Genomic DNA, 258465 nt, shown 5'->3' with positions numbered 1-258465 from the left:
ATTTAAACGACTTAGTTTTATCTAAAAGACATCATACAAAACTGTAAATGAGCAGTACTATTTCTACCACCATTTAATATATATTTAACATGCGATTTTAGTATCAGCAACATAAGGTTAATCTTGGCTGCAAAGCCCGTTTAAAATTCATTTAACACTTAAAGTGTCTCGTCTTAATATATATTCAGTATGGGCAACTATTGATTAATATTTTTGTCTCGTCTCACTATGACTGGTGGTTGGTGCAGCTTCGTCTTACTATAAGACGCAATTGTAAACTAAAATCCACGATACAAATACAATCAGGGGATTGATTAAATGAAAATTATTGTCCCCACATATCAATAGCATAAGCGACGCGGGGTGACCAGGGGCATGATAAGAGGTATGGGTATCTACTGAAATTGTGTAAAGTAAATAACACTGCTCACTTTTTTGTCACTTCCCTAGACACCTACCCTTTGATATCAGTTACAAAGGGATAATCATAGGTCTGTTCTTTGTTCCTTTTGTATTTCAACCAAAGATGAAGAACTGGATCTTCCATCACTGTATTGGATACCTAAACTACATAAGTGTCCTTACAAACAACGGTATATTGCTGGGTCTTCCAAGTGCTCCACGAAACCCCTTTCTAAATTATAAACATCCATTTTATCAGCAATCAAAGACGGGCTTCAAAGTTATTGTGAAACTGCCTATTCTAGAGGTTGCGTGAATCAGATGTGGATACTTAAAAATTCCAAAGATCTTTTAGAGTTCATACAATCTAAATCTCTTTCATCTTGTAACAGTATTAAATCATTTGACTTTTCTACTCTTTACACAAGTATTCCACATTCCAAACTAAAAGACAAATTAAAAGAGTTGGTATTACTTTGCTTCATAAAAAAGAATGGCCAACGTAGATACAAGTATCTTGTCTTAGGGAGGGATAAATCCTACTTTGTAAAGAATCATTCTGATTCAAATAAAAAGTTCTCTGAAACCGATATTATCAAGATGCTTGATTTCTTGATTGACAACATATTTGTTACGTTCGAAGGACGTGTTTTTTAACAGACTGTCGGCATCCCAATGGGAACAAACTGTGCCCCTCTACTTGCTGACTTGTTTCTTTATTATTATGAGGCTGACTTCATGCAGGAACTTCTTAGGAAGAAAGATAAGAAGTTAGCAATATCCTTTAACTCTACTTTCCGCTATATAGATGACGTTCTTTCACTAAACAATTCAAAATTTGGTGACTATGTGGAACGCATCTATCCCATCGAATTGGAGATAAAGGATACTACAGATACAGTTAAGTCGGCTTCATATCTTGACTTACATCTAGAAATTGACAATGAGGGTCGGTTGAAGACAAAACTTTACGACAAAAGAGATGATTTCAGCTTTACAATTGTGAACTTTCCATTTCTAAGTAGCGGGGTATATATCTCCCAATTGATACGATGTTCCCGTGCTTGCATTTCCTATCATGATTATCTGATAGAGGGTTACTGCTCACAAGGAAGCTATTAAACCAAGAGTTCCAAATGGTGAAGTTGAAATCATCCCTTCGTAAATTTTACGGACGCCATCACGAGTTGGTTGACCGTTATGGAATTACCGTTTCACAAATGATATCGGATATGTTCCTTACGTCGTAACTACAATCCCCTTCCCTTTCATGAATTTGACCTACCGAATTAGACTTTTTACCGGATTTGTAATCACATAAACAACACGACGGGTGCCGCATGTGGAGCAGGATCTGCTTACCCTTCCGGAGCACCTGAGATCACCCCTAGTTTTTGGTGCGGTTCGTGTTGTTTATTCTTTAGTTTTCTATGTTGTGTCATGTGTACTATTGTTTTTCTGTTTGTCTTTTTCATTTTTAGCCATGGCGTTGTCAGTTTGTTTTAGATTTACGAGTTTGACTGTCCCTTTGGTATCTTTGGTCCCTATTTTACATTGCCGGTTTCAAACGTTTAAAGATATGTGCTAAGTGAAATCACCACCTCAGTGGTCATATTATAATCCTTCTTGCATTGAGTATGGTAGATTGAATTCAATCACAATTTTTAATAAGCAAAGGGTTTAAGGTTCATGTGGACCCTTTGGCTAAAATGGCCGTATTTTTACCTCAAAATTTAGACTGAGTACAGACAAACATGCGCATCTGTAAAATAAATCAGGCATAGCATGCCCTAGATAAATGAATTTTAAGTATGTTTTATGTTTTAGAAAAATAAAAACTTACAAGGATTTTGACGTGCACTTTTTTTCATTCCTCCAGAAGGTGCCAAAATAAACTAAGTTGGGAAACAGGTTTGAGAACTTCCCCACAGGTAAAAATTGAAGTGAGCATTTTCAATAGACATGGACATTAGATGGACAATAGATACCTGAAAATAATTGGTTATTTAAACTGTGTACCTGAGTGGACCATATCAAGGTAAACTCAACTGTTTGTTAATTTTATCATCTTCTGCAGAAACGAAAAAAAGTGTACGGTAAAATCCAGTTAAGTTGTTAATTTTCTAAATCATACAATGCATTTGAATTCTATTTATCTAGGGCATGCTATGCCTTAAAACTTTTTGATGCACAGGTTTGCCTGTACTCAGTGAAATTTTTGAGGTGAAAATACGGCCATTTTAGCCATAGGGTCCACATGAACCTTAAAACGTATAGTTTCTACATTTACAATAAGCGAGTAGCTCGGGTAGCAGTAAGAACTAGAAGGGGGAAAACAAATAGCCTTGCATCTGTTTGTGTTTTTTTAAATGCTTCCCGGACACTTTAAGTATAAAATGTGCAGATAGAGTGATATGTGTTCCTGCGAACTATTTATAATTTCATTGGAAGCAGGTAAATAATTGGGTTTTGCTTGTCGGTTAAGCACAAGCTAGACACGACTCAAATATCATATTACATCCCATGTGTATATTGCTAAAGACACAAAGAAATCATGGAAAAAGTAAAAACACGAAAATACAGAACTCCGATGAAAATTCAAAACGAAAAGTTCCTGATCAAATTGCATAATCAAAAACAGTTCAAACGAATGGACAACTGTTGTTGGAACTTATTGCTAAATAAACGTAAATTAACAAAACCAGAAAATCCACCATTGAAAATGTACTCAATGCATAAACAACCAGATGCTCCGCAGGGCGTAGCTTTATACGACCGCAGAGGTTGAACCCTGAACGGTTGGGGCAAGTATGGACACAACATTCAAGCTGGATTCAGCTCTAAATTTGGATTGTGATTAAATAGTTGACACAGCATATGTTTCTGAGACAGAATGAATGTGTTCTAATGAACTTAATTTTTTTCTTTTCTCTTAAAGCCATTCACTATGCTGTTGAATATTATTCCTCTCAAAAAAATGTTTGAAGAAATTTTCTTTTTATTCAAATGAGAAAAATTTAACCCAATTTTTTTAATCACATCCCCCTTTCCCTTATTCAAAAACTAATCTCAGTTGGTAGTAAAAAGTGAACATACATTGTATATTGAATATAACAAAGGTTTAAGTTGATTCTGGACAAAGAAAGATAACTCCAATTAAAAAAAAATCTTGCTATTGCACAATATTTTGCAATTAGATATTTCGTGCTTACTATTCTGGACAAAGAAAGATAACTCTAATTAAAAAAAAAATTGCTATTTCACAATATTGTGCAATTAGATATTTCTTGCCATTGTGCAATACTTTTCAATTGAAAAGACTTGCTATTGCACAATACTTAATATAATAATTTTAGATCCTGATTTGGACCAACTTGAAAACTGGGCCCATAATCAAAAATCTAAGTACATGTTTGGATTCAGCATATCAAAGAACCCCACGATTTCAATTTTTGTTAAAATCAAACTAAGTTTAATTTTGGACCCTTTGGACTTTAATGTAGACCAATTTGAAAACAGGACCAAAAATGAAGAATCTACATACACAGTTAGATTTGGCATATCAAAGAACCCCATTTATTCAATTTTTGATGAAATCAAACAAAGTTTAATTTTGGACCCCGATTTGGACCAACTTGAAAACTGGGCCAATAATCAAGAATCAAAGTACATTTTTAAATTCAGCATATCAAAGAACCCAACCAATTCATTTTTTGTCAAAATCAAACTAAGTTTAATTTTGGACCCTTTGGACCTTAATGTAGACCAATAAGAAAACGGGACCAAAAGTTAAGAATCTACATACACAGTTAGATTCGGCATAACAAAGAACTCCGATTATTCAATTTTGATGAAATCAAACAAAGTTTAATTTTGGACCCTTTGGGCCCCTTATTCCTAAACTGTTGGGACCAAAACTCCCAAAATCAATACCAACCTTCCTTTTATGGTCATAAACCTTGTGTTTAAATTTCATAGATTTCTATTTACTTATACTACCGTTATGGTGCGAAAACCAAGAAAAATGCTTATTTGGGTCCCTTTTTTGGCCCCTAATTCCTAAACTGTTGGGACCTAAACTCCCAAAATCAATATCAACCTTCCTTTTGTGGTCATAAACATTGTGTTTAAATTTCATTGATTTCTATTTACTTAAACTAAAGTTATTGAACGAAAACCGAGAATAATGCTTATTTGGGCCCTTTTTTGGCCCCTAATTCCTAAACTGTTGAAACCAAAACTCCCAAAATCAATCCCAACCTTTCTTTTGTGGTCATAAACCTTGTGTCAAAATTTCATAGATTTCTATTAACAGAAACTAAAGTTATAGTGCGAAAACCAAGAAAATGCTTATTTGGGCCCTTTTTGGCCCCTAATTCCTAAAATGTTGGGACCAAAACTCCCAAAATCAATACCAACCTTCCTTTTGTGGTCATAAACCTTGTGTTAAAATTTCATAGATTTCTATTCACTTTTACTAAAGTTAGAGTGCGAAAACTAAAAGTATTCGGACGACGACGACGCAGACGACAACGCCAACGTGATAGCAATATACGACGAAAATTTTTTCAAATTTTGCGGTCGTATAATAAAAAATAAAATAAATATGATACATCATTTTTAATTATTAATTTATTTTTAGCTTTACTTTTAATCATTAAGTTTTGTTTTTGATGTTCTCACGACTGCATATTGCCGACCACATTATAGCTATTTCAAGTTTTAAGCAATTTTAGGAATTTAAATTAGGATTAAGAAATTCATATATCCCAACTCATATAAGAAGGCAAATCAAGATAACAAACAGAAACTCAGGGGTATCTAATGAACTCTTTAAAGAAACCAGATCAGGTGCGACGACAGGACAGTAGTCAACTACTATATCTGCATCGCCTGCTATTTGAACCCACACTGTAAATCAAGAATAGAATAGAACCTATTATTTACAAATTAAACTATTTTTGTAAATAAAGATCTAAAACGGCCATTGTCTTATGAGCTATATCGTATTTGTTAAAAAAAATAGTTTAGGTAGTATCCTTAATCTCATGTTCACGGGGATATGAAATGCAAGCACTCACTTTTATACGGATTACTTTGTGACACTTTATCAATACAACTTGGAAGTCAAATAATTTAATACCAAACTCCAAGACAAACTATAAACGGAAAATATAAATTAATGGCAAAATCAGTGGTAGACTTGGAAGGGGAATCAAAGAAATTTTCAAGTTGTTTTTCTTTTGGCCATCATATGACTGTTTAAACTGGTCTTTCAGGAGGGGTGCACAACTAGCACTTAATGGAATATTTTTGAAATCCCAATCCACTAAATTCAATTAATATAACCAACAAGAAAAATTATGATAAGAATTCAAGGAAGAAATATAGCAACAGAGAAGTTGCCGTATGGGTGTTGTAATTAGGCAGACAGGACACTAGGATATTGAACACTTTTTTAAAATAAATGAATAAGCTACTGCCAAGTGCCAACAGTTTTATAAATGTATTATCAGGAATGGTATCCTTGTTAATTTTCATGATGTATGATACATTTTGTATTGAAAAATGATGATCAAGCTGTTTATCGATGTTAGTTCGTTTCCTCGGTTTTGATTTGTAACCTGGATTTTTTTTTTCTCAATCCATTTATGACTTTTGAACAACGGTATATCACTGATGCCTTGATTAAGAGGCATGTGAAATAGAAGATGTTAAACCTTAAACTGCACAAATTTTCGAAATTTTCGGTTTTAAATCATGATCAAATACGAGTTGGTCTACCAAATGTTTTGCTTCGAGCACCACTGATGAATCTTGTGTAGAAACGTGTCTGACATACCAAAATATGTCAATGGTTTCTTAAGTTAGGATTTTTTTTTAACCCATCTCATTCAACATCTGATACAAGCGTTGGTAGAAAAAACTGATCACTGTCAGTTACCAGTCATTTTGCACCTTATTTAAAACTAGAGGCTCTAAAGAGCCTGTGTCGCTCACCTTGGTATATGTGAATTAAACAAAGGGAGCAGACAGTTCATGACAAAATTGTGTTTAGGTGATTGTGATGTGTTTGCGCATCTTACTTTACTGAACATTCTTGCTGCTTACAATTATCTCTATCTATAATGAACTTGTCCGTGTAGTTTCAGTGGAAAATGTTAGTAAAAATTTACAAATTTTATGAAAATTGTTAAAAATTGATTATAAAGGACAATAACTTCTTAGGGGGTTAATTGACCATTTTGGTCATTTTGACTTATTTTTTAGTCTTAAATTGCTGTACATTATTGCTGTTTACAGTTTATCTCTATCTATAATAATATTCAAGATATTAACCCAAAACAGCAAAATGTCCTTAGAATTGCCAATTTAGGGGCAGCAATCTAACAACAAGTTGTCCGATTCATCTAAAACTTTCAGGGCAGATAGATCTCGACCAGATAAACAATTATACCCCTTTGTCAGATTTGCTCTAAATGCTTTGGTTTTTGAGTTATAAACCAAAAACTGCATTTTACCCCTATGTTCTATTTTTAGCCGTAGTGGCCATCTTGGTTGGTTTGCCCGGACACAAAACACAATTTTTAAACTAGATAGCCTAATAATGATTCTGGTTATGTTTGGTAAAATTTGGCCCAGTAGTTTCAGAGGAGAAGATTTTTGTAAAAGTTAACTAAGATTTACAAAAAATGGTTAAAATTGACTATAAAGGGCAATAACTCCTAAAGGGGTCAACTGACCATTTTGGTCCTGTTGACTTATTTGTAAATCTTACTTTGCTGAACATTTTTGCTGTTTACAGTTTATCTCTATCCATAATAATATTCAAGATAATATCCAAAAACAGCAAAATTTCCTTAAAATTATCAATACAGGGGCAGCAACCCAACAACGGGTTGTCCCATTCATCTTAAAATTACAGGGCAGATAGATCTTGACCAGATAAACAATTTTACCCATTGTCAGATTTGCTCTAAATGCCTTTTAGGCCAGGTGAGCTAAAAAATGGAATGAAGGCAGTCGGAAATCGTCAAACTAGTTAAACTCGTGTGCTTAGGAATAAAAAGAACATATCGAATACATACTAAAATTACGTATGAATTTTTTTTTACTTTACTCCATATACTCTCTTATTAATTCCATTCTAGATGTCAAGGATGCAACAATTTCAAGAGAAAAACCTTTCAGCAGCAAAGTGTGTTCTCATGTTGTCCTTTTATACCACTGTCCCAGTAAATATTTAAAGGCATCTCAAAGCTATTTAGGGGTCAATCTAGAAATTTCATTGATATATAATGTGATCAGATGTTATTATGAAAGGCCGCACTGTAACTTTAACAATGTTTAATATGAAAAACAGTAATACAGACTGCTTTGCTTTGATTAACTAAAAAAACAACTAATTCATATATTTTCTAAATTTCAAGAGGTGAAAACTTGTACATTATATCACATTCTCACTCATTAAGATTTGAACAAAACTCTAAAAAAAATTCATAAGAACACTTTATAGCCTACATAAGTATTGTTTAGAAAAGGTCAATCAAACTTTGCTAAAATTATTGAGTTGAGACATGAAAATTCACTAAATGTATTGATGTCAAGAATTTAAATTTACATGCAGTTCTGTACATTTTTAAGTAAATGTCTCGTGGCTGATATTAGAGTAACTACAGAGGCAATACTCTTCCTTATTATCAGAAAGAAACAAGAATATGTCCATTGTACACAGATCTCCAACTCGCACTAACATTTCCAAGCGACAGTGAAAGTGGGATCTAAACCCTAATTTGGCACTAAAATTACAAAAAAAAACATAGCATAGGGAACATGTGTACTAAATTTCAAGTTGATTGGACTTCAAACTCATCAAAAACAACCTTTACCAAAAACCTGAAGCGGGACAGACGGATGGACAGACAGACAATGAAAGTGTCATCTATTCTGTAAAATAGTGAAGCCAAAAACTGTCTAAACTCATAAACATTTTCTTCAGATAAAATTTATTTTGCTTAGACAATAAATTTTCAGATTCACTTTTCAGTGGACATACCTGGAAAAAACTTGAAATAAATGCTAAATTTATTCCATTAGAAATTAGTTTAATACATTTACTGATCTACAAAAGATGACAGTGTATGTTTAAGATAGTCCATTTCTGTTACTTTCTGGCAGCTTAACTGGATGAAAGGTAAACATCTTGTCTTTATGGTAGCAATTCCTGTATCTATTGTCTTCTCTGTGAAATCTGCAAAATTGTTCAAATATTATTTACAAATATAAATAAGATTAAATTAAAAAAAAAATCAGTAATATCCAGCTATACTCAAATTTCAGGAAGTTTTCCTGTTGTTTTTTTTTAATTTATAATATATTAAAATGTTTTCAAAACATTTCAAGTTACACATTGTTCTGTGGCATTTGAAAGGATGATTAAGATAAGGAAAATTTACATTTGAAATGACATAGCCAGCCAAGTTGAACATTTAAATTTTGTTATGTAATCTTTCAAATATAACCATTCAGATATATATATATATATACCTCGTGCATATTTAAATATCAAATATTGCTTTTGTTAAGATGACAATGATGTATTTATATATGTGTAAATAAATATATAGCTGTGCTGTGCTGTGATGATCTAAGTTTACAACGTAGACAAATCTTTTAAATGGATTTCTGAATTCACCTGCCATCTCCAAATTAAATTAGCAGAAATGACAAGACTTATGTTTTAAAAGTGGAAACAGCAAGTCACGTAAAAATCAGATTTTTAGATGCAAAACTTTGCTCTCTATAGCAAAACCTATGCAAGTAAGGTAAGATCCTGTCAAGCTGTTTCTAAGACCTTGCTGATTAAAAAATTGAAATGAGAATGACAAGACAAGGCCACAGAAGTGCTTGGTAAATGTAACAACATCATAATAAATAGAAAAACACTGCTGAAGGTCACCAATGGGTCTTCAACATAGTGAGAAAAAAGAATAAAAAGAACATATCAAAATATTCTTATGTTATTCTGTTGTACCAGTCCCAGATTCTGGAAACTGCGCACTCACAAACTTACAACATAATTTTTAGGTCTGTCCAAATTACAACAAGGGTCTTCAACACAGCGAAAAAAACCTGCATCTTGAGTATAAGTTATACTGTATAACTATAAGTACCTTCTAAGTCCAAGTTATTTAATAGATCACAGGGATGTAGATATGGTTCCTTTCCATTACAGCTGATAGGTTTACATGTTAAACAAATGTTTACTGTCCTTCAGAATATAACTTTACGTACCTTCCAAGTCCATGTTATTTAATAGATCACAGGGATGTAGATATGGTTCCTTTCCATTACAGCTGATAGGTTTACATGTTAAACACATGTTTACTGTCCTTCAGGGTATAACTATATATATACGTACCTTCTAAGTCCATGTTATTTAATAGATCACAGGGATGTAGATATGGTTCCTTTCCATTACAACTGATAGGTTTACATGTTAAACTCATGTTTACTGTCCTTCAGAGTATAACTATACATATACGTACCTTCTAAGTCCATGTTATTTAATAGATCACAGGGATGTAGATATGGTTCCTTTCCATTACAGCTGATAGGTTTACATGTTAAACTCATGTTTACTGTCCTTTTGATCACTGAGCTCTCACATAGCACATATACAAACTTCTCTAAGGTAGACCCAAAATCTGGAAAACTCTGAAATTATAAATAATGAGATTTCATTGATCTGTATGATACATGCCTACAGAATGTTCTTGTGTATTTAGAAAGGGTTATAAAAAACTAATGGGATCTACCAAGCTAAAGGTGATGTCCATGCATCTATTTAATTGAATTTCTTATCATTGACAATGCTTATGCCATTAAATAAAAAGAATAAGTTGTCAAATATAAAATTTTAATCTATCTATGATTAGTTTAATTTGATGTGATATATGGTTCAATTCATGAAATCAAACATCTTCAATCGATAAGCTATTTAATATATAAGTTATTTCTTTCTAGTAGCCAATGCTTAACAGGTCTCTTCAACTGTATAAGAAAATATCTCCCTTTTTAAGTCTTATAAGTATGCATATCTGTGTTCAACAAAATAAAAAAAAAATTTCATTCTATTTCTTATGAATAGTTTGATTGTATCAAAGTTTGTATACAGTTATTAAAATTGCAACAAACTCTACCGGATTTTTATTCTTAAAATACTTTCATATAGTATTGACCTTATTTAAATGCCCCGGTTTTTTTAATAAGTTCACAAAACCTTTCTGTAATCTATCAAAATCATTATACCTATTTTTTACCTGTAGTATAATATCTATAAATAACCATTTCACAGGTCAATTTAATTTATATTGATTGATCAACTAACTTCAAGGTAAACGTCAAACAGTAAATAGAAAAACAATGTAAGTGTTAGGTAAAAAGTTTATATATTTCAACATCACTTTATTTAACAAAAACTAGAGGCTCTAAAGAGCCTGTGTCGCTCACCTTGGTCTATGTTAATATTAAACATTGTACACAGATGGATTCATGACAAAATTGTGTTTTAGTGATGGTGATGTGTTTGTAGATCTTACTTTACTAAACAATTTTGCTGCTTACAATTATCTCTATCTGTAACAGTAGTTTCTGTGGAAAATGTTGGTGAAAATCTACAAATTTTGTGAAAATTGTTAAAAATTGACTATGAAGGTCAACAACTCCTTAGGGGGTCAATTGACTATTTTGGTCATGTTGACTTATTTTTAGTTCTTACTTTGTTGTACATTATTGCTGTTTACAGTTTATCTCTATCTATATTAATATTCAAGATAATAGCAGAAAAACAGCAAAATTTCCTCAAAATTACCAATTCAGGGGCAGCAACCTAACAACCGATGATCCAATTCATCTGAAAATTGCAGGGTAGATAGATCTTGACCTAATTAACAATTTTACTTCTGATCAGATTTGCTCTTAATGCTTTGGTTTTTGAGTTATAAGCCAAAAACAGCATTTTACCCCATGTTCTATTTTTAGCCATGGTGGCCATCTTGGTTTGATTGCCAGGTCATTGGACACAATTTATAAACAATATACCCCAATGATGATTGTGGCCAAGTTTCAATTAATTTGGCTCAGTAGTTTCAGAGGAGAAGATTTTTGTAAAAAATTACTAAGATTTACGAAAAATGGTTAAAAATTTACTTTAAAGGGCAATAACTCCTAAAGTGGTCAACTGACCATTTTGGTCATGTTGACTTATTTGTAGATCTTACTTTGCTGAACATCATTGCTGTTTACAGTTTATCTCTATCTTAAATAATATTCAAGATAATAACCAAAAACAGCAAAAATTCCTTAAAATTACCAATTCAGGGGCAGCAACCTAACAAGGGAATGTCAGATTCATCTGAAAATTTCAGGGCAGATAGAACTTGACCTGATAAACAATTTAACCCAATGTCAGATTTGCTCTAAATGCTTTGGTTTTTGAGTTATTAGCCAAAAACTGTATTTTACCCCTATGTTCTATTTTTAGCCATGGCGGCCATCTTGGTTTGTTGGCCGGGTCACCGGACACAATTTTTAAACTAGATACCCCAATGATGATTGTGGCCAAGTTTGGTTAAATTTGGCCCAGTAGTTTCAGAGGAGAAGATTTTTGTAAAAGTTAATGCCGGACGCAGGACGACGACGACGACGACGACGGACGACGGACGACGGACGCCAAGTGATGAGAAAAGCTCACTTGGCCCTTTGGGCCAGGTGAGCTAATAATAAATGATAGTTTTGTTTTTTTACATTAAATTGCAATCAGTGAAAGAACTTAGTCAATTGAAAAAATGTATAACGTATTTGAATCCAGTTTCTAAATACACTATTGTTATATCTATGTGTATATTTAACAATTAAATACATGACTCTTGTTTGAATATTAATCAATGAAATAACTTGATCTGTTGTGAAATTTTATGACGAAATCTGAAGGCAGTTTCTGATTATAAGTAATATCTATTTTTAAATGTTCAAAGTTTTTAATATATAATATTAACTTATCATAGCAATGGCCAATGTAATAAAAACAAGTACTAAGTTGTTTTCTACAAATTGCATTAAAGGTAAGACGTTATCAAATATGAAGATTTCTGTTTTGATTTTTTTAAATGTAAGATTATTTTGTTCAAATAATACCTATTTAAATGAAACCACTGCTATAAAATTTGATGCTGTTATTTGCAAAAAGTTACTAAAATACAGTTAATACTTTTAATTATTGACTATCTGAGTATCTACATATTTTTTTTCTATTTTCAGACTTGTACATATTATTTATGTAAACATTCTTTCAAAAGCCATCATTTGTGACTAAATTCAGAGGACAACATGGAGTCTCAGTCATATTCTATAGTGAGTCTACCAGATGAAGTAATAGTGAAAATACTTTCATACATTTCACAGTATGAACTGATATATACCATACAGCATATAAATACAGACATGCACCAATTAAGCTTTGCACCCTTGCTATGGAAATCTATCAACAGCATACAAGATCTTATTGAGGAGGAAGAGGATCCAAATTTTAACACATTTTTACAAACAATACTGCCTTACGCTGAGCAAATAAATATTGACATTGATCTGGATTCATTCTTTTCAATTCTAACTAACAAAGATAATCTGATTTTACATAACTTGAGAAAAGCAGAACTTCATTTTGTTATCAATGGCCCTGAAGAACTAGAGAAGACTGTGTTACATTTACCCAACATAAGAGAAGTTAAAGTGATATTTTCTACAGCATACACTGATAGACTTCCTCAGTGTATTAAAGTTTTGTCTTCTTTGTCCAAATTAGAAAACTTGACGCTCATTCGTCGAAGTAAAAGTGTATTTTACCATAAACCCTATTTGAAAGATGTGACCAAAGAATTGCATAATCTAATATTGAATCATCCTGGACTCCAGTTGTTTTCTATAGCAGGTCAAAGATTCTTCCGCTCCACTTTTAAATCACTGCTAACAACATGCAAAGACTTGGAATGTATAAAGCTGTACAACTGTACAGTAGTAAAGGCTGATGGAATTGTGATGCCTTTAAAAACATCATTAACATCATTTATATTAACAGATTGTAAGATAGATGATCTCTTTGTTGAAATTTTGACTGAAAGTTGTCCGAATCTGAAAAAAATCTCCTTTGATCAATGTCAGACCATCAAAGATCAATGTTTACAACATATTGGAGATAATTGTCCATTATTAGAAGACCTTAACCTAAATCAACGGAAGCCTGAAATAAATATAACATTACCACCTGAGACCTCAATATCAGATGAGGGTTTAGAAAAAATTGCTAAGGGATGTCCAAGATTAAAACGTTTACTTGTAAATTATTGTAATAATGTGGGTGATTCAGGTATTATGAGTATTGCTGAACATTGTCCGATGCTTTTAGTTTTGGAAACTGAGGGATGTTCCAAAGTTACAGAAGATTCAATGGAATGCATTGCATCTAAATGCCAATGGCTACGAAAAGTAAATATCAGGCATTGCAAATACATTACATTTCATAGTATTAACTTTTTAATTAGGAAATGTAGTTATTTGGAAAAGTTAGATCTTACATTATGTGGCAATAATCAATTTGAACAAACTGAAAGTGTTTATGAAAATCAAATAAATTCAAATCAAGTCCAAGATTTAAATACAAACATTATAAGTTCAACTCCAAATACGGAAAAGGATGATTCGAATATAAGGACTGTATTGTCATCAATTGAAAGTGTGAATGAAAGAAGATCACATCCATTGTCAGAATTATATCTAAACTCTGCAAACATTGTTGATGAAACAGTATTTTTTATATCAAACGTCTGTTCAGATCTCCAAACTTTAAACTTAAATAGTAACCCGCAAATTACTGATATGGCAATTACTACGTTGATGCAAAACTGCAAATGTTTACAAATCTTACATCTTTCTGGAAGCATAAACCAAACGTGTAACTTAACAGATGATTCCCTTTCATCGATTGCTAAATATGGGGAAAAGTTAAAAGTTCTAACGATAACTGGAAACAAACAGATCACCATAGAAGGAATAAAAGAGGTCATCTGTTCATGTGATAGTTTGACTCAGATTGATTTCACAGTTGGAAGCATTGTCAGAGTTTTGGAAAGTCAGGTCACAAGTTTTATCAACAATCATGATCAAAAACGTATCTTCATGAGGACAGGAAGAGGCATGGGCCATGAATGTCAAATTTATGACATGAATGAAGACTATTACAATGTTCAACTATATATAAATGGACTTCATTCAAGATTTACTATCTAAGAAATCAATGTTCCTTTAATTTTCAAGGAACAGCTAGAATCATCTGAAATTAGTGAAACAATGTCTAGTATGTAATGAAAAAAAAACACTTTCAGTACATATAAATACACATAAATAACAATGTGGATTCAGAAATAAGTAATTAATGCTTATATCAAAATGAAAATGAAACAATTATCTGTAAAATATGAATAAGGGAACTTTTTTTATATAAATTGAGAGGATTAGATATCAAAAGATTAAAAGAGAAAATAGGATTTCTCAATATTGTGGTTTAAATGAAATAGAAGATGAATCCCACATCTTTTTCAAATTAATCATAAATCGAACTTGATGTCTTTAAAAATTCTATTGATAAACAAATTGCTGCACTTTTTTTAAAATAACTAAGAAATTAGATAAAAGTGTTATTAAATAAAAGTGTTATCTATACCTCAGCTTATGCAATTTCTTGTTGAATTATTCAAATGTCCAAAATTCAATGGAAACAGAACTCTCTAACTGAATGGTTACAACGCAGCTTTGCAATTAAAAGTTTATGTAATCTATTTTTCTTGTATTCTTGTTTGTTAATTTAATTAGTACACCACCAACCCTTCCGGTGTAAATGTGCATTTGAAATACATAACTCAAAAACTCTTCTAGAACACATCTATTAATTGATGCATCAAATACTTAAGTAAATATAACATTTGGATTCAGTTGAACCTTGTTTTGTAGTTTAGCTGTCATTCATATTCATATTTATTATTAATATTCCCCGAAATCTAAATGCTGCAAAGCATGAAAAGGTCAAAATACATGTACATAGTTTGAGACTATTTATTTCCCTTTTAATGCACTTTCACCATGTTGATGTGTTTATTTCTTTGAAAACTGTAGTCCAAGCAATAGGTTTTTCCTATACAATATTGGCAATCATTTTGAATTGCCTTTCTGAGGCTACACACATAGACTTAAAGGGATATAGATAAAAACAGCTTTTGTGTATTTCGTGTTAACTCGTCAAACTTGTACTTAATTCATTACCATAGAACACAGCATATATATATAAGTGTGAATGACTTTTTTACCATTTTAACCTCTACACATTTCAAGTTTCAATAATTTGTAAGCATGGTTTTATATTAATTAAAAACCTTTATCATCACAGAATAAAATATCCAAATACCTGTTGTAAAAACACTTCACCATGTTGCTTCACTGAAAGTTTCAAAGCTTCCCATTGATCATCAGACAACAATAGTAATTTCTGAACCTCTTTATCAGAACAAGTAACCATAGCAACACTGGTTCCATCATCTATTATCAAACTAGAATAAAAATTAAGAACCTTAGTGAGCACGCTCACATACCCCACGTCCCCACATTGTCATTGAGTTAAATTAGTGTAAGGAAAAAAATTGTATAAGAAAAAATATTGAATAATAATTTCCTGTCAATATGCACATCTACATGCATAGTATGTCCTTATTATCTACAAAATCTCATGAAATTCTGTTGTGTGGTTTCAGAGGAGTTGAGATGACAAACTGTTGCAGAAGTACATTGAAGCAAATAAGTTCAAAGGAGCGTAACTCCTAGAAAAAAAATGAATAAAAATTTCTTGTCGAAATGCACATCTACGTAGTATGTCCTTATTATCTACAAAGTTTCATGAAATTCTGTTGTGTGGTTTGAGAGGAGGTGCGATGACAAACTGTTGCAGTAGTACATTAAAGTAAATAAGTTCAAAGTGGCGTAACTCCTGAAAAAAAATTGAATCGCAATTTCCCGTCGATCTGCACAACTACATAGAATGTCCTTATTATCTGGAAAGGTTTCGTGAAATTCTGTTGTGTGGTTTGAGTGGAGTTGCGATGACAAACTGTTGCAGTAGTCCACTAAAGTAAATAAGTTCAAAGGGGCGTAACTCCTAGAAAAACAAGAGGCTCTCAAGAGCCTGAATCGCTCACCTGAATTTTTTTGGTTTAATATCTCATCAATGATTATTTTGGCTTTTCAATTTATTTAAATGTTCTTTGAATTGTCCTATTTTCTTCAAAAGCAAAAAAAATCATTTTCTCCTATGTTCTATTTAAGCCATAGGAGCTATGTGTCTTGACATACAAGGAAATGAAATATAAAATTTATACTAGATACTCTGAAACTCTGAAACTCATTTAGCCTAAGTTTGGCTGAAATTGATACAGCAGTTTCAAAGGAGAAGATTTTTTAAAGTAAGTCAACATGATGAACAAATTGTGAAAAAAGTCTTTAAAGGGCAATAACTCCTTAAGAGGTCAATTGACAATTTTGGTCAAATTGACTTATTTGTAGATCTTACTTTGCTTAACATTTTTGCTATTAACAGTTTATCTGTATCTATAATAATATTCAAGATAATGACCAAAAACTGCAAAATTTCCTTAAAATTACCAATTAAGTGGCAGCAACCCAACAATGGGTTGTTTGATTCATCTGAAAATTTCAGGGCTGATAGATATAGACCTAATGAACATTTTACCCCTTGTCAGATTTGCTCTAAATGCTTTGGTTTTTGAGATATAATCCAAAAACTGTATTTGACCCCTATGTTCTATTTTAAGTAATGGCGGCCATGTTTTTTGAGGGATCAAAAAAAAAGCACACACTTTGTGCAGGATGATCTAAGGAACAATTATGCTAAGTTTCATCCAAATCCATTCAGTAGTTTCAGAGGAGAAGATTTTTTAAAGTTAGCAAATATGATGAACAAATTGTGAAAAATTGTCATTAAAGGACAATAACCCCTTAAGGGGTCAGTTGACAATTTTGGTCATATTAACTTATTTGTAGATCTTACTTTGCTGATCATTTTTGCTGTTTGCAGTTTATCTTTATCTATAATAATATTCAAGATAATGACCAAAAACTGCAAAATTTCCTTGAAATTACCATTTAAGTGGCAGCAACCCAACAATGGTTTGTTTGATTCATCTGAAAATTTCAGGGCTTATAGATCTTGACCTAATGAACATTTTTACCCCATCTCAGATTTGCTCTAAATGCTTTGGTTTTTGAGATATAATCCAAAAACTGCATTTGACCCCTATGTTCTATTTTAAGTAACGGCGGCCATGTTTTTTGACGGATCGAAAATCAAAGCACACACTTTGTGCAGGATGATCTAAGGAACAATCATGCTAAGTTTCATCCAAATCCATTCAGTAGTTTTTGAGGAGAAGATTTTTTAAAGTTAGCAAATATGATGAACAAATTGTGAAAAATTGTCATTAAAGGACAATAACCCCTTAAGGGGTCAATTGACAATTTTGGTCATATTAACTTATTTGTAGATCTTACTTTGCTGATCATTTTTGCTGTTTGCAGTTTATCTTTATCTATAATAATATTCAAGATAATGACCAAAAACTGCAAAATTTCCTTGAAATTACCAATTAAGTGGCAGCAACCCAACAATGGTTTGTTTCATTCATCTGAAAATTTCAGGGCTTATAGATCTTGACCTAATGAACATTTTTACCCCATCTCAGATTTGCTCTAAATGCTTTGGTTTTTGAGATATAATCCAAAAACTGCATTTGACCCCTATGTTCTATTTTAAGTAACGGCGGCCATGTTTTTTGACGGATCGAAAATCAAAGCACAAACTTTGTGCAGGATGATCTAAGGAACAATCATGCTAAGTTTCATCCAAATCCATTCAGTAGTTTTTGAGGAGAAGATTTTTTAAAGTTAGCAAATATGATGAACAAATTGTGAAAAATTGTCATTAAAGGACAATAACCCCTTAAGGGGTCAATTGACAATTTTGGTCATATAAAACTTATTTGTAGATCTTACTTTGCTGATCATTTTTGCTGTTTACAGTTTATCTTTATCTATAATAATATTCAAGATAATGACAAAAAACTGCAACATTTCCTTAAAATTACCAATTAAGTGGCAGCAACCAAACAATGGTTTGTTTGATTCATCTGAAAATTTCAGGGGTAATAGATCTTGAGCAAATGAACATTTTTTCCCCCATGTCATATTTGCTCTAAATGCTTTCGTTTTTGAGATATAAGCCAAAAACTGCATTTGACCCCTATGTTCTATTTTAAGTAACGGCGGCCATGTTTTTTGACGGATCAAAAATCGAAGCACACACTTTGTGCAGGATACTCTAAGGAACAATCATGCTAAGTTTCATCCAAATCCATTCAGTAGTTTCAGAGGAGAAGATGTTTGAAAAATTGTTAACGACGACAGACGACGACGACGGACACCAAGTGATGAGAAAAGCTCACATGGCCTTTTAGGCCAGGTGAGCTAAAAATTGAATCGTAATTTCCTGTCGATATGCACAACTACATAGTATGTCCTTATTATCTGAAAAGGTTTCGTGAAATTCTGTTGAGCGGTTTGAGAGGAGTTGCGATGACAAGAAACAGGACTGACGGACGGATGGACGGACGGACTGACAGACGGACAGACTGACAGACGAACGGACGGGTCAAAAACATTATACCCTCCGCAACTCGTTGCGTGGGGTATAATAACAATCACCATTAAATGATATCAAATTTCTTGACTCAGGCTGGCTGTATCTGATTTATTTATTTTGGATTTGGGATGGTTTGGGTTTGTTTTTCAATTCAGAAATTTAATAACAAACACAACAAAAAATGTTCTCTTTAACAATAGGCTGATGCAATTGCTATTTTGTATATACGTCACAAGTGAAACAGAAAGAGATAACTTTGGGAGAGATATTTGAGTTATTGTTGGTTGTTGAGTAGATGAAACTTTAAACAGGTTGAATGAAGTCTCATACTTAATAATCAGCTGTATATTTTTATACTTTCTACTGTAAATTAAGAAATTATTGCAAGGTTTTATTAATGCAAATAATGCGACCTCTCCAGTATTGCAATAATAGGAATTTGCATTCGGACATCACATAAAAAATAAACTCGCATAATTGTTGATTTTTCAAAAATCGCAATAATAAATGCACACAAGAATTTCTAAATTTACAATATATACTTTTACATTGAAACAAATTATATGAATTGTATTTCATTGTATTGTAATATAAAGAGGGAGCTCCAGAAAGGAACCTTCCTTAGCATCTTAGGTCATGTTTCAAATTGCCTCAGGGTACCAGGTAATTACTTTATGGGAGTCCTAATATTTTAACTTTAAGGAGTATAACTGATTATACTCCTAAATAACCTCCTAATTGACTATTGAAAAAAAAAATTGAAAGGGTTCTGCGGAACCCAGTGTCTCGCCTACTTTTGCTGTAACTCCCAGGATCAACAAAAATGAGGAAAACAATCAATAAAAATATTCCTCTTGATACTATTTTTTGATTGTAAGAAGCTTCTGTCAAAGTTTGGTAAAAATTTCAAGATAGTTTATGACAGTTTACAAACTGTATATAATGTTAACTGGAAAAAAAAGTAAGTCCATTTATAAGTAAAATACAGATACACAGGTACCAAATATTAACAAAATTTCCTTTCTTAATACAAGCTTTTGATTATAAACAAGCTGTTTGAGTATAGTTTAAGAAAGATATTCAAATTTTAAAAACTTTAACCACAGAGTGAATGTAATGTTTCCCCGCAGAAAAACTAAGTCCATTTATAAATAAAATACAGAAAAAATGGAATTTTATTTTTCAAAATTTACTTCTGGATACTTTCTTATGATCATAAACAAGCTTCTGTCCAAGTTTGGTAGAAATCCAAAATATTTTAAGAAAGATATTCAAATTTTAAAAACTTTAACCACAGAGTGAATGTAATGTTTCCCCGCAGAAAAACTAAGTCCATTTATAAATAAAATACAGAAAATGGAGTTTTATTTTTACAAAAATTACTTCTGGATATTATCTTAGGATTAAAACAAGCTTCTGTCCAAGTTTAGTAGAAAACCAGTTAAGTTCAAGAAAGTTATTAAATTTTCAAAAACTTTAACCACAGAGTGAATATTTGTGACCGCCGCAGCCGCCGACGGAATGTAGGATCGCTTAGTCTCGCTTTTTCAACTTAAGTCCAAGGCTCGACAAAAATGATAAAAAAAAATAATCTCTAAATGAATTACCTTATTCTAGCAACAAATTTTAATTCCTCAGAATGACATAAGTTATTGCCACATCGATCTACAATAACACTACCACACATCTGACAGCAACACTTCAATGATATCTTGACAACCTTTTGAATGAAACAGACACAGGAGAACTGCTGTATTGAATTATCTTTCCAAACATCTGCTAGATAACCTAAATAAAACTGTTGTTCAATAGGAGGTTGACTGTTATTACATTCTTCTGAGGTTTCTGCTTTTCTATAAGACAAAAATAAGTTCATCTGACAAACATGGCATATATGGTACATGTGAAAAGCTACTATTGTCACCTCTCTTTATTCTATATCTTCAGATATATAACAGATAAGAGCTATTCCATAAAAGGAAGTTTAAAATGTGAGCTTATGTATGCAAAGTCAAATGTAATTGTATGTGTGATGGCTATAGGAATCATCTGCCTTCCAGTTCCAATTTCCACTACCCCAAATATTTTTGGAATAGCCCTAAGGAAATTTCTAACACTATATTTGTTAGTAGATTTGTTAGACCTTATTAGAAGTTTCCTTTCTGAGATTTACACATCTTCTTTTGACATATCAAAACATACAAACTTCTCTTTTATTTATTGATTGAACCAAAATTACTTCTTTCCTATATTACCTTGTTGTCAATTCCGACCAGTTCTGATGCAGTACAGTAAGTGATGATACAATACTGAACTGACAATACACCACACCCTTCCTTGACACTCTTCTCTCTATTTGCTCCATGTACACAACAGTTCCAGGAACCAGTCCCAGTGAATAAGTTATGTTGTCAAGTTTAAGATACACAGATATTTCTCTTTCCGATTTCATACACTTTATTTGAAGCTGTATCTGCCAGTTATCCAGAGTTGATATCCCATTATCTTTAAATGAAGATCAAAGCACATATAAATGGGTAGCCACTGAATTCTTTGTATGATGATTATAAACATTGAGGGTTTTTTTTGCTCAAAATAGCACAAAGTGGGTCTCATTGGGGTCTTACGTGATGCGGGATTGCTGATTTTTCGTTAGTGTGATACGTGAAAGTCAAATTATTGTGCCGTGAAAACGGGAAATGAGGTCTAGCAGGACAAGGGAAATTACCAAAAAAATTAAAATTGCTTACGTACATAGTGTAAGTGGGATATGGTAATCTGACAAAACACTAAGCGGGATCCGGGATCAGAACCCCCCCAATGAGACCCCCCACAAACAATGATTTTGTTGTTGGTTGATATAGTCAGGTGTTTGGTAATGTCAGTTTTGAAGGTCTTCCCCTTTTCGTATTTACCTTGAAGTTATGCATATTTGTTATTACATTTTTTTCTTTATTTACATTCCAAAGGTGACAATAAAATCATTTAAGGTGGTATGGGAGTCTAAAATAAAAGTGATAGAATTTGTTCATACTTTGCCAAAATGTAGTATGTATTGATATATGTTGAAAAATATAATAAAAATGATAGGTCACTGTGCATTTTCTCAAGCTACAGGACATGGCAAAATGACACATTTTGTAAGGATTATACAGGAAAAAATACCATTTTGTGATTAGAAACTAAACAAAATGATAGAATTGTTAAATACTTAAGGAAAAGATAGCTTTCAGACAATGCTTTATGAATATCAAAAGAAAGCATAGGGTCACCGTACGTTTTTTACGGCTAAAATACAAAATAGAAAAATTTCTATAAAATCCTTCAGAAAATGCACTGTTTTAGAGTTACTTCCTCTTGAAATGTCAATTTAAAAAAATATTAAAAACCACCAAAACTAATCAACATTTGCAAAAATATTAATATTTGAAAGTTATATTCTTTATATAAATTGGTTCTTTTAAATGAAAATTCACATTTGAATATCTGCATTCTTGCATCACATTTTGCTAACTTGATAGAAAAAATGGACCTTTGGTTCTGTTTTTTACAATCCAAGATGGAGGAAGGCACCCATATCACCTTAAACCCATGTTTTAACATAACAGATTTTGCTATAAGTTTATATATTTTCATGATCTACATAACATAACAGTGCACAATCTAAAGTGTCTGCATAACTTTAATAATATACCTTTTAAAATACAACTATAACAGAAACCTAACAATGAAAATGATTAATGAGACTTAAGTCAAAAAGATTAATCTAGAGAAAGGTTCCTTTTATCATGTTGATGGAAGAAGTTGGTGTCCTGTGACAAATAAAATGCATATTCAGGACAAGTATATGATCATGTGATATATATAAACCCTGCTTATAACTAGACTGACTGACTTAGCTGGATTTTTAATGTTCTAGTTTAAAAGATCTGCAGGAGGTTCATTGACACTACCCTAACACATTTTTCTGTCTTAAAGACTTACTTGAAGGTGCCTCATATTTAGCAAACAAACAGCAAATACCAATTTTCAAGTCTTTAGTTTGACCTTATTAGGTTCTAGGTGAGCACTCTACCATGGAAGTATGTATGAATTGAATAAATAAGGTTAAACTGCATTAAAATTTCAAAACAAATATTGTTGTATGAGCTTGTATCCTTTAAAATGACCTTATGTTTTATTGCATTAAATTATATACCTGATGTAAGATGCTTGTTGTTAAATTTCAGTCTTTTAAGAACTATACCAATATCATCAGGTTCATGATGGACTCTTCTAACAATGGTGCCTAATATACTAACATAATCTTTACAATGTCTGTAAAAAAGAAACAATTACAGTACTGTATATTGGTTATTATCATATACTTGTATGAAATAATACTTAAATTTTACAGTTCAATAACATTTAAAAATATTAAAAGGCTATGAAAGGATTACAAGGTTTATTAACCAGATTCCTACAGATTTCCTTAGCGGGCTGATAAAGGCACCTTTATTAACTGCTTCCGGAATGTTATCGCATGCCTTTCTGTTATTGTTCGTGGGGTTTATCACATGGAACTTCGGGTATTTCCGGAAAGGTGTTTGTAAACATGGCAGACGACACGGACACTGCTGCTTTTGTTCAATCGTTGAAAAACGATAATACAGTTAGAAAAACTACTAGTGACATGAGGCTTTTCAACAGATGGTTAAGATCCAATAACGAGATGAGGTTAGCGGAAGAAGAAATTCCTGTTACGGAACTTGATAAATGTTTGGCTCGTTTCTTTATGACAGTGAAAAAAGACGAGTCTAACTACGAACCTCAATCTGTCAGATTAATGCAGAGCAGTATATCAAGATATCTAACAGAGAAATGTGCAATAAATATAATGGTTAACAAAGAATTTCACCACTCTAGAGATGTGATGTCTGCCAAACTGAAACAGCTGAAATCCATGGGAATGGGAGCAAAAAAAGAAAAGCAGACCCCTTCACAGCTGAGGAAGTTAATTTACTATACGAAAAAGAGCTGCTTGGTGCAGGGAACAATTCTTTGCATAATTTTTTTTTTTGTTATTGATGTTTTAAATAGCTTTGTCTTGTTCTTTGGCTCTTTGTGAGGTCACAATTTTCTCTACAAAATAAACACATTGATATGATGTAATTAAAAAAATAATTTGACAATACCTTGAATTATCTTCACCTGATTTTGTAGTCATAAGAATGTATATTATTTTAACCTTATTGTATACACAAGTCTAAATCAAATATTTTTTACTCGAACAAATTCCTTAAATTTATTTGCAGGAAATCCTCAATCTCTAGTAAGAACTGTTTGGATGAATAACACTCTACATTTTGGTTTACGCTCCTGGGAAGAACAAACAACTGTAAGATGGGGAGACATCCAAATGAAGGCAACTACTGATGGAGGGCAGTATCTAGAACATACTGAGAGGATAACCAAAACAAGAAATGGTGCTAACTTGGACACACGTGCCTTTCAGGCCAAGATGTTTGCTGACACAGGTAATGTTTCAGGAGAAGTTTTATAGGGGGGACAAGATTCAAAATAATTATTTTATTTTTTAATTGAATTACAAAAAAAGTAAATTAAAAAACGCAAAACATAGTATACATGTAGTGTAAATATGTATTAAACAAGATATCTAGATATTGCCATCACACAATAACAGCCAGATATCATATATTACATGTGTAGCTACATGTACATGTATATATATATTATATTGTAAACATGCGTATAATAATGACATTTAAACAATCAATATTTAACTGGTTTATCTTCTTTCAGGTAATCCTAGATGTCCTATACAGACATATAAACGGTTTCTTAGAAGAAGACCAGAAGATATGGTTGCAGATGATTGTCCCTTTTTTGGGGGTTTTTCCAGGCAAATTAAGGATGATGGGGTCTGGTTTTCAAGACAAGCTTTAGGAAAGAACACTCTAAGTTCTTTTGTTAAAAAATTGTGTGAAGATGGTGGTATTCAGGGTAGAAAAACTAATCATAGTGTCAGAAAAACTACTATCACTGCCTTGGTACATGAGGACATACCAGATACACGCATTATGCAGTTAAGTGGACATAAAAATATTCAATCCATAAACTCCTATAGCTCAGCATCAATTGAACAACAGAAGGAAATGTATAATATTTTGAGTAAAATTGGTACAGGGAAAATAACTTCGGATAAAAACCAAGGCCTTTGGATGATAACAACAATGATATACTATCAGATGATGATGCAGAACTTTTGTCTGCTTCCCAAGAAGCCGAACTTTCTTTTGTATTGAAAGACATTTCAAATTTTGAATCTAATTCTAAACCAGTTTCAGCAACAACAACTACAGGAATAAATGAAATGCCAGAAATAGTACATGAAAATCACAAAGGAAAAGCAATGCATATGTTTGCAGGGGCAACTATTACAGGAAATGTGACAATTAATTTTTCCAACTAAGAACATTAATATACAAGTCATGTAATTGTTTTCATACATTTAGGTCACCCTGATGCTTGTTATATCATTTAATAACAATTAAAGTTCAGAAATTTGTATTTGGTTAATTATAAATTATCAAAGAAAAACAAAATTTTAATGGTTTTTGTCTGTATTTCTTCTGTTGAAGTATATGATAAAAAGATAATTACATGTCATTTTTCATATCATACCCTTTATCGGCCCTCGGTCATGATATCATCCCTCGAGCCTGCGGCTCTTGGGCTGATAAAGGGTATGATATGAAAAATGCCATGTAATAATCTATACTTATTAGATATAACAATAATCCTGTATTTCATGGGTACAGTTGAATCTCAAATTCAAATGTGTAACTAACAAAAAAACATTTTTTACAGACTTGTATGTACAATGTAAGCATTGGCAAACTACAAAATCAAACTTTAAAGTTTTCCTTTATCCACAAATATTAGGTACCCATGAAAATAAATTAATCTCATTAGCAAAGTTAAATAAATGGTGGGAAATAGCCATGCAAAAAACAAAAAACATCTTTAAAATCATATTAAATAGGCATAGAGATGCAAAATAAAATATAAGTCCAAAAAATATGTGTCCTGACACATCTTAATATATTATAAGGGTCCCTGACATATACAATTAACACAAATTCTGTGGTCTTAAAGAAAATAAACCTATTTTAAATTTTAAATAGGCTGAAGATATTGGCATACCTGTCAGTCATGATATAATCTATACTTTCAACCATTCCTTCCAACCAGTTTACTGCATCACATTTCTGAAATAAATCAACACAATTATTTTAATCTATCATTTTATATTGTTTTGTCCTTAATGTCATAATATTGAGCTTTAAAAATGGCATATATTCTGCAAACTATTTTCTGTTTTCAAAAAACAAAATTTGTAAACTGTTAAATAGCACAATGTACATGCATACTGATATCCCTTTTCGGACATAAATATGTCCTTGCCACTTGCCACAAATAGTATGAACCAATACTTTAACATCTTCACTAAAAGTTAAAATTACAGGTCAGAAGCAGCATGGGTTTATAAGCAGTTCTGATCAATAAAGATATGTAGAAGAAGAAACCAAATTTATTGTTGAGCACAAAGAAGATAATAAAGTCTGCAGACAATTAAAGTCATGGAACATCAAGCAAACTTTGAAAACTACCAATATATTGATTCAATATGACTAAAAACATTTTTGACATCCAAACACAGATGACAGTTATAGCATACAGCATTCATCATATTATTAATTCTAATTTGTCATGATTACACCTCAGCTAAAAATAACCATCCATAATTCATTCCATTTGAGTCATTCTAGTTTCAATATTGACCAATACATTTTAAATTCTATTCTAATGAAAAAAGATATTGGTGATACATTTTGTACAAGTGTATAAGTCTGCTGACACTATTTTTGCAGCCATTCCTGTTGCTCAATGTTCTGTTTTTATGCCATACAGTGTATACTTGTCTATTTGTCATTTAACTTTGACCATTGTTTTATTGTTTTTTTGGGGGGGTTTCATAATATTTTTTATTTTATCTTGGTATTTATTGGTCTTAATTGTAAAAAAAACTTATTAAGAGATGAATGGTCATGTACATAAAATTGTCTTACCTGTTCATGAAATTCTCTTTCAGCAACAAAATTATCTGGCAACACATAACACGTATTGTCACCAGCCTTCTTTGCAGACTGTTTCAGTTGCCATGGTAACTTCCTCCTTTCTTTCATAACACCATTTAAACCAATAAACCTATACAAACACCCACTATGTATGACATTATAATATTTGACATTAGAGTTCTCAAATAATACTAGTTGACATTTTGCACAAGATTGTTGTTTAACATCAACCTTGACATCTTTCTCAAGGTCATTCTGAGTTTGGGAAGTCAAACATTTCTCTTCTAGCATGTCTTGTCTTTGGTGTAAATGGTCACATATATGAGTAATAAACGATAATCCGGTTTTGCTTTTGATATTATCATTCAAATTCAATGATTCCTTATGATTTACATACAATCTGTGAATATTAGAATTATCCATTTTATCAACATCGTTTTTAGGATTTTCTTTGTCTTTGGAAGAATTTTGTAAAGAGGAATGTTTACAGCTGATTGAATATTTAGGTTTATGAATCAAAATTACATCTGATAAACTGAAAACCAAATACTTGATATATAGTTCCTTAGTTTTGTTTGTCACAATATTGGCCTTTGTTTTTATATCCATGAAATTTCCCTGAAGGAATCTCTCCTTGACAACGGTGAATTTTGTAATGGCAACCAAGCATCCACTGTGATGTGGATGGAGATATGGACATTTGAACTTTGACCTTGGTGTTTGATAGCACATGCAACACTCAGTTGTACATTCATGGCATTGTTTATTATCTATTTTTGTTTCCATGAGAACACAATCTATGACTCCTGTTTGATCTCTAAGCTGAACTTGACCAGATCTGGAGCTTGTATGAATTTCTCCTATTATCATCTGGAATATAAAGAATATAAAAATTCCAGCACAGAAGAAAATCTTGTTGTTGCAAGTACAGTTAACAGATGCGTGGCAAAAAGTGATAATCATGGATATTTCATGGTTTTATCACACCACAATTGACAGAACACAAGTTTATATTTTTGTCAATTCAAAATTGCCCTGCATATCAGTTTAGTAGGGTGATTCAAATATGAGGTTGTTGAGATTATTTACTTCTGTTTTAATTGACTGTCGCTATCAAAATAAACAATGAACACTTTTCATGTTACAATTAAGGAAACATATCAAAATATAAACACTCAAGTTGAAATATTTCTTAGAGGGAATATCAATAAATTTGTTCAGGTTTCAAAGAATGAAATTTCAATTCAGTACCGGATCTTCAAAGCTAGTCTTCTAGTACTTATGTATTCATTGCCATCCCTATAGTTCTAACAAAAAATGTATGAAATGCATAAAAGTAACAAATTTAAACAAACCTGGTGTACAGCTCCTTGTTGTATGACATAATTCCAATAAAGGACATGATTCCAATCTTTACTCCCATCATGCTTTGCTATAGCTATGTCATTCATTTTGTCATCTGCATCGGGAATGTCAATCTCATTCACTTGTGGAAAAGTTTTTTCATATTCTGTCTGAGCATAAAAACATTTCATTAAGTTTGGTCAGTAATTACGAATTTTCATTATTATTTGTGTATACCAATTCTCATAGTTTTTCTGGGTAAAGGTAAAACCATGAATAAAATAGTCCAAGGGAATGCAATTGTCTATAAAACTATGGAATCAAATGAAAATGACAAGTTGTTATATTACTATCTTTAATTATACATTAGCAACAACACTGAATAACATTTGTTAAATCACCAAGTTTATCAATATTATGTATGGAATACCTCACTTCAATTAAAAAAATTATAACTTCATTAAACCATACAAATCAAAAGGCTATCAGAGGGACAGCAAACCAGATTTTTAAACATTTATTTGTGTCCTGGCCCTTTCCAATATCACAAGAACCATAACTCCTGAACAGTAAAAGTGAAAATCAAATATATTGTCATTAGTAACAACATATTAAAATTTGCAAAGCTTTGGTTGAACAGTTCTTGAGTTAAAGCACAGACCTGACTGGAAAGACCGTTTTTCAATCTTTCAAGAACCATAACTCCTGAACAGTGAAAGTGAAAATTGTCAAAATTCAACTAGACCTACATTTAGTCAACAGTAATAACATATAAAATTTGGAAAGCTTTGGTTGAAAGGTTCATGCGTAAATGTAGACACTGTTTGGCAGTTGCCGCAGTGTCCTCATGCCAGATACCCAACACCAGCTATTATATATCCCCAAATCAATAACTGATTTTTCCTCAGGAAATCCAGAATAAAAAGGTCTTTTATAATGAATGCTTGCAATGAGGGGTACTTTTCCAATATTCATATATATGAATTTATACAATAAAATATATTTTTATCACTGATGCTGTCAATAATTTGACGCTTTATTGGAACTATTCTAATATTATGCACTATCTTATTTCTGTGTGAAAAACTATATTGCCTAACAAAAATTACTTGATGTAAACTTTGTCATGTCTTATTTTACTGCCAAATGGTAAAATATATAGTAAGTATTTGACACTATTTTGATTTTAAAAAAAATACTTACAAAGGTTTTTAATACTCACTTTATCAGAGAGGAAACAACATGTAGTAGTCAGAACTTCTTGTAAATGATTTCTGGTCGAAATAGTGTTTATTAAACACAGGTCTGTAATAACAGGAAGTAGTTCTCCAAATCTAAAAGAAAATTGCTCAAATGAAAATTGTTTTTAAAAAGTTTAAGGCATTTTAAAAAAGACATCTCATTTACTGCATTCATTCTGTTAGAATGCCTTCAGTAGAAAATCCTTAACATCACGAATAAAGGAACAGTCCTGGTTTAAAAACTAGTGAATTTTTGGTATTAATTCAGAATAGAAATTAAATAATTTTTTTAAGAAACAGTAAGTTTAAGTTTTTATGTGATTCTGTAATGACTGCTTGACACATCAATACATCAACAGCAAAAAGAATGAAAAACAAGTGAAACTGCGAGCTACTGCTCCCTGATGATACCCCCCCCCGCAAGTGGATAATATTAATAGTGTAAAAATATGCAAGTGTTTGGTAAACAGGAAGTTGTCCAGTGATGAATCTGAAAACGCATCACACGGTATAGCTGACTTATATAAATCCTGAAACCAAATTTCAGAAATCCTTGTATTGTAGTTCCTGAGAAAAATGTGACGAAAATTTTCAACTTGGCTATCATGTGTAAAATCATACAAGTGTTTGTTTAACAGTAGGTTGTCAAGTGATCAATCTGAAAACGCATCACACGGTATAGCTGACTTAGATAAACCCTGAAACCAAATTTCAGAAATCCTTGTATTGTAGTTTCTGAGAAAAATGCGACGAAAAATAATCATGGGACGGACAGAGGTAAAACATTATACCCCCCCCCCCCTTTTTTAATGCGGGCGTAAAGCGGGGGTATAAAAAATACAAAAATTGTAACGTGGCTAAATTTTACAATCAATACTTTATAAAATCTGTTAAAAAAACACTTTTGACTATAAAAATTGTGTCAGAAGGAACATACCTTTCATTTGAGTAGTTGGTAAATTTCTTTCTCAAATGGAGCATAACATCTATAACAAAAGTAAAACCATTCAAACTATACTGTTGTTTCCACAAACAAGTTTGGATAGATTTAGGAATCCTTACATTCTGAAAGACAATTTTTGTAACAAAGTTTAAACTATGAGGTTTTGAATAAACATTATACTGTAATGCCGTCAACCCCCCTTTTTGAATATGCTGTATTATTAAGTACAAATAATAATATGGAGATGTCTATGAGATAATATGCTTTGCATATGAGTGTATTTGATACCCCGATTACACTAAAATTGATTTAATCCTATTGTGTTTCAAGTGATGTTATGAGAGGAGTTTACTCACAGTAACAAAGTTTGTTCCCGGAGTGCCAGTACCTTTAGTTCTGTTGTTTATTTGAGATATTAACCTTTTTCATGTGTTCCCAAGTTATCTTGTTGGTGTAATAACCTTCATGATGAAAACATATGTTAGTTATTAATGAGTTTAAGCTGGAAAACATCTTTATTTAAATAAAATGTCCAGTGTTTACATTTTGAATTGCTATTTCGGGAATTTCCCTAATTAGAGAGATGGTTGCTGATTGGTCCGACTTATGTAAAAGAGTCTGTGATTGGCTGATTTTCTTATAAAGCTAAAATGATCAACTACGGAAAGCAGTAATTGTTGTGGTATGGAATTGAATGTTATGAAACACCAAACTTGAAATCTCGGAAAAGTTGTCAAGTGATCAATCTGAAAAGGCATCACACGGTATAGCTGACTTAGTTAAACCCTGAAACCAAATTTCAGAAATCCATGTATTGTAGTTCCTGAGAAAAATGTGACGAAAGTTTCATGGGACGGACTGACTGACAGACGGACTGATGGACGGACGGACGGACGGACTGACAGACAGAGGTAAAACAGTATACCCCCCCTTATAATTAGGGATACTTTAGGAGGAAATTAAGGAGATAAATTTGGGAGCTCTGGGAGTAAAGTAATGAGACTTACGGAGGAAAGTACGGAGATAAATTTGGGAGCTGATGGAGTAAAGTTAGGAGACATATTTGGGAGACTTAAGGAGGAAAGTACGGAAATAAATTTGGGAGCTGTGGGAGTAAAGATAGGAGACATATTTGGGAGACTTAAGGAGGAAAGTACGGAAATAAATTTGGGAGCTGTGGGAGTAAAGATAGGAGACATATTTGGGAGACTTATACAGATAGTTATTTTAAATAGATGTTGGTGAATAATTTTAGGCTACATAAGTTTATAGGTGTTCTTTTATTGAGACCCTTTGTAAGCCTGAATGAGCTATATGCTAATGGTAGTTTTTAAACTTTTCGACTGAATCTACAGAGTAGTTACTCTGGATTGTTATATATGTATGTGTATACCAAGGATCCGGAAATTTTTTCACCTAATTTCTGTCATTTTCATACAACTTAAAAGTTAATACCCCTTTTCAAAAGATGATTGCCAAAATCACATTACTGCATGAGACTCATTATGAGTATGCTCATACTCGATCGTCATGTTCGTAGCATCAACAAACTTGTTTCACAGTTGCATCGCATTTACTTCATGATTTGTCCTACCATTTTACAAAAATCGATCAAGGGCAATTAAGGGAAGGCAGCAGTCTAAAAATAATTGATTTTAATGACTCAAAACGATAATATTCCCAGTTATCACTTACGTTTCTTTCGATTCTGAAGTCAAAATTCAAACTGGATGTACTGCGACAATACTAAAACGAACAATTCCGGACTCATTTCCGGGATTAGTTTTGTTTATCCAAATCACAGGAAATCATCGGCTTTTTAATATTTTATCTTTAATAGTGTAAGAATATTAATTAAAGTAGTTGCACTGGCTTTATTTAGGATGAAATTATTTAAAATTTACGATTTATTGTCTAAATCTGTGGAAGAGAATTTCAAGCATGCGTATTACATAGTAAACAAAACACGTGTGTTAGAAGTAAAAAAATATTTTTTTCTACAAAATTAAACCAAGTTTAATCATTAAATCATAATTGACAATTGTCTGACTTGTTGAGTAATTAAATATTGAAGCCAGTTGGTATGGAATTTTTATTTCTTTATAATAATAGTTTGGAGCTTGTGATTAATTGCCAGGTGTGAATTACAATGAATTAAAAACACAGGTAAAGAGATTAGCAATCATTAGCCAATAGCTCCCCGAGGCATTAATATAGTTATTAGGAGGGCCCTCAGGATTATAACACTTTATTGGAGTGGCAGTTTAATTACAGGAAATCGATAACTAAACAAAAATATGTTCAAAATGGCGATTTTGAAAGTCGATCTCAACGAAATGACCGAAATTATTAATGTAGAAAGATAAAATTTGACCTAAATCCCAATTAAAAGTTTAGGACATTATAGTTTCAGTTTAGGACATGACTGGCAAATATGACCGTTTCCGGACCCTTGGTGTATACATATATTTAATAAGATAGACCAACCATACCAGGAACCCAACCAAACCAGTAACAGCTAGAGCCTTCACAGCCATTCTCTCTGCCATTTTAAGATTGTCAAATAAATGATCAAATCTTTTATATGATTTGTCTTTATTTATAAATAATAATTATATAACATTTGATAGACCTCTGAAGTCTAGGTTGACGAGGCTATAAAGTGTGTTGGTTCGACGGTATTCCAATAAGACGTCGGGCCGTACATTTTATAGTATTACAAATCATACCAGTTAATGAAATCCCTTTTATTTGTAACCTGTTATCTCTGGTGTCCGACTCTTACCCCAGGGAGGCAGCGTTATAATACATTGGACACACTTTGATCATAAACTTATAAGTTCATTTATTTTGTTTTTCTTTGTACTGACTCGTGAATGCTCATGAAGGAATCAGCCAATACCCATTTAAGTCATAGCTTTAACCTGGCTAAGGTTTGCATCAACAAGTCCTTACTTGTGGCAAGTACACTATAACATCAAAGCAGTATAATTGGTTGTTGTTTGTTGCTGCATTATCTATTTTTATTTTTAACTTTAATTAGGTTGTTAATTTTCTTGTTTGAATTGCTTTACATTTATGATTTCTGCTGACTATATGGTATGAGCTTTGCTCAATGTTGAAGGCTGTTCAATGACCTAAAGTTGTTAATTTCCTTGTAATTTGATCTCTTGTGGAGAGTTGTCTCATTTGCAATCATACCACATCTTCTTTTATATAATCAACTTCATTTTGAGAGGCACTTATTTTACAATTAGATTTAATGTTGTATTTTAGTGAAATTATACAAAAACCTAGAATTTAAAATTGATACTTTTAGTCAGAAAAGCATAAGTTAAGGAACATAATAAACTCAAAATATTGGTAATGGAGCTCCTTTTAAAGAAATTTATTTTTTGGAAAAATGGCAGAAAAAGGCTGTTACAGACTTTTTTTACCTTATCCAAGTTCAGTTTCCTCTTACCACTGCAGAAAGATTTGTTGTAGAAAACTCAAGAATCTTGATACAGCTGGACAAACAACCAACTATTCTAATTTTTTCATCCTGAAAAAAATATAGTTCAATTATTTAAGTTTAAAAATAAATTCAGAATGGAAATGGGAAAGGTGTCAAGAGACAACAATTGGACCAAAGAGCAGACAACAGCCTAAACTATTGAAATTTTTAGGTTGGGTTAATGCAGGGCTGCTAAATCTCACACATTTCGCATGTTCATGCTTTTTTTTTGTCAGTTTTTTTTTAATCTACTGTTTTTTCTCTTTGATCTTTTTAATTTAGGTCAAATCTCACTCATTTGATTCAAGAAAAGTTGTCAGAACTGCAAATAAATAAACAATAAAGCAGAGAGTTATAAACCTGTTCATTCAAATCAGCCCATACAGTCAGGATTCTACTTCCTCAAAATTATCTCCCCATTATGCCAGTTCATTTCATAATCGTAGTAATGGAAGCCATTGTAGGGATGACCCGCTGTCAATTTTGCTCTCGGAAACCGATAAATTTATCCACATTGCACCATTACGATCCTTATATGTCAGATGTATTTTAAAAGACAAATGTATCAACTAGCTAATGGGCATCAGTTAATGATCTTGTCTGCATTGATTCAACTTAAAACAATTGTCTGATCAGTTGTCAGGTGAAATTTTTGAAAATTCATAAACATTTAAAAAAATTCTAATTAAATATTTCATGGAAAAGACTAGATTTTTTAGTGGTTGAAGACTATAAATCCTAGTTATCACACACAAACAATTATAATTTTTTGGAGATATGCTTTTTCATTATCCAACTTGAAAGACTGTCATCAAATACTTTCAGTAAAAAAATACCTACTCTGTTTTTGTGATTCATTAGATAGGTAATTCACTTGACCCATATACTTTAACTTTTAGTACTGTGATTTTTTTTATGTTATAAAGTCAACCTGTAGCTTAGATATATAAAAATGATAAAATCTGAAGCGAGACGATGTATGAAATATTTTTGCTCTTCTTTGTACGATATCAAGACAAAATATTCAACTTAAACACGCCCTAACATAAAAAGGTGCACTCGATTTTCTCTTTTTGATACAACTGTTACCAATTTTTTTTCTTTTTTTTTCGTTAGTCACACAATGGAAGGGCAGACACTAAATTTACTGAACTAATAGATTGATATGTTTTCTGTCTGTCATAAAAAAAATAATTAAATTGGAGGTTATGCATTTTCTTCATCCACTTGAAAATACCTATGTCATCGACTTGATATCTAATTGTTCTGCTTCACTATGAACTAGATAAATTAAAAACTTATGCAAATGGTGTTTTTAAAATAAAACACTTCGTAATTGAGAAGAACATTGTAATTTTGTTTGTTTCTATTAACTTTAAAAAAATATGTCAATATAGTAAACATTACAGTAAACATTTATCGCCTTCTCTCACAAAGAGCTTTGATTCTTTGATTCTATTTCAACGGGTTTCCAACTGCATAATAGGTGCAAATCTTTAATTTGTGTGTAATCAGTGTGGTACATTGACAACTGATTGATAAACAGATTCTCTAAAAGTTTAACAGGATTCTGTGAAGTGGTTTAGAACAATTAGCAGAAACAAAATTTGGACAGACATTGAAAGGAAGAACTGACAAATAAACAAACAAACTGATTTTTTTGATTTCCCAACCAATAAATATTACCCCCTTTTGAAAGCCAGGAGTAAAATTACTAATTACCATATCATATCTATACCTTTTCAGATTTTTGTAGATGTGCATTGTAAACCATGATCTTAGTTCCAAGTCTCAGGCTGACATAAGTCACAGGAATGTAGGATAGATATAACCTGTAATTCATATTAAGATAACACTTTTCTAATGTAGAGAATTTATATATAACTCATAGCTGTATGCAAATTTGTAATTTCAGAAGTCCGTAAAACATGTAGAGACTATTTCAATCTTGACATTCTAACAAAAAGGCTCTGTATAAAGAACAGACATATGCATAATGTATGTGTACTACTTATAATAACCATCAAGAATAGGTCTAGCTTGAATTAAACAGAAGTGTTCTTATCTGAACTAGTACACACTTTTGTTAAGGGGCCAGCTAAAGTCCCCTCAGGGTGCAGGATTTTCTCACGGTGTTGAAGATCCATTGGTGGCCTTATGTTTTTTTCTTGTCTTTGGTCAGGTTGTTGTCCCTTTGACAAATTCCCCTCAATTCTATATTGGATGTTTATAAACTATATAATGCACATACCTGACCTTCTGATCCAGTTCAAATACACCTAGGTAAGCATGTTCATCACTTGTGATAACACCTTGATAAGAAATGTGATTGTTTTCTACTATTTTATCTGTTGCTCTGTAGTCTTTGTCATCTACTGATATTTCTTCATCTGTTATGCCTGCTTTTGAAATCCAGTCCTATAGTAAAGCAAATTAATGAAACTATGCCTAGATACAATATCAATATCAATATATCATATTTGTATATCTGCCATTAAATTATAAAGTAAAATAATGACGCATAGAAAAACTATTGACACCAACCTATTAAACAGAGGCAAAAGAAACTAACAGGATATTCATAAGTCAAAAACAATCTGACAATGCCATGACAATGAATTAAAAAAAAATTCATAAAACATTTAACAGTATACATAACACAAAATAGCAAACTAAAGATTGAACAACAGGAAATACACCAAATACAGAGCTTGTTTAATGCTGAATTGAGCCAAAAAAGTTCTTTAGTTATTAATAAGTGTAATCATGCCTTCAGTCAAATGATATTCAAACATATGGTTTCTCCTAAAGTGAATAAGTTCTATATAAACAAATTTTACCATTTATTGATAAACAAGAATGTTTTCATTCTGATTTGTGCCTGAAAATTCTGAATACATAAAATAAAAATGCATTTTTCGTCACCTACTATGAAAAGAAACTTTTGATCACTAAGGCTGTGTTGACATTGACCTAAACTTGGTGTTGAATAAGGGTATATCACACGTAAACAAAACACAATTATGTTCCCATTGATAAAACTCAATGTTAACATGCTGTTTAAATCATTTTTGTCTACATGTTGTCGATAGTCAATGTAGGCCTTGTGTAGGTTAAATGTACACAAAACAAGGCATTTAGAACATGAATGTAACCATAAATAGTTCAAGAAGAAACCTTTTTTAATAAAACTTAAATTTATAACAATTATTGATAAAGTTCTTTATTGAATTATTTGTCTAAATTCGATACATAGCTATGTTATAAAAAAAAAACATCTTTAAGTAGCTTTATTAACCCCTTATCAAGACTCAAAGCATCAATAATATTATAAGTACATTGTTTGAAATATGCATGAAACATTTGTCACTGGTATTTTCTAAATCAATGATTCCCTCATGAATGCATTTCTAAAATGTGCTGTAAATTGTATTGTTATCTAGATCCAGTAAAATGCACTTAAATTTTTAAAAAAGCATGAATTTGCAATGTACGAACTGTAAATTTTTTGGCCAAGCCTTAGTTGTTCAGTAGTATCTGCATGGTAGTATTGGATATCTGATCTTTGTTCAAACTCATGACCATTTTATTAAAGCAAAACCAATCTATTGAAATCTGTTTCATAAAATCTTTTTTTTAATCATCATCTCTGTCTTGGCCTTTTTTTTTTTTAGTTTATCTTGACTATCATTTTACATAAACTGTCATCCTGACTTGTTTTTTTGTTTTGCCAAAGTGACTCATCCTGCATTTTTTTTCACTCAAAACTGCTGTCCTTCCTTGTTTTCAAATATCATACTCCTCCCCCCCCCCCCCCCCCCTTTCCCTCCATATAATCAAATGGAAGCTCTGTTAGCGTATTGTATAATCCTATGTTTCCCTTTAAAGTACTTCAATAATCATAACTGCTAGAAAAGTTGCCTACAAATATGAGTTAGATTCTATGTAATGAGCATTTAAATGACATAATTATAGTTTTCAAGTGTGAACAAATCTTGTGTACAGGCTATTAAACCAGGTGTATAGATGTGAACAAATTTAATGTGAAACTAGTGTACATTACATTATACTAATGGTAAACATTAAATTCCGCGAGGTGAACCAACGCCTGTGACATCGTTTTGGTAGAGTACCTGAAGTGGATACCTTGGTATGCCGGGTTGTCAAATCATGCAAATGAATGCAATCCTTAAATAATAATTAAAATTGACAACAACACTTCAAAAGATCTGCAATTTTATTATCTATGTCTACATGTTTCGCCTGCAAGGCAGGCTTCATCAGGACAATTTTTATACAGAAATTGAGCCCCTGAAGTACTCAAAGGTGGTGCATTGAATTTGACGTCGTCATGGTGAGAGAAACAATGAAAAGTGAAAGTAGCAATACAGAGTTATAAATAGATAAGATAAATATAGAAAATTAAAGTTTGTATACAATGTAACTTGAGTTTGTTTTACTATTATATGATACATGAAATTGTTCTAAAGGCTTGGCATCTAATAGGACGAACTTCCCATGGTTCCTACCACTTCGCAAGGCTTCTCTTCCAATAAATTTAATTAACAAAGGAACAGTTTTTGACAATTTTATTATCCACAGCGGCGATTATAATCTTCCTATTGTTGCCGACGCGCCGGGAAGTAGTAACCTCCAACTATGGCCAGGTTGGAAGAGAAGCCTTGCGAAGTGGTAGGAACCATGGGAAGTTCGTCCTATTAGATGCCAAGCCTTTAGAACAATTTCATGTATCATATAATAGTAAAACAAACTCAAGTTACATTGTATACAAACTTTAATTTTCTATATTTATCTTATCTATTTATAACTCTGTATTGCTACTTTCACTTTTCATTGTTTCTCTCACCATGACGACGTCAAATTCAATGCACCACCTTTGAGTACTTCAGGGGCTCAATTTCTGTATAAAAATTGTCCTGATGAAGCCTGCCTTGCAGGCGAAACATGTAGACATAGATAATAAAATTGCAGATCTTTTGAAGTGTTGTTGTCAATTTTAATTATTATTTAAGGATTGCATTCATTTGCATGATTTGACAACCCGGCATACCAAGGTATCCACTTCAGGGACTCTACCAAAACGATGTCACAGGCGTTGGTTCACCTCGCAGAATTTAATTTATTATTTAATCGTGAACCCCTGCATCCAAAAGGAACCGCCTAGCTAACAGCGCCGATCTACAGGCCACCAGCATATACATGGACCAAGGAATATTCCATACTTACGACGAAATAACAACTGAATCAAGATGACCAAGATGTCCGATACCACCTATACATCTATAAATGATAGCAGATATAAATGATTGCAGAAGAAACGTACCACGGGCGCCAATCTTAAATGAACCAGGAATTCACAACTATGCCATTATACAGACCAACTACTGCAGACGATCCAAAAATTATATAGAGTCACCAAATAATTAACAAAGGAACAGTTTTTGACAATTTTATTATCCACAGCGGCGATTATAATCTTCCTATTGTTGCCGACGCGCCGGGAAGTAGTAACCTCCAACTATGGCCAGGTTGGAAGAGAAGCCTTGCGAAGTGGTAGGAACCATGGGAAGTTCGTCCTATTAGATGCCAAGCCTTTAGAACAATATCATGTATCATATAATAGTAAAACAAACTCAAGTTACATTGTATACAAACTTTAATTTTCTATATTTATCTTATCTATTTATAACTCTGTATTGCTACTTTCACTTTTCATTGTTTCTCTCACCATGACGACGTCAAATTCAATGCACCACCTTTGAGTACTTCAGGGGCTCAATTTCTGTATAAAAATTGTCCTGATGAAGCCTGCCTTGCAGGCGAAACATGTAGACATAGATAATAAAATTGCAGATCTTTTGAAGTGTTGTTGTCAATTTTAATTATTATTTAAGGATTGCATTCATTTGCATGATTTGACAACCCGGCATACCAAGGTATCCACTTCAGGGACTCTACCAAAACGATGTCACAGGCGTTGGTTCACCTCGCGGAATTTAATTTATTATTTAATCGTGAACCCCTGCATCCGAAAGGAACCGCCTAGCTAACAGCGCCGATCTACAGGCCACCAGCATATACATGGACCAAGGAATATTCCATACTTACGACGAAATAACAACTGAATCAAGATGACCAAGATGTCCGATACCACCTATACATCTATAAATGATAGCAGATATAAATGATTGCAGAAGAAACGTACCACGGGCGCCAATCTTAAATGAACCAGGAATTCACAACTATGCCATTATACAGACCAACTACTGCAGACGATCCAAAAATTATATAGAGTCACCAAATAATTAACAAAGGAACAGTTTTTGACAATTTTATTATCCACAGCGGCGATTATAATCTTCCTATTGTTGCCGACGCGCCGGGAAGTAGTAACCTCCAACTATGGCCAGGTTGGAAGAGAAGCCTTGCGAAGTGGTAGGAACCATTGGAAGTTCGTCCTATTAGATGCCAAGCCTTTAGAACAATTTCATGTATCATATAATAGTAAAACAAACTCAAGTTACATTGTATACAAACTTTAATTTTCTATATTTATCTTATCTATTTATAACTCTGTATTGCTACTTTCACTTTTCATTGTTTCTCTCACCATGACGACGTCAAATTCAATGCACCACCTTTGAGTACTTCAGGGGCTCAATTTCTGTATAAAAATTGTCCTGATGAAGCCTGCCTTGCAGGCGAAACATGTAGACATAGATAATAAAATTGCAGATCTTTTGAAGTGTTGTTGTCAATTTTAATTATTAATGGTAAACATGTTTACTGTACATGGTATTTGGTGTGAACCCGGCCTCAGTTATCTATGAATCAAATTATGAGGCATGGTCGAGCAGTACTAAAAAAAAAAAATTATTGACATTTCCATTTATTACATTTTTTTGAATCAATGGATAATTTTTATTCAGTACTGTTGGTCCATGCCTCATAACTTGATTCATAGATCAAAAGTTTCTTTTTATAGTAGGTGACGAAAAATGCATTTTTATTATTTTTTTATTAGGTATTCAGAATTTTCATGCACAATAGTTACTGCTGGACTATTTCACATACCTTCAATGATAGAGTATTGCTTCTTTCTGGTGTAGAACAATACACAGTACTATTTTTACTTGGAACAAATAATCTCACAGGATGGCCAGCACCCTACAAAAAGTACAGGAGGAAAGTGATACCTATAATGAAATAAACTCAAGATATGCTCATTTTTATAATGGTGTTTGATGGTAAAAAAAACTTGCAGTGTTTAATACAATTTAAATATAATGACAGGATAAAATTTTGTAATGAGGTTTTTAATGCAAAGTGCTTGTCTTAATCTTTTTCCCAATTGTTGAAGGTTGATTCTGCCTTGAATAAAGTTATTGTTTAAAAGAGCAAGAAGACACCACAATGTTCAAATATATTTGGCCTTGTTATTTCCATATATAAGTGGAAAATGGGAATGACCTATCTATGCTTCCTTAACTTGTTAAATCAAACAGGTATAAATGTACTTCTATCAATCAACCAAAAATACTTTACACTTCACTATTTTAAGAAGGAGTGATCTTAAAACTTTTGACCTTATAATTGATAGGACCTTTCCCTTTATCTTATATCTTTCTAAGTTTCATATAACACATATAAGATAAATGAACCCTGTCACATTTTTGATTCAAACAATGAAGATGAAAATGAGAAAAGTCAGAAATGAGACACCAAGTGACAGCATAAGTTGTGCAAGTCTGTGTGGCTTTGTATGCTAAACATATTGCATTATATTTTAGTTTACAGAAGCTCATATATGTTGATATTACCTTTTGTAATGTTGTTGGTTTCATGTTGGTAAAAAGATACTCTTTCTTTGGTGATAGAAATGTTTGCCAGTACAAAAGCTCCTTTTTCTGTAAAAAAATAATTTAATTTTAAAATCAAATCAAATCATATGACACCTCAAGTTAATATATTGTGTACTTGAATGGATAAGTTTTACTTTAAATCATGTGTATATAAAATCTTATAATTCAAAATCATTCCCCTTATCAAAATCTTTAACAATGTACCACTTAGGTTGTACCAAAGCATTTTAGCTAATGAGCAAATAGTTTGTCTGGTATACAAAAATAAATACCTTCTCAATCATTCAAACTGAATTTCTTGAACATCTTATAAGATAATAGTTAGTTTCTCTTTATCCAGTATTTCTCTATAAATTCATTTCAACAACATTATAGTAAATCATTACATATATATGTCATGTATACCTTAATGAGTATGTTCACATCAAATTCCAGTCTCACACAAAACAAACTGTCATGTTTAACACTGAAATTTAAATATACCATTATTGATCAGTAGAAATTTGAAAATTAAACGTATAACTTAAAGATAATAATCAATGCAAATATTCACAAATGATCAAATACTATCCAACTCATTTAAAATTTCCTTTCCAAAATCTTTAAAACATCAATTTCACATTTGTCTTGTACTTATAAATAAGCACTATTAATATTTTAATGAGTTATATTTCTTCAATGAGTCAATGTCATAATAATCAACAATTTTAGTGCCATTCAAAAGTAAATTACTTTCAAAGATGTTCTAATTCATGATGTAAAGAATTCAATATGATGTCATGATTTACATTTCAACAATACGGCTGTTATACATGCATATCAGGAGGAAAACATGTTGATTTGATATGAATACGAACCATGCTGTATAAGTATTCACACAATGATCCAGATTGTTAACCTGCTAGTTCAAAACATATGAGTCTGAAGCAAAACTCTTCAATTAGATATATTGTAATGACTCAAAGAAATTCAGTTCTTGCCCAAAATATCCTGTCCTTAGTGCGGTTGCACCAGATACTATATTTCACGTCTTCAATTGACCCCCAACCCCACCCCCACCCATAATTTTTGCTTTCCAGGGATCAAACCAACTTTCTATCCCACAATAGACAATCATGCTTCTGCAGCACTGCCAGACAAGACTAATTAGTTAACTAACTTACTGTTGAAGGCATGTAAAGAAAATTTACAAATACTATTTTCAGTGTAATTATTTATAAAAGTCGCAATTTCAACATTCCTCATCATAGAATTAAACATCTGGTCATCTGTTAGGGCTGACACTTATACAGTTTCTCCTTTGAATTTTTGAAGGTTACAGCATCTAATATTTGTAAATGCTTACCTGAAAATTTCACTAACAACTATGATTCGTCCACAGATATTTATAACTTCTGATTTCTTTGATAACTCCCTGGAAAGAAATATCAAACTCATGTTACCTGCACATTATTAATAAATCTTAAAAGAAAAAATCTAGAAAGCTATTCTCATGTGAATAATACCCTACAACATTAGGAAAATTTCTAGATTGAGCTGTTCTAGATGTCAGACTAATCATTTGTCACTTTTATTATAAATAGAAGTTTCCAAAGTAAAGTAAATACACATTAACACATTCAAGTACTGCAAAGGTATTTTTTTATGGCAATACATATCAAATGCATAGATGTTTTATTGTTGTAGATCTTCAATTCATGATATGAAAGGATTGGTGCACGACATTTTAAGACAAACATTAGTGTGCTCTTTAACAAAATTGCTCATGTAAAGGAGTAGGTCTGGTAAGGGCTGATTTTAGCATGACTTAATGATGCTAGAATGCTTCATTTGTGCATTATATTGTCAAAAACAGCTCATATTTATGTAGCAGAAGCATTTTACTTTCCAAAATATAGCTTACAGATTACATTTTCACAATTTTGTAAAACTGCTATATTTTAGGGCCAAAAATGGGTCTTACCGTACTGAACCTACTCCTTTAGTATATTTAAGGTTTAAAGGTTTGAAATCCAAATTTTTGTAATGACATTTCAACAATAAATAATGAGCAGTAAATTATTAATTCCTTGAAATAAAGTAATACTTAGTGGCAAAACAATACAGCCAAACTCCTTACTTGTTTTCCAACATAACCTTAGCATCAGCTGACTTTAAAGCTGTACATTTCTCATCATTTGCTTTCTCCAGTGGTATAATTGGACCACTAACTTCCACATATTTTTCACCTAAAATAAATGCACAATAAAAATCTACTAATTTTTTCTCTAAAAATGTTTAGAGCTTGAATTAAGGTATGACATCACATAAGAATTTTCATAAAAGACAGATGAAGCAATGTTATAAGATAAAATTTCAGCTGCAGATCATGTTACCACTTAACAGCATTTTCAAAAGATAAAAATATTAAATTACATCTCTGTTGTTGGGACTAGATTAATTAATTCAATGATTGATTTGTGTTTCAACACTATAGTGATCAAATCATAGGAAACACGAGGACTAGAAAATCGTCATTTCATTTGATACATAAATAGTAAACTCTTATTTGGTTGTTTAAGATCAGAATAAAATATAACAATTGAAATTATAAAATACCTGAAGAAGTCACACATATATTATTCAATGATGTTAGAGCACACCACTTGTTAATACTGGATATAGATTCTACATGTTGCTCAATCACCTAAAATGAGAATTTACCATAAAAACATACTGCCCTTGGATGCAAGTATTAGGGTAAATTAACACACAAGGGCTTATGTTATCCAAGACGAAGTCGAAACCTTAATTTAGGGTATCTTCAAATTGTTTTAACCTTGAAATGCCCTTTAGTTATTTGTGTCTTAAGGCTACTGTTTTATTGACATGTACAAAATCTGATGTTATTCAAATAAATACCATTAATAGTTTTCTATATCAAACTTAGATTTAAACACAATAAAATGATGTCTTACACTGCATAAAACTGCATTTTGCTCATTGTCCATGATACTGAGGCTACCAACAGGGAATCTTGATGACACTAGTTTACAAATTACTAATGATCTGAAAAAAATAATTAAACTTAGGCATTGCTGTAAATATATACTGAGTATAAAAAATAGATAAAAATAGACTCTAAAGAAACAAAGTTTACCATTATCCTGTATTGACTCTTTTTATTTACATTGAAAACCTGTTGGTGACCTTCTGCTGTTGTCTGTTTTATGGTTGGGTTGTTGTCTCTTTGACACATTCCAAATTTTCATTCTCAATTTTATCTTAATATATTTAGTATTCTTTAATTTTTATGCCACTTATCTCTTTAATTTTTTATATGTTTTGCCTTATTTTTCTCCATTTTTATCATATTTAAGCACACAATTATTGTCTATTCTTTACATATTCATCCATTATTCTCAGAATTCATAACTGGATGATTTTATACAACCCAGAGTAAAATAGAAAATTACAAAAGTTATTAATATTTCAGAAACTTTAACAATAACTGTTACTCACCTTTCTTTTAATTCAGAAAATGGTTTTCCTGTTTGTTTTTCATCAACATGATCAACTTCATCAGACAAGGATCGTAACTTCAACAACAGATTTGACAGATACAACACTGGTAAACCCAACACATCATGTTCTTTTTGTAATTTCTCTAGTATAAATTCAGCTGTTAGATATGGACAATCATTCTCAATGTTCAATGATTTGACATGTTTTAAAAATTCTTTCAACCAACCCTGAAAAAAGTTTGCTGACGATAACATAATTCTGGCATTGTCAAATTATATATACATTTTGTACTTGTACAATACTAAAGGTTGCTAAAGAATTCTGAAGTGCTCAACATTTAAAAATATGCAGTTTGAAATTATTTTTTAAGAAAAAAAATCTGATTTCTTAGAGTCTAATTCACCCAACAGGGTGTATTCAATGCATTGCTTATTTTCTGTATTTCAATCAAGGTCAACTACAACAATACCACAAACAGATTTCTGGTATTGTCAAATTATATATACATTTTGTACTTGTACAATACTAAAGGTTGCTAAAGAATTCTGAAGTGCTCAACATTTAAAATATGCAGTTAGAAGTTATTTTGAAAAAAAAAAATCAGATTTCTTAGAGTCTAATTCACCCAACAGGGTGTATTCAATGCATTGCTTATTTTCTGTATTTCAATCAAGGTCAACTAAAACAATACCACAAACAGTCCCTATGGATATTGTCACCAAAGCCAAGTTTTAATCATCCAGAGTAATCAAAATATTACAAAGATGGTTAAACCTTTAATGTAGCTATCACATTAGCAGAACAATACTTCATCAGTTCCTATACATAACCGAAATATGAAATTAAAAGTTAATTTATAAAACCCTGTTTGATAAATAGGGTCTTCACAGTTATTGAATACAAGAGTGCACACACTGAAATGTGTCGCCTTCTTTACTAATCATTGATATTATGTTGATAGTCCTAAGAATAAAGCTTTATTACAACTGTCACATAAACTTAACAATAACCAAGGTAGCTAAACAAAGACCAATAAACCATGAAAATAAGGTCAAGGTCAGATGAACCATGCCAGGCATACATGTACAGCTAACAATGCTTCCATACAACAAATATAGTTGACCTATTACTTATAAGAAGTGTTGTCAATTCGTACACTTTTGCCTAACCGGTTACTCGGATAATCGTTCGACCGATTAACCGGTTAACCGATAATTTAAGTTGGTGTTTGAAAGCCTTATCAATAGAACCCTACACATAGATATAAGATGTGGTATGAGTGTCAATTTGACAATCTTTCATCCAATTCATAAATACGCTTTTATTAAGAATTATTTTTTCCGTTAGCATTATAAGGCTTGTCTGTGAGGGATTCTGGCAAAGTTTGACTTTTAATAATCAAAAACACCGTATCCAACTATAGCGTTTGTACCAACTTCAGATTTAAAAATTTAAAAAAAACAATCTTAATCTCGTAGAACTGAATATGTCATCTGTCTGAAACCGTTTATTCTTTCCTTTTCTCTTGTTGTCTCCGAAAATAATGGGAATGGGATGTGTTTTTGGATTTAAAGTAAGACTAACCCTTGCACTACGGAGGTTGCACATTTAAATTTAGGTTTACACAATATTAAATCTCATTACTGATTTAAAGTTACTGTTAAAAAAACATGTTTACTAATTATATTTTTCTAAGATCCTACCCCGAACTCTAAATAATTTTATGTTTTTAGGATTGACAATAGCAATCAATATACTGGACAATTGATCTGTCAAACTAATTACCACGACGAAAATTTTAAATAAAACATTTTTAACAACTATTTAATGATTTGATTTTCAACACAAATTTATATCAAATCTATCGAAATTGAAGAAAGTCTGGTTAACCGGTTAGCGTTTTTGGTATTCGGTATTCGGTCGTTCGACCGATTAACCGGTTAACCGTTGACAACACTACTTATAAGTTAAGAAAAATAGACCAAAACACAAAAGCTTAACACTGAGCAATGAACCGTGAAAATGAGGTCGAGGTGAAATAAAACCTGCCCAACTGACATATAGATCAAAAAATATTTCCATACACCAAATATAGTTGGTCTATGGCATATAGTATTAGATAAAAAGACCAAAACTCAAAAACTTAACTTTGACCACTCAACCATGAAAATGAGGTCAAGGTCAGATGACATCTGCCCGCTAGACATGTACACCTTACAGTCCTTCCATACACTGAATATACTAGCCCTATTGCTTATAGTATCTGAGATATGGACTTGACCACCAAAACTTAACCTTGTTCACTGATCCATGAAAAGAGGTTGAGGTCAAGTGAAAACTGTCTGACGGGCATGAGGACCTTGCAAGGTACGCACATACCAAATATAATTATCCTATTACTTATAATAAGAGAGAATTCAACATTATCTGACATTGTGGCTTTGTTTTATAACATTTTTTCTTTTTTCCTTTCACATATTAAAATTATCGTTAAGTTGCTTCAACTCAAGTGGCATGAGTCAATTAACATACCTTTTCAACATTTTCATAACTTTCTAAAAGGTATTCTGAGCTTTCATCTCTAGACATCTCTATCTAAATCTACCATTTATGCTTATCCTGGATATAAAAATAAGAAGGTTTACATATGGTTTGATTGCCAAGGAGACAACTCTCAACAACACACCAAATGACATAGCAATTAACAACTATAGGTCACAGTACAGCCTTCAAAATGACGAAACCAATACCTCATAGTCACCTATATAAATGGCCAGAAAGACTGTTATTCTGTAATGTAAATATTTCTTTAGGTGCAATGATAATATTTAGAAGCAAAAAGGCAATAACATATGTAACAAATGTTAAAGGCTAAATACAATGTACATTGTATAATCCAAGCGCTTGTAAGCCCTGAAGGGTAAAGATTTTATTAATTTATCAGTGAGAAGTAAAATTAAATATGCATTATCAATATAGCTTTGGTTGTATGTAGTTGATTCAACTACATTTAGATTTCTGGACAATGGGAGATAACTCCATTTTTAAAAATAACTTGAAAATTACAAGACCTGTTGGTGACATTCTGCTTTTGTCTGCTCTATGGTTGGGTTGTTGTCTCTTTGACACATTCCCCATTTCCATTCTCAATTTTACATCATTTATATTTTTAGATATTAGATTCCTGCACCTTGCAATTTAAGTAATGTAATTTTCTTGACAGGTGAAACATTGTTTTGTGACTTAAATATCTGAGCATATATTTACATTGACAAATTTCTGTAAATGTTCATGGATAGGATGTTTAGAATGTTAAGTTCAATGCACTATATATATTGTGTTTCAAAAAGGTAATGATCAGCCTTGGAATGTTTAGATATTAAATCAGTAATATAGGGTTTTCAAGCAACTTTTGATTGCATTTTTTGCAATCTTACCCAAAAAAAATACAGAAATATAATATGACTGGTAACTATAGTATCCAATGGTTGTATACAAATCATATGCATGTAATATGATTCACAATTTTGTATGTGAATTATTAGTTTACCTGGTTGAAATGTACATATCATGCCCAACTATAAATAAAATTTACTTACTTGCTTACTTAGAGACAACTTTTCACAAGAGGTCAAATGACACAGAAATATTAACAACTATCAGTCACTGTATGGCCTCCAACAATGAGCAAAGCACATAACGCCTTATCAGTTAAAATTTGGCCAGAAATGACTAAGGGAAAACTAACAACCCAATCTTCATTATAAGTACAAAAAAAAGAAGAAGAAAAAAATGTGACATAGAAACTAACAACAACCACTAAATTATCTGATTACTGTATTAATAAAAATTAATTAAAGAAATAAACTTGATAAAGTATATTTATTTACCATGTTTACTCTTATTGGTTATTTTGTACATCATGCACATGTAGATAAATATGTAAACAAGTCACAAATTTAAAATGAAAATGCCTTTCATGCAAAATCTTCCCCTCAGCTGTTGTAGCTAAGGGTGAGATCTCTCTCTTTAAAGGTTTCAGATGTTAGCAGGTATGTCAATAAACTAATACAGTCAGCTAACACATTGCTTTGTAAAACAAAGGGTTCCAGTCCCAGATGAAACAAAGAGGATTTTGAATGCAGAATCATGTGCTCTCTGCTTTCAATTGGGAGGGGGCAATTATAGGGGGTCTGTTATCATTTTAACAACACCTCAATTTTGCCATTTAATCTTTGGCAACAGTTGACAACAAATGCAAAATGCTGATAACAGTCAACACAGTGGTTTGAAAACATGTTAAATATATCTCAGATAACAGTTCACAAAACCTTGAAAGCCAAAAACAGGTAAAGGTTCATCATAAGGAATTTAAAAATATGGCCTTGTTTACCACTCAAAATTTACTATTAGAACAGAGAAACTGGTACATCTAAGAAAGTGTTAAGGCATGGCAGGAACTAGATATACAAAAGTTATATGAAGTATACGTTTCAGAAAATTAAAAACTTACATTGATTTTGATGTCATTTTTTCCAGTCTGCAGAAGATAGCAAAAAAACAAACGCCCGAGTTTCATTTGATATGGTCCACTCATTTACACAGTTTAAATCACCTATTGTCCGCAGATGTCAATTGTTCATCTATTGTCCATCTAAAACAATACTACTCACAACATGTTTTATATGAGGGGAGATTCTCAAACCTCTTTCCCAACTTAGCTTATTTTGGCACCTTCTGCAGGAACGAAAAAAACTGGAAAGCAAAATCTAGTAAAGTTAATAATTTTCTAATAACATAAAATGCAGTTACAATTTATATATCTAGTTCCTGCCATCCCTTAAAACTTTTGCAGGTTTGTCTGTACTCAGAGTAAAATTTGTGGTTTAAATACGGCCATATTAGCCAAAAGGTTATGATGAACCTTAACATAAAAAGGTATTGCATGTCCCCCCTCTTCAAATTATGTTGAGGCATTTTCATTTATTAATATTACTTTTACTTATGGATCTTGACATACTATGAATGACAAAACTATTTAATTCAATAATAATACTTTTTCTGTTAACCCTTACCATGCGGTGCCCGTCTTTTGACGGGCGGACCCTAATAACCGTTATTTGGCTCCAATGGCGTTCCATACTTTTAGAAGTCCACTTTATGATACTTATTTTAAAAGTTATGCATGTTCCGTCAACCTGAGGCTATCCATATTCACGTTTCTCATGTATAAGTAGCATTTTGAGCACAAATACAGACTAGGAAAATTGAAATTGGCTAAAACTCGGTTTTCTGGAGGGGTAGGCTTCACATCTGTATCTTACACAAGAAGTTTAGAGGCATAAAACTGGCAAAGATAGTGCAAACCCACAGCCATATAACTACTGATCATTATTATTATTGAAATACGCATAGGAAACAACTACTTCCGGTTTTGGGTCCATTCAAAGTCAAAAATCGGCAAAAATCGTGAAATTCGGTATTTTGGGTCCAAATGACCTTCTGTAGACTGATGAATCAAGATCAGATTCACCCCGACCTAACAACTGTTGGTGTCAATTTGTTCACTAGCGTCCACTCTACATGCAGGCTACAGCTGGATACCTTAACCAGCAACCCTGGGTCTTCTGGGTCAAGAGAAGGGGTGAAAAATCCGCAAAATTGAAGCTTTTTGCACCTGTTGACCCACTTTGGGGCTAATTCCCGCCAAAAAGCACATACCAGAAAGTGGCCCAGGAACACAGTTATTTCAAAGTGCACTTCTTTTAGACAATAAATTCAAATTAAAAAAATCGCACCTGCTCTTTCTCAAAAAGATTTTTACAGTGTAGTGTACTACCAGTGAGACAAATAATATCAAAATTATAGAAACTTCTACCAGCTCTAACTCAAAATATTGACAATTCTGTGTTAAGGGGGTGTAAAAATCAGTTTCACAGCTTCAGACGTGATAAAATTTGACCTTTTAGAACTGGACCAATTCACTACTTAACATAAAGATTCAGCCCCCAAATTTGTTTGACATGTAATAACATCCCCCTACTTAATATTTCATGCATTTAATATCAAGAAATAAATTGGGAAAGTGTATCAAATAAAACATGCAAGTTATACACTGTTTACACTCAGGACTATATTCTTAGACAACGAAAACCAAAGGACGATAACTGTGTCCTTGGACCAAGTAGTACATATTTAACACAAAATAGTTCCTACGCATGAGTTTAACTTCCAAAATATATAGAATATTTAGGTATTTTTGGTATGAAATGAAAGCTGAAGGACTGGTGATCATTGTAGAACACTTTTGGACTTTGAATTATGAATATTAAAAAAACTGCATCAAATTTTAAAAAGAGAGTTCATTTTGTCTGTTTGTCAGATTTGAAGTACCTGTTTTGGTAAATGTACATCCGAAGTTCCGGGAACACACAATTATTTTATTTCTTATCATTACTTCTACTGTTAAGTCTGGGTTTTTTTTGTTATATCTACTTTACATGACTCTGCATTTATGAATGCCGTCAATCGAACGACAAATTTATTTTTATGTCTACCTGTGCGAATTTCAAACGCGCAATTATACATCAGTACTGCAAACCTTCTATCCTTTACGGGTAGACTTTACATAGATAAATTAAGTCGTATAAGAAAAGCAATATGAGTATGTTAAATTTGATGTATGCCTTTTTGTGCTTCTTCGTTACATTTGTTGTTTTTATAGTGATATTAAATTGATAACACAATATTGACTGCTGTACCCCTATGTTTGACCTTTTTACTCTTTGAGTATCTTTGTTTTATTCATGCATCGTTGACAATGTAATGGAATTTGATGTGACTGTCATACAAGTGAGAGGTTTAGCTAGCTATAAAACCAGGTTCAATCCACCATTTTCTACATTAGAAAATGCCTGTACCAAGTCAGGAATGTGACAGCTGTTATCCATTCGTTTGATGTGTTTGGACTTTTGATTTTGCCTTTTGATTTTGGATTTTCCTTTTTGAATTTTACTCGGAGTTCAGTATTTTTGTGTTTTTACTTTTTACATCTGCAATATTTCAATACGAACCAACAGAGCAGGCACTTTGAGTTATCGTTCAAACCTTTGAACTACATCTATTTACGATTTTGTTGTTCTTGCTATCAGTAACATCGTACAAAGTAGAATTTTGGAACATAAGGATTGTTGTTGTTATTTTTTTATTATTTTTTTTTTCCCGCGCTTTGTGGTAGAAAGTCGTAAAATTATAAAAAACTTAAAAAATAACAATAATTAAAAAATTTGCATAACAAAATAAGTGAAATTAACGATTTGATTATACTTATATTATTTTCAACAATCTTATATAATTATAAAGTTGTCGTAATTATTTTCGGAACTCAAATTATTTTCTTTCGGGATGTCTTTATACTTTACCTTCCGTTAAGCAAACGTGATGTGTACAAGTTGATTTGACGCATTTTGCCAGATTTTAATTTTGTTAGAAAAAATGCTTCCAGGAAAATTCCAAACGCTTCTGTATTTCATGACACTAGTCGTTATTGTTTGTCATTTTAATGTGGTATATGGGAAACCAGAAGGAACAAATGTTGTAAATAATACGATTTCAACCAGTCTGAAACCTTCTGAAACAAATTCAACAGGAGAATGCACAGGAACAAATTGTACAAAAGACAAATCAGATGGCAGCTTATTACATATGTTTAACAACAAACCAATGTTGATGAGAGCCTTTTATGTTCTTTTAGCAGTAACATCAATAGTGATAGTCTATTTTGTTGTCAGGGCTTTGAGGTATGTAATGTTTATACAATTTGTACTTATAAATACATGTACATGTACATTTGCTATAGTATATCTTATATAAATATATAAGTTCTTTATATGACAGTCCATATGAAAAAGAAGATTTGGTCTGATTGCCAATGAGACAACTACCGTAGCATGACAAGGGTGGATCCAGCCATTTTAAAAAGGGGGGGGAGTTCCAACTGTATGTCCCCATTCAAGTGCATTAATTGGCCCAAAAAAAGGGAGGATTGGAACCACTCTCTAGATCCGCCACTGATGACTAATCACAAGACTCCAAATGACACAGAAAATAATACATTTGTATGTATAGGTCACTCAAACTTTAAATGTTTGACTTTTAATGTATTTAAATATCTGAAGATGACGGAAGAAATTGTAGTCAGACCCTTCCTTGGGGCAGAATTTAGAAAGTCCAAGAACTTGCGTCAAACCCAATGACTAGCAAATATTTACATGTATACTGTTTGATGCCTTCTAAACATTTCATCTGTATACATGACAATATTAAATGAATCATATAAATTATACTTCCTAATTTATTTATTTTAGAATTAGAAGGAAAAGAAGTAAATCAAGAAAATATGGATTGATTACAGCAAGAGGAACTGATATGGAGATGGCGCCACTGGACCAGGATGATGATGATGATGAAGATATGACAGTTTATGAAATGAATAGTCGGAAGAAATAATAATCTTGTAAGTATGATATACATGTAGTAAGCATAATATGATGGCTGAACTGTGTAAAATCATGTAGATAAAATGTGAAACAAGACATACATTATTTACTTTGATCTACACTCACTGATCTACACTCACTGATCTACACTCGCTGATCTACACTACACTCACTAATCTACACTCGCTGATCTACACTCACTGATCTACACTCGCTGATCTACACTCACTGATCTACATCTACAAATGTAGGTCTGTTGTTCATTTAAACTGTATTTCAAAGGCATTGCAATTTACATACATGACACAGTAGTCACGGGATAGTACCTTTTGCTAAATTTAGTTGCATTTTGAATTCATCACTCTGCAAACTTACAAGATTGTGTTTAATTTTTTAAACTACTATTCCAGAAATTAACTACCCCACCCTGCTAGGTAAACAGGCAATCAATCATTAGGATTGAATGGTAAATACAGTAATGCTTTGGTGTGTTTTGTATCACTTTACCATTACATCTTTTGCTATGATATTCCATCTATTGTTAAGGCTGGGGTCATCACTAAACTGTTGAAGCAAATGAAGCCAGACTTCTCAAAATGACAGTCACATGAAAATAGAACTATACCTTTTTAAAGGTTATATGAAACTGTACAACTTTGGTTTCCTCTGATCAAGTACCTTAAGCAAACTGTTGCACCTGTGCAAATATGTTAAGCAATATGTTACGCTTAATGATGTACCTTAAGCTATATGTTGCACCTGATCATGTACCTAGAGCAAACTATTTCACTTGGTCAATTACATGTACCCAAACTGTCCTAAAGCAATCTTTTGCACATGATTAAGTACATAGATCAAGGTGTTCAGGCGAAAAATGTAATGTTATATTACAATGTAGTTTACCTGAGGCTAAGTTCCAGCTAATTAATTTTTATATTGATTAAAACAGATCTTCACATACTAAAATGGACCAGTTTCAAGAATTTCATTGATAACAGTTTTGGTATACAAAAATATTACATACTGGTCTTTGTATTATTATACTAAACCTAGTGAATGTTGTGCATTTATAATTTTTCTGTTATTTATCTAAGTGCCTGGCATTAGTGAATAAGTTGTATACAATGTATTTGATTTTAAATGATCTTGAAAATGACACATCTAAAAAAAAATTGAAAGGAGTACAAGTAAAGTAAAATAGAAAATGGTTGTGTCATGAAATTCCAAAATTCACAATATCTGGAGTTGGGACATAAACATGGATAATACAGTTATATGATAAAAAAAAAATATATGCTGCTACTGCTCCTATTTCATATTAAATTATTTATTTTTCAGACTAAATGCAAAATGCTCACATTCCATAAAGACAGAAGAAGTAAAACGTCCTGTGAATATGACCGAATATATAAATAAAATGTGTTCTATCTAAGAATTTCATATACACAAAACAAATTACTTAAGATATTAATGTAAAATTGGTTGAGAAATTATGGTGCTTTACACTATGTAGTGAGTGTAATTTATCTCTTAATTTTAATGCATATTTATAATCAAAGCTTATGATCAGCATTTAGATTCACTAGACTCATTTTCTTTAATTTCTTATATATGCTAAAAATTGCATTTTTCACTCAGTCTTCCAAAATCTGCAATTTTGTCGAGTTTTCTAGAGATAGTTTTTAAAAATTCTCTTAAATGGCGAAAGAAATTTTTTCAGCTTGTTAGTTGATGCCTTATTGCATGCTAATTTGATCCTGATAAAGGAAAAAATGTTGAGTTTGCTGAATTAGTTTCTGTTTGAAAAGAGAAAAAAAAAATTTGTAAAGAACTGGTTCTCTCAATCAATGTTGAAACAACGCAAAATCAAGGTTTTTGAAGATATGTTAATACCTTGTCTGTTTCTCTTGTATAGGGATTAATGTCTTTTTCATAGCGAGGCAGATTTATGGAAGACTAGTACATTTTTGATAATTTTTCATTTTATATATACATGTATTGGAAAAGACATTTTATACAAATTAAGTACATGTATACATTTTGTGATTATAGATTTCCACTCTAGCTTGAATACTTTAAAATATAAAATACTCAAATTCATGTTCATGTAATATATTCTGAGGAATGAAAAGAAATAGCTAATGAACCATTACTGTAATGTTTCTTGATCTTTTATAATTTGAAAGGACCACATAAAAAGTAAATGAAACTAAGAATTTATTCAAACAACATGCTTCTATACTTGTTTGATACTCAAATAATGTCATAAAAATTTCTGTTAAGTAATTGATCAGATGCATTACACTCAATGGTCCAAACATAATTCAACACAACAAAGGTCCATAAGAAGTAGGTTTTTCAGTTAGAAAAATAATACACATATGTTTGACTTGACTCACTGTATTAATGTTGTTGTCCTGCCTTTGCAGTTTGTATAATTCAGAAAACTTATCTGATGTTTAATTTTTTTATTAATATATAAACATATGTATCTGTGTATTTATTCCTCTTAAAAAATATTTATTAGATTTTTTCATGATCTGTTTGAAAATTTACACATCTTCATTTTAAGAAAATTTAAGCATTCATGTGAAGAACTTAATTATTAAAAGTAATTATAGCCAAAATTGATATTAGTTGTGAGCTTAAGAGATTCTGTTCATTCTATTAAAAGTCTGAGATTTTTAATCCAGAATTTTTGATAATGAGCAAAGTATTAAAGGTAAATTAATGTATACAGTTGATTGGAGTATACTTACAATGACTTATTTTTGTAAGTACATGACAAGCATAGGCTATTGTCCATCATTCTCATCATTGGTATATATTTTTTTCATTGATAGTGCTGTTGTTTATATATAAGATCATGAAATCCATTGTTATACATATGTTATCAGTATGACTATAATGTGGCAATCTAATTAAAAATCCATCTCTTATAGTTTCCGTTTTCTTATATATATGTTATGTCATGCAACTTATAAGAAAATAGGAGAAATAAGAAATCTATTTTCAATTAGATTGATAATGTTGTAGGTGCTCTTTTAAGAATTCCATTTTTCATGTCATTTAACTTATAGAATTATGTATAGATACCACATTTACATAATAGGTGAGGTTTGTAGAAGAGAACTACATAATTTATGAATGCAGGGTTGTTTTATAGTGCCTAATACATCATGTATAGTAAAATTTGTTCTGGATGAATTTTTACTTATGAAATTATAAAGTTGGAACTGTCTGTTTGCCAATTACAGATTTGATTCTGTTATTACAAACTTTTAACACAATTTGTTTCCCTTTCATAATAACTTTAGATTTTTTTTTCTAAACATTTTATACTTTAAAGCTTTTGCCACTGCAAATTTTGCTATGTTAAAAGTGAAAAATAGGCGTTTAAGCTTAAAGTATGATCACAAAAAACTTAACTCTGAGGAAAATTCAAAATGGAAAATCCCTAATCAAATGGCCACATCATTGAAAAATACTATTTATACCAAAAGTTTTCAGACTATCAAAGATTACATGTGAATGAAAAGATTTGAAAAAAGCTTACACACAGACAAATTTTCTCTGTCGGTGTTCTCTACTTTGGCCATGAAAATTTGTCCCTCCTATTGAAGGTAAACAATTTGTGCAAATGGATCTCTAGTAACAGGGTTACTAAAAGAATTGGCAGATAGACTTATTGCATACACATGTGTAAATGACTACAACTTGAGTACAAGTGTTGTACAGTTTAAAGACATTTTATAAATTAAGATATGTTTATGTATATAAATGTTGTAGCTTTAAAAAAATGAGGTGATTGTGAATCTTTTGTATAAAGGTTTAAAATTGTTATGTTTGTATTTTATTCTTATTTTCAGTTTGAAGAAAAAGCTTCCTTTTTGAAAAAAAAAAATCCTGTCATTTTTAGAGTAATTGTACTTTTACTTTCAAATTTAAGGCATTTTTTATATATCCTACACAGACTTAAGTATGCTGGAATAGTTGCCTTTGAATGTTAAAATTTTTGTTCAATGTTGGGATCGGTGAAAATATAATTGCTTCCTTTTCATTTTGATCATTTCCTAGTAAGTCAGTCCAAAATATTTCTCTGACATTTGATTTACTGCATATTAACACAAAAATGTTAGTATGCACATGGAAGGCGATATCTTTCACCAATGCCAAAGCTAATATCAAATGTTCCGACTACTGAGTCACCCCACCAAACCATTAGTAAATTGTAACAAACATTTTAGTCCATTAAGTAGCAAATTATGTATAATATAAATCAAATGGATGGTGTCCTTCAAGAAGAAAACAAAGTTTAATTCCAATAAGTTTGTTTTAAAATCATCTATCAAACAAGCCAAAATAAATTTAAAAAAGAGATTATAGATTTCATGCACAAGAAATTATCTGTTGAAAAAATTTAATACCTAGAAAATGTACTACATTTTATGGCGACTAACACATTTTTATACTATGTGTGCATTTTTAAAATTAAGTACAATATACATGCTTTGAACCTGCAGTAAGTTACAGGTGCTCTTATTCTAAGCACGAGCAGGTGCTGTTTATATTACAAGATGATAGATATAGATAGATGATATGCTGCATAATTATTAGTTTTTAGACAAAGTATAATTGATAATCATAATATTATGTATTGATATACAAATCACATGTGCAATATAGGGAAATACTGTAAATTCAGAAATTATTTCATTCATTTAATATTGTGATTTTTGAAGAATAGACAAATATGCAAATTCTTTATTGAGATTTCAATAAAATCTGCATTCAGATGAATGTATCAGATTTCCAAATGCAAGTTCTTATTATTGAGATACCCACCCAGTCGCATAATTTGCAATAATAAAAGCCACACAATAATTTCTGCATTTACAGTAATGTACTTGAACTAAAGAAAATATTTTTGTAAAGTTTCAATGGGCTCATGTAAATACTTTTTTGTTTATGTTTCATTACCTCATTGTATACAATGAATGTGATTTTCTTCTTTTTTTTCTTTTTTTTTATTTATGACTGCTTTATTACAAAAGATATGCATATTGTCTTTGTATTACTGTTGAAAGATAAATTTTAATGGGGCGACAATTTCAAGGGTTTTGTTTAAAATCCAGCAAATAATATTTAAATTTTTGTGGCTTACAAGTTTCAAAGTATTATTAAAAAGGGTATATGTTGATAAGATACTTGTTGACTTAAAGTATCATTGAAATTAAACCAACAAGCCCTTTTCAAACATTTTTATGTCTTTTGAATTTATTTCAAGGACAATGAATACATAGTTAATAGATTTCATCTTTCATTATTACAAACCCACTTGCCTGTTGGGCGAAATTGCTGGACCATTTTCCAATTACCTTTAATCACTTAAATGGACATCAGTATATTATCTTTTATCCTCTTCTATTTATTCATTAGTATACAAAGGAATATTTATTCTTTTTATTTGTGTTTATGTGTTGATGTCTTTTGTTATTTTTCAATGAAGATACGACTGACTTTAAAATAATCTTGACATTATGGTTAAATTTTCGGTTTTTAATAGTCTATTAAAAATTAGTTTCTATCCAGGATATACAAAAATTTTCTTCTTTTATAGTCTACATATTCTATTAAAATGCAAGATACCTGTATTTTAAAATTGAGAAGATAAACAGATGTTAGATTAAAAGATTACACAGAATGATATGATTAAAAAAACAAATTTATTCATAGAGATTTTTGGAAAGATACATGTACATGCAGATAGATAGTAAGCCTCAAGCCAAGCTATTGAAAGAGTTAAAGTTATCCATTATAAAGAATCAGGTTGAAATGTTAAGAATAGGATTAAAATTGTTTAAAATTTTGACTGGTATATCAATTTATTTATAATTACACAATATGTGACAAAAATTTGCTGAATTTTCACTTCGTGCTTGGTACACTTTACATTTGATGGATAGAGAAAAAGAGAAGGGATGAGGCTACTTTAAAGTAACAGTATAGACTAAGAAAATTTATTCCTTTTGAAAATTTTAAATGCTTCATGTTATTTTTTTCCACAGCCTTCTTATTCTTAAAAGTCATGTCTGGTATTTGCAAAGACTAAAAGTTAAATATACTTTTATTTTACAGAATTACAACAAAATCATTTGTTTATTGATATTAGAAATTAAATGATACCTTTTAATAGATAAGTTTATCTTATTTTGTAACATCTGGACAATTTATAATATAAAATTAATTATAGCTTCAGTTGTTTTGTATAATAAATATTAAAAAAAATATTTCTTGTTTTTCTTGTCCGTTGTCCTAAATGTGTTAACCTGTAGACTTTTGTCATAATTCCTCACTTAAAGGGGTAATGAGAAATAGGATAGCTTCATATACATCTGACCCTGACCTCTTTTTCATGTTTTATTGTTGAGCCTGCGAATTAAGTTGCAGAAAGCATGACATAGGGATAGTGATCCAGCGGCAGCATTAATTAACTTCTTTTTAAAAAAAGCTTTGTATGTTTGAAGGTGGAAGACCTTGATGCTTCGTACTTTGTATATAGATGCACTATGTTACGAAGTTTTTGTCCGTCACATGTCCATTGTCCTTGACCTTATTTTCATGGATCAGTGACTACTTGACAAAGAAAATTTAGATTTTTTGTATTGTTAATTTCTTTCTTATTATGAGTAATTAGATAACTATGCTAGGTATGTGCATACTATGCAAGGTCTTTATGCTCGTTGAACAGTTTTTAGCTCACCTGGCCCGAAGGGCCAAGTGAGCTTTTCTCATCACTTGTCGTCCGGCGTCCGGCGTCGTTAACTTTTACAAAAATCTTCTCGTCTGAAACTGCTGGGCCAAATTAATCCAAACTTGGCCATAATTGTCATTGGGGTATCTAGTTTAAAAATTGTGTGGCGTGAACCCGCCAACCAACCAAGATGGCCGCCACGGATAAAAATAGAACATAGGGGTAAAATGCAGTTTTTGGCTTATAACTCAAAAACCAAAGCATTTAGAGCAAATCTGACATGGGGTAAAACTGTTCATCAGGTCAAGATCTATCTGCCCTGAAATTTTCAGGTGAATCAGACAACCCGTTGTTGGGTTGCTGCCCCTAAATTGGTAATTTTAAGGAAATTTTGCTGTTTTTGGTTATTATCTTGAATATTATTATAGATAGAGATAAACTGTAAACAGCAATAATGTTCAGCAAAGTAAGATCTACAAATAAGTCAACATGACCGAAATGGTCAAATGACCCCTTTAGGAGTTATTGTCCTTTATAGTCAATTTTTAACAATTTTTTGTAAATCTTAGTTATCTTTTACAAAAATCTTCTCCTCTGATACTATGTGGCCAAATTATACCAAACTTGGCCACAATCATCATTTGGGTATCTAGTTTTAAAAATGTGTGGTGTGACCTGGTCAACTAACCAAGATGGCCGCCACAGTTAAAAATAGAACATAGGGGTAAAATTTAGTTTTTGGCTTATAACTCAAAAACCAAAGCATTTAAAGCAAATCTGACATGAAGTGAAATTGTTTATCAAGTAAAAATATATCTGCCCTGAAATTTTCAGATGAATCAGACAACCTGTTGTTGGGTTGCTGCCCCTGAACTGGTAATTTTAAGGAAATTTTTCTGTTTTCGGTTATTATCTTGAATATCGTTATAGATAGAGATAAACTTTTAAATGCAATAAATGTTGGCAAAGTAAGATCTATAAATAAGTCAACTGACCGAAATTGTCAGTTGACCCCTTTAAGAGTTATTGCCCTTTATAGTCAAGTTTTAACCATTTTTTTGTAAATCTTTGTAATCTTTTACAAAAATCTTCTCTGAAACTACTGGGCCAAGTTAATTATAGATAGAGAAAATTGTAGGCAGCTAGAATGTTCAGTAAAGTAAGATGAACAAACACATCACCATCACCTAAACACAATTTTGTCATGAATCCATCTACGTCCTTTTTTTAATATTCACAAAAACCAAGGTAGGCGACACAGGCTGGATCAGTGAACAAGTTTTGGTGGTCAAGTCAATATCTCAGATACTATAAGCAATAGTTCTAGTATATTTGGTGTATGGAAGGATTGTACGGTGTACATGTCCAACTGGCAGGTGTCATCTGACTTTGATCTCATTTTCGTGGTTCAGTGATTATAGTTAAGTTTTTGTGTTTTGGTCTGTTTTTCTTGTACTGTATGCAATAGGTCTACTAAATCTGGTGTATGGAAAGATTTGTAAGGTGTACATCATACATGTTCAATTGGCAGGTGTCATCTGACCTTCATCTCATTGTCATGGTTCAGTGGTCTAATTTAAGTTTTTGAGTTTTGTCAGGGTCTTTTTATACGAGCGCAAAACATAAAAAAATGTTGGTCATATAATGGTATCACTTTGTCTGTGCTGTTGTCAGCGTCGTCTGAAGACACTTATTTTCCGAACAATAACTTTAGTTTAATTAAATGGATTTGTATGAAATTTAAATACAAGGTTTAAAACCACAAAAGGAAGGTTGAGATTGGTTTTGGGGGTTAAGGTCCCAACAGTTAAGGAACAAGGGGCCCAAAAGGGGTCAAAATATGTATTTTTCTAGTTTCCACTCAATAACTTGTGTGTAAGTGTATGGATCTTTCCGAAATTGTACCACAAGGTTCCATATAAAAAAAAGAAGGTTGTGATTGATTATGGGGGTATGGCCCAAACTGTTTAGAAATTAGGAGCCAAAAAGGGTAAAAAAACTAAACTTTTTTAATACTCTGTATAAATTGCTTATTTCTTGACCAATTTCAATCAATGGGGTTTCTTGAATTCTTGGGGTTTTCTTATATGCTGATTGTAACAGTGAATTATTTTTTTGGAATTTGGGCTGGTTTTTAAATTGGTCCAAAGGGTCCAAAATTAAACTTGGTTTGATTTCATCAAATTGAAATATTGATGTTCTTTTTTTTTATATGCTAAATCTAACCGTGTATTTAGATTTTTAATTTTTGGTCCGTTTTCAAATTGGTCTACATATTTTAGGTTCAAAGTGTACAAAATTAAACTTAGTTTGATTTTAACAAAAATTGAATTCTTGGAATTCATTGATATGCTGAATTTATTTGTTTATGGAAAAATTTATACGTGTTTCTCGTTTTTATAAAGGATAGACTTGGTTTTCTCGTTTGAATGCTTTTAAACTAGCAGTAATTTTAGAGCCCTTTATAGCTTGTTGTCTGGTGTGAGCCAAGGCTCCATGTTTAAGGCCGTACATTGACCTATAATGGTTTACTTTTATAAATTGTTATTTGGATGGAGAGTTGTCTCATTGGCACTCACACGTACCACATCTATTTAGAGTTTTTTCAAGCCTTCAACTTTAGTCGAAAAAGCGAGACATAACGATCCTACATCCATAGGTGTTGTCGTTGGTGTCGTCGGCGGCGTCCACAAATATTCACTCTGTGGTTAAGGTTTTTCAAATTTTAATAACTATCTTGAAATATCCTGGATTTCTACCAAACTTGGCCAGAAACTTGTTTGTGATCAGAATATACTAGTAGTATCCAGAAGTAAATTTTGTAAAAATAAAATTCCTTTTTTTCCGTATTTTACTTATAAATGGACTTTATAGTTTATTTCTGCCAGGAACCATTACATTCACTCTATGGTTAAAGTTTAAAAAAAACTAATTACTTTCTTAAACTATCCTGGAATTGTATGAAACTTGGCCAGAAGCTTTTATGATCAGAAGATAGTATCCAGAAGTAAACTTTGTAAAAATAAAAATAAAAAGTAAACATTACATGCAGTTAAAGTTTTTGAAGTATTTTAAGATTCTTAACCCTTTCCTCCATTTTGACCCCCCCCCCCCCCCCCCCTTTTTTTTCTCCATGACACCTTTTGACGCCTGTGTAGTACCTCAGTCGAAACACTTTGACTACAAAGTGTCTTCAGTCAAAGGAATATCTGACTTCAAGTTTATTTGATGAAATAGTTGTTTTTTGCAATGCCTTAATACTTTAAAGCATATGTTCAGCATTTTATTAAAAAAAATCCTATGCGAATCAAGTATGCAAATAAAAAAATTCAATGAAAGCTGAAGATGAAGTTTGGTAAATATCCAGGCTTTCATTGAATTTTTTTTTTGCAATCAAGAGGAATAATTTTATTGATTTTTTTTTTATCATTTTTGTTATACGACCGCAAAAATTAAATTTTTTTTCGTCGTATATTGCTATCACGTTGGAGTTGTCGTCTGCGTCGTCGTCCGATTACTTTTAGTTTTCGCACTCTAACTTAAGTAAAAATGAATACAAATCTATGAAATTTTAACACAAGGTTTATGACCTCAAAAAGAAGGTTGGGATTGATTTGGGGAGTTTTGGTCCCAACAGTTTAGGAATTAGGTGCCAAAAAAGGGCCCAAATAAGCATTATTCTTGGTTTTTGCACAATAACTTTAGTTTAAGTAAATATAAATCAATGAAATTTAAACACAAGGTTTATAACCACAAAAGGAAGGTTGGTATATATTTTGGGAGTTGAGGTCCCAACAGTTTAGGAATAAGGGGCCCAAAGGGCTTTGTTTGAATTCATCAAAAATAGAATTATTGGGGTTCTTTTATATGCTGAATCTAACTGTGTATGTAGATTCTTAATTTTTGGTCCCGTTTTCAAATTGGTCTACATTAAGGTCCAAAGGGTCCAAAATTAAACTTTGATTTTGACAAAAATTGAATCCTTGGGGTTCTTTGATATGCTGAATCTTAAAATGTACTTAGATTTTTGATTTTGGCCCTGTTTTCAGGTTGGTCCAAATCGGGGTCCAAAATTAAACTTTTGTTTGATTTCATAAAAAATTGAATTGATGGTGTTCTTTGTTATGCCAAATCTAACTGTGTATGTAGATTCTTAATTTTTGGTCTTGTTTTCAAATTGGTCTACATTAAAGTCCAAAGGATCCAAAATTAAACTTAGTTTGATTTTAACAAAAATTGAATTCTTGGGGTTCTTTGATATGCTGAATCCAAACATGAACTTAGATTTTTGATTATGGGCCCAGTTTTCAAGTTGATCCAAATCAGGATCCAAAATTATTATATTAAGTATTGTGCAATAGCAAGAAAAAATTGCACAGTACTCAGCAATAACAAGAAATCTTCAGTTGCACAGCATTGTGCAATAGCAAGAAATTTTCAATTGCACAGTATTGCGCAATAGCAAGAAATCTTCAATTGCACAATATTGTGCAATAGCAAGTATTTTCAATTGCACAGTATTGCGCAATAGCAAGAAATATCTAATTGATAACAAGAAATTTCAATTGGAGTTATCTTTCTTTGTCCAGAATAGTAGTTGAATCAATTTAAATCATTGTTTAATACAATATACAATGTATATTCACTTTTACTACCAAATGATAAATTAATACAATCTTTACCATTCAGTGATGACAAGCACTTTTTTTACATTTTAATATTTTATGATGTATTTAAATGAGTAATTATTGTTGCAAACTCCATTAGAAATTTGAATTGAGATTGGTTTTTGAATAAAGGAAAGGGGATGTGAAAAAAAAATTTGGGGGGGGGGTCAATTTTTCTCATTTGAAGTTTCATAAATAAAAAGAAAATTTCTTCAAATTTTTTTTTGAGAGGATTAATATTCAACAGCATAGTGAATTGCTCAAAGGCAAATCAAAAATTTAAGTTCATTAGACCACACTCATTCTGTGTCAGAAACCTATGCTGTGTCAACTATTTAATCACAATCCAAATTTAGAGCTGAATCCAGCTTGAATGTTGTGTCCATACTTGCCCCAACCGTTCAGGGTTCAACCTCTGCAGTCGTATAAAGCTGCCCCCTGCGGAGCATCTGGTTGAGTGTGTGATTAACAGCAACAGTAGGTGAGACACTGGGTTCCGTGGAACTCTTACAAATTTCTTATTATGGGCACAGTTTTTAAGTTAGTCCAAATTGGGGTTCAAAATTTAATTTTGTTTGATTTCAACAAAAAATAAGTATATGGGGTTCTTTGATATGCTGAATCTAGCCATGTACTTTAGGTTTGTGAATTTTGGGCCCTGTTATCAAAATTGTCCACATTGAGGTAAAAAAAGTCCCAAATTAAACTTTGTTTGATTTCATTAAAAATTGAATTCTTATGATTCTTTGATATGCAGAGTCAAACCATGTATTTTGATTTTGGATATTGGACCATAATAGGCAAATTTAAAGTGTTTAGGTTCATTTGACCACATTCATTTTGTGTTACAATCCAAATTTAGAGCTGTATCAAGCTTGAATGTTGTGTCCATACTGGCCCCAATTGTTCAGATTTAGACCTCTGCAGTTGAATGAAATTGCGCCCTGTGGAACATTTTATTTTCTAATACTTTATGTATAAGGTCAACTATATTTGGTGTATGGAAATATTTTATGATGTGCATGTCAGTCATGCAGGTTTTATTTGACCGTGGCCTCATTTTCATTGCTCTGTTTTGGACTGCTTTTCTTAAACTATAAGCAATAGGTCAACTATATTTGTTGTATGGAAGGATTGTAAGCTGTACATGTCTGTCTGGCATGGTTCATCTGACCTCGCTCTCATTTTCATGGTTTATTGGTCAATATTTAGTTTTCTTGGAAACTATATTTGGTGTATTGAATAATTGCAAGGTGTACAGGTATTTCTTGTCTGGGTTATATGATCTTGACCTCAATTTTTAGGATCATTTAAGTTTATGTGATAGTTGTACTTAAGCTTTATATTTAGGACTATTAACATAATATCAATGCCGGTTAATAAAGGCGCGACATTTCAGCGTGTGCTCTCGTTAGACAATGTTGAGTTTCCAAGTTTGCTCCTCTTCTCAGATACTTTAAGCAATAGGTCGACTTATTTTGGTGTATGGAATGCTTGAAAGATGAACACGCCTTTATGGCAAGGTTCATATGACCCCGACTTCATTTTCATGGTTCATTGCTTTATGTTCAATACCTTGGATAGGTCTAGTTTCTTTCTCTGATGTTCTATAAGCAATAAGTCAACTACATGTGATGCATAGAATGGTTGTCAGGTGAACTGGTTTATCTGTCATTTTGAAGGTTAATTGTTTGTGTCATATTTCATGGTAGGTCTCTTTCTTGAATTCTAAGTGAAAGTTCCACTATGGATGGTGTAAAGGATGATAAGATGTAAAAGTTGGTCTGGTAGGGTTTATCTGAAATTGACTTCATTGTCATGAATTAAAAAAGCCATGTGATCTTGTAATCAAGCCTTTGGTCACCTTTATCCCTACGACTTCAAATTAACATTCATTATGGTCAGTTGAATAGTAAAGGAAAATCTTTTAAGCATCTTCATAGACCCTGGTTATGCTTACTTAAAACTACTTCAGTAATGATTAAACTTGAGGATGCATCTAGAAATTTCAACTTGCCATCCTCAGTGGCCTTTTTGTACATTTATTTGACCATTAGTTTTCTCTTTTAAATTGTTTTACATTGACATTTTGGTGTCTTTTATAGCCAACTATGCAGTATGGGTTTGCTCTTTGTTGAAAGCTGTACAGTGACCTATAGATGTCAATTTATGTGCCATGTGGAGAGTTGTATCATTGGCAATCATAGCACATTCTTCTTAATATTATTTTTGACCTCTGTAAATAATTTTGTCTTGCTGAAGATGTGTTTGGAAAGACTAGAATGTCCTCTTTCCTGTGACGATATTAAAGAGTAAGTTTTAGTTGAACTTCTAAATCAATAGGTAAGTGAATTCTATTTGGTATGTAGTTGCCCATTTTTTTATGTCCAGAGATCACATCTTGATCAATATACAAGAGGGCAGGATATCCAACTCTAAGGAAATGTGCGATGCCAAAGTGGTTCAGCTTAAATTAAAACAACTTCAAACAAATTGAACTACAGTAAAACACTTTTGACAGAAGTCTGGCCTCCATTATGATTTGCTGAGGCGACACTAAACGAGTCAGAAATTGTTGCGGTGCAGTGATTAATTGATCAGTTATAGCTGATGTTTCTACATATAAATTAGGTGGTTTTTTTTAAAGCTTGTTGCAGACCTTGTAGATTTTTATAATCCTTGTCCTTTCATCTTTAGTAGATAGTTGTCACAATTGCAATCATATCAAATCTCCATGCATGTCTTTTTATTATGATAAAATGGGGTAACCAGTTAATTAGGTCTTTCCACTTTTCTTGGAAAGACCTTTTGTTTTTCTTGATTATTTTTGGTTTTTTTGTTTGTTTTTCTTTTTCTTCTGGCTTCTGAGATGCTTTTTTGTTTTACAACATATCGAATGAATGTTTGGCCAATTATGTTGATCAGTAATGGGGGGTTTCAAAACTAACCGTGCGTGACCAAACACTTATTCTTATAGGAGTTATCTCCCCGCATCCCCTTTTTCCTGTTATTGCTATATCTCTAAAACCGTAAAAGATTTTTACAAACTGTTTTCATCAAATTGTTCGTCTAATCTTAAGAATGATTTGTTTTATTTTGACTGGAGTGATCGGAAGACATCTTATGGGAGTTGTTTCGCTTTGAAAATTTAAGATAGACGATATGTTGGATAAATTCATACGGTATAAGTCGTAGAGACCTACAGTCTTTTGATATAAAGTCCTTGGTCAATATGAAGGAAATTGAGGTCAAGGTCAAAGTCATGTTATAAATAAATTTTGCTTGTTATCGTTATTCAAAAGAAACTGTTACAGTTACAGCAGATTTCAGTGAGTATGTAGCTAATGGTAATATCTTTGGTTAGCTTGCTTGTTAGCTGAACCGTGAAGTCATTGTTAGGTTAGGTAAACTACCCTCCTTTAATAGTAGACTAGCCCAACAGATAATCAATATATCTCTGTAGGACTAAGCTACTTTAAAAGGAGGGTAGTATACCTCACCTAACAATGACTTCACGGTTCAGCCAACAAGCAAGCTTACCAAAGATATTACCATTAGCTACATACTGACTGAAATCTGCTGTAATGATATATGTTTGCCGAATTACTGTTTACAATAAGGCGCAACTTCAACCTATTCAGTCGAAGTGTTTTGGTTAACCCTTATAGGATTTTTCTCCCCTTATGTATTTGAAATCATTATTTCTCCACAACCATACAAGTGATTGACCTTGGACCTTCCAATTTGAGTTCACTGACCCATGACCTTGAAATTGAGGTCAAGGTCAAACTCGTGTAATAAATTTTGAATTTTGCTTGTAATCTTTATTCAAAAGAAACTGTTACAGTTAATGATATGATGTGTTTGCCAAATAATGGTTTACAATAAGGGGCAACTTCAACCCATTTAAGTCGAAGTGTTTTGGTCAATCCTTTTGAGAGTTTTCTCCCCTTTTGTGTTTGAAATCAGTATTTCTCCACAACCATACAAGTGATTGACCTGGGGTCTTTTTATTTGATCACTGACCTATGACCTTGAAATTGAGGTCAAGGTCAACTTAAAGTTCTAGATTTTGACCTTTGCTTTAAATTCTTTCTTGTTCACTATAAAACAATGTTAAAAGTCTTATGCATATACCTATTAATCTTATTTTTATAATATCAGTTTGAGGTACCAAATTACATCAACAAGGAGTGACCTTTTCATACATCTTTTTTAAATTTCATTCTTATTATCGAGGTGGAAAGACCTTCAATTGTTCTCTGAAGAATTGGTTTTTAATTCTCATTGAAGTTTACCTTGCATCTCCTTTTACGAATGAGTAGTGCTAAAATCAATCAAAAGGCTTTTAAGAATATGTGTCAAAGGCAAACCTTCAAGTCAACTAGCATAGCCTAATCTTTTATCCAAGAATAAAAATTCAAATTATTGTCAAACAAAGAGGCCAATGCCCATAGAAATAATTCATCAAGCAAGACCAAGACCAACATCAAATCATCCGTAATACAGGAGAAGAGAAATATGTAACAAAGTTTTACAGATGAATGAAGAGGCAGACAATGTAAATGGAGAACATGCTGCCATTTCTGAGTGATGGTACAAGTTTGGATAACAAGTAAGAAGTATTGTGATCAGAGACTGAATTTATTTTATCAGTAGCACTAGTTAAGCCTGTAAAATGTCACTTTAGATCTATTTTTTGGCCTTTCCTTTAGCTGCAGGCTTTCCTTTGGCTGCAGGCTTCTTTTTAACCTTGGATGGATCTTTAATCTAAAAACAACAAAAAACATCATTACATTACAAGAATAAACAAATTTCAATGTAATTTAAAAGTATCGTAAAATACTATGACCTGGTAACTGTGAATGAAAGTATGATGTATAAAAAACTGTTGAAAAGTATATTGAATTTAGCTCCACATAGGAATCTGAATTTGACATAAAGCATAAGAAATTACTGAAACGTGAATGTTTGTCTACCTTCATTGCCTACAGAATTTTATATATAACTGAGCACTACAGATAACATAATCACAAGTGCAAAATGTTGATTTAAATTTAAGCTTTTTTTTAGGTTATTGCTGAAAGTAAGAAATATGTACAAGTTATAAAATAACTGATGAAAATTGTATTATTTATTTTAAATAACTGATAATATCTCCCTCAAATAATTATCAGTAAAAAAATATACACAAACTAAAACTACTAGGAGTAACAAATGAAAAGCATATGTCCTACACCGCTCCTTTACCATCAAAATAAGTTTAAAACAAAAATGGGTGGAAGGGATTTTGAGGAAATGAATAAACTACCAGTTGATCAAAGTTTCAACTGTAAAATAAGTCAAACAAAACATAATTCATGTTTAAATAAAAATTTCAAAAAAATTATAAAAGAACCTGACAACCCTGTAGAATAAGACAAACCAAGTTTAAATAAATATTTTTATTATTATAGAACATGGACTACCTTCTTTTCTAATTTTATCTGAAAGTCAATATTATAGGTTAGTACTTTTTACCTATATCATTTGAAATGTGTTTCATTGTATTTTTGTGACCAATATTTTTTTTTATAAGATTGACTGTTGTTTAAACAACATTCTCATAAATTAATAAATTTTCATCTTAAAATTAAAATTGCTCTGCTATTTGTAGTGTATAAATCTTGTATAAATGTAATTCAGTTTACAGAATCATATCTTTACCCCAACCTTTTTAAAACAAGAACTTGAAAGGGACAACCAATCTATCTCCTTTTATAAATATTAATTTGAAACAAAATCTTTCAAAGTCAGACTTCCCAGTTCATACTTTTTCAACCATTGCTTTAGGTATTTATTAAAACCTAATAAGTATTAACAAGTTGTTGTTGAATTGCAAATAAGAAAATTTTCAATGAAAGCCCAATTGACAATGTCAATGTACAGTCATCCTCTTATGTAATTTTTTTCCAAATCTATCTGAGTTTATACTTACTCCTCGCTTCTCATTAACTACTCCAAGTCTTTTATCTTTCCTTTTTCTTTCGATATCTTTAGCAGCTTTATTCATAACTTTAGCATATGGATTAAGACGAATCATTACACGTTGGTTCTTCAGTGGATTTTTCTTTAATACTCTTCTTTTATTTTCAGTACGTCTGCAAGAGTAAAACACAATAGCAATGTTCAAAACAAACCAAGTTGAATAAAGCTGGGAATTTATTTAAATTTATCTTACATGTTACCACCTAACTAAAACCATTAAAAGAGACTGTTTTACCAAGTTAATTTAGGACTTTGAAAGACAAATCACTAAAAGTGATATTCACAATTAAAAGCATTTTCACATGACATTTAGATCATTACTTCATGTTATCCAACTGTAAATATTTTTTTAGTATTTGACTATTCATCTCTATTGGCATGCATTTGAATTAATGACCATTTAACAAACTATTCACCCCATATTGGCATGAATTTGGATTCACGCAATTTAGAATCTGTGTCATAACTTTACACGAGTTTTACTTTTAATTTTTTTGTCAGTCTTCAATATGATTATAACTTACCTTGGTGCCCTAATAGCTGCTTGTATTTCGTCACTCTTCAATAATCTTGATAAATCTGTTGTGGTCATTTTATGCATTGGTAAACTGAAACATAAAATCAAATAATACATAGAAGAACTTGTAATAAGATAAATATTTCAATATGACATATCAAGTCATGTCAGTGAAGCCAATATTTGATCACAAGGTGTCATAAACACGGACCAATGGCATCTAATCATTCTCAACAGTACATATAAACTCTATATTTATCTGTTCTAAAAAATTGGATACAAATCAATTGTATCAATTTGTATTTGCCCTAGTCAAAATTCATGAAAACATCCAAAATTAACACATTTCTATTTATCCGAGCAGTCCAACACTTTTGGCTTAGTCTTCCAATACAGAACATAGAAATGTATGTTAATGTCCTACCAAGTCAAATACAAAATAAACAAAAAATATTTGTACTGGACATTCTTTTGTGTGCATCTGTCCAAAAACATTTCTCAACTTTTTCTATCAGAATCAAAAACTTACTTGTATCCTGCTTTTTCTTGTGAAACTTTTCTCCATGTACCATACAATTTATCTAATCTGGAAAATGCTGATTCAGTCCAAATACAGAATCGACCAACATGACCTCCAGGGGCTATTTTTAAAAGGTTTAATGCTTGAACATTAATCAATGTTATTCCTGAAATGGAAAAAAAGTACATGTATATGATACCTCAGTAACCTGTCAACAGAAATTGGGAATATCATGGGCATATCCTCAAACAATCATTGGGCTGACAAAGAATTATTTGATTAAACAACTGGAACAGCTATGGATGTAATACAGTATCTTAAATTATTGCTAACAAAGATAAATTGGTCAGTCGAGCCTATGAAAAGTCATGGTTTAATCAGAAACACGGACCAAGGCTAATCATCATTCCCAAAATATTTCAATGCTAAGCACTTAGTTATGTACAGAAATCGGGTTATCTAAGAATATACAAATATTTAAGGACCATCTTCTCAAATAGAAATTGTATTGGTTATGCTGTCCAGTTTATAGTCTGACCCTGCATGTTAATTTACAACACTTATATTAAAACATGTTTAACAGGAAATTGGACATAATCATGGTAATATTTAAAGTAACTATTATGACAAATCACCTTTCAAGGTTTTTTTTCAAACAGTTAAATTGCCCAATAAAATATTCAATGGGGTATAAAAATGGATTAACAAAGTGGAGCTTGTAGCTAAGTGGTCAGTCCAGCCTATGTAAAGTCATAGTTCAATCAGAAACACGGACCAAAGGCTAATCATCATTCCCAATATATTCCATTGCTATTTAAGCATTTGGTTATCAGAATGATCATTTATTCAAACAATTTTTCTACCGGCATGACCAATATATTTAACAAGTTTTAATATCATAATACAAGATTCAAAATGGTATAGACAAAACAGAACTTTGAAGAAAAAGTGGTCAGTCCAGCCTATGTAAAGTCATTGTTCAATCAGAAACACGGACCAAAGGCTAATCATCATCTCCAACAAATTCCACGTCTTGTAAGCATTTGATTTTCAGAATGATAGTCTATTTATGAAATATGCAAAGAATTACAAAAAATCAACACTTTTTAAGTTTTATTGGTTATCTTAAGGTACAAATATCATTGAATATGGTAATTGATACCCGTGCTAAGTTAAAGTTTAATCAGAAACATAAAAGAAAGGCTTATCAAATATACACAAAGCTTGGGAACACTGAAGCCCAAAGATTGCTTACATGGCACAATTATAAGTTCATTAAGAAAACAGGCTTTGTAGCAAAGTGGTCAGTCCAGCCTATGTAAAGTCATTATTCAATCAGAAACACGGACCAAAGGCTAATCATCATCCCCAAAAAATACATTGCTTAGCATTTTGCAAACAAATAAATCTTGTACTTTTAGAATATACAATTAGTTTTAATTCAACCACTCAATCAGATCTTCTAGTTATCGAGACATTTTTGAATTTTGGAAATTTTATTGGTCAAGACATCAGTATGCTGTTCGACTTGTCTCAGCAAGTTAAGTTTCCTACAAAGATACAAGACAATCCACTCAAAAAGGCATCTATGATGGTGCAAACTTTTTAAGAAACTGTTTCCCAGGGTTAAAGTTCAAAATACAAGATTCAGTGTTATCAACAAATCAGGCACTGAAGCTTCATGCCAGTGGTCAGTCCAGCCTATGTAAAGTCATTGTTCAATCAGAAACACGGACCAAAGGCTAATCATCATCCCCAAAACAATCCTTTTATAATACTCAGAGAAGTCTCGATTCCAACAATATGTACAAGTTTCAGGTCATACGTTCAATTTTATAGTTTATCAAAATACTAGTATGCTGCCAGGCTAGCCTCGCATGTCTGATCTTCTATGGGTTGCTTTAAGGACACACAATTTTGTCAGGGTATCTGCATGTAAATTTACAACCATTATTCAACTTGAATTAGATCTTATAAATAGTGAGTATCTATCTGGAGATAAATTATAAGAAATAGTTTCCAACAGAGTTCGCGAAAACTTCGTTTGACCTGTCGGACATTGGACCGACAAAGCAAAATTATTTGTCAGTCCTACAAAATTTTTGCCAGTCCTAAAAAAATCTGTCAATTTGATCCTTATATAATATAATAACATATTTTATCCAAAAATATCTTTATTATTATTTTTAGTTTTATTTTTCACAGCCACGGACAAATTAATAATGAAGGACACGTTCTGTTCTTCTGATTGTTCTTATAGTCATCTTAACGATCAATTTCATCAACTGAATCATTTTCTCAGTATTTGTTATCTCCATCTAAGATTTCAATCGCCGATTGTTTGCCAAGAACAAATTTAGCAGGCCACGTGTAGATCGGCACTAAGTTTTCCATAGGTTTCAGCTTGTCTATAATAACAGGAATCCAGTACCGGAAATAACCTGCAGGTACATCTGAAGACCGATGTAAACACGTATTGGAATTAGTTGGGATACAACTAATTACCGATAAAAAGGGAACTACAACGGCCGTTTTTACATCGGTCATCAGGACCGACACTAGGTTTCAAAATACTGGTCCGAGCCTCATTTTGGCGGTCAGGACCGACAGGACCGACCATTTTCGCGAACTCTGTTCCAAGAGTTTAATGTCACAATACCAGATTTAAATTGGTGTTGACAACAAAGGTATTGTAGCAAAGTGGTAAGTCCAGCCTATGTAAAGTCATTGTTCAATCAGAAACACGGACCAAAGGCTAATCATCATCCCCAAAACAATCCAATGGTATTTTAAAGCATCAGGATATACATGTTTAAGATCATCCACTTATTCATATTCATTTTTGGGTTAAAGGACAGAAGTATCATGCTGTCAACCAGTCTCGGTAGGATTACAACCATTTTAAAGGGTTACTAACCAGAGACAGGTTTTGAAGACATATTTTCAAAGGGTTTGAAGTAACAATACAAGATTCAATTCAGTCAGTCCAGCCTATGTAAAGTCATTGTTCAATCAGAAACACGGACCAAAGGCTAATCATCATCCCCAAAACAATCAATGCTATTTTAAAGCATCAGAATATACAAATTTGAGATCATTCACTCATTCATACTAATTTTTGGGTTACAGGAAATAAGTAAACTGTCTATCAGTCTCAGTATGATTACAACCATTTTACATGATAGGTATCTAACTGGAGACAGGTTTTTTTTTAGGAAGGGTTTGAGGTCACAATACAAGATTCAATGCAGTATAGACAAAACAGTATGTTGAAGTAAATTGGTCAGTCCAGCCTATGTAAAGTCATTGTTCAATCAGAAACACGGACCAAAGGCTAATCATCATCCCCACTAAAACTTCACATAGCATTTCGATAATTCATCAGTCGGATTCAATGCACCGAATTCGTTATTGATGTTAGCACTGTTTACTGTTATAAGTTTAATTTTAAAGAATTAACCCAAACGACCAACAATCTTATAAAGAACAAATGATTAAGGGACAACTGTCAAAGATTCATGTGTTTTGGATTAAGTTTAATACTGATTGCTGGGAGACGATATGAAAGTTATCCCTGGTAAAATTCATCTAATCTTATCAGTAGATTAAACTTGCAAACAAATATGAAATGCATATCAAAATATTCTTAGGACATGAATAGACAAATAATTAAATACAATATACTTAGTACTATGATTGTGAAATATGTGGTTTAATTTGGAGTTTATATTAAGAAATATATTTTCACTTCACAGCATTTACACTTGAAAGACCTTTTAAGATTTTCTTAACCTAAACCTCTTTTATCTATGAAAATTGTCTTAAGCAATAATATTTCTTTAGACTTCACAACTAATTTTGCATATATTAGATTTTAAAATATTGAATAATTTTTTCTTCCATGAAACATTTCACTTAAATATTTACCCGTACTAATTTTGTGGTCAGTGATGCCTGCATAACGTCACTAGTTTATCAGAAACACGGACCAAGGCATATCATCATTCCATTAACTAGTAAGGAGAATATATCAAGATATTAAATATTTATCAACAAATAGCTTTATATTTCAGTGTCCATTAGCTTCAGAAATATAGGCTAATCATCGCCATCACATTATTACTAATTTTATTCCAATTCTTCAACCAGTGTATATTTGAAGGTGAGCAACTTTGCCATGATACATCTACAAGTTCTTAAATCTATATCCCTTTTCAAAAATTACCTGGTATATTTCTAAAAGCTCTGGAAATTCCATTGTCTTTATTATAAATTATTAAGGGTCCTCTTTTCATTATTCTTCTTCTGTTCCTCATTTTACCTTTGCCTGCTCTGAATCTTTTGGAGTTTAAGACCTATGAATAAATAATTCCCAAGTATGTCATCAGAAATAATTATATAATTTATGAATAAGTAAAGAGGGAATACAAAATTACTTACAGTCTGCACCAAAAACTTTTTTAACTACTAGTCCGAAGACCAATATTCTTACATTTTTTTTATTTGTCAAAACAAAGTCTGATTGAAATTTTACTAGTCTGGGGCATCGGGCTAGTGGCTAAACGTGCAGACAGGACTTGTAATGATAAAGTAAAAATGACAAAAATTGGGCATCAAAACATGTTACTTCATAAAAAATATTCTACAAATTCTTTAGTTGTTTATTTGAAAACATTTTATTATACACATTTCAAATGCAATTCTTACAAAAGCAAAAAAAAATTTAAAACAGAGCAAACTGCCATAAAGCAACTGTTCAGACACTGAACTTAGATATTGTCTTAAAATCTTCACAACGTTTGCCTTAAATGGTTTGATATATGTTATGGTTTCAGTTATAATTTAGATTATACATCAATATGTTCCAAGAAACATATTTCCTTTTAAATGTAAATTTCTATACTGTTAATAATAATCAGGCTAGAAAAAGATATAGACAAACAAAATTAAGATTGCCACTCTAGTAGTTACCTTCTGTATATCATTCCAGGCTTTCACTTTTTTAAGTAGTGCAACAGCCTCTTTTGTTTTCTTGTATTCTTCCACTTTGTCACTGACCACCAATGGGACCTCTGGAATCTCCTCAATTTTGTGTCCTACAGAATAAAAACAGATTAAATTCTCCCTCCTATGATCACATATTATAAAAGAAGGGCTTCTTACCATGCTAATATAACTTTACTGGATCAATCTTTAATATGTCACCAAGTTTTGTTGTTAAGTTTTGAAGGTTTTATACTGCAGTGAAAACATTTAAATAGTTCTAGCATTACAGATATGAACTACCATGATTATGTATTGAACACTTACTAAGTTGACTGCCACCTACATCATACATGGAGATAACTTATAAATAGACAAATTTTTTTTGTCAAAGCTCTGTTCGTCAAATGTATGGCTTTTTTCGGTTGATACTTTTAGTATTAAAATATTATATTATTTCCATCCACAAATTTCATTGGTATGTGTAAAGTATAATGAATTTATAATCTTTGATATATTGAGATTTTTAGGACAATAGCATCTGCATTTAGTGCATAAAAGAAAGAAAAAAACTCCAGGATAACATTACCTTTGGACATAACAAGAGCAGGTACTCCAGTGGCAGCAATGGCTGAGCAGATAGCGTATCTTTTTTGGTTAGTGTTTATTTTACGGTGCCATCTTCTCCATGTTTTTGTTGGTGCAAACATACGACCTCCACGACACATGTTTCCAAAAGCTCCCTGTCCAGATCTGTGAGTACCACCTCCTCTGACCCTGGGAATACGAGCTACAGCTCTACCAGTTCCCCAAGATTCAGCTGAAGTCTGGTGACCTAAATTAAACAAGATATATTTATATGAAACATCATATTACATTTTTTTCACCATTAAAAGTCCTCTGTATTAATCTCTGTACCAAAGATATGCAGAAAGTATTTGAGAAAATGGATATACCGGTGTAAATATATATTTATATCAGAAACAAAACATTTTTCATGCATGGATATAAATGTTCAATTTTCTATCTTGGTTTATATTAATTATAGAAAGAAGTCAATACAAATCTTTTAGGCCAAAGTGGTGAATACACATGAAACATTTAAATTAATACATGTTAACAATAAATTCCAAATTTTCAATTGTAAGTAGACATTTCTATTAAACAGCCATACAAAATAGCTTTGATATTTTTTTTCAACTGGAACCTTTTCAAAAACTCTTTTCAAGTTGAACATTTTCAAGATCTAACTCAATTGATTAGCCTTTGAGGTTTTATTTTTTTTAAATGATATTAATTCTGACATCTTATTAATTATAAATAACCCTTACCAGCTTTCTCACTAACAGCATATGGCTGTCTGGAGTTGAATCTCATTTGTGCATGTACAAAGGTGACAATGTCTGGTCTGATTGGTGCTCTGAAGACAGCTGGAAGGGTAACATTTGTTCCAGATGCATCCCCTTTCTCACCGTACACCGATATCAATGGTCTCGCTGCGGCAGCCTGAAATAATAAGCAAGTATTGCATTCATAAATACTAATAAATTAGATTAAAACTGTGTCATACCAGCTAAAAATCCCATCTTCAATATTTACCACAGTAAAGTGAGCAAACCTAAATTTATCGCAAATCTTTTCACAATTATATGATGAAAACAATTTTAACCATGTATTGTAAAAAAGTGTATAACAGATGTTTGAAATAAATGTGTGAATCACTTGAGCCCTTGTACTGGTAGGGTATCGTGCTTTATAATCAGAATAGGGTATAAATAAAGTTTCCAATATCAAAAATTTTAAAAACATCAAATAACAGGTTAGGGACATAATAACCTAATAAAAATCATGCCAAAATTGGATATCAAAATAATAGCAACAGTTTAAAAAAGTTCCATATGGTTCACCTGAACTTCGGCTGAAGGAACACTCTGCAATACAATTAATGGTCATGATGGATGACTGCGTATCACATAAAGGAACTCCTTAACAGTTGCATGTTTAATGAAAATGTGGACGATTGGTTCAGAATGAGGACGATGTGGTATATCCCCCCCTTTTTCTAAGACTTCATGCCGGTGTCCTTTATTACAGGAAATAGACGATATAGATCAGTATATTGCGTTTAAATAAAAACTTTTTTGACATTTCAGACCAAAAAGTTAATTTAATCATGTAAATACAAAGTTTTCGTACCATGCTTAATAATATTTGTGAGAGCAGAAAAACGTGGTCGCTCTGCTCGAGATAACGTGTAAAAGGATGCGTAAGGATATCTTCGGGACTATTTCCCCGTGCAACTAATAACCAAACTAATAATGAATACAGCATAGAACAACCATCTTCGAAAAAGTAAAGACGTTTTTATTCAAAACTGGCTCTGCATACCCCGATGATATTATAGGAAAGTGAAACTTTTCATAAACATCGTCTACACAATATGTCAGTGGATCCGTATTAATGTGAACTTCAATCTAACGCCTTAGCTGGAGATGGGTTACACATGCACTATGCATGTTCAATTATTGTAAGACAAAGAATTTCATCACAGTCATGCAGGAGTCTACTTCGTCAAAAATGTCTCCCCATTACGCCAGTTCATTTCACAATCTGAAAACAAAAAACCTCAAAAGGAGAATGTTGCAAATACAGATACCAAACAAGCAACGCAGCAGGTAACTGGACAACCCCTGCTCTTAAATCCACATTCGCCAAGACATCAAGGCCAGTGCTACAATGCAACACCGGTATACATACCAAGCGCAACATTTCAACCTCCGAAGAATGGACACCTTTGTGCTAGCAACATACAACCTGGGGTAAAAAACTTCTTGTACCCACCAGTTCATAACATACATGTACAGAAACAACCAATCCTAAGGAATACTACACAAACCCCAGTTCAACAGCCTTTTTTAGTATTACGGAGCCTCAACCCAAGCCATATGTAACCAACAATTCAAGCGTCAAAATACCAGAGAGTTCACAATTGCATCTAATTTCGTTCAACTGCAAAAACATTAAAACCTGTGGCCCAATAATACACAAACTTCTACAATCAAACGACTTAATACTTATTCAGGAACATTGGCTATTTCAAACACAGATTCATCTTCTTGGCGAAATTCACGAAAATATAAATTACATAGGCAAAGGAGTCGATATAAATGAACCACTGTTACCGATATGTATGCCCCGAGGATATGGAGGAGTGGCAATCTTGTGGAAGAAAGAAATCGATCACATGATAAGGCCAATCGAACAGAAAGGATACAGTGTGTAGAAATAAGGGAAAGCAACAATCCAAACATTATACTAACATCAGTCTATTTGCTAGCAAAAGGAAGTAAAAATCATCAGGCCGAATACCAAGATGTTATCGATCAACTATACGAATTATATCAAAAGTATAATGAAACACACAAAATCATCATAGGAGGCGACCTAAATGAAGATCTAAATATACAATCAGGCACGAAGCGCAACCTCTATCTCCGTGATTTCATAAAGGAATGCAACTTGAAATACGATAATAAAGAAAGAACCTTTGTTAACTCACTCGGACAGGAATCATCAGAAATAGACTATTTTCTACACAACCTGCCAGAAAATGAATTTGACAACAAACAAGTACTCAACCACGTGACAGAAAACACATCCGATCATCACCCAATTCGTATGAGTACCAAATTCATTTATGAAAGCTTAAATAACAGTCATGCGCAAAATAGCAACAAAATTACAAAAAGAATTAACTGGGACAAAGTAGACAAAGAATGGTATTCTGCTTACATCAATAAACATATAGGCAGCCTTCAAATAAGAGAAAATATGAAAGAAGCAGAAATTGAGCAAGCTACATCCAAATTATGCGAACTCTTAAAGGAAACAGCTAAACTAACATCGTCATCAAAGGCAAAATTCAATGCAAAGCCAAAATTAAAAGTGTGGACGCCCGAAATACAAATAGCGTTGAAAATAGCAAGACAAAAATATAATGTTTGGAAACATAACGGGAGACCCAACAACAAAAGCAACATAATGCTCCAGGAGAAAAATCAAACAAAGAAGGACTTTCGTCGTTCAGTAAGAATAGAGATTGCTAAAATAAGAGACAAGGAGAAGGAAACTATTCTAGAAACAAGAGTAAAAGATGCAAAAATGTTCCACCAACTCGTACGTAACAACAGGAAGAAAGGAAATGTTGTAATCACGGAGCTAGAGGTTAACGGAGTCCAATACACGCAGAGTGAAAATATCATCACAGGATTTGAAGAACACTTTAGAAACCTTGCAACATTCAATAACCAGACGGACATAGATAGTGCATATCATAACCAAGTTGAAGATGATATTCAGACTATAAACAGGCTTGTGCAACGAAATAACATCAGTAACGTCACGCACATCGAAATTACAAACGCCATCAGATCGATAAACAGAGGAAAATCAGCAGATTTCCAAGGTATAACCATCGAACATATTACCCATGCAGGATCTGAAATGGAAACAACTTTAGTCACACTTGTGGGATGTATCTTCAAGCACGGAAGTGTATCAGCATCACTTAAAATGGGGCTCCTGACACCGGTTTTTAAAAATAAAGGAACAAGGCAGCAAGCAGCCAACTATAGAGGAATTACAGTTCTACCAGTCATTGGCAAAATAATCGAAACAGTCATCAAAGAGCGTACAAATAACAAAGTACTTGTAACACAAAATAAAAGACAGAGAGGTTTCACTGCAGGATCGTCACCTATGAACTCCGCGCTGCCAATTGAAGAAAGTTACAGAGAATCCAACGACAACAACACAACTTTCCAACTGGTACTCTTAGACGCAAAAGCTGCCTTTGACACTGTCATCCATAGTCACATGCTCAGGAGGGTCTTTTTGGCAGGAATCGACGATGGACACTGGGGACTGATCAAAGATCTCCACGAAAATGCTAAAAGTGCTATTAAATGGGAAGGAAACATCTCTCAGCCATTCGATGTAAACCAGGGAGTGCGACAAGGAGGTATACTTAGCACCAACCTCTACAAATTATACATCAACCAGCTGCTGAACATGTATGACACAACTGATGCAGGATATAGAATTGGAAACATAAGCGTAAACAGTACTGCTTGTGCAGATGACGTCGCACTAATTAGCGAGGAACCAGACCAAGCACAATTGCTTATAAACATGGCATGTGATTACGCATACATGGAAGGCTACCAATTACAACCTGCAAAAAGCGTGGTACTTACCATTACCAACAGGAAGCAAAAACGGGATCCTGTAGCAACATCCCTTACCATGGGACAACACGAAATGCCATCAGTGAGAAGTGCCACACACTTGGGAATCATCAGAACCACGTCATTAAAAGAAAACATGACTGCTAATGTGGAGGAAAATATAAAAAAGGCGAGGAGAAGCGCATATAGCCTCCTGGGAGGAGGGTTTCACGGCTATAATGGATTAGATGTAGAGACAATGGTACATCTGTACAAAATATATGTATCCCCAGTACTTCTCTATGGCCTGGAGCTAATACTACCTACAACAAGCTCGTTAGCACTAATCGAAAATTTCCAAAAAAAGCTACTCAAGCAAATTCTTTCATTACCAACTTGCGTAGCAGATATAACTATCAACATCTTAACCGGAATATTGCCAGTAGAAGCCCAAATACATATCCGAGCACTTGGACTCTTCAACAACATCTGTAACCAGCATGAAGAAAGTATGGAAAAATCGCTAGCTAGACGACAACTAACCGTAAAAAACAACCAAAGTGCTAGTTGGTTCGTATCCATAAAACATATGCTCAGGAAGTACAATCTGCAAGAAGCTATATGGTACATGGACCACCCTGTCAAAAAATCCTTATGGACCTCAAACATCAAGAGAACAGTGCATAATTACTGGAGCAAGTCAATAGTGCAACTGCTGCCACTGTATAAAGGACTAAACCATCTTACAACGGGAAACCTTGACAAAGGTAAAATTCATCCTCTATTCAGAATTAACTGCCACTCAGCCATAGATACGGCAAGACTACCAGTTAAACTAAAACTGCTTACTGGATCATATATTCTACAAAGTAAGCGAATAAAAATGTATAAGGATGAAACTGATCCGAAGTGCCTGCTATGCTCAAAGGATGATGAAACTGTGACTCACTTCATACTACACTGCATACAACTCCGAAATATCAGGAACAAGATACTTCTAGAAACAGTTGAGGTACTTAACAGTCTTGGAATTAAATTTAATGAACTATTGGACAGTGAAAAGTTACAAATAATTCTGGACATCACACCGTTAGCAACATCAAGGAAACTCTCTCCAGCCAGTGTAGCAAAAGTAGAACGCCTTACTAGACGCTTGATATACCAGTTACATATAGCCCGCTATAAAATAGTATGTGGATGATAATTTTAATAATTATGACTCTAAAAAAGGAAAAGATAATCGCTTCCACAGTAAAAAGAAGAAACTAATCTATTTTACAATAACATAACGAACCTATTTTAGCATATATATATACATACTAAAGTTATGCTAGTGATGACATTTTTTTAAAGTGTGCGATCTTAAAGTGAAAATATTTTAGATTATATATAGAAAACAGAATTTTAAACAATACATGAAGGACCTTTTAGAAGAAATGAATATAACTTTTAGATAATTACTTTGTAATACAGCTTTTAATTCATGAGGAAGAGGCATTCATCATTCTCTTATCTTTTTACCGTTTTTACCGCAATTATGGAATAGTGCTGTTGATATTTTTAAAGATCGATACTAATTTTTAAAGAATACATCTATCGGTTAGGGGTATAAATGTGATACCAGTGTATATATAAAGAAAGAGAGGAATTTTAAAGTATGTGACATGACTTTTAATCAACACAGAAACATTGTAAATACAGGATAACGGAATTGTAATAAAATTGTGTGTGGATAGGATCTCACTGTATATAGTCTCAGCACTTCAAAGCATTTGGTGGAGGCATCACTGTATATTAGAAAGCCACAAGTTATACATACTAGCGTATGGTTCCTCTACAAAGGGGGTTAAAGATACAGAGGTAAGGTAAGGTAATCGCAGAAATGGAAGCCATTGTAGGATGACGCTGCCAATTTTGCTCTTGAAAATTGATAAATTTATCAACATAGCACCAATCCTCAGTAATTTCATCACGATCAGTTGTATTTTAAAAGACGAATGTATTTACTAGCTAATGACCATCAGTTATTGATCTTGTCTTCATTGATTCAACTTAAAACTATTGTTTGATCGGTTGTCAGGTGGAATTTTCGAAAATTCTTAAACATTTAAAAAAAATGACATTTCGTGGAAGGGTAGACTGAAAACGGTTCATTGGTTGAAGATTATAAACCCTAGTTATCACTTAATTTATCACAGAAGAATATTTTTACCTGGGTAAAACTTTTATACACAATTGATTAAGATTGAGAACGGGATGGGTTTTTTTGCATTCGTCTCAAGCTTTGGCAACACTCAGTCCGCATGTTATTTTATACTGGTTTCTCATTGGTCAATCGTCTGGCTAAAAATAAAATAAATGTGGGAAATTTTGGTCAATTTATAACTCTACATTAGTGTCGTTGTGTACACGTGTGTTTCATAACAAACTTATTTGGGTCTGTTTCACATAATCTGTAAAGAATTTACAATAAAGATAATAATTCGTAGTCAGATGGAAGCTGACAGTTTTTATTTTGCATAATATAATTCAATCACTGCGGGCTGGGTGTTGCCAAAGTTTGAGACGAATGCAAAAAAACCTCCCGTTGACCGACTTCTGTGGCCTGCTACTAATGATCCCGACACGACAACAATGATAGTCGTGTCATATAACATTGTGTAGATAAATCAATTTAGATTTACGGCATATTAAGTTTAAGTAGGTTTGACAACCGAGAAATAAAAAAAAATTACGGGAATTCGGGACTGGGTGTCATTTTTCAAAAAATTTAGTTAAGTACCTTGTGCTATATTAAGGTATATAGGGAGAAAAAAATTTGAGACAAGTGTCTGTGCAATAGGCACATGCAGAATGTTACTGAGTTAAATTACTTTGAAGGCTCCTGTTTGTGTGCTATATTTCTATCTTTATCAATGTCAGATGTGATGCTTAAATCGAAAGAAGACCGTCTAGTTCACGTTTTATATCTTACAAAATGTAACAAAGTTTTGTCATATGAACGTCTTTTCGTCATCTTTGGTATACAACTTGATTGACGATTTTGATAAAAAGATAAAACTTAAGTCATTGGTTATTCAGATGAAAATATTCAGATCTACCGTACCTACCGTAACTGGACATGCTTACTCTTATACGTACGAATATATCGAAATCACGAAACTATATTTGAACTAGATTGACAAAACTTAGTCTTGACCGTTTAGATATATATCATAAAAGTCTGATCTATCGATACCGCCAATCAATTATAAAATCATAATTGGCTGTCTGATTTGTTGATACCGCCGATTAATTGTTATCATCATGATAGTCTAAGTCTAATCTGTTGATACCGCCGATTAATTGTTAGATCATATGATAGTCTAAGTTTAATCTATTGAAACCGCCGATTAATTGTTATATCATGATAGTTGGCTGATCTATTGATACCGCTGATTAATTGTTATATCATGATAGTTGGCTGATCTATTGATACCGCCGATAAATTGTTATATCATGATAGTTAAATCTGATCTATTGATACCACCAATTAATTGATATATCATGATAGTTGGGTAATCTATTGATACCGCCGATTAATTTTTATATCATGATAGTCTAAGTCTGATCTATTTAAACCGCCGATTAATTGTTATATCATGATATATAAAAAAAGAAGATGTGGTTAGATTGCCAATGAGACAACTTTCCACAAAAGACCAAAATGACACAAACATTAACAATTATAGGTCACCATACGGCCTTCAACAATGAGCAAAGCCCATACCGCATATGGTCAGCCAATATATTGAAACCGCCGATTAATTGTTATATCATGATAGTTAGCTGATCTATTAATACCGCCGATTAATTGTTATATCATGATAGTTGGCTGATCTATTGACCCCGCCGATTAATTGTTATATCATGATAGTTGGCTGAACTATTGATACCACCGATTGATTGTTATATCATGATAGTTGGCTGGTCTATTAATAACGCCGATTAATTGTTATATCATGATAGTTGGCTGATCTATTGATACCGCCGACCAATTGTTATATCATGATAGTTGGCTGATCTATTGATACCGCCGATTAATTGTTATACCATGCTAGTTGGCTGATCTATTGGTATCGCCAATTAATTGTTATATCATGATAGTTTGCTGATCTATTGATACCGTCGATTAATTGTTATATTATCATAGTTGGCTGATCTATCGATACCGCCGATTAATTGTTATATCATGACAGTTGGATAAACTATTGATACCGCCGATTAATTGTTAAATCATAATAGGCTGTCTGATTTGTTGATACCGTCGATTTAATTGTTATATCATGATAGTCTCTAAGTTTGATCTGTTGATACTGCCGATTAATAGTTATATCATGATAGTCTATGTCTTGTCTATTGATACCGCCGATTAATTGTTATATCATGATAGTTGACTGATCTATTGATACCCCCGATTAACTGTTATATCATGATAATTGGGTGATCTATTGATACTGCCGATTAATTGTTAAATCATAATTGGCTGTCTAATTTGTTGATTACGCCGATTAAATTGTTATATCATGATAGTCTAAGTCTTATCTGTTGATACCGCCGATTAATTGTTATATCATAATAGGCTTCTGATCTGTTGATTATGCCGATTAATTGTTATATCATGATAGTGTCTGTATACAGCCTTAGAGGTGCAGGTGCCCTTTACTTGCTTTTCAATTCTTGCATTTCATTTAAGAATACATGTCAGTATGTTAATTATGTCAATTCACCAAAGATTATTTTGTAAGTTTTTCTTTATTGGCATTCATAAGATTCTAGAGCTCTGTCTTTAATTCGGATGTGCTGTCTTAAATTGCTTATATCACACATTCTTGTTCATATATCTACGAGTACATTAATTTGGTACCATTTAGTTTAAGTTCGGTTTGATCATCTTCGCTAGCCATGGGTTACGATTCACTCCCGCTCTCTTAGCGGGAGTGAATCGTAACCCTTGGCTAGCGAAGATGGGTTTGATAATCTAAATATTGTGTTCATAAAATTTAGATAAAAGGTACCCTCGTTCTTCCCACCCAGTCGGTTTGATTACCTGAAATGGTATCCTTTTAAAACATCTCAGAACAAATTCTATAGAAATAGGAAAAAGATAAGAGATATAAAATATGTGTTATCTGTGTTTAAAAAAAGTTATGTGACGGTTTCCAAAGTATCTAGAAGGAAGTAGGATATTTCATTAAAATTAGCTACCAATCTCTGACCATAGATAACTGTCTACTGCTTCCTGGTATGGAACTTTAAAGATCTTTAAATGATATCGTGTGGATAACATTGGTTCCGCACGAAAAAGTTTGTTCAGAGTGACTGCGGGATATGAGTTTTTATAGATCCCATAAAAAAACCCGTTAGTTGTGCTGCATAATGATATAAAAAAAGCTGTGTCTTGAGTATACATTTTTTATTTGTCTAAGAAAAGTGCAGGGGCGGATCCAGCCATTTTTAAAAGGGGGTTCCCAACCCAGAGTAAAGCGGGGGGGGGGGGGTCCAATAATATGCTCCCATTCGAATGCATTGATCGTCCAAAAAAAAAGGGGGGTTCCAACCACCGGACCCCTCCCCCTTTTTTTGGATCTGCCAATGAAGTGTGACTGGTACAGTCATACGATTTGGATGTGTAGCTTTATATGTGTATAGAAATATATTTCTTACAGAATGGTTAACTTTTGTTGCCTTTTATTTTGGCCGTTTTGAAGATATAAGCTTACATCGTTTTCTAATTTTTTGGTATTTAGCTTTACTATAATTATTGTTTTTGGAGTTCAAAACACATTTATAAAGTGTAAAACTATGATACAACAACTAATATGTCTATATTCACAATCAAGCATGTACTTTAATATACCATCAATGTATATTTCTTCGTAAAATGTAAGAAACTATTTTTTTACTAATTTTGAAACGGAACTGTGTGAGCAAAAATTCAAGTGGAGACAACTCGGTTCACTACCGCCAAACACAAAATGTTACATGAAGTTCTGTTCGCTCTTTCTGGTCACTCGGGTGGTGTATTTATTGACAAAGGCGACGGGATACAGGTACTGTATAGTTTTCAAAAGCATTATTGATTATTTTCACGACAATGAGCACATGATAATGCAACATTATCTATAGACTATACGTTTCAACATGTGTCATTTCTTATTTTATTTATTTTTTTGTAAACAATTCTGTATATAATTTATGGAACATTTTTTCACACTCAAATCCTCTATATAGCTTCTTGAGATTAATGAATATTATGCCTTCTTATGACTTGCAACCATCATCATACAGTCAAGGTACTACTTGTACACGTTATTTTTTAATTTACTTGATGAAGTAATAGTAATATACTTATATATAAGTATATAAGTGAATTTTATTTACTTGTATAGATAAAAAAAAATGTTGGCTGAGTTATGTTCCTTAGCATTCAGATTTTTTTACTTGCAGAAGTAAAAAAGTCATCCTATCTTCTTTTATTGAATTCTTATGATTTCTTTGCTATAATAGAATCTTAAACTACATGTATATCACTATATGCCCTTTGCAGATGTCTTTACTAATCATTTAAGTGTACCAAGAAGCAAATTTTGCCTTAAATGCTTTTTCCCAGGTTTGTTCATTTTTTTATTCCAGTTTAATGTTTCATCTCATTAAATCAACAAAGAAACTGATCGCGCAAAGATCTTAAGTATTTGCGTAGGCCTTCAAAACTTGCTTCTTGGTACACTTATGATGAAAAATTTCAAAACTTGAGCACTTTTGTGGGATTGTAAGAAAAATTTACTTGTACAAGTTAATTTTTGAGAAAATTAAGGGGAGATTATTCAAAAATTATTTATTTTCTTATTTGTGTGTATTTTTTTTTACTACAAGTAAATAAAAATAACTTGTACAAGTAGTACCCCTGACTATCATAACAAATAGACACAAGAACATATGGCTACAGTGCTGTAGGTCCTGAGTTAGGGAATTGTGATTAAGTACAAAATGTACCTACAGAACAAACAGTATTTCTAGTTTATCCTGCACAATGATGATCACTTAGATGCTTGATGAAAATTATTAGTGCAGGGATACAGGTGAACCCCTCTATCAGATAATCTGGAAAACAAGATCTTAACGGCGCATAATTGAGGAATTTTTTTTCTAGTGAAGGACAAACTTGAAAGCTGTTAAAAAATTAGATTGCCTTTTTTCAATTTCATTTATAAGTTGACAATTTTAATGAGCCCAGGATATTATCTTATCTATATTTGCATGAACTCAAATTATTTCATTGATCATTTTATTGTCATAAACTGGACATCTATGATTGAGAGCTAAGTAGAAGATTTAAAGTTAACAAGATATATCCACTCTTCTCTTCATGCTCTTATTTGCATGCATACACAACACATTGAGCTTCCATTCTCTCTTTTACTTCAAAAATGGTGAGACATGTCTTTGTTGTAACTGATGTATTTTCATTATTGTAGGTGTTGAGTGATGTTCCTTTTATATCACCATCAGAGGTGGATCAACTGAACAAACTTTGTAAACTTGGAACATTCTACAGAGATTTTAATAACGTCATTAGACAATATGGAGGACATCTTAGTCTTCAACCAAATGGTAAGTTGCCTTTGCCTGGTGGACATATAAATCTTATAAAACTATATGAGACAGTCATTACTGGCACTTATTATATATTGCAAGGATGGGATGCAAACTTAAAAGGGGTCCACTAGAACATGACATCTCAAATTTGAAAAAAAAGACTACTTTTTGCAATTGAATAAAAATCTTTATTCAGTTATTTGTATCAGATATCAAAATGTTAGTTCGCTATTGCGATACGCATTTCATGGCTTGCAATAATTTTTGAATTAATAGTTATACATAATGAAATGGTATTTAATAATTAAAACAATTTATGATTTCTTTGCAGACAAAAGAAAGTCTGAGATCCATGGTTTGTACCTGAAGTCTTTCTGTCATGGGTTAGATAAAGTTTTAGAGGATTACAGAGCATCCTTACAGAGACTTGAGATGGAAATACTAGCAGATCCAGACCTCACAATATCTCACCTTTACAGATCATTATTTCAAGTGTGTATTTATAGTCCATGTGCTTATGTCGTTCATGATTGGAATGTTGTCTTATTGACATAAACACCACATCTCTGTTTGTTTATATATGGGCAGGAATTCGCTAATGCTACTTTAGTGTGACATTGTAAGAAAAAAATAAAAATCATTATAAGCTTTTAAATTTTTTACAAATTATTGCTACAAATGGTGTCCTTCTATTTGTAACCAAAAATATCATTTTTAAACTTGCGTCAGTTTGGAACCAAAGCAAATAATGAATTTGGAGCATGTAACATGGACACTTTTTCCAAATTGAGATTAATGATTCCTTAACTTATTCAACATTCAATATCATATATATTGATCACAAAACATTGTTTATCATCAAAACTCTAAAATGTATATTTTCATTTCTTTCAGAAATTTTGTGAAAACAAGTTTCCTCTACTTTTCTGTCAATGTTACATGCAATGTTTAAGAGATAAATACAGTAAGAATCATTTTCTTTCTGAACATGTAAAGGCTCTTTTTCATTGTGTTACCCTCACATTAAAAAATTGTATTAATATTTTTGCAATAATCTCATTTCTGTCATAAAATAGTGACTTAAATGTTGCATGTAACGTGGACACAAAAAATATGAATAATGAACCATGCCAGAATTGACCTTAAAAGATATAAAAAGCCTCCAAACAACCATCTGAATGTTAATTATACAATTATACTGCCACATTTCTCATATATGATATTATTTAAATAGTGGTTAATACCAAAACCATTCACCTAAATTTCAGACAGCAGACATATTTTTTTCAACTATACATTGTACCAGTAGTTATGCTTGTTCATGGTGGTACACTATGGAAGGCTAAATTAAAAGATATTCAAATGTCAAAATAACCAGAAAAATAAAATTAAGACCAAAGATAGATCAATTGATGAAGGAGTCATCCAAAATTTCCACAACATGAAACATTTTTATATCAGTAAGTAAGCATCCCGTTTTTTTTATGCACAGGGATGAGATTGATAAGAAGACAACCACACAACCATCAGCATCCACAAAGTTTCTCACTCAATAGCTAATACTGACAAAGTAAGGGTACAAAATGATTACATGTATCTCTCATTCATGTGACACAGTTACACTTAAAACTAATAGTATGAAAAACCAAGACAAAATATGGACAAATCTACGAGAGGTTGATACAGCTCCATTTATTGAGAATCTTATTTTCAATCGTTTACATAACTTCTATAAAGAACAATTTGGGTTTCATCTTTGAGTTTGTTGTCTGATAGACATATTACCCTATATCTCGTTATATTTCTGCTGGTTAATCTTACATTTATGATAACTTTTTAAGGTTTAAACAATAAATTTTATTTCAAACATTCAAAACAAGTTTCTTGTTTCTTGTTTTCTGTCTCCAACATCTTCAACTATCTATCGGATAAAAGAAAAAAACAAAACAACAATTAATCTACCCTCAATCAGAACCAAAATCCATGCATAGATTATAAAATTTACAATAATATAGAAACTCTCAAATATCTTGGTTTCGATTTTTCAATGCCATTTCATCTTGAAAACTTGTTACCTAAACTACTGGAAGCCACAATTTAAAGGGCCCCATAATGACCAGTGTAAAACAATTCAGAAGAGAAAACCAACACCCATTAGACCATAGTCCTGTTTTCAACTTTATTTGGCCTTCTTCTACTTTTTTGTTTCATTAGCGTCAGTGAATAGTCTTTTGCAAACGACAAGCGTTTCTGGCCTACAAAATTTCAATTCTGGTATCCATGATGAGTTTATTATTATTATTTTGAAATCAGAAGGAGCCTGAACCTCTTATAATGCAAAAGATATTCTGGAATGTCAATTATTGGCATAACAATTAAAAAAAAAATGTTACAAATTGAATTCCTCATGATTTCTATAATGAGCATCAGTAAATACACATGATACATGTGTTGACTGGTGAATGAAAAGGGATAAATAAACAAGATTTTGAAATAACTATCTTCTACACTGCTGTAGAATGGTCAAATTGGAGATCACTAGTATGTCTGCATACACAGTCACCATCATCTGGTTTTCTGACACAGAACTACTATCTGACTGGCTGAAAGGACCGTCACCACCCGACTCACTAATAGGGACCTTATCAGACTGGCTAACACAGACATCATAATCTGCCAGGCTGATAGAGTTATCACCATCTGACAGGCTGAAAGGGATATCACCATCTGACTGGCTGACAGGGACATCACCATCTGACTGGCCGACAGGGACATCACCATCTGACTGGCTGACAGAAATATCACCATATGACTGAATGACAGGAACATCACCAACTGACAGACTAATATGAACATCACCATCTGCCAGGCTGACTAGGACATTACCATCTGTTGACTGAAAGGGACATTACCCTCTCACTGGCTTACAAGAACATCACAGACTGACTGACTGACAGGAACATCACCAACTAACTGATTGACTGATATGTACATCACCATCTTCCAGGCTGACAGGGACATCATCATCTGTCTGGCTGCTAGGGACATCACCATCTGACTGGTTGACAGGGACAGTATCTTTTTGCAGCATCTTCCTGAGAGTTTTCTTCATCACATTTATTGCTGATCATCTTTTTCTTTCTTAGGTTTATATTGCCTGTAGATTTTTTTAATTAAAAATTGCATGTAAATTTTCAAGACTGACACCAATTTTGTTGTCAATGAAGAAAATACACTTCTAAAAAGAATATCTATATTTAGAAATAAAGATGAAGTTTGATGGTGGTAAAACAAGTTAAATTATCAATAATCTCTTTATAGAGCAAAGGAGTAAGTAAATGTTATCAGTTCTGTTCATGCGTGTAACATTGACAGAAAAGTAAAAGGTTGTATGTCAATGTTACATACATGAAGACCAGAAGATGAAAGTGGTGTGCTTAATAGTCAACTTTGGAGAAATAATATAATTGCTGCCCAGTAATATCTAATTAATCATTTAGGTTATAAAATGTTATATAAATGTCTGACTTCAAGGAAGTAATACCTTTGCATGTAACATAAAAAAAATCTTGACACAAAATATTGTTGTCAATGTTACTAACTAGTGTTAAAAGACAAATTAAACAGGAAAACATGAAAACGCTTTAATTTTGTAAAATAAAAATAAGATAATAGCTCCATATGGCAGTAAGTTTTGTTTACGCATGTAACACATGTAAAAGTCTAAATAATAGACTCTGTCAATGTTACATACACAATTTCTTAATGAAAAAAAAGTTTAATTTGGCTTTACTTTATACATTATTTTTTAAAATAGGTATCATAATAATAACTTTGAATATTAAAAATTAGATTAACTGTTGATTTCAACACAGTAAAATCTTCTCATGTAACACAAAAAAGACCTGATACAAGAATCGTAGTCCATGTTACTCATAAAGTTATCATAGGAGCATCAAAGAAATTGTGTGATGACAATATTTCAGATGTTAGTCATTTATAAACTCAGATAAACTCATTTTAAAGCTCATAACAGAGGTTTGGAAATCAATGCTTTTAAAACATTATAATTCTGGGTTATGTATGTAACATTGACAGGAACACCAACAAATGATGAGGAAAAATTGCTAGTCAATCAGGAAAAAAATAAACACAAATAATTAAAACTCATTTATTTCTTTAATATCATTTTAATGAAGCAAATTTAAATTTCAACAAGATTTTATTGATTGAATAATTGTATGCACATTTATTAGGTTGTAGCATGTAACCTGGACGCAGAAGATGTGTCAATGTTACATGCCTTTAAACGATAAGAATTACAAGTAAATATTGTAAAGTCTAGAAATCAAGAAAGATTAACATCTTCTCTGTTAAGAATTCAGCATAAATTTACATTTGATTTAATATTATGCACTGGCCAATTATGCTTTAAGTGTAATAAAGTAATATTGTTTTTATTCTGGTGTCAATGTTACATTTTATGTTTTCAAATTAAGTGGCCAGTTATCTTTATAATGCTGAGAATGAATACAAGTACTAGTTAATCAAATTGGCAATTAATCTGTGGTATTTCATGTAAAAAATTAGATTGATAAGGCAAACAGTACAAAAAAAAGCTTTTGCATGTATCATAGACACCTTTCCTTGGTAAATATTTTCGTGTCAATGTTATGTACAGAAATCTCTCCAGCAATAAAATGAATATCGTAAGGGTCAAACCTGTTTAAATACATGATAAACTTATATTTTTTGACAAAATTGCAAAGCAAGTCACACATGATTATCAAAGAACCTAATTTACACAGAAAGTGCAGGTAACACTTCATTCATCATTGTGAGGTCAAATTAACCTGGTCCCACTCTCTTATCATCTGCTTGATCACTGGTAGATGCCTAGTGTGAAAGATGACAAAGCCACATTTTAATGTAATTGTCAGTGGGTTGAAATGTGAAAAAAATAATTATTATAATGCTTACTATAAAAAGTATACAACTGTTATAAAAAGATGAGTATTATTGGGCAGTATTGACACGAAAATGAAATAAATTTTCTTACCTTCTATATTTTTCAAACTTCAATTGATTGATAAAAATCATGAAATCCAAATTGTACCCATTGTTGACACCTTTCAAAATTTGCCATGCTGGACCAATAACTTGTTTCCAAAGCTAATCAGCTAATGAAAAGGTGCATGTAACATTTGTTGACACGAAAAGTTACATGCACTTGTCCATTTTCAAATGTATTTTATTTGCAGCAATAATCGGATTTTGTACAAAATGGGGTTTCTAAATGATAGACGGATCATTTTGCAGTTGATTTTCAACTATTATAGTAGAACAATTCTTCAGGCATATTCTAAATATGACTAGGGGTTTTGCCACTGCAGAAATGTCACACTTTTTGTCTACAGTTTTCAACTACCAGCACATAACAAGTGCTGATTTTTTGTTGATTTTTTTAATTGGATCCATTTTTTTTGCATTTGGCAATAAAGACTAACCCACTTTGATATTTAAACAATGTTTATTCTCCATATTTGCATGATTTCTTTATTTTTTAATTGGATAAACACTATTGACCCTAAAATTTCACTAGCGAATTCCTGCCCATATATAGTACTCTTAAATTACATATAAAACAACCATTCTAGTATATATATACTACTTTCTCTGAACCAGAAACAAAATTAATTAAATGTTCGTTTAATTAAAACAGTATCAAACCTTGAAAAAAATTGCACAATGCACATTTTATTTTTATATATACAAATCCCATGAATAATCTGAACCAGTTGTTTGCTATTTGAAACCAATTTCACTAAAAATTGGTATTTGTAAATGTATAGTATAGTATGTTTAAGACTTGGCAATTGGTTTGACTTTGAAGAATATATTAATATTAAGTATTGAACACTTTGTATTACACTGTAATAAATTTATATTTGACATAGTTGGTACATGACCTTTCCTAATAGCTGTAGGACAAATAGACCAGTGTTTATGTGTATGGTAAAAAAAAATGTTTCTGTTTTCAGTATTTTTTGCTGTTTCCAGCCTTGTCCGCAATGGTAGAACAGATCAAATCACACAAGGTATTTTTATAATGGTCACTTAAAAGTACTGGTATAAAAGACAATATAACAAGGGAGATAATTCTGGTTAGTTACACACTATTATTAAAAATCCTATAAAATCATTGTGGCAATCAAACCACATTTTCTATTTATATTGTTTTAAAGATTAGATGTGATATGTGATTGCCAACAAGTTAACTCTCCACAAGAGACCAAATGACACAGAAATTAACAACTATGAGTTAGAAACCTATACCCAAACTGTTCAGATTTGTCAGTTTCAGGAAAAAGCAGTTTCTGTCTGCCTTTTTGTAGTCTCTGATAAAGACTGATATTTTATGTATGTTTAATAATAACCATATTATGACAAGTTTTGCATGTGTTATTTCTGTAATATGCATCAATTTCTACAGGGTATATTTTGACCTTTGTAAACCAAGTTTGAAGTCATGCAGGTATTTTTTTCAGTTGTCAATATCAATGATTGTTCACCTGTCCAATATTTGTGTATAGTATAGCACTTTGATATAACATAAAACTGGTCAGTAATTTACCCATTTCTTTTTGTCAGAATTAAATTACTTCAGTCTGTGTATTTACATTTTATTCAATAGTATTATCATTTAAACATTTTATATGATGGTGAAGTTTCATACATTCTTATACATCCTTTTTTTTGTGCTCTATGATTGGTTTAAATGTATTAAGGATAATAATGTTTTCTTTACATAATTTCAGGCCCATGGCTGTTATATATTAGATATTGTTCACAAACACTCTAACTGTGGACAGCCTAGTGTCAAGGAAGCAATGAATAAGTGAGTATATTTTATCATCCATGAGATCTGGTTTGGGGGTGGGGGGTGGGGTTCATGCCAATCTGAAAATATAAAGAGTTTGTTAAATTCATTGTAACCCTTACTAATAAATATATATCACAGTAGGCTGATACAGAGCAATTGTTATTCATTATAATGCACATACAATTTACTTTTTTTTACCATTAAATATATAATAAAACATGCAAGGCACAAAAAGTCACATATTGGTAAGACCTACCTCCTTACAGAATTGTTCGATTAAAACAACATTTTCATTGATCCTTGCAGAATTCTACATGTATGCCATGATGTGTTGTACAAACAGTTATGTTCCTGGTTATTACATGGGTCGTTGTTTGATCCTTACAAAGAATTCTTCATACAACACTCTACAGGACAGACAACAGGTGTCACCACCGAGACACAGGAAGAAGAAGATTATCTTGGAATTATGGGTGTAACAGGAAGACAGCTGCAGGTAAGAAAATAACAATAAAAGGTATGGGGTGTAATGGTAGAAAGATACTAAAGAAAAATTCCAGGACTATTGAAATTATACTAAAATGTTATAATTCAGTATATTCAACACTGCAGCAAGTTCATGTTTTATACATGCTTGAAATTAGCTGGTTTTCTAGATGATAAAATTGCCATAAGCAGAATGTACCATTTATTGTAGCTATCATACCACATCTTCTTATTTAATATCAAACTTAAACTTTACTGGACCATATACTTTACATTCTATTTTTCAAGGTAGCAATACCTTAGACATTATTTTTTACATACTTAAAATATAGGTTAACATGAGATAGTGCTCTCACCAGTATTTTTAAAAAGCAATATGTGACTGTATAGTATCTCTAAAATCATAGCACCACGTTTATAAAACATTCAATGTTTTATAAAATCTAAAACGATAACACCACACTCTTAAAAGAACTGTGCCAAAACACAACATTTGTTGCATGTTCTTTTGTTTTTGTAGAAAGCATTGTATATGGCTTTAACAGACTCACAATGCTGCATGTTCTTTTGTTTTTGTAGAAAGCATTGAATATGACATTACCAGATACAGGCGGTGGCAGTCATCAGACTTTTTCTATACAAGCAGACTTACTTCCTGTGTATATTCCTATACGTGTAGCTAACAAGATCCTCTTTGTGGGAGAATCAATACAGATGTTTGAAACAGATAAGAAACCAGCTACACATAAAAAAGGTTAGCTATATATTAATAATCATTAAACTGAGAATGGAAATGGGAAATGTGTCAAATGAGTTTGTTTTTAGATGCAACTTAAGAAAATACTTTTTTTTTTTTTTATTTCAGTTACAAAGAAATAGACATATGTATTGTACATGTTGTAAATAAGTACTTTACAGTTGTAAGAAATTAAAAATTTGATACAGTGCCTTTTATAAATATAGAAAAGTCAAATCAATTTGAATAGTTTAGTTTTTAGTCATTTACTACTGTAAATTCAGAAATCAATGCAAGGTTTTTATTATTGCGAAAAATGCAACTGAGTTGTCAACACAATAATTTAAACTGGCATTTTGAAATATTTATATGAATTTAACAGGATTTTTCTCAAAATCGTAAAAATTATAATCGCAATTAAGTCTAAAATGACAAAATGGCAATAATAAATGCACACAATAATTTCTGAATTTACAGTATTAATAAATGACACAAAATCATTTTAACAATTATATATATATGACTATAATCTACTAAATTTAGAGATTATTATATTAACATTATAGATGTATTCCTTTTTGGAATTTGGTTTGAACCTTAGAAAGAGTATATGTAAAAAAAAAAAAAAACATTTTCTGATATTTATTGGAAATGAGTAATAGTTAAATTTAAGCAAAATTAAGTTAGACCTTGGTTCAGGGAGATAACTCTTTAAATCAGTTATGTGTTTGTAAAAGTCAAGTTTCATCAATATATTTTAAGCATTTAACTGAAACAAATTGAAAATAATCTATGTAACATAGAAACATAGAATATATTTATGAAAATGGTTGACACAAACGTACTGATGATTTTAAGAGTTATTTCCCTTAACCTAGGTCTACCTCCTTAATACAAATCAATATTTCATTTTCTGCACCCGAATGTTTACTTATACTATACTAAAGCCTCTGTTATTTCAAAGGGAGGAATCAAATATGAATAACTTATAAGTCAGTGATCAAATTTAAAGAATTTGAATAATTCATATGAACTAAATGTTTAAAAATGAAGAAAATAGTGTCATCTTTTAATTTGTTTTATGTACAGGTAGTATCCTGAAAAACCATGAAACAGAATTCGCCAAGGACCTATATAATTTATCTCTTGAGCCAGATTTTAATAACATGTCATTTGAGGCACTTATTGATAAAATAAGGACGCATGTTGCTGAGGTATATATCATATCCTTTTAGGATTATAATTTTATTGAATTATGGTCTGTTCATACATAGATGTGAAACTTGTTATATAGTTTATCTGTTCTATCTTTTCTAATACAAATGTTAAACCATGTTTAGTTTTATTACAAAGCTGACTCTAGTATAAAGATATATTGGATTTTTTTTTAAATTCAGAAATTTTTGCTATGCTTTTATAATTGGGAAAAATTAGAGAAAGATTTTTCGAAAATTAAAACTTGCATTCTAAATTTTGATAGCATTATTTGTATGTTGTATTTCCTGAAATTGCAATATTTAAACTGGCATTTGTGTCAATTGTCCAACAATCACAATAATAAAGCACATAAGACCACGTTTTTTTAATTTGTTGGTTTACGGATTTTCTCCATGAAAAAGTCGGGTCGGTCAGTCGGGAAAAAAAAGAAGAAAAAAAAGATCTTTCAAGACAGAAAACATATGCAAAATAAAAATATATTTCACCTTTCTAATAATATGTTTGTCATACTATTTTTTCATAGTTCTTAAATTTTAGTTTGATGAATTATTATTGCTGCAGCTGTAAACATCGCATGACATTGTCTAATAATTTCCCGTAAAAAAAGGGGGGTACACTGACAAAGACGAAATTAAATCGTCATTTCACAAACAAGAAAAACAGATTCACGTCAGTTATTTGACTTAGCTTTTAATCAAAACTTGGTGAAAAATAATAAGCACGAAAACTGATAAAGAAAAAAAATGTCGCCCTTCCAGCGAGATGTCAGAAATAAATATACGATATTCATTGTTTGAACAAGAACCGGACAATAAAGAATCCGATAGTGGAATTGGAGATAACAGCAATGCTTCTGTTTCGTATGAAAAATCACGAGATGGTCACGTGTCGACATTTATTACATTACCAAAAGTACAAGCACCAAATGGTCCAGACATAGAAGCATCAACTAGTCCAGACGTCGTACGAAAATAAGTTTCAACACACGTGTCAAAAACGTAATAGACTCGTCCAGTGGAAAAACGAGAATATCAGGTTAAATAATCTGTTATCATGCATTCCCGTTTTTTATCCAAATGGACGATATTTTTTTATTATCTGTAAAACAAGAAAATATCAAATGATTTGTTAAAATTCAGTATTTTAACTTGATGTCTTGAACTTCCACCTGTCCACATTTGGACAAGTCTATTTATATGAGAACATACATCTTACGGACTGGTGACAAATAAGGGAAACGAACTTATTGTGTAATTGGTTTTAAACACAGGTTTCGTTCCGCAAAATTATTTGCGCAAACGACATTTCAAGGTCATTAATAATTGATTTGTCTATTTTTAGAAACGTAAACTGAAAGTTTAATTTTTCTCAACAGAAAGTGTCATCACTTCTGTTAGTGATTAATGCATTTCATTTCATAAAAAAGGATATTTTAATTATTTTTCAGGGATAATGCATTTGTTAGGGTCGGCGAGAATAAAAAAAAGCCTGAAAATTCGATTTTATTTTTATTTTGGAAATCGGCAAAATCGGGTCGGCGGATCCGTAAACCAACAAATTAAAAAAATCCTGGCCTAATGATATCTTAATTTTTCAGTATTTATAAAAAAGAAGATGTGGTATGATTGCCAATGAGACAACTATCCACAAGAGACCAAAATGACAAACATTAACAACTATAGGTCACCTTACGACCTTCAACAATGAGCAAAGCCCATACCGCATAGTCAGCTATAAAAGGCCCCGATAAGACAATGTAAAACAATTCAAACGAGAAAACTAACACCTTATCAACATTTATTCATACTTTGTAGAGATGTAATTATTTTTATTATGGATATCAAACAGTGGTATGCTTAAATGCACTATGAGTAACCATTTAATTCTTTTCTCTTTATTTAGCATTTGTGGATGTTAGTGGTGGAAGATTCAGATCTAGTGCCACATTTAAAGATCATCAAAGATTTTTACCTATTAGGAAGAGGGGAGCTGTTTCTCACATTTATAGATCATGCACAGAATTTATTAAGAGGACCACCTATAGGCACCACAGAACATGGTAAATACTATAAACAATCAAATTTAAAACTAGAAACAAGAGTTATTCTAGCTTAATCTGTTAATTCGTTATTTGAAATTGTGTTCATGTCAAAGAGGGACAAAAGATACCAAAGGGACAGTCAAACTCATAAATCTAAAACAAACTGACAACGCCATGGCTAAAAATGAAAAAGACAAACAATAGTACATATGACACAACATAGAAAATTAAAGAATAAACAACACGAACCCCACCAAAAACTAGGGGTGATCTCAGGTGCTCCAGGAGGGTAAGCATATCCTGCTCCACATATGGCACCCGTCGTGTTGCTTATGTGATAACAAATCCGGTAAATAGTCTAATTCAGTAGGTCAAATTCATGAAAGGGAAGAGGAAACCTGTCTGATTCAAATACCAGTATTATAAACGAGACAAAAAATTCTTAAATAGACAGAATAAATAGAATCAAAACAAAATACATATCAAATAAGTTATATTGTAAAATTTGTTTACTGTGTACACACTATGACCTATTGACTATGATAGCCCTGCACTAAAGACTGATTTTCAGAAAATATTGAGGATTTTCTCAGTTAAATTGCTTAAAAGTTATGAAAGGTATGTGTAGCCACTTATGACAAGATGTATAATGACCTCTAGATAATAAATTCAATGTCACTTGTCCTGAACATGCATGAAACATTTGCTACTGGTCGTTAAACATCCAAAATTCAATCAATCAATTATTCAGTCTATTTTGAAAAAAGTACTCATGGGCAACCATTCCACATTATCTTATTTTGATATATTTTGAAATGTTTGACTATCTTGAGAAATAAATTTATATGATGATCTATTACAGATATTAATACAGCATTCCAGCAGGCTGCCAGAAATGTTTTGTTTGATAATGAGAATTTATTACAGAATTTTCATCTCACAGTAGCGGCACCAATAACAAACAGTATGTTCATTCTAAATTTAATAACATGAAAAGTGATAACCCTGCAGTTTTATTTCCATCTTGATATATTATTATCTGTTCAAAGACATGGATCTGTCGGACATAATTTAATTCCACACAGAGTATGATAAGGTATACAAATAAAAGAATAACAAAATGAAAAAAATGCTGGTGTTGATTGCATTTGTTTCACTTCCTGATAAGAAAGAAAATTATATATTTTCAATTTGATTTATCAAAATATGTAAAATTTTCTTTAAAAATAATTGATACTTTAATTTTTATGTCCCACCTACGATAGTAGAGGGGCATTATGTTTTCTGGTCTGTGCCTCCATTCGTTCGTCCCACTTCAGGTTAAAGTTTTTGGTCAAGGTAGTTTTTGATGAAGTTGAAGTCCAATCCAATTGAAACTTGGAACACATGTTCCCCATGATATGATCTTTCTAATTTGAATGCCAAATTATAGTTTTGACCCCAATTTCATAGTCCACTGAACATAGAAAATGAAAGTGCAAAGTTCAGGTTAAAGTTTTTGGTCAAGGTAGTTTTTGATGAAGTTAAATTCACATCTACTTGAAACTTAGTACACATGTTCCCTATGATATGATCTTATTTATTTTAATTTCAAATTAAAGTTTTGACCCCAATTACACGATCCACTGAACATGGAAAATTATAGTGTGAGTGGGGCATCCGTGTACTATGGACACATTCTTGTTTGGACATAATATAGTGGGCAATAAATGTGTTACTTTATAAGACAAATGAATGAATTGTAAAAATATTTACAGTACATATCTAGCATCATAGAATTAACGTGTTTGTAGCTTATAAATGAAAGAAATGGCTGTTCTTTGATTAATTTTTTTCACAATTGAAATATAGAAAATTGCAAAATGTTAGATCCACAGCAGAAAACAATTTGAAATCTGTGCTTTTTTTTCAGAATCCACAACAGATTCTACCAGTAGTAGCAGTAGTCAGCAGCCTGTGGAATCAGGGTGGAATTCTTTAAGTCTGACATACACTGTGGATTGGCCATTACATATACTGTTTACACCATCAGTGTTAGAAAAGTATGTACCACCCTAATATTATGTTTATATACAGTACAAATATATCCATGTGCCATCACCAAGTGTTTATACGATGTCTAATTCAATTTATGCTATATTTCTTGGTACTCAAAAATGAAGAGATTTTATGAAGGTTTGAATAAATCATTTCAATCAGTTGTTAAAGATTTGAGAATATTGTGATTAGTATACCTGATTCACACATAAATAAAAAAAAAAGTTTTTTAAAGAGTGAAATATAAGAATAATGCTTAAAAGTATGGAAAGAGAAAAAAAAAGTTGGAAATAATTAATTTTTGGTGATATAAATCCAGTTATTATATGTATTACAGATATAACAGAGTGTTTAGGTTCCTTCTTCTGGTTAAAAGAGCCCAGATAGACATACAACAGTGCTGGGTATTACAAATGCAGTATAAACAAAAGGCAGTTAGTCGTGAAGAAATGACTAAATGGCAGCTACGAACACACATGGCCTTCTTGGTGGATAATTTACAGTATTACTTACAGGTAAAAATACATGGACAGTCACTAAATTTAATGTTTATAATGCAGGCAATGGTGCTAAGTTATACAGTTATGGACTCCTTTGTGCATTTATAATATAATTTTTAGCTCACCTGGCCTGAAGGGCCAAGTGAGCTTTTCTCATCACTTTTCGTCCGGCGTATGTCGTCGTCCGTCGTGGTTAACTTTTACAAAAATCTTCTCCTTTGAAACTGCTTGGCTAAATTAAACCAAACTTGGCCACAATCATCATTTGGGTATCTAGTTAAAAAATTGTGTCCAGTGACCAGGTCAATAAACCAAGATGGCCGCCATGGCTAAAATAGAACATAGGGGTAAAATGCAGTTTTTGGCTTATAACTCAAAAACCAAAGCATTTAGAGCAAATCTGACATTAATTTAAATTGTGTATTAGGTCAAGATCTATCTGCCTTGAAAATTTCAGATAAAACGAACAACATGTTGTTTGGTTGCTGCCCCTGAATTGGTAATTTTAAGGAAATTTTGCTGTTTTTGGTTATTATCTTGAATAATATTATAGATAGAGATAAACTGTAAACAGCAATAATGTTTAGCAAAACAAGATTTACAAATAAGTATCACGACCGAAATGGTCAGTTGATCCCTTAAGGAGTTATTGCCCTTTATAGTCAATTTTTAACCATTTTTCGTAAATCTTAGTAATCTTATACAAAAATCTTCTCCTCTGAAACTACTGGGCCAAATTAAACCAAACTTGTCCACAATCATCATTGGGGTATCTTGTTTAAAAATTGTGTCTGGTGACCAGGTCAATAAACCAAGATGGCCGCCATGGCTACATATAGAACATAGGGGTAAAATGCAGTTTTTGGCTCATAACTCAAAAACCAAAGCATTTAGAGCAAATCTGCAAAGTGGTTATATAGTTTATCAGGTCAAGATCTATCTGCCCTGAAAATTTCAGATGAATCTAGCAACCAGTTGTTGGGTTGTTGCCCCTGAATTGGTAATTTTAAGGAAATTTCGCTGTTTTTGGTTATTATCTTGAATAATATTATAGATAGAGATAAACAGTGAAGAGCATTAATGTTCAGCAAAGTAAGATTTACTAATAAATCAACAAGACCGATATGGTCAGTTGATCCCTTTAGGAGTTATTGCTCTTTATAGTCAATTTTTTACATTTTTCATAAATTTTTGTAGATTTTTAGAAAATATTTTCCACTGTAATTACTGGGCCAAGTTCATTATAGATAGAGATAATTGTAGCAACAAGAATGTTCAGTAAAGTAAGACCTACAAACACATCACTATCATCAAAACATAATTTTGTTATGAATTTTACTGTGTCCATTGTTTAATATGCACATAAACCAAGGTGACAATACAGGCTCTTGAGAGCCTCTAGTTTAATTCACCTGAAGTAATTAAAATTGAGAATTGTATGTTTTGGAAACACTGCTTGTTGACAAAATATTAAGACTTAAATATGATAATAATTTAACAGCAATTTATGGGTGTTTTCTTTAATAATATTTTATTTATGACACTAAATAAGGAGCTGCTGAACCATCACCTCCTGTATAAAAAAAAAATCAAATACTGCTACATTTATAACACTAAATAAAATACTGATTTGATATAACCAGATATGCTATTTTAGACTGTGTATAAATATTTCTAATCAAAATACCTTCATGATTAAATTAGGTTATTATTGAGCTGATCACATATTAAATATACCAGTACAACAGTTTGACTTATTAGCTTTTTGTGCTTGGAAATGGTAGCTTTGTGCTTGAAACTTTTAAGAAAGTTGTTTACCTTTGACTTATTACTGGTAGTCTTTGATATTGCCAGGTTGTTATGCTTTAGTTCCCATTACCCATGATATATGAGATATTTTGTGTTTTACAGGTAGATGTAATAGAATCCCAGTATGGTATTCTGGTAGATAAGATTCAGTCGACAAGAGATTTTGAGGCAGTACGATTAGCACATGATCAGTTCCTCTCAGCATTGTTAGCACAAAGTTTTGTACATATGAAATCAGTAAGTAAATAAGTTGATAGCATTAATAAACTAAAACTTAAATATACTTTGCATATACTTATAAAGCCTTTTTATGTAATCCTATATGTAATGTTTGAGTCTGGAAAAGCTGATGTATGATAACTTCATAATATTTAAATTATTGCCATCAGAAATATATCATAAGATTTGACAGTACTGATTTTTGAATATTTCCCGCCAAAATCATCTCCCTTCAATTAGAACTGCCTGTTGCGATAAATCATTAAATGTTATTTCAAATACAAGCCATCCTCTAATAAAGGATAAAAAAAGAAGATGTGGTATGATTGCCAATGAGACAAATATCCACAAAAGACCAAAATGACACAAACATTAACAACTAAAGGTCACCGTACGGCCTTCAACAATGAGCAAAGTCCATACCGCATAGTCAGCTATAAAAGGCCCGGATAAGACAATGTAAAACAATTCAAACGAGAAACTAACGGCCTTATTTATGTAAAACAATGAACGAAAACACAGATGTAACAAAGGTTGATCAAAAATATTATTAAATTACTTTTCATCAAAGATTGGTTCCCATACTAATTATTATGATATTTATTTATGATTTTTTGCGTTTCATTTTTTCATTGAAGAACAAGTGTTTGCAAGTTTTTGTCAAAACGGACTTGTAATAAATCCCTAAACAACTGTGATGTTTTTTGAAGCAATTCAGATTCAAAAGCATAACGAAAACACTTAAAAATAATTTTAAATTAATCTTAGAAGCTTTCAAAAATAGTGTTTAGACTTCGCAACAAAAGCTGGCCCGACTGGATTTTGGTTATTAGAATGACCTAACTGGTTACCAGAAATCAACCCCCCTATTTTCCCTCTTTAATACGACAATCAGGTTTCCATTTGGGAACAGTTTTTATACGCCTGTGTTTTGTTTATTATATAGTAGGGGAAAGAATAAACATGGGATTCTATGCAAAATATTATTTGTTGCCACCTGGCGATCAGGATGATAAATATAAGTCGCCCAATGCTTAAGTTTAGTCTCTGCATGCAATTTATGAAGTGGTGTTTTCATTTTTTTATGTCTGAATTTATTTAGACCATATACAGATAATCTTTGAGGAAATTATAATTAAGAAATGTGGAAAACTTTGGAATGTATGTATATGTTCTCCAGTAAAGAGTTTTGGTACAAAAGGCATTCTATCACAAATGATTACAAGTGAAAACATGCAGCAATTTATGATAGCATTGCAGAATGTATGGAGTAAAAGAGAATTTCTGTTGAGTCTATTTTCTTGTAAATGTTCTTTCAATTTTCCATTTTCTCACTCTTATGAAGACCGAATAAGCAACTAAAATGTCATACTTTCAACAACAAAATTTGAACACCTTTATATAATTGTGGATTTTTTTCAGGTATCTCACTGTTTACATGAAATATTAGATCAATGTGGAGCTTTTAGTAAACTGTTGATGCATTGTGAATCTCCCATGGTACATAGAGAACTCAACCAGTTAGAAAGTATAGCTAAAGTAGGTATTTTATCTATCTATTTATATCTCATTTTGGCTATTTCCACCATAATTTGAGACAATATTAATTAATGCCAGTGTCTCGTAAGTCAGTTTTTGACTGGATATTGGTTGTTTTATTATGAATGTATATTGTGTATGAATGATTTTTATTGCAATCAATATGTGACACTTTAATAAACAAATTATTTATTTATTTATTTATTAATTAAGCAGTGGTTTTAATTTTATTGAAATTTTTAATTGATGGATTTAATTACAAGTGTAATAATACTTTATTCCGAAAGCAATACAGCTTATAGGATACATATACACAATTTTACACCAATATAAGAATTTCACAAGAGATATAGTAATATATATGTTCCAGACCGTATGAGTATTTGGACCGTACGCGTACGGTCTGGACCGTATGCGTACTTTTTCAAAATACTCATACGGTCAGACCGTACGCGAACGGTCTGACTAATATTAAAAGTTGGTTAAGTTTATTAGATACAAATGCATATAGTAGATTAACATAACTTAACTATCAAATTAATATAAAAAAGTTCAATTGTAATTGAAACAAAAACTTTCTATTTCAGTTTAAACTTCACTCTAATTAAATCTGGTAATCTCTTGTCGATCTGCATCCGATTCATTAGCCTAATGTGTCATTAAGTCTTCATTAAGCCTTTATGATGCATTAGGCTAATGAAGACTTATTGAAACATTAGGCTAATGACACTTTCGTACAACCGGCTGCAGTAGTACATTAATTGAACTATGATCACTGAAATTGAAGATATCCGAAGTAAACATAATGTGGGGGACATTTGTTTTAGAATATTTAGCAAATTTACCAAAACATGCAAATGTAAAGGAACATGCATATAAACAGTATACATGAAAATGTGAAGAATATTACGTTACTTGAGTTGTGTCACCTTGGACGAGAGTACCAAAATAGGATTCAGATATACAATTAAGCAAATACTTAATTTCAATTGTTCGTTTGTTCATTTTATCTATCTAATTGTAATAAATTATCAATAACAATTTGTAAAACTAAAAAAAAAAGATTGTAATAAACGCTTGTTTTAATTTAACCCATATTATCAAATAACATGTATGGTCAGTTCGTACTGGACCGTACGCGTATACTCATACGGTCCGACTGTACGCGTATGGTCAGACCGTACGAGTATACGCATACGGTCCGGACCGTACCCGTACGTTCCAAATACTCATATGGTCTGGAACATATATAAATATAAGGTGTGCATGAAAGAACATATAATACATAATAACAATTAAAATGTGGTTAAGATATTTATTCATGTCCAGAATCTGTATTATTATATGTAAAAATATTTTTCTTTGTACTATTAACACTGTTTTATAAGAAATAAAGAATCTGATGTGAAATCTTTTCTTTTTATAACTTTGAACTGTAGATTTATTTCAAGTGAAGAAAAATTTAATTTGTTGATTAAAAATTGACACAAATGGAGTTTTCTATATAGACTATTTTAGTTTTGTCTCCATTTCAGAATTTTCAAGGCCAGTCCAACTTATTATTTAAGATATTATCAAGTGTACGCAGTCACAATGCCAGTCCCCATTTAGCACAGTTGTTACTAAGACTTGACTTTAACAGATACTTCAGTATAGCAGGGGGACAGCTTGGAAGGTAGGTAGCCATAACTACCTGCAGCAAAAACCATGAAACCTTTTTATTTTCTTCTTTGGTTGACTGTTTCAAATTTAGAATATTATCTCAGTTTTCTTCAACTAATTTTTCTGATTGTTCAACAGAGCAAAATGGTTTCTTGATGATAAAGATCTTTGAATGTTAAAAAAAAACCTAGATTTGCCATTGCAAGCAAAAGGGGATGTTACCCTTCCCCCCTTGCCACTAGATTGCAGCCAGTTTTAAAATTTGAAACATTGAATGCACATATATACTGTCAGATGGCTTTACATCTTTCTGTAATTTTTTAAGAACATTTAGCGGATTTACAAATTTTATGAATCATTTTTCCTTTTTTGTCATGATTTCCATAGTAACTGCAGCAGTTTTGGAAATTGCAATGCCAATAGCATCTTCGACACATGACAGTCAACATTATTGTGAAGTTTCATTAAGTTTGAAGTATTGTGAAATTTTTGAAATTTTTGCTCCTGTATCTAAACATTGTAGATTGGGTGACATAATAATAACAGGTAATTTTAAAGGTCAGAGAGATCAGGAGAAACTATTGTGGACATATTTTCCTTTTATTAGCTCACCTGGCTCAAAGGGCCAAGTGAGCTTTTCTCATCACTTGGCGTCCGTCGTCGTCGTCCGTCGTCGTCCTGCGTTAACTTTTACAAAAATCTTCTCCTCTGAAACTACTAGGCCAAATTTAACCAAACTTGGCCACAATCATCATTGGGGTATCTAGTTTAAAAATTGTGTCCGGTGACCCCGCCAACTAACCAAGATGGCCGCCATGGCTATAAATAGAACATAGGGGTAAAATGCAGTTTTTGGCTTATAACTCAAAAACCAAAGCATTTAGGGCAAATCTGACATGGGGTAATATTGTTAATCAGGTAAAGATCTATCTGCCCTGAAATTTTCAGTAAATCTGACATTCCGTTGTTAGGTTGCTGCCCCTGAATTGGTAATTTTAAGGAAATTTTGTTGTTTTTGGTTATTATCTTGAATATTATTTTAGATAGAGATAAACTGTAACTAGAGGCTCTAAAGAGCCTGTGTCGCTCACCTTGGTATATGTGAATATTCAACAAAGGACACAGATGGATTCGTGACAAAATTGTGTTTTGGTGATGGTGATGTGCTTGTAGATCTAACTTTACTGAACATTCTTGCTGCGTACATATATCACCATCTATAATGATTGGCCCAGTAGTTTCAGTTGAAAGTGTTAGTAAAAATTTACAAATGTTATGAAAATTGTTAAAAATTGAATATCGATGTGTCTGAAATTTTCAGGGCAGATAGATCTTGACATGATAAACAATTTAACACCATGCCAGTTTTGCTCTTAATGCTTTTGTTTTTGAGTTATAAGCCAAAAACTGCATTTTACCCCATGTTCTATTTTTAGCCATTGCCGCCATCTTGGTTGGTTTGACGGGTCATCGGACACAATTTTTAAATTAGATACCCCAATGATGATTGTGGCCAAGTTTGGTTAAATTTGGCCCAGTAGTTTCAGAGAAGAAGATTTTTGTAAAAGATTAATAAGATTTACGAAAAATGGTTAAAAATTGACTATAAAGGGCAATAACTCCTAAAGGGGTCATTTGACCATTTCGGTCATGTTGACTTATTTGTAAATCTTATTTTGCTGAACATTATTGCTGTTTACAGTTTATCTCTATCTATAACATTATTCAAGATAATAACCAAAAACAGCAAAATTTCCTTAAAATTACCAATTTCATGAATTTAGGGGTAGCAACCCAACAACAGGTTGTTCAATTCATCTGAAATTTTCAGAGCAGATAGATCTTGACCTTATAAACAATTTTACCCCATGTCAGAATTGCTCTATATGCTTTGGTTTTTGAGTTATAAGCCAAAAACTGCATTTTACCCCTATGTTCTATTTTTAGCCATGACAGCCATCTTGAATGGTTGACCGGGTCACCGGACACAATTTTTAAACTAGATACCCCAATGATGATTGTGGCCAAGTTTGGTTTAATTTGGCCCAGTAGTTTCAGGGGAGAAGATTTTTGTAAAAGTTAACGCAGGACGACGACGACGGACGACGACGCCGGACGCCGGACGCCGGACGCAAAGTGATGAGAAAAGCTCACTTGGCCCTTTGGGCCAGGTGAGCTAAAAAGCAATAATGTTCAGCAAAGTAAGATCTACAAATAAGTCAACATGACCAAAATGATCAGTTGACCACTTTAGGAGTTATTGCCCTTTATAGTCAATTTTTAACCATTTTTCGTAAATCTTAGTAATCTTTTAGAAAAATCTTCTCCTCTGAAACTGCTAGGCCAAATTATTTGAAACTTGGCCACAATCATCATTGGGGTATCTAGTTTAAAAATTGTGTCCGGTGACCCCGCCAACTAACCAAGATGATCGCCATGGCTATAAATAGAACATAGGGGTAAAATGCAGTTTTTGGCTTATAACTCAAAAACCAAAGCATTTAGAGCAAATCTGACATAGGGTAAAATTGTTAATCAGGCTAAGATCAATCTGCCCTGAAATTTTCAGATGAATTGGACAACCTGTTTTTGGGTTGCGCCTTGAATTGGTAATTTTAAGGAAATTTTGCTGTTTTTGGTTATTATATTGAATATTATTATAGATATAGGTAAACTGTAAACAGCAATAATGTTCAGCAAGGTCAGATTTACAAATAAGTCAACATGACCAAAATGGTCAGTTGACCTCTTTAGGAGTTATTGCCCTTTAAAGTCAATTTTTAACCATTTTTCGTAAATTTTATGTATCTTTTACTAAAATCTTCTTCTCTGAAACTGCTGTGCCAAATTGATCCAAACTTGGCCACAATCATCTTTGGGGTTTCTTGTTTAAAAAATGTGTCCGGTGACCTGGCCATCAAACCAAGATGGCCACCACAGCTAAAAATAGAACATAGGGGTAAAATGCAGTTTTTGGCTTATAACTCAAAAACCAAATAATTTAGAGAAAATCTGACATGAAGTAAAATTGTTAATCAGGTCAAGATCTATCTGCCCTGAAATTTTCAGATGAATTGGACAACCTGTTTTTGGGTTGCGGCCCCTGAATTGGTAATTTTAAGGAAATTTTGCTGTTTTTGGTTATTATATTGAATATTATTATAGATATAGGTAAACTGTAAACAGCAATAATGTTCAGCAAGGTCAGATTTACAAATAAGTCAACATGACCAAAATGGTCAGTTGACCTCTTTAGGAGTTATTGCCCTTTAAAGTCAATTTTTAACCATTTTTCGTAAATTTTATGTATCTTTTACTAAAATCTTCTTCTCTGAAACTGCTGTGCCAAATTGATCCAAACTTGGCCACAATCATCTTTGGGGTTTCTTGTTAAAAAAATGTGTCCGGTGACCTGGCCATCAAACCAAGATGGCCGCCACAGCTAAAAATAGAACATAGGGGTAAAATGCAGTTTTTGGCTTATAACTCAAAAACCAAATAATTTAGAGAAAATCTGACATGAAGTAAAATTGTTAATCAGGTCAAGATCTATCTGCCCTGAAATTTTCAGATGAATTGGACAACCTGTTTTTGGGTTGCGGCCCCTGAATTGGTAATTTTAAGGAAATTTTGCTGTTTTTAAAGATTATATTGAATATTATTATAGATATAGGTAAACTGTAAACAGTAATAATGTTCAGCAAAGTAAGATCTACAAATAAGTCAACATGAACGAAATGGTCAATTGACCCCTGTAGGAGTTATTGACCTTTGTAGTCAATTTTCAATCTGCTTCCTTTGTTTAATATTCACATAGACCAAGGTGAGCGACACAGGCTCTTTAGAGCCTCTAGTTTTTATAAATAATAATCTTATTTCTTTCTTTTTTTCAGTTACTGAGAGTAAACAGACTGCTAGTTAAGTTATAAACAGTGATGGATGATATCTCCTTTGATTGATGATGATGCAGTGTAATCAAGCAAAGCTTATCACTGGATTCAGCATTGAATTTCAGATGTAGTATTCAATCTATAGACGCCCAAGTGGATCTTCTTTATACAAAGGCCGTTAAAAAAGTGTTACTAGACATTGGATATAGACAATACACAGAGCAATTATGAAGAGTGCTGTTGTTTGTTAATTTATAGAATTTTTAATGATTAAATAATATTAATAAATATATATAATACATGTTTTAAAATGATTTTTAAACTCGGAATTATTACAAATTACCCATTTGAGAAATCATGTTTACCAGGATATGTTTGCATGATAGACACGAAAATATTATAGACAACCACTCCAACAGGAAATTCCAAAGTGAAAAGCAAAGGAACATCAATGGAAGCAAAATATTAATTGACCCGAGATTCTCAGAATCAAAAGACATTGTGAAGTATTTGTCAATAAATGTTGTTGAGAGAAGATCATGAAGATGTGAGGTATTTGATAATGATTGATTGTGGTTTGCTTAACCCCGCAACAGGATAAATATTTGTCAATGAGCCAACAACAATTCAAGAAAGACTTTTCAATAGTAAGACTATTTAAATGATAGACCTTTAATATTGATAATCTCAGCCATAACTGGACATCACAGTCGTTCTTGTAAAATGTTAACATCACAAGAAAACATGGCAGTCGCCACAAAATAATAGTTGTATGACGTTGCAATTTAGGAATAACAGTAATAATTGTAGATTTGACGGTCGCAAATGCAGTTTTACTGGTGACACGTAGAGGAGACAGTAAAACGGAGATTTGCGACCGTCAAATCAAAATTGACGGTGGCAACTCTTCAACTACAGTACTGTTATTCGGATTCTAATGCATTACAAAAAGAAAAAATACGATAAAAAATAAATCCGCGAAAACTTCATGAATGATTTTGGCACAAAGATGTCATGGCTAAACTTGACGTCATACAAATGAAAACTTACAAACTGGAGGTTATTACGTTACGTTTACGCTTCAAATTTGGATAAAATTACATTAAAATGGCGAATTCGAGGTAGGTGTTGTTTTAATCTCGATTATTTAGAAGTAATCGAACATGTGTTGATTCATCAATTCAAAATGGCGAGACCCACCTTAGTTACGCCTGGTCAACTGTGGATTTGACGGCAACTATTAGCCAATGAAAAAAAATTGTTACATTCAAATTGCATTAGAATTTCTCTCGTCTAGTGTCTTAGTTTTCCAAATAATGATGAGGTCTATATTGTGCTAATGTCAAGATTCTCCAGTGGCAACTTTTCCATGCATGTTCATTTTTTTTTGACACACAAAACTTTCTTCAGAAATAAAAAGGTGTAAATGAATCTCGTTTAATTTTATACTTATGTGGATTGTATCAAATCAATGTTAAATTCACTTTGTAAGAACTTTGACAGATTTGACATAAAAATGTCACTCATACTATGAAATGCCTTTATTAACTGACATGCTTCTTTTGCACCTTCTTTTACATATTCATTGTCCGACTGTCCATGAAATTTATATTCACTTATAACATAATACTGACATAGTGCTGTCATTATAGAAAGAAACAAAATACTCAGTTCATGTTGATTTAATTTTCTGCATTTCAAATAACCTGACAAAAACGTCACAGCCACACTATAACAATTATCTGGGCATGTTGAAACCATTAAATCACGAATTATCTGTCCAACTTCATAAATATAACAGGAAACACACATATCACCGAAGTCTATTATTCCAAACAGATCTTTAACTGTGTAATTTCCAGAAGCATTATAATGTGGCTGAAGCTGACCATCTTTCCAGTTCACAATTAGATTCATATCATGTAAATCTCCATGAACTAGTCCTGCAAAAGTACAAGAAAATATAAATACATGACTACAGCAATATACCTAATGATAGTTAACAATCTTTACAAATCTTCACAAAATAGCAGCAAGTAAGGATTGAAAAGAAGGTAATGCATTTAATCATCAAGTGTCATGTATTAACCAATCTCGAAGGTTGGAGGAGGGTTTAAACATTTTTTTAACCACATCAAATTCTATGTGTCTGTGTCACGTTGGTAGTTGGTAATTAAGTGGTTGTTATTGCTGTCTCTATCCAATGGAAAATTTAATGTGAAAGGATAAGTACCCTGCTTTTAACTAGGCCACATGTTGACCTAGGTTTTTTTATGTGTTAATTTACAGGGTAAAAATTAGAAGGCATTTAATCCTACTAGGGTACATTACTGTGATTTCAAGCCATCAAGTCTTAGCTCTTTTTACTAATTCCTGTATGGTTAGCACTGAATGTTCAGAAGGAGAAAATACCAATTTTCAAATCTTTAGTTTTACACAGCATGTGTTCAAAACTATGACCTTAATGATAGCTAGTTGGTTTAATAATCATAGATCAATCATACAAATAATTAGATAACATTATGACCTCTTGTAAAATGTTCTTCATTCTGCTCCATCAAGTTAATAAACTGTTTAATTATTGACTCTATTATCTCCCTTTCATTTTCATCCTAAACAAGAAAATATAATTAAAAAAAAATCATTTTCATCCTAAACAAGAAAATATAATTAAAACAATGTGCAAAAAAAGTTTTTTGCATTCTCATTAAAATCAATGTTGTGATAGGGTCGAGGGAAAACAAACAGCTGATCTTAATGAAGTTGTTTTATTTGTAGTACAGAGTACAGATTTTTATCAAAACAACAAATAATTATACATAGGATATGCATATTTACTATTTTTTTATGTGCTTAGCGCAATGCCACAAATTTAGAAACCTACCCTTTAATGATATGTCTATAAACCTTCACAAATTCAGAATTAGAATATTCATCAATATGCAGTTACATTCTAATTAGTCAGGTCAATATGCACAGGTATGTTTTGAAAAAGTATAGTCAAACTTATTAATTTCCAAAGTAACATGATAAAGTCCAAGCCACTTATTTGGAAATGATATATATCTAGTTGATAAAGATCTTACAAATAGTATAAATAAATTAAATAATTAAAAATGTGAGATAACTCTCCAGAAGGATGTTCTTAGAAAACTTGTAACACCTATGGTAGTACCTTGATTGCAATTAAATATCCTAGCATAACTCTGGCATTTTCTAGGACCCATGCATCTTCTTTGTTCATCTCTACATCCAACAAAGAAGGATCTAAAGTCTAAAATATAATTCAAAACTTGTACTGTAAAGAGTTGTTTTATACTAAAAGCATTTAGACATAAAGTTAGCTTTTATAACTGACATAAAATCCCTTATTGAGCAAAAACATGAATTTAATAATTAAGACAACAATTCATATAGTGCTCTAGCTTTCAATTCATTTAACCTCAACTTTTTGAACCAAACAAATAGTTGGCAGAGATATAAGAAATAACAAAGAAGTCGTGAATGACTGGAACGTTCCCTGATTAACATACCTGTAATGTGTTGTGTAAATCAGCTACCATTTCTCCCACTTGTTTAATCACTGTAGTCTTATTTAATTTTGACCAATGGTACATCAATGGGCTTCCTGGTATGTAATTCAAAAGCAGTACTAAGTATTCTTTGCCTGAAATTATAAAACTAAATATATGTTTATGCAAATACAAGATTCTAATTGATTAGATTTATCATATATTTAGTATTCTGAGTTAAAGTATGAAAAATGAACGTTTTTAACAACCTTGCCTGGCTATACAGCCCTTGCACGGTCAGTTTAGTATGAGATGAAACTTCAAAAGACCATTTTCATATAAAAGACTTTTGAGTTTTGACTCTGGATTTTAAAAATCTAAAACAGTTTAATTCCTACTCCAGCTTGATTTTACTCCTTTAACATGTTTAAGATGCTCCTACTTTACTTAGTACCCATATGTCCTTCTGCATATATATTTGTATGCATATTCATTGTTGTAGAAAAACTATGGCTATCATTCAAAACTTAAATGTAAAAGCAAGATAAGAATGTCTTGTTGAAGACAGTATTTGACCCTAGGATGACTTGACTTACTTTTTTCAAAAAGTATCTCACTTGTGTATACAAATGTACCTTGCTTATTCTAAGATAAATTTGATCAGTCTTATATTTAGTGTACATCATGTACATTTTTATCTTTGTGTTGTTATTTTTAAATGTTAACTAGTTTGTAGCCATAACTTAAATAAAGGAATCAGGGTTAATAAACTATTTTAGTCTATTTATTAAAAGGAAAAACTTGGGACTATTATAAACAGTTGTTTATCATACACAAAACATTGGGGTTAAGAAAAAAAAATGTGGATAAAAGTATGCAATTTTATCAAAATATTCAAACACAGAATGAGAATGGAAATGGGGAATGTGACAAAGAGACGTTAACAACCCCACCAAAAAGCAAAAAAACAGATGCATAGTAGCTGCAGCCCCAATTTAATTATCATTGTACAAAATTATATAAACCTACCATTCTTCTCCATCTTAAATGAAGTTAATAACTTTGTGCAGGTAAAACCATTAAGCAAAAGGCAGTTCAAGATTTTCTGAAGAGATTTCCACTTTAATTCACTCATTTCTTCACAATTTGTCATTTTAACTACAAACTCTGTTACATTTCCTATGTAATCACACTGATTTTGTTCACTTTCTACTATTTTTAAATAAAAATTTCTGTCTTCATATGCTTTTAGTTCTTCAACATGGGACACTGTACAATCAAGATTTGTCTTCAGCAAAGATATCACATCATCAGCAGTTGGTCGAATATCTTTCTGAACATCCATATTGTCTCTGAAAAATGTTTAAAAAAAAATATATTTCTTAATAAAATTGAGAATGAAAATGGGGAATGTGTCAAAGAGACAACAACCCAACCAGAAAAAAAACAACAGCAGAAGGTCACCAACAGGTCTTCAATGTAGCGAGAATTCCCACACCCAGAGACGTCCTTCAGCTGGCCCCTAAACAAATATATACTGTGGATTCATTTATCTTCGTGGGTACCAATTTTCGTGGATTAAGAAAAACTTGCTTATTCGTGGATATTTAATTTCGTGGTTTTGGTGAAGACTGCATACAAACCTACAGAAAAATTATCATTCGTTGAATATTTAATTTCGTGGTTTGACTGTGCCCACGAAATCCACGAACATTGGTATCCGACGAATAATAATGAATCCACAGTACTAGTTCAGTGATAATTAAGAATGCAATACTTATTTCCAAATTGTACAGAAGAAACTAAAATTAAAATAATACAAGACTACAACAATGGCCAGAGGCTCCTGACTTGGGACAGGCGCAAAAATGTGGCGGGGTTAAACATGTTTGTGAGATCTCAATGCATTTTAATGCATTTTATTACTCTATGCTTCACTTCAGTACTTCATCATTACAAAACAAGGAGGTACGCACTGAAACCCGGACCGGACCGGACTCCGGACCCGGACTTGGGTATGAAACCCGGACCCGGACCCGGACTGGTCGCCGGACCCGGACTGAATGCCGGACCCGGACTGTGGGTTTTTTTACCACTTTCAGAAATATTTTTTTAAGATTTATACTGTCATATAATAAGTAATAGTATAGTTTAAAAAAATCCACATTCCGAGCGCAAAATTGACCAAAAAGATTAAAGTAAAGTAAGGAAGAGATAAAATAATTCCCTTGTCGTTATTGTTTTATGGAAATTAATAAAATCTTTTTATTATCAATGAAAGCAAATTAAATTTTTATTCAAAGGAAGAGTGAAGCGCAACAGTTTGAAACATTCGAGGATTATATTTCTTTGTTTGTTTTCTTCTTCTAGACATAAAGGGAAAAATAGAATTCCTGCTTTTCTAAATAATGTTTATATTTCTCTAAGAAACTGTATAAATAAATTTTGAGTTATAACGACTTTTTTGTCTTAGGACTCAATGTTTTACTTCTATAAATGATCTATGACGGTTATTCTCTCCCTCTTCATAAATATTTATCGAAATTTACGAATTAAGCCTTAACTTGTGCTTTACATGCAATTGGACAAGAAATTAGATCTTTCTTGTTTTGGCAGTCTTAATTAATCACTTTTAATATTAGTTCATGAGAACATTAATTAAGCGTTGTTATTGTCACTGTGTAATGAAAGTCTCGTGTTTTATTGGGTGTTTGACATTTACGCCGATTTAAAAAAGTTTCGATCTTTCATTTGCGCCGATTGTGCACAGGTAAATTGCAGGTGAATATCACTTTCTATTCATCAATATAAACCTCTTTCGTTAGCGAGTTGTACATATCAGAATTGTCAACTAGTATCATAAAAATTCCTATGATCTCTTATTGTTCCTCCGAATGTTTATGATATCTTATTGTTCTTCCAAATTCTTATAATATCTTATTGTTCCTCATAATTCTTATGACTTTTTATTGTTCCTCCGAATTCTTATGACTTGATTTTTCCTCCGAATTCTTATGACCTTGCTGTTCCTCAGAAGCCTTGTGACTTTTTATTGTTCATCCGAGTTATTATAATCTCTAAGACTTATCGTTCCTACGAATTTGTATGTCTTTTAATTGTTCCTCTTAATTCTTAGGATCTTTTACTGTTCCTCATATTGTATTATTGACAAAGTTTTACACAGACTCGCTTTAGGATATTGGGTTAATTGAAAGAAAACGAAAAAAGAAGACACAACCAGGAATTACTTACAAGATACGTTAAGGCTGTTGGTAATTCAGGGTTTAAATAACCAAAATATAAACCATGATGGATTGCTTTTTACCTTTAGTTGTTGGTCATGTACTAGCTGTGATCAGTAACTGCGAGCATTCTCATATTTGTAGTTGGTGTCGTTATGTTGTGTGGCTGTATAAGTTGTATAAGTACCCATCCAAGTATTAGTACCAACCAACCCAAGTATACTCTGTTTTTGTAAATCTATTTGTATCCATCTGATGAGTTAATATTTTTTTCAACTGATTTTAATAGTTTGTTCTTATTTTACAGCACTGCCCCAAGTTAAGGGGGGCGGGGGGGGGGGGTCGCCTTCAAACGAGTTAAAACTGGCAACATTAAGTCATGATGTGTCTGTCCCAAGTCAGGAGCCTGTAATTTAGTGGTTGTCGTTTGTTGATGTGTAATACATTTGTATATCTTTCATTATAGCGATTTCTTTTCCTTTTGTCATTATTAGGGCCTTCTATAGCTGACTTTCCGGTATGTAATTTGCTCAGTTTTGAAGGTCGTACTGTGACCTATAGTTGTATATGTCTGTGTCATTTGGTCTTCTTTGTCAGCTCTCATTTGCAATCACATCACATCACATCATTCTTATTCTTATATCAACATCTCAAATAACGCTTCACTGGTCAATAACATAGTATTTTAATTACTCCATTTTTTTCTACAGTAAAATAAAAAAAAAGATAATGTTCAATATAGTGAAATAATTTTATTTGAGCATCCATTGTCAAAATGAACTAAGATACCTCGCTTAAGAATTATTCACTCGTAATCTCCGTATCAGTAGTATTCCTTTGGTAAGAAATACAGAAAAAATCTTGTGTTATATAAAATGAGTGGCATATTACAAAGGCCGTATCCATTAACCGGGAGATTTTTTACCCCAAGATGGTACTCTGAATAAAATATTATGCAGCTCCTGATTGGATGATACAAAGTTGAAATTGCTCCAATAAAATTTAAGCAACGATCGATCACCCATGTAATACACAATGTTGAACAGGTGAGTCCGGACTGTGACCTGACATAACCCCGGACTAGTTTGAAGTTTACTATACCTGCGTGTATTGCATTACGACGACTAACTGTATGTACACTGTTTATTGTCGTAAAGTATATTGACGGGACCTTTTGATCAAGCATGTAATACAGAAAACAGTTATAAGATATTTATCCGACATTTAACGAAACAATTACATGCACTAGCCGAGTCCGGATGGTGACCTGAAGTAACCCCGGACTAGGTGTATTCGCAAACTATAGACATCGATAGAGATATAAAACTTCACAAATTATTTGATGAAACGAACTTTATCATTTTTATTCATTCATTTTTTTGCTTACTGGATTATCGTCTGAAACATTAATAAAAGACGTTTACCCGAGAATCAACAAAATATTCTACTAGGCGAGTCCGGACCGTGACCTTAAATAACCCCGGACTTGGGAGTATACGGATTGTATATACATATACCAAATTATTTGTTAAATTGAAAGATTTTTTTCCCCGTTTTGCTTTTGGCTTTTCCTTTATTCATTTTTCTATTTCTTAAATTATTCGATAGTCATCGGAAAAATCAATAAACGACATTTAAGCAGCGATCACCCATGTAATACACAATGTTGAACAGGTGAGTCCGGACTGTGACCTGACATAACCCCGGACTAGTTTGAAGTTTACTATACCTGCGTGTATTGCATTACGACGACTAACTGTATGTACACTGTTTATTGTCGTAAAGTATATTGACGGGACCTTTTGATCAAGCATGTAATACAGAAAACAGTTATAAGATATTTATCCGACATTTAACGAAACAATTACATGCACTAGCCGAGTCCGGATGGTGACCTGAAGTAACCCCGGACTAGGTGTATTCGCAAACTATAGACATCGATAGAGATATAAAACTTCACAAATTATTTGATGAAACGAACTTTATCATTTTTATTCATTCATTTTTTTGCTTACTGGATTATCGTCTGAAACATTAATAAAAGACGTTTACCCGAGAATCAACAAAATATTCTACTAGGCGAGTCCGGACCGTGACCTTAAATAACCCCGGACTTGGGAGTATACGGATTGTATATACATATACCAAATTATTTGTTAAATTGAAAGATTTTTTTCCCCGTTTTGCTTTTGGCTTTTCCTTTATTCATTTTTCTATTTCTTAAATTATTCGATAGTCATCGGAAAAATCAATAAACGACATTTAAGCAGCGATCACCCATGTAATACACAATGTTGAACAGGTGAGTCCGGACTGTGACCTGACATAACCCCGGACTAGTTTGAAGTTTACTATACCTGCGTGTATTGCATTACGACGACTAACTGTATGTACACTGTTTATTGTCGTTAAGTTTGTTGACTGAACATTTGATTACACATGTAATACATCGGAAATTCCATTAGAAGTTATAGCTTATAATACATAGATATACCATTTGAAATTATACCACATCTTTCTTTTTGGTTAGTGTTTATTGTCCTAGACGTTTTTTTGTTGTTTTGTGAATAGCTTCCACCATTCAACATTCAAATTCCTTAATCAAGTTAAAATATCCCGATCAAGCTGCATGTGATAACACATATTTTGTTGTATTGTTCAAATACGTAAATATATATATTTTTTGAATTGATGGAAAATAATAAATTAAGTAAACTTCACTATGCTTATCCTTCAAGAGCATTCAGCCACCTTTCGGTATATATAAATATTTTTTTATTTTGTACGAGGATTATTTACATTTTAGTAATTTCTTTACATTTGCACTGTACCTTTATTTTGTCTTGTATACTTATTGTACGAGTTTTGTCTCTGATATAGACACCTGAAACAGGTTCCTTTATATAATCGTAATTGGCAAAATGAGTGATTTTGAGTTCATTTTCATTTCAAATACCATAGGTGAATATTTTAGGACAGACAAGGAACAGCCAATGAAATGCATATGCGATGTTTTTGATAAAACTCGGTCGATCGATTGTGTATGAATGCTCCAAGTGATTGTACAGTAGATTTGTAAGCGATTGTACTGTCAATAAAAATATCTGACATAGAGAAAATGAATATATTTGGAATTCTCCTTGAACAATGGCTTTGAAACTTTCAGACAAGTGAAACTATATATCAGAAAAGGTCCACTTGAAAATTCTGGTAGAAACGATTGGTTTTTCGATGTTTATTTGACAGTTTTGATCGCTGATGTGAAACAGCTTTAATCGTTCTACTCGGATCTCCACCATTCTAAGAAACACGTTTTTTTTAAATTATTTAATTGGTTCATAGTTACATAGAAAATTATTAAGCTATCAAAATTTGAAGCAGAAACGTCATAAAGTAATATTAGAGTTCACCAAAGTGTCAATCAAGCAACTTGTAATTTTCAAAATGTCGGATCCATGCTTGACAGTCTCCAGAATGACAAAAATATTAGAAAACCGTACAGTTCTGTTCCCACACTGTGTATACACAATTCTTAATAATATAACCACAAAACACAGATCAAGTTTAATTTTTTTAAGTGTCATTTAAACCACTCTAAAGTAAAATTCCTTTACAAATGGAAAAAAATGCTGAAATTTTCGTTTCCGTTCTCTAACATACACGAAGGTTTGACTTTACCAAATGTTAGGAAACTTATACACAACAAAGAGATCAAGTTCGAATGTTGGTAATGTCTATGAATCCTTTCTGGAGTTGTTATACTACGTAGAAAATAAAAAAATAAAATGATATATGATACACATTCCCCATTTACTCTGAAACATGTTATCTTCATACTGCTGCTGAGTTTCACAATTTAATATATGTAGTAGTTTGTCGCTTGCCTATTTTGTAAACGGAACCTACAAATATTGAAGAATGGGATCCATAAACAGTTCAACGTTTTTATTGAAAAATGCCTCTACTCCATTTATAGTTGTACATCTTGCGGTAAGGATACCCTTGAAAAACATTAACTGGCACAAAAGGACTCCTGCCAACTATAGTCGTTTTTAAAATATTTTTTCCTACGTTTATGAAACAAATAAATGTCTGAGAATATAAATAAGATTATTGCTTAAATCATTTTATAGTTCAAAGTCAAACTAGCGGTGTTCCGTGTAAAAACAGTTTTCAAAATATCATTTTGGTCATAACACTTTTTACATTTGTTTATAATTCGGTCCTTCCCTAATTTACCAGCATGACTAATGGTATTATTGCCAGAGTTATTGTGAGGTGACATGACTAGGTATTCTTGCCATTTCCTATCGGACTTTTATACACTTATTACACAAGTACGTAATGCAGGTTCATGCATCGCGTCACTAATGCCCATATAAACTACTGTCACGGTATGTATCAGGTCTGGTTATACAGGTCTGATTAATTTTCATAATTATTATAGATGTAATGCATCTTGTATATTTCTGCCAAAATAAACTTCCTTCTGGATAGTTTCAGAAACATAATAATTGTATTATATGTCTCTGATAGATGAACAAAAAAAGGAAAAAATAATTTTAAGAAAATCCACTTTCTCCCTATAAGTTATAAAAAAAAATATTTCTATGGCTTTTTTTTAAAAGTCATTTGTAAACATTGATACATATATATATATATATTTTTAAAGTCATTTGTAAACATTGATAAATATATATATATATATATTTTAAAGTAGTTGCACAACTGTAAATTGAAGATTCAGAATCATTGCAAGTCTAACTTGCATGCTAGACTATACAAGAGTAAGAGCAAAATTTGATGATCTCATAATTAATATAATGTGTTACAGTTCTCCAAAAATTATCTTCCTTCCACTTAATAAAAAAAGAAAAGGTATTTATAAGAAAATTCATAATTTTTACCCAGTCCGGGTCCGGCATTCAGTCCGGGTCCGGCGTTCAGTCCGGGTCCGGGTCCGGGTTTCATACCCAAGTCCGGGTCCGGAGTCCGGTCCGGTCCGGGTTTCAGTGCGTACCCAACAAGGATTCATCATATTCATAGTTCATTTGATTTTTTTAAAATGTATTGCATCTGCTATTTGAAAAGCTTGTTATTACATTGGTCTATCTTTAAAGATTAAAGAGTGGGGCGAGTTTAAAAAAAAATTTGTGGCGATTGGTGTGTGACGATTTTGAAACAGGGCGAATTGGCTTCATTTCAATGAGACTTTTTTATTTCTTCGTGCGATGGGCTAAGCACTTTTTAACCCGAAATGATACCAGCCTTGTCATTTACATACTTAATTATTTAATATATTCTTCATAAACAGTCAATTTAGCATTGTTTTATCTATGTTTTAACATTGTTTAACTCAAAATGTAAAAGGTCAATTTTCAGGGCACTGGTGTTAACCATAGAGGGCGCTTATCATTTGACTTCCGTCAATCGCATTTCCGTTGAGAATGTAGTAGAAAACCAAACAGATACAAAAAAAATACATTGAAAGCTCTCATTTTGGACATTTATGAGATTGGAATCTACTGATATGTAGAAGAAAGCCAGCATTGAAAACATGTCCAGGATGAAAAGTAAATGAAATAAATCGTTATGAAAACATGCAGCTGTTCTTTACAGTCTCAAGTTTAAACAAGCACTGAAGCAGCTGACAAAAAATATTATACAATTGTAGTTTCCCGTTTCTATGAATTAAACATAAGGATAGATCACTTTATCTGAAATAAGTATAGTATGAAATAGATTATAATTAGCTCTGGTGTGTATTTTACTGAATAAAAAACAAATAAAACTGTTTTGAACCTGAGACTACTATAACACAATGTGTTATAGTAGTCTCAGTTTGAACATACAAATTACAATACACCTTATCACTTTTTGTCCGCCATTGCTGGATATCACGCAGATTCCCGTAAAATTTTGACGTCATAAAACAAAACATCTGACGCCACAATGGAAAAGTGATTGTTGTATGCGTCAAAGGTTCAAGCGGCCAGGTCAGCCGGGATTAGCGATAAGGTGTATTACAAAATGTATATACACGTACATGACTACCAGTCTACCTTATCATTACTGTTTCAAATAGGATTGGTCTAACTTTACTTAAATATGACTGATATCTCTGTGAAAGAGCTAACCTTATAAACTGTGTCAATTACGTCTCTTTCATGTCTGTCCCTTTGCTTTGCCCAACCATCAAAAGTGATTCCTAGTATTGCTTTCTGTTGCTTTCCTCAACAGCGATTTTCCATTTTTACCAAGTCGATGAATCAGCAATTTTTCAGTTTTACCAAGTCGATGAAACAGCAATTTTTCATTTGTGTGGGTTTATGTTCTATTTGTTAAGACCGATGGCTACAGTACTGAAGGTCCTGAGTTCGATTCTCACTCGAGACGTCAAATTTTCAGTACATAATTTCACCCTCCCACACCTATCTCTGGTATCCAGACCGGAATTTAAACTAGATTGGATACTTTGGGGGCCTCGGTAGGTCACAGTTGTTCTCAGCTTGACCTGGTGAACAATCTTCTGAAATCTCTTTGGGTTGTCTGTTCCAGCCGAGAAGGATGGTGGTTCTCTCTGAGTACTTCGGTTTCCTCCACCACAATAACAGACTTCCGATTGTCCTACAAGCTCCCTTGGGCAGTGTTGGGTGGGGATTGTTCTGGTGATGGGATAATAATTTCAAGGACACATCTCCATTAATCCTTAGGGAGTTTACATGGATCCGCTGTACCCTTGTAGTCAATCAAGGGGTGCGTCTCAACTGGCAGAATCTCGAGGTACATACATACATACATTGAAATAAAAAATTTCACATACATAATTATGCTTTAACCACTTTTCTAAAGAAAGTAAATCATAAATAAATGATTTACTTTCTTTAGAATATTGGTTAACTTCTAGTATTTGTAACTGAATTAGTAAACAGGCAATACATGGAGGAATTTAATTGCAGTATTAACTTCTCACACATATTTCTAATCTTTTATTTAGGTGGGACTCGTAGGAAGTGTAGCACTTGCTGTTCAGATGGACAACAGTACAATTATCATCCAAGCAAGGAAACTTTTCATCATCTATTTAAAAGACAGTATTCAGGAACATGTATAAATGCTCAAAAAATTGTCAATGATTATGTTTCACATCAGGCCCCAGGATTAATGAAAGAAAAAGAATATGATCTGGGAAATAACAATAAAGTATTTGCATCAAAATGGCTAGATGATAAGCAAGTTGTTTTTGGAACAAAATGCAACAAGGTATGTATTCTTCTTGTGTAGTATTTGTATTTATGACACTCTGTTTATCATTCTTTTCTAAGTGTTGTATAAAAGCATAAGGCCTTAAGACAGAGTTGATTGATCTTAAAATGGTTGTCTTACTGAGCTTCCTTCTCGAAAAATCTGTCATTCCCATGATAATTCTATTTATTAAATTGGTTGTAATGAATTACATTGATTTCCCAGTGAAAAAATGTTGATAACTTCACATGTGAAATAAACATGGTTATTTATATCCTCTGACCTCATACAACAATTGTTGTTGTCAAGACGTCGACAACATCAAAACAAATTATGAATGTGTAGAAAACAATATAGTTCTATTCATCTTCTACATTTATTTCATGAATAAAGCCATTTGCCAAATAATAAAAAGAATAACTGATTTTGAAAAATATTCAACTTGTGACTGAACAACACTGATAATTAATTCATGCACTACTCGTGAATTAATGTGTTGAACTTGAACCTTAAAAGTGTAAATTCCAATGTACATGTACAATATTCAAAATGAAGATTTAATTTAGAAAAGTAATATTAGATGTAGATGAATCAAAATATGCCGTAACAGTACATGTATATTTAAAACTTACAAAAATAGTTACTGGATAGAAAAAAATATTAATATTACAATCACGCTGTATGAATTAATGAAATACACTTTTTTCCAGTTAATGGTAATGGATGTTTATTCAGGAAGAAATATTCAGATTCCATCTTTAAAAAGTAGTGATGAGAGTCCACCAGCTGATAGTCCTTGCGGTATACACGCTATAGCTCTCAATCCGTCAGAATCCCTCTTGGCAACAGGGGGAGAAAATACAAATGATCTGGCAGTATATATGCTTCCTACTTTCGACCCTGTTATGGTTGGTGAGGTCAGTATGAGGCTGTTTAAAACAAACATGGCAATATAGATAAATGTTTTTTCATGGTAACAAAATTTTAAATGTCTACACAATAATAGCAGAATTATTTAAATGTTGGGACTTGCAGCAGGAAACAAGAGCTTCTTCAGTGAAGGAGTTAATTTCAAAAGTCAGAGATTTTTGATACATTTCGGCAATTAACTTATTATTTAAAAAAATCTTCAAATGTTTTATTTCTATAGAAATTTTTAAAGCAGCTACTGATTTTATAGAATTCTCTGAAAACTGTTCAAAATTTTCAGAGAATTCTTACTATTGACAAAAAAATGAATAAAATATACTCTAAAAACAAATACAGACAGACACTATGATTATTATGTATTAATGATTAAAAAAAAAATTTAAAGTGACAAATTTTACTGATTATGTATATGTTCTGTCCAAATATATGATAAAACTGAAGGTAAGAAGTGAATACCTCAACAACATCTTTATATGTTTTGTTTTTTTCTGTCAGGGAGAATTGAGAGTAATGAGTTAAAATCTAATGCATATTTTAACTTTGTCTATATGGTATTGATGTTCTATTTCAGTGTTCACATTCAGACTGGATATTTGACATAGAATGGGTAGATGATGAGTATGTCTTGACAGGTAAGAATCTTTGCACAATTTGTTTTTCTTTAAAATTGCTGAAAGGATTTGATATATAATACATGAATGAATGCCAATGCCACCTGATGAGATGTGTTATGATTGCCAATGTAAAAACAGATTATGTGATATAATTACCAATTATACATCATGTTAGTTTTGTATAATCAACATCAGCAGTTAACCAAATTTGGAACCTTCCAAATAAAAGTGCTTTCACAATTTACCTACTAAATATGTTGTATGTTAAAATTTGAATGAATTAGGTCTGTTGATAACAAGGGGTCTGTCAGAGGAATGCATGCCAGAGCGCTATATCTTTGTTGAAGTGAAAGTTGCTTTGCTTAAAATTTACGGCTTCTTCAAAAAATATTTTTATGATGCAAAAGATAATTTTTTTTTTTGAAAGTAAATACTGTTGATTCATAATTATTGGTTGGATAACAATTTTCTTGGATTTTGTTGGGTAAAGATTTTCTATTGGCTTGTGTGCAGCCTTCAGCAATACCATGAAATTAAATATCCACAAACATTCAAGTTTTCCTTAATCCATGAAAATTAGTATCCACGAAAAATTACAGAGAAACATTAGAATTGTGTACCAGTACAGTTTTGTATGGTGTTTGGGTAGTAACAAAGGCCTACTACATTTCCTTTTTTGTTGCAGGTTCAAGAGACAGTCAGTTAGCTTTGTGGAAAGTAGACAATTTAGAAAAAGATGAACCTACAGAAAGCACAAGTTTAAAGTTTCCAGACTATAATATTAAAAAACCAGAAGTGGTTAAACTATGTGATAAAGCTCAGAAAGTCAGGGCATTATGTTTTGATTATAATAGAAAGGTGAGAGATTATCTCCCATGCTAAATGTGATAATTTAGAGTTTACTTCTAAATCTTCTAATTAATAGTAGTATTACTTGAATATAATAGTACATGTATATCTGTAGCACGTAAAACAACTTTTAATATCTAGATAATAAACAAGGCAAAATAACAAGTTTATTGATTAAAAAAAATAAAGTATAACATCTACCTCGGTTGAAATATTAGCTACCGGTATGTAAAATAACCGTATGATCTCAACTAATTCCATAAAGCTGATTTATCTCAACAAATATATTAAAATGATAGTGTGAAGGTATTTTATAATGTTTTAAAGAAAATATACTTTAATTTGAGAGTTTGAAAAAGTTTCAAATTATAATGATGCTCTTAGATATGAATTGGTGGTTACAATGAATTAATGATTGGTTGTGAATTTAAACATTATACTAAAGGAATTGGTTTCTATATATTTCTATTTGCAGGAATTAGGTGTATTGTCATTAAATGCATATTTCCATATATGGGATGTAGAATCATTTTCGCCTGTGAGTAATTATTTGTAACTTATATTAAACAGAGACAATTAAAGAAAAAGATTGAAAAAAGGTTTAGATTTGCTTCAGTTCCTTTATAGCTCCCTACTTTTAGTTAAACAGAAGGTAAATCTGTTTACTTTCAAATTTCTTCAAAACTAAAAATATAATTTTTGATTTAACTGTTTCCCTGAATAAGTCAGCAAAAGTAATGAGCCTTATTCTTCATATTAAAGCAGTTATAAATCATTTGCTTTGTCAAAAAAAGTATCAAGTTTAAGTTATCCAAACTTTTGAACTTTTACCATTTCAAATTTAGATAATGAATACAAAAGTATCCTGACATTAAAGTAAGTTAAATTTATTATGACATTTCTTAATATAATGTTGATAATGCAATACTGTAGAGCTGTTATAGTAGTATTCTTCAGGTGTAGGGAAATACATGTTTATAACAGACTTGCAGGTCACATGTATAAGATTCATATACTTGTTATCCTTTAATTCTTCAGTAAATGTTCAAGTGCGTTTTGTTCTATGAATACAGAAAATGTTTATTATTATAGGTCAGTAGAAGAAATTTATTCCACTCTAGAGAGAATGAAGTTGAAAAATTGCTGAAAATGTATATATTCTTTATTCATAGGTCAGTAGTAGAAAACTGTTTCACTCCAGAGAGAATGTATGTATGGCTGTTTCTATAGATAAGACGATGTATGCAGTGGGATCTCAATCTCATATCAATTTGGTAGACCCAAGGTCACCTAATACTTTAACAACTGTGATATCTAAATACAGAGGAGGTGGTGAGTACTGTATATCTGCTTGTTTTAAAAGTTGAACAATTTTTTTGTTCTAAAACAAGACATCTGTTGGAATTTATTTTGAATTATTGTGCCTTCCAAAGGACTGGTTCTTTTATTTTATTAAGCCTGAATGATTACAGCTATCTGGATGATAATTATTTCATTCAGCCTGATTGGTTACAGCAATCTGGATGAAAATATCATCATTGCAGTTTTGTAGATAATTATACATAGTTTTTAGTATGGAAAAAAACAAAATACAGACAATTGTCACTAGACAATTTCTATAAAATACACACATTTATCAAATCAATAACTATGTTACGGTATACAGTTTGGCTTAGTTTTGGATTTAAAAACACATATATACCAACAAGGAAAAATAATAAGACTTGGGTAAAAAATGTCAACAATTTGAAAGTTCAGCCACTTATTCCAATGTCTTCATATTTACATTTTTGACCATGTATTGTATTTTATTTATACATGTATTTGTTGACAGGTGTGCGGTCACTGAGTTTTAAAAATGACATACTAACAATTGGTACAGGTGTGGGACATGTATTGTTCTTTGATGTTAAAGGTGGAAAATACATAGAAACGGAATGTGGGGATGTGTGTTCACTTAAGGTTGCCAAAGGCTGGTTGGTAAGTATATTAAATATATTAAATCAAGATGGGTTTTATAGAGAGGGTGTTTGAAAGTTCATAAAACATGAAAAAGGGTCAAGTCTATTTTTTCCTTTTCTTGGAAGTCCAAAAGGTTACTGTGCAAAGTTTAAAGTCAAGCAAAAACAATATTTTTTATCAGGTCAACTGCCATAAATTCTTAATAATTACTAACAATTAAATAACTGAAATATCAGTTGTACATTGATTGGTTAATTCACATTGAAATCTTTTAAACTGAGTTTCATATGCATATGTTGTGTAGAAGGGTTTAAGTAACAGCATAAATTTATTTAGCAAATCAAATAAGCTTGATATCAAATGAGTTAAAAGTCTGCAGTCAGCTTTGGAAGAGCCCATCACAAAATTCATTAATGGGATTTGTACCTACACTTATACAATATAAATAAGAGGAGAAGGGTTGCATGAATGAGGCATCAACCCAACAACACAAAAACTTATAGCCATCTATAGTTTGTCTAGAGGTCAACATACAAGCTTCAACAATAGAATAAAACCCGTCCAACCAACCAAGATGGTCGCTATGGCTAAAAATAAAACATAGGGGTAAAATGCAGTTTTTGGTTTATAACACAAAAACCAAAACATTTAGAGCAAAGCTGACACGAGATATAATTGTTTATCAGATCAAGATCTATCTGCCCTGAAATTTTCAGATGGATTGGACAACTGGTTGTTGGGTTGTTGCCCCTGAAATGGTAATTTTAAGGGAATTCTGCGGATTTTTGTTATTATTTTGAATATTATTATAGATAAACTGTAAACAGCAAAGTAAGATCTATAAATAAGTCAACATGACCAAAATGGTCAATTGACCCCTTAAGGAGTTATTGTCCTTTATAGTCAATTTTAAACAATTTTTATAAAATTTATAAATTTCTATAAACTGAAACTACTGAACAAAGTTCATTATAGATAGAGATAATTGTAAGCAGCAAGAATGTTCAGTAAAGTAAGATGTACAAACACATCACCATCATCAAAACACAATTTTGTCATGAATCCATCTGCTTCCTTTGTTTATTATTAACATAGACCAAGGTGGGCGACACAGGCTCTTTAGAGCCTCTAGTTTTATTTCTTACCTGTAGCAATCTCTCCCAAGTTTCCCCTGTTAATAAAGTTAAACCACCATGAGAGTTTCTTAGCCACTGCAGTTATTCATTCTCAGTTATTTGATGCTTGCAAAATATCTGATATGTCAAAAATACTACCAAGATAAAAAAAAATATTGAAATAATGATGTACAAATGATGTATATTTTTTTTCAGCTGCATGATGAAAATTATCGAGAGTTTTTCATGGAACACCTTTATCCAAATGCTATTTATACACATCAATATGACCATACAGGAACTAGACTGTTTACAGCTGGAGGACCACTACCAGCTGGACTCTGGGGAAATTATGCTGGACTATGGTATTAGTAGCTCTATTTCTTGATTGACAGAAGAAGGAAGCCATATAAGGACGGTTGGTCAACAACCTGGACTCAGAATTGTTTTCGGGAATTCATCACCTCAATGGTTTGAATCGTAATACACATGCTAAAAAAAGTGAAAATGGCATTGATAAAGGGATGTTCCAGAAGTAGTATGCATGTAAAACAGAGTTCATGAATTCACTTTGATTAAGTTCGTTTCATTATAAGAAACAAGTTCTGGTCAGTACTGTTTTGTATAACAACCATAAATCATTGTAGATATTCAGTTTTCATCTATAGATTTATTTTAAAGGAATGCCTGAGTCAGCTCTGTCAAAATATGTTACTTTTATCAATTTTTACTTCAACAAGCTGTTGTTGTGTAAAATTTTGTTACATTTTTACCTCTTTAGTTTTCTGAATAAAATTACTAAGTATTACAGGAATTGTTGAGACTTCTATTGGTCAAATTGGAAATTAAAAAAAAGGAAGTTTCTAAAAGCTTATTATTTTATTTATTTCTCTGAAAATATGTACGTACTTAAAATCTGTTAATAACATGCCGGTACAATACATGTATTTCAATGGGCATTAACCATGTTAACTGTAAAATACTTTTATTAGGGAAAATAGTTTCAAATTTTTATCATAACAAAAAACAAAATTGGATTGATGGACTTTCATATAAACAAAAATGGTTAGAAATAATATATATAGGTATGATACACATTTAAAAATATATGGTCCCTATTCATAAGATATATAAAATAACTTGTTAAGTCTTTCTTGTGGTGTTGTCTTTAATGACTATAAACAAAAGACTTTTACAGGGAACAATAAAGATATTTGACATGGAAGTTCAATATCTGTGTAATTGAGAATAATATCCCTTCCATGGACTTAGTAGAAATAATAATTGGTTCATATCACCACATCATGTTTTGTATTGGAATTCATTTTCATGAATATTTATAAAACCATTTTATAATTTGAATTATATATTATTTTAATTTAGAAATGAGAATAAATCAAATAAGAAATGAACTCATTTTGTAAATTTGTTACATTTTTTTTACATGTTCATTTTATTGTTAATGATTAATGCTTGAAAAGGAATTTTAATTTTTCATTCAAACATTTTTTTCTTCAGAAAATGCATGAAATAGGTATGTTTTGGTTTTTGTTTGCAGCAGTTTAGTTTGGTATTAAGAATATAATGGTTTCATTTTGTAATTGTATTGTGAACAGCGTAAAAACCATTTGGGAGAAATTATGCTTTTATTAAAACAATATCTTCCTAATCTACCCATCACAGCTTTGGAACAATTTAAAAAAAAAATTAATGTATTAAATAAAAAAATATGAAAATGTCACAACATTTTTAAGTTGAAATTGTTATACACTGCCATAATGATTTAATTCAAATTCATTTGTTATTTTATTTGTTGAGTATATCTGTTATGAATGACCACAGATTGATGTAGTGAAACCTTTGCTTGTTGTAATAAATTAAGAATAAATGTTATGAATTATTGTATAATACATAAACAGATGCATTTAATAATAACTTATAGTAAAGATATACAAATGTTGAAATTCAACTAAATTGAAGATTTTATTCAGATAAGTTGCAAAACTTGGGAAACAAAGTTGCACATATTTTGCATTTTATGATTTACTTTTCAACCAGAATTTTATGAATTTTTAATAGAATGTGTGGCTGAATGGTAAAAAATAATATAGTGAGCGACAGTACAGTATGATGTGTTCATGTGTTGTTTACATATAAAGTAGATGTATGAGAGATGAAAGTTGTTGATACATAGAATGATGACAGAAAAGTTTGGTTGGATTAGTAGATGAACAGTCATGTAAAATAATATGGGTTATCTTTCAATGCAATTAAATAATTTGTGTTTTAATTAAAGTGTTTATATAGTAACAGACTATACTGTCATCATAATCTGTTATAATAAACAATATTGCTTTATTTCCAAGAGGATATTTTAACAGACAACATTCACACTGAACTATATATTTAAATATATAACTTCATTGTAATTGTCTCATTATTCTTGGTTAGTGTCTTATTTTTGTTAATTTTGTTTTTAAATCACTGTTCTAAACAATTTAAAAACCTCTGATATGATTATATCAGAAGTGTTCTATATTTATGTTCTTTTCAAATGAAAAGGTCATACATTAAAAATAGAATAATTTTTGTTTTTGCTTTTATTCTTCTCTAGCACTTACTTTTAATTGGACCACTAAAAAAGAAGGCTAAGTATGGTATGCTTATGTGGAGATTGTCCTTGTCCAGCTGAGGACACAATAGTTTTTATACGACAGCAAAAAAATTTGCTGTCATATATTGGTATCACGTCATTGTCAGCATCGTCAGTCTTAATCGAAGACAGTAGTTTCTGGATAATAACTTTAGTATAAGTAAATAGAAATCAATAAAATTTAAACACAATGTTTATAACCACAAAAGGAAGCTTTAGAATAATTTTGGGGGTTATGGTCCCTAAGATTTAGGAATGAGGGGCCCAAACAAGCATTTATCTAGTGTCAGGACAATAAGTTGTTTATAAGTTTTTCAATTGTTCTGAAATTGTACCACAATGTTTAATACCATAATTAGAAGGTTGGGATATATTTTAAGGGTTATGGGGCAAACAGTTTCAAGGCAATAAATTAGAGTTATCTTTCTTTGTCCAGAATGGTTGTTCCAATGCTTTATGAAATCTTTGAAAATTGGAGTTATCTTTCTTTGTCCAGAATAGTAGTTGAATCAACTTAAATCATATACAATGTTATATGCTAGCGGGGGTATTATCTGTGTCCCTTTGGACACATTCCCCATTTATTTTTTAGCTCACCTTTCCTAAAAGGAAATGTGAGCTTTTCTCATCACTTGGCGTCCCTCGTCGTCGTCTGTCGTCGTTAACAATTTTTCAAACATCTTCTCCTCTGAAACTACTGAATGGATTTGGATGAAACTTAGCATGATTGTTCCTTAGATTATCCTGCACAAAGTTTGTGCTTCGATTTTTGATCCGTCAAAAAACATGGCTGCCGTAACTTAAAATAGAGCATAGGGGTCAAATGTAGTTTTTGGCTTTTATCTCAAAAACGAAAGCATTTAGAGCAAATCTGATATGGGGTAAAAATGATTATTAGGTTAATATCTATCAGCCCTGAAATTTTCAGAAGAACCCATTATTGGGTTGCTGCCACTTAAGGTGGCTCGTGGGTACAAAAATTTTAGCAAAAAATTAAACCTTTATTTTTTCATTACAAATTGTATTTATTACACTATTAGTTGTTACTTTATGATATGGTACAAAAAACAACCCAAAAAAAGTGATTTGGTTTGGCCCCAGATGACTTCAAAAATTGAGGAAAAAGCTCCAAATTATCTCCCTTTGGTGCAAAAATGACATTTTTTTGGCCTTAAATTTGAAATATCTTTTTTAACTCATCGGTGACCTATATTTTTTATTAATGTTTTCAAATAAGCTGTACATAAACTAAATTATTGTAAAATTTAAGCGATTTCTTATATTAGGTTTTTTTTTTATTTCAATATTTCCTCTTTTTCTCCTATTAGTTCAACAGAAAAAAAGAACATTAACAAAAATGTATGCTTCTTCCAGAGGCAGATTTTAGCTTAAATGAACGGTGACCCCATTTTTTTATTTCATTTTTCTTTTAAGTATATGATAAAGTTCATTTATGAAAAAATATAGCGAAATCCTATATTAGAAAAAAAAATCATTTATACCCAGGAGCCCCCTTAATTGGAAATTTAAGGAAATTTTGCAGTTTTTGGTCATTATCTTGAATATTATTATAGATAAAGATAAACTGTAAACAGAAAAAATGATCAGCAAAGTAAGATCTACAAATAAGTTAATATGACCAAAATTGTCAATTGACCCCTTAACAGGTTATTGTCCTTTAATGACAACTTTTCACAATTTTTTCATCATATTTTCTTTAAAAAATCTTCTCCTCTAAAACTACCCAACCAAATTCAACCAAACTTCAACAGAATGATCAGTAGGGTGTATAAAATAAAGTTTGTGTTTTATTTTTTATTTCGTCAAAAAAACATGGCCGTCATGACTAAAAATAGAACACAGGGTGTAATGCAGTTTTTGTCTAGCCTGCAACAGCTCGACATAGGGATAGTGTTCCGGTGGCGGCTGCGTTAGCTCACTTCTTAAAAGATTTATATATTAGAAGGTAGAAGACCTGGACGCTTCATACTTTGTATATAGATGCCTCATGTTACGAACTTTCTGTCAGTCACATGTCCAATGTCCTTGACCTCATTTTCAGTGACTACTTGAAAAAAAAGTTGAGATTTTTTTATAATGTTAAATTCTCTCTTATTATAAGTAATTGGATAACTATATTTGGTATGTGCGTACCTTGCAAGGTCCTAATGCCCGTCAGACAGTTCTCATTTAACCTCAACCTCATTTCATGGATCAGTGAACAAGGTTAAGTTTTGGTGGTCAAGACCATATCTCAGATACTATAAGCAATAGGTCTAGTATATTCGGTGTATGGAAGGACTGTAAGGTGTACATGTCCAACTGGCAGGTGTCATCTGACCTTGACCTCATTTTCATGGTTCAGTGGTAACAGTTAAGTTTTAGTGTTTTGGTCTGTTAATCTTATACTATATGCAATAGGTGAAATATCTTTGGTGTATGGAATGATTGTAAGGTGTACATATCTAGCCAACAGGTGTCATCTGACCTTGACCTCATTTTCATGGTTCAGTGGTCAAAGTTAAGTTTTTGAGTTTTGGTCTATTTTTCTAATACTTTATGCATTAGGTCAACTATATTTGGTGTATGGAAATATTTTATGATCTATATGTCTGTTACGCAAGTTATGTTTGACCTTGACCTCATTTTCACGGTCCATTGCTGAGTACAAGTGTTTGTGTTTTAGTCTGTTCTTCTTACTTTATAAGCAATAAGTCAACTGTATTTGTTGTATTGGAGAATTGTTAACTGAACATGTCTGCCTGACATGGTTCATCTGACCTTGACCTCATTTTCATGGTTCATTGATAAATGTTTCGTTTTCTTGGATAATGTTGAGTTTATGTGACAGTTGTAATAAAGCTTTATATTCAGGTCAATCAACATAATATCAATGATAAGTGAAGAAGGCGAGACATTTCAGCGTGTGCACTCTTGTTGGCTTATATCTCAAAAACTCCAGCATTTAGAGCAAATAAGACAAGAAGTTAAAGTATTTATTAGGTCAAGGTCTACCTGTCCTGAAATTTTCAGCCGAATAGGGTAACTGGTTTTTCAGGTATAATGCCCCTGAATTGATGATTTTAAAGAAATTTTGCAGTTTTTATACGACCGCAAAATTTGAAAAATTTTCGTCGTATATTGCTATCACGTTGGCGTCGTCGTCTGAATACTTTTAGTTTTCGCACTCTAACTTAAGTAAAAGTGAATAGAAATCTATCAAATTTTAACACAAGATTTATGACCACAAAAGGAAGGTTGGGATTGATTTTGGGAGTTTTGATCCCAACATTTTAGAAATAAGGGGCCAAAAAGGGCCCAAATAAGCATTTTCTTGTTTTTTCGCACAGTTACTTTAGAAAAAGTAAATAGAAATCTATGAAATTTTGAAACAAGGTTTATGACCACAAAAGGAAAGTTGGGATTGATTTTGGGAGTTTTGGTTCTAACAGTTTAGGAATAAGGGGCCAAAAAGGGGTCCAAATAAGCATTTTTCTTGGTTTTCACACCATAACTTGAGTAAAAGTAAATAGAAATCTATGAAATTTAAACACAAGGTTTATGACCATAAAAGGAATGTTTGTATTGATTTTGGGAGTTTTGGTCCTAACAGTTTAGGAAAAAGGGGCCCAAAGGGTCCAAAATTAAACTTTGTTTGATTTCATCAAAATTTGAATAATTGAAGTTCATTGATATGCCGAATCTAACTGTGTATGTAGATTCTTAATTTTTGATCCTGTTTTCAAATTTGTCTACATTAAGGTCCAAAGGGTCCAAAATTAAACTTTGTTTGATATCATCAAAAAATGAATAATTGGGGTTCTTTGATATGCCGAATCTAACTGTGTATGTAGATTCTTAATTTTTGGTCCTGTTTTCAAATTGGTATACATTAAAGTCCAAAGGGTCCAAAATTAAACTTACTTTGATTTTAACAAAAAATTGAATTGTTGGGGTTCTTTGATATGCTGAATCCAAATATGTACTTAGATTTTTGATTATGGGCCCTGTTATCAAGTTGGTCAATATCAGGATCAAAAATTATTATATTAAGTATTGTGCAATAGCAAGAAATTTTCCATTGCACAGTATTGCGCAATAGCAAGAAATCTTCAATTGCACAGTATTGTGCAATAGCAAGTCTTTTCAATTGTACAGTATTGTGCAATAGCAAGAACTCTCTAATTGCACAATATTCCGAAATAGCAAATATTTTTTTTTAATTAGAGTTATCTTTCTTTGTCCAGAATAGTAAGCAAGAAATACCTAATTGCACAATATTGTGCAATAGCAAGAAATTTTTTAATTGGAGTTATCTTTCTTTGTCCAGAATCAACTTAAGGTAGATCACCAGTATATATTTTTTGAGACAGATTTTTTTTATAATTTGCCAAAATGAAGATTTTACTATGCTCTTTTCAAAAATTTAGTAAAAAGTATGGGTCACCGTGCTATTTTTTAAGCTATGAGTCGTTGAAAATTGCCAAAATTTGGTTAGTGTGTTCATGAAAAAACACATTAGTGTGCATAAAAAAAATTCTATGAAATAGAATTTTGAAATAAATTGTGAGAAGAAAGGTTTCATAATAAGTTTTAAGAAAATAAAAAGAAAAAATGGTGTTACCGAACTTGTTTTCTTGCTACAAGTAAAAATTAAAAAAATCCCTATTAGCCCAGTATAAATTTTGTACTAAAAGAGTTATCTCCCCTTAAATGTCTCATTTGAAAAAAATGATTTTTAAACCAAAAAAAATGATATTTGTTGAAATATTTTGTATAATACGATTAATTTACAAGTTTCCTTAAATAGTAAAAATAGTCCAACTATTGAATTGCAAATCTGTCTCCAAATTTGAAGATTTAGGCAAATAACTAGACCGATTTTGTACTGTGATTGTACAATCCAAGATGGCGGTATACAATCAATCTACCTTAAATCTCTGTTATATTCAATATACAATGTATATTCACTTTTTACTACCAACTGATAAATTAAAACAATCTTTACCATTCAGTGATAACAAGCAGTTTTTTTACATCTTAATATTTTATGATGTATTTAAATGAGTAGTTAATGTTGCAAACTCCATTAGAAATTTTAATTGAGATCAGTTTTGGAATAAGGGAAAGGGGGATGTGAAAAAAAAAATTGGGTTCAATTTTTCTCATTTGAAATTTCATAAATAAAAAGAAAATTTCTTCAAACATTTTTTTTGAGAGGATAAATATTCAACAGCATGGTGAATTGCTCTAAGAGAAAACAAAAAAAAATAAGTTCATTAGAACACATTCATTCTGTGTCAGAAACCTATGCTGTGTCAACTATTTAATCACAATCCAAATTTAGAGCTGGATTCAGCTTGAATGTTGTGTCCATACTTGCCCCAACCGTTCAGGGTTCAACCTCTGCGGTCGTATAAAGCTGCGCCCTGCGGAGCGTCTGGTTGGTTATTATCTTGAATATTATTATAGATACAGATAAAGTGTTAATAGCAAAAATGTTAAGCAAAGTAAGATCTACAAATAAGTCAATATGACCAAAATTGTCAATTGACCCCTTAAGGAGTTATTGCCCTTTAAAGACTTTTTTCACAATTTGTTCATCATGTTGACTTACTTTAAAAAATTCTTCTCTTTTGAAACTGCTGTATCAATTTCAGCCAAACTTAGGCTAAATGAGTTTCAGAGTATCTAGTATAAAATTTATATTTTATTTCCTTGTACGTCAAGAAACAGCTCCTATGGCTAAAATAGAACATAGGAGAAAATGATTTTTTTTTTGCTTTTGAAGAAAATAGGACGATTCAAAGAACATTTGAATAAATTGAAAAAGCCAAAATAATCATTGATGAGAGATTTAACCAAAAAAATTAAGGTGAGCGATTCAGGCTCTTGAGAGCCTCTTGTTTAGAAGATACTATTAATTGATATTAATTTTAACCATGACTGTATGACATTTTATATTCTAATATTTTATGATGTATTTAAATGAGTATTTTTTTTGAGAGGATTAATATTCAACAGCATAGTGAATTGCTCAAAAGTTAAAAAAAATTATTTTAAGTTCATTTAACCACATTCATTCTGTGTCAAAAACCTATGCTGTGTCAACTATTTAATCACGATTCAAATTCAGAGCTGTATCCAGCTTGAATGTTGTATCCATATTTGCCCCAACCATTCAGGGCGGTCATATAAATCTGTGCCCTGCAGAGCATCTGGTTATCCAGTTGCTTTAATTGCAGTGAGACATAGTGTGTACAATCACATGTCAGCTTTTTGTATACAGCTTTATAGATATATCAGAAGCTAGAGACTTGAATGCAGATACCTTATGTGATATATGTCCATTTTTCAAACCCCATTTTCATGGTTAAGTGTCTATTATACGCTGCAATGCTGATAGGCAGAGTACCACCAGACCTTGGCCTCATTTCATTGATCAGTGATCAAGGTTTAAGTTATACATGATCAAATTCATATCTCAGATACTATAAGCAGGAGTTAAACTTTCTTGGGTGTATGGAATGATTGTAAGAAGTTTATATCCTGACCGGCAGGTTTCATCTGACTATAACCTCAAATTCATGGTTCATGGTTTTGATGGTTTGGTCTATTTCTCCACTACTTTTCTCTATTACTGTGGATTCATTATTTGTTGGATACCAATTTTCGTGGATTTCGTGGGAATATTTGAACCACGAAATTAAATGTTCAACGAATAACAATTTTTCTTATGACTTGTTTGTAGACTCCGGCAAAACCACGAAATCAAATATCCACGAACATGTAATTTTTCCACAATCCACGAAAATTGGTACCCACGAAAATAAAGGAATTCACAGTATTCAAAGTATATTTGGTGTATGGAATAATTTTTAAAGTGTTTATTTTTTTCTAGCAAGTTTCATATGGCCTCATTTTCACAGATCATTGGTTTTATTGGTTGTCAGTTTACTTTTACTTAAAGTAATAGATCAACTATATTTGGTGTATGGAATGATTGTAAGGTGTATACCTGTCTGACATGGTTCAATTGACTAACTTATGATCATGTATCTGAAACTTTACTCAGTTGTAAGTAGAACACAACCTAAGTGCATAAGACATATTTGTCCTGAGTGGAGATAGTATAATTTACTTGCTGATTACTGTGAATTCAGAAATTATTGCGAAAAATAAGAGAAACTTTTGACCACAATAATTTAAACTCGCATTTTGAAATAATAACTGGTCTCAAAATCGTAAAATTAAAATGGCATTTTAGTCTAAAATGACAAAACAGCAATTATAAATGCACGCAATAATTTCTTTATCTACAGTACATGTATAGCAATATGTGGTACATCTCTCAGGAGAGGGATCCATTTGCCAGTTCACTCATATTTCTGGTTTATATCAGATTTAGATATAATTGTGGTCTCTCAGTAAAGATTACAGAAAGTGCATTAAAGCTTTCTTTCAACTGGCTGGTCAGCTATAATACACATCATCTTCTAATACTCCACCTGGTGTATTTTGTTTATAGCAAAGTGCAGTTACCAGAAAACTTTTGTTTTAATTGAATGCATTAACCTTAAGATTTGAAGAGACAGCAAACTTGACAAAAGTCAATGATGCAGGAAGTGCAAGTCACAGTGCCTTAATGTTTTCCCTGATGCTAACCTACTCCCTAAAATGCATAGGGATAGATGATTCTATAGTATGAACTAAGTTACTTGGATATAAAACACTAAATCAAATTTAATAGTGTGAAATGCAGGTCTATAACCTACTATTGGTTTGATACCAACTTAGTCCCAAAAATGCAGTTTTACACCAGTTAAAATGATCCTAAAACTTGCAAAGATTTGAATGTGGAGGAAAAACATCAGCAATATCAACCTGTAACAAAATCTAGGCCATAATATGGGTCAAATGTTATTCCTTCCTCACAAATTTAGATGTTTCTACATAAAAAGTTTCAAGAACTTGGTTTTCAAATAACAGGTCTATTTGGGTACATGGGAACTGACACTGACATGGTGCACAGAGGCCAAATGGAAGATGGAAGTACCTCAATAAGTTCATTGACAAACATTAAACTTCTGATATGCAGTGGCATTATCAATTTACTATAAAGGTCCATAAATAAGTACATGTAATGTCAATGTGGTACCACGAAAGGTTTTCATAATTGGGAGGAATGATCCTGATCCATATGTGGCTCCTGTCCTGCTGCTCCATTTTGTAAATTGATAATTCCTTATGTTGCAAAAAACTGTTTATCACAGAGGAAAACCTGGCAAGAATACCTGTTTTGAAGACTTGAGAACCAATGTGTCAACATGTGAAATGCAGGCATTAAACTAAATCTGTGTATCCATAAATTACAATTTTAATGTAAAATCTTTTAATTACATATACAGATTGATGACATGATAAAGACATACAGTTCAAAGGTTAACAGAACAAATATTTGTATTTAACATATAACAAAGGGGAAATAACTCATTTATCTATATCCCACCCTATTGCCACAACGTAAACTGCTAACATTGCCAGTTCAGTCAAAATATTAATATACATCCCTTATGCAACCAAAATATTAATATCTGCCCCATTAAAATATTAATATTTGTCCCTTGTTCAAGCAAAATACTATTATATCTCTCCCTTGTTAAAACAATATTAATAAGTTCCACCCATCACTACATAAAAAGTGCCTCAGAATAAATTCAATCAATGAAGTTATTGGTATGTAATTTAACTTACAGTTTGATTGAATGACATTATTGTGGACACATAAGATGAACACTTTATCAAGCTAAATGCTTTGAACCATTGAACTCTGTACTGTTCCTCAGTACTTTCAGAAATTAGAAAAGTGTTGATGCATAGTAAAGGATATTTCTGTGTTTCCAAAATGTATGTTTGTTTATGATGATCAATTTAAGCTATAAGAAAGTGATCTATTATTTCATGAACTGACAAACTTTACAAATTTTCAATTCATGTCAACATATAACATTTCATTTGGAAGATATTAAAAGTCAATGTGTTATATGATTACACATGGCAAGTGGCATTTACATAAGAACATGTGAATTACAAAATATAATAGTATGTTTGATCTGTGCTTATTTTTTTAAAAGGATTTAGTACACATTCTGTTTACAGAATTAACATGTCTGACAGATTCATTACTATGTTATTTGAGTACACTAGTATTATGTTTTAACCAATAATTAATTTGCCATGTAATTCAATAACAAAAGATCATTGACTTTTAAGTTTGAATATTTGGGTAACTGATTGTCTGACAACTAAAATATTGTTCAACTATAGTAACCAGGAAAAACATATTGCTTATTAGACAATGTTATTGAAACTTATAACTCATAAACAAAATATTTTATCTTTGTCTATTAAGAATTTATAAAGAATTCACTTTCCTGCACATAATTGTGATAATTTGGAATTAAGAAACCATCAATGGTCAATGTTTTGAGTTAAATTGGTCAATACGACATTTTGATATAAAAATTGTAAATTTCAAAATCATTTTAAAGTCTTGGGTTTTGTATCGCAATATTAAGAACTAGCATTCTTATATCCTATGCATATATTTGTATGCAGCTTTTCCTTAAATTGCAATAACCAATCTTGCACCTTTGTACATCCTTTAAAAATCCCAATAAAAAATGCATGCAAAGCCAAAATTTCTGAATTTATAGAAGAATCAGTTTGTTTGGTACTAAAGACAAATATATGTTTACAATTAAACTGAGTGATATATCTTTCATTTGTTCTGTTTAATTCATTGGCAAGTAAAATCTCATCTTATCATATAAACATCTCTGATTATAAAATCATTCCATAACTAGTCCTCATAAAATTACCCTAAAAATCATAAATTTACTAAAGTTTTGGAATATTTGTACTGTAATTAACAGATAAATTTCTGCATTCAATTTCATTAAACCCAAGCCGTGTGTGATGGTCAAGCAAATTATTGGGTTTCTTTTTTTTAATGAAACAATTTTTTACAGTGATACATGTATAAACAAATTGAAATATATATAACAAATCTATTTTAAAAATTTGGAAACTGCAATGAAAAAATGAATCTGTTTCCAGTCTGTTGATGATTGTTGACACTATAGGAAATTGTTAAACACTGACGTTGATGTCTTTGAGGGAATTCCCCACAAAGACTAAAAATAGCATGGGTTTACAGCTAATCATTGAATCTAGATAAGATTTGAAGTATTCAGAAAATGTAGTTTTATAACACAAATAATTCACAGTTACAATAATACTAAACAAAAAGATTCAGCTTCTTGAAGATAAAATTCTGTCTATAGCATCATTTACATTTCCCATGCAAGCTGTCAATGCTGGAAAGAAAAAAAGATAAATTTGACAAATGTGGTATTACAAGGAAACACAAGATTATATGGTTATTGCATGAATATTGGGGAATATTTTCCCCCCGAGTAGAATTTCATATTGCATGAGCTTCTGAGTGCAATATATGTTCTACGAGGGACAATATTCCCCAATATTCATGCAATAACCCTTTTATTGTATAGCAATATAATATTTGTAAGCAAAAATTAGTTTAAACTAAGATTTTGTAATTGATGATGTCATGAATTTTGAAGATTTTTTGCACTAGTGCAATATTGGAATTTATTGCACGCTAACTTTTGGTTACTTTCTGTGGGAAATATTATATTGCTATGCATAAAATAATATGTTGTAAATTCAGAAATTTTTCCATTTATTTTTCATTATTCTGAAAGATCGCAACATATGATATGCATAAATAACTATTTGTGTTTCAAATTTTAAAGCATTTACTTGTATACTGCATTTTCTAAAATAGCAATTATCAATCTTATTTTTCAATACATTGTTCAACTATCACCCAACAAAAGTCCACACAAGATTTCTGAAATTTTCAGAAGTCAATAATAATCAAATATAGTTTAATGACTGAAATTGTTTATTTTGAAAAATCCTCACACAATACTGGTTTATGTCAACTTATTGTTATTTTGCCAAAAGGCTGCTCCACTCAAACATTTGGTACCTTACGGGTTTACATACATGACATAGATTGCATAGCATGCATTCATCCACAGATATAACTTTATCATGTATTTTTTATTCTATACAGTGGTTGTAAGTACCCAACCAATAATGAAAGTGATCAAAGTCACTGGTTAAAGATTGAAATGGTTGTGCATATATTTTCAAACCCTGTTTTAGTCTTCCACTAAGGTATGGTGGAGCAAATTCAAACACGATATGGTACAGATCCATTAAGTTACATGACTTAGAATTCTTTAGAAAGAAAAGCTACTTTTTTGCAGTGATAGTGTGCCCATACATATACTAGGTCATTTGGGCATATTAATCAAAAGCATGTACTGTCAAGGTGCTAGATGATTCAAAAGAATTCAAGTAAAAGTTATTTACAACCCATTATCAAATTGTTAATGCATACCTCTGAGATTCTGTTCCCGATCAATAAATCCCATAGCAGCCATCTGTTCTAATTCTGTAGCATATCTCTGTTCTGGTGGTTGATTCTACAATTAACAATCATTTTGATATTTTACATTGAGAAATTAAAATATTTTGAGTCACAAAGATGTTGTACATGGTAAAAAAAAATATATAAAATTTTGTGGATGTGAATTCTGAACTACAATCCTGACTATCAGAATTTTAGCTTTATAAATGTCAGAGATGAATAAGACATGATCGATGGCATTGGACAAGAAAAACAAATAAATTATTTTATATGTGCCTGTCTAAAGTCAGCAGCCTGTAATTCAGTGGTTGTTGTTGGTTCCTGTTGGTCTTAGTTGATATTCTTTTACTGTTTTGTTATAAATCTTGCTGATAGTTTTTTGTTTGAAATGTTTCACAGTTTGTATGGTTGGGAATTTTTAAAGCTGTCAGGCATAAACAGACTGTCAGTATTGGTTTTGTTCATAATTGGGAAGTCAGGTTTCTGACATCCATGTTATTTGGACTCTGGTGGGTAGTTGTCACCTTGGCATTCACATCAATTCCCCTTTATTTTATAAATATGTACTAATGTACTTGGAAATTTTTTCCAATATATATGAGCTCTCAATCATGTGCTCAAACTGTTATGATCTTTTTCTCTTAAAGTCCATCAAATTGAGAGAAAAAAACTAAACAAATACCTGGCTAAAGAAGTATTTATAAATTTTTTAACCTTACATTACATTAATCATACATATTATCAAACAAACATTTTCAAATTTGTATAATCAGACATGGTCTTAGAAAAATCACCTCTATTCCTGACTGGGACCAGTTTACAGATAATGATATTAGTTCCTTGGGCCATTAAACTCATCATATACTGAACGACTTTAAAAACCCAACACTCATTTTGATGATTTTTTTACCAGATCTTGTTTGATTCTCTTACCCAAAACATGTCAGACAGATTTTGTTGACCTTTCTGACAATCATTTTGGCGTTTGTAACAGGCAGTCATCACTTTTGACGGTAACACGTTCATTCAAAAATAAAAAATAAAATCTATTGTTGCATTTCTAAAGTTGGTCAGTAGCCATTAAATTTGACATCTGTTCTGGACCTTGTCCTGGTACTTACATTAGTTCCTTGGGCCATTAAACTCATCATATGAGCCATTAAATTTGCCATCTGTTCTGGACCTTGTCCTGGTACTTACATTAGTTCCTTGGGCCATTAAACTCATCATATGAGCCATTAAATTTGACATCTGTTCTGGACCTTGTCCTGGTACTTACATTAGTTCCTTGGGCCATTAAACTCATCATATGAGCCATTAAATTTGACATCTGTTCTGGATCTTGTCCTGGTACTTACATTAGTTCCTTGGGCCATTAAACTCATCATATGAGCCATTAAATTTGACATCTGTTCTGGACCTTGTCCTGGTACTGGTGCTGGTGTTGATGGGGTGGTAGTTGTTGATGTTGTAGTATCCGCTGTTGTTGTGGTTGAGGTACTATCTGTTGACGGTGATGTTGGACTCGTCATGGAGGTGGATGTTGATCCTGTGGTAGGTGTGTCTGTTGTTGTTTGTCCAGGTCTTGTTAACAATGGATTCATCCTACATGTTTAAAATTATGAAACATTGCTAATTTAATGCCTAATAACTTTAATAAGTTTCAAAAATTCATATTTTATTTGTTTCAAAATTGAATTATAAACAAAATGATAATAGAATAAAGTTTAAGGTCACGTTTTTTTAATTTGTTGGTTTACGGATTTTCTCCATGAAAAAGTTGAGTCAGTTGGTTGGGAAAAAAAAAGACGAAATTAAATCGTCATTTCACAAACAAGAAAAACAGATTCACATCATTAGCTCTGAATCAAAACTTGGTGAATAATAATAAGCACGAAAACTGATAAAGAAAAACCAGATGCTCCGCAGGGCGTAGCTATATACGACCGCAGAGGTTGAACCCTGAACGGTTGGGGCAAGTATGGACACAACATTCAAGCTGGATTCAGCTCTAAATTTGGATTGTGATTAAATAGTTGACACAGCATAGGTTTCTGACACAGAATGAATGTGTTCTAATGAAATTAAAATTTTTGTTTTCTCTTAGAGCAATTCACTATGCTGTTGAATATTATTCCTCTCAAAAAAAATGTTTGAAGAAATTTTCTTTTTATTTTTGAAGAAATTTCAAATGAGAAAATTGAACCCAATTTTTTTAATCACATCCCCCTTTCCCTTATTCCAAAACTAATCTCAATTAAAATTTCTAATGGAGTTTGCAACAATTACTACTCATTTAAATACATCATAAACTATTAAGATGTAAAAAAACTGCTTGTTATCACTGAATGGTAAAGATTATTTTAATTTATCAGTTGGTAGTAAAAAGTGAATATACATTGTATATTGTATATATAACAAAGATTTAAGTTGATTCTGGACAAAGAAAGATAACTCCAAATAAAAAAAATTCTTACAATTAGATATTTCTTGCTTACTATTCTGGACAAAGAAAGATAACTCTAATTAAAAACAAAATTGCTATTTCACAATATTTTGCAATAAGATATTTCTTGCCATTGCGCAATACTGTGCAATTGAAAAGACTTGCTATTGCACAATACTTAATATAATAATTTTAGATCCTTATTTGGACCAACTTGAAAACTGGGACCAGAATCAAAAATCTAAGTACATGTTTGGATTCAGCATATCAAAGAACCCTAAGATTTCAATTTTTGTTAAAATCAAACTAAGTTTAATTTTGGACCCTTTGGACTTTAATGTAGACCAATTTGAAAACAAAACCAAAAATGAGGAATCTACATACACAGTTAGATTTGGCATATCAAAGAACCCCATTTATTCAATTTTTGATGAAATCAAACAAAGTTAAATTTTGGACCCCGATTTGGACCAACTTGAAAACTGGGCCGATAATCAAGAATCTAAGTACATTTTTAGATTCAGCATATCAAAGAACCCAACCGATTAATTTTTTGTCAAAATCAAACGAAGTTTAATTTTGGACCCTTTGGACCTTAATGAAGACCAATTTGAAAACGGGACAAAAAGTTAAAAATCTACATACACAGTTAGATTTGGCATATCAAAGAACCCCAATTATACAATTTTGATGAAATCAAACAAAGTTTAATTTTGGACCCTTTGGGCCCCTTATTCCTAAACTGTTGGGACCAAAACTCCCAATATCATTACCAACCTTCCTCTTATGGTCATAAACCGTGTGTTTAAATTTCATAGATTTCTATTTACTTATACTAAAGTTATGGTGCAAAAACCAAGAAAAATGCTTATTTGGGTCCCTTTTTGGCCCCTAATTCCTAAACTGTTGGGACCTAAACTCCCAAAATCAATACCAACCTTCCTTTTCTGGTCATAAACATTGTGTTTAAATTTCATTATTTTCAATTTACTTAAACTAAAGTTATTGTGCGAAAACCAAGAATAATGCTTATTTGGGCCCTTTTTTGGCCCCTAATTCCTACACTATTGAAACCAAAACTCCCAAAATCAATCCCAACCTTTCTTTTGTGGTCATAAACCTTGTTTCAAAATTTCATAGATTTCTATTAACTTAAGCTAAAGTTATAGTGGGAAAACCAAGAAAATGCTTATTTGGGCCCTTTTTGGCCCCTAATTCCTAAAATGTTGGGACCAAAACTCCCAAAATCAATACCAACCTTCCTTTTGTGGTCATAAACCTTGTGATAAAATTTTATAGATTTATATTCACTTTTACTAAAGTTAGAGTGCGAAAACTAAAAGTATTCGGACGACGACGACGACGACGACGACGATGCCAACGTGATAGCAATATACGACGAAAATTTTTTCAAAATTTGCGGTCGTATAAAAATGTCAAAACGTTGTACGAAAATAAGTTTCAACACACGTGTTAAAAACGTAATAGACTCGTCCACTGGAAAAACGAGAATATCAGGTTAAATAATCTTTTGTCATGCATTCCTGTTTTTTATCCAAATGTACGATATTTTTTTATTATCTGTGAATCAAGAAAATATCAAATGATTTGTTAAAATTCAGTACTTTAACTTGATGTCTTGAACTTCCACCTGTCCACATTTGGACAAGTCTATTTCTATGAGAACATGCATCTTACGGACTGGTGACAAATAAGGGAAACGAACTTATTGTGTAATTGGTTTTAAACACAGGTTTTGTTCCGCAAAATTATTTGCACAAACGACATTTCAAGGTCATTAATAATTGATTTGTCTATTTTTAGAAACTTAAACTGGAAGTTTCATTTTTTCACCTAAGAAAGTGTCATCACTTCTGTTAGTGATTAATGCATTTCATTTTATAAAAAAAGGATATTTTAATTATTTTTCAGGGATAATGCATTTGTTAGGGTAGGCGAGAATAAAAAAGCCTGAGAAGTCAATTTAATTTTTATTCTGGAAATCGTCAAAATCGGGTCGGCGGATCTGTAAACCAACAAATTAAGAAATCCTGGCCTAAAGAAGGCTCTGCCAAAATTTAAAGAAAAAATCTCAACAATCAATTTTTTTCAGCACTTCTGAATAGACGCAAAAATATTGTTAATTCATTTCTTTCACTAATAGTATTTTAAATTCAGAAAATAACTATTTGGTTTAACCTTGAACTTGTTAGAACATGGTCATGCCATGGTTCAAGGAAACATGTTACAAGAAGCCTGGTTAAGTTATGGCTGTTTGTTCAAAAGTGTTGTAACTTATCTTTTAAGTCCTTTTTTTATAAAATTTCAGGGTTTTCTCTTCAAATATGCAAATATCAAACCACATTATTTCAAAAGCTAGCCATGAAGGTATATCTTCTCTCTCTCTAAATATTTCAAAAGTACAAATTGAAATTGACCTACCTAAATTTCAAGAAAAAAATCAAGGAGGGATCTCTACTTTATCATATTCCCTTAACTGACTTATGCCACCATTTCATGAAGCCCTATTTCCATGCAAATAGGTGATATATACCAAAGATAGATTACTGTACAATTGATTGTCTTTGTTCCAACCCATCATAAGACAATATAAATCTCACCCTGGAAACAATCCTGGAGCTTCTTGTTCAAGTTCTTGCATGCCTTCCTGAATTCTCATCATGGCCTGCATTGCTCTGGGGTTGGTCAAAAAACTTTGTACATTAGGATTTTGCATCTAAAAGGAAAATAGACATGATAAAATAATAAAAATACATTCCAGTTTCAATTTTAATCAAGTTACCATTACTAGAATATCAGTCGAGCCATGTTCCAAACAATTGGTTAGTTTGTTTGATGTAATGCCAACTTGTTCATGGTCAATTACAAATAATTTGCTAGGTTTGCAAAAATCAAAGAGTTATTTTGTTGTTATGTGGGTTTAAACTTCTTCTTTTTTAACACTGGAGTGACTATACAAACATGATTTAGATTTGACTTTAGATTTCTAGAACTGCCTTAGACTTTATGTGATTTGAAGCTTGATATATGATAAAGACACTAATTGTTTTAAATAAAAATGTCTTATAGTGTTGCATTGCTGGTATCTCAAACCTCTCGCGTTTACTTAAATATCTAAGCTTTATAATCAATTGATCCTTTTACCCTCGCAAATGAGCATTCCAACAATTAATTGACTTCTTACCATAAACAATTGTTCCATCCCTAATACACCAGAATAAGGCTGTACCTACCTGTTGTACCATGTTAGGTAGCTGTGTTCTCATTTGTTCCTGTAACTGGGGGTTACCAGCAAACATTGGATTAGCAGACAACATCTACAAGATACATACAATTATTAAGCTTTCAGGCATAATTTCAAATTTTCTTTCCGTCATTTAAAAAAAATCCGATTTACAATATTTAAAAGACTGAATAGACTTGCACACAGATAAGGGAAAAGCTTAATGGCCCCTCCTCTATAGTAAAACAAAGCTTTTTAATTAACTATTATTTAGAATTGTGGCTTTCTTTCATTACAAAATATTTGAAATTTAGCAGACCTTTTTAACTATTCAATTTCAATCAACAATATTCAATTCTGTCAGGTTTTGCAAACAGCATTAACAACCCAAGGGAATTTATTTCCCATCTTTTATCTAAAGCAGGTGTTTACCAATAAACCTTTCTTGTTTCTTCATACTTACATTTTGTGCCATTTCTGGATTTGACGATAAATTCTGCAACATGGCCTGCATGTACGGAGCTTGTAACATATTTTCCATTAATTGTGGGTTTTGTGTAATTTGGGACATTAAACTCTGCATTCCTGGGCTATCAAACATTCCTAAAAAAAAAAGACAGTGATCTAATTGAAGTAAATGTAATAAATGTAATAAAATATAGTCACATGTATTTAAAATACATGATAAGACCTGAAATACCTATTAAATATTTTTCTATTAGTATTAGGACAATGATGAGTCTCTTAATAAGTATTCTGATTAAAGATCACTATTCTATCTATACTATATACAAACCTGTTGGCTGTCTAGGTGTTGATGATGTCCCAGAAGATGTGGCTGGGGTTGATGTTGTGGAGGGGGTACTAGGTGACTGAGTTGATCCTGGAGCCCAGGGGTTTGGCAATGGGTCTGTATTTTCTCTACCCTGTTGTTCACTGTCTGTTCCGCCTCCTGTGTGAAATTGAAAGTCAAATAAAAATACAAGTCAGTTACATAACCCTTAAAATAAATCCCAACCTTCTACTTAATGATATGAACATTGTGGTAAAATTTCAGAGTAATTGGAATATTTATACACAACTTATTGTCCTGAAACTAGATAAATGTATGTTTTGGGCCCCTTCCTAAACCAATGGGACCATAACCCGTAAAATCAATCCCAACCTTCCTTTTGTGGTTATAAACATTGTGTTAAATTTTTTTGTTGTTGATTTCTTTTTAATTATTCTAAAGTTATTATCTGGAAACCAGCAATCTTTGGACGACGCTGACAACGATGACATGATAAATTCTGCGGTCGTATAAAAAGTAAAATATAGAACTTTGAGGAAATTTCAAAACAGAAATTCCTGAAAGGGGTTGATGAAACCTGGTCTTATAGCTAGCTAAACCTCTCACATGTATGATAGTAGCAAAAATTCCATTATATTGACAAAGATGAATGAAAACATTTTGACCGACCTAATGCCAACAATATATTGTCAACATTGTTAACATAATAATATTACCCATTAAAGCGGAGAATGGATTTTGTCCCATTCCCTCCTGAGCAGCATTCAACATTGGTTCTTGTATATCTCTGTACATTCTTTGTAAGGCATTAAATCCACCTGGCAAACTCTTAAAAATAAAAACACTTTTTTTTAAATTAACTCTTGTATATAGGTTCATTATTTGAAATGCATCAAACAAACTAGCTTCATAAGTTGTCATTTGTTGAAGTGGTTCATAAATGTTTCTCATTTCTCATTTAGATTAGACTGTTGGTTTTCCTGTTTGAATGGTTTTACACTGGTCATTTTGGGGGCCCTTTATAGCTTGCTGTTCAATGTGAGCCAAGGCTCCGTGTTGAAGACTACTTTTTTACAAATTGTATGACTTGGATGGAAGTTGTCTCATTGTCACTCATACCACATCTACTTACATCTAGCTAAACTCCATAGAAACTTTTAGTAATTTACTCACTTCTAAATTACTCATAGCTCTATCTTGCGATCTCATCAATTCCTGCATCATGGCTGGGTTTCTTGCTAGTTCCATGGTCTGTAATGTAGTAAATGAAACAGATATAATCTAACTTTGTCAGGTTTGTCCCATTTGTCAAAACAAGAATGAATCAAACAAATTATGGGTCTACAAGAATAAGGCCTAGATGTTCCAAGTGACAGGGTAATGATTAACATCTTTGCAAACTAAACTTTCATCATGCTGCTGGCTGAAAACTATATCTAATTAAAACATTAATAAAAAGAAAAGATGTGCGGGTAAAAAAAAGATACATGGGTAGCTAGAGACAATAATTGTAATATGGTTAAAACAGTTTTATTTGCACACAAACCTCATCTTTTTCACTATCTAAACAATATGACATAACAGTAAATAATATAAAATTCACAATAAGTATTCAAGATTACTGAAAGTATTTTTCAGAACTTTTTTCTGCAGTCTTGTTTTTTAAATGAATTTTATTAAATTATTTCCCTTCAACTCTTGACAGTTGAATTTCCAATTTCCTGCACAAAGTGAGAATGGGCACAGGGGGAGGGGGTAACCTTTAAGTTCTGGGATGGGTGGGGGAGGGGTAACCTTCAAGGTAACATGTTTAAATGTTTCATAAGTTCTGGGTTGGAAGGGGGAGGGGTGACCTTTAAGGTAAAAAGTTTACCTGTCTCATAAGTTCTGGGTTTGGGGGGGGGTTTAACCTTCAAGGTAAAATGTTTACCTGTCTCATGAGTTCTGGGTTGTTCAGCATGTGTGTTATCTCTGGATTTCTCTGAAATATAAAATATATTTGTAAATAAAACTGATATGATGGAAATAGCAGAAGACTTTTATAAGGCCATAAAGAAATATCAAATCAGATTTTTTTTTCTTTCAAAATGGATGCAAACTTGATTGATTGATTGATTGTTGGTTGCTTAACGTCTAGTGGCAAATATTTCATGCATGTTCAGGACGGGAAAGCTTGATTGAAAAAAACAAGACCATCTAGTTTTTTTAACAGGTCATAGATCTGTAAGTATATCTTGCTGTTGTTTCTCACATATATATAATAAAGAGGTAATTATATTTCAATCAATATTTCAACCCATAAAATAAACAAATAACTTTCAAACTGTTTACAATTGTTCCCAAGTTCTGCTCATGGCCTTTAAGCATCTTAGTAATGTGATATGACATTGCTAGGATATGCAGCTATCTAAAAATGATTTTCTTCATAGCTTGAGTTATGGGTGTGATGCTTATAATTGTTAAAAAGTTCCCTTTCAACCATTATGCTATATGAAAGTTTCTAGGGAGAACACTATGTGCTTATCTTGAGGGTTATTCACTTTTGATGTGGAAGAAAACAACGTCTTGCTAGTTCAGATGCTTTATGATCGTAAGATAAGATACGTAACAATAGCGTTACTTTACATTAACAATAGTGTGCGCAAAGTACAGGAAACAATTACATAAGATAACGATCTTAAGTTTTGATTGATTGTTGGTTGCTTTACGCCACATTAGCACAAAAAGGCTATATTGCGGCAGTCTTTTGGCCTATATTCACAACAGTGCTCATTTACCTCCATTAGTTCTCTCATCTGTGGATTACTAGTAATCATTTGTCTCATCACATCAGGGTTAGACATCAAGTTTTGGACCATTGGATTATCCATCATCTGCCGCATCATATCTGGGTTACCCATCATCTACAAATCAATAACAATATTAACACTATCACATGGCCATAAGTGGGTTTTAACTGAAGGTTGACCAAAGAGGTTGGATTCCTTCCAAAACATGACTAATAAGATTGTTAGAACATATCGACAATTCTTGCATTTACTTAGACAAAAATACCACATTCAGTGTAAATCTTTTCCTATAAAAAAACACCTTAAAAGCAAAAACAAAACATAAAACCAAAGTAAGAAGCCTGTTGTCTACAGTCTAGTGGTTGTTGTTGGTGCTGTGTACATGAAATGAAAAAAGGCTGTTGGTTTTCTTTTTTGAATAGTTTAAACTGTTGGTTTAGTTGATTGTTAAAAGCTTTTCAGTGATATATTATTATTAACAACTCTGTCCCTTTGTCTCTAACAGATATATATCTCTTTGGCAATTATACCACATCTCTTTATTTTTATCATCAACATTTGGAAGACAGATAACATTTTCAAATAACGTTGGATCTTTTTCGATTATTTTTTTGCAATATTTTCTGATATTTTGTATAATAAAAATATTAATTTTTCTCAGAAATAAAGAATGGTAAATTCCTCACCTCTCTTTGCATTCTTTGTTGCATCTCCATAAAGTTAGCTGATCCCATCCCCAAGTTACCAAGCCCTGCTAAACCTCCAAGGCCACCAAGTCCAAATGGGGTCTGTCCTACATCAGGCTGTGACTGTAAATATGAAACAAATGTCAATTTTTTAAAATAATTAATTAACTGACAATTAAGATACATATATTCATAATACATTGTAATAATACAAATCGAAAAATCAATATCATTATTTATTTATTTATTTGACAAAATGTGTTTATGAAACCAGTAAATATTACTATATATGTATGCAGCACAGTAATAAAACAATCAGCTAAAAATATCAAATTATAAAACTTTTTTCATTTTTCTCTTTAGAATATCTTTTTTTCCTTCATGTACATGTATGTAAATAATTGAGATTTGAAAAGAAACATTTTCATATTCAACTGATGAATAATTAAGTCTTGAGCTTTTTCATAAAACTGTAGATTGTGTCTTGGTTTCATGCCAAGTGTTATTGACCCTTTTTTTGTTGTCTAGTCTGACTAAACCTTCCCCTAAAACTTACCCCAGGTGTAGAACTAGGTATTGATCCTCCTCCAGGTGATGGACTAGGGATAGGGGCAGCTCTCTGTGCAGCTTGTTCTTGGGACTACAAAAATAAATCCATTTCAACTTCCAAATTATCCAAATATATAAATTTTAATCTATAAATTAAATATATGTCATTATGACAAATATTCTAGGAAATAAATATTGTTGATAACAGAGTAAAATTTACTGGAAAAAAAATATTTTCACAGATACTTGATTTCCTTCCTATCCCTTTTTTTTATGCAATTTAAATTCACATTTTTTAAATTAACTTGAAGTAGATGAATAACTTAAGGAAGTATACTTCAAGAGTTAAGAGATGACAACACATACATGTAATTGGTCATGTGACAGGTTAGATATCTACACATGCTTACTCTGTTTGATGATTTGATGACAAGATGAACTGTCAAACCATCTTTTATTTGATGCTGTTCTAGAGTGTCTTCATCTTTCAGTATTTTTCCAGCAAATATTAAACAAAGCTGTTCAACTGGAGCATTGAATTTCTGTGACACCATTTCTCTTAACTGTGAAAAACAGAAATAAAAGATATATTACCAGGGGCAAGTAAAGTAGCTCTACACTTAGAGACTGGGTCTAAATAATACTTGCCATTTCACTTGCCAATAAACTTGTCACATAAATTTTGTTCAACAGTGTTTTGTTCAAAGAAGTACTATATGTTTCAATCAGGAAAAATTGAAGTCAAAACTTTAATCAACTTGATTATAAAATAACATGAATGACAACACTGTATAAAGGATATGTTGCAATAAGAGTAATGTCCCTGTAAGCTACTATTTAATATGTTTGTGGTCACACTGCAATTCAAATTGCACATTTCATTGAATTGTATTAAAACCTGATTTATATCTTAATTGTCTGATTTAACTTTAAAGCAATGAAAATGTAATGTACACAGTTCCTTCATATTTCTTTAAATGCTTGCTTGACTGAAGGAGCTACTAATCATCTGGTCAAACAAATAAGTTAAATGTAGTAGAGCTCTGAGCACTTCTTATATGCTAGTATACTTTTAAATGTCATTTAGGCTAGTTTGGTTATATTTGGGGTGGCTAGTTTGTTTAATTTTGGGGTCTCTAGTGCAAATTTTGAAAAAGGCATTTGATAACTATAAGGTATAATATTTTCAATCAGCTAGCTTTTCTTCTAAGTTGGTGTAAGAACCTTCTTAAGATGATCATTTGTCTCCCATATTAAATCAAGATTTTTAAAATTCTGACATATGAACTGTGGAATAAATTTTTAAACTTAAAATACTACCAAACAAGTTTGATTCATTGTTTGTTTAAAAGTCCCCGTTAATCTGACAGGAGATGAAAACTTCATCATGAAATACCACATTTGATTATCTAATTCTAACATGACGTCCTTAAAACACTTTGAGTACACACCTGTGGTAAAATATGAATATATTGCCAGGCTGTTCCATTCGTACACCCACGTCATATGTTTTTTTATGAATGAGATACCCGACATCAGCAAACGATGATGTAAGAATGTAAGCATTTTACGGGAAAATACATGTGTGCCAACACAAAAATCATCACAACAAGGAAACATAAACATGCTATGCTAAACAGGTTGGGAACAAACCCTCTCTATGGTGATTATACCTGTATAGAGGGATGAAATTATCCCTCTATAGAGGGGTATTTTTGTTTAGACTGGATTTAAATCAAAACAGGGCAGAATGGCATTCTCTACTTATTATGGCAGTAACCTGCAACAGTTGATGCACCAATTGATGTACTTAGTTTAATATGCACATGCCCAGGTTACTGCTTATCTGACTAAATATAAAAGCTATTGTTCACCATGATTGAAAGCTGTGATGATCAGGTAAATTCTACTCACTTATGCCTCACTGAACAGAATTTCTATTGTTAGATTTAACATGAAATTTAAAGGTCAACTATTCCTTTTGATGTTGATCAGGTGTTCAGATAGGTATACAATAGATTTCAAGTTTTGTCGCTTTAGCAGAAAACGGGATATCCCAATTTTTAGTAAAGTGCATATGTTGATGCACCTACTGCTAGAGATTATAGCCAATATAATTAGAAAATGCCATTCTGCCCTTATTTGCTTTAAATATTTGTCATAAAGGGCCAACCTGTGGTAAAATCACAATATATTCAAGCCCCCATAAATTATTTCTTAATTATTGCTGATTACCTATGTCTCCCTTTGGAAAGATTCAAAATCTGGAACTAACGAACTTTGTATGTATTTGAGAATTAAGATAAGTAGGTAATGATTTTATTTATATAATATTTAAAGGTTGTACAGTTTCTATGATGACCCTTCAACTTCCAACATGTCCAACACTGGGTTTAGGGCGTGATTCGTTTTAGAAGTCTCTCCCAAGTATGGTAAATGAGCTGAGCAATGCAAATGTCTAGTAAAAGCAATAAGCTGATGTAAGCATTTGAGTAGATTTAAAAGAACATTCTAGATAACGAATTATATGACATATGCAGTGTGAGAAGTAAATTATGTATGGATTGTAGAGAGGTTTCAGGAATATTTTAAAACTTCATAACGACAGAAATACCTCCTTAACATGAGCATTAGTATCTATTTCCATTTCCTGCTTGTCTTTTGGTGTTTTAACCGTGATTTTCATGGTTTTACGGGACTCATCCATTCGTTCGTCCGCCATAATGTCTGTATTTTGACCTGTCACTATTCTGATTCAATGCCGCGTTTGATGCATACTAAAGTTGGTGTGTTCTATAAAACAGCTATGGTGTCTTTGTATTGGGGCGTTTCGGCCATACACCAGTTCGACGGTGGTCGTATTGGTTCATAATATGAGGCAGGCATAACCTGTGATTGGGGACGAAGTCTGTATGTATATTTTTTTTTACTTCAAACATGTTAATAAAAATACGGAAATACCGTAACGTTCCCGATTTTGGTTCTGTTGTTAGGGATTTAGCTGTGACGTTCTTTAAGTTATGACGTCATATTCAATGTAAACAAAAGAAACCCTTTCATCACAACGTTTTTTTTCAAATCAAACAATTATCATATTAAAATTTTATTGAGTTCCAATCTTATATTTTACTAGACTGATCAATATAAACAAAAATTCAGTCTCATGCAATCAAAGACAGATTTCTGCGCAAATGCGGGAAAACCGGAACAGGAACTAGATCTGAAAAAAAAAGTTAACGATTTTGAGTTCATTAGTACAATGAAAAATTCGGGAAATTTTCCCAATTTTTTTTTTTTTTTTTTTTATTGATTTTTCTACCGTAATTGGGGACTTCGTCCCCATAATATATTTTTTCTTCGTGTTCTTTTTGCGAATTTTGCGAATAAAGAAGCTAAAGGAAAGCACACGATTCGAGTAAAGTGCAAACAATTTATTTTAAAAATGCTTAATGATCGATAAACGATTAATTTGAAAAAGGAAAATGATCGAAAATTAGTGTATTGTTTTGCTTCAAAATATTAGAATAAAGTTGGAGCAAATAGATAATCGATTCAACAACAGATACGTACGTTTGTATATTTAATTAGATTATTGGATTAGCTAGGTAATAAACTTAGTGTAGAAGTGATTGACAAAGGCGCATGTCTAATAATAAACCAATCCGCGGCAACTTGTAATTTAATTTGATCAGTTCAAAACAAGATTGTCAATTTTGTGTGCTTATACAATTTTCTAAAGAATTCAGAGTCGTATTTTTTTAGAGAAGTTTTTGAAACAAATTCTTTTTATCACATACATGTATATATTCCTCGAGATATATTCATTTCACGCCGGGTTAAGTAAATTGTTCATAAAACTTGATAAATGAAGATTTATCAAATTTTACTGATGCAAAGGATATATGTTTCTTGGTACCATTTGGCCCTTTATGCAACCTTACCACTTTTACCCATTGTTTTTTTTTTGACAATTATTTGATTATAATGGAATTTTTTAAATAACGTTTGTGTACAAAGGCGCTTTATATATGATAGTTGAAGAAAAACACAAAAATACGTTTAAAAGATAAATGTATTTTTTAATCTGCCTTATATTCAACCTCTAATTTAACTTGAGTCTCGAATCGAAATTAACCTATTTACGAATTTTATTCCGGCAGTATGTTTTTAGAAAGCTGTCTCGGCATTCTTTTAAGCAATCCACCAATATTCCATGTCACATTGCATTTTTCGTCTGTTAAGACAAATTGATAATGTTTTTACAGCAAATTCCAACGAGTATGAAGCTACATGTAGATTCTTTGGTTAGCTTCCTTGCTAGCTCAACCATGAAATGATTATTGGGTAAGGTAAACAAGCCTGTGGGTGGAGTCAATAGTTTAATAGAGAACCAATCAGAACTAGTGACAGAATATATTGTAAAACTTATTAACTTTCAGCTACTGTATATAATAGTAAAATGACGAGTCTAAATTGAAAACTACGTTCAAACCTATGACTGCGTTGGATAAAAACCGCAATTTTTATACGTGTGCATGTCAAACAAATTTCGTTGTAGAAGGGTCTAAAAACAGCACAAACAACATTTTCCAAAAGAACAAAAGAGTGAAAAAGTATATTTAAACAAAACGCATTTGACTAACAGGTCGAACAACTGATGTTCTTTAACCCTGCTGACTGCCATTGGCGATTGCCAAATAAAATTCATCACAAGATGTAACAAAATGGATCTTAATATAAATTTAATACGTCACAGAAAACAAATTTGTTAACTTGTGGACAGGATGTTGTGCCACAAACATTCGGTGTCGATATTTCTTTAGTACACCATATCCGGATTTCGACAATTAATGTCTCTTCAGTGATGTTAGGGATCGAAACGGTATTTGGAAGGCCATATAAAAAGTACCCTCGTTTTTAGAGAAAGTACCCTCATTTTTTAGATTAACTCTTGAATTTTAAGAGTCAATATATAGGATGAACGGATCATATAAACCGGAGGGAAAATAGGATACAATAGTAAAATGACGTATACACATGACCATACTGTTATGTATAAACATTGTTTACTTAAAGCAGAGACATATATAATAAAATTGTATTATATTTCACTGCTTCAAGCAAAGATACATTCATAGTATTAATCTATGCTAAAATTCCGAAATGAAAGTATAATTATACACAACAAAATCTCTTTTAATGTAAAATAACAGTATGGTCATAATGACCATAAGGACCAAATGGATACATGGCCAAAACGGCTTGTTTCTAATAGAAGTTCCTTTGGAAACTTTGTTTTAAACAATGTTATAATGAAAGTTTTTATTGGAACAAGTATCTAAACTAGCTTCTTTGTTCCGTTATATTTCTTCCATTTTGAACTTCAATTGCATTACAACTGGCCTTACACATATTTTTTGTTTTCCAAGTAGATACACATAGTTAAAGAAATATCAGCTTGCATTTCCTTTCATTGAAAAAGGGTTGCTGCTTCCTAAAAATCAAGATAGCTGGTGCAGTTAAATTAGCACCGTTCATATCATTTTAAGTGGTGAAAATTAAATTATCATGCAATGCGAAAATGTAACGGACTCCATTACAATTTTTTTGCATATGATTATCTGTTTTACAGAATTGAGATGGTAGACTATCGAATAAGACTTTTCACCGGAGTTATACTTACATGAGCAACACGATGGGTGCCGCATGTAGAATACGATATTCTGCTTCAGTGCTTTTACGGATCACATGCGATCACAACTGTTAATTGTTATTTGGTGGATTTTATGTCGCCAAGTCTCTAGTTTTCTATGTTGTGTTTTGGTGGATTTTATGTCGCTAAGTCTCTAGTTTTCTATGTTGTGCTTTGGTGGATTTTATGTCGCTAAGTCTCTAGTTTTCTATGTTGTGTTTTGGTGGATTTTATGTCGCTAAGTCTCTAGTTTTCTATGTTGTGTTTTGGTGGATTTTATGTCGCTAAGTCTCTAGTTTTCTATGTTGTGTTTTGGTGGATTTTATGTCGCTAAGTCCCTAGTTTTCTATGTTGTGTTTTGGTGGATTTTATGTCGCTAAGTCTCTAGTTTTCTATGTTGTGCTTTGGTGGATTTTATGTCGCTAAGTCTCTAGTTTTCTATGTTGTGTTTTGGTGGATTTTATGTCGCTAAGTCTCTAGTTTTCTACGTTGTGTTTTGGTGGATTTTATGTCGCTAAGTCTCTAGTTTTCTATGTTGTGCTTTGGTGGATTTTATGTCGCTAAGTCTCTAGTTTTCTATGTTGTGCTTTGGTGAATTTTATGTCGCTAAGTCTCTAGTTTTCTATGTTGTGTTTTGGTGGATTTTATGTCGCTAAGTCTCTAGTTTTCTATGTTGTGCTTTGGTGGATTTTATGTCGCTAAGTCTCTAGTTTTCTATGTTGTGTTTTGGTGGATTTTATGTCGCTAAGTCTCTAGTTTTCTATGTTGTGCTTTGGTGGATTTTATGTCGCTAAGTCTCTAGTTTTCTATGTTGTGTTTTGGTGGATTTTATGTCGCTAAGTCTCTAGTTTTCTATGTTGTGTTTTGGTGGATTTTATGTCGCTAAGTCTCTAGTTTTCTATGTTGTGCTTTGGTGGATTTTATGTCGCTAAGTCTCTAGTTTTCTATGTTGTGTTTTGGTGGATTTTATGTCGCTAAGTCTCTAGTTTTCTATGTTGTGTTTTGGTGGATTTTATGTCGCTAAGTCTCTAGTTTTCTATGTTGTGCTTTGGTGGATTTTATGTCGCTAAGTCTCTAGTTTTCTATGTTGTGCTTTGGTGGATTTTATGTCGCTAAGTCTCTAGTTTTCTATGTTGTGTTTTGGTGGATTTTATGTCGCTAAGTCTCTAGTTTTCTATGTTGTGTTTTGGTGGATTTTATGTCGCTAAGTCTCTAGTTTTCTATGTCGTGTTTTGGTGGATTTTATGTCGCTAAGTCTCTAGTTTTCTATGTCGTGCTTTGGTGGATTTTATGTCGCTAAGTCTCTAGTTTTCTATGTCGTGCTTTGGTGGATTTTATGTCGCTAAGTCTCTAGTTTTCTATGTTGTGTTTTGGTGGATTTTATGTCGCTAAGTCTCTAGTTTTCTATGTTGTGTTTTGGTGGATTTTATGTCGCTAAGTCTCTAGTTTTCTATGTTGTGCTTTGGTGGATTTTATGTCGCTAAGTCTCTAGTTTTCTATGTTGTGCTTTGGTGGATTTTATGTCGCTAAGTCTCTAGTTTTCTATGTTGTGTTTTGGTGGATTTTATGTCGCTAAGTCTCTAGTTTTCTATGTTGTGTTTTGGTGGATTTTATGTCGCTAAGTCTCTAGTTTTCTATGTTGTGTTTTGGTGGATTTTATGTCGCTAAGTCTCTAGTTTTCTATGTTGTGTTTTGGTGGATTTTATGTCGCTAAGTCTTTAGTTTTCTATGTCGTGCTTTGAGTACTATAACTGTTTGTCTTATCGTTGTTATTTGTTTTTGCCATGACAATGTCAGTTTGTTTTTGCCATATCAATTTGCCATGACAATGTCAGTTTGTTTTTGCCATATCAATTTGCCATGACAATGTCAGTTTGTTTTTGCCATGTCAATGTCAGTTTGTTTTTGCCATGGCAGTGTCAGTTTGTTTTTGCCATGACATTGTCAGTTTATTTTTGCCATGACATTGTCAGTTTGTTTTCGACTAGTGAGTCAGAATATACCTTTGGTATCTTAACTTTCAACTCTTTTGAACTAACTAAAATTAAGGACAAAGTGAGCTTTTTTATAGCCACAATGCAATTTCGTATGATTAGTTTTAACTCGTTCCCGAAGAACTGATAGTGTATTATGGAAGTCTACAAACGATTATCATTTTTATTAAGAAAATTGCTTGTTTATTCTAAAATATTTACAAATGCATTTCTATGTGTTTAGATAGTACTGCATGCTCATTTCGTCATTCCATTGTTTATGTATCATACTTTGACCCCATGTTACACATTTCAATGTGTCTGAGCGTTATCAATAAATCTTAAAATCTTGAAACAAAGAACCACCAGCAAAAGTATCGAACTGATAACAGTAAGGAACGACATCAAAAGTTTAATGTAGGATAAAAAAAACCTTAATTTACATAGTTTTTTCACTGCCCCCCCCCCCCCCCCCCCCTCTCTCTTTTTAACTGAATTTGGATTAAATTGATTTACCTATATGGATATATGAAATATCGATTAAAAAAACTTGCAACAATGTTGACCCCGTCCCTACCCCAAAACTATTTGATTTGAGTTTTTTTTTTTTTTTTTTTTTTTTTATCCTACATCGATTTTTTGATGTCGTCCCTAACACAATGATTAAAACGGCCGAAACAGCGGTACCAACTATACGTTGTTTATGTCGGGGTCCTTGCATGGTTTATATTAAACTGTATGTCGGCCTATCTAGTTGCTTAAATTAAGTGATTCAACAAAGAAAGTTTTTTTTTAAATTTGTATCATTATTATTAAGAAGAAAAAAGCACGGGATTTATCCCCCCTTTTCTTGTATCCAATAAAAAAAGATTGATATGTCCTTACACTGGTGTAAGGAAACCTGAGTGAAGTACCAATAAAGATGTGCATATTGGTTTAGTTAATATGAGTGAACAATAGAAAGTTGAATTATATGCTGAGTTACAAACTGTCACAGTAACATTGATAATAAATTTGGTGGTACATAAAGTGTTTTTAGATTTTAGTATATGATCGTATATGCCACAGTGCATGAACTTTTAAAGTAATATACATTTGTACATTGATTAGTGTATGATTGACATAACATGTGTGATTTATATGGAGCTCAAATGTATCTGGGAACAGTATATCTCAGTATGGTGATGGAACAGTTTCCTGCACGTTTACAAAAATGATTTGACATTAAGTTATTTTAAAGTTTTATGTTGAAATGAGCACCCGGTTGGGATCGCAGCCTTAGCTCATTTTGGATAATACCAACTGCCGTTGCGTTGTAAATTGGTGCATGGTGGGTACGCCAGGCTGTGTTGATATCCTTTATACCAGTATCTAGGAACAATATATTTTAGGCAAAATAATACTGGTTTGTGCACCGACCATATTCACTGTACAATATTCCTGCACATGCACACAGTTGCTTACAGTATAAATCAGTTGCTTATCCGTGCTACACTACAAAAGTAGTGGTACTCCAGATAGTGGAGGAAAGAATTATAAAGAAGAAGGTCAATCGTCAGCTGCTAGTAAGAATGAAATCACTTAATGGATACACGTTTTTTTCTGCTTCTATCAGGTAATTTATAACATTTAAACAAATAATGCCGTTAATCTTCGATCTCGGTTGGTAATTGTTTCATCGGAAATCATACCGCATCTTATATTTATATTTTGTTACTATGTATAGTTTTTAGAACGCACACAAGCCAGAAAAAGCTTTTGACTGACTATGATTTCAAGAGAAATACGAAATTGCAATTTATCGATGTATTGCTACTAAAATGTGTTATTATTTCAATAGGTATCTGCAAAGAAGCTAGTTAAATGCACAGGACAGTATTGTGATCAGTTTTATAGATTTTCTGATGACTAGTTTGTAGATTGCTGTATTTTCGATTAATAGTGAGAGTTACGTCCCTTATCCCGCTAAAAAGACCAAAATAGATATTTATAATTTTTAAGACATTTAAAAAAAAAGGTGGCAATTCAGTAATTAATATTAAGCTTACCTTTAAGAACAATCATAAAAAGTAGTCTCTCAGTTGATTGCCATTTTTGAACATAAAGCAGGTGTTTCATATGAAAGAATAATTTTTCTGTGAATCCACTTTTTTTTTTACAATACATCTTATCGCTATTTGTCTGCCATTACTGGATATTACACAAGTTCCCGTAAAATTATGACGCCATAAAACAAAATAGCTGATGCCATAATGAAAAGGTGATTGTTGTATGCGTCACAAGTTCAAGCGGCCGGGTTAGCCCTGATTAGCGATAAGGTGTATTATTAATTTATTCTATAATTTTGGGTTCTGAAGCTACATGTTTAGGAATATATTGTGACTTCTATTGAAAAAAACCATGCATTATACAATTTATTTAATCTGATGTTATTACTGGTTTAGTGGTTTAAAGAGGGCATTGGCGGATCCCCTTTTTTTGGCTGATCAATGTATTTCAATGGGGACATACATTGTATAGTTTGAACCCCCCCCTTTTTGTCCTGGGTTGGGAACCCCCCATTTAAAATGGCTGGATCAGCCCCTGGAGGGCTTCCATTTTAATCCAGCCCATGCTGATCTGTAGTCTTATACTTGCCCAATACAATGGATAAAGATGATATATAATTGAAATGTCCATAAATATTTTTAAAAATCTGAACAAGTAGCAAAGGTGGACAATAAAAAAAATATGCAATTATTAAAAAAAATATTATAAGAGGGGACATGCATCTATAAATCAACTATTGTTTTTAATAATTAAAATCAATATCTACTGGCATTTGACTGGGGTTACACTTAAGCTGATTCTTTGATAAGGTCATGCTCAGAAACATTTCTATACAAGTTACAAAATTTACTTAAATAGAGTATTCTTTGTTTTGCTGAATCCCTTTTGATTAGTCTCAGACTACCTTTTGATATATAGTCTAGATCCATATTTTACTCTCTCACATTATTAAAATTAAAAATGATATATTTGTTATTATTTTGTATTCTCAAAACTACATACAGTACTACCTGTGACTTTATCTTATTAATGGTGGCCATAAAAAATATGTTGACCATGGTGGCCCTATACGTCCATCATCATACCCCATGTTGCTTTTTTAATACACAAGGTATTAATCAAAAACTAGTCAAGGATAAAGGGAAATCTTGAATGCATTGAAGTGTTAAAATTATATAATTTACAGGTCAGGTGTCTCAGGTAAAATGTACATGTATGTGTTTGTCAAATTTAATAACTGTGATTATGACCATGATGACAAGAAATTCAAAAATAAAATGAAATAATAAAACAAGTTGAACAAACAGCTTAATTAAAAAATAATTGTCTCCAGACTATAAGTTTTGATATTATACCTTTTAAATAATTTTTTATCAATTTAAGTTATTTTTTATATTAAGTCTATTTTTTGGTAGTGAAGAATAAATGAATATCACTTTTAAATATACTGCAAACATTTACAATGCCTGCCTTTTTCTATATATTGACAAGGTGTTTCTCAAATTAATTTTCTAAAATAAAAATGGTTTATTATTGTAGATAGACTGATCTGCATTCAACATTGTTTAACCTAGGATTAAGATTGTCTTTAGGACTTGCCTAAATAAAATTATTGCAATTCATTATTTCTTTATTGAATAAAATATTTATAAGTATTAAAAATATTCAATACAGCAAAATTTAATATTATTTTTATTGTCATATGATATTTTAAACATGACCCATGATTTAGAGGTTAAGCATTTCTTTTACTTTTTGTTCTTGGGTTAGAGACATTTTAATGAGAAGGTAAATAATTTTCAAATGGATTGTTTTGTTAATTTTACAATCAAGCAATAGGTGTTCTTCATTGACATACAAGAGGCACACTTTATACATTCTATCCTTTCTAGGAATTTTATATTGTCCACTATTTTCTATTTCTAAATTATGACCAAATTCTCTACCTATTGATACAATCAAGTTTACAGTTTTTATCATAAGTTTTTATTTTTAGATTTTTCTGTAAATTCTTTTTTTATTAATAACTTTAAAAGTCTTAATTCATTCAAGTCCTTGCAATCATGGCAATTATTAACTTTATCTAAAAGGCCTAGGTTGATTGAAATATTCTTTGTAAATGTATACCAAGAATATGTATCATGCCAGTCCAGCACTATCGACAATATAATACACTGAAAAAATGATTTGATAATAGACCATTAAAGTGTCACCATCTTTAGAAGTGCACTTTATTTTTTCTGGAGACAAATTTTGAAAGAAATTAATCAAACTGAAGATAATATAATATTTAATAAGTCATGTAAGTTTCAAGACAATTTCTTTAAATAATTTCTGTTCATCAGATTCACTTTATTCAGATATATAAGAACATTTTTCATTATGATTAGCATTTTTAATGAACATTTATCAAAATTTGATGATAACTAGGTGGGCATTTGGAAAATAAGTCTTTTCAGTGATTGTTTGTGCACAACTCTTTGTTTTGAGATTTGAAGAAAATTTAGATAAACAAAATTTTTTTTTCCTAAACCATATAATGGTCATGATGGTAGGTAGTACTTGTAGTTTTCCTGAATAATATTAGATGTTATCAAAATTTATTGTAAAAGGATTGAAATGATCATCTTATTTTGTTAAGAAACCAAATTGTTTAATTATTTTCATTTTTTTTTTAATTTAAAATATCACTTGCATGATTATTAGTTATTACTAATAGTAATAACTCATTTAATAATGTTAACAAACAATTGAATACAATGTACATAATGTACATTTATATAAACCTTTTACTTAAAAAACAATTATTAAAAGTATGCTAGTCAATAACTTGATCTTTGACTTTTTGCCATTTCTATTCAAGATTCTTACTAAGAAGAAATTAAAAGAATAAGAAAAAAAAGGAAGAAACAAAACATATAAAAAAGAAAGAAAAAAAAACAATAAAAAAATGAAAAAAATAAATAAAATTAAAGACAAAAAAATAAAAATAAATTAATAGGCTAAAACAATATTTTATTCTACATTTTCAAAAAAAGGTAAAATGTCAATTTTAAAAGAAACCTAAGTTACCTGTACAGGTAAATTTTAATGAAACATACCAACTGAAAACTTCAACCCTAATTGATTTTAACAGGTAAAATAATTAGATAAAAATCTGCCTATGATTTATGACCCCCAATAAATGGCCAACATCTCAAGTTTGAATACCCCAATAAATGTCCACCATTGGATGTTGACCATGCAAGAGGGTGGACATTACTAAGAGGAAGTCACAGGCTGTACTGTATATGATACAGTTATGCTAACAATCTACAACTCCCAGTTTATAGCTAAACATGCTGTACTTATCTGTCAAGTCATGAATATTTAGTAGCTATATATAGGCATGTCAAGATCGCATAGGATATAATGCCCAGTCAGTACACACTGTTATGATTTCATTAACCAGTATAAAAAAGATGAATATAGCACTTTCACAATATGCTAATCATGTTAATTACATGTTAACATGATTAAGGCTGTTTTTGTTGATCATATATATACTGTTTCCTTACATGCCTTAGTTAATAAATATTGCTCCGACCAACAAAATTTACACAACTTTTCATGTGCAAATTACCACTACCCTGAATAAAATATTCCACAAACTCTATAGTAATTATAGTTCATTGTTTTATAATACATGGTTATAAGGCCATGTGAGCTACATTGTATGTTGTCCTGGCCTCATAGTGTCTGTCATCATAATCTTTTTCAAAGAAGTTCTCCTTTAGCACTATTGAACTATAAACTTCAAACTTACAACCTCAGTGTAGACAGGCTAGTGAAACAGAAGTAGGACTAATTAAACCACTGAGGCACTAAGTATAAAAAAGAAGATGTGGTATGATTGCCAATGAGACAACTATCCACAAAAGACCAAAATGACACAAACATTAACAATTATAGGTCACCGTACGGCCTTCTAGGCCTTTTCTTTTTTATCTTGATCAGTCAACTTAAACAAAACATAAATTAAAATACATACAAAATATTAAGCATATATTTATTATATTGGAAGAGCACCTTAGAGAGGTGATAGGACCATTATTGGGACTCCAGGATGGGGTGTTTTTAAACTCAGGATTTCGGGATTGGTCCTTTCGGAATCCAAGAATTCTTTTTTTCAAATTATGGGATGTCTTAATTTAGATTTCTCTAAGTTCAGGGCCTCAGGATTTCATGTTTTAAGTCGGGATTTCAGTATTAGGTCCCCTCCTACCCCATACCTTACTCTGAAATTACTTTATAAATTTTTTTAAAAATATTAGTACAACAAAAACATAATAAACTATATCATCAAAATTATGTCAACCAATAAATTTAGTGCCATGGCTTAGTTAGTTCCTGTATACTGTAAATTCAGAAATTGTTGCAATATTTTTATTATTGCAAAAAAAGCGACAGTGTTATAATAGCAATATTTTAAACTCTCATTATGAACTTTTTATATGAATTAAATACAAATATTTTTGCAATATCACAAAAATTCAAATTACATTTAAGTCTAAATGGAAAAAAATGTAATAATAAATGCATCAATAATTTCTGAATTTACGGTATTTGTTTCTGTGTGGCTATCTCATTTTACACACAACAGTCACATGAAAATGACAAAAGTGTATGCAGTGTTAGGATCAAATCACTGTCATCTCTATGATAGTATTAACTTATTGTGGGTGATGTCACTTTACTAAAGGTTTTTATAAGGGTGAGAGAATCAAAATGCAGTCAAATAATTTTAAGTGGACATTTTATTTTTTAAATTATTGCATTTGCATGTGAAAATCAAGGCAGATTCTTTCACTTAATAGTTGTATGTACAAATTTTTCAACTACTACAATTAAATTCAACTATCTAAAGACTCCACTTAGTTCAGCAGTTTAAGCCTTCTGCTTTCAGATTGATTATATGTAAATTAAAGAATTTGTGAGAATTGTATTTTTGTGGGTTTAAATGAATTTAATTTTTTTTTTCCTCAGCTCAAGTACATGGTAAAAAATGCATAAAATTGGAAAAGCGTCATGTGGATGTTTGAAATCTGTCAAAATAGAACCAGATGGACAAAAAATATCTTGGTGTCTCAGGAAATACAAGTACAGACAAAGTAAAATAACTTCTAGGAAAGATCTTTTGCATACCAGGAACTTAAACCAAAGTTCAGCCCATGTGCGATACCTTCATGACAGTAGTGATGTCAACAAGGCACGACTAAGTCCAATCAATATTCAAATGTTGTCAGAAAAATTACATGAACAAATTTTTGGTAAAATCAGTGAAAAGAAAACTTCAGAACCTGTCAATCCTGAAACATTGAAGAAAGTTCAATATCATTTAGAAAGTCATGGTTTATGGAATAAAGATTGCCCTATAATTCCTGATGTTCAGCTTGAGTTGCCGAAACTCCTAGACAAAGACATAGATAAACATTTCTTAGAGTTGGGTAAAAAACAAACTGAATCGTACAGGAAGCTGGCAGAGTTGATTATTGAATGTAAAATGCCAAAATGTCCAAGTAAGTGGGTGATGTCTGCTGGGTGGACTAAATATGACTCGGAGACAGGGAAAGCTGTACCTGTCGACTTTCCAGAGGAAGATGTTTGTGTTTTTGATATTGAATTAGTGGTACAGGAAGGACATTATCCAACTATGGCTACTGCTGTTACTAATAAACATTGGTAAGTTAAATGCTTTGTACTTAGACCTATAATGATTCCCTTTTACAAATTGTGACTTGGATAGAGAGTTGTCTCATTGGCACTCATACAGGGGTCGAAATTTGCACTGGTCCGGTTGTCCGAGACCAGTAGAATTTGCGTCGGACCAGTAGATTTTGTCAGCTGGTGGTCTGGCGCACCAGTAGAAATTTGCAAGTAAAAATCTCTGATTACTTTGCAATTTTTTTTTGTTTTTAAAAAAACATTTACCTGCGACATCAATTACGGCTGATACTAAGTATTACAGTTGATAAAGTTGTCAAATGCATGTCATTTTTGCAGGACCAGTAGATTTGGAGTCAGACCAGTTGGTTTTCAGTCCACTGGTCCTGCTGGCCAGTACACAAAAAAACTTAAATTCAACCTTTGCACTCATACCACATTTTCTTATATCTTTTAAGATTTTGAATATGCCAAACAATAGTCAACATTAAGAAATTTTCTTTAAAGTTTCTTTTATATTAATATACACATCTTGAGATTGTGGTTTTCTTGATAGATCTTCATTTTCATCTAATAAAATGATTTAGTTTCATCAGAGTTTCTGAAAGAGTTGCAGAAAGAGTTTCATACCTTTAAATTGAAAGATTAACTTAAGAAAAACAATATTGCATGATTAGATAATAGAATCAAATAGATGTGAAATAAAAGAAAAAAATGACAACTTTTTAGTATATGTACATGTCTATCATCTAACTAAAATTTTGAAAATCTTGGAATATTACACCATTAATAACTTTTCTTTGAATTTTTCGTGAATGGTTTGTTTACAAATAACTGCTATTTATGATTACAATGTCAAATTCTTTCAAGTCTAAATAACTTATCATCATTCATTATTTCAGGTATTCTTGGTGTAGTAATCGAGTTATGGAGGATAAGAATAAGCTTGCTACACAAATCTGGCCTGAAGACTTGATACCACTAGAAACATCAATGGACCAACATGGACCAGATAAAAGTAGATGGAGAGACAGACTTATCATTGGACATAATGTTGGATTTGATAGATCATTTGTGAAGGAACAGTATTATATTGAGGTAGAATTTGTTAAAATATTTGAGAAAACATTTCCAATATGATTAACTAGATAGGGTTGATAAAGCATGTAAATGGATGGCTGTTTAACATCTTATGGCGATTATAATAGGCATATTAGGACAAATGAGCAGAGCAGTCTTTAAAATAAAATAGGCACACTGCTAAATGATTATTGGTCAATTTTATAGATTAGCTAGATTAAATAATTCAGCAATCTGAATGTCATGGATATTTTTTCCCTGTTTAGTCCTATCTAGAAGACTTAGCTACAGTTTTCACGATTTTATAACTACTGGTATGTGAACTTTTTCGTATGTAAAAGATGATCCAAAATGAACTTATTCTCATTTTTTAAGCTCACCTTTCCTAAAAGGAAATGTGAGCTTTTCTCATCACTTGGCGTCCGTCGTCGTCGCCGTCTGTCGTTGTTAACAATTTTTCAAACATCTTCTCCTCTGAAACTACGGAATGGATTTGGATGAAACCTAGCATGATTGTTCCTTAGATTATCCTGCACAAAGTTTGTGCTTCGATTTTTGATCCGTCAAAAAACATGGCGGCTGTTACTTAAAATAGAACATAGGGGTCAAATGCAGTTTTTGGCTTATATCTCAAAAAACGAAAGCATAAAGAGCAAATCTGACATGGGGTAAAAATGTTCATTAGGTCAATATCTAGAATTTTCAGATGAATGAAACAACCCATTGATGGGTTGCTGCCACTTAATTGGTAATTTAACGGAAATTTTGCAGTTTTTGGTCATTATCTTAAATATTATTATAGATAGAAATAAACTATAAACAGCAAAAATATTCAGTAAAGTAAGATCTACAAGTAAGTCAGCATGACCAAAATGGTCAATTGACCCCCTAAGGAGTTATTGCACTTTATAGTCAATTTTTAACCATTTTTCGTAAATCTTAGTAATCTTTTACAAAAATCTTCTTCTCTGAAACTACTGAGACAAATTAAACCAAACTCGACCACAATCATCATTGGGGTATTAAGTTTAAAAATTATGTCTGGTGACCCTGCATATCAACCAAGATGGCCGCTACAGCTAAAAATAGAACAGAGGGGTAAAATGCAGTTTTTTGCTTATAACTCAAAAACCAAAGCATTTAGAGCAAATCTGACAGGTGTTAAAAGGTTTATAAATCAGGTCAAGATCTATTTGCTCTGAAATTTTAAGATGAATTAGACAACCCGTTGTTAGGTTACTGCCCCTACAAAAAAGTTGGGAAGGAATAATAGCCAAAAGGAATCTATAGAACTAGATGACATATCAATATTTGGCCATATGCTTATTAGTATTTATGTATTACAGAAATCAAAGCTGAGATTTTTAGACACAATGTCATTACATATTGGTGTGTGTGGTCAGACCAGTTTCCAGAGAATTTTGTATCAAGCATCAAAGAAAGGGACAAATAGGAAGGATGTCAGAGAATACTTAGCTGGAAAACAACAAAAGCATGTACAGGTACATTATCAAAGATATATTTGGGAAATCAGAGAACACTTAGCAGTTACCAGGGTTTTTCTTATTGTTGAAGGTGATACAGTTGCATATAATTTCTTACACCCACTTCATTTGAAGTTTGATGGATAATTAATTACCACATATCCTTAATTTTATATTATAAAGAAAACAATTTCCTATGGTGCTATTTTGAAAATACTGCAGAGAACGCCATAAGTAACAGGAATATATCAGCAAACATGTGTGCAGAGGAAATTAAATTGACCTTAAGGTGGTACCCAACTCTTTCACTTAAATTAATTTGGCTCGTTTAATTTTCATAAAATTTTGACAAAGTATTTACTTTGACCCTTTGACAAAAATATAAAAATTAAAAAAAAATTTAACCAAGCATTTAATCAGAAAAATTACACTGGTTTTATAGCAGTTTGGCAAACACTAATTTTGATCATTAAGAAGCTTAATATTCCCTTAACAATACAACGTCATTAAAACAGTTAAGTGATTTTACAGAGTTATCCCCCTGTAGTTTTAGGTACCACCTTAAGCTTGCAGAACAATGTTAGAATCATGAATACAATAATCACTATGGTTAAAACTATTTGGTTTTATGATTCACTAAAATCTGTGATGCCACTAGGAGTAAACAAAGCACACAAATTAATTAATCACTGAATTTGTTTTTCCAATTTAGGTGACAGTGTAAGGTAAGCATGACTTTTTAGTTAAATTTGATTAAAAAAAAACTACTAAAGAGGTGATTTTTAGTCGCTCTTCCTTTAAATAATATCTTCTTACAATGTTAAAATCATTTGAAATGTAGGTTTTAATTAATAATGATTTTATTGTAGTCAGACGATACTTGGAAAGAAGTCAGTACAATGAACAATCTAAATGATGTATATCAGCTGCATTGTAATGGTAAACCTCTTCAGAAAGATACCAGAGATGTCTTTGTCAAAGGCACCATGAAAGATGTCAGAGAGAGGTTTCAGGTAAGTAGTTGTGAATAATGAGGAGGATTGTAGATGAATAATTGTATAAGGGTAATCCTTGGTTGAAAAAGGATGTTTTTTTCCAATTTTGTGTGTTTAATTATCAATATCTTAACTGTAATTCTTGCAATATAATATATAACAATGGCTGAGAAAAAATACTTTTGTTGAAAGTCATTGCTAAAGATCTTGGTGCACAAGTGATTTGAGGGAAAATTGGTTAATGCTTTGGGTTTTTGTCGAGCCTGCAACTTTTGTTGCAAAAAGCTTGACATAGGGATAGTGCTGCGGCAGCTACGGCGGCAGCGTTAGCTAACTTCTTAAAAGGTTTATATTTTAGAAGGTGAAAGACCTGGATGCTTCATACTTTGTATATAGTTGCCTCATGTTACGAAGTTTCTGTCAGTCACATGTCCAATGTCCTTGACCTCATTTTCATGGTTCAGTGACCAATTGAAAAAAAAAGTTCAGAATTTTTGTTATGTTGAATTCTCTCTTAATATAAGTAATAGGATAACTATATTTGGTATGTGCGTACCTTGCAAGGTCCTCATGCCCGTCAGACAGTTTTAACTTGACCTCAACATCAGTGCATGGATCAGTGAACAAGGTTAAGTTTTGGTGGTCAAGTCCATATCTCAGATACTATAAGCAATAGGGCTAGTATATTTGGTGTATGGAAGGACTGTAAGGTGAACATGTCCAACTGGCAGGTGTCATCTGACCTTGACCTCATTTTCATGGTTCAGTGGTTATAGTTAAGTTTTTGTGTTTTGGTCTGTTTTTCTCATACTTTATGCAATAGGTCTACTATATTTGATGTATGTAATGATTGTAAGGTGTACATGTCTAGCGGGCAGATGTCATCTGACCTTGACCTCATTTTCATGGTTCAGTGGTCAAATTTAAGTTTTTAAGTTTTGGTCTTTTTGTCTAATATTATCAGTGAATATTATATGTTATATGCCAAAGGTCAACTATATTTGGTGTATGGAAATATATTATGATCTATATGTCAGTCCGCAGGTTTTATTTGACCGTAACCTCAATTTCACGGTTTATTGCACAGTGTTAAGTTTTTGTGTTTTGTCTATTTTTCTTAAACTATATGTAATAGGTCAACTATATTTGTTGTATGGAAGCATTGTTAGCTGTACAGGTCTGCCTGGCATGGTTCATTTGACCTTGACCTCATTTTCATGGTTTATTGGTCTTTGTTTAGCTACCTTGATTATTGTTAAGTTTATGTGACAGTTGTAATAAAGCTTTATTCTTAGGACTATCAACATAATATCAATGATTACTAAAGAAGGCGAAACATTTCAGTGTGTGCACTCTTGTATTCAATAACTGTGAAGACCCTATTTATCAAACAGGGTTTTATAAATTAACATTTAATTTCATATTTCGTTTTATATGTATAGGAACTGATGAAGTATTGTTCTGCTGATGTGATAGCTACATTAAAGGTTTTTAAGGTGCTGTGGCCACAGTTCTTAGAAAGGTATGACTCTGTAACTCACAAGACTAAATATTTTATAAGATAGTTTATTTATTTTTTTTATCAAAAATTAGTTTGAGTAGAATATATTAAAGAATATACAAAACCAATTTGAGGGAAAATCAAACAGTAAAAATAGTGCATGGAAACACAAATTGATATTTACTCTGGGAAACAAAGTTTTAGTACATACAATTGTTTTATACTATAATTTATAACTATGGGTGGAATATGAAGTTCAAATATTGGAATAGCTATTATTCTTCTAGTCAATAGTCATATATGGTTAAGACTAGTTTTTAAAAAAGGACAAGAGGCTACATCAACTTAAAAGCAAACCGTAATCAAAGAAAATATCATAGACATTTCAAGGAATTCTTGCATTATTTTACAAGTTTCTGTACTGTATACAAAGCCTAGATTCAACCCAACTTTCTTATAGATATGGAAAGAATAGTGTCATGAATGGAAATATTTTTTACAGCTTTCAAATCTTGTTTTATGACTTAAACAAATAATTTGAAATTGCAGATTTCCTCACCCTGTAACATTAGCGGGGATGATGGAAATGGGGACAGCCTATCTTCCAATAAATCAGAATTGGAATAGATATATACAACAGTCAAACTCTGTGTATGATGATCTTCAGAGAGAACTTAAAACCATTCTGATGAAACTGGCCAATGAAGCATGTACTAAGATACATGATGAAAGGTAAAATAATTTTGAATTGTATATATGTTGTATTTTTTCATTAGGATATACATTATACTCCGGGGAGGCACTACTAGTATCAGTTACGGTCAAGTAACAGTACATGGGCTTTGTCACAGATTTCAGTAAAATTTTGCATACAACTCTGGCTTGATGAACTACAATAGAAAATCAAAGAACTGAAGTACTGAACATCAGAGGACCTCAAGTTGTGTTGAATTATTGATAAATGACAGGTGTTTATATTATACTTGTCGGACAGATATGTTCACCTTACAATATAGTACATATAACATTATTTGCTATGCTATAAATATATATCATATCTGAGATACTGACTTGAACTAGGATACTTAACTTTGTGAATTATCAATGATTATGTGGTCAAATGAGAACTGTTAGATTGGCATTATGACTATATAGTTGCACACATACAAAAATAGTATAGCATATAACATACAATTATTCAATAGTTTTGTTGTGTATGATTTACAAATAGAAAAATAGAGATGGCAAGACCTGAAGAAGGCTGCCTGATTCTTTTAATTGACATACATGTATGAACAACAGAGTCGGTGTGGGGCCACTAAGCTTAACTGCCCGCTTTGCACCAGCCAATATAAATGAATGCCTAGGGTGGGAATCGAACCCACATACACCAACTCTGTTGTCCCTATATTTTTAAATGAACAAAAAATTATCAAAAATAAATTTAAAAAAATGTATAAATTGGTTAAAAATTTATACATGAAAATATTTATAGGTTGATTTTCTGTGATTCAGACGGCTACTCAGATTGTAATCTCATAGGCTCTAATGTACAGCTACATGAATAGACAGCGTAAGAGTGTTTAAAATTGCTAAGGCAGACTTTTGGGGGGAGGAAGGAGCTTAAGGCATGCTTTTTCGAGGAGCTCCATGTATGGTAAATGCGTAGTCCTTTTTTTATATAGTTTTACCCAAAGTGTTGACTTGCTAGACCCCTCCCCCTTTAATATTCCTGGATTCTCATCCAATTTGATAGAAATCTAAACTGCTATGAAACAAGGTTGTTTAGGTAATAACAATTATGTTTGGGAATAAAATAGAAAGGTTGCTTTAAACATGTTAAATGTTGCTGAACATTTTGTTTGAATTATCTAGAATATACATGTCATTTTGGTCTTTTGTGGATAGTTGTGTCATTGGCAATCATACCACATCTTCTTTTTTATATGTACTTGTGGTTTTAATTGTGGACATTTTAAATCCATGTTAACTTATGCATGACTCTGGCCTCTGGTACAAATTAGAACATGGAATTATTCATGCAAACTCACAGAAAGATTCTTGAGATTTAAATTTCCACAGAATAATAAATAAACAAAAACATTAAACATTTTAAACAATTAACATACTAAAATTTATGATAAAACATTTAACATACTAAAATTTATGATAAAAGAGATAACAATCCATTTTTAGATCGTGAAGCTCCCTTGTCACCTACTTACAGTGTTTATATATCTCAACTTGTATGATTCTCTCGTGTATGTACACAATGTAACAATGTTTTAGATTTTAACGAGAGAAATTTATGTATTACTGAAAAATTATTACACCAGGGTTTTCCATATCACAACCTAGTCATTACATTTACTCAATTTTATCAGCGGTATAAGGACATTATTTATCCAATATAGCTCAACATGCAGACTTCTTAAACGTTCAGGTATTTCACATCCAATTTTTTATGGAAATATTCTTTATAAAGCACACAGGTGTCAGTATTCACCTCAGAAACTAACAAACCTTTGAATAGACTTTTTAAGAAGGAATATAGTAACGATACTGTTATCAGGTCATTAAAGATTGCATATTTTGGCGTTAATATCGATTCACTTATAGGGTCTTTGCATTGGAACTAAACACATTTATTCAAAAAACAGTTGTTGGCATGACACTGGTTATGTTCTTCTTATATATGTTATGATGGTATGATACTAAACCCCTAACAGGAAGAATTGTGCTTGATATTCATATGATGAAATCATAATCTTTCAGTCAGTTTTATTGAAGTCTGGAGCTGGCATGTCAGTTAACTGCTAGTAGTCTTTTGTTTTTTATGTATTATTGTCATTTTGTTTATTTTCTATGGTTACATCTTCTGACATCAGACTCAGACTTCTCTTGAACTGAATTTTAATGTGCGTATTGTTATGCGTTTACTTTTCAAAATTGGCTAGAGGTATAGGGAGAGGGTTGAGATCTCACTAACATAACCCCGCCGGATTTTTGCGCCTGTCCCAAGTCAGGAGCCTCTGGTCTTTGTTAGTCATGTAATATTTTAATTTTGGTTTCTTGTGTACAATTTGGAAATTAGTATGGCGTTCATTATCACTGAACTATTATATATTTGATTAGGGGCTAACTGAAGGACGCCTCTGGTTGCGTGAATTTCTCGCTACTTTGAAGACCTATTGGTGACCTTCTGCTGTTGTTTTTTTTTCTTTGGTCAGGTTGTTGTCTTTTTGACACATTCCCCATTTCCATTCTCAATTTTAACATTTTGATAAAATAAAATAATACACTAACCCTTTGCAATGTTACTTCAACTTTTAATCTGGGGTTCCAGAAACTTTTAAAATATCTCTTGCAGTCATTTGCAGGGTATACATGGTATAGCGCTCATAGGTTTGTCTCTATAAACATGATAAAGATTTGCTAAGTTTACTCATACAGAATCCCAATATCGCTCTCATTAGTATATATAGATACATGTGTGCTCAAATTACCATTTGAATTAGTCTCAAAATTGATATATCTAACTCAATTGAGTAGATCTAGCTTAAATTTTACTCATAAATGTAAGTGATCATATTTGCTCAATTTAAGATCTCATGGGTGCTCGTAGTGATTGGAAACTGATTGTATTTGCTCAAGTACTCATGTATGCGTGAACATATGTCTTATTCAAATACCTAAAATTTTACATGGATTACACAACTTAATAATTTTGGCAATACATGTACATGACATGTATGGCATGGTCCAAAATTATACAAAACAACAACAGCTAATCTATATTTATACCTCTAAAATTGTAGGGATTCTTCAAATATATCTAGAGGCTAGTAAATGGTACGGACAACGCCACTTATTGTAATTCAGTAAATGTGATTTACCCAAATTCTGACTTTCAGTGTAAAATAAGACTCTTGCTTTTACGAGCAAGAGTCACCATTCACACTCAAAAATAGTCCATCTCTATTGGAAGAAAACTCTGAATATTACATACATGTAAAATACAATTATTTCAACCAATAATTATATATAAGAATTACTTACAAATTCATTAACAAAATCCGCTTTTTTTCTAGTCAAGGGACGTAATTATTCAAATATACTAATGCAAGTAACTAAGTCGGAGAAGGAGCGAAAATCCGAAACAGTACCTTAAAAAACAGAAAATAGTTCTAAGTGTGTCCAAGTGATCAATCTACTTGTTATTTACGAAGAAAAGAAATTTAACTAAAAAAATTGTTGAGATCTTTAAAAAAAAACACAAATTGTTGCATTTAAGAATACAAAGAAAGTAACCTAATCTTTAAGGGCCTTGCAGGTTCTTGTTACTCCTACCCAATCTGCTGGTATTTTCAAAATGGCTGCGGGGGACGCGGCCTGAAAAATGATTTTAATATTGTGTCAGATTAAATATTCCTGATTTTGCTACGTTAATATTATAGACAAATATGCTACAAACGGTTTAAAGATGTTACTCTAAATCAAATAATTGAAATATAATTACCTTTCTGTGTGTAATTGCGTGAATTGATTTTCTCTCGCTCGCTCTTGCTCACTTGATGAATATGCATTCGTGGTATTCATCCGCAACAACAATTTTTCGGTATATCATTGATATTGAAGATCGTTTGATTAATATACGAATATTTCTAACGACAAAACATTTTCATATTATTAATTTGCATTTAAAAAAATCAAAAAAATCTTAGTATCCATTGAAAACATGAATTTTAAAGAAGCGACAAGGAATTTTGTTCTGCACTATTGTCCGCGGGTTCATACGGTTAATTTCCCAACACGAATTATATATGCATTTCTTTGATCTTTGAAGATCTATGAAAAGTAGGCGATGGCAATACACCCGAGGCCCCTCAGGGGCCTCTGATGTAAAAATTGAAAAAAATAATGCATTCATCTCATTTAATATTTGAAATAATACTGTTTGAGTTACTTCAAAATGGGAACATTTTAGTAAAAGTGCATACTAAGCCCATTTACTTTTCCTTCACCTTAAGCTTCTTGGAAGCATTAGACTGTTTTTTATGCATTTTAATTCTGAAAAGAACAAGAGTATACTCACAGAAATATTTTTCATAATTTTACCAATGTTTCATTTAATAGTTCATGTATGTTAAATGTTTTAAACATGCAAAATGTAATAAATTCCTCATACTATTTGGAGAAATTGGATAAAGCAATAAACTGAAATTTATCCACATCTAATTCAAGCAGGAATTTTAACAGTAAAATGAATCTGCTCTTGTTTATCAACTTTTATGCTTGTTATTTTCTGACTGATGTCTTTCTTTAGAAGCATCTGGGTTTCAAAATATCATAGAAATTTCAGTTTAAGGTAACAATTTGTGTTTTAGGTATACAGATGACCCATGGTTATGGGACTTAGATTGGTCTACAAAGGACATAAGGATTAAAAAGGCACCAAAGACCAAGGCGAAGGCCAAAAAGGTTTGAGGATCTTATTTGTGAAATACTGTCATAAGTATGGTACCAATTTACATGGATTTGGCAAATATTAAAATTCATTAATTTTAATTGCTGACAAATAACAAATTTTCCATCAATTGTGAACAATGAAAATATAAAATTTGAATTCACAGATCCATGAACTTGTATAAACTGTCAGTGTCATCAAGTAGTAAAATGCTTTCATGGGGAAAAAGAAAGTGTTTAACTGTGATTTAATTTTAAATACACTAATGATTGACTTGATAACCCTGTAGTAATGTGTTCACAGGGATTTGAGGTCAAAACCTTTCAAATTTGAAATGGCTGTAATTCAGTAAACATGTGCCAGTCATGAGTAAGAGCAAAGGTTAGTTGGTTTAAAGTCAGAATGATTTGTCCTTCATTGGTAGCATACTCTCCTGTGAACTTTTAACTTGTGAATTAGTAAGTTCAAAATCTTGTTGTGTCCTGTAATGTTGTCATTTAAGCAATATTTTCAACATTGTCATTAAGGGGGAGGTTTGGCTAGCTGTGAAACCAGTTCCAAACTATGTATTTTGCTTAGGTGTTTGGTTTTGTTGCATTTTAGTGTTTCTGTTGTTTCACTGTTTCCTCTTGTACATGTAGTTGATGTGTTTCCCTCGGTTTTGGTTTGTTATCAGGATTTGTTTTCTCTCAATCAATAAAGACTTTTGAACAGCAGTATTCTACTGTTGCCTTTATTATTCAGTCTAATGTTAAGCAGGGTTTGTTATTGTTTTAAGAGAACAACTACAAATAAATAAATAAAGTGACTGCTTTAACAAATACTAAATTTATTTTGAAACAGATCAAGGAATAGTTTTGAATGTTGACAACGTTTACCTCTTCAATGATTTTTTTTGCTGCATAGTGCATACAATGCATATATTGTTATTCTATTTTATTTGACACAAATGTTTAGGTGGCAGAAAAAGAGGAAACAACAGAAGACAGAATTAACAGAATTTTAGCCACATCAGAAAGATTATATAAAATCAGGTCACACATGGCAGGATATCCAGGGTAGGTATTATACTCTCTTATCTAAAAGTCAGAGCTATGTTGTAATCACCATGTACATCTAATTGGCCATTTCAGAATCTAAAGTATCATGGGTAATTTCATTATTCGTTCCCCAAAGTGAAAATAACGTTACATCATTTGTTGAATTTCCATTGTTTATAAAGTTTTACACCAATCAAAACGCTTTGGTGTACGCTTTAGAAAATATTACCCAGGATGCATTAGATTCTGAAACGGCCAATTGTAAATTTGTCTGACATCAAAAATGTTATCACACTTTTCTGTAAAGGTTTAATCATTACATTGGTTGCAATGAATTACATTGATTTCCCAGTTAAATAAAAACCGATAATTTTACATGTGAAATTAACGTGGTTATTTCACTCTCTGATGTCATACAACAATATACAATTATGGCCCGTTGAAAAGGTGAATATCTAAAATTGTCAACACGAGAAGGTTATCTTAATGATTTTGAAATCTAAAAGTGAACAAAGATTTAGTATACCGGGCACATGATATCCGGTTTAAATTGAATAATAATAATCTTCAAAATAAGTATTTTGCTTGGGGCTTTTCAGATGGTATAAAGATTTATGTATGAAACTAAATAAAGAGGATTGGTTGCCAGGTCCAAGTTTGATCAGCCTGCAGATGAGAGTAGCCCCTAAACTGATGAGACTCATGTGGGAGGGATACCCTGTACATTATGACAGTAAACTGGGCTGGGGATATGTCGTCCCTGATCCAGAGAAACTGGAGGAAGACAAAGACATGCTGGAAAAAGTGGAGAGTGACAGTGATGGAGAAGAGAAAGCAGGAGAGGAAATGTCCAAATACCCTGTCAGGTCATTATATACACTGTTATAGATAAGAGTGAAATCTCTAGTTTTAAAAAAATGATGGTATAATGAAAGAGGGAAGGTTGTGTATTAAATATGTATTGTGTTTTTATATCGAATTGTATACTTTTCAATAAACGATAAAAGGGTACGAAGGATACTGTAAACTAATCTTGAAACAAATATGCTGCAATATACATTTGTATTTTTATAAACACATGAAAGAGAGGTATTACTGATAGATTACATTACACATTCTGTTAATGCAGTGCAGATTAGGCGCATTATTTCATTCAAACTAATACCTAAACATATTTCTTTCATAATGTTTTCTCTTTTTGTACAGATCTGTCTTCAAACTTTGTGGTCTCAATTACCCAGTAAAGTCAACCAGAGAATCTTTATTTAACTTGGAGGATACATTACCAGGATATGTTCCACAGGCAAAAGTTGATAAAAACAAAATGGCCGAGGTAGTCCAGACTGGTGTGGATGGTAGTATGACCTGGGATGAGAAAAAGAAACATCTACAAGCTGCTGGAATAACACCTAGAAATATACCTCCTGTAAGTAGTAACTTATTATAAGGCTGTACCATGTAAACATGTATGGAATCCAAGGAAGACACATGAAATGAGATTCTGTAAACCAACTTATTTTTGAGGATACTTTATTTCACATTTAGCCCCTTCTAGCCCATTTTGCAGAAATTCAATTTCGCGATTCTCAAATTTACTTCATGAAGTTGAAGTAAGGCATCTATATAAGTTTTGCATATTCACGATATTTTTCTACTCTAGAAAGTAACCTTTAGTTTTTTTGTTAGATAATAATTTAGATGGATTATTTAACGTTGAAAAGGTGCTCAAAACATTTTAAGGTTTAAGTGTAATGTCATTAGAGTACTCTATCTTCAAATTAATTTATTGATTTAAAAATGATATTTCCTTTCGAATAATCTTGATTCAGTCTGTAATTTTAAGCACTAGTTCTATCAAAACCTTGTTGAATATGTATAGCCCTTACATAGTTTTGACCAGATTCCAATCACTATATTAGAACTGTATTCCTTTTCAGAAAGAAGGCAGACATGATATTGGTATTCCAGGCTGTTGGTTCTATCAAATTCCACACAAGGTATGTCTTGATAGTTAGCCCATAAATGGACTGTTTAGTTGCACATTTTGGCATCACTACTATTTGTACTTTTGCTAATGCAGTTTCTGACTCCCTTAACTTTGAAATTTTGTATTGAAAAGTCCAATTTTAAGTTGATACATGTACTGTAATTTACAAAATACTTGTGGTGGTTTTATCTTTATTTTGACCCCCAAAACATATTAAAACCACAAAGGCAGAGAAAAAGAATAATAAATGACCATAAAAATGAAATTCCCAACAACAAATGATAAACTTGTAAATAGATACATAAAAGTTTAATACAAAGACTAAAAACTACCTTATTATTAACAACAAATATAATAATGCCCTGATTTAGACACAAATTTATCACTATTGATGATTTTAGTAAAAGTAAACAGTATGTTGTTTGAGAAAACCCTTTCTTAGCAGAAAACATTTTTATTTTCAGGATGGTAAAGGAAAAAATGTAGGCAATCCTCTAGCCAAGGATTATTTAGCTAAAGTAGAAGATGGTATTCTCAAAGCTTTGTCTGGAACTGATGCTAACAGGGCTCTCAAACTCAGTATTATGTGTTCTTACTGGAAAAATGCTATGAAAAGAATTGAGTGAGTTGCTAATCATATAGAGCGTGTAGGGTATCTTTTAAAAATTCACAATGATTTCTCAAACTCAGTATTATGTGTTCTTACTGGAAAAATGCTATGAAAAGAATTGAGTGAGTTGTTAATCATATAGAAGGTGTAGGGTATCTTTTAAAAATTCACAATGATTTCTCAAACTCAGTATTATGTGTTCTTACTGGAAAAATGCTATGAAAAGAATTGAGTGAGTTGCTAATCATATAGAGCGTGTAGGGTATCTTTTAAAAATTCACAATGATTTCTCAAACTCAGTATTATGCGTTCTTACTGGAAAAATGCTATGAAAAGAATTGAGTGAGTTGCTAATCATATAGAGCGTGTAGGGTATCTTTTAAAAATTCACAATGATTTCTCAAACTCAGTATTATGTGTTCTTACTGGAAAAATGCTATGAAAAGAATTGAGTGAGTTGTTAATCATATAGAAGGTGTAGGGTATCTTTTAAAAATTCACAATGATTTCTCAAACTCAGTATTATGTGTTCTTACTGGAAAAATGCTATGAAAAGATTTGAGTGAGTTGTTAATCATATAGAAGGTGTAGGGTATCTTTTAAAAATTCACAATGATTTCTCAAACTCAGTATTATGTGTTCTTACTGGAAAAATGCTATGAAAAGAATTGAGTGAGTTGTTAATCATATAGAAGGTGTAGGGTATCTTTTGAAAATTCACAATGATTTCTCAAACTCAGTATTATGTGTTCTTATTGGAAAAATGCTATGAAAAGAATTGAGTGAGTTGTTAATCATATAGAAGGTGTAGGGTATCTTTTAAAAATTCACAATGATTTCTCAAACTCAGTATTATGTGTTCTTATTGGAAAAATGCTATGAAAAGAATTGAGTGAGTTGTTAATCATATAGAAGGTGTAGGGTATCTTTTAAAAATTCACAATGATTTCTCAAACTCAGTATTATGTGTTCTTATTGGAAAAATGCTATGAAAAGAATTGAGTGAGTTGTTAATCATATAGAAGGTGTAGGGTATCTTTTAAAAATTCACAATGATTTCTCAAACTCAGTATTATGTGTTCTTACTGGAAAAATGCTATGAAAAGAATTGAGTGAGTTGTTAATCATATAGAAGGTGTAGGGTATCTTTTAAAAATTCACAATGATTTCTCAAACTCAGTATTATGTGTTCTTACTGGAAAAATGCTATGAAAAGAATTGAGTGAGTTGTTAATCATATAGAAGGTGTAGGGTATCTTTTAAAAATTCACAATGATTTCTCAAACTCAGTATTATGTGTTCTTACTGGAAAAATGCTATGAAAAGAATTGAGTGAGTTGTTAATCATATAGAAGGTGTAGGGTATCTTTTAAAAATTCACAATGATTTCTCAAACTCAGTATTATGTGTTCTTACTGGAAAAATGCTATGAAAAGAATTGAGTGAGTTGTTAATCATATAGAAGGTGTAGGGTATATTTTAAAAATTCACAATGATTTCTCAAACTCAGTATTATGTGTTCTTACTGGAAAAATGCTATGAAAAGAATTGAGTGAGTTGTTAATCATATAGAAGGTGTAGGGTATCTTTTAAAAATTCACAATGATTTCTCAAACTCAGTATTATGTGTTCTTACTGGAAAAATGCTATGAAAAGAATTGAGTGAGTTGTTAATCATATAGAAGGTGTAGGGTATCTTTTAAAAATTCACAATGATTTCTCAAACTCAGTATTATGTGTTCTTACTGGAAAAATGCTATGAAAAGAATTGAGTGAGTTGTTAATCATATAGAAGGTGTAGGGTATCTTTTAAAAATTCACAATGATTTCTCAAACTCAGTATTATGTGTTCTTACTGGAAAAATGCTATGAAAAGAATTGAGTGAGTTGTTAATCATATAGAGCGTGTAGGGTATCTTTTAAAAATTCACAATGATTTCTCAAACTCAGTATTATGTGTTCTTATTGGAAAAATGCTATGAAAAGAATTGAGTGAGTTGTTAATCATATAGAAGGTGTAGGGTGTCTTTTAAAAATTCACAATGATTTCTCAAACTCAGTATTATGTGTTCTTACTGGAAAAATGCTATGAAAAGAATTGAGTGAGTTGTTAATCATATAGAAGGTGTAGGGTATATTTTAAAAATTCACAATGATTTCTCAAACTCAGTATTATGTGTTCTTACTGGAAAAATGCTATGAAAAGAATTGAGTGAGTTGTTAATCATATAGAAGGTGTAGGGTATCTTTTAAAAATTCACAATGATTTCTCAAACTCAGTATTATGTGTTCTTATTGGAAAAATGCTATGAAAAGAATTGAGTGAGTTGTTAATCATATAGAAGGTGTAGGGTGTCTTTTAAAAATTCACAATGATTTCTCAAACTCAGTATTATGTGTTCTTACTGGAAAAATGCTATGAAAAGAATTGAGTGAGTTGTTAATCATATAGAAGGTGTAGGGTATATTTTAAAAATTCACAATGATTTCTCAAACTCAGTATTATGTGTTCTTATTGGAAAAATGCTATGAAAAGAATTGAGTGAGTTGTTAATCATATAGAAGGTGTAGGGTATCTTTTAAAAATTCACAATGATTTCTCAAACTCAGTATTATGTGTTCTTACTGGAAAAATGCTATGAAAAGAATTGAGTGAGTTGTTAATCATATAGAAGGTGTAGGGTATCTTTTAAAAATTCACAATGATTTCTCAAACTCAGTATTATGTGTTCTTACTGGAAAAATGCTATGAAAAGAATTGAGTGAGTTGTTAATCATATAGAAGGTGTAGGGTATCTTTTAAAAATTCACAATGATTTCTCAAACTCAGTATTATGTGTTCTTACTGGAAAAATGCTATGAAAAGAATTGAGTGAGTTGCTAATCATATAGAGCGTGTAGGGTATCTTTTAAAAATTCACAATGATTTCTCAAACTCAGTATTATGTGTTCTTACTGGAAAAATGCTATGAAAAGAATTGAGTGAGTTGTTAATCATATAGAAGGTGTAGGGTATCTTTTAAAAATTCACAATGATTTCTCAAACTCAGTATTATGTGTTCTTACTGGAAAAATGCTATGAAAAGAATTGAGTGAGTTGCTAATCATATAGAGCGTGTAGGGTATCTTTTAAAAATTCACAATGATTTCTCAAACTCAGTATTATGTGTTCTTACTGGAAAAATGCTATGAAAAGAATTGAGTGAGTTGTTAATCATATAGAAGGTGTAGGGTATATTTTAAAAATTCACAATGATTTCTCAAACTCAGTATTATGTGTTCTTATTGGAAAAATGCTATGAAAAGAATTGAGTGAGTTGTTAATCATATAGAAGGTGTAGGGTATCTTTTAAAAATTCACAATGATTTCTCAAACTCAGTATTATGTGTTCTTACTGGAAAAATGCTATGAAAAGAATTGAGTGAGTTGCTAATCATATAGAGCGTGTAGGGTATCTTTTAAAAATTCACAATGATTTCTCAAACTCAGTATTATGTGTTCTTACTGGAAAAATGCTATGAAAAGAATTGAGTGAGTTGTTAATCATATAGAAGGTGTAGGGTATCTTTTAAAAATTCACAATGATTTCTCAAACTCAGTATTATGTGTTCTTACTGGAAAAATGCTATGAAAAGAATTGAGTGAGTTGCTAATCATATAGAGCGTGTAGGGTATCTTTTAAAAATTCACAATGATTTCTCAAACTCAGTATTATGTGTTCTTACTGGAAAAATGCTATGAAAAGAATTGAGTGAGTTGTTAATCATATAGAAGGTGTAGGGTATCTTTTAAAAATTCACAATGATTTCTCAAACTCAGTATTATGTGTTCTTACTGGAAAAATGCTATGAAAAGAATTGAGTGAGTTGCTAATCATATAGAGCGTGTAGGGTATCTTTTAAAAATTCACAATGATTTCTCAAACTCAGTATTATGTGTTCTTACTGGAAAAATGCTATGAAAAGAATTGAGTGAGTTGTTAATCATATAGAAGGTGTAGGGTATATTTTAAAAATTCACAATGATTTCTCAAACTCAGTATTATGTGTTCTTATTGGAAAAATGCTATGAAAAGAATTGAGTGAGTTGTTAATCATATAGAAGGTGTAGGGTATCTTTTAAAAATTCACAATGATTTCTCAAACTCAGTATTATGTGTTCTTACTGGAAAAATGCTATGAAAAGAATTGAGTGAGTTGCTAATCATATAGAGCGTGTAGGGTATCTTTTAAAAATTCACAATGATTTCTCAAACTCAGTATTATGTGTTCTTACTGGAAAAATGCTATGAAAAGAATTGAGTGAGTTGTTAATCATATAGAAGGTGTAGGGTATATTTTAAAAATTCAGAATGATTTAATTTTTCTAATCAAATAACCTCATCAAGGCTTTTTGGCTTTTTACCAGACATGTTTCAAGTGATTAAAACTGTAAAACTTGTAAACTGTGCTACAAAATAAAGACTCCATGTATTGTGCTCAACTTTTTTTCTTTTTTTTGAAGATGAAATGTGTTACATTTATTAAAAAAACTGTCAATGTTATGGAAGTTCAGTTTCAACAAAAGATAAAATTTTGTTTGTTTCAGTACATCCATATTTTTGAAATCATATTGTTGAAATTAACAAAAATAACATACTGCAGTAACTCTCAATTTTTCATTGAAAAGTAAGTAGTAAATTTATGAGAAAATAATTTAACAGTACATACATGTATCAGACATTATAGATTTGATTTTACAGGGGTCAAATGGCCTTGGGTTTAAAGAAAGAAGACCTTTCTTCCAATGTTATAAAGTAAGTATATACAACATTATGAATCTAATATAAACCTATGAGTACTTAGTATTGAAATCCATTTGATGTAAGCATATTAAAGTCAGTTTATTATGTCACACTTGTGAAAGCTGCAATGACTATATTAAAATTGGAATGATAATAAAAGTTTGTTAATTCCTGCATTATAAGATCTGTATTATTACAAGTTCTGCCAATTTATCAAAAAAGGCATAAGTATAAATGAATAAATGATTTGATAAGATTTCTGTATTTTGAACGCCCCTTTTAAGCAGTTTTTATTGGTGGAGGAAGCCACAGTGCCTGAGCTTCTATAGGAAACTGACAATCCTAGTCAATTAAGATTGGAGTCAAGTGTACCTGCACACGCAGGGGTTTGAACTCATAACATCTGTGTTGACTGGCGAATGATTACAGCAGTAACTTCTTAGACCAGTTGGCCAACAAGGCCCCTAAATGAATAAATGTTTTTACTTTACTATTGTAAATAATGATAATTCATATTTTTCTGTAGTTCTAGTACATATGAAGAGGATAGATACTATGGTGCTATAGTCCCAAGAATTGTATCAGCTGGAACCATCACACGGCGTGCAGTGGAGGCAACATGGCTGACAGCCAGTAATGCATATGTAAGGATGCTTAAAACAATTAGACACCCATGACTTAAAATTCAAGATGATTTATAAGTTACAAGCTAAACCATTATATAAAAGGTGCCCAAGTGAAGAGAAATAGGTGTCCCTTAAACAGAGGTTTAATTTGTGATCTTCATTCACCATAAAAGGATTATTTTTACAGTGCCCTTTGTAGGCAGTGGGTTGCTATGGATATAAGACTGCTGAAACTTATTTGAGTTTTAAACTACCGGTATTCATTTATTTACCTATTCATGTTGCCTTTTTCAGTAGTGTGTACCATCAACTGTGGTAGACTTGTGTTTCAGTATTATTTAGAACTGTTAGCTAGTGAAAAAAAAAAAAAAAAAAACTTGCATGAAGTTATTTTTGAAAATGTTACATACGGTTCTTTTGATTGACTTTTCAGGCTGATTTCAAATTAATTGGATATCATAGGTAAAGTTTAATATATAACATAAAGCCAATAGAATGTTTTTTTAAGAGACAGTTGAGAAGTGGTGTTAACATTTACTCTGGTCATCTTTTAATCTTTACGTCTTCACTCTGTTTTCAGATATAAACAATACCGGTAAGAGTGTTCCGAACTGCAAGGAGATATCTTGATTTGAAATAATATTGAAACAATATATGTGATTATCTGAAAGAAAGAATCCTTTTATGTTTTTGATATATGGTAAAGGCCCCTCCAGGCTATAACTTTGTTGGAGCTGATGTAGATTATTATGTTTTTATGTCTATTTTTAGCCTGACAGAGTAGGAAGTGAATTAAAAGCTATGGTACAGGCCCCACCAGGCTATAAATTTGTTGGAGCTGATGTAGATTCACAAGAACTCTGGATCTCTGCTATTATAGGAGATTCATATGCCAAACTTCATGGTAAGATTTTATTGATACAGAAATAATTGCATAAGATTGAAAACGAAAATGGGGAATATGTCAAAGAGACAACAACCTGACCAAAGAGCAGAAAACAGCCAAAGGCATGCATTTGTTATTGCAATTATAAGAAGGACAAAAATGTTGAAAATTTTTCTTTTGTACTTTTTTACATAAAAATACAAAATTGAGAAAAATTGAGAAAATATCTAAAGGTATTGTAAAGACCTGTTAATTTGTATTTGTTTGTACCAAAGCTACCTACAGTTTTACTTTTATGCAGGTTGTACAGCTTTTGGTTGGATGACATTACAAGGAAACAAAGCCGACAAAACAGACCTCCACAGTAAAACAGCAGAAACTGTTGGTATCAGTAGGGATCATGCTAAGGTAAGGAAACAAAGCTGACAAAACAGATCTCCACAGTAAAACAGCAGAAACAGTTGGTATCAGTAGAGATCATGCTAAGGTAAGGAAACAAAGCTGACAAAACAGATCTCCACAGTAAAACAGCAGAAACTGTTGGTATCAGTAGAGATCATGCTAAGGTAAGGAAACAAAGCTGACAAAACAGATCTCCACAGTAAAACAGCAGAAACAGTTGGTATCAGTAGAGATCATGCTAAGGTAAGGAAACAAAGCTGACAAAACAGATCTCCACAGTAAAACAGCAGAAACAGTTGGTATCAGTAGAGATCATGCTAAGGTAAGGAAACAAAGCTGACAAAACAGATCTCCACAGTAAAACAGCAGAAACAGTTGGTATCAGTAGGGATCATGCTAAGGTAAGGAAACAAAGCTGACAAAACAGATCTCCACAGTAAAACAGCAGAAACAGTTGGTATCAGTAGGGATCATGCTAAGGTAAGGAAACAAAGCTGACAAAACAGACATCCACAGTAAAACAGCAGAAACAGTTGGTATCAGTAGGGATCATGCTAAGGTAAGGAAACAAAGCTGACAAAACAGATCTCCACAGTAAAACAGCAGAAACTGTTGGTATCAGTAGGGATCATGCTAAGGTAAGGAAACAAAGCTGACAAAATAGACCTCCACAGTAAAACAGCAGAAACAGTTGGTATCAGTAGGGATCATGCTAAGGTAAGGAAACAAAGCTGACAAAACAGACCTCCACATTAAAACAGCAGAAAATGTTGGTATCAGTAGGGATCATGCTAAGGTAAGGAAACAAAGCTGACAAAACAGACATCCACAGTAAAACAGCAGAAACAGTTGGTATCAGTAGGGATCATGCTAAGGTAAGGAAACAAAGCTGACAAAACAGACCTCCACAGTAAAACAGCAGAAAATGTTGGTATCAGTAGGGATCATGCTAAGGTAAGGAAACAAAGCTGACAAAACAGACCTCCACAGTAAAACAGCAGAAACAGTTGGTATCAGTAGGGATCATGCTAAGGTAAGGAAACAAAGCTGACAAAACAGACCTCCACAGTAAAACAGCAGAAACAGTTGGTATCAGTAGGGATCATGCTAAGGTAAGGAAACAAAGCTGACAAAACAGATCTCCACAGTAAAACAGCAGAAACAGTTGGTATCAGTAGAGATCATGCTAAGGTAAGGAAACAAAGCTGACAAAACAGACCTCCACAGTAAAACAGCAGAAACTGTTGGTATCAGTAGGGATCATGCTAAGGTAAGGAAATAAAGCTGACAAAACAGACCTCCACAGTAAAACAGCAGAAACAGTTGGTATCAGTAGAGATCATGCTAAGGTAAGGAAACAAAGCTGACAAAACAGACCTCCACAGTAAAACAGCAGAAACTGTTGGTATCAGTAGGGATCATGCTAAGGTAAGGAAATAAAGCTGACAAAACAGACCTCCACAGTAAAACAGCAGAAACTGTTAGTATCAGTAGGGATCATGCTAAGGTAAGGAAACAAAGCTGACAAAACAGACCTCCACAGTAAAACAGCAGAAACAGTTGGTATCAGTAGGGATCATGCTAAGGTAAGGAAACAAAGCTGACAAAACAGACCTCCACAGTAAAACAGCAGAAACAGTTGGTATCAGTAGGGATCATGCTAAGGTAAGGAAACAAAGCTGACAAAACAGACCTCCACAGTAAAACAGCAGAAAATGTTGGTATCAGTAGGGATCATGCTAAGGTAAGGAAACAAAGCTGACAAAACAGACATCCACAGTAAAACAGCAGAAACTGTTGGTATCAGTAGAGATCATGCTAAGGTAAGGAAACAAAGCTGACAAAACAGATCTCCACAGTAAAACAGCAGAAACTGTTGGTATCAGTAGAGATCATGCTAAGGTAAGGAAATAAAGCTTACAAAACAGACCTCCACAGTAAAACAGCAGAAACAGTTGGTATCAGTAGGGATCATGCTAAGGTAAGGAAATAAAGCTGACAAAACAGATCTCCACAGTAAAACAGCAGAAACAGTTGGTATCAGTAGGGATCATGCTAAGGTAAGGAAACAAAGCTGACAAAACAGACCTCCACAGTAAAACAGCAGAAACAGTTGGTATCAGTAGGGATCATGCTAAGGTAAGGAAACAAAGCAGACAAAACAGATCTCCACAGTAAAACAGCAGAAACAGTTGGTATCAGTAGAGATCATGCTAAGGTAAGGAAACAAAGCTGACAAAACAGACATCCACAGTAAAACAGCAGAAACAGTTGGTATCAGTAGGGATCATGCTAAGGTAAGGAAACAAAGCTGACAAAACAGACCTCCACAGTAAAACAGCAGAAACAGTTGGTATCAGTAGGGATCATGCTAAGGTAAGGAAACAAAGCTGACAAAACAGACATCCACAGTAAAACAGCAGAAACAGTTGGTATCAGTAGAGATCATGCTAAGGTAAGGAAACAAAGCTGACAAAACAGATCTCCACAATAACAGCAGAAACAGTTGGTATCAGTAGGGATCATGCTAAGGTATAGAAACATAAGGCATAGTTCCATGTACATGCATAACACACCTTTTGTTTCTTACAACAACAACAACATTTTTTATTTGTGAATCAAGACCCTTGAGGAGTAGAACAATTACAGTTTTTAAAAATAAAAATTGAACAATTGTGGCGGTTTCAAATTTCAAAAGCTGACAATAAAACAAAAATATATAAGAAAAGGGAGACAACAAACCCATTGTATTTCAAAAGATAACGAGTGATTGAACACAATCAGTACTGCTGTATTGATTCAGTGATCTAATATAGATAGGAGGATGAATGATTGCCCAAATGCAAAAAGTAAACTAATTCAAACCTTGGAAAATTATTTTAATTTAATTGATAAATGAACAGGTTGATATAATCTGGATACTATAGTGCAGAAAGATTACTCGTAATATCACTATGGCATCATAAACATTTCAAAATTTATGTATTTAACCTAAGATAGCCATTTTACACATGTTTTTTTTATTAATTTTTTTAATTAGGTGTTTAACTATGGAAGAATTTATGGAGCAGGACAGAAGTTTGCAGAGAGATTATTGATGCAGTTTAATCACCGACTGACACCAAAAGAAGCAGCAACCAAAGCTAAGATCATGTTTGGTACAACTAAAGGAAGGAGGTAAAATTTTAATGCTAAGACAGTTGACATTTTGGACAGATTAAACAAAGTATCATATCATCAGCTGAGGAATCAAATCAAGTGCTTTATATAATAGTTAGTATATCGTGAAAATTTAATTAAAAGACATATATTTGAGTAAACTTCTTTTATGAGCACTAAAAGAGGGACGAAAGATACCAATGGGACAGTCAAACTCATAAATCTAAAACAAACTGAAAACGCCATGGCTAAAAATGAAAAAGACAAACAGACAAACAAAAGTACACATAACACAACATAGAAAACTAAAGAATAAACAATATTCTGTCTTAAACAGTATGAATCAAAATTCACAATTAAAGGGTAATGTCATGTTAATTGTTTATAGCTTATTTTCATTTTTTCCCCAGCTATTAATTGTCACCCATATTGTTCATTCAGTTGTATAATCTGAAATCAAACGTTTGTAAGGGAAAGTTTGTTTGTTTGTTGGGAGCAGAGGAATATATTTTGTCAGCTCTGCTCACTGTATAGTCTGATAGGTTGATAACATTAATTTTAACTTATTTCATGCAACTTAAATGACCATTCTAACAAATCTTTTTACAGAATAAAAGGTGGTAAATGGGCTGAAGGAACGTAAGTATGATTTAATTTCTGGTATATTTAGACCATGACCTGTAAAATTACGCATCAGATTGAGGCTAATTTTTATTGGATGAGTTGAATTGGAAATCCCTGTTTTACAATAAAAATTTATTAGTTCAGATAAGATCTTAAGACTTTAATAAAGGTATTCATTTTACAAAGGTGTTTATTTTATAAAGGTCTTCATTTTATAAAGATCTATATTTAATAAAGGTCTACATTAAAAATAAGGACTACATTTAATAAAGGTTTGCATTTTATAAAGGTTTAAATTTACAGTGAGAGTGAAATGTTCAACAGACTGGAAGACATAGCTACATCAGATCTGCCTCGTACTCCAGTCCTTGGATGTTGTATCAGTAAAGCATTAGAACCAGATAATGTTGGGGATGATGTAAGTATCAGATCTGGGAACAACTGAACCTAAGTGCAATGATTGTGCAACGATTGTGCTGTTTTATCAGACTTAAGTCTACAATATACAAGGGTCTTACAAGAAATGAGCTGATGTATTCAACAAGCAATAAAGAACTTTTTGATGCATTTCAGTCAAAACCTTTGGTTTTAATGCACATCATTTGTGCATTTAGGGGCATCATCACTTTCATTTCAATGGTGAGCGAGTGGTTAGAAAACTATGATGCTAAATTGCACAAATTGAGTTTACATGATTGACAATCAGCACTGCCGTCATTAGAGAAATGTGATTAAGTACCTAAAGAACAAACATTATTTCTAGTTTATCCTGCTCAATGATTATCACTAAGATGCTTGATTAACATTAATAGTGCAGGCATACAGGGGATCTCCTCTATCTGGTAAATGATGTCATAAAGGCATGCATAATTGACAAGTTTTCTCCGGTGGCAGACATGCTGGAAAGTGGTCTATTGTTTTAAGTTAAATATATGTATGTTTATATTGTAAAAAGAGCTGAAACTTTCATAAAAATCATGACCAAATAACCTTAATTATACTTAGTTAAAATGAATGGTTTATAATCTGTGATTTAGAGTTGTCTCCCTTTTCACAATTAGGACAGACAGGAAATTAGAAAAAATTTAATATTATCACATTGGTCCTAGAAGAAATGTATAATTTTTATTCTTTTTACTGATACATGTATTTAGAAACTGAGTGCAACCATATTTTTTTTTCTTTTAAACTGCATTATATGCATTATATGTTTCTATTTTAGTTTATGACAAGTAGAATTAACTGGGTGGTACAAAGTTCAGCAGTTGACTTCCTTCATTTGATGTTAGTGTGTATGCGTTGGTTGTTAGATGAATATGACATTGATGGAAGATTTGCTATTAGTATCCATGATGAAGTACGATATTTGGTGAAGGAAGAGGATCAGTATAGAGCAGCATTAGCCTTACATATTACAAATCTGTTAACTAGGTCATTGTTTGCCTACAAACTTGGTATGGAGGATCTTCCTCAGGTTAGTTTTAAATTCTTTAGTTTCACCATTTGACTCTGTTTCATTGACAAGTCCTTAACATGCATGAAATATTTGCCACTGGATTTGGAAACTTACCATCAATCATTTAACCAATTAACTAAATTGTGTCATAATAACTGAAATTTGTTTGAAATAAGTGAAAAAGTCTACCTTTTAAAATTCTCTGCAGAATATGTTTCAAGAAATGAAATTGATAGTACAAAGGTGTGGCTAACTCATTGGGAAAAGTTTAGAATTACATTAATTACATTTCATGAATTTCCAGTAGGGATTTGGCAAAATTTAATGTAAAGTTGTTCCATTTCTATAATGACCAACATAGAAATTATTTAGGTAATCATGTTCATGAATTTGAACTAACATGAAAATGATGTATTATTGGCTAACCAGTTTTTAGAGGTCCAGTTTGGATAAATAATGATATTTCATGTAAATTAATTCTTTGTTTCGGATTTAAGTGGTATGGGAGATTTTATTTGTGTGTACACCCAAATGTTAATTATTTTGGCCCATTGGTTTATTTTGATGAATTTTTATTGGAATATTGTGTATGCTTTATATTTTTTTTTATCCAGAATGCATTAGATTCTGAAATATTCGAGTGACCTGAATTGGAGGCCTATTAGGAATTCAATTATTAAAATCTGTGCAAAAATTTAACAATTTTGTTTTCTTAATTTAATTTCAGTCCGTAGCATTTTTCAGTGCAGTAGACATAGATCAATGTCTTAGGAAAGAAGTAACAATGAACTGTGTAACTCCCTCTAATCCACATGGAATGGAAAGAGGATATGGTATTCAACCAGGTATGTATTGACTGATATATTGATCCCTGTCAATTAAAATTGGAGTCGAGGACACCTGCCAAGAGTAGAATTCAAAATCTTAGCCTCAGTGTTGACTATTGATAACATGGAAAATTGCATTGAAAGTGCTCTCATAGTTTAATTTCTTGCCAGAATTTATTAAAACTTATCTGTATACTGCAGGTTATTATCAGAAATGTCTTTTACACTTTGGAAAAGAAGTTCTGATCAAATATTAATGAGTTATTTCCCTTGGAAATATTGATTTTAATGAAAATCACTCTGAAGTCGTCATTTCTCTAAGATATTGATAAAAAGTTAAAATGACAAAGTCTTTTTTCTAGTTATTGCCCTTGTACCGTGGATAGATAAAATTGTACAACACAGAGGACATTAGAACTCTTTTTTTTGTTATTTTAAAGAACAAACTTGAACTTTGTATGTAAAGTGAACTATACAAATAAGATGCTTTTGTTTCTTGTGATATAAAAGCGTAGTTGTTTAATTGATAATTGAAAAGTCCCTGTATTAATTAAGGTAATGATAAATATTATAGAAAAGGACGATATATATTTTTTTGTCATTGTAGGTCAAGCACTTGACATCATGGAAACATTAAAAATGACTGGTGGGTTATTATCTACGAAAAACTTACAGTGTGTAAATGATTCAGAGGTTGAAAAGAAACAGGCTGTATAACTGTTCATCAACAAAAGCAGAGGCTAAAAAATCTTGTTGTTGAATCACAACTACAACTGAAGACATTACAAACTAAGGGATCTTAATCTGAGCTTGAACTGAATGAAAACTGATGAATATTGAACTGAATACAAATGGATGGATCTAAATGGGAGCTTGAACAATATGCAAATTACTGGATCAAGATCTTTGAAAAAGAAATAGCAGACTATATTTACATCTGCAGTCTAAAGAATCTCATTAATTTAAATTTATTAAAATGGCTTTTATAAAATATCTATGCGATCTCAAACAGAATTGTTGAAGAACAAACTTTATAATTCTTTTGATGGACATCTAAGTTGTCAATAAAAGTGATAAAAATTCTTTTTTTCATTGTGAGAAAGTTTATGGGCACTTTTAAATGTGCATGATATTTCTTAATAATATTGCACCTTCTTATCTTTGCTTATATAACTCTACTCAGTCGCTCCAAAATTCTTGTATCGCGGCTTTGAGGAGAGAACAGACATTATAAGCATTGTCATAATGTCTGAGTCGTCAAGCGTCAATCTGTCTAAGGAAGGGAAAAAAGACCAGTTATAGAATGATAAACAGAAAATCAGGCTTTCTTTGTATAGATATTGTAAAATATCAGCTGCTCAAAACAATTTGAAGCTTTTAAGCTCGTTTGCTGCGCTCAGTGGCCAAAAAGGTTCACATTGTGGCTCTGGCTTATATTTTAAGTTATCAATGTGTATAAAACATCATAATCTATACTTGATCTGCACTTTTGCACCCCTTATCCAAATGTCCATTCAGATTTTTTTAAGGTTAACTTTAGCATGACATGGACTTTTCTATATCTTCACATTACAGTATCAGAACCTTGTTGAACAAACTCATATTGCTGGAGATGCTTTGATAATTATTTTTTCTTCATACATATCATATAGACAAACCAAAAAATAAAAAATAAAAAATCAGCATGACCAAAGTTGAAAGTCATTGTTAAAGCTTTATTTGACAAAGTGACTTGTGCTTATGTACACAATTATCTTTAAAATGCATTTGAGTCCATTATTTCAAAAAAGATGTTCACAAAGGCAACGGTAAGAATAGGACCTATGCATATAATGGTTAGCTTCTTAACAGCTCGCCCTTGATACTGCTCTGTAAGTTTAGCTTTATTGCCCCTTTATTGTACATCCCTAGCTAATATATCGGGTACAAAGAAGAAAACTATATTGATAGTCATCATAACAAACTAAGCTCAATTTAGCCACCACTCTGTATACAGGGAATAAAAGAATTAGCTTCTGTTCCTTTAATTTAAAGAGCCTCTAACGACTCTTACCACTATCCCTTAGTTGAAGTTATTGCCATTAAAAATGACTATTTCAAGACATTATTTCCATTTTATTTTAAAGACCTTCACCACTAAAATATTTAACCAAAATTTATAACATGTATTATTCTAGTGAGTCCAGGCAGATAAACACATCGTAGATATCAGGATTAAAATTTTATACACCAGTCAGATTTTTCATTTTACAAAGTCTCATCAATCACACTCAAATCAAAAATGTGAAAAGGCCGAATAAAGTATGAATTAAAGAACAGAAGATAGGAGAAAATTAGACATGAAACAGAAGTGCCTGAATTTTCTTGATTCCTGCAAGTCGATTTAATTCATTCAACCATTTTTTATACATTTGTACCTGATTATTGTAATCTTTTAAAGTGCTTTTGAATTGATTTATTTTTTTTTGTTTTACGTCCAGTGGCAAATATGTCATGCATTTTCATGACAAGTTCTAGTTATTATTTTGAAAACAATGAAAAATTGTTTCCAAAAATAATCGATCATGGAAATTTTTAAAAGGATAATGTGCAAGTGAGCGATTCTGGCTGCTAGGATTTATGTTCCTGGTTCATGTGAAATAATAAATATATAATAAAGGAACGTTTTTATGCCCCACCTACGATAGTAGAGGGGAATTATGTTTTCTGGCCTGTGCGTCTATTCGTCCGTTCGTCCGTCCGTCTGTTCCGCTCCAGGTTAAAGTTTTTGGTCAAGGTAGTTTTTGATGAAGTTGAAGTCCAATCGACTTCAAACTTAGTACGCATGTTCCCTATGATATGATCTTTCTAATTGAAATGCCAAATTAGAGTTTTTACCCCAATTTCACGGTCCACTGAACATGGAAAATGATGGTGCGAGTGGGACATTCGTGTACTGAGGACACATTCTTGTTTAAATGCTGTTTCTCACTCTGTCCATTGCTGACGAGTTTTGACACAGATCTCTCTCTAAAAAAAAGGAAGATCAAAATGCTGGACTTATATCGTTTTAATTTTAATTAGTAAATAACTGGGAAATAGAAAAACTTGTATATGGCTCTGGTAAAAACATTCACACTTCAGACAAAGGCAGATATGTTTTATATGGCTCTGGTAAAATCATTTACACCTCAGACACAGGCATTTTGGAAGTAATCAGAGAGTTCTATATATTTCCCTGAATAAATTATAAATCAAATGCGAATTATGGTCCGTATAAACACTACACTGAAACTCAAAAGATTCCGTTTTGCTCACTTAATTAGGCATTGCTCATCTTCATCAAATGACACTATCAAACATATTAGACTGTAGTTTAATTCATGACTAAAACGCCTTAAAAAAATAAAACTATGATGCTGATATCTTTTTTTCAGTTTGCAATTTCTATTGTTTTTGCTCAACACAAAAGGGTGGAAAAGTAAATTAGACGACAACTGACGAAATTTATCTACATGTTAGCTGTGATCTAATTGCAGACTCTTGTCTTGCTGATCATTTTTGCTTCCAATGTTTCGATCCAACTATAATAGATTTCAAGATATGCAGGTAAAAAAAAGGGGGTGAAAGTTGTCATTTATAGGGACAACAGAACTACTGTAAAGGATTCAACTGACGATTTCCGCATTTTTGATATATTTTTTTTGTATATCTTAGTAACTTTTGCTTTTAAAGTTTGTATCCTTCTATTCTAGTTTCCAAGGAAAAAGGTACAACCTCTATATATTATAGAGATCCTTGCTTGAAACCTTAATCTTTTTATTGATATTATGTTTTATTTGAGTGAAATATGAAAAGGAATTTAATTTTTTAAATCATAAAATTTATGAATACGTTATTAGTACCCTAGGTGCCAGCCCACATCTGTTTCTAATTACACCTCTGACATTTGGCACGTGGATAATAAATAAACTGATTGGTCAGTTTTATTGACCATTAGGCAAATCTGTTACGATTGTGATAATAAGGTATAATCTTAAATAAATAATTTACAATTGTTCAGACCTACTGTAAACAGTTACACAAAGGAAATACATATTTATGTTAGAAATGTACTTTTATTGGCACAGTAATTTTGTAAATGGAATAAAGAATATTTTTTAACGAAAAGTTAGAATTTTAAAAAACATATTGACATTATTTTTCAGCATGTTATCCTAATATTATTTTGATACGTTTATTGATCAATTTTGGTTTTAAATGATACCTGGAATAGTACCACTTTGTACCGTTAAAATATATGGCAAAATGGAAGATGTAAAACCGATACATCCTAGCTCTTCAATAAAATTGTTTTCACGGAATATTTTGAAATTTTTAATGGTTAGAAAATAAAAAATTCTCCAACATATGCCTTTAGAATAAAAATTTGATAATAAAAAAATGCGTATGATATTTACATTACAATTGTTTTGTGTACTATTGATTGTTTTAAGACCTTTTCTTTATTTTCTTTCATCTTCAATGTCATATAATTTTACTAAAAAATTGAAAGAAAATCTTAGTTGTTGTCTCTAAATTTTCTATTTAAAAAAAAATTCGCGTGTTTTGTTGGGTAAATATAACTTTTATGTTTATATTTTATTTCCCTAAAATTAAAGGAATTAAAATGAAACGATTTATTGGAAAGTTCCAAATTATAAACAACAATTGTAGATTCTTTTTGAAATATGTGTTTGGCCCTGAAAAGGGCCTTTGTATTTATTTTCTGGTCAAGGTTGTCACCATCACCACGTGAAACCTTCGGAACGTTCTATCTCTGCCTTTTTAGACCAGTGGGCTTTTCTTGAAGCTGGTTCATCATAGTTAGCTGAATGCAACACTGCCATTTCTGTTCGATCATCTTTGTAGATTCATGGCATACTAGTATCAGCCAAACGCAAAACTGTCTATCATCTTTGCTGCTTTTCCTCCTATGCCAATCTATGATAGCGGTTACGCTGTCATTTCTTCAGATTCGTCGCTGCTCTCGTCGACTTCGATGACCGCTTGATATCCTAACAGTTTCCCCTTTATCGTGGCAATTTTCTCTGCCTCTCTCATAGCGTACTCGTAGTACATATTTCTGACACCATCAACCACGGCTATCTTAAGTCGGAGTGGGTACCGGAAACTTCTTCTGTCTTCTGCTTTGGCTTTGTCGTAGCGTACTTGAAGGTCGTCAAGCCTTTGGTTCAGGAGGACAATGTGTTCACAGGAACGCTTGAACTTCTGTTCGGCCATCTCCAATCCCTTTTCTGTACACTCAGGTGTTCTCTTTGCCATGTTGAATGAACTTGTGCTATTCTACGAATGAGGAAACAAAGAAAATATAGGACAATATATAGTAACTCATTTGCATATGCAAATACGATATCAGATAGATATGACATTGATATGTTTGTCTTATTAATTATGTATCGTTATCAACTTTGATGTTAATAGCTTGTTGTTTTATCAATTAATCCCAAAACCACACAGATATATCACTAAAGCAATCAAATGGCAAAAGGAGCCATATGATATGTCAATTTGATAAAAGATAGTTTAAACTTGTAAAATGAAACCTTTTTGCTCGTAAATAGAAGAAAGATTCAGACAAAAATACCCAAAATAATCTGACTCATGTAAAACAAATAAAATAACTTAAATAAAAAATACCTTTCAATATAGAAGTTTTTAATAACTTGAAGAAATAAGCAAATTCATGAAAATCAAGTATTATTCTGGATGCTGAAAAAAAAGTGTTGTCGCTACCTGATTTTTGTAATTTTTATTTTTAATGAGTTTGGGCTTTCCCGCAAGCTCTGTGATCGATTTTCTAAGCAAACATTTAAATAGCTAGGTGTGTATCAAATATCAATCTAATTGAAATTTAGATCTTAAATTTTGAAATGAAATCAGAGTTCTGTATTTTAATTCGATTGATCAAATATAAATTTCAGGAAATGGTTGACCTTTGTCATTCATGCAAAACAGAGTATACCGAGTGCATTTCAATGGCTCAAATGGTAACATACATAACTGAAGTAATTCTGCATTCTACGTTATAAAGTTGCGTCCAATCTTTCTTCTGATTCGGATATCATAAAATTTCTAACTGATCATTTATTCTGTTGAATCGGGGTCCAAAATATATGTATACCATTTTCTTCTAAAATTAATACAACATATAATAATGAGTACTATAAATGCTTCAGACACAGTCATGGCATAATACAATTTAGTTATTTCATAATACAAGGAAAATTACTATATGTACAAATTCTAATTAATTCAAAAATGCTAGAAGAATGATACTTTCGGAGCAAGATATACACATGCAATCCCCTTTTAAACAGTTACATACAATAGAAAATGATATTTGATACATTTTCAAATAAGTGATATTCATCTTCTACAGACTGATTACTAAATAAATGCAAATATTGCATAATCTGACATTTTTGTTGATATATAAAAACCGAATTTAATATTCATGTTTGATTCACGGTTACCGACACTTACTAATCAATGGCTACAATTAACAGGTCTACTGTTATGAAAACTAAGGTGTTGTAAACCAGAAATTCCATATAAATTAGTCTTTTATTTTATATGACCAATGCAGGTGTATACCGGCTCGTGGTAGCGTGGTCGGCTCGACTGCGTAATTTCGAATCCAGGTCGGGCCAAAGCAAAGACTTTGAAATATATGATGTTACTTCTCTGAGCAATCTCACGGGTCGACTCGGGGTCAGAATAATGTGTCCAGCTAGGGCTATATCTCTTTCTGTGGACTCATAGATATCTATGACCCAGCACTAGCCTCAGTGTACTGGTCAAGTACAAAATAGGGTTAATATTCATAGGCAATATTCATTAAAGATTATCAATTTCTCGTCCTGGATATGCATTTAATTTGCCACTGGACGTGTAACAGCCGTTTATCTTCAACATCATGAGTATTTCTTTATACATGTATATAAACATAACCAGTATGAAATCTCAGCATTATGATTTTCGGAATATAAATGTCAGTGCTTTACAATTTACATCATTTTACAATGATTTTGTAAATTACTACAGTTGGAAAGAGCCCGAAGAATATAATGTACAGCGAGGAGTATGCAAATCAATACGCAAAAAGTCCAAATGAAAATTAATACAGTACTCAGTCTCTATTTACATCTTGTAGATTATATTATAAACGACAAGTTCGTTAAATTATCTATTCTGCATGCGTTATTGATGATCATATCAAGATATTTTGCAAAAGTAAAATGGATCAGAAATATAGAATGTACAAATTCGTTTTCAGGAAGTCATTACAGGTATTCCATGAGAGTACCTAAAGTATTTATTTAAGCTATAATTAATTGATTATAAAATAATGCAACAATCAAGATAGCGATGATCGACAGCTGATCAAAGGCGACAGTATCTCAGATGAGATGTAATGATAATCTACATAAACAACATCCAGAGATAAAACTACAAAGGTATCCAGAACATACAGTGATACTACAGAGGCCAGCAGACCATGCAGTGCTTTACATTTTCAAGATATGGTCATTACAGCTTTTACCGAAAGTGATTATACTTCAGTAATATCAATTTCTGCAACGAATAACTAATTAATATACATGATATACATGTAATTTTATGCATTAAGTGCATATTGCAAATTGCATGATACGGCGCAGATGTCGTAAAGATTGATGATAAATCACAGGGGGTACATTTGGATATTATGCATCGTCACTGTTTGAACAACACTGGTCCGCAGCCTCGTTTTCTACAGTCCACAGCGTATATATATCAAACTCTGCATTCGCGTTGTGTAAAACGTTCATGGTCGCCTTTTTATAATAACATTTTTTTCAAAGATTTAGTACACTTATAATATTCAACCTATCATTGTATAAGAGGAAAGTGTATGCATCATACAGTTTTTAGTGTATTGGTATGTTATTGTTTTATCTGTAGTTTTCTGGCAATTTACTAGACATTTCATATTCCTAAATAATAACCAATTAGCCGTATCAAAGACAAATTACAAATTAATTATTCATGAGTGTATATTGCTTTGTATATTGTCATTTAAAATTGAACATCTGCATATGATTGACAGAAAATGATAGGAATGCAATAAAATAAATAGATAAATATGTTTATACAGTAAAATTAAATTCTTATTTCCACTAGAAGACCAACCGATCAGAACATTCAAATTACAAGGTGTAAATTAAGAACTGGGATTAAGAATAACTCGGATGTCAAGAAAAACAACACGAGTTAACACATAAACCGTAATTTTCAGTGATAATTAATCATGTACCACAATCAGCATCACAGTGGGAAGTATTATCTATTAAGTCCCCGACCCCTGCCAGGTTCACATAAACACTATGTTCTGATAGGGATTTCCCCAGCAACAATATTTACAACGAATTGATGGAAATATTTTTAATATACATTTAAATTTTATATTAGTACATTTTAAAAATTCTTATCAGAATAAGGAGATATGGTTAGATTGCTACTGAGAAAACAAATGTACTAAAGTAGTAACTTCGTTGTGTAGCACAATTGTTAATTTCTGTTTTGTTTTGTTTTCATTTTTTTTTTTTTTTTTGCTTGTATGTTAATTTAATTAACGATATTTTTATACATACTTTAAATATATGTAGATGGGGTATGAGTGCCAATGAAACACCTCGCCATCCAAGTCACAATTTGTAAAAGAAAAACCATTAAGGGTAAAAGTTTGGTCTTTAAAACGGAGCTTTGGCTCACACCGAACAGCAAGAAAGTTATAAAGATTCCCATAAATGATTAGTGTAAAACCATTCAAACGTGAAACAAACGATCTAACCTATATAAAAAATAAGAAACGAGAAACTTTTATAACAACATCAACATACAACAACTACGTCACATCGGGTTCCCGACTAAGGACAGGTGCGTGCAATCAAATTCAGCGAATTTAAACGTTTTAATATATACCAACCTTCACCCTAACCAGAAACAATAGTGTAACATCACAACACAGAAAGACAATATATTGCTAATGAATGTAACTATATAATACTAAAGTTATGTTTATTATTTACTGAAGAGAACCTTTCAGTTGAATTATTCTTTTAAGTAAATCTCTTTTGAAGTGATCACATAACAACACTTCAAATAAAAAAAATCAGTATAAGCACCGGATATAGCCTGTCATCATGGTTTTCAACTCTCCTATAGACACGAAACAGAGATTTTATAAGGCCCCGACTCTAGGCTAAAATACTATTATATTAAGCATTATATAACGCGAAAGCTTTTCAGTGTTTCGGAAGCGTCCCTGGCAGCATTACGTTGACCATAAAGTTCTCTAAACACAATCTGATTAAAAGTCAGAATTATTGTAATTCGCTTTTTCGTCGAAGCTCTTATAAGCAAATCAAAATCTAATATCATTACTTTAAAAATCAAATTGAATGAATAAATATACTGCAGATTGTTTTTAATTTTGTGTAAAGTAGATGCATTGCACGAACACACAGTAAACTTATAATATCCAAGCTTTGACTTTTTAAATATGCTGCTTTGCATGCACGCTCGAGGTATATCTTTAAATACGATAATCGTGACTAGCGAGTTCATGGATTTTATTGCCGTAAAAAAATAATTTCAACGATCATACAAAATATCCAAATCATTAGATTTCTAGCATAGCCCGTCGGGAGGGGACGATAAATGGCTGACCCGTGTTAAAAGAGAGCCATATCTCGTGCACGTTAAAGACACCCTTGTAGATTTCGAAAAAGAGTAGGCTAATGCCGCTACAAGGCATGCAGCACTCGCACCCGCAAAGTGGAAAGGGATTAATATAAGCTGCAAAACTTGTTTCCCAATCCACTATAAATAAATATGTTTAAATTAGATTTCTATCAAAAAAATGTATTAAAAAGGTAGGATCAGCTAGGGTTGGAAAATCTCTCATATTAAAAAGCATTTTCATTTTTATCCTTAATTATTAATCTTTAGAATAAAATTTCAATTCATTTTGTAATCAAAGCAACAACAACTATAAGACTCTTTTTGAATAACTTGTGTGGCCCTAAAAAGGGCCTTTCATGCTAAAATTTCAGCTACAGTATTTCTTTAGCCAAGGAGTCGTCTGGTTGCGTTGTATCCTCGTCATCAGCTTTGGTATAACATTCTGCGATACAATTGCTACTATAGATTCATGCCGTATCACCAACACTTTCATCACTGCTCTCGTCTTCAACGATAATCACCTCGTATCCATGCAGCTTTCCTTGTATCTCGGCGACTTTCTGTGCTTCTCTCAGAGCGTATTCATAATACATATTCCTGACGCCATCAACCACGGCTATCTTAAGTCGGAGTGGGTACCGGAAACTTCTTCTGTCTTCTGCTTTGGATTTGTCGTAGCGTACTTGGAGGTCGTCAAGTTTCTGATTGAGGAGGACAATATGTTCACAGGAACGCTTAAACTTTTTCTCAGCCATTTCCAACTCTTCACCAGTATACTCAAAGCTTCTCTTAGACATCTTTACTGTTTTAAATTATGGAGCTGAATGTTGATTATACAAAAAATCGGCATCTATATACGCACTAATTTGAATATGCAAATGAGATAATTTTAAGGATAACGGTGATATATTTGCCTTGTTAATCATGCCTCGTTATCGCATTGTTCTTGAAAACTGCCATGACGCCTCCTGCCAAGTTGTGATTAATTATCGTAGAGGTATGAACAGCACAGGTTATTACGGACTATAGAGAATTTTTAGACAATACAGTATGTGGTATCAGATTTTGGCAGAGAAATTATTGTTTTTTTTTTATTAAGTTAAATAAAAATAAAATATCAAGCCATGAGTATACTAGTCATCGACTAAATTTTAAAATAAATACACGAATGTTTCTGATATCTGAGATGTTTTGGTATTTGTCTCCAACTGTCTTTTTTTTTTGTGTTTTATAACATTAAAACATACGTTATTTGATAATTGCGAAACAAGTTTGACAAATTTCTTGTAAAGTTTTTTTACTTATTGTCTAACTTTTTACTCTCATTGTTTTAGCATAATTTGCATTAAAAAAATATCTAAAACAACAATCTGTTGTATTGTCGTTGCATTGACTAAATTAATGCCTTTGCAACAACTTCTCGAATTCTCTATAAATGAGTTTTTTTTGAGTGCACGCCAAACGAAAGGCTGCTGACGATCTTATACATAGACCATCAAAAATATTTCGTGCTGGATTGAAATACATGTATATATTAAGAAGGATGTTGGTGAAGATTCTTTGCATTCTAATAATTTACAGTCTGTATAATAGGCTGTGTATAGAGTAAGAAGAAAATCTCAACCAAATTTGCTGAGAGATGTTGCTCACAATATTTTTAAAGGTCATCCCTTACAGACCTCAAAATCCAAAAAACATCTCTGCCAGGTCAAACCTGTCGGTCCCAAACCTAGATAAGAGAGGAGCGAAGTCTTAAACACCAACTTTTACAAAAGCGAAAATGTCCTATGTAAAAAGCGCAAATGTCTTTTTTTCAAAAAGCGCAAATGTCCTATGATTTGAAGCGCAAGTGTTAAAAAATAATCGCAAATATCCTATGAAAAAAAACGCAAACGTCCCACGCCGACCAAAGCATACCCGGGCTCTGTGTTCATCATATCGGAATACCCAGGTGATTTTTCATGAACCGCAAGTTAATTTTACATGTATGGCTGTAAAAACAATTCGTCAAAAAATACAATCAGGTTATCAAAAGGTTTGAGCATCACGTGATTAGAAAGAAAATGAAGTGTTGTTACTCTCTCAACAAAAATATGGATTTCGGTTAGAGATACAGGAGATTTTGGAGTAAGATTTCAACAACTGTAAATATTATACTTTTTGAACTTATTGTCTAAATTTCGGAGATCTTGAACCCATATTAGAAGTTTTTGATAACAACGAAACTATTATTTTCACTGAGACCTGTCCTGTATACCCTGGGGGATAAACAGTGTATATATTGAAAACTGTTCATTAAACATTGAATGAAAGTGGACTTTGGACTATAGTAAAATCAGCTGTTTTATAGTAAATTTGACCTATTCACCTATAAGGACAACCAATCATATCAAAAAGAATGTCGATGAGCGATACGTCGAGGTTGATTAAAGAGAGCCGAAGAATAGTTGACGCTTCCAATGATGTAAATCTGAACTCCGGCACATTGCTTAACATGATTTTGGAAATAGTTACGGGTATCGACTCTACAATGAGACGAATGGAAACAAGTATGGAGAAGCGCCTTGATGATTTGAAACAAGATTTCTTAACGGTGTCAGCTAGGGTTAGAACATTAGAAAACCAGGCGAGCGATTTCAACAAAAAGCTGTCAGACTGCGAGACTAGCTGCCAAGGTGTTAGCAATCTTTTCGATCAGGTATCTGGACAAGTAAAAACTAACATACGTAATATAAACAATCATGATACGAGAATTAAGAAACTTGAAGACAACACCATCGTCCGACCGGGTGTTCCATCAGTCATCAATTCAAAGGAAATTGAGTCCTTAAAGTCAGCCATTCTTGACTTGCAATGCAGGTCAATGAAAAACAATCTGATCTTTACGGGATTGCATAGAGTTCCGGGTGAAGATACGGAAGAGCTTTTGCGATCATTTCTATACGATGAGCTGAGGATCGACTACAGGATCGAATTCGGCAATGTCCATCGATTCCGAACAAAGGGGGACAACAGAAGAGCACCGATAGTTGCAAGATTCCTATATCACCGTGATCTTGAATATGTTTTAGCAAATGCTACCAGACTAAAAGGTAGACCATACGGAATACGGGAGCAATTTCCTCATGAAATTGAACAAAAGCGGAAGGAACTGTATCCGGTATTAAAACAGGCCAAACAGCAAAATAGACAAGCCTCTCTTGTGCGTGATAGGCTATACATAGACAACCAGCTCTACATTCCTAACACGGTACTAGAGGACACTAGAACGGAGCATACTGGCTCTTCATCAACAAACCATGACACGAGCCCAAAAGGTTCTTATTCTAGTGATACCCCTCCTAGCAAAAGACAGCGACAGGGACCGTCTCCTGGCCCACCGCACACAGATGATTCACCAAATTCTGGCAGATAGGGGAATGGTGCAAGAGGACAACCTCAAAGGAAATCGAAAAATTATAAAACTGTGAATAAGAAATATACAATTAACAATGATAGTTTAAATATTTGTTTCTTAAATGTTTGTGGACTTAAGAAAAGACTATTGTCTCCCGATTTCATTGACATTTTGCTTGAACATGATATCTGTATTTTTGTTGAAACGATGTTAACTGATTTAGATAATTTAAACTTACCAGACGATTATATTTATGTCACAAAAAATAGAAAAAAATTTAAAAAAGCATCAGGTGGAATAGTTGTTATTTATAGAAAGAGTTTAGAAAAAGAGTTGAATTTCTATAATACTGAGAGTCAATTTGTTTTATGGTTTAAACTTTCGAAATCAATTTTGTCACTTAATTCAGATGTAATTTTTGGTTGTGTTTATGTACCACCTGAAAACTCTAAGTATTCTACTATAGAAGCTTTTGAAGAATTGGAAAATGAATTGAATATCCTTACAAACACTGAAAATTTTTATATTGCCCTAGTTGGCGATTTTAACTCAAAAACTGGGTCTTTACCCGATTATATTATACCTGATGAGTCAGTTGTTAGTATGTTTGATTTAGATTGTGATGCTGATATATTAGATTATTTGTATGATTATGAGAATCTGACTCGAAACAAAATCACCTTACAAAGAGTGTCTCAGTGTACATGTAGACCTAATAAGTATGGTCATAGACTGTTAGAGTTGTGCAGAAAAAATAATTTATATATTGCAAATTCAAGAGTTGGATCAGATAAAGATATTGGGGAGAAAACATGTAACGATTCAAGTGTTGTTGATTATTTAATTATTTCATCAATGCTCTTCCCTTTGATTTTTTATTTTGAAATTGCTGACTTTATACCGTTATATTCTGATTGTCATTCTTTTATAAATTTTAGACTTCAGGCCACATTTAGTAAATCAGATTCAATTGTTATCAACAATAGAAATGATAAAACTTTTGTCAGGTGGAAAAGTGAACAGAAATCTGAATACGTTGATCGAATTCACAATGATCCCAAAGGTATTTTGACCACTGTTATGAATAAACTGGACAAATTGTCCGTAAATAATGATGCAACTCAAAATGATATAAACAATATAGTTTTAGATATCAGCAAAAATTTTAAAGATGCGGCAGCAGAAACGTTTGGGAAAGTAAATAAACATAAACATTTTTACAAACATGAAAATTCAAAACCTTGGTTTAATAGAAAATGCTCGATGAGTAGAAAAAAATTTCATAAAGCTCGAAAGAGATATAGTTTTTTGAAAAATGCTGAAAACAGAAGTAAAATGAGACAAGCTAGTAAAGAACATAAAATAACATTAAATAAATCTTTTGCAAACTATCAACAGAGAGCTGCTGATGAGTTGCGTAACATCTCTAAAAAGGATACAAAAGCTCTATGGAAAATCCTTAATAATCTAAATGATAGTAAAAAAAAAGATAACAATGACGATATTTCTCTAAAAGCATTGTATGATCATTTTAAAATATTAAATGAAACTGTTGAGACAGAAAATGATTTCGAACAAGATTTGGAATTTGATACTCTACCAGACGATGTTGAGTTATTTTTAAACTGCCCAGTAACAGAAGATGAAATTAAAAAAGTTGTTTCAAACTTAAAAAATGACAAAGCTTCAGGTAGTGATGAAATTTTAAATGAGTATATAAAGAATACAATTGACGATTTAATGCCAATTTACGTTAAGCTATTCAATTTGATTTTAGATACTGGAATTGTTCCAGACAGTTGGTCTAATGGAATCATGATTACTATATTTAAAAATAAAGGATCAAGATCTGATCCCGAAATGTACAGAGGAATCACTTTGAATTCATGCTTTAGTAAAACTTTTTCTGCCATGTTGAATTACAGGTTAAATAATTATGCAGATCACGTAGACCTGATTTCAAAGGCACAAGCAGGTTTTCGTAGAGGATTCTCTACTGTTGACAATATATTTGTATTGTATTCTTTAATTACTATATATTTTTCATTTGGTAAGAAGCTATTTTGCACTTTTATAGACTTTAAAAGCGCTTTTGACACTGTATGGAGGTCAGGATTGTGGCAAAAAATGCAAAAATCAAACATTAAAGGTAAATTATTTAATGTGATCTATAATATGTATCAAAATATAAAAACATGTGTCAAGAAAGGAAATGAATTTTCCGAATTTTTTATATCTCATACAGGAGTAAAACAAGGTGAAAATCTATCACCTTTTTTATTTTCTTTGTTTCTAAATGATTTAGAAAGTTATTTTGTGGAAAATAATATAGAAAGTCTAAATAATATTTCAAAGCTGTGCTTGGAATCATTAGAAATGTATGTTAAATTGTTTATTATACTGTACGCAGATGATACTGCGCTATTGTCTGAAAGTGCAGAAGGATTACAAAAAACCCTTGTATGTTTTGAAGAATATTGTAAAAAATGGAAGCTTAAGATTAACACAAGCAAAACCAAAGCAGTGATTTTTAGTAAAAGGAAAGTAAAAAGAAATCAGAATTTTATGATATATGGTGAAAAAATTGAAATAGTTGATTCCTACTGCTACCTTGGTGTACTTTTCAATTACAACGGTAGCTTTTGTACAGCACGAAAAAAACTTCTTGTTCAAGCACAGAAGTCTTTGTATGCTCTATACCGAAAAATAAAAAATATATGTATTCCCGTCGATTTGCAGCTAAAACTTTTTGACTCATTGGTTAGTCCTGTTTTATTATATGCTTCAGAGGTATGGGGATTTGAAAATAAAGAAAGCATTGAGAAAATACACCTTCAATTTTGCAAAAACATTTTGAAATTAAGAAGCAGTACACCAAATTATATGGTGTATGGGGAATTCGGAAGATTCCCTTTGGAAACTATTATTAAACGTAAAATGGTGTTGTTTTGGAATAACTTGGTATCGGAAAATAACAAGTTATCTTCCATTATGTATAAATTAATGCTCAAATTACATTTTCAAAACCCCACAAAATTTAAATGGATTACGTACGTTAAATCCATATTTGATGAAAATGGAATTAGTTTTATTTGGCAAAATTAACTTCCATTGGATAAACTGGGATTAAAGAACATTATTTCACAAAAACTGAATGATCAATTCATCCAACATTGGTTTTCACAAATGAATAACTCTTCAAGAGGTGCATTTTATTCATTTTATAAAGAGGAATTTCGTTTGGAAACCTATTTGATAAAGTTGAAGCTGTGTGACAGGATTTATATGGCAAAACTCAGATGTTCAAATTTAAAAATTCCTGTAGAAACGGGAAGATGGTCCGGAATTCCAAAAATTGCACGAATTTGTCATCTTTGTGGAAATGGAATAGGGGATGAATTTCATTATCTTTTTAAATGTCAAAAACAGGAAATAAAACTGCTTAGAAATAAATATATTCCACAATATTATACTGCAAATCCAACGGAGTACAAATTGAAACAGCTTTTAACATTTTGTCATGTAGAACTTTACAAAAACTTAGCAATATTTTTAAAAATTCTTACACGATACTTGTGATTTATGTTGGTTTTTAGTTGAAAGTTATGGTAGTTTGTAAATTGACATTTGCTATATTCTCTCATGTATGTAGCATTATTATGTTTAGTGTGAATGTATTGAGTATAAACATGTGTATACGTGTATATATGAGGTCCTCTTGTACACCTATGTGTCTGAGGTTTATTAATAAAGTATATTGTCTATTGTCTAAAAGTAATTATTTGAGAGATAATGAATTAATTATAAAACAATGCAACAATCAAGAAAACATCGACAGCTGATCAAAGGCGGTAGTATATTAGATGCAACGTAATCTACATAAACAACATCTCAAGATAAAACTACAAAGATATCCTGAACATGCAGTGATTAGACTACAAAAGCTGGCAGGACGTGCAGTGATACTATACAGAGGCTAGCAGAACACACAGTGCTTGACAATTATATATGTATGGTCATTACAGCTTTTACCGAACGTGATTTACTGTAATATCAATTTCTGCAGCGAATTACTAATCAACATTTACATATATAATTAACATAATTTTATGCATTCAGTGTATCCTTCGAATTGTATGATACGGCGCAGATGTCATACAAGAACAGTGATTAATGTGCATGGGTACTTTGTGATAGTATACTTCAGCACTGTTTTGACCAGCATGAGTCTGCGGTCTCTTATTCTACAGAGGGCAATATAAGTATTTAGTCATAGTGTATTAGTATGTTATTTTTGTATCTGTAGTTTTATAGTTTTCTAACAATTTACTGGACATGTAATATTTCTAAATAATAACCAATAAGCCTTATCAAAGACAATTTACAAATTAATTATTCATGAGTGTATATTGTTTTGTATATTGTCACCCGAAATTGACCATCAGGAATTATGAATAGATAAAAATGTATTCCCACTAGAAGACCAACAAATCAGTATATATATATACAAGCATGAAAGTAAATATTACTTAACGCCAGGCTCTAAAGTTACGCAATGTAAATAAAAGATAGCTCAAATGTCCACGAAAAACAACACGAGTTAACACATATAACGTAATTTTCAGTGATAATTAACCATGTACCACAATCAGCATCAAATCTAGGATGATCACAGTGGGGATTATTATCTAATAAGTTCCCGACCTTTGCCATGTACACATAAACACTTTGTTCTAATAGGGATTTCCTTATCAATAATATTTCTAAAAATACAACGAAATATTAGAAATATTCAAAATGGAAATGTAATATAATTGATTGAATAGATGTGGTAGAATGCTAATTTTGTGTGCAGTGAGTAATCAACTGCGGTTCAAACTAAACAAACCAGTCATGCAGTATAAGCAAATATATATCTTGTCATCCTGACTTACATTGCTCTTCTATTTAGACACGAAAAAGATACTAGGGCCCAACCCTAGACTTAAATACTGAATACTACTATATGTACATGAATAATAAACATTTCGTTACTCTCAAATATTTTTTCTAAAGCACAGCCATCATTACTTTGACCCGATGCTAAAGTTCTGTATGAATTACAAAATGATCAAAATTCAGGGCTGATATATATTTGCAACAATCTAAATAAAATATTGATCTCTAGTTATACTACATACACAAATCAGAGATCAATATTTTAATTAGATTGGATATGCAAAAAAATACTTTAAAGTGTTGTGCAAAGTAGTTGAATTGTACGTACACATTGTACAATTATACAACCAGAGATTGGAATATTTAGATATACCCCTTTGCTAACTTGCATGCACACTTGCAGTAACTTTGAAAATATTTAACATGACCAGCAAGTCCATGAATTATCTAGTCATAAAATTATCTTTTTTTATAGGAGATCATACAAATCACAGGCACTTGTCTCAGAAATTGTTTTTCTATATACCTTAATCAGAGACATATATATATATATATGTCTCTGCCTTAATATATAAAGGTATATAGGGGGGGGGGGGAATCTGAGACGAGTGCCTGTGATACAAAGGTATAAAATATCCAAAATTTCTGTGTCAATATTGAGATATTTTTTTCCATTAAAGATTAACGTAAAGATAAAAAAAAAAAAAAAAAAAAAAAAAAGGAGATGTGGTATGATTGTCAAAGAGACAACTAAAATGCACAGAAATTAACAACTAAAGGTTACCGTACGGCCTTTAACACAGAAAAAAAGCCAAAATACCGCATAATCAGCTTCAAATGACAATCATATAAATATTAAATAATTCAAACTAGTAAACTAACGGTATTTAAACGCTATATAGTGTTCGGGAATATTAAAAGACATATAGGAGTTTTAACAAAAATTGAAATAAAATCGCACGCACTTTCATATTCAAATGCCATTATTAAATGAGTATTGATACACATGAAAAACATTTAGTCTATTGAAATTAAAAAAAACAACAGACATGGCTATTTTCAAAGTAAAACTATTTAAATGAAATCCTTTTTTTTTTATTCAGATAGTTTGAAACACTATTCAAACTCCATATATAAGTAGGATCTCTCAGTAATATGAGAAAGAAAATACAAAAAGTTTAACATTTTATCCTAAATTGTTTATCTTTCGAATAAAAATTCAATTGAATATGCAATGCAACAACAATTATTAAACTCTTTTCGAATAATTTGTGTGGCCCTAAAAAGGGCCTTTTATGCTAAAATTTTAGCTGCACAGAGTATTTCTTGAGCCAATGAGTCGTCTGGTTGCATTGTAACCTCGTCACCAGCTTTGGCATACCATTCTATGATACAAATGCTATAGGTTCATGCCGTAGCACCGACACTTTCATCGCCGCTCTCGTCGTCAACGATAACCACTTGGTATCCATGCAGCTTCCCTTGTATCTCAGCGACTTTTTGTGCTTCTCTCAGAGCGTACTCATAATACATATTCCTGACGCCATAAACCACGGCTATCTTAAGTCGGAGTGGGTACCGGAAACTTCTTCTGTCTTCTGCTTTGGATTTGTCGTATCGTACTTGGAGGTCGTCAAGTCTCTGATTCAGGAGAACAATATGTTCACAGGAACGCTTGAACTTTTTCTCAGCAATCTCCAACTCTTCCCCTGTATATTCAAAGCTTCTCTTAGACATCTTTACTGTTTTCAAGTATGGAACTGAATGGTTAGCCATACCAAAAATTGTCATACTTATAAGCACTAATTTGAATATGCAAATGAGATAAATATCAAGATAACGGTGATATGTTTGCCTTGTTAATCATGCCTCGTTATCACATTGTTCTTGAAAACTGCCATGACGCCTCCTGCCAAGTTGCGATTAATTATCGTAGAGGTATGAACAGCACAGATTCGTATGGACTATAGAGAATACAGATAATGCAGATGATTTTGATTTAGGCACAGAAATTAATATATTGTATGTCAATACAATTAATGAAAATATTAAGCCATTAGTCCACTAGTTTGCAAACTTTGAAAATACATGAATATGTTTGTTTAATGATGGATTATGGGGTTTTTCCTTTTTTAGCTCACCTGGCCTAAAAGGCCATGTGAGCTTTTCTCATCAGTTGGCGTCCGTCGTCGTCGTCGTCGTCGACGTCGTCGTCGTCGTCGTCGACGTCGTCGTCGTCGTCGTCGTCGTCTGTCGTCGTTAACAATTTTTCAAACATCTTCTCCTCTGAAACTACTGAATGGATTTGGATGAAACTTAGCATGATTGTTCCTTAGAGTATCCTGCACAAAGTGTGTGCTTCGATTTTTGATCCGTCAAAAAACATGGCCGCCGTTACTTAAAATAGAACATAGGGGTCAAATGCAGTTTTTGGCTTATATCTCAAAATCAAAAGCATTTAGAGCAAATCTGATATGGGGTAGCTGAAGATCTATCAGCCCTGAAATTTTCAGATGAATCAAACAAACCATTGTTGGGTTTCTGCCACTTAATTGGTAATTTTAAGGAAATTTTGCAGTTTTTGGTCATTATCTTGAATATTATTATAGATAAAGGTAAACTGTAAACAGCAAAAATGATCAGCAAAGTAAGATCTACAAATAAGTTAAAACGACCAAAATTGTCAATTGACCCCTTAAGGGGTTATTGTCCTTTAATGACAATTTTTCACAATTTGTTCATCATATTTGCTAACTTTAAAAAATCTTCTCCTCTGAAACTGCTAGATGGATTTGGATGAAACTTAGCATGATTGTTCCTTAGATTATCCTGCACAAAGTGTGTGCTTTGATTTTTGATCCGTCAAAAAACATGGCCGCTGTTACTTAAAATAGAACATAGGGGTCAAATGCAGTTTTTGGCTTATATCTCAAAAATGAAAGCATTTAGAGCAAATCTGAAAGGGGTAAAAATGTTCATTAGGTCAAGATCTATCAGCCCTGAAATTTTCAGATGAATCAAACAAATCATTTTTGGGTTGCTGCCACTTAATTGGTAATTTTAAGGAAATTTTGCAGTTTTTGGTCATTATCTTGAATATTATTATAGATAAAGATAAACTGTAAACAGCAAAAATGATCAGCAAAGTAAGATCTACAAATAAGTTAATATGACCAAAATTGTCAACTGATCCCTTAAGGGGTTATTGTCCTTTAATGACAATTTTTCACAATTTGTTCATCATATTTGCTAACTTTAAAAAATCTACTCCTCTGAAACTACTGGATTGATATAGATGAAACTTAGCATGATTGTTCTTTAGATTATTCAGCATAAAGTGTGTGCTTCGATTTTTGATCCGTCAAAAAACATGGCTGCCGTTACTTAAAATAGAACATAGGGGTAAAATGCATTTTATGGCTTATATCTCAAAAGTGAAAGCATTTAGAGCAAATCTGAGAGGGTTAAAAATGTTCATTAGGTCAATATCTATCAGCCCTGCAATTTTCAGATGAATCAAACAACCCATTGTTGGGTTGCTGCCACTTATTTGGAATTTTAAGGAAATTTTGCAGTTTTTGGTCATTATCTTGAATATTATTATAGATAAAGGTAAACTGTAAACAGCAAAAATGATCAGCAAAGTAAGATCTACAAATAAGTTAAAATGACCAAAATTGTCAATTGACCCCTTAAGGGGTTATTGTCCTTTAATGACAATTTTTCACAATTTGTTCATCATATTTGCTAACTTTAAAAAATCTTCTTCTCTGAAACTGCTAGATGGATTTGGATGAAACTTAGCATGATTGTTCCTTAGATTATCCTGCACAAAGTGTGTGCTTTGATTTTTGATCCGTCAAAAAACATGGCCGCTGTTACTTAAAATAGAACATAGGGGTCAAATGCAGTTTTTGGCTTATATCTCAAAAATGAAAGCATTTAGAGCAAATCTGAAATGGGGTAAAAATGTTCATTAGGTCAAGATCTATCAGCCCTGAAATTTTCAGATGAATCAAACAAATCATTTTTGGGTTAATGCCACTTAATTGGTAATTTTAAGGAAATTTTGCAGTTTTTGGTCATTATCTTGAATATTATTATAGATAAAGATAAACTGTAAACAGCAAAAATGATCAGCAAATTAAGATCTACAAATAAGTTAATATGACCAAAATTGTCAACTGATCCCTTAAGGGGTTATTGTCCTTTAATGACAATTTTTCACAATTTGTTCATCATATTTGCTAACTTTAAAAAATCTACTCCTCTGAAACTACTGGATTGATATAGATGAAACTTAGCATGATTGTTCTTTAGATTATTCAGCATAAAGTGTGTGCTTCGATTTTTGATCCGTCAAAAAACATGGCTGCCGTTACTTAAAATAGAACATAGGGGTAAAATGCAGTTTTTGGCTTATATCTCAAAAGTGAAAGCATTTAGAGCAAATCTGAGAGGGTTAAAAATGTTCATTAGGTCAATATCTATCAGCCCTGAAATTTTCAGATGAATCAAACAACCCATTGTTGGGTTGCTGCCACTTATTTGGAATTTTAAGGAAATTTTGCAGTTTTTGGTCATTATCTTGAATATTATTATAGATACAGATAAACTGTTAATAGCAAAAATGTTAAGCAAAGTAAGATCTACAAATAAGTCAATTTGACCAAAATTGTCAATTGACCTCTTAAGGAGTTATTGCTCTTTAAAGACTTTTTTCACAATTTGTTCATCATGTTGACTTACTTTAAAAAATCTTCTCCTTTGAAACTGCTGTATCAATTTCAGCCAAACTTAGGCTAAATGAGTTTCAGAGTATCTAGTATAAATTTTATATTTCATTTCCTTGTATGTCAAGAAACATAGCTCCTATGGCTAAAATAGAACATAGGAGAAAATGATTTTTTTTTGCTTTTGAAGAAAATAGGACGATTCAAAGACTATTTAAATAAATTGAAAAGCCAAAATAATCATTGATGAGAGGTTAAACCAAAAAAATTCAGGTGAGCGATTCAGGCTCTTGAGAGCCTCTTGTTTAAGATTAAAAACTGGTGGAAATTTAAACATACGTTATTTGATAAATGCGAAAACAAGTCGAGTTAGACAAACTTGTAGTTAAGTTTTATTTTTTAACTTTTCACACTTATTTTTTAGTCTATTAAATTTGCATTAAAAAATCTAAAACTATAATCGTGTATTGCTCTTGCACTGATTAAACTATTGTCTTTGCAATAATTTTTCGAGATAAATTACTTTTATGTTAATTCGGATGTTCTTCATTGTAAAATTTGGAGAACAATGAAATTTGTGAATATTTTCGAAAACAATAGAATAGAATATTTTATGTATATTCCTATCATGCATAATTATGAATATTACTTTTGTTTCCTACTATAAATTTCAGAATGAACTATGCCGTACGTTTATTATTTCAGTTGTAAAGGTGCATGCCCATGACATGATATTTGTTTTGGGAAAATAATTATTTAAATCATTTCTCGCATTTCTTTAATTGATTAGCTCCATGGGTGCATTACCCGGCATCCGTGTACATCAAATCGGAATACCGGGTTGATTCTTTATGAATAATAAGTTGATTTTCTTTATCATATTTTACTCAGGCCAAATAACTTTTATTACAATTTAACCCTGTTATCAAATAAAAAATGTTACAATGTTTATTGGCTTAAATTAAAATTAATATACATTAATTTATATCAAATAAACCCTTACCTTGGATTTAATTCAAAGCAACCTGAATATACATTTCAGCAACGATTGATATAAATTAGCATGAATATGTTTTCTTGTATATCATTAACGTGGTTTTATATCTCTTCGATTAGACAATGCAATATATGATATACCTGAAACCAGAGCTCTTAAAACTGACATGCTGTATATTGTCACAAGTTTGCATATATATAAATTATCTTACAATTTAGATAATTTTAATTGTCTGTCTGGGAATATTTCTTGCTGTACGAACAATATCAAGAAAATGTATTGGATTCTATTTATTGGTCCTCTTTAGAATATAGCAATTTTTAATGCGTCTGTTTATTTATTTTAGATTTATCAGTTTAAAAAAAAGTTATATGTACAACCAAGAAGGTTAACCAAGGAGGTCATATAACTACCTTGGTAAAACTTTAATTTTGCTTTATAATCCTTGTTTTAATATATATATTTACTGAACACAATACCATATATGTATATATAATTTGTTTGGTCTGAGCACGGAAGTTTTATGTTGACGGGAACAAGTATTATACAATTTTTTGACGGAAACTACAACCAAACATGAAAGTATTGTATATTGTTCCTGGCAATATAATAAAGTTTGATGTACAAACCTTCTTCCACTTTTAATCGATATGTTCAGGATTTGAACGAGTGATAAGACATTAGGATTACAATTTGGTGCGATTTCTCTCCAGGGATTATCACCTTGGCGTGAAACTTTCAAGCCTCGTTATGCCATTGTTTATGCACGTGTCGTGCCACTCATTAAATATTTCGCAATATTCTGACATATGGCATGTGCACTTAAAACTAATGCATGATCTATTGGTCCCATCATGTACGATGAGAGTTAATTGATTTCTAACTATATGAAAAATAATATCCTCTGTACCATTAATAAAGATAAAAATTAAATAATATTTAGTTTGATGATTTTTCTCCATTTATGTTTGGTACGTACTTATAAAAATGGAAAACGCATGGTAACTGAAACCAGATGCTCCGCAGGGCGTAGCTTTATACGACCGCAGAGGTTGAACCCTGAACGGTTGGGGCAAGTATGGACACAACTTTCAAGCTGGATTCAGCTCTAAATTTGGATTGTGATTAAATAGTTGACACAGCATAGGTTTCTGACACAGAATGAATGTGTTCTAATGAACTTAAAAATTTTGTTTTCTCTTAGAGCAATTCACTATGCTGTTGAATATTAATCCTCTCAAAAAAATGTTTGAAGAAATTTTCTTTTTTATTTATGAAATTTCAAATGAGAAAAATTGAACCCAATTTTTTAATCACATCCCCCTTTCCCTTATTCCAAAACGAATCTCAATTAAAATATTCTAATGGAGTTTGCAACAATAACTACTCATTTAAATACATCATAAATATTAAGATGTAAAAAAACTGCCTGTTATCACTGAATGGTAAAGATTATTTAAATTTATTAGTTGGTAGTAAAAAGTGAATATACATTGTATATTGTATATAACACAGATTTAAGTTGATTCTGGACAAAGAAAGATAACTCCAATTAAAAAAAAATCTTGCAATAAGATATTTCTTGCTTACTATTCTGGACAAACAAAGATAACTCTAATTAAAAAAAAATTTGCTATTTCACAATATTGTGAAATTAGATATTTCTTGCCATTGCACAATACTGTGCAATTGAAAAGACTTGCTATTGCACAATACTTAATATAATAATTTTAGATCCTGATTTGGACCAACTTGAAAACTGGGCCCATAATCAAAAATCTAAGTACATGTTTAGATTCAGCATATCAAAGAGGCCCAAGAATTTAATTTTTGTTAAAATCAAACTTAGTTTCATTTTGGACCCATTTGGACCTTAATGTAGGCCAATTTGAAAACGGGACCAAAAATGAAGAATCTACATACACAGTTAGATTTTGCATATCAAAGAACCCCATTTATTCAATTTTTGATGAAATCAAATAAAGTTTAATTTTGGACCCAGATTTGGACCAACTTGAAAACTGGGCCAATAATAAAAAATCTAAGTACATTTTTAGATTCAACATATCAAAGAACCCAACCGATTCATGTTTTGTCAAAATCAAACTAAGTTTAATTTTGGACCCTTTGGACCTTAATGTAGACCAATTTGAAAACATGACCAAAAGTTAAGAATCTACATACACAGTTAGATTCGGCATATCAAAGAACCCCAATTATTCAATTTTGATGAAATCAAACAAAGTTTAATTTTGGACCCTTTGGGCCCCTTTTTCCTAAACTGTTGGGACCAACACTCCCAAAATCAATACCAACCTTCCTTTTATGGTCATGAACCTTGTGTTTAAATTTCATAGATTTCTATTTACTTATACTAACGTTATTGTTCGAAAACCAAGAAAAATGCTTATTTGGGTCCCTTTTTGGCCCCTAATTCCTAAACTGTTGGGACCTAAACTGCCAAAATCAATACCAACCTTCCTTTTGTGGTCATAAACATTGTGTTTAAATTTCATTGATTTCTATTTACTTAAACTAAAGTTATTGTGCGAAAACCAAGAATAATGCCTATTTGGGCCCTTTTTTTGGCCCCTAATTCCTAAACTGTTAAAACCAAAACTCCCAAAATCAATCCCAACCTTTCTTTTGTGGTCATAAACCTTGTGTCAAAATTTCATAGATTTCTATTAACTTAAACTAAAGTTATAGTGCGAAAACCAAGAAAATGCTTATTTGGGCCCTTTTTGGCCCCTAATTCCTAAAATGTTGGGACCAAAACTCCCAAAATCAATACCAACCTTCCTTTTATGGTCATTAACCTTGTGTTAAAATTTCATAGATTTATATTCACTTTTACTAAAGTTAGAGTGCGAAAACTAAAAGTATTCGGACGACGACGACGACGACGACGACGACGACGACAACGACAACGACGACGCAGACGACGACGCCAACGTGATAGCAATATACGACGAATTTTTTTTCAAAATTTGCGGTCGTATAAAAACTGCACACACACCATGATAAAAATGAAATCAAGATAGAAGTATATACGTCTCAATCACAGTCAAACATTGGTACAATCTAATTAAAATATAGATCACTGATTTCGTTATCCGATTAGACGAATTAATATAGAGTTGAATCTTTATCAGAATGAAATAATAGTTTTCGTGTTTCACTAATACTATGAACATAAATATACTATAACTCGTATTTGCTATTTACTATCAATTCAAATATAAAAAAAGAAGATGTGGTATGATTGCCAATGAGACTAATGTTTACAAGAGACAATAGAGGTCACCGTAAGGCCTTCAATAATGAGCAGAGCACATACCGCATAGTCAGCTATAAAAGGCCCCGATATGACAATGTAAATCAATTCAAACGAGAAAACTATATATAACGGCCTTATTTATATAAAAAAAACGAGCAAAAAAACAAATATGTAACACATTTATAGACAAACGACAACCACTGAATTACAGGCTCCTGACTCCTGACAGTCACATATATTTACATAATGTGGTGTGGATAAACATGTTAGCGGGATTCCAACCCTCCCCTAACCTGGGATAGTGGTATAACACTACAACATAAGAGCGAACTATAAACATCAGTTGAAAAAGACTTAACTCGTCAGACTGTACAAAATACAAGTGGACGTGGCCGAGTTAAATATCCCGACAACAACAAAAAAACACTAGGGACAGATCTAAATTAGTACTTGCAGTTATCTGACAGCTAGTTTACTACCCACAGCGATCAGTGATAATATCTCGGACTATTAATATTAGTCCCAGAAATAAATACGATAAATAAAAAAAAAATGTAAATCTTGGAAAACGGGGGTAGGCTTTTATGAAAAAAAATGTCTTGTCAGGTATATTTCACCTCTCTTTTAATTGCTGGCTTCTATTTTTCTGTCGGCAATAATTGCATCTTGTCTGCACTTCTTTGTTAGTATCTTTTGTATGGCAATAAATCCTGTTTTGTAGGTTTTTTTTGTTGTTTTTAAATGCAGAAAAAAACTTGAACTGTTTGCCATATAATTCATTACATTTTTATGAAATAAAAATGCTTTATGTTTAGCACATTTCTAAAATGTCTTTATCAGTAGAAATAGAGACGGTACCGTAGGCCTATATAATACAATTGAGACACATATAGTGATCAAATATGTCTCTGGTTGGTTCCTTGGGCTTATCTGGCCGAACTTTAAGTTTAATACTGATTATGATGGTCAAAATCCTTGGTACATATATATCAATAGATTATAAAATAAAATAGGTCATAATAGTCCCATAAATCAAATAGGCTACAATAAGATAAGATAAGATAAGATAAGATATTTTATTTTCCAATTATGGGCCCCAAAGGGCATAAACATTACAACATCAATAATTTTTTTTCATAATACAATACAAACAATGAGATAAAAAAAAAAAAAAAGTTAAACGAGAACTATTTAAGTTCTTAAAGAATACGTAGATAAAGAATCTATAGTATGTTTTTTTTTAATACTAATGCATTTTATTGCAAGTGTGGTTGATATAGATAACAAACAAGTAGCCCAAAAAGAAAAAAAGAAAAATAGATATCCACATATGTATAGTACACAAAAAGTTGGATCAATTAAATATATAATAATTAGCCAAAAAGAAAGTAGAAATTAAACATGTCCATGACTCATCCTGTGTCAGCAGCAAATAGGAAAGCATTATGGTTTCCTAAAGGCAGCTGACACCAGGGGGCGATACCTTATGGGCCATAGGCATGTAAAATGTGTGTAAATGTCTCTTTCCTACCTGTATCAAAAGCAAACAAGGAAGCATCATAGGTAACTTGAATGCAGTTGATACCAGGGGACGATGCCTCAAGGATATAAGAGAACATTTGAATAAATAATATATCTTAACAATTTTTTTTTTTTTTTTTAATCGGCTAGTATGTTTGTGATATTCAGATGAATATAATTTTCTATGTCCAATCAAATGTATATACACACATAGATCTCCTTTAACTAATCTTCACTAAGGAAGATGTTTGTATATAAAATTACATATTATTTTAAGTAACTCAACATTTTCTACACTAAATAACCAGATAATTTTGCTTTGACTGTTCATATGATTAAAATAAGAATTATATTGTGCAATACTAGCTAACATACAATATGATTGAAATATGTCACGGTTTCTGATTGATTTTTTTCCTTTAGTGCTACCAAGTAATAAAACAATCAATCTGTATAAACAACATGTTCATACTAAAATATCTTATGCTGAGAAAACTGAATACGATTTTTTTTATTTTCTCAAAATATATTTACATACGATATGTTTCCGGATTTGTACACAGTTCCGTAACCTAAAAGACTTTGGTATTAGTCTGTCCAAATCGTCGCGCCATTTCCAATCATTTTTCCAACCACATCCACTACTTTCAAATATGTAACAAGTTCAACTTCAAGCTTCAATCAGAAAATCAATAATTTATACTCTTACGATACCTTAAATTTGGTATCTGTTGTTGAAATTAAACCACGAGGTAAGTTAAAAATTGATGTCATTTTTTTCAAATTCTGCAAAAGAAAAGTAAGACTGCATCCGAGCACATGAACAGGGACAAAAGTAACCTTTTCTATTTAAGGGCCCACCCGTTAAAAATAAAAATATAAGTTTCATGAACTTTTAAACTTTAATTATGAGATGCAAGTCATACGTTTTTTGATTGAGTTAAGTCTGCCAATTCATATTTTATCGTATGTTTTTCTATGTTGTGATGTTATGCTATTGTTTCAGAGAAAGGGAGAAGGTTTGGATCCATTAAAACGTTTAATCCCGCTGCAAATATTTGCACCTGTCCTAAGTCAGGAATCTGATGTACAGTAGTTGTCGTTTGTTTATGTAATATATACGTGTTTCTCGTTTTGTTTATATAGACTAGACCGTTGGTTTTCCCGTTTGAATGGTTTTACACTGGTAATTTTGGGGCTTGTTGTTCGGTGTGAGCCAAGGCTCCGTGTTGAAGGCCGTACTTTAACCTATAATGGTTTACTTTTTAAATTGTTATTTGGATGGAGAGTTGTCTCATTGGCACTCACACCACATCTTCCTATATCTATGTATCATAATTTTGTTGACTGCAGCAGTCAGAGTTGCAGGAAGCTTCGAAACCTTACCTCATGTCATGGTTCGCAAATAATAATATAAGGACCTAAGAGGTACTGTTCTGCAGCTAAGTAGCAGGTAGCTGCAGAACCGTGGCTCTTAGATCCTTATGTTATTTTTTAGTGGCAAGGCTATTTTTAGTCTGAGATTACTCTGAGTCCAATGGCTGTTTTGCCAGACAAGCTGGGGCCGTGGGATGTCAGAGCTAGTCCCATGTCAAAAAGTGGATATTTGCCCACCCAAAATAGATGCCTGCTTCATTGCTTCCGGTGCCGACTGACGGCCTTGGAATAAATCGGGCATCAATCTGTTTATTTTTCATTTATCTTTTTATTTATGTAAGTTTCACCTACCTGCCAACCTTTATTTTTACAAGCATATTTATATATATATATATAACTATAACTATAACTACATGTACAAAACAGACCTTCACTTCTCTTTGTTCATGTTCCAGTTCCTGTACACTTAAATGTGCATGTTTGCCAACTGTCACCAACACATATACAGTATGTAATGACGGTTTTGGACTTGTCTCTCTTTTATCTTCATATAAAACAACAAAATGCTGCATGTCTACATGAATTATTTAATGATGTCTAGCTGTTGTAAAAAAATCCATTCAATTTGCCATACTGCCACATCAATCCATCTTGTACATATATATTTAGATCAATGGACCATATTATCAAGCAATCATCATTTAATTATGTATTAAAAATAAGAAAAGCCTGAAAAAAAAGTTGGAATATAAATATAAAAAGAAGAATGATGTTGTTATTCCATTTTAAATTAAGTGTTTGGTTTCATGTATAGCAATCTACATCGTTAACCACTAGTTTGATGCCACAGACTATTAAAATTATATTCTGACTAGTATTTTAAGTATATGCAAATTTAATACATCATTGAAACACATAAGAAAAATGTCAGAATATTTGTTTTTGGGAAAGCCATTGGAAAAGGTTTGAGTTTTGGAATGTATAACAGTTCACAATTCTTTTTAATATAAAGCATGGAAATCAAAATGAAAGAAAAAAAAACTCTTTTATTATGTGGAGTGCAAGTCAAAGATTGTGTCTCTAAATGTTATAACTGTGTTAATCAGGAAAATTATAATTTCTTATTTAGTCAGGTGGAATATGAGTGCAAGTAAAAGTAGACGAAGTCAGATTGATGAAGTACAAGAAAGAAATATGGGACCACAGGCTGGAAGTTCAAGAGAAGAAAATGTACAGTCATCAGATAGTGATGAGGTACTGTCCATTGTTGAAACATGATTTTGTTTGTACTTCTACCAGTAGGTGGAGTTTCATTATTCTAAGCTTTTAAAGCTTTCTAATTCAAAAATTGGCTACTTCAAAATCATCAATAGAAAGTATGAACAAGATTTAAACTTGTGATGATGTATATAAAAAAATGTAAAAACCTGTTGACTTAGACAAATATTTTTTTTATATACTGTCAAAAGATCATTTCTGACATTAAACGTAAGGTCATTTGAGACCATGACATTAAAAATCTCACTATCAAAATCTAAAATAAAAAAGATAAAAATACATGGTTTCCACTTGTGTACAATCTTGAAAAGTGTGTGATACTGTAAAGTGTCTTATTTTCAGGGTATATAAGTTTGCGCTTCTTTAAGTGTGTAAAACAAAATTGCTGATATAAAGTGCACATGCAATTGGTTTTGTATAATAGTTTTAAATCCACCAAAATAATAACCAGCAAAATTTTTTGAATACTTAATTCTGAAAATCACGATATTTTAATTCCTCAAAACTAACCTGCTATTCAGTAGATTGGCTTTAACTTTAAAAGAAACAGGTTACACATCAAAACATAACTATCAATAACCTATTTTAATTGATATATTATTATTGAGTAATCCCTTCAAAGTCTCAACAAAAAGTTGAGAACAAATTAAACCTCAACAAAAATTATCAGAATAACTGCAGCACATTTTAGATTATATTAAAATATGGTTCCTGAGACATACACTTGATCACATGTTCCGGTTTTACTAGTTTATTTTATTCCTCCATTTTACAGATCAGTTTTATTGAAGAAAATCAAACAAGTAGAAACAAAAAGGTGAAGAAAACAGCAAGAAAAGTTATAAGTAATGAAGATGAGATTCTAGAGAGAACATTGAGAGGTAAGCAGAGTAAACCACAATCATTTAAGCCCTCTGTGGCATTTATATTTATTTATTTTATGTGTTTTTAACACTACTTTTATGCACTACTTTGGACTATGCTGTGGCAGTCTGTTTTTATTGGTGGAGGAAGGCAGAGAAAACCACAGACCTTTGATAGGAAAACTGACAATCCAGTCCATTAAGATTGGAGTTGAGTGCACACTTCTAAGCAGGGTTCAAACTCACAACCTCAGTGTTTACTGGCTAGTGATTACAGTAGTAACTACAAAGACCACTCGGCCACCAATGTTCCCAGCAATTATAAAGCTTGCCTTTTTTCATTTGATGTGCTTTTAAAAGTTTTTGATTTGAATTGGAAATTTTTTAATTTTTTAGCATGTGGTATTATTGAAATCTAAACATCAAACTAAAAGAAAAAATAAATGATTTCTGCTTTGTTTCAAATATACATCTTTTTGATATTCTTTAAAAAATCATTGAATTTATTTCATATCTATATATCATATTTTATAATCAATGAAAGACATATGGAAATACAAAATGAATCTGTTTTTTTCATGTTTTTTTCTTTCAGAGTCTGGAATAGATATTGCTGATATGACCAGGGAAGAAAAAGTTGCTCTAGCTGTAGGTATTGGTCTTAACGGATCTTCAAATTGAATTGTATTGTCTTTTATTTTTTAAGGACCCCTGGTCTGTTTGTAACATAAGCAATATTGTAAACATTATATACAACCACATCTTTTTTGCATTTGAATAATTTTATCACATCATTGTTGTTTTCAAAAGACATTTGGCCTCCAGATGATCACTATGGATTAGTATTAGTGTATGGATCTCTTTGAAATTGTACCACAAGGATCCATACCACAACAGGGAGATTTGAATTGATTTTGGGGGTTATGATCGGATCTATTTAGGTATAGAACCACTAATTCAGGCTGGTCGAAAGAACATACAAGAAAGTAGTACATATTATAAACAGAAAGTTCCTACGCATAGCTGTATCTTTGGCAATAGTGGGAATATTTGGGTAGTTTTTGTATCAAATGAAAGCTTGAGGACTTGGGATCACTGCAGAACCCTTAAAGTTTTACTTGAATGATAAAGCAGTTTTTACTCTGAGTGGCAGCCCAGGCTTGTAAAATTGCCCTCGGGCCTGTAAAAATCATATCTAACTAAAAAAATTCAAAAATTGAGCTCTTGGCCTTTTGATTTAGCAGTTCATCGTGAAGACTGATAAAGAAGTATATGAAATTTTAATAGGAGGGCACATTTGGCCTGTTGTTCAGATCAGAAGTCCCTGTTTCTGTTTTATCAAATTTCAGGGAATCGGTAATATGCAATTAAAGGTATGTTGATTCTTTCAGCACAAGTAAGGATAAGGTACAGTTTTGACCTGAAATAACTGCCACTTTTATTTTCAAGCATTTATTGCTACTTTGACTTAAGTTTAAGACAAAGTAGCCATAAATGCATGAAATTGTAGAATTTAACATAGAAAGCAATGGGGCTTTGAATTAGTGGTTCTATACCTGTGGGAGTTTGGGGCCATAAAGGTGTACCAAAAATAAGATTTTCATGTATCTGGACAAAAACCTGAAATGAATATGATATAATGGACAGTCAACATGTATCCCATTGTTATGTCTTATATATAAAAACACAGCTATATATATATTTTACGAAACCTACCAAAGGCTTTATCTTGTTTATAGTTGATACTTTGTTAATTTTATTTCTAGCAAGTTATAATGATGTCTAAAGAGGAGGCTGAGATTCACAGTCAATCATTTGGTGATGAATCAATGAACCATTCAGATTCTGAAGAGGAAAAACAAACAACAGATGCATTCATGCAAGCAATGCACCCGAAACAAAGTAGAAAAGCCATCCAAGAGACAGTTATCCCAGAGAGCCAAAATGACAATATATATAGTCAGGAAACGCAAGAAAACAAGTCAGACATATATAATCAAGGTACACAAGAAAATCAATCAAATAACAACACAAAAACTTACGATTCATTCATGGACCAGTCAACAGTTGATATTCAACCAACTTTAGATGCAGCTACTGGAAGATTTGCTAATACAGAGCATGCATCACCAGTAAACAGTCAATTAGATCCAGTCTCTCAGGTGGTTTTACACTTAAGCCAACAAAATTCATCAGCATTTGAGGAAGCCGTACATCCACCCTCTCCCATCGATGTAGATATGATGGAGGAAAATCCAGTACCAAAAGAGGTTGAGAAACAGAAAAATACCATAAGTGTGAAACCAATACAGCAGGTATGATAGAATTCCATATTCTAATGAATTAATTCTTGTATATTACATTTATTTATTATATTGAGTCTAGCATTTGATTTAGAATATCTTATCAATAGTAAAATTCGAAAACAAGCAGTGACGAGGCAAAACACATACTTTGTAAAATTCATTTCTTTTTCAAAAGTTTATCTTTTCCTTTCAGAAACTGCTTAAGAAGCAACTTATGTCCAGAAAGATTGACAAAAACCAGCCTAGAATTGATAATTTCTCCCATGTTGTTATTACTGATGAGAAGCTGGATATGATTGACAATCAGGTTTGTTTGGTTTAAGGGTTTATAATTTCAATTCAGGGAATAGACAAACATTATTCTTGTTGTTTCTTAATCTTGCACTCAACATAAATGATTAACATTAACACTAAACATTCTCAGCTAATTTGCACTCAGTTTATAATACTGTGGATTATTCATTGTTATTGTATACTAATTTCAGTGGATCTCATGGGTACAAGCAAACCAAGACATTAAATGTTTAATGAATTACAAGTTTTCTGTATTAAAGGTTTTATTCAGACTTTGGCTAAACCATGAAATCAAATATCCATGAAAAAATACATTTATTCAACAATCCTCAAAAATTTGTACCCATGAAAATAAATGAATCCACAGGAATAAACAATCAATTTAAAGATTAAAAAAAAGTATACCACACAACTGATTTTACATGGAATCTAACCTCTAGGTATTGTCAAAACTTTTGCGAAATCATTTAAATATCTGAAATCATTATTTGAGAATATGCATTACACAATAAAACAAGGCAAATGGGGAGACTTGATATATTTTTCTTAATCAAACACTATGTGGAATGATTGTTATTCTGTAAACCAACTTATTTTACGTTTCACCCTTTAAGCCCACTTATTGGCAATTTAATGTTGTGACTTTTAAATTATTTGATGTACTTAGATAGGGAAAGATTTGAGTGTTACCTGTTCTCAAAGATTTATATTTACGTTATTTTTCTTATAGTAAAAGGGGCGAAAATAAATTGCTTTTAAAAATTAGTTTGTTTACAATTATGATGATTATCTCAAGACTCAACTATATGAATTTAACACTTCAATTATTAGGATGTTCAAGCTGTGATCAGTGAAGACGACTCCTCTCCAGAAAGAAAGAAAACTAGAGTTTTTAAAAAGACTGCAACAGCCGTTAGAGATGATATAAGTGACACTGAAGCTCTATCTCTGAAGGATGTGGTTGAAGCCAATAAAAATTTTACACTAGCACAACCAAAGGAAGAAGTAGATGCCAGAGGGAAATTTACCAGAGCTCAGCTGAAAGAGTTGATGAGTGAAGATGATGATTCTCCAGTCAAAAGAGTTGTCAAAATGGAGGAGTCACCTATCAAACGAGTTGTCAAATCTGCAAAGAAAGCATTTGCATGGAATGATTCTGATGAAGAAACACAAGATCTTTTTACCACAAAGGTATGCATTAGAAAAGCTTTTAGCTCACCTTGTAAAATAAAAGTAAAATAACAAAAATATAGATTTTTAGTAAATTCAAATGTGAAGTCACATAGCAAATGGCAAAATCCTAAGCTCAAGCACATCAAATGAATGGAAAATCACTGTCATATTCTTGATACATAGAAAATGGTGGATTAGGACCAGCTAAACCTCTCACTTGTATGACAGTCCCATAACATTTCATTATATTCACATTAATGTCTGAACAAAACAAATATCATAGGTAAAAATATAAAGCAAATAGTGATATAACATTCAACTTTGTGTTATAATCTTAATCTGACACTAAAATCAAACAAATAAATTAAAGAATAAAATTATTTGTATCATTTGATGTCTATATTTTAAAGTGTCTGTCATTGCTGTATTTTTTTTTAATTCTCCTTTACAACCATTTAACAGAACTGATAAAACATTTGCATATTATGTACTTTAGTCCTACTTTTTTGTGTATTTACAATGAAATATGAGTTGTTTGTTCAGCAGGAGGATGTTGGAAGTGTAGAGAACAAACAGAACATATCACCTAGACCAAATGCAAGCAATACTGTTAAAGATGATCTTGTGGCTGATTTAATTGTCAAGGTATGTAAAAACTAGCATAAACTGATGATTAATTAGAGTTCTGAATGGTTGATCTTAAAACATTAGAATTGTTTTATCTTAAAACATTAGAATTGTTTTAATAGAAATCATCACAATTTATCAAAATAGTAATTCAAGTGAATCCAATTTTGAATGAAAATAAGTTAAGAATTAATCTTATATTTGTCACTTTATTTTATGAAATAACCAATGTTGGAAAAATGAGAGATATTTAATGCTATATAAAAGGAGAATCTTATCTTTCATGATTTTTTAATAAACACCAATTTTGCAAATGCTAACAAACAGGATTGTCATTCAGTTCATTTGAATTATTCACACCATTTATACATAATTTACTGCTGATTTATCTAACTGAAAGGAAATCATAGTTGGTCAACTACTTTTAAAGGAATCGTATCCTATGGAAATGTAATTTTTATGGAAGCTTGCATTGTTATCACTCTCTGCATTTCTTGCAAATGTTTTATGAAATAGATATAATCAAATGTTAATGTTAGCCATTTCTCAGATGTGAGTTATTGTCAATGCTGATCAAATTTTTCTATAGGATTTATTGCTCCTACATGAAAATTGTATTGAAAGCTAGGTCACGCATACATATCTTGTTAAATAGTTTGAAATACCAATTTCTTTTCTGATTACTTCCCTTTAACAAAAATACTAGTCATAGCTGGAACCATTAGAAAACTCTTCTTTTGATAAGCTTAAAGTTGTTAAATTTTATTGCTATTATATGAATTATATTAATTAACAGCCAGTAACATGATATCTGTTCCATTTATAATAAATGCTTGTACTTTTAATACAGGATGAACCTTTTACAGAAGAGTTTTATGAGTTTCCTTCTCTCAAAAGACATTACAGGTATCATTTATTTAATTATAATCAATGCAAATCCCAATAGTTTCTTATCAATTAGAATTAATAACTTGCTAATGGGTTGAACATAATCATAGAGTGTGATACAAAAATGACAAGTAAAATATACAGCAGATTTTTATTTGCTATCACCAAATTGGTCTGTATGACAAATTTTTTAATGGACAAGTAAAAGTAATTTTCAGCATAGAATTAAACTCCTGACATGATTTGATATGAAGAAATTCCTGTATGATGAAATATAGGTGAATGATTATCAAGTAAAGGTTCTAATCGTATTATTGCTTATGATCAGGACAACAACCCAAAGAGCAAAGCCCAGGGGATACACTATTTGCTACCATGTTTTTAAGATACAAACTAAAAATATTTGTATTAGGGGACAAAAAAAAACTTATCTTTAGAAGTCGTCTACATCTGGTCTCATATTTTCTTGCATGAATACCAAAAAAAAGGTACCAGACGGAGAGTCAAACTCATAGATAGAAAATAAACTGATAACACCATAGCTAAAAATAAAAAGACAAAAAAACAAATAATAGTACAGAAGCCCCAACATAGAAAAATAAAGACTAAGCAACCCCAACCCCACCAAAAAAACTGGTCAAAGAAATCTTATCCACTATTGTTGAATGTAAATTCTTTTTGAGAAAAAATCACTGTGTTAATAATTTTATTAATCTAGTCTAATATTGTTGCTGTTTATTTAATTAACATGTTTATTTCAACTGTGTATTATTTCTTTTTCATAAATGATCAAAAACAGAAATGTGAAGAAAAAAGTAAGTTGTGAAATTAAGTTTATTTGACTCTAGTGAAAATATGTATGCATCATACTGACGGCTGGAATTTTTGATAACTTTCAGAAGAATTTTTTGTTTGAGATACCATATTAAAGGGGGGGGGATACTTGACATGTAGAATATGGAAACATAAAAAATATGGTTCTTTTTTTGCATCAATAATGTCATACAGTGTATTTTAAAACGTAAAAGGGATAAAGATTGAAATATTTTAACTGTTCTGAATGAATGACAACATTTACAGTATAATTTGTTTAAACATCACTGAATGTCTGAAAGCAACAAAAAATCAATACTGTTAAATATTAATGCTTGGGGTAGTACTTAAATGAGTTCTATTTTTTCTTTTACAATGTTTTTTTCAGGAAAACTCTACACCAACCTTATTTGCACCTTTAGATAGCAATCCAAAAGACTATACAAAAGCAATATTGCAGTTATTTACACTTTACCATAATAAACTTGCTCAATTACAAAAATTATCAAAAAGTAGTATAAAATGGTCGAAAGAACCAGTAAGGGTTGGATTTCATCTGGATCATACTATTGATGCCAGAAAACGAGGGCTAAATTATGACTTCCTTGATGATCAAGAGGCTTCAACATCTGTCATACCAATTGTTGTAGACATGAAAGAAAACACCAACCCACAAAGGCCAGCTGCCAAAAATTTCTCTATGAAAATTAGAAAGGAACCAAAAGTTCAAAATAATGCTCATGAAGAGATTGATCAGTTCGTAGACACTTTCGTATCTAAACCAGGATTAAGAAGTCGTAGAACTAGAAATGCAGGTACTTTTACTAAAGAGAAATCAGCATACGATTTTGAGCCTTACCCAGTCGATGAAACTTTCAAAGTTGGTGCTGAAAAGGGAAAGAAAAGGAAGTTATATAATGAAACTGATGCTAAGTATTGTCCTTTGATTGAAGACGAAAGCAGTAATGACTTTGATGATAGAATTGTTGGAAAAGGCAAAAGAAACATTAAATTGAAAAAACAAATTAATGAAGGAAGTAGTGAAGTGCCAGAAAATAAAAGTGCAAGGAATAAGTCAAATGTCGGTGACAAGACAACAAATGTGAAGAAAGCTACAAGAGGATCACTTAAGAGACATGCAAGTGACTTAAGCACAGGTAGTGTGGAGAGTTTCAAGTCAGACGACATGAACAATTTATTAAATCCTGACAGAGCCTTAAGTAGGTCTCCTGAATTATCCCTTGGTGGTCTCAGTCAAAAATCAGATGTGCTTCTAGATGCAGAAGGACAATTGTACTCGACACAATTATGTTCTATGAAAGAAAAGCGAGCTAGGGTACCAGTAAGTAAGTCCAGTTTTAATTTGGATACAGTTGATGATGACAGTGTTCAGTATCTATCCCAGAATTCAAGAAGTGGACCAAACCTTGAAAGGGAAACGCTATCACAAAATACTTCACGCAATGTTGAAATTTCTTCTACACAATCAAATTTCAGAACAATCTTACCAAAACAAAGGGAGGAGAGTACTAGTCAAGTAAGTCAAAAACAAATTGGTAAGACAAAGACCGCAAAAATAATAGTAATCCATCCATCTCAGAACACTGTGAAGAATGTAGAGCCTTTAGGGCCGCAGTCAACCCTCAAGTCAAGAATGTTTGGACATATGAGTGACTTATTCAAGCTGGGGTCAGGCAACAAAAGTTCTAGCAGTAAAACAAAGAACGAAGAAGATCCTCAAGGTTCACATAACAGGAATAAATCTATTGATGATGATGATGATGATGATACAGAAACACAAAGATTCCAACAGACCAGTGATGTTACTGTGGATGATATACAGCAGATCAATATGAAGACAGAAGGTAATGTAGATTTTATCAAGTCCTTTAAAAATAGTACTTTTGTGTTTCTGCTAACATGCTGAAAAAAATTCAGGTTGTTTGGAGGCCAATAAGTCTCAAATTTTTGATTTTTTTTGTCTTCTTTAAAATTGAGAAGCAGTTGGACTTGAAGTCAGTTTGTTAAAAAATAACCAAAGAAATCTATAGGGAACGACGGGAAAGAACATACACTAGATATATTTTTGGGCCTTATTCAAAGTTCATTTGTAAATTCTTTACAGTACATGTAATTCAGTAATACAGCAGTTCGAAGAAAAAAACCACTCCCAATGTGTTATATAAGGGGAATATTTATATGCAGAGATAACTTTTCTTAGCTGAGTCATATTTTAGTAACAGAAATTGAAAAAATTTAACATCAAATTTCTAAATTTGGACCTAAAAGTACAATCTAGAAAAAGGTGACGGACAAATATTATTATTAGAATTGTTTGTTTGTTAGACAAAGCTGAAGTTTTTCATGAATAGGATATATTTTGATGATTGTTTTAGGTATCAGAACTTACAGCAAGAAACAAGGAAGAAAGAGACAACTAACCAATGAAGATACTGAACCAAATAAACAGCCAAAGGTAAGTTCTTCTACAATTACTAATGACTACCCAACTCTTGTACACATAACCTCAGCCTCATAAAACTAATAAACACCAAACTGAAGTTCAAATTGAATACCCACACATCAGTGCCAAGTGCTTATTATAATTGCACATTATGATACAAAATATAGTCAGTAATTTATAAATACCACCAAAATCAAAACATCAAATATAAACATTAGATAAATTCACATAAGCAAGATAAAAAAATGGATTGTGTAACACGCCTATTCCTTGGCCCTGTTGTGCTAAATGGTTGTATCCCATGAAGTGCAGGAATACAAATAACGGTCAAGGGCAAAGGGTTGAAATTACATAAAGATGTATCTGTCATTGTATTTGTGTCAAGTGAAAAGTATATTTTTGTCAGATGAACTGGTTTACAATTGTTTTAAAAAATAATGATTTATTGAAATAAGCTATTCAGATATTAAAATGAACGAGGGGATTCTAGTTATTTATTTGTGCTTTGTTTTTGACGATTTTTCAAAATTAAGCTAACAGTTGAACAAAAAGTTCTTTAGTACACTCTGTCCTGCAATTGATCAAATTACATAAAAGTTATATATCATGTTTGTTTCATTAGATTAATTCCATTGTAGATAATCACAGTACCATGTCCTCTATGTAACAAACAGTTTCCTCAGGATCAGATAGAGAACCACGCTGCCACAGTAAAGTTATATATCATGTTTGTTTCATTAGATTAATTCTATTGTAGATAATCACAGTACCATGTCCTCTATGTAACAAACAGTTTCCACAGGATCAGATAGAGAACCACGCTGCCACAGTAAAGTTATATATCATGTTTGTTTCATTAGATTAATTCTATTGTAGATAATCACAGTACCATGTCCTCTATGTAACAAACAGTTTCCACAGGATCAGATAGAGAACCACGCTGCCACAGTAAAGTTATATATCATGTTTGTTTCATTAGATTAATTCTATTGCAGATAATCACAGTACCATGTCCTCTATGTAACAAACAGTTTCCTCAGGATCAGATAGAGAACCACGCTGCCACAGTAAAGTTATATAACATGTTTGTTTCATTAGATTAATTCCATTGCAGATAATCACAGTACCATGTCCTCTATGTAACAAACAGTTTCCACAGGATCAGATAGAGAACCACACTGCCACAGTAAAGTTATATATCATGTTTGTTTCATTAGATTAATTCCATTGTAGATTATCACAGTACCATGTCCTCTATGTAACAAACAGTTTCCACAGGATCAGATAGAGAACCACACTGCCACAGTAAAGTTATATAACATGTTTGTTTCATTAGATTAATTCCATTGTAGATAATCACAGTACCATGTCCTCTATGTAACAAACAGTTTCCACAGGATCAGATAGAGAACCACACTGCCACAGTAAAGTTATATAACATGTTTGTTTCATTAGATTAATTCCATTGTAGATAATCACAGTACCATGTCCTCTATGTAACAAACAGTTTCCACAGGATCAGATAGAGAACCACACTGCCACAGTAAAGTTATATAACATGTTTGTTTCATTAGATTAATTCCATTGCAGATAATCACAGTACCATGTCCTCTATGTAACAAACAGTTTCCACAGGATCAGATAGAGAACCACGCTGCCACAGTAAAGTTATATAACATGTTTGTTTCATTAGATTAATTCCATTGTAGATAATCACAGTACCATGTCCTCTATGTAACAAACAGTTTCCTCAGGATCAGATAGAGAACCACGCTGCCACAGTAAAGTTATATATCATGTTTGTTTCATTAGATTAATTCCATTGCAGATAATCACAGTACCATGTCCTCTATGTAACAAACAGTTTCCACAGGATCAGATAGAGAACCACACTGCCACAGTAAAGTTATATATCATGTTTGTTTCATTAGATTAATTCCATTGCAGATAATCACAGTACCATGTCCTCTATGTAACAAACAGTTTCCTCTGGATCAGATAGAGAACCACGCTGCCACAGTAAAGTTATATATCATGTTTGTTTCATTAGATTAATTCCATTGTAGATAATCACAGTACCATGTCCTCTATGTAACAAACAGTTTCCCCAGGATCAGATAGAGAACCACGCTGCCACAGTAAAGTTATATATCATGTTTGTTTCATTAGATTAATTCCATTGTAGATAATCACAGTACCATGTCCTCTATGTAACAAACAGTTTCCCCAGGATCAGATAGAGAACCACGCTGCCACAGTAAAGTTATATATCATGTTTGTTTCATTAGATTAATTCCATTGTAGATAATCACAGTACCATGTCCTCTATGTAACAAACAGTTTCCCCAGGATCAGATAGAGAACCACGCTGCCACAGTAAAGTTATATATCATGTTTGTTTCATTAGATTAATTCCATTGTAGATAATCACAGTACCATGTCCTCTATGTAACAAACAGTTTCCCCAGGATCAGATAGAGAACCACGCTGCCACAGTAAAGTTATATATCATGTTTGTTTCATTAGATTAATTCCATTGTAGATAATCACAGTACCATGTCCTCTATGTAACAAACAGTTTCCACAGGATCAGATAGAGAACCACGCTGCCACAGTAAAGTTATATATCATGTTTGTTTCATTAGATTAATTCCATTGCAGATAATCACAGTACCATGTCCTCTATGTAACAAACAGTTTCCACAGGATCAGATAGAGAACCATGCTGCCACAGTAAAGTTATATATCATGTTTGTTTCATTAGATTAATTCCATTGCAGATAATCACAGTACCATGTCCTCTATGTAACAAACAGTTTCCCCAGGATCAGATAGAGAACCATGCTGTCACAGTAAAGTTATATAACATGTTTGTTTCATTAGATAAATTCCATTGTAGATAATCACAGTACCATGTCCTCTATGTAATAAACAGTTTCCCCAGGATCAGATAGAGAACCACGCTGCCACAGTAAAGTTATATAACATGTTTGTTTCATTAGATAAATTTCATTGTAGATAATCACAGTACCATGTCCTCTATGTAATAAACAGTTTCCCCAGGATCAGATAGAGAACCACGCTGCCACAGTAAAGTTATATAACATTATGTTTCATGTGATTAATTCCATTGCAGATAATCACAGTACCGTGTCCTCTATGTAATAAACAGTTTCCCCAGGATCAGATAGAGAACCACGCTGCCACAGTAAAGTTATATAACATGTTTGTTTCATTAGATTAATTCCATTGTAGATAATCACAGTACCGTGTCCTCTATGTAACAAACAGTTTCCTCAGGATCAGATAGAGAACCATGCTGCCACAGTAAAGTTATATAACATGTTTGTTTCATTAGATAAATTCCATTGCAGATAATCACAGTACCGTGTCCTCTATGTAACAAACAGTTTCCTCAGGATCAGATAGAGAACCACGCTGCCACAGTAAAGTTATATATCATGTTTGTTTCATTAGATAAATTCCATTGTAGATAATCACAGTACCGTGTCCTCTATGTAACAAACAGTTTCCACAGGATCAGATAGAGAACCATGCTGCCACAGTAAAGTTATATATCATGTTTGTTTCATTAGATTAATTCCATTGCAGATAATCACAGTACCATGTCCTCTATGTAACAAACAGTTTCCCCAGGATCAGATAGAGAACCACGCTGCCACAGTAAAGTTATATATCATGTTTGTTTCATTAGATTAATTCCATTGTAGATAATCACAGTACCGTGTCCTCTATGTAACAAACAGTTTCCACAGGATCAGATAGAGAACCATGCTGCCACAGTAAAGTTATATATCATGTTTGTTTCATTAGATTAATTCCATTGTAGATAATCACAGTACCGTGTCCTCTATGTAACAAACAGTTTCCCCAGGATCAGATAGAGAACCACGCTGCCACAGTAAAGTTATATATCATGTTTGTTTCATTAGATAAATTCCATTGTAGATTATCACAGTACCATGTCCTCTATGTAATAAACAGTTTCCACAGGATCAGATAGAGAACCACGCTGCCACAGTAAAGTTATATATCATGTTTGTTTCATTAGATAAATTCCATTGTAGATAATCACAGTACCGTGTCCTCTATGTAACAAACAGTTTCCACAGGATCAGATAGAGAACCATGCTGCCACAGTAAAGTTATATATCATGTTTGTTTCATTAGATTAATTCCATTGTAGATAATCACAGTACCGTGTCCTCTATGTAACAAACAGTTTCCACAGGATCAGATAGAGAACCACGCTGCCACAGTAAAGTTATATATCATGTTTGTTTCATTAGATAAATTCCATTGTAGATAATCACAGTACCATGTCCTCTATGTAACAAACAGTTTCCACAGGATCAGATAGAGAACCATGCTGCCACAGTAAAGTTATATAACTTTGTTTGTTTCATTAGATAAATTCCATTGTAGATAATCACAGTACCGTGTCCTCTATGTAACAAACAGTTTCCCCAGGATCAGATAGAGAACCATGCTGCCACAGTAAAGTTATATATCATGTTTGTTTCATTAGATTAATTCCATTGCAGATAATCACAGTACCATGTCCTCTATGTAACAAACAGTTTCCTCAGGATCAGATAGAGAACCATGCTGCCACAGTAAAGTTATATATCATGTTTGTTTCATTAGATAAATTCCATTGCAGATAATCACAGTACCATGTCCTCTATGTAACAAACAGTTTCCACAGGATCAGATAGAGAACCACGCTGCCACAGTAAAGTTATATATCATGTTTGTTTCATTAGATTAATTCCATTGTAGATAATCACAGTACCATGTCCTCTATGTAATAAACAGTTTCCACAGGATCAGATAGAGAACCACGCTGCCACAGTAAAGTTATATATCATGTTTGTTTCATTAGATAAATTCCATTGTAGATAATCACAGTACCGTGTCCTCTATGTAACAAACAGTTTCCCCAGGATCAGATAGAGAACCACGCTGCCACAGTAAAGTTATATATCATGTTTGTTTCATTAGATAAATTCCATTGTAGATAATCACAGTACCGTGTCCTCTATGTAACAAACAGTTTCCACAGGATCAGATAGAGAACCATGCTGCCACAGTAAAGTTATATATCATGTTTGTTTCATTAGATAAATTCCATTGTAGATAATCACAGTACCATGTCCTCTATGTAACAAACAGTTTCCTCAGGATCAGATAGAGAACCATGCTGCCACAGTAAAGTTATATAACATGTTTGTTTCATTAGATTAATTCCATTGTAGATAATCACAGTACCATGTCCTCTATGTAATAAACAGTTTCCCCAGGATCAGATAGAGAACCACGCTGCCACAGTAAAGTTATATATCATGTTTGTTTCATTAGATAAATTCCATTGTAGATAATCACAGTACCGTGTCCTCTATGTAACAAACAGTTTCCCCAGGATCAGATAGAGAACCACGCTGCCACAGTAAAGTTATATATCATGTTTGTTTCATTAGATTAATTCCATTGTAGATTATCACAGTACCATGTCCTCTATGTAATAAACAGTTTCCCCAGGATCAGATAGAGAACCATGCTGTCACAGTAAAGTTATATAACATGTTTGTTTCATTAGATTAATTCCATTGTAGATAATCACAGTACCATGTCCTCTATGTAACAAACAGTTTCCCCAGGATCAGATAGAGAACCACGCTGCCACAGTAAAGTTATATATCATGTTTGTTTCATTAGATTAATTCCATTGTAGATAATCACAGTACCATGTCCTCTATGTAACAAACAGTTTCCCCAGGATCAGATAGAGAACCACGCTGCCACAGTAAAGTTATATATCATGTTTGTTTCATTAGATAAATTCCATTGTAGATAATCACAGTACCATGTCCTCTATGTAACAAACAGTTTCCCCAGGATCAGATAGAGAACCACGCTGCCACAGTAAAGTTATATATCATGTTTGTTTCATTAGATTAATTCCATTGTAGATAATCACAGTACCATGTCCTCTATGTAACAAACAGTTTCCACAGGATCAGATAGAGAACCATGCTGTCACAGTAAAGTTATATAACATGTTTGTTTCATTAGATTAATTCCATTGTAGATAATCACAGTACCATGTCCTCTATGTAATAAACAGTTTCCCCAGGATCAGATAGAGAACCACGCTGCCACAGTAAAGTTATATATCATGTTTGTTTCATTAGATAAATTCCATTGTAGATAATCACAGTACCATGTCCTCTATGTAACAAACAGTTTCCCCAGGATCAGATAGAGAACCACGCTGCCACAGTAAAGTTATATATCATGTTTGTTTCATTAGATAAATTCCATTGTAGATAATCACAGTACCATGTCCTCTATGTAACAAACAGTTTCCCCAGGATCAGATAGAGAACCACGCTGCCACAGTAAAGTTATATATCATGTTTGTTTCATTAGATTAATTCCATTGTAGATAATCACAGTACCATGTCCTCTATGTAACAAACAGTTTCCACAGGATCAGATAGAGAACCATGCTGCCACAGTAAAGTTATATATCATGTTTGTTTCATTAGATTAATTCTATTGCAGATAATCACAGTACCATGTCCTCTATGTAACAAACAGTTTCCACAGGATCAGATAGAGAACCACGCTGCCACAGTAAAGTTATATATCATGTTTGTTTCATTAGATTAATTCCATTGTAGATAATCACAGTACCATGTCCTCTATGTAACAAACAGTTTCCCCAGGATCAGATAGAGAACCACGCTGCCACAGTAAAGTTATATATCATGTTTGTTTCATTAGATAAATTCCATTGTAGATAATCACAGTACCATGTCCTCTATGTAACAAACAGTTTCCCCAGGATCAGATAGAGAACCACGCTGCCACAGTAAAGTTATATATCATGTTTGTTTCATTAGATTAATTCCATTGTAGATAATCACAGTACCATGTCCTCTATGTAACAAACAGTTTCCACAGGATCAGATAGAGAACCATGCTGCCACAGTAAAGTTATATATCATGTTTGTTTCATTAGATTAATTCTATTGCAGATAATCACAGTACCATGTCCTCTATGTAACAAACAGTTTCCCCAGGATCAGATAGAGAACCACGCTGCCACAGTAAAGTTATATATCATGTTTGTTTCATTAGATTAATTCCATTGTAGATAATCACAGTACCATGTCCTCTATGTAACAAACAGTTTCCACAGGATCAGATAGAGAACCACGCTGCCACAGTAAAGTTATATAACATGTTTGTTTCATTAGATAAATTCCATTGTAGATAATCACAGTACCATGTCCTCTATGTAACAAACAGTTTCCTCAGGATCAGATAGAGAACCATGCTGCCGATTGTAATGGTCCTGTAGATGGTAATTTAATTTCAATTATTCAAAAAGTACATAGAATGAATCACATAAATACATTTATTTTAAATATTTTTCAAAAACTTAGTATGACAATTTATTATGTTAATCATATCTTTATATCTTTCAATCCTTGTAACTGGATTTTATAAATATATTTTGTTTGAACACTGCCAGGAATAAAACTTTTCACTTCTTTGAACATTCTATAAATCTTAAATAATTGTTTGCATTATGTTTAAAAGACTATTTTAATGTCATATTTGTTTAATATTTTTCGCACACAAACTTCTTCTTCTAAATATTTTACATTTATTTCTGTAATGAAAAGTGACCTAGGATTGGATGTAAAACTCTGCTGTTCCAGAAAATACTATGTCCCCCCCAGGGAAGGCACTTTTTAGCTCACCTGACCTGAAAGGTCAAGTGAGCTTTTCTCATCACTTGGCGTCTGTCGTCCGTCGTCCGTCGTCCGTAAACTTTTACAAAAATCTTCTCCTCTGAAACTACTGGGCCAAATTATACCAAACTTGGCCACAATCATCCTTGGGGTATCTAGTTTGAAAAATGTGTCCGGTGACCTGGCCATCCAACCAAGATGGCCGCCATGGCTAAAAATAGAACACAGGGGTAAAATGTAAATTTTGGCTTATATCTTTGAAACCAAAACATTTAGAGCAAATCTGACAGGGCAAAATTGTTGATCAGGTCATGATCTATCTGCCCTGAAATTTTCAGATGAATCGGACAACTCGTTGTTAGGTTGCTGCCCCTGAATTGGTTATTTTGAGGAAATTTTGCAGTTTTTGGTTATTATCTTGAATACTATTATAGATAGAGATAAACTGTAAACAGCAATAATGTTCAGCAAAGTAAAACCTACAAATAAGTCAACATGACCAAAATTGTCAGCCAACCCCTTAAGGAGTTATTGCCCTTTATAGTCAAATTTTAACAAATTTTCGTCAGTTTTTGTAACTTGTACAGAAATCTTCTTCTCTGAAACTACACGGCCAAATTAAACCAAACTTGGCCATAATTATCATTGTGGTATATAGTTTAAAAATGTGTCCGATGACACCGCCTACCAAACAAAATGGCCGACATGGCTAAAATTAGAACATAGTGGTAAAATGCAGTTTTTGATTTATATCTTTAAAACTAAGACATTTAGGGCAAATCTTTCAAGATTTAAATGTCCATCAGAAAAAGATCTATCCCCTTGCAAATTTTCAGATGAATCTGACAACTCGTTGTTGGGTTGCTGCCCTAAAATTGGTAATTTTAAGGAAATTTTGCAGTTTTTGGTTATTATCTTGAATACTATTATAGATAGAGATAAACTGTAAACAGCAATTTTGTTCAGCAAAGTAGGATCTAAAAATAAGTCAACATGATAAAAATTGTAAGAGTACCCCTTAAGGAGTTATTGCCCTTTATAGTCAATTTTGAACAACTTTTCGTCATTTTTGTAACTTGTACAAACATTTTTTTTTTCTAAAACTATGGGCCATATTAAACTCAACGTGGCCACAATCATTATTATGGTATCTATTTAAAAAAAAGTGTCTAATGACCCCATCTACCAACCAAGATGACCGACATCAGTAAATGCAGTAACAGGTGAGCGACACAGGCTCTTGAGAGCCTCTAGTTTTTAACACCCACCACCCACAGAAATAAAATTTAATTAGAACAGCACTCCCTTTGCATTTTTGTATTTCAAATACAACCACCCACATAATATTTAAAAAAAATTGCCTTCCCTGGGGGGGACATAGTATTTTCTAGAACAGCCCTTACAATATCAAAAGATAGATCAAAACATCCTGTTTTCATACATTGGATTTTGTTGATCTTTTATGGTGTCTCATTTAGATGACAACTCCAGAGAATCCACAGAAAGTGTACAAATACAAGAGATACAAGCTGGTAGAAACTTAGAGCAATCAACTTCAGGTGTCCACAGACAGGGTCAAGGAAGGGCAAGCAAGAAACAAGGTATAATTTACAATCTTTCAAGAACTTGACACGTCAGAGAGAAATAGCTGTAACATTGTACAAAACTTTTCATTTAATTTTTAAAACAAGACTAAAATTTGAAATGATGCTATGGCGAATAGGGATACAACTGTCACTCCATTCTTCAGTCATTCTCTACAGAAATCCTAATTTTTATGTCCCACCTACGATAGTAGAGGGGCATTATGATTTCTGGTCTGTGCCTCTGTCTGTTCTTTGTCTGTCCCGGTTCAGGTTAAAGTTTTTGGTCAAGGTAGTTTTTGATGAAGTTGAAGTCCAATCAATTTGAAACTTAATATACATGTTCCTTATGATATGATCTTACTAATTTTAATGCCCCATTTTCACGGTCCATTGAACACAGAAAATGATAGTGCGGCTTTGACATCAGTATACTGGGGACACATTCTTGTTTTTCATTGTGCTTAATGATAATAATCACTTGTTGATGTCTTATAGTGTATATTAATGACTTCAGATCTGGTTAATCTGGTTTGTCTATCACTTCAGTTGACTGACATTTGGCTGTATAATAACCCTAAAATTATAGAAAATGTTTATGGACATCAGACATTTTTTAAGGAATAAATATTTCCTTGCTTAGAGAAGCATCATTGAGATAAGAGGCTACATATTCTTATTCCTATTTATATTTCCTATTTATATTTTTTGTCTAACTTTATTCATTAAAGTTCTCATTTCGCTGTTTGTGATTCAATCTATTAAAAAGTTCAGAAAATCAGTATGTTATGTTGGAGCTCAGAGACAATACTTAAGACAATTAGTTTTCATATTTCAGATCAAGATGCAGATTTCATTGTTGACGATGTAGAAAGTGAAGAAGAAAGTCCAAGAAAGTAAGTCTTTTAATGTTCAGTTCTGTTATAAGATTAACATGTTTTTGAACTGATTCAGCAAAGTATCATATTTAAATGATATTGATTAAAATGACATTATCTATGTTGAGAGTGTTACTCTCCAGTGAAACTTTTAGACGAAATTTACACACTTTTAATTAATGTAAACAGTATTCTTCGTCTAAGTTTATGGCTTGTTGAAAAAGAAGAAAATCCCATATCAGACGTTGCTTGTTACTGAAAGGAGGCAAATTATATATTGATCTTATTGACTCTCTCTCTTGCTACAGCTTTGTGAGTTTTAGATGCACCTTAAAAAATGGGAAAACTTGAAAATTAAAATGCTAGCTTATCATTTATAGGTCTGTCAGTATGGAATGCTATATTTGTGACAAGTCATTTAGAAATAAGAAAATGTTGGACCAGCATTTGGAGAAATGTTTGAATGAAGCTACACAAATGCAGCATGAGCTTGAAACAAGAGGAATGGATTCTATATTAGAACCTGGGGAGGTCTCACCTCCCAAACGTGCGACCAGATCAGCTAGGACAACAGAGCCAAATGAAGGGTACTCATCAGGTTCAAAATATTCAAATTATAAATGGTGGTGGTTCACAATTAATTGTCAGTTATGAGTGATTTTTCAGAAAAATAACAAACATAGTAACGGTTAACCCTGCTTTGAAGGCACTTTTTAAAATGGCGAAAACCATGTATAGAGGCAATTATAATTGCACTTACTACTAAACTGTACTAATAAGTATTTGACATCAATCTTATCTAAAATGTATGTTTTCATAGAAGAACCCTTAGATAGTGAAAGTATGCAAATGGTTAGCTACTAATTTTCAATTCAAATGTGTTTGGTAATTTTCAAAACCAATAGATTGAGTCCTTCTGGAAATACAAGTTTCCCATTAATAAATGATGGTTTTGACACTCAATCTGTTGTCAATGTTCCCCATCTATGAAACCACCTGACCAATTTTACCAAAATAGTTAGAAATATGATGGGGAAGAGTTTTGTGGAGAAAAAAAGACTACAGTTGTATGTCTGTTGATTTACATAACTTGCTCTAAAAATGATTACCTTTTTTTTGCAATGTGTTGTATTTTTATACCCCTGCTTTAAAAAAGGGGGGGTATACTGTTTTACCTCTGTCTGTCCGTCAGTCCGTCCGTCAGTCAGTCTGTCCCATGAAACTTTCGACACATTTTTCTCAGGAACTACAATACAAGGATTTCTGAAATTTGGTTTCAGGGTTTATCTAAGTCAGTTATACCGTGTGATGCGTTTGCAGATTGATCACTTGACAACTTCCTGTTTACTGAACACTTGTATGATTTTACACGTGATAGCCAAGTTGAAAATTTTCGTCACATTTTTCTCAGGAACTACAATACAAGGATTTCTGAAATTTGGTTTCAGGATTTATCTAAGTCAGCTATACCGTGTGATGCGTTTTCAGATTGATCACTTGACAACTTCCTGTTTACCGAACACTTGTATGATTTTACACATGATAGCCAAGTTGAAAATTTTCGTCACATTTTTCTCAGGAACTACAATACAAGGATTTCTGAAATTTGGTTTCAGGATTTATCTAAGTCAGCTATACCATGTGATGCGTTTTCAGATTGATCACTTGACAACTTCCTGTTTACTGAACACTTGTATGATTTTACACATGATAGCCAAGTTGAAAATTTTGTCACATTTTTCTCAGGAACTACAATACAAGGATTTCTGAAATTTGGTTTCAGGATTTATATATAAGTCAGCTATACCGTGTGATGTGTTTTCAGATTCATCACTTGACAACTTCCTGTTTACCGAACACTTGCATATTTTTACACTATTAATATTATCCACTTGCGGCGGCTATACCGTGTGATGCGTTTTCAGATTGATCACTTGACAACTTCCTGTTTACCGAACACTTGTATGATTTTACACATGATAGCCAAGTTGAAAATTTTCGTCACATTTTTCTCAGGAACTACAATATAAGGATTTCTGAAATTTGGTTTCAGGATTTATTTAAGTCAGCTATACCGTGTGATGCGTTTTCAGATTCATCACTTGACAACTTCCTGTTTACCGAACACTTGCATATTTTTACACTATTAATATTATCCACTTGCGGCGGGGGTATCGTCAGTGAGCAGTAGCTCGCAGTTTCACTTGTTTAAGGACATTTTTTTAGTATGCATCAGTATGTATTAAGTTGTAGCAGCTTATTTCTTCATTTAATGATATATTGTATATTGAGTGATTTGATAATTACTATAGAGAAATGACTTTTCTTTGTTTCTTTGACGATTTTATTTCTATCATTCCAGGCAGTGATGAAGAGAAAGTTACTCTCAGAGATGTTATAAAGTAAGTAGTTGTAGTGAAATGTAAAATAGCTAATTAGCTGTCAGAACTTTAAAAGATAAAGAAAATAAAAGCTCAAAAAGAAAAAAACCTGACAAGACATTCATTGCACCTGTTTTTTTTGGTCCTATCATATGTTCAAATAAGCATACTCACATGGTCATGGAATGGTTTATGATAAGCAAACTTCAAATTAATCATATGGGTTAGAATACACACATTTTCTTTGGCTGCTTAGTGTCAAATTTACTGCATAGTTTTCTGAGTGAAACCCAAGTCTATTGCTTGTTGGGAGAGTCTTAAAAAAGAATTTTAGAAAGAACATAATTAGCTTCTTATATTTGGATATTAGTGTATTTAAACTGATGCACAAATATTTAAATGGAATGAAATCTGACTTCTAATAATCTGTTAAAAAAGTACTGCGCAATGATCAAGTGTGCCAAAAATAGACTTCTGGAGATCAGTAATTGCCTTCCTTGATAGGCAAATATTCAAACCTTATAAAATGTCTAATAGAATAGTTAACAGATGCTGTATGAACAGACATCAACCACTAAATGGACAAAATATGAAGGTACAACAAACATTCTGTCTTTAAATTGATTCATATACAACTTCTTTTGTGAGTACTCAAATCCCAACTTACTGTGGATTCATTTATTTTCGTGGGTATCAATTTTCGTGGATTGCTGAAAACTTGCATATTCGTGGATACTTGATTTCGTGGTTAAGCCAATCTCTGAGTACAACGCCTATTGTAAATATGATATTCGTTGAACATTTTAATTCGTGGTTCACCTGTACCCACGAAACCCACAAAAATTGGTATACAGCGAATAATAATGAATCCACATTATGAGACTGTCTCCATGATTGGAAGATTATATAATGCTTAAAACATTTATGGTATCATGAAGAATGCTTGGACAAACATATAATGACTAAAACATTTATAGTATCATGAAGAATTTAGGTAAAATAACCATGCATTATTTGTTTTTTGTTTTATCTTGAAAAGTACATTACTATAATGCCTGTATACCATTTTATTTCAGGGCCAATCAATCAACAAGTAGTTCAGAAGAATCTTCTTACAGTGATGAATATGACTGGTCCCCAGCTAAAACTCCACCTAACCATAGGGTTACAAATAAAGAGAATCAGTTACCAGGGGGTTGGACTTTAGAAGAACTTCAGAATTCTCCAATTAGATCATTTGTACCAATCTGGAAACAGTCTGATAATGAGGGGTTTAAAACACAGTTTGACAAAGCCAAGAAAAGATTTGAAAAACAACAGCTAAAGGGGAAAGGAAAGAGAAAACAGAAAGGAACAAAAAGAAAAAGGGGAAAACGAAAAGCTAAGAAAAAGCCAGCAGCAAAGAGACAAAGATGTACAGAATGATTTATTGTAGAAAACAATCTTTTGTCATAAATTAAGCTTTGATGTTTTTTAGCGATGGTGAAAGTGAATTTTGAGAATAGAAATAACTAGTCACTGGATAAACAAAAAAGGAAGGGGGTTTCATACCTTTGAGAAATGTCACTTTCAAATACTGGATACTGTGATTTAATAAATAACTTGAAACTTGGAAGTAGGTCTCTTAAGTGACATTTTATTGTTTGAAGGTAAGCATCAGGAGACTTGCACAGAACACTCTTTATTTAAGGCAATAAAATTCAAATGAGAAAATCTAACTTTGCAAATACACATTTTCTTTTGATCTGCCATCTTAAAAACCCTGACTGCTTTGTAGTTTGGGAATTTGTCTTTTTCATTACTGTATGAACATTTTGTAGTGATATGCAACTTATTAATAATTTGTTGTGTTCCATATAACAGTGTTTGTAATTACTGTTTTGTTTCAAAATTCCTTCATTTTGTGAATTACTTTGTATGTTGAAAGAAGTTTAATAAAATGCTTATAAAATGATTGTTTGACTATTAATACAACACTGTGAAACATGCCATATTGCAGTAAGACTTCTGAAACGTAGAAAAAGGTGGTTTCAATCCAAGATAAGACTTTAGGTGTAATACCACCAAATCATGGTACATATTATCTGGTTGCATACGAAAGTAGGTCTAAAAAAATATTCCCTTGAATTGGACAGTTGTAGAAAATTAACCCTGCATTTCAATGCACTTCAATTTTTCTGAGGCATAAACATGTATGTTGGGTGTCTGAAAGCATCATTCCATTTTGATTTGATGGTATTATGAAATATTTTGGAAAGTTAAGGATACATAGTTACCAAAGCAGGTAACCAGTAAATAACAGTGTAAAAATTGGGTTGTTTACTTCCGGTGATGGTTACTTTCTTAAATGCAATGAAATGTAGTGTGAAATTTTCACTGTAGCACTGGAAAGGATTAAACTTTATACATGCAAAGTATTTCTTTGGTTATAATAAAGGTAAATACTATACATTTTTTTTAAAAGTGCCAATTTAACAAAGACTAATAAGGGAATATCAATGGTGGTATTACACCTTTAAGAACCAATCTGTCTATTTAAAGAATCTGACAGTGGTGTAATCTGGACGTACAAAAAATGTTAGGTTTTACATTGATTTAAATTCAGAATGTATGATAGTGCATCAATATGAAATTCTTTTCCGTTCCCTGTTCTGGTAATTCAAGATATTATTTGGTTAATATATTGTGAAGTATAGAAATTTACATTTTAGGGGAGATAACTCCGTAATTTACTAGCATTCATTGTGGGAATACACCAAACCGAAATGTAACTAGAAAATTCTCAAATTCCCAGACAGGCAGAAATTTCTTACTCAGGATGACGATACCATCAGTCTTCTGGAATGTTACCTTGTGACATAATCTTTGTGAAATACTATTGATATGATCCTTAGGAGGACCTCTACAAGCTATCCTTATTTGGTTTGGACTGAATGATGTACATGGGTGCCAGAGATAAATATTGATTCTGCTGAATCAAATTAAAAATGAATCTACAAAACTGCATTTATTTTAAAGTGAAAGATTTGAAATTACAGGTGTCAATTACTAGTATTAGGAGATCCAAAATAAACTGTCCTTATTCATTGTTGACGGTGGCAATTATTTTTCCCAGCATTTCTTAAGGCCATTCTATAAATTTGATTGAGATAATTGGGATAAAAGGAGAAGTTTTTCTTTGCTATAATATTTGAATTTTGTCATTGATATCCTTACCTTTGTTACTTAAGTTATGAATATATGAGATGTGGGAAAATGTATGTGAGAAACATGTCTGGGTGAACAATTATTACTAGTATAAAAAGTCCATGGTTACAGAATTTACTAGTACAATGTATATTTATTCCGATGTTAGTAATGTTTGTCCCCAGACTAATTTTCCTAGGTAATCATGTCCAATAAAATCCTATAATAAATTCTATTACATTTAAACCATGTTAACTTAAATGTAATGGTTAAGAGTTGCATAGTTATATTTTTGATAAAATTTATGTCCCTAGATTAATTTTCTTAGGAAATCATGTACATTTCATTAATAGTACAAGGTTAAAATGTCCATGCCCTTAATTTTAAAAGGTGAATATGAATGTAATATGTTTTTATATTGTTAAGGACAAAATGAAAGGGTTGTGTAACAATATTTTAAATAAAATTTGTTTCCAGATTAATTTTCTTAGTTCAATGGCAAATATTACAGCATGCAGATTTTCTTTGTTCAATGGCAAGTGTTACAGCCTACAGATTTTCTTAGGTCAATGGCAAGTGTTACAGCCTACAAATTTTCTTGGGTCAATGGCAAGTGTTACAGCCTACAGATTTTCTTGGGTCAATGGCAAGTGTTACAGCCTACAGATTTTCTTGGGTCAATGGCAAGTGTTACAGCTATGTAATTTTCTTGGGTAAATGGCAAATGTTACAGCTATGTAATTTTCATTGGTCAATGACAAGTGTTACAGCCTACAGATTTTCTTGTTTCAATGGCAAGTGTTACAGCCTACAGATTCTCTTGTTTCAATGGCAAGTGTTACAGCCTACAGATTTTCTTGGGTCAATGGCAAGTGTTACAGCCTACAGATTTTCTTGTTTCAATGGCAAGTGTTACAGCCTACAGATTTTCTTGGGTCAATGGCAAGTGTTACAGCCTACAGATTTTCTTGGGTCAATGGCAAGTGTTACAGCCTACAAATTTTCTTGGGTCAATGGCAAGTGTTACGGCCTACCGATTTTCTTGGGTCAATGGCAAGTATTACGGCCTGCAGATTTTCTTGGGTCAATGGCCATTGTTACAGCCTACAGATTTTCTGTGGTCAATGGCAAGTGTTAGAGCCTACAAATTTTCTTGGGTCAAAGGCAAGTGTTACAGCCTACAGATTTTCTTAGGTCAATGGCAAGTGTTACAGCCTACAAATTTTCTTGGGTCAATGGCAAATGTTACAGCTATGTTATTTTCATTGGTCAATGACAAGTGTTATAGCCTACAGATTTTCTTGTTTCAATGGCAAGTGTTACAGCCTACAGATTTTCTTGGGTCAATGGCAAGTGTTACAGCCTACAGATTTCTTGGGTCAATGGCAAGTGTTACAGCCTACAGATTTTCTGTGGTCAATGGCAAGTGTTACAGCCTACAGATTTTCTTAGGTCAATGGCAAGTGTTATACAGCCTACAGATTTTCTTGGGTCAATGGCAAGTGTTGCAGCCTACAGATTTTCTTGGGTCAATGGCAAGTGTTACGGCCTACAGATTTTCTTGGGTCAATGGCAAGTGTTACAGCCTACAGATTTTCTTGGGTCAATGGCCATTGTTACAGCCTACAGATTTTCTTGGGTCAATGGCAAGTATTACGGCCTACAGATTTTCTTGGGTCAATGGCCATTGTTACAGCCTACAGATTTTCTGTGGTCAATGGCAAGTGTTAGAGCCTACAAATTTTCTTGGGTCAAAGGCAAGTGTTACAGCCTACAGATTTTCTGTGGTCAATGGCAAGTGTTACAGCCTTCAAA

At 32.0% G+C, this 258465-nt stretch overlaps 11 protein-coding genes and 1 non-coding gene across 15 annotated transcripts; 7 read left to right on the top strand and 5 right to left on the bottom strand.

Annotated features, from left to right (window-relative positions):
• Window positions 1-8435: 8435 nt before the first annotated feature.
• On the bottom strand, window positions 8436-48392 carry LOC134715108 (CST complex subunit CTC1-like). The gene is made up of 23 exons (XM_063577026.1): window positions 48304-48392; window positions 45769-45998; window positions 45225-45315; window positions 44866-44953; window positions 44387-44495; window positions 43613-43681; window positions 42673-42733; window positions 42226-42312; window positions 41480-41572; window positions 36636-36802; window positions 36123-36216; window positions 34352-34432; window positions 30883-31010; window positions 29927-30038; window positions 28716-28874; window positions 27352-28230; window positions 26426-26490; window positions 23418-23536; window positions 21475-21724; window positions 20827-21072; window positions 15920-16061; window positions 9951-10119; window positions 8436-8653 (listed from the first exon to the last, which is right to left on the bottom strand). The coding sequence occupies exons 1-23, from the start codon at window positions 48358-48360 to the stop codon at window positions 8517-8519; spliced, it is 3633 nt and encodes a 1210-aa protein (XP_063433096.1). The 5' UTR covers window positions 48361-48392; the 3' UTR covers window positions 8436-8516.
• Window positions 13068-14748, top strand: LOC134714331 (F-box/LRR-repeat protein 2-like). Its single transcript, XM_063575569.1, has 2 exons — window positions 13068-14071; window positions 14426-14748. Exons 1-2 carry the CDS (start codon window positions 13501-13503, stop codon window positions 14746-14748), a joined length of 894 nt encoding a protein of 297 aa, XP_063431639.1. The 5' UTR covers window positions 13068-13500.
• Window positions 48393-53186: 4794 nt separating the features above from the next.
• Window positions 53187-56460, top strand: LOC134715107 (membrane protein FAM174A-like). The gene is made up of 3 exons (XM_063577025.1): window positions 53187-53570; window positions 54138-54286; window positions 55608-56460. Exons 1-2 carry the CDS (start codon window positions 53266-53268, stop codon window positions 54277-54279), a joined length of 447 nt encoding a protein of 148 aa, XP_063433095.1. The 5' UTR covers window positions 53187-53265; the 3' UTR covers window positions 54280-54286; window positions 55608-56460.
• Window positions 56461-70315: 13855 nt separating this feature from the next.
• On the bottom strand, window positions 70316-80084 carry LOC134715106 (large ribosomal subunit protein uL4-like). Its single transcript, XM_063577024.1, has 9 exons — window positions 79934-80084; window positions 79069-79243; window positions 78327-78572; window positions 77726-77850; window positions 76980-77109; window positions 72764-72920; window positions 72242-72325; window positions 71668-71830; window positions 70316-70460 (listed from the first exon to the last, which is right to left on the bottom strand). The coding sequence occupies exons 1-9, from the start codon at window positions 80066-80068 to the stop codon at window positions 70383-70385; spliced, it is 1293 nt and encodes a 430-aa protein (XP_063433094.1). The 5' UTR covers window positions 80069-80084; the 3' UTR covers window positions 70316-70382.
• On the bottom strand, window positions 76695-76764 carry LOC134717369 (small nucleolar RNA SNORD18). Its single transcript, XR_010107299.1, has one exon. It is a non-coding gene; the product is annotated as a small nucleolar RNA SNORD18 (small nucleolar RNA).
• An 8690-nt stretch (window positions 80085-88774) lies between the features above and the next one.
• LOC134715105 (gamma-tubulin complex component 4-like) lies at window positions 88775-113918 on the top strand. The gene is made up of 16 exons (XM_063577023.1): window positions 88775-89054; window positions 90480-90615; window positions 90932-91092; window positions 96642-96698; window positions 97419-97498; window positions 97790-97979; window positions 98549-98723; window positions 99795-99919; window positions 101826-101982; window positions 102827-102928; window positions 103877-104006; window positions 104339-104516; window positions 106413-106547; window positions 107952-108068; window positions 109604-109743; window positions 113624-113918. The coding sequence occupies exons 1-16, from the start codon at window positions 88980-88982 to the stop codon at window positions 113628-113630; spliced, it is 1965 nt and encodes a 654-aa protein (XP_063433093.1). The 5' UTR covers window positions 88775-88979; the 3' UTR covers window positions 113631-113918.
• A 989-nt stretch (window positions 113919-114907) lies between these two features.
• LOC134715104 (hydroxylysine kinase-like) lies at window positions 114908-125790 on the bottom strand. Of its 2 annotated transcripts, XM_063577020.1 has the most exons (6): window positions 125659-125788; window positions 118162-118484; window positions 117154-117287; window positions 116796-116894; window positions 116148-116232; window positions 114908-115563 (listed from the first exon to the last, which is right to left on the bottom strand). In XM_063577020.1, the coding sequence occupies exons 2-6, from the start codon at window positions 118475-118477 to the stop codon at window positions 115070-115072; spliced, it is 1128 nt and encodes a 375-aa protein (XP_063433090.1). In that variant the 5' UTR covers window positions 118478-118484; window positions 125659-125788; the 3' UTR covers window positions 114908-115069. The 2 variants fall into 2 exon arrangements, with proteins under 2 accessions (XP_063433090.1, XP_063433092.1); XM_063577022.1 differs by lacking the exon at window positions 116796-116894 and having other exon boundaries at window positions 125659-125790.
• LOC134715103 (DDB1- and CUL4-associated factor 12-like) lies at window positions 125744-135675 on the top strand. Its single transcript, XM_063577019.1, has 9 exons — window positions 125744-125947; window positions 127372-127637; window positions 128330-128536; window positions 129121-129181; window positions 129849-130021; window positions 130488-130550; window positions 131185-131344; window positions 131847-131992; window positions 133306-135675. The coding sequence occupies exons 1-9, from the start codon at window positions 125932-125934 to the stop codon at window positions 133459-133461; spliced, it is 1248 nt and encodes a 415-aa protein (XP_063433089.1). The 5' UTR covers window positions 125744-125931; the 3' UTR covers window positions 133462-135675.
• Window positions 135676-144103: 8428 nt separating this feature from the next.
• LOC134715102 (ubiquilin-1-like) lies at window positions 144104-160558 on the bottom strand. The gene is made up of 15 exons (XM_063577018.1): window positions 160388-160558; window positions 158184-158336; window positions 157781-157864; window positions 157225-157347; window positions 156527-156652; window positions 155680-155730; window positions 154923-155000; window positions 154466-154577; window positions 153753-153908; window positions 153420-153559; window positions 152967-153050; window positions 152334-152449; window positions 148625-148871; window positions 147237-147321; window positions 144104-146121 (listed from the first exon to the last, which is right to left on the bottom strand). The coding sequence occupies exons 1-15, from the start codon at window positions 160493-160495 to the stop codon at window positions 146057-146059; spliced, it is 1728 nt and encodes a 575-aa protein (XP_063433088.1). The 5' UTR covers window positions 160496-160558; the 3' UTR covers window positions 144104-146056.
• A 6613-nt stretch (window positions 160559-167171) lies between these two features.
• On the top strand, window positions 167172-201201 carry LOC134715100 (DNA polymerase subunit gamma-1-like). Of its 3 annotated transcripts, none has more exons than XM_063577016.1 (23): window positions 167172-167278; window positions 172513-173208; window positions 174093-174288; window positions 175617-175772; window positions 176624-176767; window positions 178192-178271; window positions 178800-178982; window positions 183638-183731; window positions 184675-184775; window positions 185357-185623; window positions 185964-186183; window positions 186695-186754; window positions 187209-187366; window positions 192097-192150; window positions 192665-192782; window positions 193536-193668; window positions 193952-194058; window positions 197093-197229; window positions 197821-197850; window positions 198139-198253; window positions 199058-199309; window positions 200019-200136; window positions 200726-201201. In XM_063577016.1, the coding sequence occupies exons 2-23, from the start codon at window positions 172532-172534 to the stop codon at window positions 200833-200835; spliced, it is 3510 nt and encodes a 1169-aa protein (XP_063433086.1). In that variant the 5' UTR covers window positions 167172-167278; window positions 172513-172531; the 3' UTR covers window positions 200836-201201. The 3 variants fall into 3 exon arrangements, with proteins under 3 accessions (XP_063433086.1, XP_063433085.1, XP_063433087.1); XM_063577015.1 differs by having other exon boundaries at window positions 167187-167349; XM_063577017.1 differs by lacking the exon at window positions 167172-167278 and adding an exon at window positions 167434-167455.
• Window positions 201202-213490: 12289 nt separating this feature from the next.
• LOC134716547 (uncharacterized) lies at window positions 213491-215810 on the top strand. Its single transcript, XM_063579557.1, has 3 exons — window positions 213491-214017; window positions 214222-215296; window positions 215694-215810. The coding sequence occupies exons 1-3, from the start codon at window positions 213491-213493 to the stop codon at window positions 215808-215810; spliced, it is 1719 nt and encodes a 572-aa protein (XP_063435627.1).
• A 13538-nt stretch (window positions 215811-229348) lies between these two features.
• LOC134715099 (uncharacterized) lies at window positions 229349-255396 on the top strand. The gene is made up of 18 exons (XM_063577014.1): window positions 229349-229504; window positions 231259-231383; window positions 232183-232288; window positions 232866-232918; window positions 234037-234585; window positions 234770-234883; window positions 235702-236061; window positions 236587-236688; window positions 237521-237576; window positions 238358-238373; window positions 238760-240236; window positions 240768-240847; window positions 248138-248228; window positions 250101-250223; window positions 251044-251101; window positions 251464-251681; window positions 253446-253485; window positions 254541-255396. The coding sequence occupies exons 2-18, from the start codon at window positions 231270-231272 to the stop codon at window positions 254887-254889; spliced, it is 3906 nt and encodes a 1301-aa protein (XP_063433084.1). The 5' UTR covers window positions 229349-229504; window positions 231259-231269; the 3' UTR covers window positions 254890-255396.
• The last annotated feature ends 3069 nt before the right edge of the window (window positions 255397-258465 follow it).

The sequence above is a fragment of the Mytilus trossulus genome, chromosome 4, assembly GCF_036588685.1.
Source record: "Mytilus trossulus isolate FHL-02 chromosome 4, PNRI_Mtr1.1.1.hap1, whole genome shotgun sequence".
Taxonomy (NCBI): Eukaryota; Metazoa; Mollusca; class Bivalvia; order Mytilida; family Mytilidae; genus Mytilus; species Mytilus trossulus.
The sequence above is the reverse complement of the archived record's forward strand: the minus strand, read 5'-3'. Positions and strand labels throughout refer to the sequence as shown.

Bases quoted from the DNA above. Each gene is read 5' to 3' on its own strand.
- LOC134714331 (XM_063575569.1), top strand. From the start codon at position 13,501: ATGCCTTTAAAAACATCATTAACATCATTTATATTAACAGATTGTAAG. The intron at 14,072-14,425 runs GTGTTTATGAAA...GTAACTTAACAG, and splicing joins TCAATTTGAACAAACTGAAA to ATGATTCCCTTTCATCGATT.
- LOC134715105 (XM_063577023.1), top strand. From the start codon at position 88,980: ATGTTACATGAAGTTCTGTTCGCTCTTTCTGGTCACTCGGGTGGTGTA. The intron at 91,093-96,641 runs GTGTGTATTTAT...TTCTGTTTTCAG, and splicing joins TTTACAGATCATTATTTCAA to TATTTTTTGCTGTTTCCAGC. The intron at 97,499-97,789 runs GTGAGTATATTT...TGATCCTTGCAG, and splicing joins GTCAAGGAAGCAATGAATAA to AATTCTACATGTATGCCATG.
- LOC134715102 (XM_063577018.1), bottom strand. From the start codon at position 160,495: ATGGCGGACGAACGAATGGATGAGTCCCGTAAAACCATGAAAATCACG. The intron at 157,865-158,183 runs GTAAGCATGTGT...TTATTTTTGTAG, and splicing joins TCATCAAATCATCAAACAGA to TCCCAAGAACAAGCTGCACA. The intron at 148,872-152,333 runs GTGAGATTTATA...TTAAACATGTAG, and splicing joins GCTCCAGGATTGTTTCCAGG to GATGAATCCATTGTTAACAA.
- LOC134715108 (XM_063577026.1), bottom strand. From the start codon at position 48,360: ATGTCTAGAGATGAAAGCTCAGAATACCTTTTAGAAAGTTATGAAAAT. The intron at 42,734-43,612 runs GTAAGCATTTAC...TTTAAATTTCAG, and splicing joins GTTGTTAGTGAAATTTTCAG to TGTTAAACATGACAGTTTGT. The intron at 26,491-27,351 runs GTAAGACAATTT...GATTTATTTCAG, and splicing joins AAAGAGAATTTCATGAACAG to AAATGTGATGCAGTAAACTG.
- LOC134715103 (XM_063577019.1), top strand. The intron at 128,537-129,120 runs GTCAGTATGAGG...GTTCTATTTCAG, and splicing joins ACCCTGTTATGGTTGGTGAG to TGTTCACATTCAGACTGGAT. The intron at 131,993-133,305 runs GTAAGTATATTA...ATTTTTTTTCAG, and splicing joins AGGTTGCCAAAGGCTGGTTG to CTGCATGATGAAAATTATCG.
- LOC134715100 (XM_063577016.1), top strand. From the start codon at position 172,532: ATGCATAAAATTGGAAAAGCGTCATGTGGATGTTTGAAATCTGTCAAA. The intron at 186,184-186,694 runs GTAAGTAGTAAC...ATTCCTTTTCAG, and splicing joins CACCTAGAAATATACCTCCT to AAAGAAGGCAGACATGATAT. The intron at 187,367-192,096 runs GTGAGTTGCTAA...TTGATTTTACAG, and splicing joins AATGCTATGAAAAGAATTGA to GGGTCAAATGGCCTTGGGTT.
- LOC134715106 (XM_063577024.1), bottom strand. From the start codon at position 80,068: ATGCTGTATTCATTATTAGTTTGGTTATTAGTTGCACGGGGAAATAGT. The intron at 79,244-79,933 runs GTACGAAAACTT...TTATTATTTCAG, and splicing joins CACAAATATTATTAAGCATG to GCTGCCGCAGCGAGACCATT. The intron at 77,851-78,326 runs GTAATGTTATCC...TTTATTCTGTAG, and splicing joins TGCTCTTGTTATGTCCAAAG to GACACAAAATTGAGGAGATT.
- LOC134715107 (XM_063577025.1), top strand. From the start codon at position 53,266: ATGCTTCCAGGAAAATTCCAAACGCTTCTGTATTTCATGACACTAGTC. The intron at 53,571-54,137 runs GTATGTAATGTT...TATTTATTTTAG, and splicing joins TTTGTTGTCAGGGCTTTGAG to AATTAGAAGGAAAAGAAGTA.
- LOC134715099 (XM_063577014.1), top strand. From the start codon at position 231,270: ATGAGTGCAAGTAAAAGTAGACGAAGTCAGATTGATGAAGTACAAGAA. The intron at 234,884-235,701 runs GTTTGTTTGGTT...TTCAATTATTAG, and splicing joins TGGATATGATTGACAATCAG to GATGTTCAAGCTGTGATCAG. The intron at 236,062-236,586 runs GTATGCATTAGA...TTGTTTGTTCAG, and splicing joins AAGATCTTTTTACCACAAAG to CAGGAGGATGTTGGAAGTGT.
- LOC134716547 (XM_063579557.1), top strand. From the start codon at position 213,491: ATGTTAACTGATTTAGATAATTTAAACTTACCAGACGATTATATTTAT. The intron at 214,018-214,221 runs GTTAGAGTTGTG...TATAAATTTTAG, and splicing joins AATAAGTATGGTCATAGACT to ACTTCAGGCCACATTTAGTA. The intron at 215,297-215,693 runs GTATTGTATTCT...TACTGTACGCAG, and splicing joins CTACTGTTGACAATATATTT to ATGATACTGCGCTATTGTCT.
- LOC134715104 (XM_063577020.1), bottom strand. From the start codon at position 118,477: ATGGATGTTCAGAAAGATATTCGACCAACTGCTGATGATGTGATATCT. The intron at 116,895-117,153 runs GTATGTTAATCA...ATTATATTTTAG, and splicing joins ATTTACACAACACATTACAG to ACTTTAGATCCTTCTTTGTT. The intron at 116,233-116,795 runs GTACTACCATAG...TTTCTTGTTTAG, and splicing joins GATATTTAATTGCAATCAAG to GATGAAAATGAAAGGGAGAT.